Here is a 282197-nt window from a genome sequence, read left to right as displayed (position 1 = left end):
TTGGGTGTTTGCCCCCCCTTTCCTGACTTATTTCTTGCCCCCCACTTTGTGTATTCTGTCATCTGGTCAGAAAGAGCTGTTTGCTATTCCCCAGGTGTCCCGTCTCTTTGTGTCTGCACTGGCCGGTCCCTGGGCTTGGTGTCCACTGCCCTTTGCAGCTCAGTGCCAGGCCCGTACAGCAGGGTGGGATTCTGCCGGCCGACAGTGGCCACCTCCCCAATTACTCTCTCTTTAGTATTCCGTTCTCTGGATTGTCCCTCCCTCATAAAATCGAGGCTCCCAGAGAGCCCGGTAATTTTGTTTTTGTCTGAGTTTCTGTTGCCCAGCACACAGTAGGCACATAATAAATGCTGGTTTGAGAGCTGAGAATTGGGGTGGTCTTATGGATGGAGATCTGGCCTCAGAATGGTTAAGTCCTGGGTTCATATCTTGCTTCTGATTCTGGATGGGTCAGTTAGGTCATTCAATCTCTTGTAGGGGTTGTCTAAAAGAAGGAGTTGGACTTGGGTGGTCTCCGAGGTCCCTGCCGGCAAACCATCTGGTGGTGGGCCAGCTCTTGCCATCTCTTAGGCTTGCTGTATCCCCGGCCTATCCAGCCTCCTGGCACAAGTTGTCTGAGCTCCTCCCTTCCTCCCCGTCTACTCCTTGTCCTTGCTCAGTCCTCGTCCTTATCACTTACAGCCTGTTCTTTGGCCAAGACTGCCCTCTCCAAGGCTGCTCACTGCCCTCACCGAGTGCAGTGGAGTCTTCTCCGTTCTCCTTCTTTACCCCTGTAGGCTCTAGCACTGCTGCCACCACGTCCTGGATTCTTGCTCATTCTCTCTGTGCCCATCTCCTTTCCACTCTTTCCAGTGATGCAGGGCCCTCAAATCTTGCTCGCTCCCTCCCTCCCTCCCTCTCTCTTTTTCCCTCTCCCTCTTGCTCCTTGCTCCTTCCCTCTCTTTTTCTCATCCCCTTCCATGGGTTTAACTTATTACCTGGGCAGATCACGCCCTCATCTCCCCCTGGCTCCAATCAGGCCTGTCACTCCCTGCTTTCATCTCCGATTGAATGTCCTGAAGGAATCTCAAGCCTGCAGACATTATCTCCCCCTCGGAAACGGTCTCTCCTCCCAGTGTCCCTGTTTCTGTGGAGGCCCCACTGGACTCCTAGCTACTCTAGGTTTCCAACCTCGGAATCATCTTCCACGCTTTCCTCTCCTTCTCCCTCCCCCATCCAGTCAGCTGCTGACTTCTGTGGATTCTTCGGGCACAACCTGAGGCAGCTCAGGTACCAAGGATTCTCTTGGTCCTGGGCCCTAAGTTTTGGATCTCTGTCTCTGGGATTGTGTGTCTCCTTACCCATGAGCTGAGGGCCCGTGGGGTCACTTAGTGAGAAGGGACCAGTCACATTGGGGATGGAAACATTACTGGCCTTCTTCTGAGCACTTCGATTCCATTGGCTCCTGTCTGTTCCTGGGCTGGACACACTTCCCTTTTAAAGGCGGAGACTTGGAGCTCTCATTTGGGGTTCATTTCTGCTTGTGGCCATGATGCTCCCCTCCCCCAAAGAGGATATGGAGAAAGTCAGAACTGGCCCAGGATGGGGCAGGGACATGGGAATGCTAGGAATCAGGAATATTAATGTTCTCCCATTTTCAAGGGACTTTAAGATATTAAAAAAAAATCAGTTGTAGGAATAGGAATAACCAATTCGAAGGCCAAGATTGGGAGGAACGATGGATACACACTTCCTACTTTTCTTTCATGGACCAAGTAGCATAAGGCTCTTCCCACGAAAGCTCCTCAGATACCTGGAAACCAGTTTTCCTGAGTTTTCTCAGCTCCAGAAGAAGTAGGGGAGACATAGGCCCAAAGGATTTCCACAAAAGTTTGTGCTGTGCTAGGAAAGAGGAGGGTCAAATTTCTTGGGTAGGTCAGGGAAGGCTGCTTGGAGGAGGAGCCTTCAGGCAACTGTTGGGAGGATGGATTTGTGGAGCCAAATTCCTAGGGGGTATCTCCCAGTCTCTCCTCGGAGGATGGGCTGATGTGGGACCGGCTCCTGTTGGGATTGAACAGGGCAGATATGATTTCAGAAGTGCTGGATGGAGTCTGTAACCCCCAATCACCTGCATTGGCAGCCTTGGCTCCTGTTTGCCGCCTTTGGGGGCAGATGCTTTGTACAGTTGCAGAAGGAAGCAGAGCTCATCTATCAAATGAGATCCACAATGTTTCTGAAACAACCTTATGTGTGGATTTATTGCTGGAAGGGGCCTCCGAGATCACCTCCTGGGTGAGGAGGCGGTCACACAGGTGAGTCGTAGTGGAGCTGGAAGGAGGGCTCTGAGAACATCCTCTTGGGTGGGGAGGCAGTCAACAGGTAGGCCGTGGCAGAGCTGAAAGGGATCTCTGAGATCACCACCTGGGTAAGGAGGCAGTCACACAGGTAAATTGTGGCGGAGCTGGAAGGGGCCTTCTAGATCACCTCCTGGGTGGGAAGGCTGTCACAGAGGTAAGTTGTGGTGGAACTGGAAGAGCTCTCTGAGATCACCATCTGGGTAAGGAAGCAGTCACACAGGTGGGTCATGGCGGAGCTGGAAGGAGCATCTGAGAATATCACCACCTGGGTGGGGAAGCTGTCACACAGGTAGGCTACGGTGCAGCTGGAAGGGGCCTCCGAGATCACTGCCTGGGTGAGGAGGCAGTCACACAGGTAGGCCGTAGCAGAACTGGAATCATGAGCCCAGATCTGCTAAGAAAAGGGCTTTGGAGACCCGAAGGCCTGATACAAATTATCAACCTAAAAAGAAAATAATTCACTGTCATTGTCATTGTCTCCTAAAAGATATTCTTGGTCAGTGATCAGAGAGAGACAGCGACCAGGACCCTCAGAAAAATATAGGGGAAAAATGATGAGCATTTATTCTGAGCCTGCTGTATGCCAGGTGCTGTGCTAAGTGCTGGATCTCATTAGTCTTTTCCTTGGGCCCTGCTGTGACCAGCTCTATAAAGAGCAGAAATGAAGGATCCTTTGAGAACTAATGGTTTGGAATGGAGGGCATGGGACCTTTCCCCACGAAACTAAGGGGGAGCATGCTGTGTAGCAGGAAGAACAGCAAACTGAGATATGAGACTCTGCACTGTGACCGATCCAGTGTGGAATTTGGGGCAACTCTCTTCCCCATTTTTGGCCTCTGCTCCCCCATCCATAATACATGTCTAGACAGAGGTGATCTAGCAACATAGGTGTTCTTTCTCATTGTACAAGTGACTGCCCCGATGCTCCCTTGCCTGGCTGTCCTTGTCCCTGCCTTCCTTATGTAATGAGCTCATCCTTTGTGATGTGCCATCCTTTATGGGGCACCACCTTCACCTTGTAAAGAATCCTGTTGCATTCCTCTCACCCACTTCATGCCCAGGGTCTCCCTATTGTCGTCTGGGTGTCTTCAGCAACCACTGCTTCAGGATTCCAGCACGTTGCAACCTTGCCAAAGGAGGCTCAAGAAGGTCTTGTTACAGGGAAAAGCTTGGGGTTACAAAAAGAGCTTTGTTACTTCCCAGAGGTAGAACAAGCTGATCTCCTCCAGTTTGAATTTTCTCGGTCAATGTTTGGCCAAGATGTGCTGAAGGACAAGGACAGAGCTGCCTGCCATATTCTAGGCAGCCAATCTGTTTTTTTCCTGGGTGAGCAGGTGGGTGCATTTCATGTTGGGGCCTCTTTGGAGTTCAGAGCTTGATGGAGTATGTACATTGTTACCTGTGACCAGGAGCATCCCAAGGAAAGGAAACTGCTGCTCAGCTTGGGGGTCATGATGGACATTCTCAGTGATGGTGTAGGATTTGAGGATTTCACATTTAACAGGCAGAGACTTAAAAAGATGAAATGAAATTTACATTACTACTCAGAAACTAGATTTAAACAAGATACGAGAAAAAGAGGAAACTTATAAAAACACACAATTAACAAGCACAGTGATCACCAAGACAATATAAGAGATAACATAGATCATCACCACTATGAGGAAGCACCAACATCTGAATTTCAAAAATTGAGAGAACCTGGGTCATCGCTTTCAGAGTGTTAGGCAAATGGTACCAAACTTAAGTTCTAAAAGTCTCTTTCCATTAAGGGGTTTTCTCATTGCTGAGAACAAGGCACTATAAATATCTTCTGTTGGGACATGACTCGTGAGACAGAGCAACCCCCCTTAGGTAGAGGGATGCTCTGTTGTAAGAGGTCCATGAAAGACAGTATGTGTTACTTTAGGAAGATGTTTACTCCAGGAACTGGCCAGGTTTCCAGGGTGTAAACAGGCCCACCATAAAGGATGTTCATTAAGGCACTAGGAAAACTGTCAATCTTCTGAATGCTTCCTGAGACCTATTGGATAACTGGGAACACATTCCATAGTTCTCAGCAAATGTACACAAAGGCATGCCCAAAACTTAGTGGGAACCTTCATTTAGGGTGTCTTACAGATGGGCGTGCCCACTGCTGTCTACCTTATATGGCAATCCCCTTGGCTCAGGAGTTCTCTCCAGTGATCTTGCCCATCTCCCCAGGCATTGCTCCCCTCATGGCATTTAGGTCTTGCTCTTGACACTGGAAAGCTGCCCCAGGATCTTGATAGCTGCTCACCTGCTACTCTAGGCAGTCTCGGCCTTAGGCTGCCACTCTTCCCTTCCTGATTCCCTGTGAACACTGTGGACTTTGCTGGCTGACACAGGATTCTGGAGGAACACAGTATAGTGGAAAGAGCATTGGATTTGAAAGATGTGGATTTGAATTTTGGCTCTGTGACACTCCCTGGATCCTTTTGGGGAAGTCACTAAACTCTGATCTCATTTTCGTCAAACTAAAGACTTGGCCTAAATAATGGAAGTGGCTCGAGTTGGCCGGAACCTCGGATGCAATGTTCCCTTCAGCTTCCCTGACAGGTGGCCGGCCAGACAATGCTTGGAGACTTTGGTGATGGGGAGTTGATTATGTTACAGGTAGTCTGTCCCCCTTGGGTCCCTTCCCTTCCTGCCTTTCAAGAGCTTCATTGTTCCTGCTTCTGATCTCTAAGTTAAATTACCTTTCTCCATTGGCAAGGGCCAGAGAACATTGCACATCTTAGGAGCTGTGTTCAGGTCTGTTTCTCAAAGCCTTTCAGTGGTCCCATGATGCAGGTGGGAAATGGTCAGCCCTCTATGGACTGAAGAGGATCTTGAGGTTCAGAGAAGCCAAGGAACATGACTAGCTTCACACAGTTTATTGGTTTTCTGGGGCCCAGGCTCACTATGTTGCTCTGGCTCGTAAAATCTAGAGCTTCCTGGGATGCCCCAGGGACCCCTTTCTAAGAGCAGGAAACTGGCTCTCTGCTAAGGAGCAAACTGGACCATGGGAAGCCTTTACTTTTCAAAGGACCCCTCGAATCCTAAAGAGGCAGAGCCCAATTTTGGGTTATAACAGTAACCACTTTTTCACCTACATGGGTTGAAGTTTGGCCTGAGCCTTGCTGCAGAAGGCCAGACTTTTAAGTCGTTAGCCTAGCAACTATCTTGTTTTACAAAGGATTCACGCCAGGATTCCTCAGGTGGACGGGCTCCCACCAGGCACTGGAAGGCATTACTTAAAGTTGGTACTTCTCTAATCAGGAATCTCCCATCTGATTCAAGGTTCTGTGATTTCCTCTGCCCCAACACTGTTCATGGCTGTGCCTTAATTCATATGGAGACTTGATAATCTGCTACCTTCCTTGTGGTGATGAACTTCTCTGTGCTTAGCTAGACTGACCCCCAGAGAATTATTCAGAAGCCATGTTAGATCAGTGGCAGCATCCAGAAAGACCTTGATCAGCTGGAAGGATGAGAAGGGCTGCATGGGAGGAAAGGAAATATAAGGATACATGTAAAATTTTATGTTTGGGTCAAAGTCAACTTCTAAACCCCAGGGGAGGAACACGTAGGCAGCCGTGCATGTGAACCAGCTCCAGAGCTCTGAGTCAACAGTGAGGTAACAAAGGAAATAAAAAGCTTCAACTCCTGCATTTCTGTGCCCTTGAGAGGTAGAGCATCTAGAACTAGGTGATCATCCATTGACCCTACATTCAATTGATTATTGATTAAGTGGGGGCTAATTAAACTTTTTCCACTTGCAACCCCTTTTTACCCAAGAAATTTTTACATGCAGGTATAAAGGCATATAAAATAGGTACACAAATCAGACATTTGCTAATTTGTGCCAGACAATGTGCTAATGTAGGGATGCAGACACAATGGTGATGCAATACCTGCTTCTGGACACTGCACTGACTAGAGTGTGTCCAGGGGATGGCAGTTAGGGTGGATGGGATTTTGGAGGGATGTGGGAGAGAAGATTTAGGACTTGAGCAGTTTAGTGGCATAGTGCCTAGAGAGTAGGATTTGGAGGAAGATAAGTTGGAATCCAGCCATGGACACATGCAGCGTCACTCCTGGGAGTCTTTCTGCTTGTTTCCTCATCCACACAATGGGGATAATGATAGTGGCTATCACCTAGGTGGTCATGATCAAATAAGATGGTTCATCAGTTTGTAAACCTCGGAGCAATATGGAGCTGCTAGCAAAAGGACTGTCTCACAGAAGAGAGACGGAAATGGTTCTGATAGGGCCCAGAAGTCTGCGTGATCGGAATCCTGAGTGGAAGTTGTAGGGACACATTTGGCTGGATGTCTCCCCAAATGCAGAGTGGTTGCAGGAAGTAGTGGGTTTCACTTAATGGAACTGTAGAATGTAAGAATAGTTTGAAAGGGCAGGCTCTGTTTAACTTTTTATGTCCCCAGGGCTAGCGGATTCATTTGTTCATTCAATAAACATTAAGCACCTACTATGTACCAGGCCCTGTGCTAAGCACTGGAGATACAAAAAGAAGCAAAAAATAGTCTCTGCCCTAAAGTTTATGGTCTAATGGGAAAGACAATATACAAAAAGAAGCAAAAAAGTCTCTGCCCTTAAGAAGTTTATGATCTAATAGGAAAGACAATATACATATTTATATACATAAAAAGACAAGGCAAGCTATAAAGAAAAATGGTTGGATGGTTGGTGTCCTTTGTTATTGAAGATCAACATGACCTCATATTGGGGTCTGATTGGTTGATCAGACCAATATGAGCTCAGAAGGTCCCGTCACATGTTGGACACAATAGTCCATGTGAACAGGAGAAATAGGAACTTGAGAAGTACTGAGATGAAGAGTTGGGGAAATCTTCCTGTAGAATGTGGGATTTTTGAGACAAAAGAAAGCTGGGGAGGTCAGTGGTTAGAGTGGAATAGGGAGAGCATAGGGGTAACCAGAGAATACCCAGAGTGATAGTTTTGTTTGTAGATCAGCACATACTAGATGTAAGAAGCACCTAGTAGATGATTAATAAATGCTTGTTGAAAAGCTGCTTGATTGATCCACAGGTTAAGCTCAGCTAACCATTTGTGTTAAGTTGTAGGTGAGACTCTTGATTCTGTAGGATTGATTACTGATGCCCTGAGATTTTGTGACTTTGATAGGACTGCCTCCTGCACAAAACCTTCAAGAACCAGGGCCACTTGATGAAGCAATGAGGCATCTAGGAAGATTCTAGTAGGATTTGCAGACCATCTACCTGTATACTTCCATCAGACCATATATCTGTCCATCCATCCATCTATTCCTGCATCTGTCTATCCTTCTGCCTGTCCATCCATTAGACCATCTGTCTGTCCATCCATCCATTGTGGGGAATCTTTAGGGTTAATATGTTGTGGAGCAGACCTGCTCCAGCTGTAGCTGTGATGCGGTCATAACTTGGCTCCAATCCAGGGTTTTGCCCTGTCCCAGGAACTAGAAACATGATCTTAATCTTATTCTCGGTACATTAGACATCTGAAGAATGGCTTTGACATTAAACATTAACCATGAGAAATGAGAAAAACAAGTCATGAAAAATAACTAAAGGAAGCAAGATTGTTATAAAATATATAAGCTTTGTTCTTACTAATAAATGGAGTTCTGCATGAGCTATCCCGTGGCCCAGTTTCTTCTTGTCTTTGCTGTAAGTCCATCCAATCTGTCCACACATCCATCTATCCATTCATTCTTATGTCCCTCTACCATCTGTCCATTCATCTGTCCGTACATCCATCAGACCATCTACTTGTCCATCCCCATCCATCCATTAGACCATTTACCTGTCTTGTCAGTCCATCCATCCACCCATCCTTATGTCTGTCTATCCATCCATCCATCTGTCCATTCATCCTTATGTCTGTCCATTCAATCTATTTCTGTCCATTTATATATGTCCATTCTTATGTCTGTCTGTCCATCCATCCATCTTTCCATTCATCCTTGTTTGTTCATCCATCAGACCATCCATCCATCCGTCTGTCCATTCAGTCTATTTCTGGCCATTTATGTATGTCCGTTCTTATGTCTGTCTGTCCATCCATCCATCTTTCCATTCATCCTTGTTTGTTTATCCATCAGTCCATCCATCCATCCATTCATCCGTCCGTCATGTCCGTCTATCCAAAATCCATTTGTTTGTCCATCCATCCTCATGTATGTCCACTTATGTTTGTCTGTCCATCCATGAATCCGTCTGTCTATCCTTGTTTGTTCATCCATCAGACCATCCATCCATCCGTCTGTCCATTCAGTCTATTTCTGGCCCTTTATGTATGTCCGTTCTTATGTCTGTCCATCCATGCATCCGTTTGTTCATCCATCCATCCACCTGTCCGTCAGTCCATCCATCCGTCCCCGCATATGTTCGCTGTTTCTCCAGCCGGACAGGACGCTGACCTTTGTGGGACATCTGGGCTCCGATCCAGCCTGAAGGCTTAGTAGCTGGGCTGTCTCGGGCCGGGAGATCCCTTGGCCGCACTGGGCTTCCCTTGGTTCCCCAGGGAAATGAGGAGGGTGTCCCCGGAGGCCTCTGGGGCGTATGATACTGCCCCCATTTTACAGGTGAGGAAAAGGAGGCACAGTGTGGGGACGTGATGTAGGGGAGGCACGGCCTCTCCAGCGGGAGGGGAGGGGCTGGGCCGGGCCGCGGGAGGCACCTCGCCCATCTGTACAGGCGTCTGACAACTTCAATCTCGCCTTTCCGGCCCCGCCCCATCTTGGGCCCCGCCCCCGACCGGGCCCGCCTCCCCAGGCTCCGCTCCCCCGCCCCATACATCTTGGGTTCAGGCAGGGTCGTACCACTCTGAATGGGGGTGGGGGGAAGCCTGCCTCCTCTGCTCTTGCTTCTCTTTCTCCGCAGCCTCGTTCGGATGGCCGCTGCGACTCTTGCCCGGCAATCTGTCTCTGGGACATTTTGGCGGCCGCTGCCCTGCCTCGCGGGCGGGTCACAGTGCCCGTAGTCCCGCCGAGCGCCTCTTGACCTCCCCAGCCCGGCCAAAATGCCTTTCCCCTGTATGCAGATGAGCACCTGAGGCTCCGCCCCCGGCCTCCGACGCGCGTGCGGATTGGTCCGCGAGGGAGGCGGGGCCGGGAGGCGGCTTGTTGTGAGCGGAGCGGGATGGCCGCCATCTTGTGCGGCGCCCGAGCTCGAGCCTGAACTCGAGCCTGATCACTAGGTGTGGGGCCTCCTAGGGAGGAAGCGCGGGCCCAGGTCCCTGGAGGCGCGAGAGCCGGAGAAGCCCGTACCCACTCCCCCACACCGTACCCCACCCCCAGCCCGCGGCACAGCCCGTGCAGAGCGGAGCGCTCCGGGGTCCGGCGTGGGCCCGCGCCGCCCGCGGAGGATGAACGGAGGATAAATGGTGCCCCAGGCGGACAGCGGCGCCTTCGTGCTCCTCTTCCTGCTGGTGCTCACCGGCACCGAGCCGCTGCGCCCAGGTGAGGACTGAGGATGAGACCGAGGGCCCGAAGGGCCCCAGCCGGGGCCAGGGGCCTGGGGCCGAGGGGCAGGGCCTGAGTGTGAAGGAAGGGAACCGACCCTGAGAGGGCGGGGCCCTAGCGTGAAGGAAGGGAGCCTGAACCAAGTGGGGGCGGGGCCTGAGCCATGATGGGCGGGGCCTAAACCTGAAAGCCGGGAACCTGAACCTTGGGGGGGCGCGAGCCTGAGTGTGAAGGAAGGAAACCTGGGCGGGGTCTGAGCTTTGATGGGCGGGGTCTAAACTTGAAGGACTGGAGCGCCGAGCCATGGGGGCAGGACCTGAGCATGAAGGCGGGAACCTGAGCCATATGGGGGCGGGGCCTGGGTCTAGGGCAACCCAAAGTAACCCCAGTGACCCCTTCCCACTTTGGGGGAATTTGTCTTAGCCCTTTGCCGAGTCGGTAATCGTTGATTAAGTGTCTGCTGGGTGCCAGGCACTGTGGCAAGCAGTGGGGATCCAAAGACGGGCAAAGCCCCGCCCCTGCCCCCAGAGCTCCAGCTGGTCCCTTTCTGTTGGCTTCCTCCCTCACCCCCAGTCTGGTACACAGGGGGCGCTTAATGAGTGCGGGATGACCTGACTCCCCGGCCATGGATCCTTTCCCTGTCCTGAACTCGGTCGCGGGGCTGTGACGGTGACAGTTTCGGGATTGCTTTGGCTCCCGGTCACCGCCCTCGCTCATCTCTCAGGGACCCGGCCCCCACTTGGTTCCCTGGTCCCCCACCTGCCGGTCACTTGGCCGTGTCTCCGGCCGCCTCCTTTTTGGTTGTGGGAGGTGCTCCCCCTTCCCAGAGACACAGCCGAAGCCCCCTGGGTGGAAGTTCCTGGGGGCCCAGCTGTCAGTGAGAGCCGCCCAGCAAGAGAGGGCTGCCTCACTCCCTGGGAGCCTTCCCTCGTTCCTTCCGGGGCAGGGTGGGAGGAGGGGACCCCTGTTGTGTTTGTGGGACGCTTGGACCCTTCCCTCCAGGGGAGCTGAGTTCCTTGTGTCTGGCCCCCCTTTCCACAAGTATCTGCGAGCACCTACTATGTGCGGCCTTCTCTGCCTGCGCCGGGGTCCCCAAGGCCTGCCCTCGTCCCTGAGGGTCTGTGATTCTGTCACCGGGGGGCACTTAGCCCTCTCTGACTCCTGGAGGCCCGCGATGCTCTCGAGCCGGTGCAGGGGAGAGCCCCTCCAGAGGGAGGCTCCAGATTTGGACGCAGCGGATGTGAGGGTCTTCGGCAGGTCCTGCCTGAAGAGCAACCTTGTGGAGGGCTGAGAAGCCAGGCTGGGCCACTTCTGCGCCACGGGAGAGAGGCCTGTACCCAGCTGAGCGGCCCACGGGGCCGGAGAAGATGGGGGGCTGTGGGACAAGGCGAGGACCAAGTCAGGGAGGACGGGGCCTGGGGGCCTGGAGATTGGGGATGAAGGACCAAAGGCGGAGGTCTGGTGATGAGAGGCCCAAGGCTGGGGACAGGGGAATGGAGTTCAGGGCCCAGAACTGGGGGCAGGAGACTGGGGGTCAGGGCCCAGGGACTGAAGGGCTGGGGACCACGGGCCAGGAGCTGGGGAACTGGGAATCAGGGACTGAGAGGTCAGAGGTCAGGGCCCAGAGCAGAAGGGCCGGGGAGAAAGCAGCATTTGGGCAGGCTCCTCCAAGGAAGCTGGGCTTAGAGAAGGGAAAAAGTCCTGAAGCTGAATTAGGAGGCGTCCTCTGGGCAGGAGGACCCGGGGAGTAGGAGGGGGCTCCGAGAGGGGCAGGCTGCTCCCCGCCCCTCCAGCGGGTATTCTTGGGTGTCTGTGTGTGGGCTTGCTGGTCACTTCATGAGATTGACCCCTGCTTGGCAAACAGCGTGGCAACGAATTCCTGCCAGAAGGGAGAATCTTCCCCCCTTTTGGAGAGAGTTTAATTCATCAGCGCACATTGATTAAGCCTCGCTGTATGCCCCTTAACCTTTTGCCTTACGCCCCTTAACTCTTTGCCTTTTTTCTCTGGCGCTTTTGCCTTGGATTAGAGGCTTCTGGGCACTTGCCCTTTCACTTGCAGTTGACCGGAAGCCCCTTGGGGTCAGGGACTGGCTTGTGCCCCTCCCGTGGCTGACTCTGGTGCCCGGGTGGGCGCCTTGAGGAAATGCCGGTTCGGGTTCTGGGAGGGCTCTCCCAGCTGTGTAGACGACTTTGGCCAAGAAGGCGCCCCCGGCCTTCCAGGGTGAGCAGCTGGAATGCTGACTGCGTGCCGGCAGCCGTGCTGGGGCTTCTGGGGCGCGTCACAACGCGACCTCGGAGGTTAGTCATGGCCCAGATTTCACCCCGTCTCCTTGGGGCAAGTGGTTCACCCTGGGGTGGGGCTGGCGGCTTCTGCACTAGTCAGGTTGGAGAACCTTCTGCGGGCGCCGTCGCCTGAATAAATCAGTCATTCGGGGTAGTGATGACCCAAGTTTTAGAACGGAAGGAAAAGGTCGTGTCCAAATTGTGGCAGTTCCCGTGGAGGTGACGAATCACGTTCTCTGTTATCACATGTGTTACTAAGAGGTGGCGCTGTCCCAGCGAGGGCGAGGGAATTCCCAGTTTTCTGGGACGACGGGTGGGTGATCCCCATAGGTGTGAAGATGGTGACATTTCCGTAACTTCAGTTAAGGCTTTGCCAGGCGGGAGAGGAGAGCGGGAGCCCGGAAGAGCCCTGCCCACTCTCCCCGCCAGGCCCTTGCCGTTGCCCGAGTGGGCGCCAGCTGTGGGCTTCACGGGAGCCCCTCTCGCTGCTCCCAGCTCTCCTCCCCCCACCTCCTTATCTTCCCCGCTGTGCCCAGCGCTGCCCCCCGGACCGCCCCGGGACGTTCTGAAAACTTACTTTAAAGTGCTAACAGGCCGTCTGGTCTGCTGAGGCTCTTTTAGAAACAGAACACCGTGTGGCTGTCATTGCCAGCGACTGAAGGCAGCCAAGAACCGTGCTGAGCAGAGCGAGTGCCCCACCCCGCCTGAGGGAGCCCCATCGGGCACCTGGGGGCCCCCACTTTGCCAAGAGACGGGAGATGTGTCTCCCCACTGGCCCTTCGGGTCATCACTGTCTCTGCAGCGTCCCGAATGTCGCCGTCTGTCCGCCTTGTTTTCCTTCACGGTTTTGGGCCCTGCATTTCCTCTCCCTCCCCAAGCTTCTTCTAACGGTACAGAAATCCTATTCCTGGCCCAGGGGGTCCGATCATTCGCTAGTCAATGGGCCGGATCATCCCCGACCCAGTGATGTCACCGCTTTGGCCACAAAGAGCAGCGCGCGCCCGACCGAGCCCCTTCTGTCCCTCTTGGGGCCTGCTTCCCACGGGTTGGAGACAGTCCGTTGGCGCGCCCCTCAGTCGTTCGCCCCGTGCACCGTTTGCCTCTTTGCCGAGCTGAGGGGGAGGCGAAGCCTGGTATCGCTAGGTGCTCTGGGTGCCTTCCCGGCGGCGTCCACATGGGCCCCCGGTGTCCGTGGGGTCCCGTCAAACTTAACTGCTACCTGTGCTGTTGCACGCCCACCGTGGATGTCAGCTCCCTGAGGGTTAGCATAGATTCCTTTTCAACTTGCTGATTATCCATTAATTTATTGAGAGATTTTGCTTTCTCGGCACTTTGATTTTCGGCTCTGTCCCTTTCCCTCCTTCCCTCTCCCGTCTCTGGCTAGCTCGTTATTCGGGGGAGCCTTGAAGAAATATTGAGGCAGCAGGACTGTGTCCCCCGAGTCTGAGGGCAGAGGCAGCGTTTCCCCCTCACCTTGCCTGTACCCGTGCCCGGGGCCGGCCCGGTACCTTGGCCATGGTCAGGATATTAAAAACGTCTGAACTGAGGGGTCGCGTGAACCCTGGCCCGCTGGGTTTCTTGGGAAGACTCAGGCAATAGAGCATGAAGTAGGTCTCCAGGGGTGGATGCGGAGAGTGAGGGGACTTTCTGTTCTCAGACCAGAGGGATGAGCCACAGTGGAGCTGATAAAAGGCTTCCTGCAGCAGGAAGCTCGGGCACCCTATGGGTGGGGAGGTGGGGCTTTGGGCTGATTTGAGTGGAAGAGGGTCTGTAGGTTCCATCTCCGGGCTGCAGGGGGATATTTGGGGTCCACACCAGTGGCCTTCCCCTCCCCTAAAAGGAGGGGTGGAGGGCTAAGACGGCTTTTTACTGCTAGAAAATTCTGCTTTCTTTGAGTTGGCGGCCCTTCTCTACCTCCCTCTGACCCTTGAAATCTCCAAGAGCCCGTGTTGGTGTTTGGATGGGCTGGTGGGCACCGGTTTTGTAGGGAGTCCAGGGAAGGGTGGCCAGAACTGGGGTTCTCACCCGGGCACTCAGGCCCTTTGGGGCCTTCTTGGAAAGGGCTGAGTGTGGGGTGACATGAGGGGGGTGGAAGAAGGGAAGAGAGAGGCTACCTGCAACCTGGGGCAGTACTGTCCCAGCCCGGGAGGGAGAGGTCCTGACTTAGACCCCAAGCGTTTCTGAGCTTGGAGAGGGGTGGAAAGGAAGGGCCTGGGAAGAGAGGGGACTGAGGGGCCGAGGGCTGGGGCCCAGAAGGAAGGTCGAGGAGGAAGAGGATGGAGCAGTGGGGGAGGGAAAGGAGAGAGAGAGATGGGAGGGTGGGGAAGGGGGCAGGTGAAAGCACAGCTTAGATCCAGCCTTTGTTGTGGCATGTTCTAGAGCGAGGGGAACCACCCTCTGGATCTTCACTCCCGGCGCCCCAAGGGGTCAAAAGGCAGCAAGAAGCCACAGGGAGAAGTGAGGTCCACATTGTGCTTTGCAGCCATTATCATAGTTTGCCCTCCCGAGGGGCCGTCCGCTCCTTGAGGACAGAGACTCCATTTCTGCCTTTGGACCTTGAGTTCCAGCAGTGTTTGAAGCAGAGGCGTCTCTGAGAAGAGCTCCTGTCATCTAGTTTTATCAAGGGTCTCCGTGGAATTGACTGGCAGTGGGGCTCGGTGGGGGTGTGCTGGCCCCAGGGGCAGGAGGCCTGGGGTGGATCCCGGGCACCTCCGGGCCTTTCCGGCTGTGGCCTGCCGCTGTCCAGCAGCTGCCTGGGGAAGTGGGACAGAGGGAGAGCCTGGCTGCCAGTGCTGGCTCCTGTTCACTGTCTCTGTGCCTTGAACAAGTTCCTTTCCTGCTCGTGCCTCAGTTTCCTTATCTGTAAAGTGAGGGGATTGGACTAGAAGGCTTCTCCGGGCTCTTCTGGGCAGATGTCTGGGAGCTTATGGACCTTGTAGTGTCCGTGGGTGTTCTTTTGTCGCCAGTTTGGCCACAGAGTCTCTGAAGTTTTTACCGGTGTTAGTTAGAATGCTCGTTCCAGATCTTGTAGCTTCGGCTAAAAGTCCCATTCTGTCATCCCTGGTCTGACCCGGCGTTCCTTTTTTTGGATGGCTCATTAACTACAAGAACAAAGAGAGAGGCGAAAAGACAGTTCTTGTTTCAAGGAGCGTCTAGCCTAACGGAGACAGATAACATAAAAGCAGGCTGTGAAAAGGCGGGAGTGAGGAAGGTCCCTTACCTCCCCCCACCCCACATGAAGCAGTTAGTGCGCCCCAGTGGGAGGTGAGATGTCCCTCCCGGCCCCCTCGTTAAATGGAGGCTCCCCCCTCCAGGAGGCGGGCAGAGGGCACTGGTGAGGTGGGAGCAACTAGGGCGATTGGGAAGGTCCAGTCAGGAGTTTACTGGGGACATGGGGAAACACAGAAATCCGCAGCGACTGTAGCCCGGTGGGAGGTGAGGGGGTGTCCAAGGAGACGCCCGGCCCGGCCCCTCAGACCATATGAAGCAATTTTAAATAGCTGACGGCCTTCGTGACCAGTCTTTGATCTTACTGAGCTTCACTCAGGCAAGGGAGACAAACTGTGCTGTGAGTATCACAGTGTTAGACTGATGTCCCGCCTTGGCGACTCTTTGCTGCCCGTGGCCCTTCCCAAAGAGTGATTCCCATTTCTTTTCGATTTACAAAGCGCGTGAGCAGGTCCTTATCTCAGAGATGAAAAAGTGGAGGATTTGTCCGGGCCCCTTGGAGGCGCCGTGGTGGGAAACTCAGGCCCTGCTGCTTTGAGGCCTGTGAGCTTTGCCTTATGTCATACTCAGATGGATCAGTGATCTCATTGATCTGGGAGTTCCCTGTTACTTTAGTTCTAGCCCGTCCAGACTTGTCCGTCCTATGTCACTCTTGTTCCATCCTCCCAAAAGTTTGTCACGGGGAGTCCGGCCACCGTGCTGCAGGCCCGCCTTACCCTGCTCTGGGTTACCGATGGAAGGAAGCCCCGGCTGTTCACCGTCTGTGGCTCCCGCCCGGTGACCCGTCTATCTGAGCCAATCATACCGTTCTCTTATGCCTTCCATCCTTTGGCGTTGCTCTCATCCACTCTGTCCTGACCTTGCCTTTGCCCCCTCTATGATCATTTTGGCTTGGTCAGAGGGAGTGGGTATCCAGGTCTTGCTGGGGGCAGTCAGATGATCAACTAATTCTCTCCATAGTATTTTATTTTTCCAGATACATGTAAAGATACTTATCAACATTCATTTTTTAATAATATCTTTTTCTTTGCTTTCCTTTTTTTAGTTTCCTTCCCTCTATTCCTTCCTTTTTCTTCTCTAGTGTATTCCTTAACTCTCTTACTTCCCTTTTTTATTTTAAGACCACGAAAACATAACAAATATCACTTCTAGGATGTCTATCTTAACCTGACTTTCTCTAAGACACTTGCTATCGTCACAGGACTTTATGGATACTTGTATCCTTCCTCTTCCCTTTGAGAATGCAAACCCCCTCATCATTATAAATTCTTTCCCACTTGTTCATATGAACATTTTTATGTCTTTCTTTACTCTTGTGTTTGTAGTTTAAAGTTTCTACTCACCTCGGTTTTGGTTTTCTTTCTTCAGGAACGTCTGGAAGTCCTTTATTTCATCGGAGATTCTTTATTCTCTTGTAGGGATACAGTTAATTTTCCCGGGTCAATTTCTCTTGGTTGTAAGATTAGCTTTTGGAATGATCCCTGCTCCTTTAAGGTGGTGGATGCTCTTTTATTTTCTTACTCATTTTCTTTCCTTTTTGATCTGATTTTTCTTATGCAGCAAGATAATTGTATAAATATGTTTAAATATATTGGATTTAACATATATTTTGACATGTATAACATATATTGGATTGCTTGCCATCTAAGGGAGGGGGTGGGGGGAAGAAGGGGAAAATTTGGAGCACAAGGCTATGCAAGAGTCAGTGTTGAAAAATTATCCTCCTAATGTTTTGAAAATAAAAAGCTTTCAAAAAAAGAAAAAAAAAAGGTGGTGGATGCTAAATCTCCTGGGACCGTTTATGATTCTTTGCTACTTGAAATCTTTCTTTCTGGTTGAATAGTTTTTTATTTCCAAATACACGCAAAGATAGTTTGCATCGTTCACCCTCGCGAAACATTGTGTTCCGAATTTTTTTTCCCTCTCTGCCCCCCCATCCCCTCCCCTAGACGGCAAGTAATCCAAAATATGTTAAACTCTGTAGCTCTTCTACACATATTTCCCTAATTAGCATGTTGCACAAGAAAAATCAGATCAAAAACGAGAAAAAAGAAGTAAACAACAACAAAGATGCAAATGCTATCAACGGTCGTTCTTGTAGGACTTTGGGTTCCAAATTTTTCTCCCTTCCTCCATCACCTCCCCCGTCCCTAACACAGCAGGCTACCTGATCGACCGCGTGCAGTCCTTTTAAGCTTAAGATCGTTGAATTCTCAGCCCTTCCCTGGGATTGAGAAGCCAGAGTGCCCCCTCAGAGAACTCAGTGACTTTCTTCTATTGGTCTGGATAGAATTCTGAGCTTGTTTTCATTTTCCATGCTAATAAAAACACTCGTGTGTGATATATTCCATCTGGCCTGTAAATGTGTGCTGCTGATCTCCACTTTATGGGAGATTTTTGTTTCAAGCACTGGAGAGCGAGCCTGAACCTTTCTCTCCCCTTTGCCCCTCACCAGTAGGATGGAAATGTCTTCACTTCTTGGTCAGAAAGAGCTCAGGCAAAACCACTTGTGCCCCAGTTGGCAGTCTGTCCATTCCTGTAACTTCTGTGCCTCAAGAGCATCTTCAGTAGGCTGTGTGGGCCCCAGGAGAGGGGCACCCCCGGCCATGGAGAACGGAACCAGTGGTACCAAAAACGCCAACTTCTGGGACTGCACCCGGGTATCTGTCTTCCATTCTGTTCTGCTCTTTGGAGGCAACGTTCCCTTGTTTACAGAGGCTCCAACTTTTTATATAAATACAGTGGTGAATAAAGACACAAAACCAAGGGAAGTCTTCCTCCTAATGCTTTCTGCCCAGCTCCTTCCCCCTTCTACCCTGTAGGTTCTTTTAGGGGGTGAGAGGGCCAGGCTGGCTCTGCCCTCCATGGCAGGGGCTGAGGGGGCCAGGCTGGCTCTGTCCTCCATAGCAGAGGTTGAAGGGGCCAAACCGGCTCTGTCCTCCAGGGGTGAGAGCTTCCTCTGTGCCCACCTGACATGCTAAGCAGGCAGATACCAGCATTATGTTCCAGGTCCTCCTTCCTTGTGCTCCTGAGGCAAGAGCTTTTCTTGAAAGGTCAGAGAGCTCTGGGACCCTTGGAGCCAGCTGGGGAATATCAGGGGTTTTGTAGACACAAAAGGCCCCAGGAAGAGACCCGAGTCATTGGGCCTGTTTGAAGCAATAACTGAGCATTTAGGACTCACCAAGTGCTTTCCCACAGCAGTCTGTGATAGGGGTTGTCTCTATACTATTTATCCCCATTTTATAGATGAGAAAATAGGTCCAGAGAAGACATGACTTGACCCCCTGGGAGAGAGAGCTGTGTTTCAGATCCTTACTTCAGTCCCAGGTGCTGAGGGAAGAGCCATTGGCAACCCTGGGGCTGAGAAGGCTTCCCAAGAAACCGTTAAGCCCCATACTGATAAGATCTTAGTGTAGAGGCACTAGGCCTTGCTCTCCTTGGAGCTTGGTGACAAGAAAGGAGCCGTGGCCTCTCCCCCGGAGCATCCAGCCTGCCGTCCTGAGCTTAGTTCCAGACCCAACTCATTGGCCATTGGCACCCTCTGTTCCAGCTCTTGAGGGCATCCATTCTAATGCACACGGACATCTGGGTGCTTGCCGTTCATCCCTTAGGCTTGCCTGTGTGATGGACAGGCCAGACTCCTGGGAATCATTCTGGATCCATTCTCAAAGGTTCGGTACGCTTGGGGGGCACTCGGCACAGTGCCATCTGCCTGGAGACTTTGCCCCTGCCCAGAAAATCCCTCCTGGACGTGGAAGTGCCCTCTTGAGTATGGCAGTCCCTTTTGGTGAGCCACCATCTCCCTGCTTTATCATCAGAAGGCCACTGAATGAACTTCTTTTTGTTATGTCTCCCAGAGCACTTTGGGACCTACAAAGTGGTGCTTTGTTCCAGCCAATCAAAAGCTCTTTATCAGGCTCTGCTATCTCTCCTTTAATTATGTGGTGGCAAAGATGTATTCTGTTGTTGAGGACCATTCGGAGGCCTTATTGTTCCTGCTGATGCTTGATCCTGCTGAGGATGGGCCCAATCTGTGTATACTCTCTCATGTCACTTCCAGGTCTAAATTCTCTGGTTCTGTGAGCCTAATTTGAGCTTTTCTGGTGCTTGGAAAGCCCAGCCCTCCTTTGTGAGCAGGATCTCACAGTGTTGGACGCACAATCTTATCTTGTTGATGGTTGACCAAGATTCTGCTCTCACGAGGAAATCTTGAGACTCCGTGTTTCAGAATCATGGGGTCGCCAAAGTTGGTACTTGGAATTTTGGGGGTTTTGTAAATTCTCCAGGGTACGATGTTGAGGAACATATTAGAAGTGCTGTGTTTGTCTATTTATTAGGTAACTCTGGATGATTAAGTTTGTCCCTCCCCCCGCTTTTTAAAAAAATACTAGCTTTTTATTTTTCTAAATACGTGCAAAGATAGTTTTCAACATTCACCCTTGCAAAACCTTGTGTTCCAAATTTTTCTCCCTCCCCTCTTCCCTAGACAGTAAGTAAAATTAAGCATGTACAATTCTTCTAACTATATTTCCACGATTATCACGCTGCCTTAAAAAAAAAGCTCAAAAGGGGAAAAAAAATGAGAAAGAAATAAAAAAAAGCAAGCAAACAACAATAACAAAGTTTGTGGAAAATACCATGTTGTGATCCACATTTAGTCCCCACAGCCTCTCTCTGGGTGCAGACGCTCTCTCCATCCCAAGTCTATTGCAATTGCCCTGAATCACCTCATTGTTGAAAAGAGCCACGGTCCAACAGAATTGATCATCATATAATATTGATGTTGCCATGTATGTCCTGATCCTGCTCATTTCCCTCAGCATCACTTCCTGTCAGTCTCCTCAGGCCTCTCTGAAATCCTCCTGCTGGTCATTTCTCATAGAACAATACTATTCCATCACATTCGTATATCCCCCCTTATTCAGCCCTTCTCCAACTGAGGGGCATCCAGCCCATTTCCAGTTCTTTACCACTATAAAAAGGGCTGCTACAATATTTTTGCGCATGCGGGTCCTTTTCCCTTTTTTGTGGGATACAGGCCCAGTAGAGGCACTGCTGGATCAAAGGATCTGCACAGTTTGATGGCCTTTTGGAGCCCGATCCCTTTAAAAAGAACAGTGAAGTAGGTAGAGAGCATATTTACAGGCCCACATTTCTGTGGAGAGGTTGGAGCACGAATTCTAATACTGCTGTTCTGAACCAGAAAAGACAGGGATGCTCAATTTCTATGTTGACTTTTTGTGGAAAAGCTCCAATCTGTGTATTTTAATTTAATGGATATTTCTTAGCATCGACGTGGGGCAAAGATCTGTGTTTCTGTGTGGTGGAGGATCCTGTAAAGCTATTCAGACCCTCCCCCTGGCAGCGTGGAGCTTATGGTCAGCTGCGGGAGAGCGGTCAAGGATGCACACGGACACACACGCTACACTACGCTACACTGGATACACAGTAGCCAAAGAATAGGAGGGAACATGGCCTGAGAGCAGTATCGAGGATTATTTGTGTTCAGAGGAAAGAAGGTCCCCTGTTGGTGGGGGGGGATCAGGGAAGCTTCCTGCAGGCCCTGCTCCGTACCCTTTGTGCAGCATCATCCGACACTGCTGGATCTTCTGGACCTGGTTGTCTCTCCTCAGCCCCAAGCCTATTAGGCACTGCCTGGTGGTCTCTTGAATGAAGGCCTCACTCCTTTTGTAGGAGACTTTTGGGTCTGTGGAAGAGAAAGAAGGGAATGAATTTGCCTAAGCAGAGGCCGGGGCCTTCTGTTGGCGATCCATGGGAGGAATAAAAGTAGTCCTGACTGGCCAGAGTGAAAGGTCCTGGGAGAAGTGAAGAGGGAGACTGGAAATGGGGGCAGGGCCTGCTTGGGGTCAGCGAAGGGCCTAAAACGCCCCAACGAGCATTTCTCTTGTGTGTAGAAAAAAGATCCTCTGAACTGCCCATCTCCACTTTGGACTTTTGAAAGGAAGAGTGCAGTCAATCCTTCTCATTGGTTTCAAGGCTGTCCTGCTTGTCTCTGCTCACCCTTTAAGCTCCGTGACCTCTGACCCCTGCGTCCCTGACTGGCCACTCCCTCTGCTTTATCCCATTCTGACCTCTCTCTCCCCAGTGCCTCCCAAGTCCCCAGCCCCCTTACCTACTGGCTTTTGGACCCTGCCAAACGTGTCCCAAGCGGGCTCCCATTCTGACACAAGTTCCACCAGCCCTCCCCCTCATCGCCTCCCTCCCGCTCTCCAAAGGCTTCATCCATCCCTCCCTTCACTTTCCTGTGGTCACTCCCTCCTCCCCTCTGGGCTCTCCGGTTCCCTTCCTCCCTCTCTGAGTGCTCCTCCTCTCCAGCCGGGCCCTCCTCCAGCTCACGCCCTCTCCCCAGCTCACGCCCTCTCCCCATGGGTGTCCCCCAGGGCTCTGTCCTGTGCCACTTCACTGGCTGATTGCATCGGCTCCTGTGGATTCAGGGATCATCTCTGATCAGTCCCGAGTCTTTGCTGACATCCAGTCTCGCACCTCCTTATCAGATATTCTAAACGGAAAATCCACAACACGTCTCAAACACGACTTCCTGTGGTGCTCCCTGAACCCTCTCTCCTGCATCCCCAGTTACTGCCAAGGGCACCTCCTCCTCCCAGTTCATGGAGAACTCTCACATGGCGAATGTTCACAAGGTGGACAGAAAAAGCGATAAAGGACAATCTGAAGGCCTCTCTGAAGAACTTTAGAAGTGATTGTATGACACGGGAGACCCCAGCACAGCAGCGCCCAGCGTGGCGTGCCCTCCTCGGGGGAAGGAGCCAAGCAGAACCAAGATCAGAAGAACCGCCTCGCTTAAATCTAGTTCCCACTCAAATCAGGACATCATCTTCTCTTGGACAGAGAAAGACCACCAGCGAAAATATTCCCGGCACTTAGCACTTAGTGTCTGGTACCTAATAGGTGCTTAATAAATGTTTTTTGACTGACTGACTGCTGCCTTTTTTCAGTCTCCTCCTACCTCCTTCCTTCTGACTAAAGAGTTTTTGAAAAGTTTTAAGCAGAGCAGTGTCAGCTTTGTACAGGGGGCGTTGGATGAATGACAGGAGAGGAGCCCACAAGGGGGCTGCATTATTCCAAGGGGTGGGTGGCAAAGAGAGGAGAAGGCAAAGAGATTTGATACCTAGAAAGTGGAAGCGGTCGGTCGTTTTTCTTGTCTGATTCATTTCAATTCCACTTAATTCAGTAAACATTTATGAAGCACCTACTTTGTGCCGGGCATTGCGCTAAGCCGTGAAATACAAATCAGAAAAAGATATCCCCTACCCCCGAGGAGCTTATAATCTAATGATACAAATCTAATAGTACAAAAGGAAGTTGGGAAGGGGATAGAGACTTGGAGATGCTCCACATGAGGGCGTCTTGTTCCCAGCAGTTGAAACTAAATGGAGTTGAGGTGGAGATTTGGGTAAGCTTGAAGGTCCAGTGTCTGCCCTCTCTAAAGGAAGGCTTTGGAAGGAGTTTATTATTCCATCCTCCAGCCTCTAGTTAGAGGGGAGAGGAGGTGAGGGCGGTCGCCAGGTGTCCGAATATCCCAGGTAGAGTTAGCTGCACGGTGATGAGATTAGAAGTGAAGCTTAATTTGTCCTTGATCAGTTATTTCAGTTCAGACTCTCCCTGACCCAGTTAGGGTTTTTTTTTTTTTTTTGGCAGAGATGCTATTTCCTTCTCTAACTCATTTTATAGCTCAAGAATTGAAGCAAACGAGTAAATAAAGCAGAGTAGTTAGAGCTGTCCGGTGGTCCGCTTCGGGATGCATGATGGCTTTTAGCTTTTAAGTAAAGACTAGATTAGTTGTTGGGAATTGGATTTTTGATTAGTTACAGGGGTACTCTCTGAGAGCTGTTTCAAATTGGAAATTCTGGGATTTGAAAGCAGCGGTAACACAACTAGTCAGTGAATGAGGCTGAATTTGAACTCGGGTCTTTCTGATCTGAATCGGGGGATCAGAATCAGACCCTCTGAGCCACTTTTACCTGTCCTAGCAGCTTATTTTAGGAAAGGCATATTGAGCTGCCTTGAGTATTTATGCTACTGCTGTAGTATCTTGTTCAGTTCTGGATGGAACTTTTAGGAGTGTCTGGAGGAAAATAATCAGAATGGTGAGGGACTAGTCAACTAGTGTGGGTTAGGAACCTTTATCCTGAAGAAGAGAAGTGGGGATGTTTTGTTCTCCTTTAAGACCTTCATGTGCAAGAAGGCTGTTTCAGCAAATCACTGAATTTGAGGGTTGGAGAGAACCTTCTCCATCTAGTTTAGTCAGAGTCTGGAAGGAATCCCCACTGTCCCATTTAGGGCAAGTGGGACAGCCCTCACTGGAAGGAGAATGTACCGCCTCTCGAGGCCCTCAAAATTTTTTGGAGAGGTGTGAATGCAGGCTTTTTGTAAGGAAAAACTGAGCGATTCGTTCAAGTTCTCCAGTGGTCTGTTTCCGGACTTGTAATGGATTCTAGAGCCATCCCATAGTCTGCTTCAGCATATGCATCGGGTTCTAGAACTGTCCCATAGTCTGCTTCCGGACTTGGAGTGAGTTCTAGAGCTGTCCCATAGTCTGCTTCATCAAATGCATTGGGTTCTAGAACTGTCCCACAGTTTGCTTCAGGATATGCAGTAAGTTCTAGGGCTGTCCCATAGTCTGCTTCAGGATATGCAATGGGTTCTAGGGTTGTCCCATAGTCTGCTTTGAGATGTGCACTGGGTTCCAGAACTGTCCAGTGGTCCATTTCAGGATGTGCAGTGGAAGTTGTTGGGAATTGAATTTTTGATTAGATACAGCTCTCTGAGAGTTATTTTCAATCTGAAATGATATCATTTGAAAGCAATGCTATTAGACTCTTTTGGCCATTTAAAAAATTAAAATCAATTTTTCTTTTAATTAATAAAAAATCTCTTTCTCCTGCCTCCTTCCTCAACTGATGGTGAATGGACTGGGTCTAGAGTCAGGAAGACTTGAATCCAAATGTGGCTTTGTACAGTCACTGACCGTGAGATCCTGGTCAAATCACTTATCCTCTATTTGCCTTTGTTTCTTCCATTGTAGTGGGATAATAATAGCATCTACCTCAAAGGGGTTTTGGGAGAATCAAATGAATCGTGAAAGGGCCTGGCAGACGATAGGTGCTATATAGTGTGGGGAGGGGAAGGAAAAACAGATTCTTGTAACAGATATTCCCTTCCCCTCCCCACACTATATAGCACTATTGTTGACAGTGTCCAAAAAATGGACACTGTCCATTCTCTGTGATTGTCTCAGATTTGTCCTGTATTTATCTTGTTTGGACATGATCATTTTCACGTTATTTTCCTTATTAGAGTGTGAGTTCCTTGAGAATATGGGATGTTTTATTGTTTTTATTTCTGTTTGTTTTTTTGATAAGGCATTGGGGTTAAGTGACTTGCCCAAGGTCACCACAGTTAAGTAACTTTAAGTGAGGTCAGATTTGAATCAGGTCCTCCTGACTGCAGGATCAGTGCTGCTCTATCCACTGTGCTGCCTACTGCTCCACTTTTTTTTTTTTTCCCCCTTCTTGTTTTTGCTTTCCCTTTGCATACTCGGCATTTAGCACAGTACCTGCACAAAGTAGGCACTTAATGAATGCATGCTAACTTTACGCAACTTTGTCAGAAGGATGGGTAGCATGCTTCAGCATTGAGCCTCTGGAATTCTGGTTGATCATTTGCACCGATCAGTGTTCCTAAGTCTTTGAATGTCTTTTATCTTTACAGGATGGTTGTTATACAAATTGTTTTCCTGGTTATGTTCATTTCACGGCATCATTTCATTCAAAGTCTTCCCAGGTTTCTCAGAAACCAGCCCCTTTATCATTTTTTATAATCCTATTTGGTAGCGTCCCCGTATCATAACTTTAACTGCTTTCTAGTGATAGGCTGCTTCTTTGCCATAGGAAAAGTACAGCTGTAGATATTTTTGGTACTTTTTCTTTGCTCTCTTTGGGGCACGGGCTGAGTAGTGGTATTGTGGGATATAAAATAAGCACTGTTTACTAGCTTTGGGAGCAGAGTGCCACCTTGTTTTCAAGAATGGCTAGACGGGTTCGCAACTGGCCCAGGAGTGCTTCAAGGGGCCTGCTTTTCTGAAGTTCCTCCAACTTTTGTCATTTTGCTTTTTGTTTTCATTGATCTGAGGGTTGTATGATGAAACCTCAGCGTTTCTCGGATATAAGTATTGGTGATTTAGAGCATTTGTTCACATGGCTATTGATGACTTGCATGTCTTCTTTAGAAAACCACCCGTTCACATTCTTTGACCATTTTTCCAGCTGGGGAATTATAACACTCCTGGAGGAGGACGAGCCATTTCTGAGCATTAGCAATCGAGACCTTTGTCCAGCTGCTTATCTGGGCTGCCGAAGAACGCTGTCAGCTGGGCAGGAGGTGGATGCAGGTCTCTGCCTGGGGCTCTTGTCTCCCTCTGCCCTGCCCGCTGCTCCCAGTGCCCTGCCCACTCTCCCAGTGCCCTGTCCACTGCTCTCCCTCACGTCCTGCCTGCTGCTCCCAGTGCCCTGTCTACTCTCCTAGTGCCCTGCCCGCTGCTCCCCCTTACACCCTGCCCACTGCTCCCCCTCATGTCCTGCCCGCTACTCCCAGTGCCCTGTCCACTGCTCCCCCTCATGTCCTGCCTGCTGCTCCCCCTCCTTTCCTGCCCCAGCTCCGCCTTTCTCCCAGGGCTAACAGGAAGGATGCTGACTGTGCTCTCTGAGAGTCCTAGCTCTGGTGGCAATTCCCTCTCTGGCTCCTTATGCTTTTGTGGCTCAGTGGTCATTCCCATCCACCTTTCGTGTCTTCGTGAGCGCCTTTCATAACATGGCAGCAAATCTTTTAGGATCGAAGCCCTAGCTCATGACCTCGGAGAGGGCTCCCATACACCTCAGAGTTAATTGAGAAATGTTCTTAAAGTCATGTCCGCTTTTGAATGGCAGGGATCTGATTGTTGCTTCTGGGATGGCCTGATTCAGGGCGTGGAGCCTGGGCCTGGATTGGGAGGGAGGCAGCATGGGCGGGAAGAAGGGAAGCACCAGTCTGGGCATCAGAGCCTTTTTGGGAGCCGTGCTGGTCACCTTGCACAAACTGCGACCCTCCTGCAGGCCTCAGTGTTCCTATCTGTAAAGTGGCCTGGCATAGCTCCTAGGGCCAGCTCTGACAGGAACCCCGAGGGGCCCTGAGGCCCCTTCCCCACGTGGGGCTACTCGATCCCGGGATGTCTGGCAGGACCTTTCCTGAGTGCCGGGCAGCAGGTTGGCATCATTCCTTATGGGGCTGGGCAAAAGTGGGCATCGGTGGGGTGAGCCGAGATGACCCAGTTACAGCCCACGCTCGTAGGCCGTGTTTTGGTTTATCGATAGCTAACCATTAGCTTTGGCTTTTGCTCAAAGAGATCTCCAACTGCTTTGTAAGTTTCTTTTAACTTTTAAATTACAGGTCCACCACTAGCCCTGGCGAGACTTCTGTCAGGTGAGTAGGCCTCCGGCACCCGTTTCCCGCCCCATGATGATGCTGTGCAGCTTCTGCCTGGCCCCGGGAGGATCTGACTGTGGTCTCCCGGGGGTGGCGAGGCCAGTACCGAGCTGTTAGCTCCGAGGGGAGGCCCCAGGGCCCTTCCAGCCGGGCTTCTGGACCGCTCTGGCACCTCACTCCACCTGACGGGGCTTTCCTTTCCTTCTCTGCTCAGAGAGCAGACTGCCCTGAAGATCCGTGGGCTCGAGGTCATGTCCTGCCATGGCCCCTTGGGAGACTTTGAGCATCACCTGAACCTCTCGGGCCTTAGTTTCTCCCTCTGTAAAGCTGGGAGCTGGGCTGGATGAATTCTGAGCCTCCTTCCAGACCCGGGTCTCTGATCCTAAGAAGTCTCAGGCAAACGTAGCTTGGGCCAGCAGACTGAGTGCCGGGTGCGGAGCTGGGGATTCCCCTCTGGTGCTGGACGCATGTGTGATCCTGGGCAAGTTACACGACTCCTGTGGCACCACATGACTTCTAAGGGCCCTTCCAGCCCCAGAGAGACGGCCCGGCACACAGGAGGTGCTTAACAAACGTTTGCTGAATGACTGACTGACTGGTTGCCTAACAAGCTGTTGGGGTCCTTCCAACTTGAAAATTCTCTGACATTCTGAGAGGGCAAAGTTTAGGCAAAAGCGGACCGTCCTGCCGAAGGTACACGTGGCCAGGGATTTGAGCAGTAATCCGCTTGGGCCCGGGGTGACTGTGTGCTCCCCTTCCTTCCATTGGCTCCTCTTCCTCTCAGTCTCCTCTTGTTCTCACAGCCCTCAGACCTTCTGTCTGGTGCTTCTTCAGGTCACTTTCCCAGCTCATTTCCTAGCTTCCTTTTAAGTCACTGGAGAATTTTGCAGAGGAGTCGGGACTCCAGAAGTGGAGTTCTGGGCCAGAGAAAAGCTGCTGATTAGCATGTGAAGGAAGCTCTTCCCAGCTGCCCTCTCAGTGGGATACCTGCTCTTCAGAGAGAATTATTTCAATCCATAGTGGTTTTTTAATGTTTTGTTTTCTTTAGTCTAGTCTTTGAACCTCTCCCAGACTATTATCCTTTATAGCAAAGAATCTTTAAAAAACAAAAAACTACCAACAGTAGGCCTCTGAGTGGCAGTGGCGACCTGGAATTGGGAAAACCCGAGTTCTAATATGGGCTCTGACCCTTCTTGGCTGTTTGACCCTGGGTGAGTCATTAACTTGTCAGCTTTTTCTTTTGTTCTCACTCGTAAAGTGGAGCTCATAATAATATCTACCTCTCAGGGTTATTGTGAGAATCCCTTGAGATATTTGTAAAGTGCTTAACCCAGTGCCTGACACATACTAAGCACTATATAAATGTTGCCCATTAATATTGTTGTTATTTTTAATCAACTTTTTGAAAAAAAATTGATCCTGCCCATCCTTGTCCCATTCCTGAGCCCTGCCCACTTCCTATCTTCTGCTAAGGAGCCGGGAGAGGGGTTTTCTGTGGAGCCAAAGTGCAATTTGGGGAATGGGCCTTCCCATGCTCCTCAGGGTTCCCATTCTGTATGGTCCTGGCCCTGCTCACATCCTCTTTTGTCCTTTCATGCCAGTCTTTGTGGGCATCTCTCTCTCTTGTCATACCTTAGCACAGGAAATAGTCCCACAGTTTGCTGATTCCTTACCCATTTCTTTTTTGCTAATGACGAATGTTATCAGATCTTAAACCTAGCGCGGGACAAATCCTCATTTTACAAATGGGAAAACTGAGTCTGAGGTGAAGTGGAATTATTTGGGATTGAGCCCACTGATGATGGACACAGCCTTGCTTCCTTCCCAGGAAGGGGCAGTCCATGAGGGAGGTCCTGTCCTCCTGCAGAAGAACAGCCTCCTCTGCAATCGAGCAGTCTGTGCAGCTCGTGAAGCCCCACACCAGTGACCCCACCACCAGCAAGCGCCACCAATGAGGCCTTGACCCCATTGCTGACCGGTGGGGAGGCCCCGCCCCTGAGGCTGACCAGCAACAGGGGCCTACCACCAGAAAGACTGTTACCATGGCAACCCAGTAGCAAGTTCCCACCCCTGGAACAGGTAGCAAGCAGTTAACTCCCCCAGCCAGGTGAGACTAACAGGGAGGGGAGACCTCCAATACAAGGAAGCGTACCCTCCAGAGAAACCAGACAGTTAAAGCTTGAAGCTCAGAGAAAGCACCAGTAAGACTCTGAGCCCCAAAACATTGTAGCCCCAGAGCCTAATTCTCACATAAAAATACCAAGTCACAAAAAAGACAGAAAAAAAATGAGTAATGAACAAAAGATCCCAACAACTTGACATTGAAAGTTACTATAGTGATAGGAGGATAAAGGCCTAAACTTAGTAGAGGACAAATGGATACATGTGAAGCCTCAAAGAAAAATGTAATTTGTTCTCAGGCCCAAAAAAGAATTCCTGGAAGAATGTAAAATTAAAAAAAAAACAAAGAACAAATTAGGAAAGTAGAAGGAAAATTGTGAAAAGAAATGAGAGTAATGTAAGAGAATCTTGAAAAAGTGGTCAATAGCATGGGAAAAGATATAATGAGGAAAACAACTCCCTAAAAAATAGAATTAGCCAAATGAAAAAGGAAATACAAATGCTCACCAAAATAAATAGTTCCTTTAAAATTAGAATTGAGTGAATGAAAGCTTAATGACTCAATGAGACATCAAGATGGGATAAAGCAAAAACAATAAAGTTAAAAAAAAAAAAAAAAAGAAAAGAAAATGAAATTTCTCACTGAAAAACAACCGATCTAGAATTTAAAGCTAGGAGAGATAATACAAGAATTATTGGACTACCTGGAAGCTATGATTAAAAACAAAAACCAAAAAAAAAACAAAACCGGACAGCACCTTTCAAGAAATTATCAAAGAAAACTGCCCTGATATGTTAGAACCAGAGGACAAAATAGAAATTGAAAGAATCTACTGATCACTGCTGAAAGAGATCCTCAAATGAAAACCCTTGGGAACATTAGAGCCAAATTCCAGAGCTTACAGTTGAAGGAGAAAGTACTGTAAGCAGCCAAAAAGGAATAATTCAAACACTGAAGAACTAGAATCAGGATTACACAGGATTTGACACTTCTGTATTAAAGAACCAGAGGGTTTGGAATATGATATACCAGAAGAATTAGGTTTATAAACAAGAGTCACCTGTCCAACAAGAGGACTTTTAATCATTCCTAATTACAAGACCAGAGTTGAATAAAAAATTTGACCTCCAAATGCAAGACTCAAGGGAAACATAAAAAGGAAAAAAGAAAGAAATGGCAAACTTGTGAAATTTAATAAAGTTAAGCTGTTTAATATTTCTCTATAAAAAGATAATATTTGCAACTCTTTAAAAATTTTATTATGATAAAAACTGTGTGTGTGTGTGTGTGTGTGTGTGTGTATACAGAGTTTTTTTATTTACAAAGCTTATGCATGGGTAATTTTTCCAACATTGACCCTTGCAAAACCTTTTGTTCCAAATTTTCCCCTCCTTCCCCCTCATCTTGTGCAACAAAAATCTCTGATAAAGGCCTCATTTTTCAAATATATAGAGAATGGAGTTAAATTTATAAAAGTACAAGTCTTTCACCTATTGATAAATGGTCAAAGGATATGAACAGGCAGTTTTTAGACAAAGAAATCAAAGCTACCTATAGTATTGTGAAAAAAATGCTCTAAGTCGCTTAAAGAAATACAAATTAAAACAACTGAGGTACCACTTCATGTGGTGTTTTTTTCTTTGAAATATATATGGTGAAAGAACACTGAGAAACGAATGTGAACTATCTGCATCTTTGTTTTTCTTCCCGGGTTATTTTTACCTTCTGAATCCAGTTCTCCCTGTGCAACAAGAGAACTGTTCGGTTCTGCAAACATATATTGTATCTAGGATATACTGCAACATATCTAACATATATAGGACTGCTTGCCATCTAGGGGAGGGGGTGGAGGGAGGGAGGGGAAAAATCGGAACAGAAACGAGTGCAAGGGATAATGTTGTAAAAAAATTACCCTGGCATGGATTCTGTCAATATAAAGTTATTATTAAATAAAATTAAAAATATATATATATATATGGTGGTTCTCTCTGGGAGCGAGTTTCTCAGGGGAGGTTTTCTGGAGGCAGCCTTAATTTCAGTTGAAAGTAATACCCCAAACGCGGCCAGGTGATAAAAGTTCAGATCTTTTATTGTGTCCTTCAATATAGCCCAGTTAGCTTTCTTAGAGGCCTCTCTCTCTCCCTCCTTGGTTCTAAGAGCTCTTGCATCTTGTCCTTTGCCTCTGCTTTCTTCTGCCTCCAGCCAGCACAAAGATGGAATGGATCTCTTGTCTCCTTCACTTGGGGCTCGGCTAGCTTTCTGGAGAGCCTTTCAGACTTGGTCTCAGTGGGGAAAGTGCAGGAGCCCAGCCACCACAGCGGTGTGAAGATGAAGCTGAATCTGGTTGCGCCTCCGAGAGAGGGCTTCTCCTCAATTGAATTGATGCTCCCTTCTCAATCTTCAGTAGAACTCTCTTGACTGGGCTTATATATGATCTTAAATGGGATTATGGGTTTTCTCCCAGAGTGCTCTCTGGCCCTAAGAACTTCAAGGGAGGTGTGAATTCACAAAGTTACAAAGTTTACTTTGTGACTCTCTCATACTTGTGAACTCCAATGAGTACTTAAATACTTCTTGCTTATATGAGCTCTCTAAAGGTGTGAACACAAGCATTGTATCAATTAGTTCTACTTAGTATCTTGTTTCAGGTTCTGGCCCAAAACATCTCCTTGTAAGATCAGATCAAGGATACTGAACCATGTTAAATTAGATAATTATTGTCTCTATCAACTTAAATGACTTAACAGTTTGTAAAGATTCCAACAACTTCACACCTATCAGATTGACTAATATGACAAAAAAGGAAACTCTTTGGGGGATGTGGGAAAACCGGGGCACTATTGCACTGCTGATAAAGTTTTTAGCTGATCCAACCAATCTGGAGAGCAATTTAGAACTGTACCTAAAGAGCTATAAAGCTGTGCATACCCTTTGATCTAACAACGTCACTGTTAGGTTTGTATTCCAAAAACATCTCAAAAATGGAGAAGGACTTTTGTACAAAAATACACATTTAATCTTGTAATGTTCTGAATAGCTTTCTGGAGGTCTTGGGACCAGCCTTCATTTCAGCAGAGTAATCACCATGAGAATAGCCAGGGAAAAAGTCCAAACGTCTTTATTCTCCTTCACAGTCTATCTCCTTGCCTGGGACCCCGGGCTAGCTTTCAGGAGGAATGGGTCTTGGTTTCAGTGCAGGAGCCAGGGAGCCTCTATCTTGAAGTCTGTCTGAGTCCGAGAGCTTGAGCTCCAGCCCTCTGTTTTCTCTCCCTCTGGCTGAGTTTGTTCCCAGTTTATGTACTCTATTGCAATTACATCATTACCGTATACTGAGTATAAACCAATCAATCTATCACTAGGTAACCATTATTTGTTGTAAGATTAAATCAATCATACTGAACTAGAGAACTATTAATCACCATGCTAAACTAGATCACCATTGTCTTATTAATTCCACTGAGTTAACACCTTGTTGTAAGAATCCTTGTTTCAAGTACATTTCTCCAGAATTCTGGCCCATTACATCAGCTCTTTTCATGGCTTCTAAGAAGTGGAAATCAAAGGGATGTCCATCATTTGGGAAATGGCTAAAACCGTTGTGGTATATGGTTGTATGGGATATAAGCTGTGGTATAAAATTATAATGGAATATTATTGTGCTATAAGAAATGACAAGTAGGATGATTTCAGAAAAACCTGAAAGACTTACATGAACTGATGCAAAGTAAAACGAACAGAACCAGGAGAACAAGGTACACAGTAATAGCAATATTATTTGATGAAGAACTGAACGGCTTGGGTATTCTCAGCAATACGATGATCCAAACAATGATGAAGCCTGCCATCTGCCTTCAGAGGAAACATTGATACTGTTTGAATACATTAAATTAAAAAAAAAATTGAACCTTCTTAAATAAAATGACTAATATGGAAATCTTTTAAATAATTGCCCATGAAATGTTTGTAGCAGCTCATTTTGTGGTGGCAAAGAATTGGAAAGTGAATAGATACTCATCAATTGGGGAATGGCTGAATAAGTTATGGTATATGAACGTAATGGAATATTATTGTTCTATTAAAAAAATGACCAACAGGCTGATTTTAGAAAGGCCTGGAAAGATTTACATGAACTGATGCTGAGTGAAGGAGACAGAACCGGGAAAACATTATACACGGCAACAGCAAGATTGTGCGATGATCACTGTGACGTCTTTCTTTTTAGCCATTCAGTGATCCAAGGCAATCCCAATAAACTTTGGATGGAAAATATTATTCCCATCTAGAGAGAGAGAGTTAATGGAGACAAAGTAAATCAGTAAATACTATGTTAATTTTTTTTTCTGCTTGTGGTTTTTCCCTTTAGTTTTGGTTTTTCTCTCCCAGCATCATTCATAAGGAAATATGTAAAAGAAATGAATGAACATGTATAATGTTCAAAATGTTGTTTTTCTATGTAACTGGAGAGAATAAAATTTTTAAAAAAATAATTGCCCATGTATAACCAATATCTGATTGCTTACCATTTCAGGGAGGAGGGATGGGAAGGAGGGTTTGCTTACTATCTTAGGGAGGGAATATAGAATTTGGAACTTAAAAGTTTAAATTAAAATGTCAATCATAAAAAGAGAAGGCTTTTAGCAAAATTTAGCAAAAGTGATGATATGAGGGAAGAGGATCGGGCACTTTAAAACACTTTAGTACTAAAGTTCATCTCTTTTCTTTTGCATTGCCTTTGCTTCCTAGTGATGTTCTTCTTCCTTTTCCCTTCCAGTAAGCCATCCCTAATAAGGAAGGATGAATAAGAGGGAGAAAACAAAACAAAACAACACATGAAGGCCTTTGTCCTTTATAGAAAGGTTTTGCTATCATGCTTCATGATTCCCTGGCCCTGCAGGGCAGCTGGGGAGGAGAGAGGAGAAGAACCCTCTCATGTCTCTTCTTGGAATCTGATTCCTTCTAATTGGACATCATCCAGTTCCGACTAATTTCCACTTATATAGTTATAGTTGGTATAAACACTGTTTCCCTGTTTTTTGTTCTGGTGTAAAAATTATAGAGAAATGGGCAGACACTCAAAAGTGCTGCAGAAAGAAGTAATAAACAGGGTCCTCCTTGATCATTTCTGACTTTCAAAGGACTCTGAGAGGGTTTGAATTAAAAGAAGAAACTGTCATTTTTCTTAGTGAGGATGATAAATCGAAGCAAATCCCAAAATTTGAGTATTTATTTGATAAATATTTTTTTAAAAACTGACTACTCTAAGTTAATATGAGACCCCTCAATTTATACTTCAATCTAGAAGTCGTCAGCAAGCCTTTAATTTTTAAAAATAATAACTTTTTATGTTCAAAATATTTGCAAAAATAGTTTTCAACATTCACTCTTGCAAAACCTTGTGTTCCATTTTTTCTCCCTCCCTTCTTCCCACTCTCTCTCCTAGATAGCAAGTAATATATGTTAAACATGTGCGATTCTTCTGTACATATTTCCACATTTATCATGCTGCACAAGAAAAATCAGATCAAAAGGAAAAAATGAGAAAGAAAATAAAAACCAAGCAAACAAATAACAAAAAAGGTGAAAATGCTATGTTGTGATCCACATTCAGTCCCCACAGTCCTCTCTCTGGAAGCAGATGGCTCTCCATCACAACTCTACCGGAATTGCCTTAAATCTCCTCCTTGTTGAAAAGAATCACATCCATCAGAGTTGACCGCCACATAATCTTGTTGTTGCCGTGTACAATGATCTCCCGGTTCTGCTCACTTTCACTCAGCATCAGTTCCTTAAGTCTCTCCAGGCCTCTCTGAAATCATCATATCAAAGGCCAGGTGTGTGCCAGGGGCTGTGCAAAGTGCTGGTGATGTAAAGGAAGCAGGAAATGAGTTGACCTCCTAAATCAAAATGCCTGCAGCTGCCCATCTCCTAAGCCCACCGAGAAGATAAAGAAGAGAAGCTTGTCTCAGAAATCTGAGGATGGAGTCTATTCCTCCAGAGCAGTGGAACCTGGGAAATGAGTCTGTGTGATGTAATTGGAGCGTGGACAGACAAATGGGCTCTCTTTTCCCTTCTGGTCCTGAGGCAAAGCCCAGGCCTGGATGAGGAAAAGGGAGGCAAAGGAAAGTCATGTTTGATGGAGTCTCAAACTTCCCTAATAGCAGCTTTGTGATTATAATGGGAATGGGTCTCGCTTTCCATTGGCAAAATGAGAGTTTTAGACCACGTCCTTTCTGTGGGTGCTTCTGAGACATCCTGTCTGACTCTTGGATGGTCATGTTGGCTTAATCTCAATGGAAAAAAGCACAGAGCTATTCATTTTATCTTTGCTTTAGTGGAGATAGGGGATAAAGAACACATCCTTTTGAGGTTCTTGAGGGCATTTTAATTTTCGGTTATTTGAAAGTCAGAATATACCTCAGCTGTAGTCTGTGATTCCTGCCTGTGCCTGACACACGTGGACACGTGGAGTGGGAGCGAATCATTAAATGCGGCAAAAATTCAGGTTCTTGAAAGTGAAAGGGAAGCGGGGAAGATTCAACACATAATTGCTATTGATGGAGTGATTGAGGTTGATGACTCATATCCGGAAGGAGCCTTGCAGAGTGCAGCTTCTACTTTCAAGCCCGTGGATATATGTCTCACTCGTTTACACCTGGTACACCAGGTACCTGTAGGCTGGCTGCCACAGTGGTTAGCGCATTGAACCCGCAGTCAGGAAGATCTCAGATATTCACTAGCTCTGTGACTGGGCAGCTCACTTTAACCTCTTTTTGTCTCAGTTTCCTCAACTATAAAATGGGGTAAGAGCAGCAGCCACTCACGGGATGGTTATGAAGCTCACTTATGAGTGTAGAAGGATAGCACGGTGACTGTACACAGTGGGTGGTATGCACAGTCCAGGGCTGTTTTTCTGCAATTTAACTTTTCCCTCAGTGTCATCTTGTTCCCGTCTTCCTCTGACACATCCTAAGTCTTTCCCTCTCCCTCCTTCGTGAAGATGGAAAACGTTTTATTATGACAACATCCGAGTCTGTCTGCTATCGCGCTGGCTCACTGTCCTACGGTCTGAGGCATCCCTGGCCTAGGTGGCGTCCCTCGCGGGATGGCCGAGGAGCCAGAACTTCGGAGGAGGCAGGCTCCAACTCAGGAGCTGCTCTTGATACTCTCTTCCCTGAGCCTCAGTTTGCTAATCTGTAAAATGAGGCACATGATACCTTTCTCAGACTCGTGGGGATCAAATGAGGTGACATATGGCAAACATCTGGTCAGCCTTAACACTGTAATTACGTGGCTTTTCTGGACCTGGATTTCCTCGTAGCCTGTGAACTCCATGAGATGTGACTTAGTTGACATGAAGGTAGCTTTAGGTCAGCCCCTGCCTCTGGCTGCCTTACCTTCCTATCAGCCCTGGGGTGGAGTTGAGCCGATGGGAGAGAAAGAGGCAATATCAGGCTCTTTCCCTGTTGACTTTTATATTTGTGTACAAAGTTTCTAGTTATCACCAACCTCCTAACACCGTATGCTCAAGTTTGACCGTTCTTTGGAAGGCAAAGCATTTTCCCTCTAAAACAATAAAGAAGGGCTAATTTAGTAGATCAGCCTATTGAATTATGTTTAATTTATGGCTCAGATACTGTGCTTGGACACTAGTAAAAAATGATAGTGTTGCACTGCTAGGACTTAAAACTGAAAAACCAATTCAGAAATGGGCTTTCTCAAATGCTGATCCTTGAGTGGTTTGTTCCAAGAGGAGAATCGTTCAAGAAGTCATTTGTTGGGCACATTCTCTCTCTACAAGGTTCTGAGCTCGGGGCAAGCACTCGGGGCAGCTTGTCTTCTTCCAGGGGAGATGATCCTAGGTAATTCTATACAGAAGAAGTGGAAAATGGCCAGGAGAGAGCCTGAGAGACTTATTGAGCCTCTGAAGACTTGGCCCGACTTCCAGGGGCTTTAGAAGCAGTTTCTTACTTGTGTGTTTTCTTCACATCAGAGCTTCCACGATGTCATGCTTGTATGTGTCGGAATCAGGGTGGATTTGGGGTTTGTACTGGGGGTAAAGAAAAGAAACTAATAGAACCCAAGCTGGAGAGAGGGGGGAGAAGGAGGGAGGGAGGGAAGGAAGGAAAAGGAGAGAGAGAGAGAGAATTTTGTCTCAGGAGTTTCGTTATGTGAACAGTGATTGAAAGAATGGGGGTCCTGGGAACATGGTGTGATCATAGGCCTCCCAAGGGAGCATGGAGTTGGGCCATTTCTCATTCTTGGCGCTGGGGTAACCAGGGCCTCTGGGTGCCGTTTGGAATCTGAAGATGGCAGCTGGCCTCTTGTACAGTTGGGAATCTTCATGAACTGTGGGTGGATTGAGGCTACATATGGGATCCATGGGAGTGAGCCAGCCAGAGCTAAATTTCGTTTCAAAGCTATGAGTGCTTTTGGAAGTTCGGGGGTTTGGGGGCATGTTTTCAGAACTCTATATTAAAGTAGAATTTTATTTTAAATTGTTCTTTAAAAAGCCATTTGAAACATCCCATTTATGAAGGACTTTCAATGAAGGGGAACCCTTTGTTGTCCTATGTGTCCCCTGTCCATTTGGATATGGAGACACAGTCAGTCGTTGGTTAAAGGGCATTTTTAAGTATTTACTATGTGGCAGGCACTAGGAATACCAGAACTGGTGAAAACATGGTCTCTGTTCTTAAGCACCTTCGATTTGAATAAGGGAAACCACATAGAAATAACTCTACATGTGAAGTTTATACAGCGGAAAGGGAAGGAAACCACAAGGGAAGGGGCGATCAGAAAAGACCCCCTACAGAAGAGGGGCGCTAAGAGGTGGAAGTGGAGGAGTAGAGCATTCCTGGTATGGAGAACAGCAAGGGCAGAGTGACCTGCATGAGGACCAGGAAGGTAGCCATGGGGTTGGGTCATAGAATAGTTGGAAGGCGGAGGAGTATAAGAAGAAGGCTGGAAAGTGAGGAAGATGCTATATTTGGTCGTCTCTTCCCTTTTCTCATCCTCTTTCGCAGTCCATCTAACGCCCCTATTTGTTGTGTTCTGTTCCCTTCCCAGCCCGGCTCATTCTGAGCTTGAGTCCTCCCAACGTTCTTTGTGCTGAACTGGGCCATGAGGGTTTTGGATTCCTCCGCTGTTTCCTGCCCTTACTTGTCTCCTGCACACGCTGGCTGTGGACTTGTCTCTGTTTCTTCGGCTTTCCCTCTGCCCTGGCTGGCTTCCCCTCTGGGATGCCAGCCCCTGGGATCCTGCCCATCCTTAGTTTTTTGCAGTGTGCTCGCCCCGTATGACTGGTGCATGGCAGATGGTGTCTACCTTTGTTCTCTTATACCCTCTGTCAGGGCAAAGAGTGGGGGGCTAGGAAAGAGGTGAATTATCCCCTTGGGCAAGAAGAATGGAGCTTCTTCCTGTGGGTGAGGATACCATGGAGAAGTCAATTTCCCCTTGGTGCCATTTCTCCCTTTTTTATACTAAAGTCCAAATCTCCAGCCCCACTGGTGTCTCAGTGCATCGTCTTTGACAGCCAAGCTTTCTTTTCATGTCAGAATGTTATTGTTTAATCTTAAACATGTGATCCCTTTGTAGGCCATATTTCCTTTGATCTCTATAGCGGGGCTTCTTAATCTTTTTCCATTCACGACTCCTTTCATATACCCCAGGTATGAAAGTATGCAAATTAGATTTACAAATCAAACCTTTCCTGATGAGAAATCATAATTTCATGACCTCCACAGTCAGTTAGAAGACTCCAACGGAGATTGTGACCCATCAATTCTATATCATCCAATGATAGATTTTTTTGTTCAAATCATAGAATCAAAGATGGAAAGTCAAGAATGGTTTTTGACTTGCCTGAGTTCATATACTTACAGGACTTGTGTATAACTCATTACCCACTGTGCGCTGCCTCCATTAAGATATACTGGCCAATAACTTCAATTCAGAAATAAGCTTTTTATAGATTTCAATATTCACCCTCGTAAAACCTTGTGTCCAAATTTTTCCCTCCCTTTTCCCCCAGACAACAAGTAATCCAATATATGTTACACACGTGCAATTCTTCTATATGTATTTCCACACTGAAGTGTCCTTTTTTTAACTAAACATTGTTTCCTATGTCTTTAAACTGCAATTATTCTTCATTTATCCTATTTAATTCAACCTGCATATTCATTCAGCAAACACTTATTAGAGGATCACCTCCCCCTGCCCAGAGCCCTGTGGTTGACACTAAGTAAATGATAGCAAAGTTTAAATAAGTCCTTATTCCCCTGGAGCTTATGGTCCAACCTCCTGGAAATGCATTAGGAGCCAAGTACTGTTAAGTGTTATAGGAGATAGGGAGCTTTAATTTTCAGTACTTTAAGTGACTGCTTGTTTTCTTTATGCGGGCCCTTTGATCACTGGCTTACTGTTCCTCATGCCATAGACCAGTTTTTGAGTTGCCATTGTGAAAAAAAAATCAGCCTTCTTTTGGATGAGTCTCTTAAATAGGGCTGGGTTTTGGATAAAGTCATCCTGTCTTTCATCTGCCTTTCCCACTTGGAGATTATGTCCTACTGGCTAAATCTTGGACACCCAAAGCTCATCTCCAAGTCACAAGATGGGATTGAAGGAAGACTTAGGTCCAAGACTCTGTTTGAATTCTGAATGATGCTTTTTTTCAACCCATCAACTTTGTACTTGTACTAAAGTCTTTCACTTAAAAAAAAAAAAGTATATTAATTGATATATGTTTTTGGGAGTTCTAGGAACCAGAACATGATTCATTAGCCTTGTAGTCTTGGAGAAGTGGAAGGACAATAGAATGGAGGAAAGGACCAAGAGGGTTCTTTCTATTGTTCTTTTAATGAAAAAGAATTATTTGATTCTCTATTGAAAAGGACAAGCAAGTTCTCCATTCCTTTCCTCCCCTTCACAAGCTTTCAGTTCTTTCCCCAAAGCGCTTTCTCCATCTTCTGTCTCTGTGTACTCACCCAGGCCATCCTTATCCTCCTTCCTTCCTCAAGGATCACATCCTCACTCATATCTGTTGATTTGTGGGCCTGATGAATCCCCACTAACAAGTAGGCCTTTTGAGGGTAAATACTTATGTCTTTGCTTTCCCAGCAACTACACCTTTATGATTGTTTTTGAATTGAATGGACTGCACTGAACTTAGCCAGACTTAAATCTGTTCCATCTTATTCCATTTTAGAGTAGTCACAGTCACCCAGGCAGCTGACCTTGTAGGCGGCACATCAGGTTGTCTCCATCTTCTGAATTATTTTGTGAACTTGTGTCTTGTAGAATTGCGGTGTAATCCGGGCCAGTTTACTTGTCGCAGTGGTGCCATCCAGTGCATCCCCCTCTCCTGGCAATGTGACGGCAGGGGGACCTGCGAAGATGGGAGTGACGAGGTTGGCTGTCCAGGTGAGTGAGCAAACACCAGACGAGCCTTATCTTTAGTGCTCTAGACATGTGGCCGGTGTCCTGCTGTATGCGCGCTGTCATTCTGTCCCTTGTATTTCAGGGTTAATGTTCTCAGACACTAACTGAGCAGCAACAGATTGGAGACACTCCATTAAAATTTTAATATCGGAAAATGTTACATACTTTTAACCGAATAACATTGACGATTTATTTATTGAGTTCTTTTCTGAGTCAGAATATGCTGCCTGGGGTTTAGGGAGTTTGCTTTTTTTAAAAATTGCTATTTTGCTTTCAATCAATAAAGATCTGCCTTTTTTTATTTTCAATGAAACTTTATTTTCATACTCTGAAAAATATGTGGAATATACTTGCTATTATATAAACCAGGGGTCTTCAAACTATGGCCCGCGGGCCAGATGTGGCAGCTGAGGACGTTTATTCCCCTCACCCAGGGCTATGAAGTTTCTTTATTTAAAGGCCCACAAAACAAAGTTTTTGTTTTTACTATAGTCTGGCCCTCCAACAGTCTGAAGGACAGTGAACTGGGCCCCCTATTTAAAAAGTTTGAGGACTCCTGGTATAAACTATTAACTCCTGCCCCAACTCAATCCCTTTTGCTCCTACTTGAGAAAGATAAATAAACTTTCTTCCAGACAAATAGTCAATAAAAATAAATTTCCACATTGGCCATGTCCAAAAAAATATGATTTATTCTGTACTTTTGAGTCTATTCATCAGCAAGTGGGTAGCTTTTTTTTGGTCATTAATCCTCTGAAATCATTGTTCATTATTACTGTTTACACTCATCAGAGTCCCTAATTCCATCAAGATTGTTTGCCTTTACCATATTGATGTCATTGAATAAATTATTCTCACGATTCTATTCACTCCCCTCTGTATCAATTCATATGAATCTTTTCAGGTTTTTCTGAAACCATCTTCTTTCCTCATTTGGCACAGAAGCGTTCCATCACATTTATATATCACAATTTGCTCATCCATTCCCCAGTTTATGGACATCCTTGCAGATTCCCATTCTTTGCCAGTTCAAAAATTGCTGCTATAAATATTTTTGTGCATCCTTTGAATTTGTTTTGCCCAGGAATGGTCCCTTTCTTAATCTTATTGTTGTTCGCTTGTTTTGTCATGATCCCATTGAGATTATCTTAGCAAAGACTATGGAGTTGTTTGGCATTTCCTTCTCCAGCCCATTTTACACAGGAGGACCTGAAACAAGCAAAATAAGGTGACTGGACTTACCAGGGTCATACAGCTAGTAAGCATTGGAAGTAGGATTTGAACTCACAAAGATGAGTTTTCCCCAACTCTGAGCCGTGTTCTGCGTACGATGGCACCATCTAGTGGCCATCTCTTACTCTGCTCTCCCTTTAATTTTCCCTCCTCCTTTCTCTTCCTTGACTCCTATTTCCCTGTGGAAGGAAATGTATGTCTAGCCACTCTATGTGTGCATTTCCCCCCTTTTGATCAGTTCAGATGGGAGTCAACTACATTGCTCCCTGCTATGTGGGATAATTTTTTTCTTATACTCCTCCACTCCTTCCCCCTCCCCACTATGTATTCTTTTTTCCTCTCCATTCTTTTCTTAAGATCATCAAGGTAGTGAAGCACAGTGCTGTCTCTGTTCTGGCTTATATCATAGAACTGATATCTATCTTTCCATGATGTATTCTCCAGCTCCACTAAAGGCCCTCCCAGGTCTCAGCTCATCACGGTACTGATCTTGGGCTCCCAAAGACTCCTAGGAAGCTGAACATAGATGAGCTCTGCAAACAGGCCCACTTATGGCCCCAGCCATGTAGGCCATGAGACAGGAGCCCATCAAGCTCAGGACTGGTCACTGATACGATATGATAAATTGTTTTGGCCACGACAACTTAGTCTTAGTTTAGTAAACCCACCAGAGAGAGGTGGGGAGCCAAACCAGACATTGTCAGCAGGTTCCCACTGGGCTGAAGGGTCTTATACCTTATCCAGAGTTCCCCCACTGTCTGCGGCCCTCTACATCTCCCACTTTCTTTTGTTTTAATTGAAACAGGTATACATGAATCCATCAGCATGGGAGGTATTACATAAGCAAGTAGTAATGTACCAAACAATATGAATCAACATGGTATTAGAAAAGATTTCCATAAGTCCTAGGAGGGTATATGAATAACAGTTAGATCTAACCAGGCATTTAGCAGCATTGCTTAAACACCTTCTAGATGCTGAGTATGAACGAGGACTTTTTTCCTTCTCTGTAAAATGAGATGTGGGAATAGATGATTTCAGAGACTCTCCGAAGTTCTCAGATCTGACTTTACCTTTTCTCCCCTGGATGAAAAGTCTGCTCTGATGCCGCTTGAGATCCTGGAGCAGGAGGTCCCTAAACAATGACCAAATTCCATCTTGTTCTGACGTCTATGTTATTTATTTAAAATAATTTTTTCTTTTTAAATTTTGAATTCCAATTCTCTCCTTCCTTCTTATCCCTTCCCCCACCCACTGAAAAGCAAGTGATAATGATATTAATTATATGTGTAAAATCATGCAAAAACATTTTCATATTAGCCATATTGGAAAAAAGAAAAGAAAAATAAAACGAGAGAATTCTACATTAATTTGCATTCAGAGTTCATCATTTCTTTCTCTGGAGGTGCCTAGCATTTCTCTTCCTGGCTCCTTCAGAATTGTTTTGGATCTTTATATTTCTGAGAATAGCCAAATCTTTCACAGTTGATCATCATTACTATATTACTGTTACCATGTAACTATTTCCCATTTTTTCTCACTTTGCTTTGCATCAGATATAGATCTTGTGATATTTTTTCTGAAGCCACCCCCTTTGTCATCTCATATAATACAATGGACACATTTATAGACTACAACTTTATTCAGCTGTTCCCCTGTTGATGGGCATTCCCTCAGTTTCCAATTCTTGTCCTTCACAAAAGGAGTTGTTATAAATATTTTTGTACAAATTTTGTACAAATAGGAGCTTTGTCTTTTTATTGGATCTCTTTGGGATATAGACCTAGTAGTGGTATTCCTGGATCAAAGTTTTATAGCTCTTGGGGCATATAGTTTCAAATTGCTCTCCAGGATGGTTGAATTAGTTCACTTCTTTATTAACGATATATTAATGTCCCTATTTTTCTCATCTTCTCCAGCATTTTTCATTTCTGATCGAGCTATTTTAATTTGCCTTTTTCTAATTAATAGTGATTTAGAGCCTTTTTTCTTATGACTAGAGATAGCTTTGCTTTCTCCTTCTGAAAACTATCTGGCTGTATCTTTTGACCTTTTATCAATTAGGGGCTCATTCTAAATTCAGTATATATTTGAGAAATAAGACCTTTATCAGGGATGCTTACTGTAAAAAATTTTGATGTTACTTTATCGTCTGCCATTATCGTGTTTAACGTTCTTGGATCTCGAAGAGCTCCATGATATCAGGGATATGATACCATGCCTTGCAAATGGATTGGATTTAACATGGGAGGGCTGTGCAGGCCACCATTGCTCTCTTCTCTGGACCCATGAAGTAAAAGAGGCCATTCTTTGCTTCATTTCTTAGCTAGCCGTCATCACTGAATGGGTGTCATCTGGGGTACTTTTCAACCAAGTACTAAATATCAGTATGATGCTGCTGCTGCGAATATTTCTGGTTTCTAAACCTGGGCTGGATGGCTAATTCATGCAGCTGCCTGCTAGCTCTTCTTACTGGGCTTGGGTTCAGTTTTAACTGCGCTTCTCCTGGAGGCCTTGAGGAAGGGCCTTAAAAAAGCTACCTTCTCTGTGAAACCCTGCGAGGCCCCCTCCCCAAATTGGGACACGAGGTCTCCCTATTTGTGCTCCTCATTGCACACTCGGGACCTCCCTCTTCCATTGTCACTTCTGTTAATAATGCGTGTACATGCCTTAGTTTTTCCCTGCCCACAAGGGATGAAAATGCTGTCATTTTTCACTGCTGTATTATCACCATGAACAGAGCCCTGCCCATTATAAGTGCCCAAATGTTTGCCGAATTAAATTAAATTGAATTGGTAATGTGATCCTATTTTGTGCGTCAATGACCTGTGCCTCAGATGAAGTGCTTTTAGAATTCCTGAAGTACAGTTTACATGTTAGTAGCATCTGAACCCAGCAGGATGTGTTTCTCTAGAGAACTAAATTGCCAGACCACCCTCTGTTTAATGTCTTCACCAATATTGTCCAAGGGAGAGCAGGAAAAAGCTTTTTTTCAAAGATTCTGGGAAAGCTCTTTAGAGCACCGAAGCAAGTCGGAAGAGGTGGAAGCCTGACTCTTAATTTTCAGTTTCCAAGTGACTTTTTGGTTCGTTTTTAGAACTAGTAACTTTTGGGTTTTGATGTAAAAGAAAACCGAAAGCCTAGCCAGGCTTTTTGTACAATTTTCAATTTATTTTTAAAGAATTTGGTAGTATTTTATTTTCTCAAATACATGTATAGATAGTTTTGAACATTCATTTTTGTAAAATTTTGTGTTTTAAATTTTTTCCCTTTCTTCCTTACCTCCTTCCTCTCCAAGATAGCAAGCAATCTGATAGAGGTTAAATATGTGCAATTCTTTCTTTTTTTAATTATAGTTTTTTATTTACAAGATATATGCATGGGTAATTTTTCAGTATTGACAGTTGCAAAACCTTTTGTTCCAACTTTTCTCCTCCTTTTCCCCCACCCCCTTCCCCAGATGGCAGGTTGACTAATACATGTTAAATATGTTAAAATATATATTAAATATAATATATGTATACATGTCCAAACAGTTATTTTGTGTACAAAAAGAATTGGACTTTCAAATAGTGTACTATTAGCCTGTGAAGGAAATCAAAAATGCAGGTGGACAAAAATAGAGGGATTGGGAATTCTATGTAATGGTTCATAGTCATCTCCCAGAGTTCTTTCGCTGGGTGTAGCTGGTTCAGTTCATTCCTGCTCTATTGGAACTGATTTAGTTCACCTCATTGCTGAAGAGGGCCACGTCCATCAGAATTGATCATCATATAGTATTGTTGTTGAAGTATATAATGATCTCCTGGCCCTGCTTGTTTTCACTCAGCATCATTGCGTGTAAGTCTCGCCAGTTCTCTCTGAAATCATCCTGCTGGTCGTTTTTACAGAAAAATAATATTTCATAATATTCATATACCACAATTTATTCAGCCATTCTCCAATGGATGGGCATCTACTCAGTTTCCAGTTTCTGGTCACTACAAAGAGAGCTGTCACAAACATTCTTGTGCAATTCTTTCAAACATATTTCCATATTTGTTATGTTGTACAAGAAAAATCAGCTCAAAAGGGGAAAAAACATGAGGAAAAAAACAAGAAAAGGTGAAAATACTGGTTTTTTAAAATAATATTTTATTTTTCCAAATACATGCAAAGATAGTTTTCAACATTCACCTTTGCAAAATCTTTTATTTCAAATTTTTTTCCTTCCCCTCTTCCTAAGACAGAAAACAATCCACTATAGATTAAATATGTGAGACTCTTCTAAACGTATCTCAATATTGCACAATAAAAATCAGATCAAAAGCGGAAAAAACACAAGAAAGAAAAACACGAAGCGAACAAATAACAACAACAAAAGGTGAAAAATCCTATGCATGCACCACTGTGTATTATTTTCTACCCCTCCTAAACCCCCACCTCACAGTACCCCCAGCCCTCCGCTGGCAGCCCACGTCTGTGCTTATGGACAGATGCAGATCAGCGAAGAGGTCACTGACCTCTCCTTAGCTTAGCCACCTTCTTCACTGAAGCAGAGAATAGCTAGGTATGCTTTTTCTGTCCCTTTTTCTCTATAATTCAATAGGTCACTAAGTATTAAGTGTCAGACATTGGGCTAAGCTCTGAGAATACCAATATAAGCAAAAAGATGGTTCTCACCTTCAAGGAACTTACATTCTAATGGGGGAAAGAGGAGGAAGAAGGTGCAGGGGGAAATGGTGGAGAAATCTTAGAGAGCCTGAAATGGAGCCTAGAGAGAAATGAAGATGTGGCTGGGCTGGGCCTTTTTCTTCAAATGGAGGAGCAGCACTAATCAGAGAACGGGGAACATAAGAGTAGTTCTAGGGATTGTTTGTTTTGTGAACTTGGAAAGTGAGAGGATGCAGGAGTCTGGGCCTGTTGTATTTTATTCTAGGCCATCCCTGACTGAAACCCTCTGAAGAAATAACTCTAGAGCAATAGCAGCCCCTATCCTGAGGACCCTAGTGTACCAAGCTAGTCACCTGGAGGCCCGATTTTGCCTAATCTTTCTTCTTTCTTACTTTTATTTCACATTTGACCTCTTGCTTCTTTTCCCTTTCCCTTCTCTTGCTTTTTCTTTTCTCAGCTTCTAGTTTGTGACTCCTACACAAATATATTCACAGGATTATTATAATGAAAGGGCTCTGTAAACTTTTTAAAAATTATTTTCCCCTAATTATATGTTAAAACACATTTTAACGTCCCTCTTTAAAAATGTTTTGTTTCAAATTCTTCCTCTTCTACCCCCTTCATTGAGAAGGGGCAATTTGATGTAAGTTATCAAAATACATTTTTATAGTAGTCATGTTATGAAAGAAAACAAACCTTCCCCTCCCCCCCAAAAAAAATCACAAAAAATAAAGTTTAATCAACTCTGTGGATGTGGATAATATTTTTTACCATTAGGTTTTTTGGAATTGTCTCGATCATTGTTTTATTAAAAGTACCTGAGTTGTTCACAGTTGTTCATTGTTCATATTGCTGTTATTGTGCCCAGTGTTCTCCTGGTTCTGTTCACTTCACTTTGAATCAGTTCATATGAGTCTTCCCAGGTTTTTCTGAAGCCATTCTGGTTGTCAATTCTTATAGCACAATTGTGTTCCATTACACTCATATACCACAATTTTTTCAGCCATTCCCCAGTTGGTGATCATCCCCTCCCTCAGTCCCAATTCTTTAACACCCCTGTAAACTTTAACAAGCTTTTGTTATCCTGTTCCTCGCATGCTCGTATGCATGTTTGTTTTAATAAATTCCGTTTTCCCTTAAGTTCTCTCTCCATTATTTTATTAAAGGATTTCTCCATTTTTCCCAAGTACTGACAAATAATTCTTTTTTCTCAGCAATATTTTCTTCTCTAAGAACTTTCCCACTTGGCCCACGGACTGTCACAGAAAGTGTAGACATCTGGAGGGTGATGGACTGGAAAAAGATTAAGAAATTCTGGGCAAGAGGATGAAGTAGGGAGCGTCCAGGTTGTCATGAATCGCAGGAGTTAGCCCCCCAAGCTCTGAATTCAGAGCCCAAGCCCCATCTGACACGTGAATCCTGCCTAGAACTTCTGCATATGGATGGTTCCAAACTCTTCTTGGAAGCCTCCATTTTGGACCTCTTCTGACTGACTGTATTTTTAATTGTGTCCCATACTGTTCACCGAGAAAGAGTTAATGAGATAGCCAGCCCAGGCTGTGCTAGAAAAACAATTTAAAAACCTCCGCCCTGGTGGCTCTGTCATTGCTCTGGGGAGGGAATGCTTAACTCGATGTATTCTTTTCTCCTAGTGTGATCCACCAGAGACTGTGGTTGTAAATACCATCTTTGTAATTAAGTTCCTTGAGAGCTGAATTTTGTTTGTCTGGTTTCTAACGGAGGAGACAGAAGGATCTTGTTGCCTTTCCTGAAATCACGTTTTACAAAGTGTTGGCAGTGTGCATTACAACAGAAACGCGGCACCTTCCTGTACATCTCTTATTTTCTTAGACTATCCTGTGGGAGTGAGAAGGGCTCCTGCCTCCCCTGTCTCTCCTTCCCCAGTGCACACTTTGCCTAGAGTTGGGAACCAGAGTTTCCACCACTCATCACCAAGAATAATGGAGGATTGCTTGACTATCATTGTCTGGAATTCAGAATTGGAAGGAGCCTCTAAGACCTCCGACTCTTGTACTTTCTTTCTCCCTTCACCCAGCAAAAAAGCACCTGAATCCCAGAGAGTCTCGCCCACAAGTCAGCTCTGGCTTTGAGTCACAGTAACCCGTTTTACAGAAAAAGAGAGGTGAGGTCAGTTGACTTGCCCAGGATCCCACAACTAAAGTTAGTCAGGGTTTATATTCATACCCTCAGCTCTCAGCTTTAAGGCCAATGTCCTTTCCTCTGTATCACACTGTCCAGACAGACTAGCCCGCGTGTTGTCATTATTTTATTCCTAATGTAACTCCCTGATCGTGGATTGGGCCATCCCATTCCTAATTTATCCCATAGCTTCCTATAGCATGCTTTTCCCCCTCCTTCCTACATCTCAAATCTTGTTCTTGTACCTGAGTTGTTTTAATTTGCATTTCTCTAATCAATAGTGATTTAATACATTTTTTCATATAACCATAAGTGTCTTTAATTTCATCATCTGAAAATTGTCTGTTTATATTCTTTAGCCATTTATCAATGAGGGAATGACTAGTACATATTTCTTTATGAGTTACATCGGTAGAGAAAACTCGAAACAAAAGGGAAAAACCACAAGAGAGGGGAAAAAAAAACAAAAAAGAAGTGAACATAATATGTGTTGGTTTACGTTCAATTTCCATAGTTCTTTTTCTGCATGTACATAGCATTTTCTATCCAAAGTTTATTGGGGTGAATTAGTTCATTTCTCTAATTAAAATGGCGTCTGTCATCCATTAATTTTTTTTAAATTATAGCTTTTTATTGACAGAACATATGCATGGGTAATTTTTTTTTACAACATTGTTCCTTGCGCTCACTTCTGTTCTGACTTTTCCCCTCCCTCTTAATACATATTAAGCATGTTGCTTAATACAATATATGATACAATATATGTGTGCAGATCCATATAGTTCTCTTGTTGCACAAGAAAAAATGGATTCGGAAGGTAAAAATAACTTGGGAAGAAAAACAAAGATGCAAGTAGTCCACAATCATTTCCCAGTGTTATCTCTTTGGGTGTAGCTGCTTCTGTCCATCATTGATCAATTGGAACTGAATTGAATCTTCTCTTTGCAAAGAAATCCACTTCCATCAGAATATATCCTTATACAGTATTGTTGTTTAAGTGTTTAATGATCTCCTGGTTCTGCTCATTTCCCTCAGCGTCAGTTCATGTCAGTCTCTCCAGGCCTTTCTGAAATCCTCCTGCTGGTCATTTCTTACAGAACAATAATATTCCATAACATTCATATACCACAATTTGCCCAACCATTCTCCAGCTGATGGGCATCCATTCATTTTCCAGTTTCTGGCCACTACAAAAAGGGCCGCCACGAACATTTTCATCCATTAATTCTTAGACTCTTAACCTCTGACTTGTCATTGTAAAATATTTTAGCTGCCCTTCACAAAGCGTACCGCATTTTGTGGATACCAGCCATTTTATTTTGCTTCTAGACGTGCCTGGGGACCAACGTTCTTATCATGGAAAGGAGGCCATGGATTCACGGCCCAGTCGTGGAAGAGGAGACAAAACCCGCTTCCACACGGTGAATGTGGCCCAGCCCGTGCGCTTTAGCAGTAAGTTGTAGACTTGTGATGGTCTTTGTTTCTGAGGTGGGAATGTCTGTGGACACCTTCCGGCTAGATCAGACGTCCATTGGCTACACAGTAAAATCCTAATTTTATCCTAGATTATCAGAGCCCTGTAGGCAGGATTGTGCCAAGTTCTAAGAACATTCTGGTGGAAGTTGTGGTTTTTTTTTTTTTTTAGCTTAATTAGCAATGTAAAGAGACAGCGTAACATGGAAGATGGGAGCACAGGCTTTGGAGTCGGGGAGGACTGTCTCCCCTCTGGTATCTCCTGACATGTGGCTCCTGGCAAGTCACGTCACTTACTGTCAGGCCTCCAGGTGGCTCCTTAATTATTATGAATATGCCCAACATCAGTCAATGCCAACATTGCCCTGCACAGAGCAGTGCCTGTGAAGCCAGGAATCCTGGGCCACGCTCCGGAGACATTTGCTGACCTCTACTGGTAAACGACAGTTTCTTCACCAAAAGCTCCCTCCATCAGGGAAGGTGCAGGTCCTGTAGAAAAAGAAATGGTCACTGAGAGTCAGCCAGTCTGGCTCCTTTACGAACAGCTCCACCCAGACCCGGCTCATGGCCTGTCTTGACAGGCTCCTAGACATCGGAAAAGATGGTAGGCCTAGTTGATCTTCCTGGCAAAGCATTTGACAGTCTCCCCTTCCCCTTGTGGACGAGATGAGATACAGGCTCACTGGATTCAGGACGGGCTGAACCATTCATTCAAAAAGGAAGCATTGGGACTCTGTCCTTGTCTCTGGGAGAAATCTTGGTGATTCCCAAGAGCAGTGGGACAACCAGAGGGCTGATCAGCCGTTGGAAGGGACAGATGGGTAGGGCCAGGGCTTTGGTATACAGAGGACTAGCCTGGGGGTGCTTAGACTTGGCCATTTCTACTTGGATGACCTTTTGGAGCCTTGATCTTATTTGTGGGCAGAAGACAATGACCTGAACTGTGTGCTCCTGGGTTTATTGTAAGAGACTTTGCAGACCTTTGGGGGAAACCAGAAGTAGTGGGTCACGAGGAAGGTTTGGGAGTGTGAGTGTGTGAGTGAGTATGAGTGTGTGTGAGGGTATGTGTGTGTGTGTGTGTGTGTGTGTGTGTGTGTGTGTGTGTGTGTGTATGTGTTTCTGTGTGTGTGTGTGTATGAGGGTGGGTATGTGTGAGCACATGCATGTCTGTGAGTGCTTCTCTGTGTATGTGAGACCAAGGTTGGGTTGGAAATGGAGCAAAGGCTTCCTGGGCCGGGAAAATGTATCTTCTTTTCCTTCATGTTCCGGTCCTAATTGGGGGGGACCATTTCCCTTCTGTCCTTCATGTTTCCTAGGAAAGTGCCTGACGGGATGGCATCATTACGAGGGCACGGCCAGCTGCTACAAGGTCTATCTGAACGGGGAGAACTATTGGGACGCCGTGCAGACCTGCCAGAGGGTAAATGGTTCCTTAGTCGCCTTCACGACTGACGAGGAGCTCCGCTTCGTCCTGGCCCAGGAGTGGGATCTGCAGGAGAGGACCTTTGGGTGGAAGGACCAGCGCAAGTGAGTCACGGGCTGGCGAGAAAAGAGCCACCAAAGAGAGACCCAGCCCAGACGTGGTGGGAGGCGTGGGCAAGGGGCCTTCCGTGCTGTTGTCATGGCTGTTCTTGCACCACTGGTGGGGAGTGGGGGGGAAAGGGGCTGCTTCCTGGGCTCATGGACCTCCAGGGCCAGGCCACCTTCCCAGGGCTGCCTGCCCTGCCTTCTTGGGGGAAGCTCTAGGAGCTGGGAAGTGCTTCTTCCTCTGCCTCGACCCCCTCTAGCTCCCCTGTCCCCCCAGAATGGGGGGTTGTGTCTGGGTCTGTCCTTTGAGGTCAATCATGTGCGCTTCCTGTTCCCGCTAGGCCGGCCTTCTGGGCTTGGGATAGGGATCAAGCCCCTCCTAAAGCGAGTGTTCTTCAGTTAAGATGCCTTCACCAACAGGGAAGTGCTCTCATTGGCTGGGAAGCTTAGCAGGGGTCGGGGGTGAAGGGCGGCCCTAGAAGCTGAGGGAGGTGAAAGAGCTTGGATTGGGGCCTGTGTAAGCACTGTATTTCCCCATGTGACTGTGCCTAAAAACCTTTCTGGGCCTTAAAATAAGGGCTGCTTCAGGCTTCTGCCTCCGAAGTTCTAGACTATTCGGAGGGCCCTTTCACCGGGGCTCTAGGCCCCTCCAGCATGACCAGCACTTGGCCAGTGGTAGGCAGCAGGCCCCAGGGTTTTTAAAACCCTATTTCAATCAGATTGATTTCCTTTGTAATCCTCCGGATTTGATCTTTTGCACTTTATATTGCTAGTCTGAGGAAGTCGGGTGGGGGTGGGGGTGGTCCGAGATCTTCCCAGAGCAGAGGGCCACCAAGGCGCCCCCATGTTCCTTGGCCCTGGAGCAGTTCCTCAGGTGGCCGCCCATGGCTTCAGGGCCTCTGGACTAGGCCTCGGTAGTAAGATGCTGAGGACGTAATTTTCTTCAGGGATGTGGGAGATGGAAAAAGCGGCCCGCAGGCTGCCCCTTCTTTATGTGATTGGCTCTCCCGCCCGTATGAGGGGGAACGACTGACGGCTCGGGATTTGTCCCCAAGGGTGAGAGACCGTCCGCTTCAAGGTCGGATTTCAGATTGTGGTCTTGAGCTCTGACACTGGAAGGCACGACTTTGGGCTCAAAGCTCACGGCTGCCTTTTTTTCAAAGATATAATTAGGTTATGGGGGAATGTGCATTTGCGTTTTATAAATGGGCTGCTGGGTACACGGGACTTGACAGCCCAGGTAGGTTAAGTTAGGAATAGGAGCCCTGTCTCTTGACTCAGGGGGTCTCCCGGGATCCCAGGCTTAGGCTGCAGAACTTGTGCTCCAGGGTGGTAGGTGGGGGTTCCTTCCTGGTGTTAGCGGAGGGGTGTTTTCTTCAGAAAAAGCAGAGGCTGCGCCCAAGCTCAGGAAATAAGGAGGTGCCTGAGGCACTTGTGAGTCGAAGCCCCCAGAGTAAAGCTAGCCATCTAACGGAGTTACCCCACCCTCGGTATGAGGCGCGGAGAAGCCCCAAGAGGCTTCTTTCTCCTGTTGAAATCCCCCTGATTTGCTTTTCTGCCTCCGCAGGTTCTGGGTTGGCTATCAGTACGTCATCACTGGGCGAAACCGTTCTCTGGAAGGCCGCTGGGAGGTGGCTCACAAAGGTAAGTGCCCTGCACGGTGTGATGGGATGCAACAGTGGCTACTGGTTCACACTCCGCCTCCGAACCTTCCAAGCGGGGTCAGTCACTCCATCCCCCTTGCCTCAGTTTCCTCATCTGTAAAATGAGGGGTTTGACTCCATGGCTGCTTGCCTGATAGAAGACCGTGATCATGTGATCGTTCAGCACCCACCGTTTGCCTCTGAGCTCGGCCCCGAGGAGGAGCGCCCTTTGGAAGTGAAGGCAGCCTTATCTCTACGGCTCCCGGTCCTCAGGCCCCTTCTGGCTCTCCAGGTGGGCTCCAGCCGGGAGCCTCACATAGAGTGACCGATTAGGGCCTCTTCGGCCCGGTGCAGAAGAGACGTGGCCCAGGCTTTCGCCTGCAGCTCTGGACCTGGCCTTGGTCGGTTTGCAAGAAAATGGAGGGGGGCCTGAAGCTGCCCGGGCAGATACGGGCTGAAGTGGGGGCTGCCTCTGGCCAGCCGCGGTGTGGTTCTGAAATCCTGGGAGCCCTGGGTGGAGACCGAGGCTGTGGCAGAATGTCCGGCCCTGGAGGGCAGCCGTGCCAGGCTTGCCAGCTTGCACCAGCCTTCTTCCAGACCTCGGTGACCGCCCGGATCCTGCTCTCAACTCTGTCTAAGCTTCCCCACCCTGGCTGCCCCCTGTGCAAGTAAGTGTAGGACTGACCAGGCCCATAAGGAAGGTGGCCCGCCTGACAGAACCGGTGCCTGGGGCCTCACTGCCCGCATGAGAACCTCCGTCTTGGACTTTGGAGCTCCATCTTAGGTAGAGCCTGAGCCCGTTGTGAGGAGCCCATTTGGAGAAGGAGAGAAGCAGGGGCTGGGACGGGGGCGCACAGGCTGGCGTGGGGGTGGCTGCTGAGAGGAGGAAGCACCTGAGCTGGTGTCCGGGGGCAGCCGGCAAGGGCCGCGGCGTGGCGCGTTTTCTCCATTCTTTGCCCATTGAGGTTCATGTGCCTGCGGGCGGCGCTGCCTGAAGAAGCTTGGGTCGGAAGGAGAAGGGGTCAGTGAAAGTCCTAGGGGTAGGGGTCTGTGGGATTTGGAGGCTGCTTGAGGCAGCCTTTCCAAGGGCAGAATATCCCAGAGTGGATCCCAGGAAGCCGGATTAGCTCCCCAGAGCCTCCCGTTCAGAAGGGCCCATCCATCCGTCAGTCAGTCAGCATTTATTAAGCACCTGCTATGAACCAGGACCTACGGCAGGACCGCCGACTCATGGATGAAGCAATCCCTGCTCTCACGAACCCCACGTTTTATTGGGGAGACAAGGATACAGGATAAATGTAAAATGAACAGATGCAGAGAGAAACAAAGGGGCTTTTCAGGAGGCAGAGATGAGAAGGGTGTATGTTCCGGGCCTGGGGACGGCTAAAGGCCTGGAGGTGGGAGATGGCTGTCGTGTGAGAAACAGAAGAGGCTCTGGGCTCCGGGCCGAAGGCCGGCTTTCTCATCTACCAGACTGCTGCTCTGGCGGACGAGGCCGTCCCTGATGAAAGAGCAAGAGGAGGCCAGGCTGGAGGCTGTGGTGGCCTCGCCAGCAGAGGGCGTCCCCATTCCTGAGCATTTGGAGCCCGTCCCCTGCTTTTGGGAGGGTCAGCTGCACCCTTCACTCTCCAGCAAGGTCACGTTTGAGATTCCTCCATGGCCGTGGTGGCAGCGAGAGCTCTGGGCAGTAACCCTCCGCCCCAGGGATGCTGTTGCACAAGGGCCGGACCCTCCCCCCAGGGGGGGCGTCAGTGTGCGGAACTGCTCTGCCCAGATGGGCTGCGGACGCTCGCTTCTGCTTCGGAGCCGGCTGCGAGGGGCCCTCGGCCATCCCAGGGCACCTCGGGGAGATCCGGGAGCCACATGCGTCAGGAGCGTGGCAGCGCCCGTGGGACGTGCGGTGGGAGGGGCGGCTCGCAGTGGCTCCGGTGAATCCGGGGGTGCGGGCTGGAGGGCACGGCTGATGGGAGCCCCTGCGGTGACCTCCGCCTACTCAAACCCGGCTTCTTACCGCGCGCCCTCTCCCCCGGCTGCCAGTCATGAGACACCACGACCTGAGAAATGCCCACGGGGCCGGAGAGACATGGGGGGCTGGGCGTAATTCATTTTACACTCAGGATCCCGGGCCGGAGTGACATCATTCACCTGATGGAGGAAAGGTGTCAGGGCGACCGGAGAGGGAGGAGCTCGGTGGGAACCACGAGATAGTAAAAATTCCAGGAGCTGCCGTGGGGAATCAATCTGCTGTGCAAAGACACTTAGGGGAATTTGCCCCTTCTTGCCTCTGACCTTGCCCCACTCTCGTGCAGCCCCTGGCTTTGAGAGCACCCCCGGCCCCGTCGCCCATTGCTGCGGGGATAGTTTCAGGGCCGCCCATCAGCCGCCAGCTGTGTGATTCTGGGCTTGCCCTCCCTGACTTGCTTGCTCGGCTGTGCCCCCAGAGCTCCCGACGCCGCCTCATCCCTTGGGCATAGATGGTCTGGCCCGGGATGGGGTCAGAGTCCCTCTGTCCACCTGCTGACCCTCTGGTGCCTCTGGGCTTCCTCCTCTAGGGCCCTCCGAGGTCTTTTTGCCTCCGGACCCCATTTTTGCCTCCGCCGTGCCCGAGAACGACAACGTGCTCTGCGCCCAGCTCCAGTGCTTCCACTTCCCCACCCTGCGGCACCACGACTTGCACAGCTGGTATGCGGAGAACTGCTACGAAAAGTCTTCCTTCCTTTGCAAAAGAAGTAAGTGGCGGCCCTCCCTGCCCCCGCCCGGGGCCCCCTACACCCCAGCATCCCTCTGGTCAGAGGCCCCTCCCGCCTTGGAGAGAGCTGGTTAGCCTCAAAGTTAGGACAACCCGGGGTCAGGACCTCTCCGACCCTTCCTGGCCGTGACCCTGTCCAAGGTACCTGGAGGCTCCGGGCAGCGTCCGCAGCTTCCTTGTCCGGATGTCGGGGAGGTCTAGACTAAAAGGGCCAGTCGTGGCCAGGGCTCCGGCCAGGGGACGGTTGGCCGTTGGCTTTGTGGCGGGGAGGCGGGCTCTCTCCGGGGGTCCCGTGGGTGGCTGATAGACACACGCGGGCCTGGGAGTTCCTGGCCATTCTCTGCCATAATAAGTCCCATCACATCCTTGCTTTAAGCTCGCCGGGCCCTCTCTTGACCCCAGCCCATTGGGGGTGGCAGAAAAATCACACCCCCTCTTGTTCAGATGAGGAAGCTGAAGGTTGGGAAGCAGCAGGGCCTGGCCTGGCTCCTGGCCTGAGCTGGGGGTCAGCCTCCCCGTGTTGTCTTCCTCTGGCCTTAGAAGGGCGAGCTCTGCCCAGGCTCATTCTCAGGGCCTGTGAGCCCCCTCTGTCATTAATGGCACGTGCCAAGTAGAAAGGGAGGGAGGGAGCTTCTGGGCCCTGGGGACGCCCCCCTCCCCACCCCCCCGGCTCTGTGCCATTGTCCCCAGCCTGAGACCCGGCAGCGTGCTGTGTGAGGTGTGTGGGTCTGAGAGGGCACGGGTGGTACAGGTCTGTGCGGACCCTGAACCTGGGCAGCCCACACAGCCACCTGCCCCCTGGCAGCTCAGTGCCCGCCCGGGAGCTGGGAGCAGTCCCTTCCTCGGCTTGGCCCCTCCACCTCCAAGCACAGGAGCGGGCACACAGTGGGTGCCTCATAAATGTTAACCAATCGGCTGATTGCGCCTTAATCACTACGGCCCTAATTGGCTCAGGTAAAGCTCGATCCTGTCTCAGTGCCCGCGGAGGCTGGAGCCACCTGTCAGACGGGGGTGCTGGAGAGCAGGCCATGAGGTTGTCGGGGGGCCGGGCTGGGCCCTGAGCCCACAGGTCTCCCATTTTACAAAGGAAGTAACTGGACGTCCAAAAGGTGGCGCAGAGTCGATCGCAGACCTGGAGTCCATGGCCTTGGACAATGTCCCCCTCACCTCTGACACGCCTCCCCCCTCATCCTCCCGTGCCCACCGGGCCGTCTCACTGCGGTGTATCTGCCACAGGCCAAACATGTGTGGACATCAAGGACAACGTGGTGGGGGAAGGCTACCACTTCACGCCCAAGGGCAACGACCCCTGCCTGAGCTGCACCTGCCACAATGGCGAGCCGGAGATGTGCGTGGCCGCGCTGTGCGAGGGGCCCCAGGGCTGCCAGCAGTACGACAAGGACCCCAAGGAGTGCTGCAAGTTCATGTGCTTGGATCCAGGTGGGGGCCTGCGGCACAGCGGGGTGTGGGGAGAAGGAGGGGACACAATGAGCCCCTGTATCAGCCACGATGAGATAGAAGTAGCTGGGGGAGGGGGGAGAGACAGAGAAACAGAGAGACAGAGACAGAGACAGAGATGGAGACAGAAACAGACAGAGAGAGAAAAACAGAGAGAGATAGAGACAGAGACAGAGATGGAGACAGAAAAGGGAGGGAGGAAGGAGAAAGAGGGCAGAGAGTTCTAGTGTCTCCTTTTTGTTCTGAGTCTTTTTTCCGCTCTTGCTTGTGGCCTCTGCCCGTGGGAGCCTGAGGGCCCTGGGCCACTCTGCCCCCCATTTCTTTTTCTATGAATTGACAGCCTTCCAGGGAGAGCCATTTAAAAACCATTATTGTAGAGTAATTCAAACTCTTATATTTACTAAAAAGAAAATGTGTTTTCATTCTGTTTTCTGTGGAGAGTCTGCCTGCTATCCTGCCTGGCCCAGACTCCTTTGTGTGGCACAGGCCCGTGCCAGCTCCCTTAGTCCTGGCTCTGGGCGGTTTCCTTATCCTGGAGTGTTTCTGCACTGCTCAGTCACAGCAGCCCCTCACCCCCATTGAGCAGCCCCTCACCCCCATTGGGCAGCCCCTCACCCCCATTGGGCAGCCCTTCACCCTCATTGGGCAGCCCTTCACCCTCATTGGGCAGCCCCTCATCCCCATTGAGCAGCTCCTGTGCCGGGGCAGTTCCTGCCCTCCAGGCGCTTCCATTCCCCGGGGGCAGCCCAACTTGGGAGCAGCTCATGGATAAAGGCCTGGGAGGGCAGTCTGCGACCCTCTGCCCTGCCTGGGCTCCCGGCCCACGGTCCAGGTTGTCCACCTCGCATCTGTGCTGGCCGTAGGGGGCAGCTCTCCGGCCTGGGCTGGCCCTGGGCCCCGAGAGTCCCCGTGCCTGGGCGGCTTGCTCTGAAGGCAGCCCCACTTCTGCTTGCCCCTAAGCCCAGGCAGGGAGGAGAATGCTGACTCGGCTCTCTCCATCCTGTGTCCCATCCCCCGGTGTTTGCTGTTTTAGGTGCTTAGAAGCTTTGCTGCCCCAGCTCTGGGAACATGCCCAGATTCGTGAGTTCCTCCAGGCAGGAGGCACTGCCTCTGCCGGTGCTGATGGCGGCCCATCCACACTCTCCTGTAGCTGGGCATCCCCCATTGTGTGTGTGTCTCTCACACTGGGAGCTCTCTCCTGGCGGCCCATGATCTTATGGGGCCGCCTCCATTATCTCAGGCCTCTCCCCTGTGCTTGGTGGATCTGTCATGGAGGCTGCCAGCCTGCTCTTGGCAGAGCTCTCTGTTTACCCTGGCTCTTCTGTCCCTGACCCCCTGCAGTCCCCCGAGGGTTGTTCATGGGGGAGCAACCTGGGCTGGGTCAGATGTATAGCTCCTCCTTCAGAGTCTCCCACACCCCTGTGCGCTCACACACACACAGGTGCTCTCCTCTCCATGTGGCTGGCACCAGGAAGTCCCTGGCACTGGGTCTCTCATTGGATCCTTACCTCACCTTGAGAAGCAAGGGCTCCTTCTGTCCCCATTTTACAGATGAGGAGGCTGAGGTCTTAGTGTTGTTTTCGGCATCCCACCTGAACTTGGCACACATTTTTTTTTTTTTTTTAAATCATTATACAGTGTTTTCTTTTTCTTTTTTAAAATTATAGCTTTTTATTTACAAGTTCTATGCATGGGTCATTTTACAGCATTGACAATTGCAAATCCTTTTGTTCCATCTTTTTCCCTCCTCCTCTTCCCCTCCTCCCCCCGTCCCCTGCAGATAGACCAATATATGTAAAATATGTTATAGTATAAGTTAAATACAATATATGCATACATGTCCAAACAGTTATTTTGAAAGTGCACAATTAGCCTGGGAAGGAAATCAAAAGTGCAGGTGGGCAAAAATAGAGGGATTGGGAATTCCATGTAGTGGTTCATAGTCACCTCCTAGAGTTCTTTGTCTGGGTGTCACCAGTTCAGTTCATTCCTGCTCCATTGGAACTGATTTGGTTCATCTCATTGTTGAAGAGGGCCACGTCCATCAGAATTGATCATCATATAGTCTTGTTGTTGAAGTATAGAATGATCTCTTGGTTCTGCTCACTTCCCTTAGCCTCAGTTCCTGTCAGTCTCTCCAGGCCTTTCTGAAATCCTCCTGCTGCTCATTTCTTACAGAACAATAATATTCCCTAACATTCATATACCACACTTTATTCAGCCATTCTCCAACTGATGGGCATCCACTCAGTTTCCAGTTTCTGGCACTACAAAGAAGGCTTGGCACACATTTCTAATCTGGTGCCACGTCTTGTGGTTTCTACCCTGTGGGTGTCCCCTCCTTCCCGTTCTCCTCGTGACCTTTAACCCTCATGCCAGCCACGTGTGGGTCTCCCTGCCCCACATCTCTCCCCCCTCCCTTCCAGCCCTCATTCAGCTTCCAAAGCCATTCTCCAACATAGGCTCATTCAGCTCCAGTGGCTTTACAGCCCTCCCCTGGCCTGTGTTCTTCCACCTTCCATGGATCTGGGATCCCGTGCTCCCCTGGCTTACGCCCCCACCTCTGCCTTTTCCCGACGCTCTCTGCCAGGCCTGGAACGCTCTCCCTCCTTACCTCTGCCTCAGCTTCCCTGGCTTCCCGCTATTCCTGGCCCCTCCCCCTGCTGGCACCTTCCCTCCATTTGCAGGTACCTTGTAGCGGGATGTCTCCCCCGTTAGATTGTAAGCTCCTTGAGGTCAGGAAGAAAGTTTTTCCTTCTCTTTGTGTCTCCCACAAGCGCTGGGCCTGCACGATAACTTAGCAAATGCTCGTACTCCGACTCGTAGGGACAGGAAACGTAGGGGAAAGTCCGCATGGGAATCTTTGCAAGTGGCTTGTGCAGGGTTCTCTTGACTGGCTGGTGGTTGTCCTTCAGGCTCCAAGAGGACCAAGCCCAAGGCCCTGGCTGTTGTTCCGTCCATTTTTCCACTCTACCTCTAGGGAGAATTCCTTGTTTTGACAAGAATTCCTCAAAATTAAAAAAAAAATTAGCAGCTAGAAGGTAGGAATTCTTTTGACTTAATTTTGAGAAATCACCTATTTTTAAGTAAACTGACATTTTGGGGTTGTTCCCAACTTGACAAACATCAGCATTCCTATTTGCACATATATAGGAGAACATCATGTAAATCTTACTTTTAAAAAGTGTCAATAAGTCGGACTCATTAGTTTGGAAGGTTTTTTTGGTCGGTCTCATCGAAACCCAATTCTCTTGTGCTTTTAACGTTTATTCAGTTCTCACTTTTTTCTTTATCATTCCCACTCGTCCCACCTCTCATTTTTGTTTTACATCCTTAAAACTCTTACACATAAAAAAAAAAAAATCTATACGTCACCTGTATCTGAAGAAATGTGCCTCATTGTGCACCATTTGCGTGTCCTGGGTCCCTGTGGGCCAGAGAGTTTCAGGCTTTCAGAGTTGTTTTTCTTTCCAGTGTTTTTTAGGTGTTCTAGAGACCATTTTCTGGTTCTGTTTCCTTGTTATCACATCACTCACACGAGTGATTTCACTGGTTTCACAACCAGAAAGTAAGCCAGTTTTTACTTCGCTTTCATGTTCTCTGACGGTGGGTTTCAACTGGAAGTTAGAGTTCTAGATCAACGCTAATTCTCTGTTGTTCATTTCGTTCCAAATAGACCGTACCCAGTGTCTTTGAGTATGATTTCTTCTGTACCCTGTTAATCGCAGCACTCTGAAATCAGCTACTTTGGAGGTGTTAGAAGGCGTGTTTCAGGGGAGGTTCTTGAAGCCCTTGATTTCCAAGGAGGCCGTTGGTCAGACTCTGAAAATGATCTGTGGTTTGAGTTGCTTTCTGTGATCCTTAGGAAGGCGGCTTGTCACGTTCCGGTGGCTGACGCTTTTGCTAGCAGGGCTTGGTCAGCAGATGGGGCTGTTGTAATCCGTATAATGCGGCTGATTCCATCTGGCCCAGAAACTTAGAATGAGGAGAGATACTTTAGTTTGACAGATGGCTCATAACCATGTAATGGAGGGATTTACTTCCTTATCAAATACATGGTTGATGGTTCTTAAGTATGGTCCTAGAAGAGACACTAGGAAGAGTTTACTGCAGGTGAAGGGGTCGCTGACTGTTGGCAGAAGAGTCAGTGTTCCTTTGGCGGCCCAGTATCCTTGAAGATATGGAAGGGCTGATAGCTCTCTCCGGAGGAGAAACCCCACAGGTCTTTGGGGTGTGGCAGTTAATGCCCAATTCCTGTTTGGTTAAGCGTGCAGAGGTTTCCCTAGAGGCTGCTTGGCCTTGGGGATTGACCCCTGACCTGGAGTGAGGAGTCCTGAGTGCTGCTCTCACATTTCACGCTCACCGCAAGATCTCACACAGTTCCCTTGACCTCTGTCGTGCTTCAGGAGCCTTGCCAGGATGACCCACACGGTGTCATTTCTGTTGGTGGAGGCCATGGCCCACACTGACAAAAACATAGTCTTCCCTTCATCGTCTTAGGGCTCATAAGCTACTTTCCTCAGAGCTGGGGAGATTACAAGGCTCCTCTTCCCTTCTTTACAAAGAAGAAAGCCGAGAAGACTGGATGAGTGATCTTCCCCAGCCAGCAAGGCTCTGAGCTGAGACTTGACTCCAAGTCCAGCTCCCTTTCTGGTCTGCAGGACTACATCATGCAGGGTGTGTTGGGGGGCCACCGATGAGGGCAACGTCCTGCACAAAGCACCTTCCTCCTTCTTTTCCATCTGTGGTGGAGATGCAAAATAGGGAGAAAAATGGTTTCTAGTTTGCTCTTGTAACCCTTGGAATCTTGGAAGAGAACAGATGGTAGCATCTTGGTCTCTTCTTCTCCATGGCATCTCCTACCAAGACAAACTTTTATGTAGGCTCGGCTGCCCTCGTTGGAAAATCAGACATCATCGTGACCTTCCTTTTTCCTTTTTTATTTGATAATTTATGTTACATCACAATATACAAAACTCAGTTGTGTTTTATAGTTGAATCCTCAGGCTGTCCATTTGTCTAGAATACTTAAGTCAAATAGAGAAAACAAGACTAAATTGATAGTACACACACCCTTATGTGGTTTTTATAAAGGAGTATGTCATCAGGTGCAGTATTGCCCAGTATTTTTTGGTTGAAAGTAATTTTCGTTGCATTGTGGTCTGAAAAGGATGCATTTACTATTTCTGCCTACCTGCATTTGAATTTGAGGTTTTTATGTCCTAATATATGGTCATTTTTTGTATAGGTTCCATGAACTGCTGAAAAGAAAGTATACTCCTTTCTATCTCCACTTAGTTTTCTCCTGAGATCTATCATATCTAACTTTTCTAGCATTCTATTTACCTCTTTGACTTCTTTGTTATTTATTTTGTGGTTTGATTTATCTAATTCTGAGAGTGCAAAGTTGAAATCTCCCACTATGATAGTTTTGCTGTCTATTTCTTCTTGCAGCTCTCTTAATTTCTCTTTTAAGAATTTAGATCCTACACCACTTGGTGCATATATGTTTAATTTTGATATTGCTTCATTATCTATGCTATCCTTTAGCAAGGTATAGTGTAGTGCCCTTCCTTATCTCTTTTAATTAGATCGATTTTTGCTTTTGCTTGCCCAATGTTTTTATCATCATTTGAAATGGTGTTAATAACAGATGAGAAATAAAAAGAATGATCAGAATCAACCATGCCGAACCTCTATTTATTTATTTTGGCGAGGAAGTTGGGGTTAAGTGACTTGTCCAGGGTCACACAATTAGTAAATGTTCAGTGTCTGAAGCTGGATTTGACTCCAGGGCTGGTGTTCTCTTCACTGCACCATCTAGCTGCCCCCCAAAACTGAGATTTTTAAAAGAAATAGAATGTTACTTAGAAAAGTTTAAACCATCCAATTGATAGAACATGAAAAAGATATTTTAAGTAGTCCAGTCTCCGAAAATAAGGTTGAACAAACCCTAAAGGACTTTCTAGAAGGGAAAAGCCCAGGTGCAGGCAGATTTACAGGTAGCAGATGTTTAAAGAACAATTAAGATCCATATTATACAAGTTATTTTCAACCCTAACCCTCAAATTGCACATTTCAGTGCATATTAAAAACTTTTAGGGTATTTGTTACAAAACAGAAAAGTCTATTAGTGGAACCGAGTAGATAAGAACAATCAGAAGCAATCGAACTCAATGAACCAGTATTTTATAAACCTAAGAATTTGAATTACTTGAGGAAGAACTCCTTATTTGATAAGAACTAGAAATCCGGAGAGCAGATTTGCACAAATGTGGATGAGCCCCATGTCTTGGACGGTGCATGTATCACCCCAGTTAATAAGTATTTATTAAGCTCTCATTGCCAGCCCCCTACCTTTCAGGAGCTTTCCACTCTAGGAGGCAGACAGCATGGAAACTACTATGGACGTATGAGATAGAGAGGAAGCAGAAAGTCATCCCAGAGGGAAGCCACATGAACATCCTGCTGCAGAAGGATAGATCTGAGCTCACTCTTTTTAAAAAAATTAATTTTTCTCAATTATGTGTAAAAACAACTTTTGAACATTTATTTCTCCCTCTTTTCAGATTCCCACCCCCCCCCCCCATTGGCAAGCAGTTTGTTATATATTATACATGTGCACACGTGCAAAACATTTTCGCCTCTTTGTCAGTGATCCACTTTGAAAACAAAAGACAATCACAACAATTTCCATATTTCTCATGTTGCAGAAGAAAACAGATCAAAAAAATCCCAACCCCAAACTCCTCCCCCAAAATTTATGCTTCATTTTGTATTAAGACCCCCTCAGTTCTTTCCCTGGAGGTGGATAGCTTTTTTTCCATTATTTTATTTGTTCAGAAGAGTGGAGTTTTTCACAATTGAGCATTGTACAATATTGCTGTTACCGTGCACAGTGACTGTTCTGGTTCTGCTCACTTTACTTTGCATCAGTTCGGATAAGTCTTTTGCAGGTTTTTCTGAAATTGCCTGCTCATCATTTCTTATAGCACAGTGATATTTCTTCATAGTTATATACCAGTTTGTTTAGCCATTCCCCAATTGATAGGCATCCCCTTAATTTCCAATTCTTTGATAAAGCAAAAAGAATTGTTATAAATATTTTTTGTACATATCATGTTTTTCATCTTTTTGGAATACAGAGTTAATAGTGGTATTGCTGGGACAAAGGATATTTTTATGGTTTTACAGCCTTTTGAACATAATTCCAAAATGGTTGAATCAGTTCAAAACTCTACCCACAATGTATTATTACCCCAGTTTTTCATATCCACTCCAAGAGTTATCATTTTCCTTTTTTTGTCATATGAATTAATCTGATAAGTGTTAAATGGGACCTCAGAGTTATTTTAGTTTATGTTTTTTTCTAATCAATAGTGATTTAGAGGATTTTTTCATATTACTATAATAACTTTGATTTCTTCTTCTGAAAACTGCCTGTTCATATCTTTTGATCATTTACCAATTGGGGAATGACTCATATTGTTATAAATTTGACTCATTTCTCTATATATTTGGGAAATGAGGCCTTGATCAGAGAAATTTGCTGTAATTTTTTTCTATTTCTTGCTTTTCTTCTCATGTTAGTTGCATACATTTTGTCCAAACTTTAAAAGTTAATCAAAATTGTGCACTTCATGCAATGCTCTCTGTTTTTTTGTTGGCTTTAAATTCTTCTTTTATCCATAAAAATCACATACCCATTTTGACCTTAACTTGGTATATGGTGTGAGATGTTGGTCTATACTTGGTGCTTTCCGGTTTTCCCCAGAGTTTTTGTCAGATAGTGAGTTCTTGTCCCAGAAATGTGCATCTTTAGATTTATCTATACCTAGTGCTTTCCAGTTTTCCTGGAGTTTTTTGGTCAGATAGACCAAATGCTTGTTCCAGAAGCATTCATCTTCAGGTTTTTCAAAATTACTGTAGTCATTTACTACTGTGCATTCTGTACTTAATCTGTTTTCTAGCTTCTTAAACTGTGATTTATGGGATTTTTTTTTTTTACTTGATAGTATTTTATTTTTTCCAATTACATGTAAAGATAGTTTTCAACATTCATTTCTACAAGATTTTGATTTGCAAAATTTCCCCTCTCCCTCCCTTAGCTCCCTTACGATGGGAAACAATCTCATATGGGTCATATGTGTACAGTCATTTTAAACATATTTCCATCAAGGATCTTGTAACTGAAGATGGGGGTTGTGATATTATGGTTTATTATCACTAAATGTTTGATTTGTATACCTATTTTATGTACCTGGGTTATGTAAAAAAATTTTTGTTAAATTGGGGTTGCAAGTGGAAAAGGTTAAGAAACCTTAATCTATTCCACTGATCTATCGCTGTTTCTTAGCCAGTTCCAGATTGTTTTGATGATTACTGTTTTGAAATACAGTTTCAGATCTGATATGGTTAGTCTACTTCCTTTCCCAATTTTTTTCATTACTTCCCTTGACATTCTTGACCTTTTGTTCTTTCAGATGAATTTTGTTATTTTTATTCTTTTTAGTAGTTTGATTGGTATAGCACTGAATAAGTAAATTAAGTTAGGCAGAATTGTCATTTTTATTATATTGGCTCTGCCTACCTATGAGCAATCAATATTTCTCCAGTTGTTTAGATCTGACTTTATTTGTGTGTAAATGTTTTGTAATTGTGTTCCTGTAATCCTTGGGTTTGGTTTGGCATGTAGACTCTTGGGTAATTTTTTAATAACTCAAAGTACAGTTAAAATAACTGTCGTTATTTTAAATATAATTTCTCTTTCTGTCTCTTCCTCCTGGGTTTTGTGGGTAGTATATAGAAATGCTGAAGATTTATGTAAGTTTATTTTATATCCTGTGATTTTGCTGAAGTTGTTAATTATTTTACCTAGTTTGTTAGTTGATTAGAAGCTGAGGTCAAGGAGCAATGCAATTGCAGAGATACAGATGTCTCTGGGAGTGAGTGATATTATGACCTAACAGGGAAACTGAGGCTGAGAGGAATGGATTGGCTTAGTATCACTGAGAGAAATGCTTGAGGTGGGATTTGAACTGAAGTTCTCCTATTTTCAAGGCCAGTGCTCTATTTGTTGCACCATCTGGCTGCCATTCCAGAACATTCCCATGCCAAGACAAGGAGTCAGGAGATGGAATGTCATGCACAGAAAATAGTTGGTTGGTCACTATACCTGAATGGGAAAATTCATGCTATGGAACAAGGAATGGAAAGATGGGAAAGAGCTGGATTACGAAAGTCTTTGGAGCTAGCCAGAGCATTTTCTGTTTGATCTTGGAGGTAACAGGGAGGGAGCCGCTGTAGTTTCTTGAGTAGGGGTCAAACCTGAGTTTTTAAGAAATTACATTGTTGGCTGAATGGAGAATAGATTGAGTGGGGAGAGACCTGAGGCAACAGCTCTCTCTGCAGGCCGTGGCAGTACTCCAGATATAAAATGATGAAGGTCTACATCAAGGTGGGGGCAGTGACAGAGGAGAGAAGGCAGTGAAAGAGGTGAAATCAATGAGAGATGTTGCAAAGGTGAAATGGACAAGAGACACTGTAGAGGTGAAATCAGCATGAGATGTTGCAGTTATGCAATGGACAAAACATGCTGCAGAGGTGAAATCAACATGAGATGTTACAGTGGGCAATGGATGACGTGCTGCAGAGGTGAAATCAACATGTGGTGTTGCAGTGGGCAATGGATGACGTGCTGCAGAGGTGAAATCAATGAGAGATGTTGCAGAAGTGAAATGGACAAGAGATACTACAGAGATGAAATCATTGAAAGATGTTGCAGAAGTGAAATGGACGAGAAGTGTTGCTGTGGTGCCATTGATAGATCTCAGCACTAGCTTGGCTGGAGGAGAGTATCATTGAGAAATAATGAGAGTCCAGGATGAACCTAAGGTGTGAGCTGGGGACTAAGAGATGGTGCCCTCGGCAGTAATAGGGAAGGTAGAAGCTGGGGCTGGTTTAGGGAGAATGACAATGAATTCTGTTCAGACATATTGGGTTTAAGGTGTCCACTGGACACCCAGTTTAAAATGTCTAATAGGCAGCTGGAGATGCAAAATTGGAAGTGGGGGAAGGGTTGGGACTGGACATATGATTCTGGGCATCTGCAGAGGGATCGTAATTGAATACAAGGCAAGTGATGAGGTCACCAAGGAGATAGTATAGAAGGAGAAGAGTGCTCAGGACAGGGCCTTGAGAGATTCCTGTGCTTAAGAGTGATAAGAATGAAAAACTAGCCAAAAAACCCCAAAAAACATAAACCAAGGAGAGCAGTTTCATAGGAACCTGAAGGGAAAGGCTACGTATTCAGGGGCATTTAGGAAATCAACAATCAAAGAAAGCTGTCTTAAGAAATTGTGTCTTTAGAAAGGTCAAGGAGAAGATTGAGAAAAGGTCCACACGAATGCATGACCTGAATACAAAAGGTTATGTCATTTACATAAAGATTAGACACCATGACATGAGATTCCTTTCATAGCTTTAACTAGGGTTAGAGATGGTCAGCTTTTGCCTAGAGAAAATTAGTGTAGCTAAGATGAAATGGGAAGATACCTCTTGTGATAAAAATCTTTACACCACTTATCTCTTAGGAGAGCCTGGTAATTAGAAAATTGGCCCTTTTTCTTTTATTCTCCAAGGTGACCATGACATGCAGTGATTTGGATTTGAATAAGGGAGGGCTGTGCTGAGTCATAAGCCTAACTTCCTTCTTCAGAGCTTTCTGGGTCCAATGGTAAGATATAATGGGAGATCTTGGCCTTTTTAAGCTAAACTCTTTAACAAGTCTCAATTTGACTGAGACAACCAATTGCTCATTCAGTGATTAAGCTAAGTAAGAAAGAAATGAAGCAAAGGATGGCCTTTCTTACCTAGCCAAAAATAAATAAATAAAACGAATGAATAAATAAATATATAAATAATGAATGGTTAAATAAATAAATGAAGGAATTTTCCAGAAGGAGAGGTCTCTGGGTGTCTGGCTAAAACCACATCAGTTGCCATGATTTGTATGACTCACAGTGAACCAATTCCACTAGACAAGGGTCAGTAGATAAAGACTAATAGTTCTCAAAAAGTTGATCACCTTATGAAAGGATTCTCCAGAAATCCCTAGGAATAAGAGAAATGCAAATGAATCCAAAGCTCAGGAGTCCCCATCCTCCCAACCCCACATACACTCTTAATAAATTGACCAGATTAGAGATTCTTAACTGTACTTTTTGTGATTTAGAAGAATTGTAAATCCTCCCAACCCCACATACACTCTTAATAAATTGACCAGATTAGAGGAGATTCTTAACTGTACTTTTTGTGATTTAGAAGAATTGTAAACAAATTAGATGCCTGTCCCTTGGGGAATAACCAAACAAGTCAAGATATGTGAATAGAATGGAATATTACTTGAGCATAAAATCTAATGTGGAGACTTCAGAGATACATGGAAAGATTTCTAGGAACTTTTACAGAATCATCCATACAGAACCAGAAGAATTGTAAACACAAGGATTTGACAATGGAAAGAAGGAAAAAAATGAAACTGAATTTTAGGGCAATTTTAATAACCAAGCCTAACCCACCTAAAAGGTGAGAAAATGAAGAGGTGAGGTGTTCTGTTTGGTTCGCTTAGCATTATTTCTTACAGGCCTTGCCTTTGCTTTAAATTCATCCTATTAGTCACTCCTTGTGCTATGATAAGCATTCCATTTCATTTATATACCTAGCTTGTCCAGCTGTTTCTAGTCACTAAGCATAGTTTATTTTCAATTTGATATTTAATTCTTTTGGTTTCTTAATTTTTTTTTTTAACTTTTCCCTTCTTCTTCATGGTGGGATATACTTTGTATCCTATTCTTTTGCTGATATAATTTTTTAAAAATTGATTCTTAGCTGATTCTTTGGGGTTTTCTAAGTAAAGCAGATAAAAAGGTAGTTTAACCATCTTTTCCCAATGTTTATTTAATTTCATTTTCTCATCTTAATGTATTTCTACTACTGTGTCAAATAGTAAAGGTGACAGCATTCTCACTTCATTCTCGACCTTACTGTGTAAGCTTCCAATATTTCTTACAGATTGCTTAGACTTTTGGTTTTAATTAAATGCTTTTCAAAAAAAAATCAGATAAAGCAAAGATTTGCTCATTCCTATTCTTGAAGTTAAAACAAATGAAAACTGTGTCTTATCATTAGTGTTTTCTGCATCTGTTATTGATGTGTTATTTTTGTTCCTCTTTTAATCTTCATTCTGTTTGATGATGTTGAGCTAGAAATTTTTCTAGTCATTTTATGTCTGGTATAGAAATCAAAATTATCCAGAGTTGTTTCCTAGAGTTCAGTAAAATTCCTTCTTTCTGTATTTTAGAAACAGTTTATGTCACATAGTTGGGGATTCATTGTTCTTTCATGTTTGCTGTAATTCACTTGCAGATTTGATCACACCTGGAGATTTGTTTCCATGAGAGTTCATTTATGGCTTATTTATGGTTGGGATATTCCTGTTTTGTAAAAAAAAAATTTAAATTTTTTTTTAAATTTTTTATTTAATAATTACTTTATATTGACACTCGTTTCTGTTCCGATTTTTTTTTCCCCTCCCTCCCTCCACCCCCTCCCCTAGATGGCAAGCAGTCCTTTATATGTTGGATATGTTGCAGTATATCCTAGATACAATATATGTTTGCAGAACCAAACAGTTCTCTTGTTGCATAGGGAGAATTGGATTCAGAAGGTAGAAATAACCCGGGAAGAAAAACAAAAATGCAGATAGTTCACATTCGTTTCCCAGTGTTCTTTCTTTGGGTGTAGCTGCTTTTGTCCATCATTTATCAATTGAAACTCAGGTCTCTTTGTCAAAGAAATCCACTTCCATCAAAATATGTCCTCATACAATATCGTTGTCGAAGTGTATAATGATCTCCTGGTTCTGCTCATTTCACTTAGCATCAGTTCATGTAAGTCTCGCCAGTCCTCTCTGTATTCATCCTGCTGGTCATTTCTTACAGAACAATAATATTCCATAACATTCATATACCACAATTTACCCAGCCATTCTCCAATTGATGGGCATCCATTCATTTTCCAGTTTCTGGCCACTACAAACAGGGCTGCTACAAACATTTTGGCACATACAGGTCCCTTTCCCTTCTTTAGTATTTCTTTGGGATATAAGCCCAATAGAAACACTGCTGGATCAAAGGGTATGCACAATTTGATAATTTTTTGGGCATAATTCCAGATTGCTCTCCAGAATGGTTGGATTCGTTCACAACTCCACCAACAATGCATTAGTGTCCCAGTTTTCCCGCATCCCCTCCAACATTCATCATTATTTTTTCCTGTCATCTTAGCCAATCTGACAGGTGTGTAGTGTAAATTTTTTAATATTATTGAATGGTACCATAGTTTCTGAGAACTATCTTTCTGTCCTTTTTATTGGTTGTGATTTTTTGAGTCTTCTCTTTAAAAAAAAAATTAAATTAGTTAATGGGCTTTCATTTCTTTTTTAACTTAAATTTTGTTTATTTTGTCTTTCATGTTTGTGCTTTTTTGAATTTCTACTTTCTTGAAGTTTTAGATTTATAAAATTGTAGGCTTCATTCAGTTGTCCTTTCATTTTTTCTTTGATTAATATGTGTTCAAGGTTATCAGTTTTCCTCCTAAACCATGCTTTTGGCACATCCCATAAATTTTGTTGTGTTGTCCATCATGTTACCTTTTTTGTATTCATATAGATTCTTTTTGTGTAGCCACAGTTGTCTCTTATCTTTTATGAACTCTAGTTCATTTAGTTGGGAATTGTTTTGAAATGTATTGTTTTTTTCTAATTTGTTATGGTGTGTTTTTGATGACTCATTTTTGTTCGTTTTCTTGCAAGGTTTGCCCTACGAGAGTTTTTTTCTTTTTTGGTCATGGTTTTATTTATTTATGTTAAGGCTTTTTATTTTCAGAACTTATGAATAGATAATTTTCAGCATTCACCCTTGCAAAACCTTGTGTTCCATTTTAAAAAAAAATTCGGTACCTTTGTCACCGCACGGTGCTTAGTTGTGACCTCTCTCTGTCATCTTTTTGGAGCTCTTCATCCTTGTTAAGACGAGTGATATTGTATCAGTGATGTTGAATTACTGGGTTGTCCAATAGGCACCTTCTCCATTGTCCAAATAGGGCCTGCCTTACCTTCCCTATCAGACAGATTGGATTTCTCCTGAAAGACCTTTGATGGTGCAGAGATAAGAAGGAAGGGAACTTGTGTTCTGTTCCCCCCAAGTCTGAGCGTTTAAAGGTGGAAATTTGTATGGCTTCTTTCTAAGTTCTACCAGCTTTTCTTCTTTGTCTGCTATTGTGAACTGCTTCTTCCTCCACCAACTTCACTCTTCTATCCAGATGACGTGCCTTCCTGACATAAGGGGCCATTTCTACGTGGAGCTGAAATGGACAAGTAGCTGGTGGGAGTCACGGGCGCCTCAGTGATATGCTGATGGCAGAAACCCCGGCTGGGTGGCCGCTTTTGGGCAGTGTGCTTGGAGAGGAAGTAGAGTAGCCCTGCAGAGTGAGGACCCCTGGGAAGGGTCAATGGAATGGGAGATGTTTATCCTGGAAAGAGGGAATACTGACATGCAGCATGGCCACTATCTCCTGGTGTTTGAAGGAGAAGCTTGGCCCCGAAGGCAGCGCTAGGAGCACTTGACAAAAGTGGCAAAAGGATAACTAATTTCACTGAAGGGCAAGGAGAAGAATTTAAAAATCAGGGTGTCAAGTGACTCACCCAAGTTGATAAAGATCTTAAGTGTCTAAGACAGGATTTGAACTCAGGTCTGAGTCCCGAGGCCGTGCTCTCTCTGCCGTTGAAGTGCCGCTAGTTAGTTGCCCATTCACTGGAGATCTTCAAGCAGAAGTTGGAGGACCCTTTGATTTGCTGTACTATCAATTCATGATTCCAAGATCTTTCATTAGATGGTATCTGAGGTTCCTTCCAGCTCTCAGATTGTAGGATTGTATTTTAAATGTTTCAATGCTGGCCTAAAGGGAAGAGATGTTCCTCACTATGGAGGGAAGCTAAAGAGCTCCTGATGAGTGGAAGGATGGATGGATGGAGGGATAGAGGGATGGATGGAGGGGAAGGATGGTAGGTGGATGGAAGGCTAGAGGGATAGAAGGAAGATGGATCTAAGGTAACCCCCCACCCCCACCCCATAAAGTATGGGGAAGAGATGGTGGGCGAAGCTGATCCTGGCTGTTACCCTACTCTTCCCTGATCCCATCTTGGGAAAAGTTGAGGCAGTCACATGAAGGACTGCCATAGTCATAGCTGATATTTTTATAGTCTTCATTTGAGCCTCACAGCAAGTCTGAGGTAGGTGCTGTTTTTATGCCCATTTTGGATGGAGAAATTTAGACTGAAGGGAGATTAAGCCATTTGCTAAGTCTCAGGCCGGCCTTCCTGACCCCAGGTGTGGCTCTGCCCACCGCCCTACCTTGCTGCCTGACTTTGTGTTCCTACATCATAGAGACAGAGCCCGTTTCCAGGCCCGGTACCTACCGTTGGAGTTGGGCTCAGGCCCTGGCGCTCCAGGAGTGTGCAGGCTGGGAATCTATGGAAAGAAGCAGTGGCCGGGTGGCGGGCGCGGTAGGAGACACCGGGGCCTGGGCCTGCCACCTGCTTCCGAGGTACTGGTGTCCCTGTGGCCGGGACAGTGGCTCTGCACTAGTACCAGGGAAGCCAGCGGCCACAGAAACCCTTTGCTTGGGGCACTAATTCCAAGAGCCCGGGGAGGAGCTCCAGATGATCTCCAGAGCAATCCCTTGGTGGCCAAGAGAGGTTGGCCTAAAGCAGGCTTTGAAAGCAGGCAGCACCACACGTGGGCTTTGTAAATGGGACCTTAAAGTGCTGTTTCCCATTGTGAGCCCCAGGTGGTAACCACAGATCAATGCCAGCTTTCAGTCGGGTGGAGTCCGCCAACCTCCTGCCCGGCCACTGAAGGAAAGGGCTCCCGGGGCGGCCGCTGGGCCCGGGGGATGGGGCTGCTGCTTCCCTGTGTCCTGGTGCGTGCTGGCCGACTCCATGGAGGCTCGTGGCGCTATTCATGGCCCCTGGCTTGGCCGCCTACCTCGGGGTAATCTGCTGGCCAAAAAGCTCGGCCGGAGAGTGACTTTGGCCATTTTGTTCTTTCTGTTTCTGGAGGAGTCACACTTAGGAGGCCACTGAGAATATTCAGATGGGAGGGGGGTTGGGATTTGTGCCCGTGGGTGAGGGTCACCTCGCCTTTCTTTCCAGGCGCATGTTGGCCAGAGAAATGCCAGGCTGGGATCTGCGGGCTCACAGGCTTAGCGCTGGAAGGAGCCTTGGCAATGTTCAGCCTGAAGCCCTTCATGTTATAGAGACCGAGAGAAGCAGGGGATGTCCGTGGCCCCTCCGTCTTGTCCAGGGCGGCGGTGGCTGGAGCCCTGGGCCTGGAGGACCAGAATTCACATCCTGCTCAGCTCCCCATCAAGTCACTGCCTGCCTCTGGGGCCTCCCCTATAAAGAGGGGTGATGGTGGCACCTGCCTCCCGTGGTTGGGAGGATCAAGTGAGCCGAGGTCCATAAAGTGCTGGGCAGAGCTCCGGGTTCTAAGGAAACACCGGCAGGGCTGTGGCTGGTGAGGGCTCATGCGCCTTCCAGCCCGACCGGCCTTTCTCCTTTCATTCCTGTTCCTCCCCTCCCCCCGGCCACCCTTCATGCCAGAGACTTCATTTGGAAGGACGGGCGGTGTGAGCTGGCCTGAACAACGGCGGAACTAGTCGGTCCTCATTCTGCCCGGCCTCCTCCCTCTTAATCCCTGCCGGCCTCCTCTTGATCAAGAGGCCCTGGAAGCTGCTTCATTCTGATGGCCTTGGGGCCGCTGACCCTCTCCTCGCCCCCTCCCATGGAGACACTGCGCTATCCCTGTGCTTGCCCCCCAAGAGGGTCAGTTCTAAGACCGGTACACAGAGAAGGATGCTGCCCCCCAGACTCATGGGGAGGGGATTGCAGAACCCCAGTGCTTTGTGGGCCTTGTGGCAGTTTTAGGCCCAACCCCTTCCCAGCCTTTGCTTACTTTGTTCCTCCCCCTTCCTTGTCCCCTCTGACTCCCTGCCCCCACCCCACGCTCAGAATGGACTCTCCACATCCCCCTGGTCTTCCTCGGTTGAAGGTTTCCCTTTCTGCTCCTTCCTTCTCCCTGCCCTTGCAGAGAAATGATCCCTCTCTCAGCCTCCTTAGGGCCCTTGGCTTAGAACACCCAGGGCCTGGCACAGAGCTGGGACAAAGTGCTCCCTGACTCCCATCACTTTGCCCTTAACTTCCCTCCGCCCGTCCCTTGGGCATCCATGTCCTGTCTTCCCCTTTTTGATTTTAAGCCTCTTGAGGACAAAGGTGGTGGTGTGGTCCTACATCCTAGGCCCGTAGAGTCAGTGCTGCCGTGTTAGATTTGGAAGGGACCTCGGTGTAGCCAGGACAGGGACCGTCCAGCCTGGCCCATACCGGGGTGGGCACCTGGGCAGCCAAGGACTCAGGTCTTCTTGGAGGGAGAGCTGGAACATCATAGCCGCCCCGCAGTGGCAGTTTACAGACTAGGGAACGAAGGCCGATGGCCTTAGGGCTTGGGTGTGAGCCCCGAGGCTCCAGATTCAGTGTTCTTCTGGCCTCCTCCAGACCACGCTGCCCGTGCCACCTACTGTCAGGGATTAAAGAAATGCCACATCAGTAGCTCCTGGACTGGGCAGCTGAGAAAACACAGTAGAGACGTTCCTGGAGGCAGGAAGCCCCGAATTAAAATCCTTCCTCAGCTGCTCCCTGCTTGTGGGACCCTTTCTCTGCCCCAGCTTCCTCACTTGTAAAACGGGGAGCATACCCAACGGCCCCCCCTCCTCAGGGCACTCGTAAACCGCTTTGCCAGCCTCGAAGCCCAGCAGTGCTGGCTGTTCCGGTGGGGATGGTTATTACGGGAGGAATTAATAGTTAATTAGTTAAGCCGAATGTGCAGCTTTTGTGAGCTGGCGAGTCAGTGAATCGAGAGTCCGTCCACTCCCCAGCCTCGCTTCCACCCACTGGCAGGAACGAATTGTTCCCCCAAATTTGGAGTGCCATCAAAGAGAGGAGACTAATTGATGAGGAAATGTAACCTTTTCACATGTTCTCTTCTCAAGCTCCTGTGAACCACAAAAAGACCTATTTTAAGAAGCTTTCTCATCATGTGTTTGGAAAAAGGAGGAGGCCTTGGCAGCTGGCGAGGCTCGGGACCGAGGTGGCCAGCCTCGTCGAGCTGCACCGGGGGAAAGGCCCCGGGGGGCAGAATTGGCGCTCAGGCCGAGGGCCGAATGGCTCCTGGGAGGGTCTCCCCGTCTCAGGTTTCCCGGCCGTCAGAGCGAGCTTCTGAAAGCTCAGGCCTTCGCCTTCCAGGACACTTCCTGATCCAGTAACCTCCAGGGCTCTGTAGGACCTCAGGATCCGAACAAGACCCTCTTGAAGCAAGCCATCCCCTCCTGCCTTTCCAGTCTCCTCAGGCCTTAGGAGCCCCACTGCCCCACTCCTCTACACCTTTGTCCCGATCTTCCCGATGTCCTCCCATCCCAGAAGTCCTGATTGGGGGGATAGCCCATCTTCCGGTCCGCTGCCAGAGTGGAACTGGGACCATGTCATCTCCTGAGTCTATCCTCACACTGCAGTGGCTTCCTGTGACCTCTAGGATCAAATGTCAGGACCTCTGTTGACCATTCAGAGTTCTTCATAACCTGTCCCGACCCCTTTCTGGGCATCTTACGGCCCACTCGTCCCTATATACTCCGGCTTCCAGGGACACGGAATGAGACGGGCCGTTTCCAGACCCTGGGCATTTCCTCTGGCTGTGCCCCCTGCCTAGAGTGCTTTCCCTTCCCAGCTCCACCTTTTGGATTCCCTGGCTTCACATTTCACTTTCTTTTCTTTTTTCATTTTTTAAAATTTAAACTTTTTATTTTCAAAATATACATGGATAATTTCCAACCTTCCCCCTTACCGAATCTTGTCTTCTAAATTTTTTCCTTCCCATCCCCTCACCCCTCCCTTGGATGGCAAGTAAGCCAAAATGTGGTAAACGTGCCCAGATTTCACTTGGTACAGAAGCCTTTGCCATTTCCCTTTAATTCTGGTGAGTCCCTCCTGTTTGCCATCTCTAGGTTACCTTGCATGTCAAATATAAAGATAGATTTATAGAGAGAGATATAGAGTTGTATCTATATGTATATATAGGTCAGATAAATGTGTGCTTTCCTTGATTCTAGAGTGTATTTTCAGCAATATCTGTGAAAGAGCCCACTTTTTAAGGGTGCACTCTTATGTCTTTTCCAGTGCTAATGATTTGACATCTAGTGAATAACTTCTTTCTTTGGGGATGAAGTTCCCAGAAAGCAGCTCATTTGCCTCCTCGCCAGTCCTGTGACTCAGCGTTGATTGTTCAGGAGCTTTTCCTCACGCCCCCTGAATCTGCCCCTCCTGAGCTTCCTCTCCCCCCTTCCCAGTCCTACTTTTCCACAAGGAGGCCCTTTTCAAGTTTTTAGGACAGCTTGTCTCGCGCCCACGCGCTCGGCACTTCTCCTCTGCCGCTCTTAGTCTTGTGAGGCAACTGCCGGTGGAACGTGGGGCAGAGACGCAGGCTTCCCTCTGCGGCCGGTTGGGGTCCCGCGGCACGGCCTGGAGCTGGCCCAGATAGGCTCGTCAGCTGCTTTTCAGTGAACCGGAATCCCGAGGTGGGGGACTCGGGGTACGGACCCCACTGAGACCCGTGTCCTCCGAAGAACTGTTGCAGTAGCCTGGAGATGGGGGAGGGGGGCACAGGCTTGGGAAGGCAAGAAAGAGCATTAGCTTCAGTTATCTGAAGGCCCCAAATGCAGAGGCAGTGTTCTCTCCCGCTGTTTAGTCTAGACAGGCGAGCCAGGGCCGGCAGCACAGGAGGGAGGCAGATTTCAGCCCAGCTTAAGAAAACATCTTTTTCCTCCTCTATCTCTCCCCTTCTCTCCCTCCCTCTCTGCCTTTCCTTCTCTCTCTCTATCTCTGTCTCTGTCTCCTCTCTCTTTGTCTCTCTGTGTCTCTTTCTGCTCTGTCTCCCTCTCTCCCTCTCCCCTCTCTGACTGATTCTCTCTTTGGCTCTGTCTCTGTGACACACACACACACACACACACACACACACACACACACACACACACACACATCACCCAGAGTTCCCCATGCTTTCATCTCTATGCAGATGACTCCTGGATCTCTCTGGCCCTCCGCTCTCTCCAGAACTTCAGATCTCATCAGAGGAGTCCCTAACTCGATGTCCCAAGGGCATCCCAAGTCCACCATGTCCAGGCAGGGTTCCTTTGCTTTTCCTTAGGAACACCACCTCCCCCAACTTCATTGCCATCGGGGACCGCCGCCCTCTTTCCAATAGCTGGGGCCCTTAGCCGCAGTTTCAGTCTCATTTTCTCTCACCTCTTTCGCCGTCACTTGCCAGCTCTTGCCCTTTCTACCTCCCCTTCCAGCATCTCTCTCACCCTTCCTCTCCTCACCCCTTACATCCCTCTCACCCCTCTTTTTCACCCTCCACTCTCACTGGAGACTCCGGAAGCAGCTTCCTAATGGCTCTCCCTTCTTCAGCTTCTTTCATTTGGGATCCATCTTCCTAAGGCCCGGGTCTGACCACATCCCTCCCCTCTTCAAGAAAGGCCATTAGCTCCCTTTTGCCTCTCAGATCAAGCGCCTCCTCTGTTTGTCTTCCACAGGCCTCCCCAGTCTGGCTCCCGCTTTTGTCTCCAGACTTACCTCCCCTTCCCCTTCCCCTCCGGCAGGCCCTCCCGGGCCGGCCCAGCCAGCCTGCTTGCTTTCCTCCTATAAAACATGAGCTTTGGCTTGAGATTCTCATCGGCTCCCAAGGATTCAGCTATTTCTCTGCAAATGATTCTTGGATTTGCTTTTCCAGCCCTCACCTCTCCCTTGACCTCTAGTCTCCCATTTGCAACTCCCCTGGGCGTCTCAAATGTCTTGTAAGCGTCTGTAACCCACCCTGTCCAAAGCTGAGCTCGTCCTCTTTCCCCCAGCCTCCCCTGCGGATAGCTTGTTTGATTATGGGTTTTTGCATAGGGTAAGCACCTTGGGGTTTTGGTTTTTGTCCATGGACCTAGTGTTTAGTAGAGGGGCTGGTATATAGTTGGCACTTAATAAGTGCTTGATAAATAATCGTTAGAATTTCTGAAAATACATCGAATCCCTTGTGAGATGGTGAGCTCCCTGTTACGGGAGGTTCAAGCCGCAGCTGGATGACCATTTGCTGAGAATGGTGCAGAGGGGATTCAGTCACTGGCCACGCAGTTGGACCAGATGACTTTGACTGAAGCCCTTTTGCACTCAGGGGTCCTGTGAAGATCTCCAGCTAGATCAGTAGAGGGAGGACACGCAGCCCATCCTTATGTGGTGCTGCTGCCTCTGGAGAGGCTGAATCTGACAGCTGGGCCACACAGGACTCCCCCATATCTCCGTGCCTCCCCAAAGAGGAAACATCCGTTTCCCGCCCACTTCTTCTCCGGAGCCTGAGAGCTCTGGCCTCCTTCTTTCTTGAGAAGGAAGAAAACCGAGAGCCGTGGACATTTCTTTGCCAATTTCTAGGTATGTCTTGATAAAGCCTTTAAAAACCTGGGGGTCTGGAGGCCCGAGGTTTGATTCTGACGTGAATTTGCCAAGTCCCCCGTCTGCTACAATGCCGAGGCCATTCTAATGGTCTCCTCGGGCTCGTTCTGAAATTCTTAGATTGTAATTTCATTTTTTTCCTTTTTCATTTTTTGCCTAGAAAAAGTAAATTTATTTCTTTTTCTTTTCCTTTCTTTTTTCTTTTTTGCTGAGGCAGTTGGGTTTAAGTGACTCGCTCAGGGTCACATAGCTAGGAAGTGTCTGAGACCAGATTTGAACTCAAGTCCTCCTGACTTCATGGCTGGTGCTCTATCCACTGCACCACCGAGCTGCCCCAAATTTCTTTCTTTTTCTTTTTTGATAGCTTTTTCTTTTTCCAAATACATGCAAAGATAGTTTTCAACATTCACCTTTGCAAAACTTTATGTTCCAACCTTTTCTCCTTCCCTCCACCCTCCCCCTCCTACAAATAGCAAGCAATCCATTATAGGTTGAACTTGTGCAGTTCTTCTAAACATAACTTCCATACTCATCAGACTACAGAAGAAAAACCAGATCAGAAAGGAAAAAGAAAAAAAAAAGAGAGGAAAAAAACAAACAAACAAACAACAAAAGGTGGAAATACTAGGCTTGAGTCCACCTTCATTCCCCATGGTTCTCTCTGGATTCGGTCGGCATTTTCCATCTTTTGGAATTGCCTCGAACCACCTCAGTGTTAAAAAGAGCCACGTCCATCACAGGTGATCACTTCCTCCTCTTGTTATTGCTGTGTGTTGAATAATTGGTATAAATTGCACTTTACTTTCTGCTAATGGCTTCCTTGAGATCTAAACCCAGTTGCATTCTCACATGGAGACCTTTCCTACTGGCTCCTTAGTTTCCCACAAATGTTGCCTTTTGCCACTCCTCCAGGAGGGTGTCAGTGTCCTATCTGCCGGCATTCTTCCCGACTCTGATGACTGTCCCCTTCTACTTCCCAGCCAGTTTTAATGGGGTGGAGGGCCAGGCTGCATCCCCGCGGATGAGGCTGCTGGAGGGTCTCCCAGGCTGCTCTTCGATCTTTCACTAGAATTGTCCGGGGCTCCTTGTTGGTCTGAGGTGGGGCTGCCAGAAGAATTTGCCATTTTCAGGTCAGCTTGTCCAGTGGGGTGGGGAAGGAGCCAAAGGAAGGAGGGAGGAGCCAAAAAGGGAAAGAATAAGAAGGGGGCAGCCTGTCAGGCTTGTGTTGGCCCAGTTGGGGCCTCCTAAGGCAGCCTCGTAGGGTCCCTGACTCTGGGAGCTGACCCTGATAGGACCTGACCCGGGTTAGTTGGAGCCCTTCTGGAGCTCAAGGCTTCCAAAGACAATTGATCGGCCTTCCCTCCGCAGGGACTGCTCCTGGGGGCAGAGCATGCTCAGTAAGCCTGGGGCCTGCACTACCCAGACTGCCCCTGGGCAGGGCTCAATTCTTGTTGAGTTTTTGCCTGCTGGGAAGGATTTTTCTGCGTAGCACCTTCTCTTAGTTTACAATGGAAGTTGGTCTGGAAACAGGATTCTTCCCCAGAAATTTGCTCTGGAGGCAGCTTTACTAGGATATGCCGTCTGAAAAGTGAGGGGGGCTAGCATTGCCACGTCAGCTTTGGGTGATGGCGGGCGGGGGCCTGGCCCTCGGTGGCTTAGGTCAGGGCCGGGGGGCACAGAGAGTCCTGCGGACGTGCTGTCCTTCTCTAGAATGGCTATAAATAGAGTCTTTGTGGAGAGCCCTCAGAAAAAGCACGGCTTTGCTTTTAAGGCCCATTAATAATGCACTTTCTGAAAACACGCTGCCCCTGGAGGATTTGGTCAGCCGGAAGCAGGCTCCGGGGCCGGGGCTTCAGAAAAGCAGTCTGGCCAGTTCTTTGTAGGAGCCCCCTTTCAGAGCACAGTCCTCCGGAGAGGTGAGCCCGCCTCTGTTGTTCCCGGCTCCCTTCTTTGTCTCTTCTTAAAAATGATTGGTCAACATATATTGTATTTAACATATACTTTAACATATTAAAATATATTGGACTACCTGCCATCAGGGGGAGGGGGTGGGGGAAGGAGGGGAAAGCTGGAACAGAAGGTTTTGCAAGGATCAGGCTGAAAAATTACCTGTGCATATATCTTTAAATAAAAAGCTATAATTAAAAAAAAACTCTTAAAAAAATCTTCAAAAAAAATGATAGTTCAGTAAAGCACTCGATGAATCCCCATAGGTAGGGAACTGCTGATACCATAACAAAGAGGAGACTCCCTGGTGCTCTCTCTGGTGCTCTCCGTGTTAGCACAGTCTCTCCTCCCCACCCCCAAGTCCCCAGGACTGTGGGGGTGGGGAAGCTGATGCCGTGAGGGGCTTGTCCTGCGCCCTCTGCCCTTCTGGTGGGGCTCCTCAGCAGCAGGGGTTGGATCCAGGCCAAGCGCCATTCTGGACCCCCGGAGGAGCGAGCGGCCGTCGCTGCACTGCCCACTGGGCTCGGGGGATTGATGAGGGCCAAAGACAGAGACAGACAGAGAAGCAGAGATAGTGAGACAGAGAGGAGACAATGAGACAGAGAAGAGGGAGAGACAGAGACAGAGACAGAGACGGAGAGATACAGAGACAGTGAGAACAAAGGAGACAGAGAAGAGGGAGAGAAAGAGAGAGAGACAGACAGATAGATGCAGAGAGCGACAGACAGAGACAGAGAGAGATGGAGAGATACAGAGACAGTGAGAACAAAGGAGACAGAGAAGAGGGAGAGAGAGTGAGACAGAGGCAGAGAGACAGATGTGGAGGGAGAGAAATGGGCAGAGGCAGAGAGAAGGCCCTCCGGTCTTGGGCCAGCAGTCACTGACCTTGGTTTTGTGTCATAGATGGCAACAGCTTGTTTGACTCCATGGCCAGTGGGATGCGCCTGATCGTCAGCTGCATCTCCTCCTTCCTCATCCTCTCCCTGCTGCTCTTCATGGTCCATCGGCTGCGACAGAGGCGCCGAGAGCGCATCGAGTCGTTGATTGGTGCAAACTGTAAGTAGCCTGTGGCCGCCGTGGTGGGCGACCCAGAAAGATCCCAGGGGGCTGAGGGCGCGAGTGGCCAAGAACTTTACGGCCTCGAGAGCAATTCATTGTTCCCAACTTGGCCAACATTGAGGAAATGCTCTCCTGAGCCCCAGGGATCCAAAGGGAGATAGTCTGCCCTCTGCCCTCAAGAAGCTTCCACTCTGCCAGGAGCAAACAACAGCTGCACAGAGAAGTGAATACAAAATCCATGCGGGGGACATGGCCAGTATTTGGGGGGGGGCCCGCCGTGGGAAGTTGTATCCGGGTGGAGGGGATGCGGGAGCCCGGCCTGTGCCCGAACACGCAGACAGGAGCTGGGCGGTCAGTGAGGGCAGCAGGCCACGGAGCCGGGCCGTGTGCTGGGGGGAGAGCCGGGGGAAGCTCATTCTGAGAGGATGGACCCGGAGCAGGGCCGCAACAAGCACTCATTAAGTGCTTACGTTGTGCCAGCTAAGTGCTGAGTGCTGGGGACCCAAGTGCACACAAGATCAGATGGCCTCTGCTTCCTTGGCGCTCCTTGGAGGCGGCAGGAGGAAGGTACCCTCTCAATGGCCCGGCGACCTGGGCCGGAGAGCTGCAGGGGAAGCTGGGGAGGAGTGAAGGGAAACGCCAGGTGTAGGAGTGGGCATCTTACCCCAGAGGCAGCAGGGGTGCGGGCAGACTGAGCTGGCAGCTGGGCGGGAGACAGAATGCTGAGTCAGGCTGAATGAGGGAAGCCCCGCTGGCTGGATGTGGAACCGGGACTGACCCTGGAAGTTGGTGTGGAGGGCCCCGTGTGGGAGAGGTCTGGCGTCGGGCCCTGGCTGATCACGGCCTGGCTCTCTCCGCTAGGACAGCTGTGTCCCCTGTCCTGGCTTGGATGTTGACTTGATGATGGGAGAGGGAGGGCCTGGAGGGGCTGATCTAGAAGGCTGGGGGCAGGAGACCTGGTTTTGGGGGTGAGAGCATCTGAGGGGCATTGGGAGTTTCCATAGGGAGCAGGCCTTTCCTTCAGACCCAGGCCACACACCCTGGGATTATGCAGAGAGACCACCCTTGGGTGCATGAACCTTTGCGGGGAAGCTCAGGGTGGACCCTGGGCCAGAGGCCTGGGCCGCCCGAGAGCCCCCGGCTGGCCTGGCCTTCTCAGGCTCAGAGGAACGTGGATAACTGGGGGCGGGGCTGTCGCCTCGACCCCCGGACTAGGGCTGCTGTCTGAACTTGGTCCAACCGGTTCTTTCTGGGCCCCTGAAAGAGGGGCCAGGGATCAGGGCCCGCTGGAAAGGCTGCTGTCTCTGGAGGGTGAGATCCGGATTCCAATCCTTCGAAAAGTAGCCTCTGCTGCTCTGCCCCAGTACTCCGAGGGGGGAGAGGGGGCGGCTCCCTTCACCTCTGGGGGTCTCCGCCTCATCTCATTTTTAAGAAACTCATTTTCCTTGTTAGCTCTGAATTTTTTCCTTCCCCTCTCCCGTTCCCTCCATGGAGGGAGCAGGAAGAGCAAAACCACTTATAAGCAGTGGATGCATCTCTACGCACATATAGTAAAGACATCCTGCATCAGCCGTGACCCCGAGGCCTCCCTCTGCCCTCCGAGCCCATGCCGTGCGTCTCTGGGGGCCGTGCTGGGGGCCCTGGAATTGTCTGGAGCCTTCTGTTGAGCAGAGCTCTTAGTCGTTGTCGTGTCTGTCGTGCTCCTGGTTTTGCTCCCTTTCTTCTGCAACTGGTTCATATGTTCATCTCGGGCTTCTCGAAACCGAACCCGTCACCCTTTCTAGAATGGGGTTCCGTCCCGTTCTAGACTGACTTGTTGGGCTCTCCCTCAGTTCTTGGGCGTCCTGCCTTCAGTTTCCAAGTCTTTGCCATCCCCCAAAGAGCCGCCATTAATGTCTGTGACCTGACGACTCCTTTCCCTCCCTGATCTCTTTGGACCGCAGTCAGTAGCGGGATGGCGGGGTCGAAGGGGGGCTGCTGGGGGAGGGACGTGGCGGAGCAGTGCGCAGGTCTCAGGCCGGCCCCGGGCCCCCCGCTCTGCTCCCGAGCTCTCCACGTCTGGCCCCTCTCCTTCTGCGGGGCCGATGGCGGAGTCTTGGGTGCACGGAGGGCCGGCACCCTTTGATTTTTCTCCCCGTCTCTCCCACAGTGCATCACTTTAACCTCGGGCGGAGGATCCCGGGCTTCGACTACGGCCCCGACGGCTTCGGGACGGGCCTGACCCCGCTGCATCTCTCCGACGATGGGGAAGGGGGAGCCTTTCATTTCCACGACCCTCCCCCACCGTACACGGCCTACAAGTACCCGGACATCCAGCATCCCGACGACCCGCCGCCCCCCTACGAGGCCTCCGTGGATCCCGACAGCGCGCTCTGTGCCAGCCCAGGTGCTGCCTCTGCCGGCGGGCCCCTCCCCGGCTTCCTCACCCTCACCCACGTGGCTTTTTAAGGGCTCTAGAACCCAAGGAGACCAGCCATGGATGTGTCTCTAATGATTTTTCCTTAGCTTCTGTCACCACTTCAACCTCTGCAGCACCAACCTTGTCTTCTCCTTGTCCTCCTGCTTTCCCTCCTGTTCTTCTCTTCCCCCTCCCACCTTGCTCTTTCTCCTTCCCCTCCCCCTCCCCTTCTTTTTTCCCTTCCCCTTCTTTTTTCTTTTCCTTCCTCTCCCTTCTTTCTTTCTTTCTCTGCCCCTCCCCTTTGGGGCCCTGTTCCAAGTGCCCCGGGCTGCTTCCCAGCTGCCCGGCCTGTTCTGCCCTGTGATTGCCTGGGGTGCGGATGCAGTTTTGAGTCAGAAAGAGATGTGGGAATCCCCACTGAGGCAGGGGGAGGGGAGTGACATGTCCAGGGGCTCACCGATAATTAGAGGCAGAGCCGAGGCTCGCTCCCAGACCAGACGGGCTTGATCCCGGACAGCGAGAGTCATTTGTGCTGGTTTCTGACCCAAAAACCCAATGGGTCTCACAGCTTGCTGGGAGCGTGAGACCTTGGGATGCTTATGGGCCTCTTGGGGCAGCTGGGCCTGGAGGCAGCAAGACCCGAGTTCTAATCTGGGTTCAGAAACCTTGGACAAGTCACTTTACTCTGTATGCCTCAGTTTCCTCATCTGTAAAATGAACTGGAGGAGGAAATGGGAAACTTTGCTATTATTTTTGCCAAGAAAATCCCAAATGGGGTCATAGAGAGTCATTCGTGACTGAAATGATGGGAGGACGCTTGTCTTTTGGGGTCCTCGCACTTGTGGCTCTGGGGGCCGGCTCCTGGGCACCTCCCAGGGAGTGTTTGGGGGGTTTCCTGGGTGCCGCCCTTGGCCCCCGCTTTACGCCCTCTGCCAGAGCTGGGACAGGCAGGCCTCAATGGCACCGTTCCTGAGAGGCCGTTGCAGGGGGAAGCGGGGGCACGGCGGGGGTGGGCCAGGGATGCTGCCCCTCGTGCTGACCGCTCGTGGTCTCCTTTCCTAGATGGCGTTTGCCCCCAGGTGGCCCAGAGCGACCCGCCCTCCCTAGGACACAGCGAGGCGTCTCCCCGACTCCCCGAGGGGCCTCCCCCGCCTTCGGTGGGGCCCTCCCCCGCGGAGCTGGACGACTCGGCCGACAGCAGCACCCTGCTGGTCCCTCCGGACACGCCCCTGAGCGAGAACGGGCCGGCAGAGACTGTGGGGGGCAGCCGCCCCAGCCTCTGCTCTCTCAACACCATCGTCTAAGGGGGCGAGCCGATAGCCTGCCGGTCAGAACCCGCCGGGGCGACCGCGTGCACACGACCGGACCTGGACTCCCAGCAGGGGGTGCCCGCCCTGCCCCCTCTCGCCCGCTGTGCCGGGCTGGCTCCGCCCCCACTGTGCATTCACTCCCTGGTTTATTGTGTAAATAGGGACTGGGGGCTGTGAGAGGGGAAGGCCCCCGGGCCTCGGCGAGCGTGAGGAGGAAAGAAACTTGAGCAGCTCAGCTCGTTTTCGTCCGTGGTGGAGGAGGCTCGGGGCCGGGGCCGCGTGGAGCGGGGTCTCCCGGGATCGTGCGCCCGCGTAGCGCTCGGCAGTGTTCGCGGGACGGCCAGAACTAGGGCCCTGCTGGTGGGAGCGCTGGTCCCGGCTCCGCAGAAGGTTGGGCTCAGTAGCCTTGGAGATGGGCCCGGAGGCGCAGGGAGTGGGCTTGGAGCTCCGCGGGCTTCAGTGTCAGTCCGTGCCCCATCGCTTAAAGGCCAAGGGGTGGGCAGCTTTGGCCTCCGGGCCGCAGCCCAGCAGGGCAGGGATGCGAGCCGGGTGCAGAGTGGGGAGGGGGCTGAGCCCTGGGAGCTTCCTGCGGCCCCAGACCTGCTTGGGTTAGGGCAGGTGCGAAGAAAGGCAATGGCCCATCGGGAACCGACCTCGTGATGGAAGGGCCTCTCCCCCGGGGTCTCACCCTGCAGCTGACCTACTGACTTTGACCTTGCTGTGGGGGAGGGGGGCAGAGGCCCAGCAAGGCTGGCCAGGCTCCACAGCCTGGATCTAGGCTGCCTTTGTACTCTCGTTCTGCGCAGACCCTCCATGGGGGACGCCGTGCCCTTGGGGGACCCCCCGGCCTCAGCCGCTTCCCGCACTCGTCCCTCTCTGCCGGACCCTGCTTGGGGACACTGCTGCCCGTTCTGAGGCCTCTGGAAGAAGTGGGCAGTGGGCGGGGAGAGGGCAGTGTCTTAGCAAATGCTAGAGTTGCCCCTGAGGGGGCTTTTCAGGGCCTGGAGACCACCCAGGACACTGCGAGATTTCTGCTTTGGAGGCTTCTGTCCCCTGGGTGAGGTTGGAGAGCGGGGAGGCCCTGGAGATGGGCCCCCTTCATGCTGCACTTAAAACAGCGCGCAGGGAGGAGCCCCACATGGTATTTCACTTGGACCCAGACCTCTCAGTATTTTGTCAGGCTCCGGCCTGAGCGATGTGACCCCGGCTGTCGTCCCCCCGCCCTCCCCACTCAGTTTGGTTCGTGGCGCCTCGTCGGGAGCTCTGGGGGATGGTTTGTCCCGTCGGGTCAGGGCTCAGCGCAGGGGCCTGAACGCCTGTGGGCAGCAGCTCGGGGGGCTCCCAGTCCCACCCGCCCGAGGCCACAGCCGCTGTGCCGCGGCAGCCTCTCCCCGCTCAGGGCGCCCCCCACGAGCCTGCCCCTTCTCCCTCAGCCTCGCCTCGCACCCGCCGAATGGGCGCGGGCTCTGCCTGTGCCCTTGGGCAGGGGCGCGGCCGGCCGGACCCAGAGGCGGCCTGTGGGCAGCGAGGGCTGCCCGAGGAGGAACACAAAGCGGGTCGTGCACTTTTGAGCACATCTATACGTTTTCTATACATTGTATGTACTGACCGTATTTCCTTTAGTTTTATATGGGTGGTCGGATGTGTGTGTGCGGGGTCTGCGCGTGTGTGAGTGGGTGTGAGTGTGAGTGGGTGTGAGTGTGTGAGTGGGTGTGGGTGGCTGTGATCGGTACGGTGGTCGCCCGCCTGAGAAAGAAGGGCCCGGGAACGGCCCAGGCTGGAGCTCCCCAGGAGGCCGCTGGGAGCGCTCGTCCATTTCTGCCTCCGTTCAGCCCCCTTTCCTGGCCAGACCTGCCCGCCTCCAGGGGGCACCGTTCAGCCCCAGCTCAGTGATTCAGGCGCCTCTCAGGGGAGGCTGGGAGGCCCCTCGGCCCTTCCTCTCTGGCTCCCCGGTCCCTGGTGGCCGCTTATTCCTCCGGTCCGGGGCGGCCGGGGCTTCTTTCCTGCGGGTGTGGGCGACCATGTTTTTAATTCCTTTTCCTCTTTCTGGACAAGGAGGGCGGGGGCCCCGCGCCCCCCGGGGAGCTGAGCTGGGGAAGCTGAGGCAGCTCCTCGGAGCGGGCAGGGCTGCCCCACGTCATCCCTCCTTCCTCTTGCCAAATGGTCTCTGGGGGTGTTAGCTTTTTTTTAAAGAACGATGCATCGTCTGTTTGCACATTGAACCCCTCATTCTGGTTATTAATTAAAGGTGAAAAAAGCTCTCGCTTGGTTTTTCCAGAACATTCTTTGGGGTCTGCCGAGGGAGAGGGGAAGCCCTCGGGACGAGCACGCGCCCGTGGTCCGCGCTCTCCCTTGGGCTTTCCCTGTGTGTCGCGGGCCCTCGAGCGGATGGATTCGGCGTATTTTCAGACCAGGAAGATGCTAAGAGTGCGCCGCCTCCCTGATCTCCGCAGTCCCTTCCCAGGCCAGTTCTGGGATCCGCAGCGACCAAAGGGGAAGGAAAGCCCCCGGTCAGCTTGTTGGCTCTCAGCGCCGGAGCACCGGGGAGCCCCGAGCAGGGAAGCTGAGGAGGCCCGTCTGAGGGGGCTGTGGCTGCGCTCCCCGGCTAGCTGCAGAGCCGCCGGGGACCCAGGGCCGTACCGGAGGGCTGTAGGTAGGGCGTCTCCCCCACGGCTTCCTCGTGGGTCACTTGTTCAGAGAGAGACTTCCACACCTCCAGAAGCACTCGGGCATGGGGCCTCCTTTTCTGATTGATGGGATGGCTTGTCCCTCAGCGGCCCAGCGCTTCAGCCCCAGGGCAGCCTCCGCACGTTAGCTCAGGGGGGACAGCCCTCGAGGACCTCCCCACCCCCACCCCCACTTTAGCCACAGCCAGAGCCCCGAGGCCTCCTGAGGCCGTGCAAAGAGTGCCTTTCATTCCGGGCCGAGGCCTGAGCACGGGCGCCCAGCCTGGCCCTGCTCTGCCCCTTGCGGGTCCCATCTGCTGCCCTGAGAGTGGGTGGGCGGGCGTATCCCCGGGGGCTGCCTGTAGGTGTCTGCGGTGGGTGCGAGTCTTCTTACTGTGAACCTGCGACCCCCTCCCCGCCGAGAGCTGCCCCAGCCTCCTTGCCCCGAGAGAGCCAGGACCAGAATCCGCTCAGTGACGTCCGTAGCGGGGCTTCTGCGCGGCTCAGGCCCGGGACTGTGCTCTGTGTCTGCTGAAAAAGGCGCTTGTGCATCGGCGCTGGCTCAGAGTCTCTGGGGGGACCAAGAAGCGCGACTGAGTGCTGAGGTCTGCTCCCGGGGGCCTTCTCACCCCCTGTGGGTGCCCCTGTCTCCGAGGATCTAGGCTCCAGACCTGGCGAGGACCTCACCGGGAGGGCAAGTTTATGGGGTCAAATAAGGGGAGGGTCTTTCCCTCCTCCCCAGGCGCCGCCTCCAGAGCTCCTGCGCAAGATGGACTCGATTGCTTGAAGTAGAACCAGCCCCCCACCCACCCTCACATGCCAACATGCCTCGCTCATTCCAGGGCCAGACTGCCCGGGGGGATCGGGGGGCCGTGCCGCCGTGGGCTCTGCCCCCCGTGGAGTTGGCAGTGCTCAACAGCCTGGATGGGGCTCCTGGTCTTTCTGAAAGGCCCCTAGGCCGACATCGTGGGCCGTGCCGTCCCTGGGCCGGCATGGCGAGCTGTGGGCATCCAGAAGACTTTCTTGCTTTCACGGAGCGGGTTTTAATTGTTTGGATTGTTTGTTTTTTGTTGTCCAGTTGGCACTAATCTTTTTGTCCTCCTCAAGATGCTGTGAGACTGTGTCATCTAAATGCCAAATAAATTTGTGTTCTGGCCACAGCTCCGTAGTTGTTGTTTTGTTCCAGAACTTTCAGAAGGACAAGATGTTGGAAAGCTGGGCTTGGCGATGGCTGGTTCCACGGGCACCGTCTGGGGCACCGTTTGCAGAGGGGCTGCCCTCTGTGCCCTAGGAAAGCTGGGCTTGGTGATGGCAGGTTCCACGGGCACCATCTGGGGCACCGTTTGCAGAGGGGCTGCCCTCTGTGCCCTAGGAAAGCTGGGCTTGGCAATGGCAGGTTCCACGGGCACCGTCTGGGGCACCGTTTGCAGAGGGGCTGCCCTCTGTGCCCTAGGAAAGCTGGGCTTGGCGATGGCAGGTTCCACGGGCACCGTCTGGGGCACGGTTTGCCGAGGCTCTCCCTGAAATGCTCTCAAGGTGCTGTTCTGGCCCAGGATGCCAAAGCAGCTCCCAGACTGGTAATTGTTTCCCATTTATCCCGTGTGTAACTTGCCTCCTCTTGTTTCCCCAGTGCTTAGCCCAGGGCCTGGCACACAGTAGGGTAAATGTTGACTGCTGCTAACTGGGGACATCCAGTAGGGCTCTGTGCAAGTGGGAGCGGCTGGGCTCTAAAAGCAAGATCTACTTTTAGCAGATGAGCAGAAGATGAGACTCCAGGTCTAGGAGGCGGCAGGCACAGGCCAGGGAGAACGGAGGCTACTTGAGAGCAAGGCCGGCTCCCGCTTGTCCCGGCGTCCCCAGCTGTCGGCACCCAGCGGACGGTCGGAGCACTCTGTCGGTGGGTGGGGAGCACGTAGGTCAGGCATGGGGAGGAGTCCGTCGGTCGGGCCGGAAGGGCCCCCGGGAGAGGGCACAGTGCCAGGCGGGCGCTCCGCGAGGCCCGGTTACTGCCTTTCTTTGCACCCTCGGCTCCATCAGATGCTCATTGGCTCAGGAAGGCTGGCTGTGGCCGTGTTGCTCAGGACCTTGAATGCTAGGCGAGAGGCGGGCCGACCGTTGGAGGGACGTGGCCATTTGGCTGCATGACCCTGGCGGTCGGGGAAGGACGGGTGATGGAGGAAAGGGGGGGCGGACGGCATCCGGGGGTGGGGGTGGGGGCCACGACCGGGGGGCGCAGTCGCAAGGCTGGGGCTGAGTAAAGCCTTGCTCGCAGACACCGATTCCGGGGATACTTGGGAGGAGCCGCTGCCCAGATTGGGGTCAGGGAAACTGCAGAGGGGAGCCCCGGGGGCCCACAAGGCCCAGAGAGGGAGTCGTCCTCGGGCGTCCGACACGAGGTGGGCAAGAGGAACCCAGCAGCTCCTCCAGGACTGGGTGTCTACCCTCCGTCAATGCCCTTTGGCCTCTCGAGCCTGCCCAGAGCTTCTGGCGGGAGATGGAGGGGCTGTGGAACGGAGCAAGGAGCCACGGAAGACGGTCCCTCTTCCCTTCAGGGGCTCGTGTGCATGTTTGTTTCCTTGGGATGATCATTGTAGGATCCGGATTTTTTTTCTTTTTTTTTTCTGAGGCAGTTGGGGTAAGTGACTTGCCCAGAGTCACCCAGCTAGGAGATTTGAACTCAGGTCCTCCTGACTGAAGCGGGAGGAAACTGTTTCCTTTACTCAAGTTGTGTTCCCTTTAAGAAACTTTCCTTTTATCCGTGATCCCTTTCAGTCTCAGCCCCTCCCCCGCAGATAAGTTACCTTTCCGGGGTGCCAGAGCCTTTGATTCTATTAGAAATCCTGCTCAAAAAGCTCCCCTGGAAGTGCTTTAATTCCTATGGGAGATCCGGGCTGGAAACTGGTAAGAATCTAAGCCCGGAACCTCGTCCTGAAACCCCCACCAAGAATCCTGGTCTGCTCTGTCCCAGCCCCCACCAAGATCCCCAAGACAGCAGCTTCCCGCAGCTAAGGTCTCTGCCCTTTGCTGGGCCCTGCCGGCCGAGCGTTCTCAGGGCCCAGACTCCACTTCCCACTAGATCTTGGCCACTCTAGAAGTCGGTTCCTCGTAAACTGATTTCTAAACGATAAACTTTCATTTTGCACTTTCATAATCTGGGAATGAAGGGATTCTTTCACTCTTATTCCTGCGGCTCTTTCACGGCTCTCCTTGGAATTAGGTGGAATTTTAGACCTGACTCAGCCACCAACTGGCCCCGGTCAGCGGCCACGTAATGTGGCCGCTCCTAATAATACCCGGGGAGTGTTCGTTTTTAAGTTTTGTAGAGTGTCTTTCAAACATGTCATTTTTATCTTTACAACTGGGGGAGGGGTGATATTATTATCCCCATTTTATACATGAGGAAACTGAGACCGACAGAACCAAAGTGAGGTAGAATTTGAACCCGGATTTTCTTGTCTTTCGGCCCACTAAGCCATCTAGATTCTCTTCTGTGCGGGCTCTGGGCTGGAAAATTCAAGAATGAAATGTTCCATCCTAATTGTTACGAAGAAGGTAGAGAGCTGCCTGGAGGAAGTGGCATCTGAGCTGAGATTTTAAGGAAAATAATCTGAGAGCATGGTTTAAGCACCTACTGTGTGCCAGCCACAATGGGAAAGTAAAGACAAAAAATTAAAACAAGAAGGGCACGATACCGGCTTAGGAGCGCGAGATGGAATGTAGACTGGGTAGGATTTCTTCTGCAGCCCTCAGCTTCCTTGTCTGTAAAATGGGCTTCAAAAGGCTTCTCCACTCAGAGGGTGGGGTGGGGGTGATGGATTTGTTTTGCGTAAACCCCAGAAGAGTTTATTGACATGAGCTTCTATTGATGTTAAGGGAGGATTGTTCCATTGTGGGAGAGTGAGAGGAGGCTAAGGGGCCTGTTGTGGAGCAATCGTCATTATAAAAAAAAATGCAAAAAAATTAAAAAGGAAAAAAGGAAGACTAAATAGAAGGAGAAGGAGGAGAATGAAGAGGAGGAGTAGAAGTAAAAGAGGAAAGAAAAAGAAGAAAAAAGGAGGAAGACGAGAAAGAGAAGAAAGGAGAAGGAAGAGAAGGAGCAGAAAATGCAGAAGAAAACGGTGACGAAGAAGATGACGACAGTGACTCCCTCTAAAGATGGTTGGTTTCAGAATTTTCCCTTTGATCAGCGCTCCCTAAATTCAGACTTCGTGAGCCATCATTCCAAGGGCCGACTCCATTTGTTTGGATGAAAGCTGGTACAGGGGAAGGTCCCTGGTTGGGAGGCAGGATCCCTGCTGTCCAGCATGGACTTGGGCCGAGCGCTTGAGCAAAAAACTTCTCCGTACCCAGGCCTCAGTTTCCCCTCAGACATAAAATGAGATGATTGGACGTTATCTCGCAGGCCCCCATCTGCTCTGACACAACTTTTAGGTTCGAGCTGGGGACTCACGGGACCTCAGACATTTTGAGTTGTTTCAGGACTGATCGGTTTTCTCTCAGCAGCACTCCTCCCCAACCCCGGCTTTCCCTCCCAGCCCCGGCTCCCCCCCCAGTCCCAGGTCCCCCCCCTGGCCCTGAGTCTCCCCCCCCCAGCCCTGGGTCTCCTCCCCAGCCCTGGCTCTCCCCCAGCCCCGGCTTCTCACCCCCCCAGCCCTGGCTCTCCCCCAGCCCCGGCTCTCCCCAGCCCTGGCTCTCCTCCCCAGCCCCGGCTTCTCACCCCCCCAGCCCTGTATCTCCCCCCCAGTCCCGTCTCTCTTCCCCAGCCCTGGGTCTCGAGGGCTCTGTGCTTGATGAGAGAAGACTCGCGGATAGCCAGACTGAGTCCTCGGGGAGCTGGGCTACTGCTCTGAGTGAGAACTCCATCTCCTAGCAACCCCAGGAGCAGCCGAGGAGCCGGGCTGAGTCTGCTCCCGCCGCCGCCAGCTGGGTCTCTGAAGCGAGCTTCCCCTCCTCCCTTGGTGGTTTTAGGCAGCTCTCTGACCTCAGGTGCCATTTGCTGCCGCTCTGACCACCATGATCCCAGATTCACTCCTTGCTGGGACCCGGCCTCCGCTCTCCGGCCCACCCTCCCGGCCCGATTCTCACTGTCTTTCTTTGCATCCAGAGCCCCTTGGATCTACACTTCCCCCCCCCCCCACCAGCCCAGAATCCGAATCATGGACTTAAGCATTGGAAGGAACTTTCGGTGGCGAGTTCTTCCCTGTGGGTTCAAGTCCAGTGAAAGCCCTTCCCAAGCTGGAGACAACGAGCCTGTGTTACACTCTCTGCCTTCTCTGGGCGGTGAGCAGGGTCTGGGGTCAGGGAGACCTGCATTCAAATCCGACCCTGGACAGTAAGACTCCGCGATCCGCCTCCTCATTTTCCTCATCTGTGAAATGGGGATAATTCTAGGCCTGACCTTGCAGGCTTGAGCTACAGCTGTATAACACCTAGCAGTGCAGGGCACATAGTAGGAGTTTATTCCCTCCCCCTTCCCTTTTGCAGATTTCCCGTTCTGAGTTCTGTAAGCAGATGCTCAGAGGGCGCGGTCCTGTCCTCCCGCTGTTGGATTCCTCCCATGGACTTTCTCCAGAGACAAGAGCAAAAGGACCTTCCCTTCTCCGTGGGCCGATGCTGAAGTTCTGTCATCACAGTCCAAGAGACTGTGGCACTGATACAGCCGAGAAGCGGAGGAGAGAGCTGCTCCTGAGCCAGGGAGACCGGGAGTGAAGTCTTTCTTCTCGTCCATCCCAGCTTCGGGCACGCTGCGGGTGTCTTAGCGCGCCGGGGGCTGCCGGCGTCCCAAGTTTCAGAAAAAGGGCCAGCGGCATTGAGAGAATGTGCCCTCTCTTGGAAGCTTCCAGAAGAAGGAGGAGGAGGAAGAAGAAGAAAGAGGAGGAGGAGGAGAAGGAAGAGGAGGAGGAAGTGAGATGGTGCAGTGGATAGAGCATCAGCCCCAAAGTCAGGAGGACCTGATTTCAAATTTGCCCTCAGACACTTAACACTTCCTGGCTGGGTGACCCTGGGCAAAAGTCACTTACTCCCAACTGCCTCAGCATAAAAAAAAAGAAGAAAAGATAATGTATATGCAAAATAATTTCTGAAATAGTTTGCAGCATCTGAGGGAATCCAGATGGACTTCCTGTAGGAGGTGGTCCTAGAGCCAAACCATGGGCTCCTAGCCTTAGGAGAGGGCATTTCCTTGCCCAGGAGCTCGAGAAATCAGTGGAATTCTAGGACTAGTCTCCATCCCTCTCCTCTATAACCGACTCAACGATATTGATCTTGCTGTTTCTTAAAACCCCAAGGCATTTCCACATCTGTGGCCTTTTAGCCAAGTCGAAGCCATCCGCTGCTTTTGCTATTGATTTTTGGAATCCAAACGTAGGACTTTCCCCTTATTCCCATGAAATTTCATCTTGTTAAACTCCCCAAGGGGATTTTCCTATTGGCCCTCGAGACTATCGGTTGCTTGTTCACTGTGCCCCCATCTTCATTTCAGGATCGTATGGTAAGTGGCCATTGTGAAGGCTGCAGTGGGACATGGGGGGATGGGGAGCTATTTGCTGCCTCCCTCTTATACTCAGAGCGGTAAGAAATGGCTTTGGGATGAATCCAGCCTATAGTAACATATAGAGAGAAAGAGTAATCTATATAAAGAGAGAGATAAAGAAATAACATAATCCTCGATTTATTCTGTTTTTTCTTCTTTAAAAAAAAATTAAGGGGAGAAGGAAGTCACTGATTACTCAACTCTGGCATTCCCCGGCATACAGGCCCTGGTCAAACATTTGTGTTTCAGAAGATTTCCACGCAAATGCAGAGATGAAGAAAGCTTCATTAACACAAACTTAGAGAAAGGCTGAGGAGTTGGGAAAGGAGAAAATGGTCCTGGGTAAAGCAGAGGAGGGAGAAGAAATCGCTCACTTTCTTCCAAGATTCCTTGGCTGTACAATAGAGCAAATTAGGAACCCTTTGTCTCCCCAGATTTTTGTCCGTCTCATGAATAGACAGTGGCTGACTTGGAGTCTCTTACCGTGTGATTACAGGCAAGTCACAATTTCTCATCTATAGAGTGGGAAAAGTAACCCGTCACCTAGGTTTGTTGGAAGGATTGAGCAAGATTATGTATGTAGAGAGTGTTTGCCATGCAGTACTACTGGGTATTAAGGAAAGTGGTATTAAGGTATTAATTGCTATTAACTGGAATTAAGGAAGCTGGCTTCAAATCCTGACCAATACTTACTTGGGTGAACATAGGGTTGGTTTCTTCCCCTCAGGGCTGTTGGGTAGGAAGTGCTGAGGTGTGTCCACAGTGAAGTTGGAAGCAACTTGACCTAGCCAATAAATTTGCAATGTGAACATTTACACCTGGGAAGCCTGCAAACTCCAAAAGTTGCAAATCAGGACTTTATTTATCTTTTTGTTGATTATCTAGCCTTGAAAAAGTGATGAAGAAAATGTTAAGAACGAAGCCTTGGCTCCAATCCTGTGTCTGACGCTTACTTGTTATGGGACTCTGGATAAGTCATTTAACTTCCCCTCAGTCTTCTCCTCTATAATAAATTGAAGGGAATAGACTAGATGGCTTCCAGTTCTAGAATCCTCTGATCTCTGACATGGGTGTGCTTTCATCAAATACCTTACAGAGGCTGGATGAGGCTATCCCTTTAGCAGGACAGGATCTTTGCTGGAAATTTCTCTAGTGACTGTGGGAAAATAGTTAATGCTCTGTCAGTGAGCTGTGAACTGGTCCAGGCATTCTGGAAAGCCACTTGGAACCATGCCCCCGAAGCTATTCCATTGTGTCTGTCTTTTGTGCCAACAATCCCACTACTAGGCTTTTGCCCCCAAAGATCTCGCGGTAAGAAAAAAAGGACCCACATGCACCAAAATATCGGTAACAGCTTTGTGCTAAAAACTAGAGCTGAGGTGGACCTCCTTCAGTTGGGGAATGGCTGAACAAGTTTATGGTAGATATGAAGGTGATAGAACAATGTGCTAAGAAATGAGGAAGGGAATGGTTTCAGACAAAATTAGAAAGACTTCTATGAACTGCAGAGGGAAGGGGAGGGAGCAGAATCAGGAGAACAATTTCTACGGTGGCGACATTATTATGAGGACACACAACTTAAAAAGACTTCGAAATTCTGGTCAGCGTAATGACCAACCACGATTCTGGAGGGTTCCAGATGAAACAAGCTAAAGAGCTAATGGACTCAGGTACAGATTAAGATGCATCCATGTATTAAAAGTTTTTCTCCCTTGCTTTCTTAACGAGTGAGGAGACGGGAAGGAGAGACTTTGGAGATGAAAATAAAATTGAATTTTATAGAAGAATCCTTTCAATAATATCCTTTCCAAGTATTCCCACATTCTCCCTCCTCCCTAGCCTCTGCTTGAAGACTTCCAGTGAGGATTAGCCCATTCCCCCCGAACTCGTCCATTCCACTCTTGGATGATTGTTAGGGAGCTTGTTCCGATCTCAAAATTAAACCTTTCTCTTCAGACTTCCTAGTACTGATCCCAGCTGTGCCCTCTGTGACCAAGCAGAATAAGACTGATTCTTTTTCCATGTGCCACCCCTCCAAACATTAAAAGGCTTCTCTTCAAGCTAAACGCCCCCATTCCCTTTGGGTGATCCGCATTTAAATATATTCTAGCAACAATAAGAGCTAGTGGCCTGCGTTGGCCAGTGAGAAGTAAGTCGGTGACTCACCATCCGCCCTCTCAGCACTCTCCTTACCTCCCTTTCTTCCCTCTTGGGCTCTCACACACATGCAGTGGCTGGGGACTCGGACTCCTGGGACCCGGACGTGTTCTAGATGGAAGAGCCGATGTGGGAGGCAGGGGAAGGGGAGGAGAAGGGCACGATTGGCTGGGATCGTTGAGGGGCAGGGTGGAGATAATGATGTCAAAAAAAACTGATGAAGACAAAAACCAGAGGGGACAGAGATAAGATTGGAAATGAAAATTTCAGAAAATTAAAAAAATAGAGAAAACCAAAGAGAAAGAACAGCAGCAGCAGAAAAGACAATAATTTAAGAAAAGATTAGAAGTCTAAAGGGCGAGGCAGGAGAACAATGAATGGATAAAAGAAACGACAGGAAGAGGCAGACCTGAATTAGCAAAAGCAATCTTTAGTGTTAAAAACACAATCTGTGATACAGATGCCATGAACCCATATTCTAGAGACGAGTTCACAGGGTTTGGCAAGTTCCTAAAAGATAAAATTGGACAGTCTGAAAAATCTCTATATCCTGCCAATTTTGGGAAACTTTAATTGGAGATGGAGATTCCAATGAAATCCATTGGAAATTGATCATTTGAAAAAGATGACCAATTCATCGGCAGGACTTTGCCAAAAAAAGGAAAGCCAGGCTCCCTACCCCCAAAGAAGAAAAGGGTGTTTCCTGGGGCTGAAGTGAAGGGGCAGTTAAGGTTACAGGGTCAGAGGATCTTGCAGACCATGGTGGCCATGATGGGGGAAGGCGCAAGATTTGCAAGTCTTTCATGGGACATTTCTTTTTCTTCTGTTGCCCACAGTCTCTTCAAGATGCAGCACGATTTTCTCACAGCTCCACTAAATGCTGCAAACAAAAGTGCTGTAGCTTTATGCTGGTGACTTAACCCCCCGATACTTCGATGTTAATGCAATGGGGAACTTGGTTCTTGTTGCCAAGGGGTTAAAATGGGGAGATTCAATTCTTACTAAGTGGCAGTAAAAGAAATCCTAATAATGTTATCGGGGTTTTTTGCTATCTGGCTCCAGGGCAGCAGAAAAGAGCTGGAACTTGATTCCCAAAAGTGCCATATTTACCAGCAGCATTCGATAATACAGTTTTAACTGTGCTTCATACATGAAATATGAACAAGATTTCATATCTTGTCAACAAAGACAGTCTGCAACAAGGGCGTGTGAATGAGCACCTGGTATTGAAAACCCTTTGTCTTAAGGTGGAGTGTGAGGATTTTTATTTTTATTTTTTTATATTGACTTAGAAACCAGGAGCTGTGAGTTTTTCCTTTTCCCACATGAGTCTTTAAGTTTTTAAATTATTATTACAGCTTTTATTGACAGAACAGATGTATGGGTAATTTGTCAACATTGACCCTTGCAAACACTTCTGCTCCAACTTTTCCCCTCCTTCCTCCACTCCCTCCCCAGATGGCAGGCTGTCCCATACATGTTAAACATGTTAAAGTATATGTTAAACAATATATGTATACATATTTATACAATTGTCTTGCTGCTCAAGAAAGAGCGGATTTACAAAGAAGGTAAAAATAACCTGGGAAGAAAAAACAAAAATTCAAGCAGACAAAAACAGGAGTGAAAATGTTATGGTGTGGTCCGAGCGTGAGGATTTTTAAAATACACTGTGCAGAAAACACTTTATTTCAGAGAAAGAATACCATGCCTGAAATGGCTGCTAGTTTGACATTTAAAAAAATCAAATGACCCCAAACTTTGAAGCTGAAGAAGCCATCCACTCCATTATTGCATTTGATAAGATCCAATGGGTGGTATTTTGAGTGTATATTTATACTTATTGGAATGCAACTTTTGGGGGGATTTCTTTACCCTTTTTATTTGCCTGATTTAAAATGGCTGAGGAACTAAACCTTTGTTCCCTAGGCTGAAATCGAACAATCCCCACCAGGTTCTGGATTTTCTTTCCTCTACAAGCGCACTTAGCAAATGGCGATGGTTGCTACGGTTTGGTAAGTTGTTACATGAACAGTTATGACAACTGCAATGGTGAGGACTTCAAAATTAATAACAGCTACCATTTATTTATTTAACTTCTGAGATTTTCAGTTGCTTTATCTACGTCAACTCCTTTGATTGGCACAAAAGCCCTATGTGATGGGAACGAATGTCTCCATTCATAGAGGAGGAAGGTGAAGTCCAGCCAGGTTAAGCGTTTGGTCCAGAGCCTCCCAGCTGGGAGTGCCCACAGTAGGATTCCAACTCACATTTTCCATTCAAGATACACTTTCTTATATTATATTATATTATTTATTTATTTTTAATAATTTTTTATTGATAGAACGCATGCCAGGGTAATTTTTTACAGCATTATCCCTTGCATTCATTTCTGTTCCGATTTTTCCCCTCCCTCCCTCCACCCCCTCCCCCAGATGGCAAGAGTCCTTTACATGTTGAATGGGTTGCAGTATATCCTAGATACAATCTATGTGTGCAGAACTGAACAGTTTTCTTGTTACACAGGGAGAATTGAATTCAGAAGGTAGAAATAACCCGGGAGGAAAAACATAAATGCAAGCAGTTTATATTCATTTCCAGTGTTCTTTCTTTGGGTGTAGCTGCTTCTGTCCATCTTTGATCAATTAAGGCTCTCTTTATCAAAGAGGTCCACTTCCATCAGAATACATCCTCAAACAGTATCATTGTTGAGGTATATAATGACAAGATACACTTTCTAAGAGGGAACATTTATGCCTGGAAGCTCTGCTTCAGAAGGCATCTGACCACTAGGATCTGAAGTTTAAGAGGAGTGGTGAAAAGCAGCAAAGAGACCTGGATTCGAATTCTGTGTCTGCTGCTGTGACCTTAGGCATTCGTGTCCCACTATGGTCCCCTCTGACTGAGATTCCATGATTTCCTTTCCTGCCTTTGCTGACTCTCAGATCCAAGACATCCAGGTGATGGTTTTTAACCTTCCTGCCTTCAAGAGCCGATCTTAATCTTATCTTGTTAATGTTCTCAAGAGCTTCTCTGGGAGGAAGGAGACCTGATCTGGCTTCAGAACCACGGAGAGCTCCCAATCCCCTTTTGGCTACCTCCAGAGGGCACCCTAGCTAAGAGTTTCCTGGGGACTGTCCAGACCAGTCTTCCCACAGAGAGATCACTCTAGACCTGTCCTGTAGGTGGCTTCCTTACGTGTGTGTGTGTGTGTGTGTGTGTGTGTGTGTGTGTGTTGGGGAGAGGGGACATGGAGCCAGGTTTGTGAATCCTAGTGGGAGCTCTTGGTCACTGCCTTGATCCTGTTTTTCCCATAGATCTGAGTAATCTTCCTTCCCCTTCACAGTTTTGATGTCCCCACCTCAGTTAACTTCCATTCACTACCCCCCCCCCAACACTTCCTCAAGATGTTCCAAGTAGTCTTGGCTTTGGAATTAGAGAACCTGATGAGAATCACTCTTTCTCCAAAACTCAGTTTCCCCATATGTGAAGGGAGGTACAGAACTCCTTCTAGCTTTGAAATTTGTGGGTCTTTCACCTCTTTTGTGGAAAGAGCCCTCTGCATTCTTCTACTTCCTTTCTCAGCATCTGGTTTCCACCTCCACAACTCTCTGAGGTGGCCAGTTTGTCCTAATTATCAGATTTAATAGCGTTTTTTATCAGTTTACATCCTTGACCTCTTGGACAACATCAAAACTGAGGATAGGGAGGAGAGGGAACTTTAGAATGGAGAATATTAGAGCTGGGAGGGGCCTTAGAACTCTGGGAGGGGAGCCTACATCCTAGGATGTCCCACCTGGATGGATTTTAGGAAAAAGTGAGAATTGAGGGTGTCTTAGAACAAAGATTTTTCTTTTTCTTTTTTTTTCCTGAGGCAATTGAAGTTAAGTGACTTGCCCAGGGTCACACAGCAAGGAAGTGTTGTGTCTCAGGCAGATTTGAACTCAGGTCCTCCTGACTTCAGTGCTGGTGCTCTATCCACTGTGCCACCTACTGCCCCAACAAAGATTCTTAAAATGTGGGTATCTCCATCCCATATGAAATCTTCTAACTAAATGTGGGAGATTGTTAAATTATGATTTCTTAATAATAAATATTTTGTTTGCATATTTATTTTATACGCCCACATACTTGGATCCCATAAAAATTAAGTTTTTTCCTAGCAAAAAGGGCTTGCAAGTGGACAAAGTTGAGGGAGCCCTGCCTTAGAGCAGACCAGCAGAGTTGGAAGGGACCTTGGCTGTCACCTTTTCCAGGCCCTCATTGCAAGTTGCCAGGTCACCCAGTTAAAACAAAACAAACCCCCACCTTTGGGAAACTTGGGGAGCCTTTTTCGCCCTCCGTGAGTTAGATTCTGCTGGGGGTGTGTGGAAATACCCTCTCCAGAGAAGGAGACTCTGGGCAGGGAGGGATGGGGCAGGGAAATGAAACTTGACCAGGAGTGGAGGAGACCAACAGTAAAGGACTGAAACTCTGAATATGTGTACTGGAATTAGACAACTGAGAACTTAAGGCTAATTATCAATTGGACTATACTCTATTAGCATATGCTTGGAAAATGGCTCTTCTTACTATTCTGTCTTGGCTCAATCTTTTAGTGTATACAGATAATTGTAGGAGGGATTAGGAGTAAGACAAGCCAGAGTCACTTTTGCGGTGGATCAGGAGAAGGGAGGTCATGAGGAGCTGCGTCCATCCCCTTCACTTCTACCCCTAAAGAACAAGAATAAAGACCAAGGACTTTTGCTTATTCTGACTCCGGCTGATTCTAAGGCATCCAGGGTGCTAACCTGGCCTTCACATTTGGTGCCCAACATGTGGACCAAGGACCCTAATTTCACTGAAGAAGTCCCCAGTGACCAGGAAATAGGGTGAGTATTTTAATAGACAAACAGGGAACTTATTTTGTTAAGGGCTAAACTAGTAACCTTTTCTAGCTGAAATGGGGCAGATATTAGGAAAAGATTCTTCCCCATCCCCAGCCCCAGCCCCACTCTCGCCCTGAGGGGGTGCTAGAGAAAGCATAGTTAAGTTGATCAAGGGACAAGGCTTACTTGTAATTTGGTAGCAAATCACTGGACTCTTGGGTACATTAGAACGCACGTCCCCTTGGTTTTTAAAGGAAGAAGATATAGGGGCAGATAATTGGAAACCAGTAGGATATCAACTATGTGAATACTACAATGATAAAGGTCCTTATTCAATTTCCAAGGAAACATTCTATATGTATAACATAATATAACTGGCCTTAAAGAATCCTGCCTTATAGAAAAAAGTTTTAAGAACAGCCAGATGAGGAAGTGTGAGGAAAAAGAGGAAGATAAAGGACAGATTAATGCCAATATCACCAGGAGGCAGGATGTTGACTGATTTAAGAAAGGTAAATGAATAGATGGAAACTATGGGAACTCTTCAGCCTGGGCTTCCATCTCCTATTCAATTGCATAGAGAATGGCCTCTTTGGGTTATAGACATTAAGGATTGTTTCTATTCTATCCCTCTACATAAGGAGGATATGAAAAGATTTGCCTTTTCAGTGCCCAGCATTAACTTAGCTGAGCCTTATAAAAGATATGAATGGATAGTTTCGCCACAGGAATGAAAAACCCTACTATGTGTCAAATGTATGTTGCTGCTGCTCTTACTCCAGTAAGAAAAGCATTTCCAAAAGTGATGTTATTACATTACATGGATGATATATTGGAATGTGCACCTGAGGAACAAATGTTAGAAGCATGTTTACAAAAGACCATAGAAACACCAAGGAACTACAAATTGCACATAGCTCCAGAAAAAATTAAAAGACATGCTGCTTTTCAATATTTAGAATATGAAGGATACTCTAAGGTGCTTACAGTACAAAAGCTGTCCTTAAGAACAGAGAAGCTAAACACCTTAAATGACTTTCAGAAATTGATAGGAATTATCCAATGGATGCATCCAGTGTTAGAATTGATTACCTATCAATTGCAACCATTATATGACATTTTAAGGGAAGTGCTTTAAACTCACCATGCCAGCTTACAAAAGAAGCGCAAGAGGCTTTGAGAGAAGTTAAACTGGCTTTATCCAATATAGTTGAAAGAATCACTCAAAAACCCTTGGAAATATCAGTTTTTGCTACACAAGAGGCACCCACAGCAGTCCTTCATCAAGGAGACAGTGTGATAGAGTGGGTGAACCTCCTGGCACAACCAGAACAAAGCCTTACTCCTTACCCAGTGCTTGTGGCCAGAATTTTATTAAAGGCCATTAAGCAAGCAGTATGATTATCTGGGATAAGACCTGACAAGATCAACACCTTTTGTACTAATGCACAAATTAATGTATGCTGTGAAACCATCGCAGAGTGGCAAATATTATTGACCACAGATCCAAATTCTACACATGGGTCTCCATTAAAGATAACCAGATTATTACATAATTGGCAATGGATTCTTGAAGAAAAGGTTTCTAAAGTTCCTCTTAGTGGACCAACTATCTTTACAGATGCATCAAAACATAATATTTGTGCTGTATATTCTCGTGACATAAAGAGAGTAGTCAGAACTCCTTTTCAGTCCACTCAAAAGAATGAATTGTATGCAATCATTCTAGCTCTTATTATCCAGGAGATATAAATATAATATCTGATTCGGCCTATTCATTAGGTGTGGTACAAAGAATTGCCACAGTTCAAATAAAATTTGTAGCTTCTAAGATATATCAACTCTTTAAGAAACTTTAAGAGCAAGTGAGAAAGCATGCAGTAAAATTTATATCTTGCATGTCCATTTTCATAGTGGACTTCCAGGTCCTATTTTTGATGGTAATTCAAAGGCAGATAGCCTTCTAACCATGTTGGCCAATACTCTTTATTTAAAGAAACCCAAGAATCTCATTTTAAATATCATCAAGTTGCTTGATTTTTACGTTTACAATTTGGAATAGCAAGAGAGGAAGCTAGGAGCATAGTAAAAGCCTGTACAGCTCGCCTTCCTTTCCACGCTCTTACACTGCCTCCAGGGAAGAACCCTCGTGGTTTGAGACCCAATGAAATTTGGCAAATGGATGTGACCCATTATAAATCTTTTGGTCTTCTGTCTTTTATCCGTGTTGTGGTAGACACTTTTTCAGGATTCACTTTTGCAATACCAGCAGGAAAAGAGATAGCCCGAGTGGTCACTGAATTCCTCACACAAGCATTTGCCATTATGGGTGTGCCACAAGCAATAAAAAGACAATGGACCTGCATATACTTCTAAACATTTTGCACACTTTTGTGCACAATATAGGATTTTACACACCACTGGCATACCTTTTAATCCTCAAGGACAGGCAATAGTAGAGAGGAGAAACAGAGACATTAAGACACTCCTCCAAAAACAAAAGAAAGGGGGAGCCACAGGTAACCCTAGAGAACTTCTAAATCTAACCCTTTATACCATTAACTTCTTGATTTTTGACAAAGATGCACTGGCTCCGACAGACAGATTTTATAACCCAATGGAAGGGCAGTGTCCAGTGCAAGCGTCTTCACTATCTTTAGATAATTGCCACATGATGATGTGGAGAGACCCAAAAAGTGGTGAATGGAAGAGACCAGATAGGCTAACTGCTTGGGGGAGAGAGTTTGCTTTTTTCTCCACAGATAGAGAAGGAATCAGATGGGTGCCAATGAGCCATATTTACCTTGTCCATCGGAGAGAGATAGAGCAGACCCTTGAAACAAAGGAGAAGACCCAAGAAACATCGGGTGGTTCTGTTGCTGACTGTGCCCACCACTGAAAGAGCCTGGCAGTTATGGCGTTTGGCTCATGGACATCAAAAATTGTTTGATTTTTACGTTTACAGTTTGGAATTCCCTCAGGAATCCTTGGAATCCCTGAGACATGAAAAGATTGTTGTAGGACTTGAAAACTCTCAGGAATTATTGGATTATTGGATTCCCTGAGACATGATAAGACTGTTGTAGGACTTCAAAACCCTCAGAAATCATTGGATTATCTGAGACATGATAAGGCTGTTGCAGGATTTCAAAATCTGCTGGAACCATTGGATTCCCTAACACATAAAAAGACTGTTGCAGGACTTCAAAAACTTGTGGGGATCATTGAATTCCCTGACACATGAAGCAGTGGACAGTAGATTGGTTTTGGACTATCTCTTGGCTGCTGAAGAAGGCATATGTATGACTTGTTTACATACCCTCCTTCTAGGACATCTGGAAATCTTTTACAACACCATGTTGATTCATATTATTAGTTATATCACTTCTTGCATGTACAATTCATGTTTGTTACATCACATTGAGCCTGTGCTGACTGTGGGGAGGGTCATCACTAATAGCCTGTGTGTTATTGCTATGTGCTTGTATAATACCTCCCATGCTGATGGGTTTGTGTATATCTGGTTCTAGTAAGACCCTTCAGCCCAGAAACCCGCTAGCAATATCTGGCTTAACTCCCCACTTCCCTTTGGTGTTTATCATCTCCCTTCCTGAGATGTCAAGGAAGGTGTGGTCATCTCCTTTTTAGTGTTTTCATCTCCCTTCCTGAGAAGACAGGGAGGGCGTGACCACCTGTGTTCTAAAACAAAAGAAAGCGGGAGATGTAAAGGGCTGAAACTCTGAATATATACTGGAATCAGACAACTGAGCACTTAAGGCTAATTATCAATTGGACAATACTCTATTAGCATATGCTTGGAAAATGGCCCTTCTCACTATCCTGTGCTGGCTTGATCTTTTGGTATATACAGAGAATTGTAGGAGGGCTAGGGGGTGGAATAAGACAAGCCAGAGTCACCTTTACAGTGGACCAAGCTCATGGAGAGCTTGCATCCATTCCTTTCACTTCTACCCCTAAAGACCAAGAAAAACACCAAGAACTTTTGCTTATCCTGACTCCAGCTGATTCTAAGGCATCTGGGGAGCTAATTCGGTCTTCACAACCAGCAGCTTCATCCTTAGCAGAGGTAGCCCCGGAAGCAAGAAGCCAAGTAAGGAGAGAGGGATTCTGGGGTAATTGGTGGCCCAGCAGGGAGAGGATTCTGGGGAGTAGACACAAGTTGGTGTCCCAGCAGGGAGAGAAGGATTCTGGGGGAGTTGGTGGCCCAGCAGGGAGAGGATTCTGGGGAGTAGACACAAGTTGGTGTCCCAGCAGGGAGAGAAGGATTCTGGGGGAGTTGGTGGCCCATCAGGGAGAGAAGGATTCTGGGGGAGTTGGTAGCCCAGCAGGGAGAGAAGGATTCTGGGGAGCAGACATGAGTTGGTGGCCAGGCAGGGAGAGAAGGATTCTGGGGGAGTTGGTGGCCTGGCAGGGAGAGAGGGATTCTGGGAGCAGATGAGTTGGTGGCCCAGCAGGGAAAGAAGGCTTCTGGGGCAGTTGGTGGCCCCACAGAGAGAGAAGGACTCTGGGGGAGTTGATGGCCCAGCAGGGAGAGAAGGATTCTGGGGGAGTTGGTAGCCCGACAGGGAGAGAAGGATTCTGGGGAGCAGAGATGAGTTGGTGACCAGGCAGGGAGAGAAGGATTCTGGGGAGCAGACATGAGTTGGTGACCAGGCAGGGAGAGAAGGATTCTGGGGAGCAGAGATGAGTTGGTGGCCCACCAGGGAGAGAAGGATTTTGGGGGAGTTGGTGGCCCCGCAGAGAGAGGATTCTAGGAGCAGATGAGTTGGTGGCCCGACAGGGAGAGAAGGATTCTGGGGGAGTTGGTGGCCCACCAGTGAGAGAAGGATTCTGGGGGGAGTTGGTGGCCCGGCAGGGAGAGAAGGATTCTGGGGGAGTTGATGGCCTGGCAGGGAGAGAGGGATTCTGGGAGCAGATGAGTTGGTGGCCCAGCAGGGAAAGAAGGCTTCTGGGGGAGTTTGTGGCCCCGCAGAGAGAGGATTCTGGGGAGCAGAGATGAGTTGGTGGCCCACCAGGAAGAGAAGGATTCTGGGGGAGTTGGTGGCCCGACAGGGAGAGAAGGATTCTGGGGAGCAGACATGAGTTGGTGACCAGCAGGGAGAGAAGGATTCTGGGGGAGTTGGTGGCCCCACAGAGAGAGGATTCTGGGGAGCAGAGATGAGTTCGCGGCCCAAGAGGGAGAAAAAGATTCTGGGGGAGTTGGTGACCTGGCAGGGAGAGAAGGACTCTGGGAGAGTTGATGGTCCACCAGGGAGAGAAGGATTCTGGGGAGCAGAGATGAGTTAGTGACCAGGCAGGGAGAGGATTCTGGGGAGCAGAGATGAGTTGGTGGCCCACCAGGAAGAGAAGGATTCTGGGGGAGTTGGTGGTCTGGCAGGAAGAGAGGGATTCTAGGAGCAGATGAGTTGGTGGCCCAGCAGGGAAAGAAGGATTCTGGGGGAGTTGGTGGCCCCACAGAGAGAGGATTCTGGGGAGCAGAGATGAGTTCGCGGCCCAACAGGGAGAAAAAGATTCTGGGGGAGTTGGTGACCTGGCAGGGAGAGAAGGACTCTGGGGGAGTTGGTGGTCTGGCAGGGAGAGAGGGATTCTAGGAGCAGATGAGTTGGTGACCCAGCAGGGAAAGAAGGATTCTGGGGGAGTTGGTGGCCCCACAGAGAGAGGATTCTGGGGAGCAGAGATGAGTTCGCGGCCCAAGAGGGAGAAAAAGATTCTGGGGGAGTTGGTGACCTGGCAGGGAGAGAAGGACTCTGGGGGAGTTGGTGGCCTGGCAGGGAGAGGATTCTAGGAGCAGATGAGTTGGTGACCCAGCAGGGAAAGAAGGATTCTGGGGGAGTTGGTGGCCCCACAGAGAGAGGATTCTGGGGAGCAGAGATGAGTTCGCGGCCCAACAGGGAGAAAAAGATTCTGGGGGAGTTGGTGACCTGGCAGGGAGAGGACTCTGGGAGAGTTGATGGCCCACCAGGGAGAGAAGGATTCTGGGGAGCAGAGATGAGTTAGTGACCAGGCAGGGAGAGGATTCTGGGGAGCAGAGATGAGTTGGTGGCCCACCAGGAAGAGAAGGATTCTGGGGGAGTTGGTGGTCTGGCAGGGAGAGAGGGATTCTAGGAGCAGATGAGTTGGTGGCCCAGCAGGGAAAGAAGGATTCTGGGGGAGTTGGTGGCCCCATAGAGAGAGGATTCTGGGGAGCAGATGAGTTGGTGGCCCCGCAGAGAGAAAAAGATTCTGGGGGAGTTGGTGACCTGGCAGGGAGAGAAGGACTCTGGGGGAGTTGGTGGTCTGGCAGGGAGAGAGGATTCCTGGGAGCAGATGAGTTGGTGGCCCAACAGGGAAAGAAGGATTCTAGGGGAGTTGGTGGCCTGGCAGAAGAGAAATATTCTGGGGGAGTTGGTGGCCCGACAGGGAGAGAAGGATTCTGGGGAGCAGAGATGAGTTGGTGGCCAGGAAGGAAGAGGATTCTGGGGAGCAGAGACGAGTTGGTGTCCCGGCAGGGAGAGAAGGCCTCTGGGCAGGGTCTGGCAACCAGCTTGCTCTGCTCCCAGCTCAGAATGTTTCCCGTCCCAGACGCGTTTTTCTCTTCGCAGCTCTTGACCCAAGGGGCTCGCCGCTTCCTCCCTCCCTCGGGGACCCCCTGCTCCCTCCTTCCTCCCCCCGCCCCCCCCCCCCCCCCCGCCAGCTTCCAGCGCCTCCCTCCTGGCTCTCCCTCCCGGCCCGGCCCCTCCACGTGCGCGCCCCTTCTCCTCCCGGGCTCCCGGCTCCGCGCCCTGGGCCCCGTCTGAGGCGCGGGTGCGGGACGGCGGCCCGAGGCTGGGCGCCCCAGGAGGGAAGGAGTTAAGTCCCCCCACCCTGCCCCGCCCGGCGAGCCAGAGCTATTTAAGAGGCGGCGGAGGCAGCGCGGCTCCAGTCGGTCACTCCCGCATCGGCCACGGCAGCAGGTCCGCGCGCCAGTCCGGCAGCGGGCTCTGGGGCTCGGCCGTCCGCGGGACCCAGGAGCTCCGCGCCCCCCGCCGGCCATGAGGCCCCCCGGAGTGCCGCTCGCTTGGCTGTCTCTGCTCAAGCTTGTCCAGGCAGCCGCCGATGGTGAGAGGCCAGAGTCAGACTCTGTCTCCCTCCCTGTTGGTCCCCTCCACCCCTGCCCTCCCTCCCCTCCTTCTCCTTCTTCTCCCTCTCTCCTCTCCCTCCCCACCTTTCCCTCCCTCTGTTCCTTCCCTCCTCTCCCTCCCCTCCATCCTTCATGCTCTCCCTCTCCCCCCTCCCCCCTCCTTACCTCTCCTTCCTCCTCTCCCTCCCCTCTCTCCCCTCCCTCCCCTTCCCCTCCCTTCTCCTCACCCCAATCCGGGTGCTCCGTGATTTTAACTTTTCCCCGGTCTCTCCCGTCCCGTCCCAGGTGCCCTAAGTGTGACTTTCCGACTTTGGTCTTCTTTTTTCTCCTGCCCTTGTCTCTCCCTGTCTCTCGGTCAGTGTCTCTGTCCGTCTCTCCCACAAGTGCGGTAGCCTTGTTTCCTGGAGATACCCGAGGGGCTGCCAGCGTCCGGAGCCTCTCCCCCAGCCCCTCAGCCCCTTCCTCGGGTGCCCCCTCTGCCCCCGGTCCCTCCCCCCTCCCTCCTTCCCATCTCCCCTTTGCCGCCTCTCTCTCTCTCTCCCTGATGGCATCCTGCAGCCCGGGGTAGATGGGATCTTCCTGCTGGGCCGGAGCAGCTGGCCGGGAAGAATCTCCAGCTCCAAGCGCCAGGCTCCGAGTCTCTCCCTCTGGGGGGGGGGGGAACGGAGGGAGGTGGAGGGGGGATGGAGGGGAGCGGAGTGGGGGGAGAAGGCAGTCACCCAAGGACAGAGATGGAGACGAAAAACAGTCTGACTCCGGAGACAGAAGGGCTTCTTCTGTGAGGAGCCGCCTCCCCGAGTCTAGGAGAGAACAATGTGTGGGGGGGAAACCTCAGCTCTAACCCCCCCATCTGTTTCCTGCAGGCTCTTGGTGCTATAATTCCCAGAATCCCCTGTGTGGTGAGTGGAGGTGGTGGGGGTGTCGGTGTGGAGGGGGGTGTGTGGGGGGGAGAATTACCGCTGACAACTTTTAGATGTCAAGGAAAACTTCCCCACCCCCGGGACAGCACCCCAAAGGGGGCTCGCTTCTGGAGAGGGGCCATGAGAGAGAACGTGAGGGATCGCGGGGACCCAATGCAGACGGGACTGAGCTGAATGATCTCGGGATGTTTCCTGTTCCATCTGTCTGGTTGTGACTCAGTATGTGAGTGTGTGTGTGTGTGTGTGTGTGTGTGTGTGTGTGTGTGTGTGGGTGAGAGTGAGTGAGTGTATGTGTGTGTTTGAATGTGTGAGTGTGTGAGAGTGTGTGAGTGTGTGTGTGTGTGTGAGGGTGAGGGTGAGACTGAGTGTATGTGTGTGTGTGTGTGTGAGTGTGTTCACCAGGCAGGGCCGCCTTGCACCGTGTGTGCAGGTGTTAGGAAGGTGAGCGGACAGGCCCCTGTGGGAGGGGAATGGGCGCGCAGGGGCCCCCTCCTGGCTCCCTTCCTACCAGGGGACTCCAGGACCCTCTGGATTTCCCTGGGTTCCGGGGTGGCCGGGGAGGGGGCAGCCAGGCTTTCTGCAGCCGGGGCCGCTGGGATTGGCCCCCTCTGCCCCGTCCCCATCTTCCTTGCCTATCTCTCCTCCTCTGTCTCCAGGCCCCTCACACTGGAAGGACATCGCCCACATCTGCGGGGGCTCATCCCAATCTCCCATTGACATTGACCGGCACCAAGCGAAGCCGGACCGGGCTCTGGGCCCTTTTGTATTTGAAGGATATGACTCGGCACCCCCGGGCCCATGGCGGCTTCTGAACGACGGACACACAGGTCAGCTCCCCAACAGACAGGGGCGACGAGGTCCGAGCCAGGACGCCCTGGGGGAAGTCGGTCCCTGCCCTGTGCCGCCCCCTCGTGCACTCGGGGCTGGCAGCCCGCACTGGGCGCCGGCTTTGCAGATGATGGAGGCTTTCTGCTGCCAAGGCCGAGGGTCTTCCTCTCCAGGGCTCACAGACAAGCTTAGGAAACACGCAGTTAGTGTGGAAATGCCCGGTGCACCAGCGGGGGGTCGGGGTGAGTCTGGCCGGCCCGAGGGCCCCGGAGGGAGGATCAGGAGGTGACCCGAGTCCCCAGGGTGGCAGCCTCCGGCACTCCCCTTGTTCTGCCCGAGGACTCATCCCGGGGCCCCGCCCCACAGTGAGGCTCTGGGGGCCCCGGTTCCTCTGACGACTCTCTGTATAAGGGGCATTGTCACTGCCCTCTTTGGGGTCTGCACTGTCACATCTCCCAGAATGCAATTCAAACAACATTTAGTAGGTGAGACCCCCCCCCCAAACATCTGTCTATCATCTATATCATCTCTCCGTCTCTCCCTATCTCTCTCTTCTCTCTCTCTCATCTTTATCATATATTTATTTATCTATCATCTTTCTTTCTCTGTCTACCAATTTCTGTCTCTCTGTCTGTCTCTGTATGTGTGTGTCTCTGTCTCTCCTGATCTCTTTCATCTCTGTCTATCTTTATCATATATTTATTTCTGTCTCTATCATCTTTCTTTCTCTATCCACCAATTTCTGTCTCTCTGTCTGTCTCTGTCTCTCTGTGTGTGTCTCTCTTTGTCTCTGTTTCTCTGTCTCTGTCTCTCTCTGTGTGTGTCTCTGTCTCTGTCTCTCTCTGTCTCTGTCTCTCTGCCTCTCTCTGTCTCTCTCTGTGTGTCTCTCTCTGTCTCTGTCTCCCTCCTCTAGTCAGTTTACATGTAATCCAGAAATAGAAGCAGAAGACCAACTTCTTGAGGACAGAAATGGTCATTTATGTCTCGTTGGTGCTTAGGAAATGTTTGTGGACGTGAATGTTAGCGAGTGTTTATTCTGATGGAGGCACCGAATGGGGAGATGGGCTGGAGGTTCCTCCCCGGGGCCCCCATGATTGAAGAAATGCTGGGGCTGGCGCGGGGTTCGAGGGAGGGCGAGGACGGAGGCAGGTAAAGGGGGAGATTTCGGGCACAATCTCCTGTTTCTATCCTGATCCTCACATGTGCGTTCCCAGAAGGCTCCAGGACAAGGAGCGTGTCTGTGTGTGAGTGTGTGTGAGTTTCTGTGAGTCCGTGTGGAGGATTTCGGGCGTCCCCTAGGCCAGGGCCACACGCTGACCTCCCGCACGTACGGCGTCCCCTTCCTCCAGTGCTGCTGAGCCTGGAGGGGCCCTGGGGCCCGGAGCGGGGCCAGCCGAGCATCCGGGGCGGGGGCCTGCCCCACGTCTACCGCGCTCTGCAGCTCCACTTCCACTGGGGCGATCCCACGGCCAACGGCTCCGAGCACACCCTGGATGGGCAGCGCCAGCCTATGGAGGTGAGGCCCCGGGGCCAGGGACTGGGTGAGCGAGAGGTGAGGGTCCTGGGGGGGGCGTGGAGTCCTCAAGCGGGCACTCAGGCTCCCCTTCGGAGCGAATGAGGGGCTTGGGGCGTCTGTGTGTCCCCTCCAGATGCACGTGGTGCACATGAACACCCGCTACCAGAGTCTGGGGGAGGCCCGGGGCCATCCCGGAGGCCTGGCCGTGTTAGCCTTCTTCTTCAAGGTAGGGAGAAGCTTGGGGAGGGGCTGCTGCTTCTGCTGCTCACTTGCAAGAAGAGGGGGAGGGCGTGAGAAAAAGCAGGCCGGGAAATTGGGGGGGAGACAGACTATGTAGGGGGAGTGAGGCAAAGTAGAGAGAGACAGGAGAGAGACAGAGACAGAGAGACAGAGAGACAGACAGAGACAGAGAGACAGAGAGACAGACAGAGACAGAGAGAGAGAGAGAGAGAGACAGACAGACAGACAGACAGAGACAGAGAGTCAGAGGAGGGAAGAGAGGCAGGGAGGGCGACGGCACCTGAATGACCACAGGACCGTTGCCAGCAAGGCCCCTGCTCTCCCCCAACAGGTGCAGGCCGAGGACAACAACAACTACCACACCATTGTGACCGGGCTGAAGAACATTTCTCACCAGGGTGAGGGCTCTAGGGGAGCCAGGGGCCAGAAGTGGGGGGAGGGGGAGGCAGGGAGGGAGCTGCCCCAGCACACCGCGCCCCTTCCATCTCCACCGTCCAGGGCAGTCGGTGGAACTGGCGTCGACCTTCCGCCTGGACAAGCTGCTGCCCAGCCGGGCCCGGCTCTCCCGCTACTACCGCTACTCCGGGTCCCTGACCACGCCGGGCTGTGACGAGGTCGTGCTCTGGACCGTCTTCGAGGAGCCCGTCCCCATCGGCAGGGCCCAGGTACGGCACCTTCCCCCCTCACTCTCCTGGGGGAGGTCGGGGTCACGGATCCTGGCTCCCCAGCCCGGGGGGGTTGGGCAGCGGGATACCCCCGGGTCCGAGCTGAAGTGCCTCTCTCCCCCCTCAGCTGGCCCAGTTTGTGTCCACCCTTCAGGCCAGTCCCCCGGGGGCTCGGCCCGTCAACATGACCAACAACTTCCGCCCGGTGCAGCCCCTCGGGGCCCGGAGGGTCCTGGCTTCCCGCGACGTCACGGCCAGCGGAGCCCCGGACTTCTCCCTCCCGACAGAGACGTGGGTCCTGATCTGCCTGCTCCTGAGCATGGGGCCGGGCTCCGGGAGAACGCTCTGACCCTCTGGTCCAGGCTTCCCCCCTCACTGCTCCTGGGGGCTCCCCAGGTGCTGCCTATTGGAGTATCAGTGGGGGGGAAGAACCTGGGGCAGGAGAAGCGCCTGGGCCATCACCAGGGCCCACCGTGTGACCTTCGGGAAGTTACTTGGATTCTCTGAACCCCAACTTTCTCATCAACCCAATGGAAGAAAGACACCCCCCCTATAGACTGGACAGGCTGCTGAACCTCAGGTTCAGGGACAAACACAAAAGGCTTTGGAGTTCGGCACCGGCCAGAGAGGCGGGGAAACGTGCCGGGAGGGAGCCGAGCCCAGAGCCGGGAGGCTGCTCAGGCGTCCTGCTCCGGGCCCCAGCATCCCGCGCCCCAGCATCCCGTGCTCCAGCATCCCGTGCTGTGACCGGGGCTGGGCTGCAAGGTTCCTGGCCTTTTTATGTGCACATTCCCAGGCTTACAGGCCCCAAAGCTGGAAGAGACCTCAGGGATTATCCAGCTCCATCCTTGGTATTGTTTTCAGGCCCCCCCCCACCCTGCCCCAGTTCTGACATCCCCTGTTCTAAGGTTCCCTCTCAGCTCTGACATTCCCTGTTCTAAAGTTTCCTACCAGTTCTCACATTCTCTTAAGGTTCCCCTCCCAGTTCTGACATCCCCTGTTCTAAGGTTCCCTTCCAGTTCTGACATCCCCTGTTCTAAGGTTCCCCTCCCAGCTCTGACATCCCCTGTTCTAAGGTTCCCCTCCCAGCTCTGACATACCCTGTTCTAAGGTTCCCTCTCAGCTCTGACATTTCCTATTCTAAAGTTTCCTACCAGTTCTCACATTCTCTAAGGTTCCCCTCCCAGTTCTGACATCCCCTGTTCTAAGTTTCCCCTCCCAGCTCTGACATCCCCTGTTCTAAGGTTCCCTCTCAGCTCTGACATTCCCTGTTCTAAAGTTTCCTCCCAGTTCTGACATCCCTTTCTAAGGTTCCCTCCCAGCTCTGACATCTCCTGTTCTAAGTTTCCCCTCCTAGCTCTGACATTCTGTTCTCGAGCTGCCGTTCTGCCCCATGAGCTGCCAGTCTGGGCCGCATCTTCCCAGCCTCCCCCAGCCTCCCCCAGCCTAAACAGGGAAAAGAGACCCGTTTTGTTAATAAACGCCTTTATCAGCGGCCCCCCTCTTATAGAGCAGCCTTCATTTTCGAGGATGGCGAGGGCGTGAAATCCTCTGGGGTCGTCCTGGGGGTCTGGGCGAAGACGAGGGTCCGGGTGGCAGTGCCCATGGAGACTGAGAAGCTGAGTGGCGCCGGTGGCAAGCCGCTGAGCTGGGCGGTGCTGCTCCTGGGCGGCCTGGGTCTCCGGGGTCCCGGCACCGGCTGTTCCGTGGGCCCGGTGGCTCGGTGTGCGCCCGCCATGCCCGCTTCCCTCCGGCCCGTCTCCAGTGCCAGGTTCAGCAGGAACTAAGTACAACAGAATTCCGCCGTGAGCCAGAGCCCACCTCTCTCCTTGCCGCTGGAGGCCTTCCTGGGGGGAGGGAGATACAATCCAAGCCCCCTGACAGCAGTGCATGGGGACTTGGGGAGCGGCGTGGGAGCCTCAGGGGCCTGAGATTAGGACAGGACAGGAAGGTCCTAGGCCACAGCCACCCGGCCACGGGGGCCCAAGGATGCCCTGAGCCAGCCTTCCTGACTCCCCTGGAAAAACTGGAGGTCCTGGGAGACCAAGTGCCGGCTGCTAAGGCCCCCGGAATGGAAGCCATGGGCCGAGCCCCCTCTACCCTCCCTCTCTTTAGAAACCTCAATGTCAGCCCAGTTTTCTCCCTTCTGGGGCTCATTTCCTTTACTAAATGGGGCCAAGGGCCCTTCTAGGTGGCTGTTGGGAAGCACTTTCTCCTCAGAGCGCTGCAGGGGGAGGAAAGACCACCTGCTCTTCTTCTAGAAACTCGGGCCTGAGCAAGGATGCCTCTTGTTTCTAGAGAGCTCTGGGGCATACAAACCCACCCTCTGCTCTCCCCCCTTCTCTTTGGCTCCCTCGCCCCTAGCCAGGCCCCGTTGGAGGGGGGAAGAATGCTAAGGTCCCTAAACTCAGGCTCTCCAGGGCTGGGCCTTGGGGGTGGGGGGGTTGGGCCCTTTTTAAGCCTGGAATATGACCCCATCTGCTTCAGAGGTCGGTCAACCGGCCCGGCTACCTGTTCCCACTTCTCTCTTTGGCCCAGTCCAAGTTCTGGCCAAACAGAACCGCTCCCCTGAGTGGGGAGGGGGAGGGGGAGCTGGGTCCGCTTTCCCCTGAGCCCTGGGTGCCCTCCTAGACTCACAGACCTGACGTTGGAAGAGCGCTCAGAACAGCCTCCTTCCCCCACCCCCGGGTAGTCTTCCTGGCCCCTCCTCAGAAGGTGACTGACAGGGGCACTCCTAAGGGCGCAGCCCTCTCCTTGGTACTGATCTCACTGTCCCCTGGATTCCCTGTCTGGACCGGGAGCTCCCGGAGGGCAAGGCCGGTTGCCTTGTGGCCCTACATCCGGGTCGCTGGGCTCAGAGAAAACCCCGCTGGCTCCACTTGCGCACAGAGGAGAGCCCGGAGGTCGGGATGGGCCGGGGCACGCTTACCTGGCCTCGGCGAGCTGCTGCCGCGGGGGCGGGAGCCCCTCAGTCTCCGTCGGGCGCCGGGCCAGTGGCGGGGGGCGCCGGCGACTTCTTCGGAGTTTTCTTTTCGGGGAGCTCGGCGCCCGCTTTGGGGGAGGTGGCGGCCGTCAGGGCGTTGACGGTGCCGATGGCCCGCAGCAGCGCCTGGCCGCGGGTGGGGGCCGGGGCCGGGGCCGGAGGCGCGTCCTTGCGGGGCCCGGGGGGCTCGGCGCCCGCTTTAGGGGAGGTGGCGGCCGACAGGGCGTTGACGGTCCCGATGGCCCGCAGCAGCGCCTGGCCGCGGGTGGAGGCCGGGGCCGGGGCGGGCGGAGCGTCCTTGCGGGGCCCGGGGGGCTCGGCGCTCGCTTTGGAGGAGGTGGCGGCCGTCAGGGCGTTGACGGTGCCGAGGGCCCGCAGCAGCGCCTGGCCGCGGGTGGGGCCCGGGAGCGCGTCCTTGCGGGGGCCCGCGGCGGGCCGGCGGCGGCCCCCGGGCCCGTCTTGCTGGGGCTCCTGCGGCGGAGGGGGCTGGCGGCTCAGGGCTTCCCGGAGCGCGGCCAGTTCGGCCGCCAGCTCGGCGCGCAGCTCCCCGAGGCCGGCCGAGAGCTCGGCGCGCAGCCCGGCCAGGCCCGCCTGCAGGCGCTGCTCGCTCACCTCCAGCACGCCGGCCGGGTAGGTGGCGCCGCCGCGGGGCTCCCCGCACACCGAGCACACGGAGTACGCGGAGCCCGGTGAGGGCGGCACGGCCGCGGGGCCCCCGGCCGCGCCCACGCGCTCCACCACCTCGGCCAGCCGCGGCCCCGACGGCTCGTCCCGGCCGCCCCCCCGCGCGCCCCCGGGCCCGGCCGCCTGCGCCCGCAGCTGCCCGCGGAGACGCGCCAGACGGCCGGCGCCCCGCGGCTCCTCGGCGCCCTCCAGCCCAGGTTCCGCCTCCTTCCGCCGCCCTGCCGGGGCCCGTCGAGGTCCCAGTCCCGGGGCTCCGGGCCTGGCCGCCTCCGCGACCCCGGCGCCGGCCATGTGTCCCGGCCCCGGCCTTCCCCCGCGTCTGTCCCCGTCCAGGTAAGGTGCGCAGCCCCAGAGGCTGTGCCTCTGCCCGCAGCGACCCAAGGCTCCCAAGGCGGGAGCCTCGGGGCCCGGGGCGGAGCCGGGAGAGCCAGCCCGGAGCCCCGCAGCCTTAACAACGTGTCCCCGCGGCCTGGGGCCCGAGGGACGGGCTGTGGGAATCGGTGTGCGGAGGAGGGGCACGAGGGCCAGAGTGGGGGGAGGGAGAAGCCAGCCCCGCCAGGTCCGAGATTCCCTCTCGACCTCAGCCCCGCCCCCATGCCACCTGGAGGAAGCCCCTTGCCCTCGGTACTCGTCGGTTTCTCCTTTTTAAAACGGGGGAGCCGGAGTTGAAGCCTCGGGATCTCCGAGGCAAGGGGAGCTCGGGTCTCCTCCGACACAGAGGAAACTCAGCAAGATGACTTGAGAGAACTCAGAGGATTGGAGAGCAAAATCGAACTCAGGTTCCCCCCAATGAACCTTAGGCTCCCTTCCAGCTCTAGGCTTATGGTCCTGGGATTCACTTGGGTGAAGTTGACTGGGAGCCCCAGGGAGCCCCAGGGAGCCTCTGTCTTTTTTGGGGGGACAACTGTGAGAACAGTGAAGAGAGGGGGTGTGGGAGAGTTAACTTTTCCGGATTTCCCGGATAGAAAAGAGTCTTGTGGGGAGGAGGGACAACGAACTTCCGGTGCAGTGTCTCGATTGACCCTCAAATTACCAAGGGCAGAGGCCCTGGACGAATGATTGTCTCATTTCCTGGCCTCAGAGTCAGGCAGAGGAGCAGCGAGGTCTTCAAAGCCATCTAGTCCTCCCAGCGTTCCCTCTACGGGGACACAACTGAACGTGGCGGGGCCATTTATCCTGGAAAGCCTGGGAGGGATCTCTCCAAGGTACCACCCGGCCTAACTCCATTAGAATCTACTGAACCCATTGGTAGAATCGGAATATTCTAATTAAAGAAGTGAATCCTCAGTCACTTCAAACAAGGACAAGGATTGGATTATAAGATCATAAATCTAGAACTGGAAAGGACTTTGGAGGACCTGAGTCTACCCGCTGATTTACTAGGGGAAGAAACTGAGGCACCGAGCAATTCCTGTCTTCACCATGCAGAGGGCGAAGGGGCTCGCTTGGGCTCACATGGCTAAGGTCACAAACGCAGAGGTCATCCGGGCCGATCCCTTCATTTTACAGGTGAGAGACTGAGGACCAGGGATGTTGTGACTTGTCCACGATCACGGAGGTTTTAAATAGCAGAGGCTTGATTTGAACAGAAGCCCTTTGAGTCCAAACCATCACTCTTCATTCTTAGGGTGTCTCACTTGTCTGAGCTGCCGCAGAAGGTCTTCCCATTTATGTGGGACCTGCAGTGCATGATCTGAGTGTGTGTGGGGGGCTTTCTATCTCTAGGCACCTGTGAGACTCAGACCCTTAACCCCTGGTCTCTGACCTCTCTATAGCACCAAGAGGCTTCTTATCTACCCTTGGGGTCCCGTTGAGACTTCAGAGCCTTGGAGAGCTGGGAGCAAGCAGGGATTTTCCTCTCCTCAGCCTCCCCCTCTGCCCTAGGCCAGCTCAAGCACACTGGGGACAAGGAGGAGGGGAGGAGGGAATCTCTGAGGTGTGTGTAAGATAATGAGTCCAAAAGTTTAACAAACACTCCGCCGTTTACACATCAAGTGAGCTCTGGCCCCTCCAGAGTTGGCCCCTTGAGATTTCTGGGGCTTATTCTAGGGAGCCTGGCATCAGGGGCCTTCTCTGGGAATTACCTACAGTGCCAGGTTAGAAACTGTGCTCCCTGCTGTAGAGTTAGCGGAGCCTGGGCGGGTATTCGGTTATGGTGTCCTCCTACCCTCCCGCCTCCAGGCAGCCATCCCCCAGTCCACAAAGCTCTGAACTTTGCGGTATAAACTTCCAGCAAAATAGAAACTCCTCGAGGGCAGGATTGTTCAGGCTTTGATTGTATCGCCACCATCTGCAGAATTTTGCTGTTTTTGAGTCATGCAGTCATTCCGATTCTTTGTGAGCCTCTTTGGCATTTTCTTGGCAAAGATACATTTCCATCTCCAGCTCATTTGACAGATAAGGAAACTGAGGCAAACAAGATGAAGTGATGTGAAGAGTCTTCCTGATTCCAAGCCCAGTGCTCTATCCACTGCAGCGCCACCTAGCTGTCTTGGCACATAGTGACCGCTTAATAGATGCTTGTTGAATTGAATTGAAAATCCAGCAGGCTGTGGAGGTAGGAGAGACCTTTAAATCCATCTAGTCCAGTGATACTCAAACTATAGTCAGGATCCCTGAGCATCCCGGAAAATTTTCAGGGAGTCTTTGCAGCCAAACTACCTTCCTAGATGGACTAAATCGTTTAAATTTCTAATGGAATGAATATCAAATAGACATAATCTATATAAACAAAAGTTCTTGGGGGGGTGTTATTTTTAAGAGGGGAAAGAGCTCCTGGGACCAAAAAGTTTAAGAACTGCTCACCCACAAAATGAATATGGAAATAGGTTAAGAATTGCACATGTTTGACCTACATCAGATTGTTGTCTATGGGGAGGGGAAGGGAGGAAGAGAGGGAGAAGAATTTGAAACACAAGGTTTGCAAAGATGAATGTTGAAAACCATCTTCGCACGTATTTGAAAAAATAAAATACTATTAAAATAAAAAAAAAAAAGAAAATCACCGATCCAGTCCAATTCACTTACATTATTTATCTTAAACCTTATTTGGGAGGGATATCTTTTATTGCCTAACATTTTCAGTTCTAATACTTCTCTCCACTCCCCGATCCAATGAGCCATTCCTTGTAGCAAAGAATACAAGAAAGAGGAAAAGCAACTTTGGCAAAACCAATCAACAGATCATTGGGTGTCTGATAGTATACACTGGAGGGTATTTCAGGTCCACAGTCTCCCACCTCTGAAGAGAAGGGAGAAGGGCACATTTTCTTAACTCTGTCCCAATCTTTCTCAGTCTCTTCAATTTATTATATGAATTGCAGAAATGCCTCCAGTGGCCATTGAGACCAAATCATGCATTCAGTCAAGAGGAATCCCATTAGTACGGGCTTCCTAGAGGGATCATCCAACTTGGACCTGGAGACTTCTAAAGAAGGAGACAAACAAACAAACAAACAAACGAATGAATGAATGAATGAATAAGAAGGAGACTCCACCATTTCTGGAGACAACTCTTACAGTTCAGGAATTTTTCCTTACATAAAGCTAGATTTGCCTCTATAATTTCTTCCCACGTGGGAAAACATGAGGATCTCAAAAGGGAGAGAAGAGACAAATCCAGGTCCTTGGATTCCATGGTGTCCTTGGACCATCGAAAGCAAGAATACCTGGAATATCTCGGAAATGAATAAATGTGTCTGTGAAAAGCCATGTCATAGAATTATAGAATTAGAGCTGAAAGATATCTTAGAAGTCAGAGAGTCATAGAATAGAAAAGCCATAAGTCATGGAGTTAGAGCTGGAAGACACCTTAGAGGCCAGAGAGTCCAATCCCTTCATGTTAGAGATGAGGAAGCAAATTTGAAAGTAGGAAAGAACCCCGTCCCCACTACAACATACTGAGGAAACTGAGGCATACGTAAATAAACTGACTTGACCAAGACCACTCAGCTAGTAAATATCTCAGGTAAGATTTGAACCTAGGTTTTCCAGATTACAAATCCTGTACCCTCTCTACTACATCAGAGTCGCGCCATATTCCCAGCAGGTCATGCCATAGGCAGCCACCTACAGTTCCAACCACTAACTCTACCTTAAATCTCAGACTTTATCTGCTCGATGGGAAGCTGTGGTGCAGTGAAAATCTCAGAATCCCTGCCCTGCCACTGCTGGATTTTATGTAATGGACAAGTTCCTTCCCTTATCTACAGAAGGGGAAGTGATTATTTTACTGCCATCTACACTTACATTTGGGAAGAGCATTGAATTGGTGAATTTAAGAATTTTATAAAGTCTGTTTTTCATAGGTTTATTCTTGGCAAAGGGTTTTGTAAAGCTCAAGGTCCTCTGAGAAAGGGAAGTGTGTGTGTGTGTGTGTGTGTGTGTGTGTAAATGGGCTGAGGCATATCACTCACAATGACTTATGGGATCAGACCTGGCTTCAGACACTCACTGGGGAGATGTCATAAGAGGTGGCGAACTGGTCATGTAGGGAAATTACACATCCAATTAGACAGTCCAAACGCCCCATTAGTGCCCACGAAGACAACTTCCAGGGGAAGGAAAATGCCGAGTGCTTTGGGGGATTCCTGCACGTATAATTTGCAGGAAAGCACCGGGCAGATTCCCATTGGATGAGAAAACCTTGGGGGAGGAGCCATGTGGAGGGGATTATCAATAATAATTAGCATTCTAGCTACCAGTAGAGTCTCCCATAGTAAGTCAGCTCCCTAGAGGACAGCTAGCTAGATCTCCCTCTCAGGGCCCTGGCAGGGATAATGTGGTGTCTTACATTATAGAAAACACTTCAGAATGGGGGTTGAGTGAACAGTATTGTTAGCTCCCAGCATCCCTCCTCTCTGTCTACCACCTCCCCGTGCAGGCCCTCAGCAATTCACACCTGAACTGCCTGCTTCAAGTCTTCAGCACCTTTCAGCTCTGCAAGTGATTTTCCTAAATTATACCTAAAACTCAGGTCCGACCAGTAACCTCCAGCAGCTCCCCATCACTTCCAGATTCAAATACAAAAGGTGTCCTTCACAATCTGGCTCCTTCCTATCTTTCCAGCCTCCTTACATCTCGCTCCTCTCCGTGTTCTTTTTCATAGAGACCCCGGCCTCTCTGCTCTTCCTCACCCTGGATGCCCCACTTCCCTAGGGTGGGAATTTTTGCCGACTGTCCCCTATGCCTGGGATTTCTTTCTCCTGTCTCTGCCTCCTGGTTTCCTAATCCCACCTGAATCAAGAAACTTTCCCAGTCCTTCATTTTAGTGCCCTCCCAATGAGATGACCTTAGGTCATCTTGAATCAATCTTGTTTATACAGCTATGTACATGGCATCTCCCCCATTAAAATGGGAGCTCTCTGAGAGCTCTTTAACCTTTCTTTGCAGCCCCAGTGCTTTGCACAATACCTGCATACAACAGGTGCTTAAAAAATCCTTGTTGTCATCCTTCTCCCCTCCTGATTCACAGCCATAAAGCATTCCCATTGACTGCTGGGATTCACAGATCAGCCTCTGTGTTAGAGAGTCCTGGAGAATTTGACTTCCTTCCATTTATCAAAAGTAATCCAGCCTACATTCCTTTCTTTCTAGTCAGCTCTGGGCCCAGGACATTGTCCAAATGCAGTTTTTATTGTTTGATCATTTTAATGTCTGACTTCACATGTTCCTCTTTGGGGTTTTCTTGGTAGAGATACTGGAGTGGTTGGTCATTTCCTTCTTTAGTTCATTTTATAGATGAGGAAATTGAGCTCAGAATCATACAGCTAGGAAGCGTCTGTGGCTAAATTTAATTGCAACTGCTGATCTAACATAAAGGTTGATAGATCCATCCATCCATCCATCCATCTACCCATCTATCCATCCATCCATCCATCCATCCAACCATCCATCCATCAATCCATCCATCCATCCATCTACCCATCCATCCATCCATCCATCCAACCATCCATCCATCCATCCATCCACCCATCCACCCATCCATCCATCCATGCATACTTCCACCCATCCACCCATCCATCTACTCACCCATCCATCCATCCACTCATCCACTCATCCATCCATCCATGCATGCTTCCACCCATCCATCCATCCATCTACTCACCCATCTATCTATCCATCCATCCATCCATCCACCCACTATCCATCCAACCAGCCATCCATCCATCCATCCATCCACCCATCCACCCATCCACCCATCCAACCAACCATCCATCCATCCATCCACCCATCCACCATCCACCCATCCATCCATCCATCCACTCATCCACCCATCCATCCATCCATCCATCTACCCACTATCCATCCAACCAGCCATCCATCCATCCATCCATCCATCCACCCATCCACCCATCCATCCACCCATGCATGCTTCCACCCATCCATCTGCTCACCCATCCATCTATCCATCCATCCATCCATCTACCCACTATCCATCCATCCATCCATCCATCCATGTGGGATGGCAAGCCCAAACTCAAAATGACTACCCAGAGATATCTCAAAGTGAAGAAGAGAAGCTTTATTAGAATCTCGTGAGAAGCGGGCAGTCCGCTCACTGGAGTTTCAGAGAGAGGAGGGCCACCGATTACAAAGTTAGAAGCGATGAAACAGTCATGGGAACCCAAGAAGCCTCCCCTCCCCTCATCTGGTTCATTTTTACTGCCTGCTTAGATGGAAGTAGCACAGGTTGCTAGATTCTAGGCATGCCCATTTAGTTAATTTATTGCAGAGGAGATGTGTTTGTAGCTGACCACAGTAAATTTAGGCAATGTTTGCAGGTGTGTTTGCCTAGGTTTATTTATGGTGGTCAGCCTTGCAAATGCCCGTAGGTGTGTTTGAGCTGACATTAAACGCCCCTCGGTAAGGTTTGTACAAAGAGTTTCATTTTCCCCAAACCCATCAGACCTCCATAAAACTGAACTTATGGGCTCAATCTACTCCAGTTAATGATTTCATGAGAAACCCCATAGTCCTTCACAACAAGGAGATTTATTTAGAGGTAAGTAGTCCATTAAGCCAGGGGAGTTAGCCGCTTTCTAGAATAACCAAGGAGACTTAGTTTACTTCAGCCTTCCTCAAGCAACCAAGTAGAGACAGCTGGTTTGGAGACTTCTTGAATATCTCCAGGCCATTTAGTAATTAGTCAGGTTTTTCTCTGAGCAGTCAGGAGAAGATCAGGGGTTATCTCAGATGTTTCTCGTAGCCTTAATAATGAACAGATCCTTGGTGCTGAGTCTTGAATTATCAAAGTGATTATTCTGGGAAGTCCTCAGTTTCCCGTTTTGTTTCCATCCATCCATTCCGTGAACATTTATTAAGTACCTACCATTCACAAAGCATTATAGTGGGCACGGAAGGATAAAAAGACCCAAAGAAACATGGAGAGAGACAGAATGTGGTGCGAGGGGAACAGGGAGCAGACAGCTTGAGGAGCTCCTCGAGGATGCCAAAGGGAGCCGTGTGAACTCGAACCTGGAGGCGTCAGAAGGAGCAGGCTGTGGAGGGCTTCCAAGGTCAGTCCCAGCATTCTGTGTTTTATCCCAGAGGGCACAGGGGCTATTCATCAGCCTCCGTGGGAGTCTTTTAAGAATGGCATCGGGCACAGGAGAGCCGAGACAAATCCGGAGTTTATTGCAATGCTTCGGAGGCTCTTGGTGAGCACGAGGATTTATCAAAATTAAGTACAGAGAAGTAAACTGAGGCTCCGATGAATTTTCTTCTATGTAGCGGTCCCCCCAAATTAGAGAGTAATATCCTTGAGGGCAGGAGCTGCTGTGATTTTTCTAGTATATTATTATTTCTATCATTTCCTCAGCATTTAGCACAGCGCTTAGGACATAGAAAGCACTTAAATGCTTTTCCATTCATTCATTCATTCATTCACTCACTCACTCCTTTCAGAGAGATGAAATGGCCAGGTCCTTGGCCCCTAAATCTCAGGATCCTCTTGATCCTCCTGATTCTCCCCATTTCCCCCTCCCCGTGGCCATCCCAGGTAAGCCCAGCCTCTGCTTCTGGAGCGGGGAAGCCAGCCCAGGAGTCGTACCCTGGAGTGCGGCTCCACTGCTCAACCTGTTGTTTGTCCTGAATGGCCCTTGGGGAGCCGGGCCACGGAGCTGTTTTCTCTGGCACTCTCCAGGGGCTGCGTGGGGCCCTCTAGGCCACCTTCCAGATGAGCCAGCCGGGCCCGGGCTGTCGCATTCAGGCTTGGCAGATGGGGTGGAGGGGCAGCAAAGGCAGACCTGCAGACCCCTCCTTTGAGAGGAGGGGAATAATGTGCCCCCAAAGCAGTAGGGACCTCCACTCCCAAGCTCTAAATCGGCCTGTGTCTGGGGGAGGGGGAGAATCCCTCATTAACAAGGGCTTGAGATTGCCCTATAGAGGTCTTGGCTCGTGAACTTCAAAGATGTCCAGAGTTCCCAGAATCCCTCACTTTTCCTGATCATTGGGAGTTTAAATAGAGAACTTTACAATATTCTGTCTTGAAGACAGAAAACCAGACTTTTTTGAATCCTGTTTCTCCTGCACCTCACCTAGAGAGGATTTTTTCCTCTTTGGGCCTCAGTTTTCCAGTCTGCAAAATGGGTATGATTGGCCTAGACAGCTCTGCCATTCTGCTGTTGATGAAACATGGCCTCTAAGCTCCCCTTTCTGAATGACAAAATGGGAACTTGGGAATGGCCCCCGGGGTGGGGGTGGGGGCACAAAGTCTGGACCCTCAGGCCCCGGTGCCTCTGATCTGGGTTTCAGGGCAGACGTCCAGGGGGTCATGGGCCCTTGGCTTCAGGACCTGGGCTGCTGCTGTGGCTTTCTCTCTGGTCTCCTCACCTCCAGATGCTCCCTCCCCCCTCCCCGCCATGGAGCCACTCCCTCGTTTAAGCAGCTGCCTGGGGCTCCGGGTTCAGATCCAGTTTCCTCTGTTTGGCGCTCACCCCCAGAACTGCTCATTCTTTTTTGGGCTGGCCTGATCGTCCTTCTGTGGGTTCCACGGGGGGTCCCAGGCCCGGCTGCCTCCAAGAACCCCCTTTTTAAAAAGCTTTTCATTTTCAAAATCTATGCACAGATAACTTCCAACGCTGACCCTTGCAGAGCCTTGTGCTCCCCAATTGTGTCCCTGCCTTCTCCCCCTCCCCTGGACAGCAGGTAATGCAATGTGGGTTAAACACAAGGCACCCCCTTCTAAATAAGGCGCTCCCACCCTCCCCGAGGTGACCTTGTACTTGGCAAAGATTTTGTCGCGATTCTTTCCCTCACTGGAGCCTGTCGCTTCACTTGGTTTTGCCTTTGTAGCCCAAGAATTCAGGCCAGTAAGGGGGGCTGCAGTAGAGAACGTGCCGGGCCTGCAGTCGGCCCGAGTTCAAATCCAGCCTCGGACTCTTCCCGGCTGTGTGACCCCGGGCAAGTCGCCCTGTTTGCCTCAATTTCCTCATCTGTAAAATGAGCTGAGAAGGGGATGGGGAAGCCACTCCGGTGTCTGCCCGGAAAACTCCACATGGGGCACAGAGTCAAACGTGATGGAAATCCTAACAAAATCCCAAGATTTCAGTCCAGGCCCGAGTTGCCCTCAGGTACCTCTCAGGAGCTTAATAAATGCTTGTTGAATGAATGAATGAATGATGGGAGGGACTCACTCTTGTTGCCCCAGTGAGGAGTGAAAGCTGGCTGGCTCCTCTCCCTCAGCGCCTTTATCAGAGTCAGAGCCTAGTCCTGGCCCTTCTAGCTCAGCCACGTCCGTGTGTCCGTTCTCAGAGCCTCAGTCCTCGGGTCCTGGTCACCTCCGGTTCCAGGCTGGTTCTCCTTGCTTCCGGCTCTCCCCCCTGCCATCCTCTCTTCCCTCCCCTTACAAAGAGGGGAGATTTCAGAAACGCCGAGCTGGACAACCGGCACCTCTTTCTTTATGTCCCCCATGACTCCCGATCGCCTCTAGGATGAAAGAGAAAGGCCCAGGCTGGCATTCAAGGCTCTGTGCCAGCTAAATGCCATCTGCTTTTCCATCTTCTTTCTTATAACTCTCTTGTGCCCGTTCTCCATCCTGGTCACACTGACCCCTAGCTGCCCTTCTCCAGGATGGTCCATCTCCCACTGCAGAGTCCCTTCTTCAGGCCCGGAATGCCCCCTTTCCTCTGCTTCCTAGAAGCCCTAGATTCCTGCAGGGGCCGGCTCAGGGGCCCCGCTTTCTGGTGCTTTTCCTGGGGCCCACAGTCGGCCCTCTCTCCTTCCTGGGGGGTGGGGGCTATTTCTTTACATTTCCGCCTCTCCACCTGGAAAATGGACAGCTCGTTACCTGGCTGACAGACCAGGGCCCAGTCCCGGCTCTGATTGGCTGAGGGGGTGTCTGGAGTACCAGCCTGGTGCGTCTGGGTCCGGTTCTTCCTTCTTCTGCCCTCAGGGTTACCTCCGAGGTCCCCGGGGCCCTCCAGGCTGAGGCCCCCAGAGCCCCAGCGAGTCTGTCTGCAAGGTGGGGAGCTGGGTCTCTTTCCACCTCCTCCCCTAGACTCATCCCCCTCCCTCTCTCCCCCAGGCTCTCCCATTAGGGGTGATTTTATTAAGGGAGCTTAACTGGGGTTGGTGCGTGTGCTGGGGAGGGGGGAGGCGCTAATGAGTCCAGTAGGAGAGGGCACAGCAGGTACCTCTGGAGCCCAGGCGGGGGGTGACTCAGCAAAACGTGGAGGATGTGGGAGCCGGGGGCCGGGGGGCCATGGGGGATTGGGGGGCTGGAGGGTCAGGACTGAAGCGGAAGGGCCCGAGAACTCTGAGCAAGAAGGAACCGAGAACTGGGAATGTTAGTGCTGGGACAAGTGTGAGACACATTTAGAGTGTAAGGTGTCAGAGCGGGAGGGGGTTTTCAGAACGCAGAATCTCAGGGATGGGAGGGGGCTTGGAACTGGGAGTGTCGGGGCTGGGAGGGGGCTTGGAACTGGGGGTGTCGGGGCTGGGAGGGAGCTTGGAACTGGGGGTGTCAGAACTAGAAGAAAGCGCAAAAGGAGAGTTTTTAGAGAATTGAACGTCATAGCTGGAGGTTCTTTTAGAACCTAGAATGTCAGCACTGGGAGGGGTCTCAGAAAAGATTTAGCCCAACTTTTCTTTTACAGAGGAGGAAAACAAGGCCCTAAGAAGGACTCACAGTCACATAGCTCGTAAATCTTAGAGCAGGGATGGAAAAGCCTTTGCCTAGGCTGCCCTCGGTGCTTAGCACAAATCCTTGCTCACTTCCATTTCTTGAACCCCTAGATCGCGTCAGCTGTAGTTCCACTTCTTCCATGAAGCCTTTCCTGATGTCTCCAGTTGCCAGGCTCTCCTCTCCCACCCCCAACCTCATGTTCATTGCCCCTGTAGTTTGCATTTCCTTATTTGTGTACATCTTGTTTCTCCCATTGGAAAAGAAATCCTTGGAGGTCAGAGATCCTCTGGTGATTATTTTTCTCTTCCATTCCCAGCACTTAGACTGGTGTCTGGCACTTAGTAGGTGTTATCTGGGTTAGGGATCTTCCCTTTTTTGTGTCTATTCCTTGGATAGTCTAGGGAAGTCCAGAACCACTTTTCCAAGCAACATTTTTCAATGTAGATTCAATGGGATTACAAAGGAGCCCAACTTTATTGAAACACAGTTAATAAAGTATTAAAAAATAAATTCACAGGGAAGGAGCCAGGGTGACAGAGTATAGAGGTAGCCCCCAAGTTGAACTCTCCATTTTCCTCAGTGCAACTTTGAAATAAATCCTCAAATCAAATTTTGAAGCAGCAGAGCCAACAAAAGTTCAGTCTAAGACTGAAGATTTTGCAGTCTAAGACACTTAGGAAGTTGGAGGAGAAATCTGTGACAATGGGGTAGGGACCGCTGAGACACCAGCACTAGCAGAGGGTCTTGGAGGCAGCTGTGACGGTGGTTCTCGGCCCACTGGTCGGAGAGCACTTTTGCTGGCCCTGCCAGTCAGTGCTGGCTGATGGGTAACTGTTGCCCACATGCCATTCTGCTCACACTTCCAGGTTGGATGGATCACGAAGGAGCGAGGGCCCTGGTCACAGTTCCAAGGACAAGAGGAATGCTGTTGCAGAGAAGCAGGGGCCTTTCCTGGTGAAAGACCAGAACACAGACAGGAAAGCAATGACCATAGAGCTTCCAGGATCATACATGAAGCAATGAAAACTTGCAGACCACCCTTCCTTCACTAGCTCTGAAAACAGCAACATGAAAAAGCCTGGAGCTTAAGTGCCTCCCCACCCCAATGTCCAGTGTTAGCATAAAGTTCAAAGCAAAAAAATAGGCAAACCATAAAAAAAAAGAACTTGACCAATAAAAAAGTTACCGCGGTGGCTGGAAAGACCAGGACATAAACTCAGAAGAAGACAATAATGTGAAAAGAGTCACAAGCAAAGCCCCAAAGAAAAATGCCAATTGGACCCAAGCCCAACAACAATTCCTGGACGGATTAAAGAAAAAGATAAAAGGAGTAGAGAAAAAGGGCGATACAAGAAAATTATGAAAAGAGAATTGATAAAAGAGGCACAAAAATACTGAAAAAAGCAACCTTAGAAAACAGAATAGATTGAGTGGGGCGGGGGAAAGAAACTTAAAAAATGAAATCACTCAGAGATCTCATTTATAAGCATATACATCAAGGAATTATTCAACAAAAACAAAGATTGCATATTTATAAAAATAAAAAAGAATGGGGCAAAAAGAAAAGAAAGTACAAAAATTCACCAAAGAAAAGGAGGCTTTAAAAAGCAGAATTAGCCAGATTGAAAAGGAGGTACAAAAGCTCAATAAAGAAAATAATTACTTAAACATTAGAGTGGAGCAAATGGATGTTAATGACCCCGTGAGACATTAAGAAACAATGAAATAAGATCAAGAGAATGAAAAATAGAAGAAAATGTGAAATGTCTCATCTGAAAAACAGCTGATCTAGAAACTAGATCAAGGAGAGATAATTTGAGAATTATTGGACCACCCAAAGGCCATAATTTTAAAAAAGAGCCTAGTCATTATATTTCAAGAAATCATAAAGAAAAATTGTCTTGATATTTTAGGTCCAAAGAATAAAATAGAAATTGAAATAATCCACTGATTCCTTCCTGAAGAGATTCCAAAGTTAAAACTACCAAGAGTATTTATTATAATAAAATTTCAGACTTGCCAGATAAGTGAGAACACAATAGAAGCAGCCAGAAAGAAACAATTCAAATATTGTGGAACTTTGGTTAGGATCACATAAGAGTCTACATTAAAGAACTGAAGAGCTTGGAATATGATATTCTGGAATGTAATGGATCTATCTGTAAAATTGAGTATAATCCTTCTGGGGGAAAATGGATATTTAATGGAAAAAAGCCCATTTTCAAGTATTCCTGATGAAAAGACCACAGCTGAATACAAAATCAGGAGAGATCCCTTTCCTGAACAAGTTATGCGCCTGCACGGGCCAGGTCTCACGGTGCTCTTGGAAATGATGAAGGGACACGTTCAAACTAGAAGATGATGTTTACAAGAGACACACTAGAAACAGAAAGACAGATAAGAGTTAAGTCTACTAGATTCTATTTTGCTTCAACTGAAGGAAAACAGGGAGTAGATCTCATGATCTCAAACAAACAAGAATAGATCTAATTAAAAGAGGTAATCAATAAAAAATATATTTTTTATAAAAGGTTCCATAGACAATAAAGTAATATGAACATTTTTATACCAAGTTTTCTGATAAAACTTTATTTTTCAAATATATAGAGAACGGAGCCAAATTTATAAATATAAGAAATGGTCAAATTGTATAAGTCGGTAGTTTTCAGAAAAAGAAAGCAAAGCTATCTATAACCATATAAAAATGTTCTAAATCACAACCGATTAGAGAAACTCGGACTAAAACGGCTCTGAAGTACCGCCTCGTACCTATCAGAAGAGACAAATGCTGGAGGGGATGAGGGAAAACAGGTACACTAATAAATTGGTGGGGGGGTTGTGAGCTGGTCCAGTCATTCTGGAGAACGGTTTGGAACGTTGTCCAAAAATTGTGGATATCGTTCGACCTAATGATATCCCTGCTAAGTCTGCATCCCAAAAAGTTCGAAGAAGAATGAAAAGGACCCTTTGTACCAAAATATTGCCAGAGCTTTTTTTGTAGTGGATAAAAAATTGAAATTTGAGGTAATGCTCATTGGTTAGGGAATGACTTGAATAAGTCGGGGCAAATGAGTGTGATGGAGTCCTGTTGGGCTATAGAAATGATGGAGGGGCGGTTGGTTTCAGGGGAAAAAATCATGGCAAGATCTCTAGTGCTGATATAAGATGAAATAAGCCGTAACAGGGATATTATGGGATGATCAGATGTGAATGACTTAGCCAATAGGACGATCCAAGACAATGCTGAAGGGCTTGGGATGAACACTGCTCTCTGCCTCGGAAGAGCGTGCTCGTGAACTCTGAGTGCAAGCTGAGGGCTATTTTCCCTTTCTTCCTTTGCCTTTTTTGGTGATGTGGCTAATCTGAAAATGGGTTTGCCCTGATTTCACATGTATAATTGATGTCGTGTTGCTTGTCTTCCCAGGGAAAGCTGGGAAGGGAGAGACAACGTGGAACTTAAAATTTAAAAAGAAAAGAATGTAAGTAAATAATAAATTTACTTAAAAAATGCAAAGTAATAAGAAAAATACTTTGACAGCCCCCAGTTTTGAGAGCTCCTGATCTAGCTCGTTTAGCTGCTCACTTAATAGAGGGAAGAATAAAGGGAGGTTTGGGGAGGGCCACATCCCGCGAGCGCCCAGGCGGGTATTAAAGTAGGTCTCCTGACTCCTGCCCAGAGTTCCCCGTCTCTGCAGGCCTGGCGGGCTGCCCTGGCTGGCTGTTTTTGGCAGGAGAGCCCAGCTGGACAGCTGGACCCTGCCCTCCTCCTGGGCATTTGGCTAGCGGGTCCAGCTGGTGTCTGAGAAGTAGGGTGGGTGTGGGCAATTTGGGGGCTGCTTTGAGGGGGTCTCTCTTGCAAGTCCACCGTGGCTGCTCGGGGTCTCTTAGTGAGGGGACAAAGAGCAGGGGGGAGAACTGTGACGGTCAGCACTAGTTATTTAATGGTAAGGACATAAGCTAAGCTTGAGAGATGACCATAAACAGGACAAGACTCTAGGCAAAGGCTTCTGGGACGAGAGGATGGGCCCAGGGCTGATCGTTTCTGACCTTGGCAGGACACAGCTGGACCCTGGCCCTGCCCCTGGGGTTGCTGAGCTGGGCCCTCCTGCCTTTCGCAGCATCTGATAAACTGAAGGAAGCCACGGAACTGACCCCCGAGAAGGGAACTTCACAGATGGATGGGGGGCTGGACTCCCCCAGCAGAGCCTGCAGAGAAGGGCTCTGGGGAGGACAGCCTCCTCTGAGAGAGGGTATAGAACCAGAACTGAGGAGGATTCTGGGACCCAGCTCAGTGACTTCAGGGGCAGGGCCGGGGTCCCTCGCAGAAAAGGGGGGCCGAAGGGCCGGCGACTGTTCCAGTGTGCCAGATGCTGGCCAAGGGCCAGCCCTTCACACAACCCTGAGGGGCAGTTGGAGGTGCGGCCCAAGGCAAGGTGTGTGTTGGGGTTCTCCTGTCACCACGGCCAGCGCTCTGTCCCCAAGCTTCCCGAGGGAGACCGGGCTGGAGTCCCTGAGTTTCCCCGAACTCCTGGGGTGACCTTGAGCCAATGACTTCCCTCTGCAGGCCCCTCCAGAGTCAGTGGGTCACTTGGGTTCCCCCCTGGGATCCTTTGCTGCTGGTGAGCTGAGACTGGCCTAGGATCGTGCCCCCTGTGATGGAGGGCTGTGGACTGGGGCCCCCATTTTGGAAAGCATCAGACACCATGAACTGTGCCCCCTTTGTGCCGATCTCCCAAAGAGATCAGGGAGAGACTCCCTTGTGCAGAAGGACTTAGAGCAGCTCTATGTGGTGGTCGCCAAGGGGATCCCTCTCCCGCATGGGCCGGGTCCCATGGTGCTCTTGGAACTGATGAAGGGGCGCATATAACGTGCGTCCTGCTGTCCTCTCGATGAAAGGGGAGGAAAGAATTTGGAAGTGAAAAAAAAAAACAATTTAAAAAAGAAGTCACAAAGGACACGGCTTCAGAAAAAAGCGTTTCTGCCCCTGACATGAGCTGAGCCGGGGAAGGGAGACGAGTTCTGCATGACTGGCCCTCAGTAATAAGCCCATTAGCTCAGGTAATCGCCCTCCCTGACCTCCCGGTAATTAGCCATTATTAGGAATGCCCTTGTTTTCCTCTGTGCTCCGGCATGTTCTCACGGTTGGGGGTGGCTGCGAGCGTTGGGCCTCCCCTGGGGGGCCGGGGCTCAAGCTTCAGCCAGACCAAACAGCCCCCTCCCTGATCAGGGGGTGCAGGAAGTGGGGGGGAAGGAGTGACGCTGTCGGTTCCTGCACAGAGGGAGCAGATTACACTCGTTGCTCTGGACGGGGACCAAGGGCCGGGGGCAGGGAGGGGCCTGGCATTCCAGGACTGGCAGTTGAGGGATCACAAGCAGAGTCACAGAGAAGAGAGCCGGCTGAGGACTCGAGGGTAAATCCAGTCTTGGATGTGACTGGGTGACTCTGGGCAAGTCCCTTAACTCAGTTTCCTCATTTGTAAAATGAGCCAGAGAAGGAAACGACAAGTCCTTCTGGCTTCCCTGCCAAGAAAACTCCTGACAGGGTCCCTGGGAGCTGGACACTAAGGGAGCAACATCAGCAGGGCTGGGAGGGAGGCAGAGGGAGAGAGCAGGGGCAGCCCGGGGTCTTGGGGAGCCCGCCCTCGCAGGGACACATGGGTCCCTTCTGGCGCTGGGTTTAAGGACGGGACCAGCTGTGGAGGGTTCCCGAAGGCCCGGCCTGTTCCCCCGAGGAGAGTCACAGGAGGGCTCCCATGGCAGGGATGTCTCAGAGAGGGCTCCAGCTTGTTCCGGGCACAGGGGGAGCTGGCGAGTGGATGGGTGAGGAAAAGGGAATCAGAGGCACATTTTAGGTCTGACCCAAGGGGGCAGCTAGGGGGACTACAGTGGATAGAGCCTTGACCTGAGTTCAAATCCAGACTCCAACACCAGACACTAGCTGTATGACCCGGGGCACATCGCTTGACCTTGTTGTGTGTCCGATTTGGGCTGTCCATGGAGGGAACGGCTCTCTCGGTGACTTCCCCCCAGTGGGCCGAAACTAGACCCTCCCCCCCATCCCCGTCCGGGCCATTCTTCCTGGGACAGAGCGGGGGCCTGGTTGACCTCTGAGACTCCTGGCAACGGCAGCGTCTGTGCTTCTGGGACGTGTTGGGCCTGGGGCTGGAGCCACGACTTGGGGCTCCGGATCAGCTCTTCTACTCCACTGGGCTGTTAATGAGCTGGAAGAATGGGCCAAAGAAGTATAAGAAGTTAATTAATAAACCATTGGTCATACGTCAAAGCCAGAGGGAATCTGGGCCAGGGCTCTCGTAGGTCACAGGAGAAATGGGGCTGAGGCTGGCTGGGGGTGGGGGTGGGGGACCAGTCGGGGCCTCAGGCCACGCAGGGGGAGGACTGGGGCTCAGCTGGCTCCCCCTGCGGCTCCTGCCCCTTTCTCCCTGTCCTCACAGTCCCTGGGAGCTGAGGGCCCGCGGGCCCTGCAAAGGGCCGACCACCTGGGACTTGGAGAGGTGTGTGTGTGTGTGGGGGCTTCCTAGCCGGCGGCCCTATGCCCAGCTTTCCCAGGGAACCTCAGTCCTTCCTAGACTGACAATGCTGAGGGCAGAAGTCCGCCGGGGGGACCCCAGTGTTTGTGCTTTGGGGGCTTCTGGAAGGTTCACAGGTTTGGTGACACAGTTGTCACAAGAAGTGGAGGTGGAATATGGAATATGGGGAGGGTCTAAGGGTCCCTAGAGGAAGGGATGCTGGGGATAGGGGCTGGATAGGGTGGGGCAAGGGATTGGGGGCAGAGCATGGGTACTTGGAAGGGAGAGATGATGAGTGGGGAAAGTGAGGCAGCAGTCTGATAGTGGGGGCAGGACCGGGGACAGAGGGAGTGTGTTTGTAAGTTGTCAGGGGTACAGACCGCAAACGAGAAAGATCTTGGGGGTCAGGGCCCAGACTGAGAGGGAGCAGGTATAAGGGCAGGGAGGGGTAAGGGAACACCAGTGACAAGATGGATTTTTTCCCATAGTACTTTGTGATGACAAATCACTTGCTCTGCATGACCTCATTAGAGTGGGACTAGAGAGATCTAGGGGCTCCTTCCACCTCCAGAGCTGGGATTCTTCGATTTTAGAACAATCCTGTAGAATAGGTGCTCGAGGCATTGGGGATCCCCGGTTGACAGAGGGAAGGCTGATATTCAGAGGGAAAAGCGACTATTCAGGGTCATACAACGAACCAGTGTCCAATGGGAAATTCAAGCCTAGGCACTGTCCAGGGCCACTTCCCCTTTCCCTTATCAGCTCAGGGATGTTCCCCTTGCTTCCCCCATCATACCTCTTCTGTCTCTCCTCCAGCCAATCAAAGAGACAAAGACATGTAGAGAGATGATAGATACCTGAGTAGTGACAGAGAAAGAGATTTAGCTAGATAGTTAACTAGGTGGAAGAGTGAGAGACACAGACAGAAAGAGACAGAGACAGAGAGAAAGAGATAGAAAAAAGAGACAGAGAAAGAAAGAGATAGAAAAAAAGACAGAGACAGAGAGATAGAGAGAAATACAGAGAAACAAAGAGAGACAGAGAAAAAAGAGACAGAGAGAGACAGAGAGATAGACAGAAAAAAGGGAAAGCGACAGAGACACAGAGAAATACAGAGAGACAGAGAGAGAGTAATACAGAGAGACAGAAAAAAGAGAGATAGAAAGAAATACAGAGACAGAGAGAAAGAGACAGAAAAAAGAAAACGAGACAGAGAGAGATACAGAGAGATCAGGAAGGGTTTCCTTTTATGGTAGTTCCAGTTCTTTCTTCAGGGCCTCTGTCTTCCTTTATTCTTTAGCCATTTCCAACCAATGTCTTTGTCTCTGAGAACCCCCATTTCCATTTTTCTTGGCTCCTGGCTCCTCTTTCCTGTAGGTCCCCTCTTCAAGGTTCATGTCCTTCCTCCCAAAGCAGGGAGAAAAAGGGACGACTGCAGGCTTAGGCTTGGGGAGAGATGGAAGAAAAGAGGGAGGGAGGTGGGATATGGGAACTGAAGGGAAGGGGAAGGGGCAGGGGCCTGGAAGAGGGGGATGAGATGTCAAAGGCAGAACTGCAGCCTCAGAGGGGGAATAAGAGGCTTATGAAAGGCTCAAGACCCCAAATGGGAGGGATGGGGAGTGGGCTGAGAAAGGGAGAAGCGGTCTACAGGAAAGGAGTGGGAGCGCAAGTCCCCTGAAGCGAATGATGGGGCTGTGGGAATGGTGGGGAGACAAGGCTGTGGATGCAGAGAGGCAGGAAGAGCAAGGGACAGCTCAGGCAGTTGGAGCTACAAGCAGCCCAGAGCTGTCCAGGGGCTCCTCCTGCTGGCCAAGCCGGGCCCTAAGCCCAGCTCTCGCCATGTCTGGATCGGGATGGGAAGCTGAATCCGCTGGTCCAGGACTGAGAGGCTGGGGCTCTCCCTGGGTGGGACACCGGGGGTCTGGGTGACCCCAAGCAGGACTGGGTCTAACCCCAGCTGCCATCTTGGTGAGGGGAGTCCACGAAAATTCAACCACCACCCCTGGGCTCTGGGAACCTTCAGGCTAACTGGGAAGCACATTCATTTCTGACCCTTTCGGATTTCCCAAAGTGCCATTGCCATGATCGCCTGGAGCAGATAGACCGAAGGAATGCTAGTTCCCTTTCAGAGGTGAGAAAACCAAAGCCCTTGCTCAGTCACCCGGTTGGGAAGGTGTCCGAGGCAGGACGGGGACACAGGTACCTTGACTTTGAAGTCTAGCTTCTATTATGGAACCCACAAAGAATATGATTCAAAAACACAAATAGCATCTCCCTCTCAAACTCTGTAGTCTGGATTATCTGTAAGGATTATGGGTCTGCATCCCCAGACCTAGAGCTCGGGAGCCCCCGTCAATGAATTTTTCTTCACTAGTCAGCCAAATCTATATTTATCTCCAAAAAAAGGACACTTACTGCCTTGCATGGCTTTGACTTCAAGATACTTATTTAATTCTGGCTAAATAAATTTTCATCAGAAATGCTTGGAGATCTTCTGCTTTGTTAAAGTTTTCTTTCTTTCTTGTGAGCTTATACTCAGTTTTGATGTAAATTTTTCAGCCTCTATTCTTTCTTCTAGACTATCATTTCTCACTCTCCATTCCTTTGGAGTGGCTGCAAATTGTGTGTGATCCTGCTTGGGGTTCTTTGGTGCCTGAATTCTTTCTTTCTGGCTGCTTGCAATATTTTCCCTTTAACCTTGAAGCTCTGAACTTTGGCTATTATGTTGCTGGGGGTTTAGTTTTGGGGTTTCTTTCAGGCAGTGACCACTGGATTCTATTTCCATTTTGGCCTGTGCTTCTAAGAGATTTGGATAGTTTTAAGATTCCTTGAAATATAATGTCTAGATTAATTTTTTGGGTCATGGATTTTATGTTATCCAATAATTCTTAGTTTTTTCTCCTTTGTTTTCTAAGTCAGCTGTTTTTGCTATGAGATACTTTACAGTTTTCTTCTATTTTTTCATTGTTTTGATTTAATTTTAATATTTGTTGACTCATGGAGGAGTTGACCAAACTGAAGGAGCTCTTGAGCTGATCGCTTTGTGGTATACCTATAAAACTTGGGCAGTCTACTAGCGCCATGCTAGGAAATGGAATCACTTCTATCTGAATTGTCTTAGGAAGATTCTGAAGAAAACTCGGCAGAATAAAGTGCCAGACAATGAAGTCCTTTCTTGAGCCGAACTGCCAAGCATTCAAACTCTACTGATAGGTTGGCTGTGTTGTTTGGATACCAAACATGTATTTGTCTAAAAGATCGTGTTATGGAGAACTCATGCAAGGAAAGCACTCACATGGCATGAGAAGGGTCAATTATAAAGGACATCCTCGAGGTCTGTTTTTTTTTTATTATGTTTATTCTTTTTTTTTCTTTCTTTTGTTTATTATAGCTTTTTATTTACAAGATATATGCATGGGTAATAGCATTGACAATTGCAAAACCTTTTGTTCCAACTTTTCCTCTCCTTCCCCCAGATGGCAGGTTGACCAATACATGTTAAATACATTAAAGTATAAGTTAAATACAATATATGTATACATATCCATACAGTTATTTTGCTGTATAAAAAGAATCGGACTCTGAAATAGTGTACAATTAGCTTGTGAAGGAAATCAAAAATGCAGGCGGACAAAAATAGAGGGATTGGGAATTCTGTGTAGTGGTTCATAGTCATCTCCCAGAGTTCTTTCGCTGGGTGTAGCTGGTTCAGTTCATTACTGCTCTATTGGAACTGATTTGTTTCTTCTCATTGTTGAAGAGGGCCACGTCCATCAGAATAGATCATCACATAGTATTGTTGTTGAAGTATATAATGATCTTCTGGTCCTGCTCATTTCCCTCAGCATCAGTTCCTGTCAGTCTCTCCAGGCCTCTCTGAAATCCTCCTGTTGGTCATTTCTTACCAAACAATAATATTCCATAATATTCATATACCACAATTTACTTAGCCATTCTTTAATTGATGGGCATCCACTTAGTTTGCAGTTTCTGGCCACTACAAACAGGGCTGCCACAAGCATTTGTGCACGTACAGGTCCCTTTCCTGCCTTTAAAATCCTCGAGGTCTTTATGAAAAACTTTGGAATAAATTGCATGACATGGGAGACTCTGGCAAAGGACCACTCAGCATGGTGTGTCCATACAAAAAAGATGCTGTGTTCTATGAGGGAAGCAGAATTGCAGGAGTTAAATTAAACAAGAGGCACAAATTTACCCCAAATTTTCATGGACTATTTGTGCCCAACCTGTTGTAGAGCCTTCCAAACTCATAATGGTCTGATCAGCCATAGTTAGACACATTGTCTCTTTTATTTTTTTTTTAATTTTTTTAGACACATTGTCTCTTAACTCTAATATCTAAATGTTGTCATTTTGGTCCTCTTCAAGAATGAAGGACAATCAACCAACCAAACATAATGTCAGTGCCATGTCTTCAAATGGCTCCTTCTAATTGCCACAATAGGTTTCTTGTATTCATTTTTGTTTTTCAAAGTTTCTACTCATTCTATCAGAAATGCTAAAAAGTACTCGATTCCATTAAAATCCATTTCCTCCCTATAGAATTATACTCAGCTTCAAATGGAAAATCATTTTTATCATAAGCTTATTTCTTTTGCCTTTTGGAATGTTGTATTTCAAGAGCTCCTCTTGTTTATTATAGAAGTTGCCAGGACTTAGGTGATTCTGACTATGATTCTTTGGTACTTGCACAGCTTTTCTTGAGGGAGCTTTGAATTTTGGTTTTGTTAGTCCCAGGATTTTTTTTTCAGGAATTACTCTGGATTTTTTTCAAATTTTACTTTGTCCTGTGACTTGAACAGCTCTGGGCAGATTTCATTCATGATATCTTGAAATACAATGTCCAAAACATTTTAAATCATCACTTTCAAGTATTTCAATAATTCTCATTGCTTCCTGATCCATTTTTGAAGTTAGTTGTTTTTTGATAGCAAATACATTTCACTTCTATTTTTAAATCTTTTGATTTTAATTGCTTTTTTTGTTCTAATCTTTCTTGTTATCTCATTTTCCCCCTTTGAGTCATTGTTTGAAATAATTACAGGTTATTTGTGCCTTCATTTGGGGAATCTCACTGTTGCCTCACTGTCTGAGCGGCCAGACCAGTTATATTTTACTTATTTGAGTTGAGCTTTGATTCAGAGACAGGTGAAGAGGAAATGCATTCTAGGAATGGGGAGAGTTTACCAAGGTACAGAAATAAGAAACGGATCATGTGACATCTCAGTGTCAACAAGCATTTATTAACAACTTATTTGGCAACATAAAGACAAAATGCAAAGCAGTAGCTACTCTTCTAGGACACTAGTTGGAGTCATAGTGCATAGAGTGCCAGGTCTGGAGTCAAGAAGACTCATCTTTGTGAGTTCAAATCCAGTCTCAGAAATCTACTAGTGGTGTGACCTGGGCAAGTCCTATTTACCTCAGTTTTCTCATCTGTAAAATGATCTGGAGAAGGAAATGGAAAACCACTCTAGCTCGTATCATTGCCAAAAAACTCCAGATAGAGATGTAGAGATGGACGTGACTGAAAAATAACATCTGTTCTCAAAGAGCTTACATTCCACTAGAAAGTTAGAGGTGGAAAGAACCTTAGAGATCTCCTAGTTTATTTTATATGTGACACCCTATGAGGAGGAGGGTAGAGAACACACATTTATATAGCACCTCCTATATTCCAAGCACTTTTTGGAAATACCTCATTTCATCCTCACAATAGTCTTGTGAAAGGAGCTATTATTCCCATTTTACAGTTGAGGAAACTGAGGCAAACAGAAGTTAAGTGGCTTGCCCAGGGCTGGATATGAACTCAGATCTTCTTGACTCCAGGCCCAGTGCTCTATCGTTGCATTACCCAGCTGCCTATAATTACTATAATTATCTCATTTTAGATCTGTAGTGTAATATAATGATCCCGAAGGTCGCTTGTTCCTTTTCTTTTGTCTTTGGGATTTATTTATTTTTGCTGAGGCAATGGGTTAAGTGACTTGCCCAGGATCACACAGACAGGAAGTGTTAAGTGTCTGAGGTCACATTTGAACTCCTGACTTCAGGACCGACACTATCCACGGCGCCATCTAGCTGCCCTTTAGGGTTTATTTTTAAAGAAAAAGTTTTTTTTTTTTAATTTTTAAATAAAAAATATTTATTTTAAAGGAAAAGTTCAGTCACAATTTTTCCAAGCCCCCAGTTAGGAAAGTTCCCAGCACCTGGAGTGAAGGTGGACTTTGTCTAACTTTACATTTATCTTTGTCTTAATCTGACTTCTTTGCGACTGTTACTGAACACGTCTGCGAAGGGAAACGGCAGATTACGGTGTCTCTGGCCAGGTGCCATTGGGAGGGAAGAGCTCTGACCTCTTCGTGGGATTGCCCCCTTCCCTTCCCTCCCCGCCCCCCTCCTCTGTCCCGTCCCAGCCTCCCTCTGCTCTCCGATCCAGAAGCTCGCAGTCCCCCTCCTCTCTCCCGCTTCCGAAACAGCTTCCCCTTTGACCGTCCCCGGCTTTGATTCATGCAAGGGCTACAGGTGCCGCGCGCACTCTCCGCTCTGATCGGATGATTCGATCAAAAAATTGTTTTCAGCGGGTCTACACCAGGCCGTCAATCAGTAAACACTTTCGGGGCTCTGCTCTGTGCTGTTACAAAGCCCTTGGGATACAGAAAGAACAGAGCCCAGGATGCCGAACTGCCCTCAAGGAGCGTACGCTCTAACGGGGAGACGGCAAGCGAACAGACACGCGCAGACCAGGTACGGAACAAATGGGGAATAACGGGGCGGGGGGGGGGAAGGGGGGGGGGGGGGAAGGGAGGGGGGCGGGGCTCTAGCCCACCCTTACATGGAGATGGGACGCTGAGGCTCACGGGCTTTACCCATTGGCCGGCCTCACTGACTCCCCATCAGGGGCCCGGGCCCTCGGCCCCAGACTAGGGACTGCCAGCCTCGGCCACGTCGGGCCTGGTCCCGCTACGCTCCTCCTTTCTCGGGCGGAGGCAAAGGCAGTGGGACGGAGGGCGCGGGTCCTTCCCCGTGGCCGCACGTGCTGGGGTTGATGAAGGGGAGGGGCCCGGCCCTGCGCCTGCTCAGTGGGTCGGGACGCCAGAAGAGTTCTGCTGGGGGCGGGATTAGAGCAGAGATTGGTAAAGAAGAGGGGGCCTATATTGGCGCCTGCTCAATGGGCGGTGTAGGACTGCTGGGGGCGGGGTTAGTGGAGGCGGGAGCCTGCATTTGCGCCTGCTCAGTGGGAGCGCACGGCTCCATGAAGGGGAGGAGAGAGAAAGGGAGGGCGCTCGGGCTTTGCGCCTGCTCCGTAAGCGCGCGCGTGTCCCGCCTTGGGTAGCCGCTTCAGGGGCGCGTGTTGTGCGTTGCTAGGCGACGCGGGACGGAGGCGGGATTCGAGGGGCGCACTTCCTGGGAATCCTGGGTCCAGAGCCGGAAGTTTTCGCGGTTGCCTTAGCAACTGTACCTCAGAGGGCTCACTCAGTCTTAGCGAGGCTGGTTTGGTGAGGTTCCTCGTCCCTGACCCAGGTGAGGCTGAGGCAGCGGCCGCTCGGAACTCTGGAGTTCACAGGAGCAGCGGCCGGGGACGCGCCCGCCCCATTTTGTCGACGGGGAGACTGAGGCCCCGGACGCAGGAGGCAGAGGCTCGAATGCGCCTGGCAGCGGGTCGTGGGTGTAGAGTTTGAGGTTCAAGCCTCTCCATTTCACTGGTGGGGAAACTGAGGGCGAGGCGCTTGCCCCAGGTCACCCTGCCCCGAGAGCCCAGGATGCCGCACTAGAGCGAAGGAACATGGAGTCCCACCCCCTCCTTTTACAGGGAGGGAAACAGGCATCTGTGCAGTGGAGGCACTCCCCCTCCCCCCGCCGCGTGTTAGTTGTGGGACTGGCCAGGTCACAGATTGCATCCACAGGATCTGCCCCGAGGGGCTCCGGTGGGGGGGACCCTGGGCAAGGCCTGGGCTGCGGAGCCTCAGTTTCCCCATCTGTACCTTCAGTTCTTCCTGGCTCTGTAAGTCAAAGGCTTGGAGCAGAGCCCCCCTCCCCCCTCCGCCAGCGTGACAGGCCCAGGCCCCTCAGACAAGTCTGCGACCACAATTGGGGCCCCCCCTTTGGAGCCACGGAGGAAGCCCGTCTCCCCAGGCTGGGGGGGCCATGGCCGCCATATCCCGTGTAAGACTCTTGGGTAACCGTCTGAACTGCTCCATAAGCACTGTTAGAGCCCCTCACCCCCTCCCGTGAGCCAGGCAGAGGGACTGAAGCTTATGTTCTGAAGGGGGAGACAGCAGGGGCTTAGCTCTGTCCAGAATAACTCGCCAAACTAACTTTTTCTGAAAACAGGGCTCATAATAAGGGAGGGATTGGGCCGAGGTTGCCGGCTAATTGTAAAAGGCAGCACTTGAACCCCTACCCTGTGACTCCCAGTGCCAGGTTCTTTCTCGGTTCCGTCTCAGAGCTGCCTTCAGGATGGCCAGTGCTCGAGTCACGGTTTTCCGGTTGTTTTCTTGGCAGTGCTTCCTGAAGGGAGGATTCCTTCCCACTTCTCGCCTGGAGGGATGGCGACCCCTCGGATTTCTCAGTACCTGCCTCCGGACATTGACCCTACCAAAATTCCCATTGCCTATGGGAACCGGGCTCTGCCCAAGCTGAATGAGGAGCTCCAGTCTGAGGAGCTGCTGACTCGGAAGAAGGCCCTCATGGCCCTGTGTGACCTGGTGCACGACCCCGAGCACGTGTACGAAGCTATCCGCTTAGGTAGGTGGTCCGGATACCGGCGGTCAGCCGGCTGGCAGCCGTGACAGCTCCCAGCGAGCCGGGAGGGACAGAATGGGGGTCCCCCGGAGCTCTGACAGCTGCCGGGGAGGGACGGGGAGGGGATTCTCCTGGAGCTCTTATAACCACCCATCCAGCTTGCCGGGGATGAGATGGGGGTCCCCCCGGAGCTCTGACAGCTGCCTGGGAGGGATAAGGTGGGAGTCCTCCCAGAGTTCTGATAGCTGCCAGGGAGGGACGAGGTGGGGGTCCCTGGAGCCCCGATAGCTGCCGGGGAGGGACGGGGAGGGGATTCTCCTGGAGCTCTTATAACCACCCATCCAGCTTGCCGGGGATGAGGTGGGGGTCCTTCCAGAGCTCTGATAGATGCCTGGGAGAGATGAGGTGGGGGTCCCCCCGGAGCTCTGACAGCTGCCTGGGAGGGATAAGGTGGGAGTCCTCCCAGAGTTCTGATAGCTGCCGGGGAGGGACGGGGAGGGGATTCTCCCGGAGCTCTGACAGCTGCCCATCCAGCTTGCAGGGGATGAGGTGGGAGTCCTTCCGGAGCTCTGATAGCTGCCCGGGAGGGATGAGGTGGGGGTCCCCCCGGAGCTCTGACAGCCGCCCATCCAGCTGCTGCTGGATGTCCCTGCCTTCCCGGGTAGCCCGGGTGGGACAGCTCTGTTCCTTCGTCCTGCCTCCTCCCAGTGTCTCCACATACACCAGCCTCTGCTGGGGCATCTTTCAGAAGCCTGAAGATTGTGACCCCAGAAGTCAAACTGCCCCAGTTTCTCATCCAGGCCCCCAGCGCTGTTGTTTGCACCTGGGCAGACTTCCAGCTTGTCCCTCTGCCAAGGTGGCTCTCGACTGACTGCCCGAGTCCAGAGGCAGCAGCTGAGAGAATAGAGGGAAGGATCCACCTTCTTGTTCTTGGCCTGGAGAGTCTGTTCTAGTACAGCCTCAGATGAAGATGTAGCTGGGCAGACTTTGGGCTCCTCTGTATGAACTTAGATAAAATGCCCAGGTCACTGTCACATAAACTGAGGTCCCTCCAGGTCAGAGCCTCAGAACTAGGCTGTATCTTCAGGCCGGCCCTTCACCAAGCCCTTTGGGACCTCCAGGGAGCGGCTCCCGGCCTTGGAAGGAAGCGCTTGCATGAAGGCGTTCTGGCCCTGTTCATCAGGTCCCATGATCTCAAGCTTGGGGCGGGAGGGGGCATGAGCTGTGTGGGTGGTGGAGAGATTAGGGGTCCCCAGTTGGAAAGCAAAGGCAAGAGCCCAGGTAAGCCATGATCGAGGCTATAATGATCAGGAGTTTGTGAAGCACTGATTTTAGTTAAGAAACAATCGCCTGCTCTTAGGGTCTGCACCATTCCAGAAGCCCCTCCCCATCTCTCAGAGGCCCCCCCACCTGCTCCCACAGGCCAGCCTCGAGTCCCTGAGGATGTCTCCAAATGAGTTTGTTCATTGTGCAGCTTCTTCATATTCACAGCACCCGCCATATTGGTTTAGGGGGAGCCCACATTTCTCCCCCAAGTCGGGCTTTTAGGAAATTGAGGGGGGCTGCCCTTTGAAGGCTTCTTGTTCTCCCCAGCTCCAGCAGGGCAGAAGAATGGGGAGCTTTAACCCTCTTTGTGATTTATTCTTCTTGGACTGGTCTGAATTGGCTGACGAAGCCTCGGGCACTTCTGGGCCCCTTCCCCCATCTGTTCGTGGCAAATTCATTTGGTGTCTTAATATTTATGTGCCTGTTTCTTCCACTAAAACCCTTTTATGAGATCTTGTTACTTGGCAGTGAGGTGGCCTAGGGAATAGAACACAGGGCTTGGGTTCAAATCTCTCCAAATACTTCTGAGCTGTAGGACTGGGAAAATGACGTTATCTTTCACAGCCCCGGTTTTTTCACCTCTAAAGTGGCAATCCAAGTTGGGGCTCAGCTTAGCTTTGGGGTAACGGATTTTTCACGGACTCTTTACCGAGGCATTAGTGGGTCTGTACTGCATGTGAAACATCTCTCCAGCTAGGTTCTTCATTCCTACAAGTCTGGCCTTTCAGTGGAGACCTCGTGAACAGGAGGCCTCCCTGCCTGGGCCTGAGTAACACTTGGTGTGCAGCAGTTCTCCCCAAGGCTCCTCAGCAGCCTGCTCAGCCCCTCGATTTGACTCCTGGCTCAGCCCAGCCCTCATTCTGAGCACACTGCTCTCTTTTAAAAAGTTTGATTGATGCCTCTTGTCTTTAAATCATATGGCAAAAAGCCATTAAGAAGGCAAGCTCCCTGGGAATAAAGGATTCTGTAGGGGACCGAAACTCTGGAGAAGTCTACTTGAAACAAGGATACTTAGAACAAGGTGTGAACTCAGTGGGATTGATGAGATGATGGCTCTCTAGTTCCCATATACACTTAGTACTCAGCATGGTGATGTCATGGTTCTCTGGTTCCCATATACACTTAGTACTCAGCATGGTGATGTCATGGTTTTCTAGTTCCCATATTTAGTACTCAGTATGGTGATGTCATGGTTCTCCAGTTCCCATATATACTTAGTACTCAGCATGGTGATGTCATGGTTCTCTAGTTCCCATATATACTTAGTACTCAGCATGGTGATGTCATGGTTCTGTGGTTCCCATATATAGTTAGTACTCAGCATGGTGATGTCATAGTTCTCTAGTTCCCATAGATACTTAGTACTCAGCATGGTGATGTCATAGTTCTCTAGTTCCCATATATACTTAGTACTTAGCAAGGTGATGTCATAGTTCTCTAGTTCCCATAAATACTTAGTAGTTAGCATGGTGATGTCATAGTTCTCTATTTCCCCTATATACTTAGAACTCAAGTACATAGCATGGTGATGTCATGGTTGTCTGGTTCCCATATATACTTAGTACTCAGCATGGTGATGTCATGGTTCTCTGGTTCCCATATATACTTAGTACTTAGCATGGTGATGTCATGGTTCTCTAGTTCCCATATATAGTTAGTACTCAGGGTGGTGATGTCATAGTTCTCTGGTTCCCATATATACTTAATATTTAGCATGGTGATGTCATGGTTTTCTAGTTCCCATACTTAGTACTCAGCATGGTGATGCCATGGTTCTCTGGTTCTCATATATATTTATTATTTAGCATGGTGATGTCATGGCTCTCTAGTTCCCATATATACTTAGTACTCAGCATGGTGATGTCATGGTTTTCTAGTTCCCATATTTAGTACTCAGTATGGTGATGTCATGGTTCTCTGGTTCCCATATATACTTAGTACTTAGCATGGTGATGTCATGATTCTCTAGTTCCCATATATACTTAGTACTCAGCATGGTGATATTATGGTTCTCTGGTTCCCATATATACTTAGTACTTAGCATGATGATGTCATGGTTCTCTAGTCCCATATATACTTAGTACTCAGCATGGTGATGTCATGGTTCTCTGGTTCCCATATATAGTTAGTACTCAGCATGGTGATGTCATGGTTCTCTAGTCCCATATATACTTAGTACTCAGCATGGTGATGTTATGGTTCTCTGGTTCCCATATATACTTAGTACTCAGCATGGTGATGTCATGGTTCTCTGGTTCCCATATATAGTTAGTACTCAGCAAGGTGATGTCATAGTTCTCTAGTTCCGATAGATACTTAGTACTCAGCATGGTGATGTCATAGTTCTCTAGTTCCCATATATACTTAGTACTTAGCAAGGTGATGTCATAGTTCTCTAGTTCCCATAAATACTTAGTAGTTAGCATGGTGATGTCATAGTTCTCTATTTCCCCTATATACTTAGAACTCAAGTACATAGCATGGTGATGTCATGGTTGTCTGGTTCCCATATATACTTAGTACTCAGCATGGTGATGTCATGGTTCTCTGGTTCCCATATATACTTAGTACTTAGCATGGTGATGTCATGGTTCTCTAGTTCCCATATATAGTTAGTACTCAGGGTGGTGATGTCATAGTTCTCTGGTTCCCATATATACTTAATATTTAGCATGGTGATGTCATGGTTCTCTAGTTCCCATAGATACTTAGTACTCAGCATGGTGATGTCATGGTTCTCTGGTTCCCATATATAGTTAGTACTCAGCATGGTGATGTCATGGTTCTCTAGTCCCATATATACTTAGTACTCAGCATGGTGATGTCATGGTTCTCTGGTTCCCATAGATACTTAGTACTCAGCATGGAGATGTCATGGTTCTCTAGTTCCCATATATACTTAGTACTCAGCATGGTGATGTCATGGTTCTCTAGTTCCCATATACACTTAGTACTCAGCGTGGTGATGTCATAGTTCTCTAGTTTCCATATATACTTAGTACTCAGCATGGTGATGTCATAGTTCTCTAGTTCCCATATATACTTAATACTCAGCGTGGTGATATCATGGTTCTCTAATTCCCATATACACTTAGTATTCAGCATGGTGATGTCATAGTTCTCTAGTTCCCATATATACTTAGTACTCAGCAAGGTGATGTCATGGTTCTCTGGTTCCCATATATACTTAATACTCAGCATGGTGATGTCATAGTTCTCTAGTTCCCATATATACTTAGTACTCAGCAAGGTGATGTCATGGTTCTCTGGTTCCCATATATACTTAATACTCAGCATGGTGATGTCATAGTTCTCTAGTTCCCATATATACTTAGAACTCAGCATGGTGATGTCATAGTTCTCTAGTTCCCATATACACTTAGTATTCAGCATGGTGATGTCATGGTTCTCTAGTTCCCATAGATACTTAGTACTCAGCATGGTGATGTCATAGTTCTCTAGTTCCCATATATACTTAGTACTCAGCGTGGTGATGTCATAGTTCTCTAGTTCCCATAGATACTTAGTACTCAGCATGGTGATGTCATGGTTCTCTAGTCCCATATATACTTAGTACTCAGCATGGTGATGTCATGGTTCTCTGGTTCCCATATATACTTAGTACTCAGCATGGTGATGTCATGGTTCTCTAGTTCCCATATATACTTAGTACTCAGCATGGTGATGTCATGGTTCTCTAGTTCCCATATATACTTAATACTCAGCGTGGTGATATCATGGTTCTCTAATTCCCATATACACTTAGTACTCAGCATGGTGATGTCATAGTTCTCTAGTTCCCATATATACTTAATACTCAGTGTGGTGATATCATGGTTCTCTAATTCCCATATACACTTAGTATTCAGCATGGTGATGTCATGGTTCTCTAGTTCTCATAGATACTTAGTACTCAGCATGGTGATGTCATGGTTCTCTGGTTCCCATATATAGTTAGTACTCAGCAAGGTGATGTCATAGTTCTCTAGTTCCCATATATACTTAGTACTTAGCGTGGTGATGTCATGGTTCTCTATTTCCCCTATATACTTAGAACTCAAGTACGTAGCATGGTGATGTCATGGTTCTCTGGTTCCCACATATACTTAGTACTCAGCAAGGTGATGTCATGGTTCTCTAGTCCCACATATACTTAGTACTCAGCATGGTGATGTCATAGTTCTCTAGTTCCCATATATACTTAGTAGTTAGCATGGTGATGTCATGGTTCTCTATTTCCCCTATATACTTAGAACTCAAGTACGTAGCATGGTGATGTCATGGTTCTCTGGTTCCCATATATACTTAGTACTTAGCATGGTGATGTCATGGTTCTCTAGTCCCACATATACTTAGTACTCAGCATGGTGATGTCATAGTTCTCTAGTTCCCATATATACTTAATACTTAGCGTGGTGATGTCATGGTTCTCTAGTTCCCATATATACTTAGTACTTAGCGTGGTGATATCATGGTTCTCTATTTCCCATATACACTTAGTACTCAGTGTGGTGATGTCATGGTTCCCTAGTTCCCATATTACTTAGTACTCGGCATGATGATGAAATGGTTCTCCAGTTCCCCTAGATAATTAGTACTTAGCATGGTGATGTCATGGTTCTCTAGTCCCATATATACTTAGTACTCAGCATGGTGATGTCATGGTTCTCTGGTTCCCATATATACTTAGTACTCAGCATGGTGATGTCATAGTTCTCTAGTTCCCATATATACTTAGTACTTAACGTGGTGATGTCATGGTTCTCTAGTTCCCATAAATACTTAGTACTCAGCATGGTGATGTCATGGTTCTCTAGTTCCCATATATACTTAGTACTCAGCGTGGTGATATCATGGTTCTCTAATTCCCATATACACTTAGTACTCAGCATGGTGATGTCATAGTTCTCTAGTTTCCATATATACTTAGTACTCAGCATGGTGATGTCATAGTTCTCTAGTTCCCATATATACTTAATACTCAGCGTGGTGATATCATGGTTCTCTAATTCCCATATACACTTAGTATTCAGCATGGTGATGTCATGGTTCTCTAGTTCCCATAGATACTTAGTACTCAGCATGGTGATGTCATGGTTCTCTGGTTCCCATATATAGTTAGTACTCAGCATGGTGATGTCATGGTTCTCTGGTTCCCATATATAGTTAGTACTCAGCATGGTGATGTCATAGTTCTCTAGTTCCCATAGATACTTAGTACTCAGCATGGTGATGTCATGGTTCTCTGGTTCCCATAGATACTTAGTACTCAGCATGGTGATGTCATGGTTCTCTAGTTCCCATATATACTTAGTACTCAGCATGGTGATGTCATGGTTCTCTAGTTCCCATATATACTTAATACTCAGCGTGGTGATATCATCGTTCTCTAATTCCCATATACACTTAGTACTCAGCATGGTGATGTCATGGTTCTCTAGTTCCCATAAATACTTAGTACTCAGCATGGTGATGTCATGGTTCTCTGGTTCCCATATATAGTTAGTACTCAGCAAGGTGATGTCATAGTTCTCTAGTTCCCATATATACTTAGTACTTAACGTGGTGATGTCATGGTTCTCTATTTCCCCTATATACTTAGAACTCAAGTACGTAGCATGGTGATGTCATGGTTCTCTGGTTCCCATATATACTTAGTACTCAGCATGGTGATGTCATGGTTCTCTGGTTCCCATATATACTTAGTACTCAGCAAGGTGATGTCATGGTTCTCTAGTCCCACATATACTTAGTACTCAGCATGGTGATGTCATAGTTCTCTAGTTCCCATATATACTTAGTAGTTAGCATGGTGATGTCATGGTTCTCTAGTCCCATATATACTTAGTACTCAGCATGGTGATGTCATGGTTCTCTGGTTCCCATAGATACTTAGTACTCAGCATGGTGATGTCATGGTTCTCTAGTTCCCATATATACTTCGTACTCAGCATAGTGATGTCATGGTTCTCTGGTTCCCATATATACTTAGAACTCAGCATGTTGATATCACGGTTTTCTAGTTCCCATATATACTTAGTACTCAGCATGATGATGAAATGGTTCTCTGGTTCCCATATATACTTAGTACTCAGCATGGTGATGTCATGGTTCTCTAGTTCCCATATATACTTTGTACTCAGCATGGTGCTGTCATGATTCTCTATTTCCCATATATACTTAGTACTTAGCGTGGTGATGTCATAGTCTTCTAGTTCCCATATATATTTAGTATTTAGCATGGTGATGTCATGGTTCTTTAGTTCCCATATATACTTAGTACTTATCATGTTGATGTCATGGTTCTCTGGTTCCCATATATACTTAGTACTCAGCATGGTGATGTCCTGGTTCTCTAGTTCCCATATATACTTAGTGCTTAGCGTGGTGATATCATGGTTCTCTAGTTCCCATACATACTTAATACTTAGCATGGTGATGTCACGGTTCCCTAGTTCCCATATTACTTAGTACTCAGCATGATGATGAAATGGTTCTCCAGTTCCCCTAGATAATTAATACTCAGCAAGGTGATGAAATGGTTCTCTAATTCCCATATATACTTATTACTCATTATGGTGATGTCATGGTTCTCTAGTTCCTATATATACTTAGAACTCAGCATGGTCTTGTCATAGTTCTCTAGTTCCCATATATACTTAGTTCTTAGCATGTTGATGTCATGGTTCTCTAGTTCCCATATATACTTAGTACTCAGCATGGTGATATCATGGTTCTCTAGTTCTCTTATATACTTAGAACTCAGCATAATGATGAAATGGTTCTCTAGTTCCCATATATACTTAGTACTCAGCATGGTGATATCATGGTTCTCTAGTTCTCTTATATACTTAGAACTCAGCATGATGATGAAATGGTTCTCCAGTTCCCATAGATACTTAGAACTCAGCATGATGATGTCATGGTTCTCTAATTCCCATATATACTTAGTACTTATCATGTTGATGTCATGGTTCTCCAGTTCCCATAGATACTTAGAAGTTAGCACGGTGATGTCATCGTTCTCTAGTTCACACATGCTCAGTGTGCTGTAATGATGTAATTGTAACAGGGTATTTAAGGGCTGAAAAGCACTGGAAATGAGACACTCCACCTTTGACCATCCTCCTGGTGGCCCTCCTTCCTCCTGCTCCTGCACTAAGACTCAGACTGAGAGTGGTTGAGATTGTCAGACTGCTGGAGGAGACTGCCTGACAGTGTATGTCCCATTTTGCCCGGTAACCTCCCCCTTCTGCAGTGAGTAGCGGGTGAGGCTTCCTTTCAGTAAATGAAAACGTTTGCATTGTTATATTTAATGGTGTACATTATTCCTTTGGGTCTCCTTATTTTACTCCTCAGTTCATACAGATTTTCCCATGTTTTTCTGAATTCCGCACAGGCCACATGTGTTATTTGCAGAATTTCTTTACATTTTATATATCATAGGTTTTGAGTTGTTTTTTTAAAAGCCATTCTCCTAATCCTTGGATCCATCTTTGGTAACCAAATAGAAAAGAAAGAGAAAGCTGGAATGTACTTGGGGAACTGTGTAGCCCTTTCAGTAATTCCAGGTGTTTTCCTAAAATTAAAATTTGTAATTCTAATATTCCTCTATGAAGCTGTGACTACAATCAAAGAATAGCACCATCTCCAAAGACCCCAAAGAAAGGTGAGGGTGGGAATAGGTACATTGTGACCTATCACCCAAAATAAATTCTCTTGCCACCACTAAAGGGTGTTCCTAAATATTTTGCTATATAGTGGGCTTCTATTCTGTTCTTGACCTTCTTGGAGTGTATGATTAGTAATGGAATTGCTGAGTTGACCGTTTCGCCAATATCTTCATTCTAAATTGATTTCTTTTCCAATTCCTAGCTCTCTCAATAGCATATTAGTGAGTCTGCCCTTCTGCAGCCTCTCCAATATTAATTCTGTTTTTGTTGTTTTCCAAATTTTAATTTACCTTTCCTGTTGGATTTGGAACTCAATTTCTAATGATCGTTCATATTTTATAGTTTGTCTTTTGAAAACCATTCTTATATTTTACATGGTTATGTGTCCCTGAATGATATCTTTTATGATTCTTCTCATACACGACTTATTTTGGGTTATAGGTGGCAGTCTACCTACTCCCACCCTATGGCCTTCCATTGCTCTTTGGGCAACCTGAAGCTTGGGGTCTTTGGAGATGGCGGTATTCTTTGATTTTGGAGCCACATGTTTTCTTGGAAGAATATTGGTATTGTAGGTTTTTATTTTAGGGAGAAGCCTGGAGTCACTGAAAAGGCTACATAGTTAGTGGAGCACTTTTCTGGCTTTCTCTTTCTCCTCTTCATTTCTCTTGCGAGTGGATTGGCCATCTGTAGAGTCTGTGTTGATGGACCAGCTCAGGGAGCCTTCCATTGCATGATTTGATCACTAAGCATTTAGGTTTTCACGGTGAATTGTTAGGTTAAATGATTGTGAGTCAGCTTGAGAGGCTCAGCAAGCACCCAGCCTTTGAAGCCCCCAGTAAATAGCTGGAGGATTTTCTTAAGGACAGCTTGCCTGGTCTCCTCCATGACAATACCTAGCATTTGCCCCAATATCTCACATCTTTGCTTGCTATTGATAGCGAGAGTACCATGACCAAAATCAACTCTGTCATTGCCTCTTTTAGGCAGTCTCGTATGAGGAAATATTGCATAATGGATAGAGCACTGGATTTAGGCTCTGAGAGAATTGGGTTCAAAGCTATCACACTTACTGCCTGTGAGATCCGAAGAAAGTTCCTTCTCCCGGGTCTGCTTTTTTCCTCCTCCGTGAAAAGAAGGGGGCTGGACGAGACGGTTTCTGAGATTCCTCCCAGCTCTGGGAGGCCCTTGTTGGAGGGGGGCTGTCGTGCTGCATTTTGTGCTCCTTTTGTAGCCACAGCAATAAGTATCTCCAGGGTTCCTGTGTTCTGCGGACCTTTCCATCGGTTGTTTGGACTGTGATGTAAATACAGGGCATCCCAAAAGTTTCAGTGCCGTCTTAAGCTGTTCAAGCAAAAACGGCACCAGGACTTTTGGGACGCCCAGCATTGTTGGCGAAAGTCTTGATGGTTCCATCCCCGTGTCTCTGCTAGGATGCTCCCCAAGCAGTGTGTAGTTCGTTTTCAGAATGGCTTTGCTGAGGTGAGAAAGGAGGCCTGTAGATCAGTAATGTCCCCTTCAGGACCTTTTTTTTTTTTTTTCAATAGCACTAATACCATTGGTGATTAAAAAAAAAATCAATATTTTCCCTGCTTTCAGATGTCTTTAGAACCAACCCCCAACTCAAAATTACGTCCCTTTCATGCCGGGCCTCCTTTCCAATGGGAGACGTTAACAGCCTGGCAGCTTTCTGTTTTCATGTCCCATTGTAGATCTCTTCGGACTCTGATGGCAGTGTCCAAATGTAATGACTTTTCTGTCTTAAGAAAAAAGTTCATTGTGGATGTCTTGATTCCCCCTTCTCCACCCACCCCTTGCTATTTTCCTTCAATTTTTTTTTCAGCTTCATTTTAAAATGTTCTTGGGATAGTCTGGCTTCATTGACCCTCATGCCACACTTTCTATTTTTTCCTCTCTATTATTTCTCAGGGTTTTATGAGCTGATACTTCTCATAAACTTCCATTATCCTCCCCTTCAGGGTTTGGCCATGGCAAAATCCTCTCTCTCAGGAGATCTCGGGGGAACACATTTTTGCTGACTATGGGAAGTTATAGTTTAAAAAAATCTTCCTCATTATGGAATTTGCTATTATTTGATAAAGTATTAGAGCAAATAGTGGTAGACAATATTGATATTGCCTTTATCCTTTAAAAAATATATCAAGTTGTAGTTATTTTGAATTTATTCAGTTACTTCTCATTTTTGCTCTAATTTGCTGTTGATTTTGGTTTTTCCTCTAAAAATTTTATAATTTGATTATATGCAAACATTTCATTTATAGATGATTCTCAGAGTTGTTACTAATTATATAAAAACTCTTAAGATATAGTCAATTTCAGCTATAATGGAGATAAATTGGAAGCTTTCCTAGTAAAATCAGGGATGAAACAAAGATGCCCATTATCACCATTACTATTCTATATTATTTAAAAAATATCAGCTATAGCACTAAGAGGAGAAAAAGAAGTCAAAAGAATTAGAATACTCATTGAGAAAACAAAACCATCACTCTTTGCAGGTGCTGTGATGATATGCTTAGAAACACCTAGAGAATCAATGAAAAAACTAGTTGAAATAATTGGCAACTTCAGCAAAGTTGCATGATATAAAATAAAACCACATAATTCAGCATTTCCTATATGTTACCAACGAAATACAGCAGGAAATAATATAAAGAAAAATTTCACTTAAAATAACCACAGACAATATAAAATACTTGGGAGTTTACCTGTCAAGACAAACCGAGAAACTAACTATATGAATACAATTATAAAATACTTCTCACACAAAGTTATATCTAAACAACTGGAGAACTACTACTTGTTCAAGGTTAGGTCAAGCCAATATAATAAAAACGACCATTCTACCTAAATTAATTATTCAGTGACATACTAATCAAATTTGCAAAAAAAAATTATAGACAAAATTCATCTGGAAGAACAAAAGGTTAAGAATATCAAGGAGATAAATAAAAAAACCGTGAAGGAAGGTAGGCTAACCATACCATATCTCAAATTGTATTACAAAGTGGTAATCATCAACACAGTCTGGTACTGGCTGAGAAACAGAGTGGTGGACTAATAGAATGAATTAGAGTACATAATACATAGAATGACTAGTTCTAGTATTAGATAAAATACAAAGTTCCAAACTTTTAGGACAAGAATTCTCTATTTGAGAAAAATTGCTGGGAAAACAGGAAAGCTGTTTGGCAGAAACTAGGAACAGACTAACATCTTTTACTATGTACCAAGATAAGGTCAAAATGGGTACATTATTGAGACATATAGTGTGATATCATAAACAAATATGGAATATTTAACTGTCAGCTCTGTGGAGAAGAGAAGAATTTATGATCAAATAAGAGATATTATTATGAGATGTAAAAATAGATAATTTTGATTACATTAAATTAAAAAGTCTCTGCATAAACAAAATCAATATAGAAAAGATTAGAAGGAAAGCAGAAAATTGGGGGAAAATTTTTATAGCAAGTGTCCCTGAAAAGGCATCATTTCTCAAATATAAAGAGAACTGAGTCAAATTTGTAAGAAAACAAATCAGTCTCCATTTGATAAATGGGTAAAGGAAGAAGAAATGAAAGCTATATTCATATAAAAATGCTCTAAATCGTTATTGATTGAAGAAATGCAAATTAAAACAACCCTGATGTATCACCTTACATCTATCATATTGGCTAATATGATAGAGAAAGAAAATAACAAATGTTGGCAAGGATGGGGAAAAATTGAGACACTAGGTAGAGTTGGTGGAGTTGTGCATGATGTCATCACTCTGGAAAGTAATTTAAAACTATGTCCAAAGGGCTATAAAGCCGTGCAATCCCTTTGGCCCAATAATACTATTAGCAGGTGTGAATTCCATAAAGATAAAAAAAAAGGAACTATATGTACAAAATATTTATAGCAGTTCTTTTTGTGGTGGCAAAGAACTAGAAACCGAGGAGATACCCATCAGTTGGAGACTGGCCAAAACAAGTGTGACATATGATTTTTATGGAATATGATCATGTTATAAGAAATGATGAACAGGATGTTTTCAGGAAAACTTAGAGGAACTTACATGAACTGACGCAAAGTGAAGTAAGCAGAACCAGAAGAACATTGTACACGGTAACAGCACTATTGTAGGATGATCAGCTGTGAATGACTTAGCTCTTCTCCGGCAACACAATTATTCGAGACACTTCTGAAAGACATATGATGAAAAATGCTACCCATCTTCAGAGAAAGAACTGATAAGGTCTGAATACAAATTGAAACATACTTTTTGAACTCTTTTTTTTTTTTTTTTGGAAACATGACTAACATGGAAATGCGTTTTACATGACTACACATGTGTAACCTGTGTCAAATTGCTTGCTTTCTTGGAGATGAGGCAAGGGAGAGAGAGAGAGAATTTGGAATTAAAAAAAATCAATACTCTTATTATATGTAATTGGAAAAAAATTAAATATAAAATTTTCCACTTAAAAAACGATATAGTCAATTCTATTTTTTGTGACATTATTCAGTTCTTACCAGTGCTGTTGAATTCTTGTCTTGAAGAAAGTACTCAGCGATGATTCCTTTGAGAGAGAGAGGTGCTTTATGAGGAAACATCTGTTATAAAAACAAAAAGCTACAATAAAACTTTTAAAAAAGAAAGACAACAAATGTGTTCATGTTATATGTAGGGGTGAGGCTTTTGTCTGGACCATAAGCCTCTGACTTCTTTCCTTTTTGTTACAGATATATAGTTTCCACAGTGTTTTTCCATGCCTTTCCCATGTTCACTTTTACGTTAAAGTCACTGAAAATTAAAGTATATGTGGATTTTGAGAAGATCAAATTTCCAATTCCATTTTGTAATTGATTCTATTCAGTGTCCCCCCCCCAACATATGTTGTAAAATTGCCTAAGGCATATTTCTGTGCTTTCCTCTTTAACCTAAGTTGTCCCATAAATCATCTTAATTCAAAGAATTATATTGCCTCTACACATCTTACTGTCCATGTACAATTAAGGGAGAGCTGTTACCTCATTACCAAGCCTTGTAAGATGCGGGTAGGTGCCAGGAAGTCTGTTATTTCTGCCATGAGGGCTATCCTTCAAGAAGGTCTGGACTCTCCCATGCAGGTAAATACAGCCATTGGGCTTTCCCTAGCAACAAGATGGAAGGAGGGCTTGTTGCTAGTCTCACACTCTAGACTTCCATCCAGTCATATTGTTTGATGCTTCCTGTTCTCGGTCTCTTGTACTTCTCCCAATTATGTGAAGGCTAATCAGTCTTACCTTGTGGTTTTTTAATTGAGTGAAGAGTCAAGAGGCCACTGTTATTGATAATTGCTAGTCTTGCTGGTAAATTCAATTTTGTGCCTCAGTTTGCCTTAGTTTCATTTGGAGGGGCATATCAAAGTCATCTTATAGTTTCTCTTCATCCTCCTCTGCAACAAGCTGCAGGTTTTTGCTTATGTACTGGCCTGTGAGGTGACCACGTATTCAGTGAAAGGATGTTTCCTATTGCCTTCGGGAGTTCCACAAATTGAACTCTGTGAAATACTTTATTTGGGAGAACTGTCCTTTTATTTAGCTTCAGGCCCCTCAGAGTTTCAGGTTGCACTTACAGTGACAAGGTCAGTATTTCTATGATTGAGTTTCTTGAGTAGAAATCTGCCAGCTCGGTTGTTGGACTAGGATCTCACGTACCAAAAATTAAATGAATATGTATCAGCTTTCTGAGAATTGTATAGTTTGCTGGGTTCACCAGGAGGCAGAGGATGGTGGATTGCTTGCGCTCAGGAAATGTAAAACTGTAGTGGACTAAAGACCACAGAATGTCTACACTGAATCCAACAGGGCTATGGGAAGAGAGCCACCAGGCTACCTTAGGAGGTGTAAATTGGTCAGTGTCCAGGTATCTCCCTCAAGCTTCTAGCCTAGGGCAAGACAAAGAGAGCCAGCCTATTGGAAAAAATATGTATTTACTTATAAATTGCTTATTTTTTAATATTCATTTTAAAAACTTGGGCTTAATTCTCTCCCTTCAGCCTTTCCTACTCATTGAGAAGGCAAACAATATAATTTTCTATGCAGAACATATTTCTCTATTAGCCACTTTGAAAAAAAGCAATAAAAATGAGAGACAACTATATTTCAGTTTGCACCCAGAATCCATCAGTTCTCTCTCAGGAGGAGGATCATTTTTCATCATGAATCTTTTGGAATTGTCTTGGAGTGTTGTCTTGATCAGAATAGCCAAGTCTTTCAGGGTTGATCATTACAGTACTGCTATTACCGTGTACAGTGTCATCCTGGTTCTGCTGCCTTCCCTCTGAATCAGTTCCTATAAGAGAGACAGTCTTTACACTGCACAGTTCTTTTTGTTGACTGACAGCCACTTCTGCCAGCCTGCCAAGTCGGTAAAGAAACAAGCAGGACCATGTTTTCTTTTTCTTTCCTTCTTGGATTTCTGTCCGAAGGCTCGGTCAGCCAGTGGCCAGCCTCTGGATGGAGACTCTCCCTCTTTAGCTGGGCTTGTTTTTAGACGAGGGATCTTGGTGGTGGGGAGCATTTCCAGCATAGTGGAAGCTGCCAAAGCTGTAATGCCGGGGGCAGGCCGGGATCCCAGCCCTCTCCTGCGTGGCACAGGTGGCATTCCTCACAGGCGGGGCTTGTGGATGTTACCACTGCACGGCAGTCCTCGGAGACTTGTTTTCAGTCTTCCTCTCACTAGCTTAGAATGGGAGCTCTGAACCTCACAAATGCTCAAAGGGATTTCTCATTTCCAGGGTTTCTGGACAGCTTGAAGAACCTGCTAAGAGATGAAGACAACATCGTGCGGCAAAAGACGATTGAGATTCTGTACATCATGGCGAACCATAGCGTGGGCAGGTGGGTGTGCTTGGACAGCCTCCGTGGCAGCGGGCACCTAGGGCTTGTTAAAGGAGGCCCCAAGAACACTGTTCAGATCACTGGCCCTGGTGCCAAGCTCTCTTGCTTGCTTCCTTCTGCCCTTCTGGCACACCCCCTGAGTTCTCTTTTTCAGGTTCTCCACTGTAAGGTGAGGGGTTGGGATTAATTCATTCAGAGGGCCCTTTCTAGTGCTCAGCCCGGTGACAGCTGGGTACCTTCTGTCTTAGAGACGTTTCTCTTCGGGCATGTGAGAGGCTGGGATGGAAAGAGTATTCTGCCGTAGGAACTAGGACCTCCCCTCACTGTGGATGAGACGGGGGCAAATGACTGGTCTCTTTGGAGAGCACCAAATGTTGGGGTTCGGGCATGTGAAGAATTCACAATGGCTATTCTCTTTGGCCATAGATAGGTTTATTTAGGGGGAGAGGCTACGGACAAAATGAAGGGATATCAGGTATGGTAAATAAAGAGTTGGGAAAGGGGATTTAATAATTAATGGTGAAGACAAGTTCCCTAGAGGAACTCACAGTTAGCTAGGAGGAAGGAAACACTCCATGAGGTTGGGACATGCCCTTAGTTGGCAGGCTAACACCTTGAAGGGATTTAGTATCCTACAAGAGTTAGTTTACTATAAGAAGGAGAAAGACACTATAAGAAATAGTGGGGGAATGAGAGTAGAGCCATCATAAAGCATGCTGGGGGGATGAGAGGAGAGACATCACATGGCACGGGAGAAGGGTGAGGGGAAAGACTCCACGAGGCAGAGTGTCATGACGGACTGACCCAAAGGGATTCAGCAAAGATGGTGTGGACCGTAGGCAGATTTATAGGGCAAACTTATTCTCTGGGATTTCTGACAGGATGCAGCAAGGTGGGGCTATCCACATTGGTGGGCATAGGAGCAACCTTCAGAGAGGGTGGGAACACGAGGATAAATCGATTCCTATCAGTGCCTTGCTTTCTCTGCCAAGCACACTCAGGACCTCATCATTTCCCCATTCTTTTAATTTGCTAAATATTTTAAATGGTCCTTAAACAGAAGGGGGTCTGGCAGACTGATGCTAAAATTTTAGAGTCCAATCCTGGGACATTTAAGTAATGTCCAGAATCTGGGAATGAAATGCAGTGGCCTGTGAGGTGAGAGTGTTACAGGATGAACTGAAGCCAAAGTTTGGTGACTTCCCTGTTGGTTACCAGGGACACAGTAGTATAGATTAGAAAAAATCTAATCTTTACAGGGGGCTCACTTAGACGATGGATAGATTTTGCTGGACTCCATTTGCCTCAATAATCAATTTCCACCCCACCCCCCAAAAATGGGTCCTTTGAAGTATGGGGCAATGATCTCATCTTCTGAAACTACTTCTGCTGGGAATGGGCATAGAGCTGAGTCATCCTAGAGGGTCCCAGTTTGGAGGGGTGCTGAGCTTGAGGGGTAGGGCAGGACCTGATTGCAAATTGAGTTTAGTTCTGAGTCAGATCCCTGAATCTGGTAGTTACAGCGGTTTTAATAGCAAATTGACCAAAGCTAGAAGAAAACAAACCTAACAAAGAAGAGGTTAGGGACAGAAAATGACTGTGTGAAAGTCATTTGGTCTCCAATTGGAGACATTTCTCTTGTTAGGTCCATCAGAAATGTTTAGAGAAGGCTAATCTTAGATCCTGTTGTTTGGCTAAAAACTTCTCTGCTAGGAGAGACCTTGCATTCAGTTGAGAAAGAAAACCCAGGGGCAGCTAGGTAGTGGATAGAGCACCAGCCCTGAAGTCAGGAGGACCTGAGTTCAAATCCGATCTCAGACACTTAACACTTCCTAGCTGTTTGACCTTGGGTGAGTCATTTAACCCCCTTTGTCTCCACAAAAAAAGAAAACCTAGAAGGGGCAATGAAAAGAATCTCAGTTCCCAGAAACCTCCACCAGAGGTCCTTTGGTCAAAAACCTACTGCAGAACAGAAGATGATGATTAGAAGGGGAGTGCCGCGGTAGAGTGCCAAGCAAGGAAACTAGCCAAGATCTCCACAAAGGAGATTGCTTGGAGTTACGTATAATCCAGAAGCAGTTTTCAGAAAGGGGAATCCCACCAGACTGACCGAGATATATAGGCCAAATAGTCATTTACCCACAATGAAAAACAGTCATTTACCTAACGACCATGCATTTTCAGATAGAAAAACAGCAAGATCTTACATACTTGTATTTTGCTCATGGCTTTTAAGTTGACCAATTGCTCTGAATATAGACATTTGCTATAAGAGAGAAAAACAGGAACATGATTATTACAGGCCAAAGCATCCTTAGCTGTTTGACTTTAGATATGAAGACCATGAATGACTTCTACCCCCCACTGCCAGACTCAGGAATAGGTGGTAATGATTCCTGTAGAGAGGAACACAATTGGGAAATAAGTTAGAAGTATCTGATCTCAAGTAGAACTCAAAAAGTCATCCTTCAAACTTCTTTTTTCCCAGATACAAACCAACCAACCTCCACCTTCTGAAGTTCTGTGGCATTTCTCTGGGATATGGATTTTCCAATTTATTGATCCTCATCTATACCTGGATTCAAACTTGAGAAATAATATTAGTTATAATGTCCCAAGAAGTTTTCTCTTAAATTGCCAAGTCCCACATCATTGGCTTCAGATCTTAAAAAAGGCTTACAAGTCATTGTGGGAAACCTAAATCATCTCAGGGTTGACAGGATGGCAGGAATTCCCATGCCATGCTTTGTTTTCACACGTGCCTGTGGAGCACAGTCAAAACTAGGTGCAGAAAAATGAGAGGTTTTGCTTGCAAAAGAACCAATGCCGTCAGGTTAAAATCCTGCTTTAGGTATTTTAAGAAAGCTGTAGATCATATTGGTTATCATATTCATTAAATAGTGAGACCACATGATGCACTAAATAAATGTTAAATAATTTGCTGAAGACAGATGGAAACCATGGTAGAAGTAATGAATTCTGAAGTTATCATTTTTAGAATTTGCCTTTAATCAGAAAAAAGATCTAACAAATTTCTCTTAGAGTTCTCTCACTAAGCAGTAGAACTCCTGATACAGCATATTATCTAAACAGATGTTCAGCATTCATCCCTTTTGTCCCTTTAAATAATGGAAGCAATTTTACTTACCCAGCAGAAGAGTCCAGAGAAGGATTGAGGAGTGAGTGTTCTTTTTTACCCCCAGGGGAAAAGGCTCAGGCCAGGGCTAAGCAGGAGCCACATGGATCCAGTAAGGGGGAAGGATGGATTATGTCCTCATGCCTTCATATTCCAAGGCCATGAAATTATACAAATAACTAGTATTTCAGAGGAATTCCCAAAATCCTAATCAAGAATTTCCAAAAGTTTAAAGGAGAAGAGACTTTAAAACTATTTCACTTGTGTAATGGAATTTTATACTTTTGAAATTTTACAGTTTTCCCTTCTGTCTCTTTAAGATAGAGAATTTAAATAATTGTGGGCAAAACTTCTCAAAACATATCATATGTCCAGCAGGCTGACAGAAGTTTAAAACATAGCTCATACAATTTTTTTTTTTTACAAATTATACATTATACAATTTAGAAAGCAATATAACATCTTAAATATAATTATATGACATATAATTATATTAAATTTAATATATAATTTTGGGCAAAAGTTCACAAAACTTATATCAGGGTTGATAGAATTTTAAAACATAGTGCATATTTTTTTTTTTAGAAATTGCACAATATCCAATTTAGAAAGCAATATAGCATCTTAAATATAATTTTATAATCATAATTAAATATAAATCTAATTAGAGGAGATACAAACATGTGACCTCTCTAAGTTACCAGAGAACTTTGTTTTAATATCCAGTTTTTAGTTTAAAATTATATCAAAGAGTAATGTACATATATCTCTAAAATCTTATTCCCAGATAAGTCTACAGTTTTAGCATATACCAATTCATTGCTATTATCTCATATAATTTAGAAGCATCTAGTTGGCTCATCATGTTTCCCATTTCTTATCATGTGGACAAAGTTTACATTTTACAACTAAAATGCATATATGACTATCAAATAGTTTATATAATAGAGAGACCTACCCTTCTGGCCACATGGCAAGACTTGGCAAATCATAAAACCTATTTCCTGGAATCTTAGGATCCTGAAACTTATCATTTTCAATTCAGCCACTAAAATCCCACCAGTACTGAATGGTACAGGTTTCACTGTGATTTCCTGGGGATGAATTAGAATGGATCATTTTAGACAATCAATATTAAAGCATCAGAAATGGCAACTTTTTAAGGAGAATTCAGCTATAATAAAATTTGGAATTTCAACTCTTGCCATTCTGCATTTGCTATTTTAACAGAACCTCAATTTAAGTTGAATAACTTTCCATGAGATATTAGCAAAGAGCACTTGAGATTCTCCAAGCAGGGTCACAGATTTGGCGCTTCTAATGACATCATTAATAAATGTACCAACATCACTGTGAACTATAATTGTACAGACATTTTGACCCTCGGATAATATCAGGCCTCTGCTATTTCATCCATGTGATTATTCCCTAAAAGTCCATATGGAAGAGGATCACAGTTGTCAATGAAAAGGGGAGAAATGCTTATTTAAAGCTAAAATGATGAACTGTTAAATTAGCTGAATTTACAGTAAGGATTGCAAATCCAAAGCTTAATTAGGGTTAATTCTAAATGAAATAAAGCAGAATGATTTTTTAAAAAATCAATTTAAAATACTTAATCTAAGTGGGAATTAGATCTTTATTCAGAATTAATTTGAAAGGAAAAAAGTAATTATGTTTATATGGCACAGATTTTATATATCTATCAGTGGTAAAATATTTTAATATACATTTTGTTATAAAAATATACAAAAGATGACTTTGTACCTTTCCTTCACTCAATATGAACAACTTTGATTGCAAGAGTTTATACAAGAAGGAAAAGACAAAGTTCTTTACCAGTTTTTCAGGATTGGAACAAATTGGTGGTTGCAATTTTATCCCATTTTTTTTCCTTAGTTGAAACATTGAAGAATATAATTTAGAATCAGATTCCTGATTTAAATTCACACAAAGTTAAAGTTCTATCTTTGGGGAGAAACTTTTTTTGAATGTAGTTTGTTTTCAAAGTGAGGTCTCTACCTTGAAAATCACTAACATTCGAATCTGTTCTCTTGGAGCCCCCCAATTTTAAGGTGGCCAAAACCGGCCCCTCCATGTTACAATCGTTTTCTTTTCTACATTTCATCTGTCCATTTGACCCTTCTGCAGGAGGGATGAAGGGAAGAGATTTCTAGGGGGTGCAGGATGGCTTATATTCTAGAATTCTCTATTCAGTCGGAGGGAAGGAGGAAAGATCTTGGGGTACAAAGTGAGCTGCTGAAAGGACCACACCCTTCTACATACTCGGAGTCCCAAGAGGAGGATTTTAGGACTCTGGCGGTCGGGGACACAGGGAGTTCCCATCTGGAGAGGAACTGAGGCTGAATCTAGGGCATGGGGTCGGGTGGGGTGCTGAGGAGCTTACCATTCATCAGAGAGGCTGAACTGGACATAATGTCTTACAAGTAGCGACTTTGGCAGTTCCGCAGTCAGTCCCTTCAATGGAGAAAAGGTTGTTTTTATCTCTGGAAAGGTTAGCTTTTAAGAAAAATTCAGGTTAGTTTGAATCACAGAGAGATGGCCCAAAGTGGCAGACAGGCAGAAACAGAGGCACTGAGACCCAAAACAACAACACAGAGAAAGCGCTTTTTAAATCCTAGTTGGTCAGAAATTACTCTAGTTCCCCTTTGCAATATTAGGGAGCCCAAACACTCTAAAAACCCCAAATCCTATGCTCAAGTGACTTTACTCACCCAGCATCCTGGAGAGAAGTGGGGATATGTGTTGTACACACAATTGTCCTCAGAAAGCATGACCGATTAGGGAGTGTCCCCCCTACTTTTAGGTCCTTCTCTTGCCTTCCAGTGAGCAAAGTGAATACCCTATGTTTGAGGTGCCCTCTGTAGGTTTGGTGGGTTCTCAGCGGTCACACCCCTGCCTTAGTTGAGGAGAAGAAAAATATTGGGGTGTGCATTTCTTAGCATTTGTCAAGAAGAGCAAGGGTTTCTAGCACCTCAGTGGTGCCGTTGCCCTGCCCTGGGGAGCAGTTCCGTCAGGGTTTCATTCTTTCTCGGCCAAGCCCAGGACCTCGTCCCAAGCACCTCTCTCACAGGGTCTGGGGAATGTGACTGTGGCCTTTAAGGCAAAGGGCAGAGGATATTGTTTTTTTAATTAGTGTAGCATTCAATAAATGTTTATTAAATAATACTGAACAGAAATAGTCCTAAAAGAGACGACTGAAATGTCTTAAAGATGAGAACTTGCAGGACCCGCACGCTTAGCAATAGAGATCGTCTCCGAGATCTCTTCCTAGCACACGTTCCGCACAGCGGTCGGCTCCATCAGTGGCGCTCCCTCAGCTGGGGCCCGCTCAGCTCTATAGAAGGAGCCTCTGGGCGGCATGTTGACCTGACTGGAAAATGTGAAATCATCGATGTTTTATTGTGTGTTATCCATTTCCTGAATGCATTGGGGGCATGGGAGTGTTTACATGAAGCCATCGATTCACCGATGAAGCCGTGGGACCCGGAGAGCTGAAGTCCTTTGCCCGAGGGCTAATGCTACCCAGGGGCTGACCTTGGCCCATCTTTGTCGGGCTTTGTCCTGCTTTGTTCACTCTTGGGTTGTTTTTTGTGGGCTCCTCGTGTTCTAGTATTAGCTGGTGTCTTCCTTGAGTGCAGGGACCCATCCATGTTACCCATGTATCTGCCTTAGGAGATACACAGGTGCCCGTCAGGGCCTGGCTTCAGTCATTGTTGCAGGTGTTGAGTAAGTGGCTTTTACTCGATGGGAACCGACTCGAAGGTTATGCGTGTGGCGAGACCAGGGACAGAGCAGAGCGGTCTGTCTGTTGTGTCAGCCATCATTGTCCCGTAGAGCCTGTGTGAGAGGGCACGCGCCCCGCACAGACCCAAGCGGTCTCTCGATCGAGCCCCTCGCCTCCTCTGCGGGACGGCCAAAGTCGCTGCTTGTAGAGAGTTCGAGGATTTTCCCTTTTGGCTTGGTGATGGGGGGGGACAGATAGAAGGGTGGGTGTTTGTGTGCTCACGAGCCTCATCTGGACGCCCACCAGCTGCCCCCCCCCCATTATTTCTTACAGCACAATCATGTCTGTCTCATTCATATGCCCCAACTTGTCTAGCTACGGCTCAGTGAGGAGCGTCCCCTGGTTTTCAAGAGTTTGTCACCACAAGAGGGGCTGCTGTAAATATTGTTGCATTATGGGTAGCTGAGTGGAGAATGGACTAAGGCAGAGGGAACCACTGGAAAGCCCTCAGGAAGTAAAGATAAGGAGACATTGGAGAGGTTATGGGGGAAGAGAAAGGACGAGATGTGGTAAAAGAGTGGAAATAAGGGGAAAGAGAAATTAAGGAGTTACTATAGCGATTGAGTACAAGGATGGTGGTCACAAGTTGGAATTTGGACATTGAATTAGAACCAGGCTGCCTTAGGGATACGGCCATTTGGATAAGTCTATGGAACATGCAAGGAGAAACCTTCAATGGGCCCTCTCTGCTGCTCGGCAATCTCACTCTACTTCTCCATCCCATTTTCCACAGAGCTCTTTCATCTCCCTTCAAACCTCCCATGGCTCCCTCTTCCTCCACTCTCTCCACTGAGAATCTTAATCCCCCCTCAAGCTTTGATATGCTGTTCTCCCTTCCCCTCCCTCTGAGAGGTTCTCTCAGGGTGGGAACCTTTTATGTTTGTCTTTTGTAATGTATTGATAACAATAGTTAGCAATTAGCTCTCTAAGGTTTAAAAGCATTTTACAAATAGCAGCTTATTTGAATTAAGGATATAAAGGGACAAAATAAAGCACTTAGCTTGATGCTTGGTAAATACAATAGGTGCTTAATTAATGCTTCCTTTCTTCCTCTTTCTTTCTTTTCCTTTCCTCCCTCCCTTCCTCTAGTCTTCCTTCCCCTTCCTTCCCTCTCTTCTTCCTTCATTTCTCCTTTTTTCCTTTCTTCTCTCTATCCCCTCATACCCTTCATTCCTCCTTCCTTCCTTCCTTCCTTTCTTTCTTCCTTCCTCTCTCTCCTTTCTTTCCTCTTTACCTTCTTTCTCTTCTCCCTTTTTTCCTTTTTCTCCTCCCTTTCACCCTTTCCTCCCTCCCTCCCTTGATTCCTTCCTTCTTCCATTCATCCTACCTTTTCCTCCTTCCCCTCACTTCCTTCTTTTCCTCCTTCCGCCTTTCTTTCCTCCATCTTTCCCTTCACTACTTTCTTCCTTCCCTCCCTTTCTCCTTCTTTCTTCCCTGTCTCTTCCCTTCTTCCCTTCCTCCTCCCTTCTTTCCTTCTTCTCTGCCTTCCTTCTTCTCTCCCTTGCCCCCTTCTTTTCTTACTTCCTTCTTTCCTTTCCTCCTTCTCTTCCCTTTGTTTCTCTTCTCTCTCCCTTTTTCTTCCCTTTCTCCCTCCTTTCATTCCTTCTTTCCTTCTCTCTTCCCTTCTTTCCTCTTTACTTTCATTCTCTCCTCCCTTCCATCCTCCATCTCTCTTCCCTTCCATCCTCCATCTCTCCTCCTTTCATTCTTTCTTCTACTCCCTTCTTCCTTCCCTTTCTCCTCCCTTCTTGCTTTCCTGCTTCTTTCTTTGCTCCCCCCCCTTTCCTTCCTTCCTGTAAGGTAGGTGCTATGATGATTTCCAATTTGCAGACAAGGAAACAGAGTGAGAGAGAGGGATACAAAGGGTCAGAGGTCAGGCTCCACATTGGTTCCTCTGTCTTTTTGTATCTCCATTCCTTGGCATAGTGACTAGCCCAAGGCATGCAATAAATGACTGCTTGTCCCCTGACATATTGACCTGGGGCAGTGGGCGGCGGCTCCAGTTGTCCCTAGGACCCCCTAGGCCCTCCTGGCCAGCAGAGCTCCGGCCTCCCTCCCTGGGCGTGCTGCTCTTTTCAGCCACTTTGCCGTTCCACAAACTCCTCCGTGTGTCCGGTCCCTGCCAGCCAAAGCCCACCTCCTCCAGGCAGCCTTTCTGGATTCTCCCCGCTCCCCCACCTCCAGCCATCAATTGGACGTGACTATATTTGCTTCTTATATATTTATATACCAACATGAGGATGTCAGTTCCTTCAGGAGCTGCCCCCGAGTTCTCCCCTTCTTTCCTCGGTTCCTTGCGGAGGACCTGAGCCAGGGGAGGTATCTGGGGGAAAGACCAGGCCCGGCCAGGCCAGAGGGAGAACGCCCTCTCCAAAGGGGGCTTCTTGCGAGGGATTTTGCTGCTTAGGAGAGCTTACTGCTTCCCACAATGCCTTGGATGAGACTCTCAGTTGTTGTCTATTGAATTATATTCACTCTGCTTTTCCTCCAGATGATTAAACAAAATAAATTGGATTGGGGCTTCCTCCTGGGCTCTGGTCTGGAGATTTAAAGGGGCTTCATGGGAAAATTCGATGCATTAGTCTCTGCTTGATTTCACCCCTTGACGTGGTATGGCTGCCGACACTCTTAAGGGACAGAGGAGGACAACAAAGGAAGGAGTCTGGGGTATCCGGGCCCCCAGTGGGCCGGGACCGACCCCTTCCTAGGGGGCCAGTGCAGGCCCAGGAAAGGACACTCTGAGGCTCCTGCCAGAGTCTGGGCCACAGGGTTCCAGGCCGTTGCAAGGCTGAGGAGGCTTCTAGAGAGTCCCCTCCTGTCCGGCTCTCTGGCCATCGTGGTCCGTCTTCGCCCTGGGCTCGTAGGGAAGTGTGGGCTCCTGCTTGGGTGGATCCGATTGGTTTCCAGACTCCGGGCTTGTCAGCAAGGAAGCACCATCACGTAGGAAGCTTCAGGGAAGCTTCTCACCTGGAACCTTCCGGGTGTAGACTCTCCAGTTGCGGGGAAACGCCAGGCAGGAGCAGGGAGGGTGGCCTGGGCTTGTTGGAGGAAGACGGGAGCCACGTGGCACCTCGTGGCCCTTTGAGCCGGCTGGGCAGTGCCAGGCTGAGGTGCCCACCTGGTGGGGCTCTCGTGCCAGTTCTCTGGAGCAGGCTGCAGTCTCCTTTCTAGCGACCAGAGGGCGCTCAGCCTGCAAACTCCTGGGTTGGCCGGACCTTGACGTTGGCACCTGGGAGCTGGGCATTTGAGATTTGGAACCGGGGGTGAGATGAGGTCCCAGCCCAGGGAACCTTGAGTTTCCTCTCCCACCTCCCACCTTCCCAGGATCCAGGCCACCCTCCCTCTCCCCGAGCTGCTTCTCCTGCAGCTGGGAAACAATGTGGGGGGGCAGGTGGGACCAAGAGCACCTGCAGACGGAAGGATGTTAGAGGGAAGTGGGGGGGACACCCCGTGGGCTGAGATGCACCTGCCAGACCCACTGGGGGGATGGGGACAGTCAGAAAGGGGGTGCTTCCAGGTTATCCCCTGAGCTCCAGGGGAAAAGTAATTATGGAGATGGGCAAGATGGCCCGAGGAAAAGGGGCAGCAGAAAAGGCAAAGGCCTTTTACAGATGATAGCTTTTCCCTGTTTTTGCCAGATTGCTCCCTCTCGCCTCACTTTCCACTTATCTTTAATCCCTTCCCTTTCCCTTTCCCCTTCCCTTCTCTTCCTTTTCCCCCCTTTCCCATTCCTCCTCCCCTCTCTCTCCCCTTCTTTCTTTGTCCCCTTCCTCTCACTCTCCACCCTCACTCTTTCCCCTCCCCCTTTCTCTTTCCCCTTTCTCCTCTCATTTCACTTTCTCCCTCCCTCTCTGTCTTTCTCCCCTTCCCTCCCCCCTTGCTCTTGCTCTTGCTCTCCTTCCCCATCTCTCTCCCTGCTTCCTCCCTGCATGTGTACATGGTCTGTGTGTGTGTGTGTGTGTGTGTGTTTCCCCGGGATCTCCCAGGAGGGGGGATGGCCTTAACTTGAAGGGTCGCTATCAGGCCTGTGTTAAGCCCCTCCGTTGTGCTCCGGGGGGGGGGCTGTAGCTTTGTGCCCCTCGTTAGCCGTGTCCTGAAGCCGGCTCCCCTCTTCCTCCAGGGAAGGCTTTTTACAGCACCAAGTCATCATCGCGCTCTCGGTGATCCTGGACGACACCGTCTTCGCCTGCCGCATGTTCATGCACATGGCCTACCGGAGCGTGGCCCAGGTGCCCCAAGGTAGGACTCTGCTGCTCGGCGGCCTGGGAGACTCTCGCCTTTCCCGGGCTTGGCTGGGGCGGGGGGGGGGGGTGTCAGTGCTGCTTCTTCCTGCTCGGCCCTTTCTTCCTCCAGCGGGGCCTCCTCCTCCAGGAAGCCTTCCATGGCCTTGCCGGCGCTCCGGGGAGGTCCCTCTCCTTTGTATGTTGTCCGACCCCGCTGGGGCCGCATCCTTCCCTTTGGGAGCCCCCGTGGGCAGGGCCTGGCGTGCAGGAGACAGCGAAGAAATGTCTGTTCCTTGGGATGCTGGGCCTGCCCTGGGACCCGCTTCAGGGAAGTCTCTCCCTCAGGCCTAGAGCTGCCAGGAGGCTGGGAAGGGCGGGTGCCCTGCTGGAGGCAGCCCGGAGAGCCCGGCCTAAACAGGGGGAGAGGCCGGAGGGTGGACAAGTGGGGGGATCGAATGGAGACTTTCTCTGGGAGAGGAGAGGTGGGGGCCAGTCCCGGCTTTGGGTTTTTCGTACCGATTGTGAACAAGAGGCTGAGTAGAGGATGGAAGGGGGCACGAAGGACCCTGCTGGTGGAGCCGGAGGGAGGGTTGGTCCTGGCAGTGGGGAAGGGGGAGGCAGTTGGGGGCTTTCTCAGGTCTGTGAAGGAAGACATTCAGGAAGGGAAAGGCCCCCGTCCAGGGTCACCCAGGCAGTCGTGACACAGGCTCCACACTCACAAGGGAACCCTTCTCAGGTCACAGCAAAGTGGGCTTCCTGTTCTCCCCCAAGCCTTTAGGGTGAAGGCCAAAGGCTGAATTTCCCTGTTCCCGTGTCGGGTCCTAGCCTTCGGCTGATGTCCTGCCTCCTCACTCTCTCATCCCCGCTGTCCCGGCTGGGGCGAGGCCTGTGGCCCCCTCCCGACACTGCCCCCTTCCTGCTTCAGGCCCTCATCCCCTCGCAACCGGACCGCCGCCGTAGCAAGTGGGGTAAAGCGACGTTCCCAAAAGGCAGATCTGACCATGTCAGGCTGTCCCCCACCCCCTCAGTAACTGCTGTGGCTCCCCATCGCCTCCAGCATCATTTCGGGATGCTCTGTTTGGCAGCCAGAGCCCTTCCCGACCTTGCCAGACTTCTTGTACCTCACCCGGGATACTCCCAAAAACTTCTCTCTGATCAGTGCTTGTTGACTGACAATACCCATACGCGCACAAAGAGGCTGAGAGCCAGAAATACAAGCAGACACCACTTTGTAGCAGGGAGGGTTCGCAGCCCGTCAGAGGCTGGCCGTCCTGGGGTCCGCCCTCCTCTGCCAGGCTGCTGCTCCGGCGGGGCCGTCCCACGGACCAGCGGAACCGTTCTTCTGGGAGCCGAGTCGGGCCCAAAGATGGTTTGGATTTCTGATGCTCCGGAAGGCTGGAAGGTGTGAGAGGCAGGCAGAGGGGGAATCTTCCAGGCAGGGGACACTGCAAAGCCCAGGCGGTGGGAGATGGAATAGGAAGCAGCTTTCTTGGGCCAGAGTAGCGTGCAGGACAGCCAGCCAAGAGTGGGGGGCCTGGAGCCGAGGGGCCAGCTTTGGAGAGCCATGTTTGCAGTAGAAGCAGGGATCTATTGCCCCTCTGGTGAAGGGGCAGCTCACTTTGGGCCTGAGCGGCTCACTCTGGGCCTGGGCGGTTCACTCTGGGCCTGGGCAATTCACTCTGGTCCTGGACGGCTCACTCTGGGTCTGGACGGCTCACTCTGGGTCTGGGCGGCTCACTCTGGGCCTGGGCGGTTCACTCTGGTCCTGGGTGACTCGCTCTGGGCCTGGGCGGCTCACTCTGGTCCTGGGCAATTCCACTGTGGGTCTGGGCGGCTCACTCTGGGTCTGGGCGGCTCACTCTGGGCCTGGGCGGCTCACTCTGGGCCTGGGCGGCTCACTCTGGGCCTGGGCGGTTCACTCTGGCCCTGGGCGGTTCACTCTGGTCCTGGATGGCTCGCTCTGGGCCTGGGCGGTTCACTCTGGTCCTGGGCGGCTCACTCTGTGTCTGGTGCTCACTTTGGGCCTGGGTGCCAGGTCCATGGCAAGGGACTCCAGTGGTGAGAGAGGGCCTCTGTTTTGGGGGAGTGCTCGCTTGCTCCTCTGCAATTGCTTCAGCTGGAGGGCTCCTACTGCCCACACTGCCCAGCTCGGTTCCTCTGCCTGGTAGCAGCCCAGTCAGGGGCCTTTTGCTCGAGGAGGACAGGAGCTGTGTCTTTTGTGAACTCGGATCTGTTCCCTAGGGTCTGGAACCCAGCTGGTGCTTTGAATCCTGATTTAGTGCGGGGTAGGGAGCACCTGCCTGTTCCTGGCCCTTTCCCCAGGTCCGTCTTGGCAGAGGGGCCGGTCTGGCCAGCGGGGGCCTGAGGCAGCGCCACCTCTGGGGAGGCTCCTCCTGGCCTTGCTGCCCCTGAATTCTTCTCTTGGAGCCTCCTCTGCAGAGGGCCGGCCCAGCCTGGCAGGGACAGGGGGTACGGCTCAGGAGCCCCTTCCAGCCCACTTGGGACAGAAGCCGGCCTCGGGACCTGCTGGAGAGGCCCCTCGGGCTCTCACCCAGGGCTTTGCTGACCTGTAATGTTCTTGTTTGGTTTTCTGGAGGTCTTGGAGCAGCCTTCCTTTTGAAAGATTAATCACCACAAGAGTAGCCAGAGGCTAAAGTCCAAATCCTTTATTATCTCCTTCACAATCTTGCCTCCTTGCCTGGGGCCCGGGCCAGCTTTCTGGAGGCCCTTCAGATGGGCCTTGGTCTCAGTGGGGGAAGCAGGAGGCCAGGCCAGCCATCGGGAGGCTGAAGAAGATAGAGTGACTCTCTCTGAGTCTGAGGGCTTGTGCTCCAGCCTCCAGCCACCACAAAGGTGGACGATGGAATAAATGTGTCTCTGGCCCTTTCCGAGTCTGTGTCTGGCCCTTCCGAGTCTCTCTCCGGGCCCTTCCGAGTCTCTCTCTGGGTCCTTCCAAGTCTGTGTCTGGCCCTTCCAAATCTCCTGGCCCTTCCGAGCCTCTCTCCGGGTCCTTCCGAGCCTCTCTCCGGGCCCTTCCGAGTCTCTCTCCGGGCCCTTCCGAGTCTCTCTCTGGCTCTGACTCTGGCTGAGTTTGTCGCAGCTTTATATGCTCCACACTGAGTATAAGCCAATTATTCTATCACTAGGGAACCATTATTTTTTGTAAGATTAAATCAGTCATACTGAACTAGAGAACTATTAGTCACCGTGCTAAACTAGATCACCATTATATTATCATTTCCACTGAACTAGCACCTTGTAAGAATCCTTGTTTCAAGTTCAGAGTTCTGGTCCATAACACAGACTGTCGGCTTTCTAGAGACGGGGTCTCCTCTTAGGGTTTGGATCCCTGGGGGAAGAGGCAGGGAGGAGCCCCGGAGGACCTTAGAGGGCCAGCCCTCAGCAGGAGGGAGGAGGATTCAGAGGAGGACGTTGTAAAACTTGAGTTGAAGATGCCTCCGAGACATTCACTTGGAGAAGTGTCAGAGATGGAAATGTGGGGCAGGAAGTGGGCAGTTTGGGGTCCCCAGCCTAGAGATGGCAACGGAATCCCTGGGGCTGAAAAGATTACCCAGTGGAGAAGGGTAAGAGGGCCTGGAAGAGAGCCCTGGGGTCCCCATGGGAGGGGCGTCCCTGGGGAGCAGCCAGTTAAGAAGTCCGAGAAGGAATGGTCGGGTGTGGGAGGAGGAGAGCCAGGAAAGGGGGGACCCCAAAACCTAGAGAGAAGACAACAGGCTGAGAGTGGAGGGAGCAGCGCTGGTGGGACACCCATGTTGGGAGCAGGTCATCAGGGGTTCAGAAGAGAAGAGGGGACAAAGGGGAGGTTGCAGGTGGGCTTCTTGAAGCTAGGTGCAGAGGTGAGCTACCAGGAGGAGAGGACCAAGTGGAGGCTCTTGGAGGCTGGGGGCGGCAGGGGCCTATTTTAGGCAGAAGGAAATGAGCTACTAGAGATGGGGGGATCCCAAAAGATGGGGCAGTCTGCTGGAGGGGGTGCAGCGTGGGGTGGGTGGCTTTCACAGGGCCAGGAGGAGACGGTAGAAGGAAAGGCTTTCTACCGAGGGGAAAGGCTGGAGAGTTTGGTTCCTGAGGGTTGGAGGTGGGGGGATTGGAAGCAGTAATGAGGTTCCCTCTACCCCCTCCACCTCACCCATGGCATGACCACGTTGAGCAGGTGCCCTTTGGGCAGCTGCTGGCAGCGGGAGCCCCTACTGCGTGCCAGGTGCTGCGCAAAGTGCTGGAGGTCAGAGACCTGAGGGAACCAGCCTTTGCCCTCAGCGGGCTTACATTCTGATTGGGAGACAAGGCAGATACCCAGAATTACCTGATATTGTCTGCAAAGTGACTGAAAGGAGGTGGGACCCCAGCAGGGACGAGGGCGGGGTGGGCAGTCGGGCAAAGCTTCCTGCAGAAAGTGGCACTTGTAGGAAAATGGATTTTTAAGAGCTAAAGTAAGAAGAGAAGGCATTTCAGGCCTGGGGACCACCAGGGCAGAGACTAAGAGTTGAGAGATGGGAGCTCCATATTGGGAGAAGCCCTGGCAAAGGAGAAAGAGCCCCTGGTGGAGAGCTTTGTGGCGGCCCCGAGCCGCCGGACACTGCTGAGCGGGGGGCTGTGTCAGGGAGGCCAGAGTGGCTGTTTGGGGGCCTGGATTGGTCAGTGTGGCAGTGGGGACCCCCAATTTTTGGTGATGTGAAGAACCAGTCCCTTGAAGTGGGGCGATAGAAGCAGGGATCATTGCCTTTGTCCCCTCTACTGTTCTAGGCTGCCGGGGTGGGAACAGTCATTGCCTGGCGGCCCTTCCCGGGAGGTGAGCTTCTCTGTACTTAGCAAGGCCGCTTCCTGAAGGAAATCTCTCCAGCTTGGGGAGGGTCTCCCAGAGTCCCTATTCTTCCACCAGTGACTTATGGGACCCAGGATCACCTCCCAAACTCAGGAGATGGTGTCAGCGGGTGATGACAGTGACCTCCCCATGTACTATTGACATGTGTCACTTAGAAGTCCAACTAAATAGCCAGATAAGAACGCAAGGGCCATACAGCGAGCGGTTTTCGGTGGAAAAGGTAGAGAACCAACCACCTCTTTTTTGTTATCTGTTAATTGGTTTGGCCCTGCCCTGTTAAGGATTTATATGAGATTTTCCTCTTTATTCTGTTGACTCGATTATTAATCTTTTTTGATGGTTCTTAATTTTAAACTAAAACTGGGAGGAAGAAGAAAACGTGTATTCTACCAGAATAGAGGAAACGGAGGTTTCCGAAGCCAGATGGAGTCTCTGGAAAGGGGGAAAGCTTCGGAATAAAGCCGTGTTGATTATTGACGGATACCCAGCAAGGGGAGGCAAGGCCAACTTCCCGTTTCATTTCACTCCCAACGGGCAGCCAACAAGGGAAGAGAAAAAAAGGTGGCTCGGTAATTGTTGAAAGAATGGAGGTGGGACTCGTTCCTGTGCTAGGGAGTAATTTTTAGATAAAAAGAATACAAATATTTTGGACAAAAAGCATAATTTTAAATTATGATGATGATGATGGTGATGATAAGAATTATGATACCGACGCTGCTGCCGCCAACAGGGGCTGGCTCTGTGGTCCAAAGGCCGGACTAAGTGCACACATCAACAAGGATGAAGTTGCTCTTGCATTCAGGGTCCTGGGCTCAGTGATGAGAGACAGAGGTGAAGGTGCAATCCCTGCCCTCCAGGACTGACAGTCTAATTAGGTAGACGGGCACAAGGAGGGCATGGGAGCCAAAGCTGGCCTCCTAGTGAGGACCGGGGAGCCGGGGGACGTGGGAGGAATTCTTGTGAAATGACCTTGAAAGAAGAGGCAGACTCCGAGGGAGCGGAGGATGGAGGCCACGCCATGGGGGCAGCCTCGGAGGCGGGAAGGAGTCTGCAGTCGGAGCGAGCGTCGAGGTGGATGGGCGGGCTGGTCAGCGGGCAGCCACGGGACCGCACGCAGGAATGGTGTGGAGCACCACGTCAGGGTTCGCAGTTGCAGGAGCCCTTGAGAGAGCATCCACGCCCATCAGCTGACAGGTGAGAAGTCTCAGGTTGCGCAGAGAGTAGGGGGCAGAATCGTGATTCAGGCTCCCCCTCCTGTCCCCAAGGAGGGCCAGCTGAGTCCTGGGAGGGCCACAAGGCAGGGAACCGTTGGGCCCCCCAGAGCACCCGATGGGACGGACCGCAGTCTGGGCACTGCCAGCTCTGCCTTCCGGACTCCTCAGTGGGGGTCCTTTGTAGTTTGTAGTTTGGCTCAAGTTCCTCCTCCCCTCCGGCCCGGCCATCTAGGGGAGCTGTCCGGCTGAGGAGTCCAGCGCGTTCGAATACTGAGGGCCGTTCTCTGACCTTTCACGGGGTGACCGCTTCCTGCAGGGCTCCCGCAGAATCCTGGCTGAGTGGGAACCAGATTAGTTAGAGTATACAGAAAGGCGTGGACATCGGGAAGAACTCACATGATGGGGTTCGGGGGGCATGTGGGGAGCTGGCCAGGGAAAGATTCAGGGGCACTGGAGGGAGCTCTTAGGGGCCGCCCAGGCTGTCCCGGGACAGTGTCTGCCATCGTGGCCACAACTGGGGGGCTGGGTTAGGCAGCGGGAAGCGAGTCACGGTCTCCACCCACTGCTACAGCCCTCTGTACAGAGATGAAGCAGGGCACACCTCCTCCCCTCAGGGGGATCGTGGGCTACGGGGGGAACAGGACAGGGGCTTGTTTCATCAAGATGAAACGGTGCAGTTTGCCCTGGACCCCAAGCCCCAGGAGGAAGGAGGCCCTAGGACCCAACAAGATGAAACAAGGTGAATGGGAGATGCTGACGAAGTGCTCCCCTTTGATTAGCTGCCTGGCCTTCTAGGTGCCAAAGACCCTTCTCCCACCAGTTTCCTCCTGGCTAAGCTGGAGCCGCACGCTCGTGCACCCCTCCCTCACTTTGGAAGCATGGACTGGGTCCTGGGGGCCATTCTTACAGCTGGGGGGAACTTCCCGGGGGCACTGCTCCCACTGCCCACCAGCCCGCCGGGGCCGTTCGCTCTGCACGTGCTGAACTGTTAAGAGTCGGATCGAACTGGAAACAAGACCGGTCAGAGTTTGGCTCGCCACCCCCCTTACTGTGGACGATCACGACTATTAGGGGCTCATGGGTCTGGGGCTGCGGCTGGTCTCGGAGAGCCGCCAGCCAGAGCCTCTCGCACTTGGGAGGGGTGACCAGAGATCTCACGAGCCCAGGATCGGGGGGTAAATGAGAGCAGAGCTGAAATCCCCTCCTTCCCTCTCCTCCTCTTCTTGCTGACCCCCTTTGCCTCCCAGTGGGGCGGGACTTGGAGAGGGTCTACCAAGGAGGGAGCCAGTGCAGTGGGGGTCGTGGCCAGCTGCGTCATCTGCAGAGATGCATCGACATAAAGGGTCCGTGAGATGGGCGTGAGGGGTGAGGACTGAGATGTGACAGATGAGGGCTGCTCGGGAGGGGCGGCCCTGCTCCAGGCCCTGAAGGGGGGCCGCTCGGGGGGGCCGGCACCGCACACTCGGGCCCAGGATGCCGCGGAGGGACGGAGGCGTTTTTGTTCGTTCTGTTAATTAAAATTCTTTAGGGAAACTTGGCTGCTCATTTGCGTGCACAGCAGCAGCAGCCGGGCGAGCTGGAGAGGAGTGGGCAGGTGAGATTCACGCCGCCTCCGCGACACACTGTCAGTGCGCCTGCCATCTTGAAATGCAGCTCGCTTGCTAGGAAAGTGTGGGGCGGCCTCCGGAGTGGAAGCTGTCACTCCTCCGAGGTGAGGGGCTTTCTGGGTCACTGGCTTCTTCGGGATGTAGAAATGATCTGGGGAGCAAGGCTCACTGGGGGGAAAAGGTGCAACTTGGACATCAACGACAGGCCCCCGCCACTTTGGACAAGTGGAAGTGCTATCCCCGGGAAGGCCACAGCCAAGGCGCCAAACTCTGCTTACTTTTCGGGCTCTCCCAGTCCTTAAATAGATAGAACTGAGCCTTCCTTCTGGGACTTGTTCACCTGGACAACCCCACTGTGTGTGTGTGGGCACACGGTGCAGTTTGCCCTGGACCCCAAGCCCCAGGAGGAAGGAGGCCCTAGGACCCCAATTCTCTGGCTCTGGACCCACCACGCTGCTGCACAAAATGATACGGTACAAACCGACAAAACAACGAGGATCATTTGGATGATTTTATTTTCTTAAGGTGGACAACCTCTGACTCGAATTTTCTCTCTTCCCTCCCTCCCAACTTCCTGAAAGCCTTTGGCTGAGAAGCCCCAGACGTGCCCTGGACCACATGGGAGGGAACAAAGGGGGAATGAAGGTTTTCGCTGTGCTGGCCACGTACTCGTGCCACCTATTTCTTCCCGGACAAGTCTGAAAACAGGCTCTGGTGGCCGAAGGAAGGACTGCACGATGGGAGGCCGTGGTTCTTGGTAGAGTCCCCATGGCACGCTCCTTTAATCTTCCGTCAGGCACCCAAACTCTCTGGGCCTTCACAGGAACTGGGGCTGCTGAGTGTCAGCCTGCAACGACGAGATGATAACGGGGAGTCCGGGAACGCAGTCCTTTCTTTCCCCCTCCATCCCTAATCGAACTGAAGAGCCAAGGATTTACGCTTTTAAACACCAAAACACAAAATTATTGTTCACAGCGCTCCCGCGTCAACCTTCGTCCAATACACTAGGTTTTAAAAAGTAAAACAGAACCGAAAACCTCAGCAGGAGCAAATGGCCTTTCGTAGGACTTATATTCTACACCCGTGATGTCAGGGGCCCAAGGAGGCTGGTACAGTCTGACCCCGTTTCCCAGAACTTCCTGGGAGAACCCAAAGCTTTCCAGCGGCAGTTTTTATACTCGGCAAACCAAACACACAAACAATCCTCTTAGAAAAACACACACACGCACACACGTACACACACACAAAAGCCAAAAAACTATCGTGCTGTTTCTTTGTACAGTCCATAGTTTAAAATGAACACTCATTTGCTTTTTTTCAATTTTCTGTAATTTTTCCCCTCATCTGTAAAACACCACAAGATTTGCCCTCCCCACCCTCCTCAAGAAAGTCAAAGAAGAAAGCCCGTATCCGGATGTAGAAAACTCATGACCACCGGAGAACGGCCTCCCCGGCCTGGCCCTTCTGGAGCCGAGCGGCTCCGCTCGTTCGGGGCGCCCATCCATTGAAGCTTTTGTAAACGGCTCCAAGGGGCCGCCGGTCAAAGTGGGGACCCGAAGCAAGGCTGCGCCCTTGGCTCCGGAAGGTCTCGGGGTGGGCCCCGCTCACGTGGCCGCCTCCGCTGGCTGCCTGCGGTAGCTCATGGCCTTTCTCCTGGACACCAGAGGCAGAGCGGGCCCGTTCTCCCCGCGCCGCCTCTTCCCCGAGGCCGGGTGAGCGCCGGCCTGCTCCACACCGCGGAGCGGCTCTCAAGAAAGCCCAGTGAAGGGGATGGCTCGAGCTCCCGGCGACTGTGGTGAACACGCGTCGTCTCCCTCCGCAGGCCCTCTTTGGGGAACTTTGCAAATGTGTTAATATATGGATATGTCTAGCTAGCTACCTACCTACCTACCTAGCTCTCTCTATATCTGAGTATATATAGGTACTTTTGCAAAAAACGTGGGGGAGAGGGAAATGGCGGGAGCGTGAGCGTGGCTCAGCTTCCCCCTGGCCCCCCACCTTTCTCCTTTGGCCTTCCAGGGCTGCCCCTGGTGGAGCGGCGCCCCCGCGGGGGGCGGGCTGGGCTCCACCGGTTTCACCACAGGCAAACGGACCCATCCATCCCCGGGCGTTCCTAGCAGAGGCCGATGTACTTGAGATTGTTCTGAATGATGACATCCGTGACCGCGTCAAAGACAAACTGGATGTTACTGGTGTCGGTGGCGCAGGTGAAGTGCGAGTAGATCTCCTTGGTCTCCTTGTTGCGGTTCAAGTCCTCGAACTGGCGCTGGATGTAGACGGCCGCCTCCTCGTAGGTGTTCTGGCCCTTGTACTCGGGGAAGCAGACGGTGAGCGGGATGCGCCGGATCTTCTCGGCCAGCAGGTCCTTCTTGTTCAGGAAGAGGATGAGGGAGGTGCTGATGAACCAGTTGTTGTTGCAAATGGAGTCAAAGAGGCGCAGGCTCTCGGCCATCCGACTCTGCAAGGGGAAGGAAGCATTGGGGTTTAGTCAGAGCCGCGGAAGGGGAGAGCCGGCGTCCTGCCCCAGGCTCGGCAGGGCGTGCAGGAGGGGTCCCTTCCCGGGACGGGAAGCCCTTCCATTGTTGGGCCACTCAGTGGTCACAGTGGTCCCTGGGCCTGGCTTCCACTGGTCCCGGCTGTCCGGGCCCATGGGCGCTCGAAGACATCATGTACCCTTCCCCCCAACCCCATCCACTTGTCTAGCTTAGACATCCCGGAGGGGAGAATCCTGGAGGAGAGGGCCCAGGAGGCCCAGTTCTCGTCCCGGATGCCCCAGGACGTCTCGTCTGCAGGCCCCCCCAGTCCCAGCCGCCCCCCGCTAGAGCAGTTCTGGCCAGTGCCTGTCCTTCCTAGGGCGGCGCCCACCTGGAAGCTGCAGCTCTCCGAGCAGGCCGGCCGTCTCCCTCGGGCTGGACGTCGGGCCCCTGCCGCCGGGATCAGCGGGAGGCCCCGTCTTTGTCCATACCCTCCTACCCCCGGGGCCTGGGCTTTGGTTTTCCAGGTGGAGCACAGTTAGGTGTCATGGCGGTCTCCCAGCACAGGATCGAGAGCCTTCCTTTCCATTCACGGAGGAGGGAAACGATGCTGGCCTCAGGTCATCAAGCTGATGGAACCCTGACGCCGGAGTCCCAGGCAGCTGCTTCTGCCCCCGGAAGCCGCCATTGCCGAGCGCTTTCCTCTCCGCGGCTCTGGGAGGGCAAGGCCTCCTGTCCCGGGCAAGCCGCTTGTCCCGCTCGGCCGGGGAGTGTCCGAGACTCGATCGCAAACGGTTTGGAAACGCCTACTGTGTGCCAGCTAAGGGCTGCAGAGAGGCAGGTCCCTGCCCTCGGGGGGCTGCCAGTCTAACGGGGAGACATCATGCCGACGGGGGTGCACGAGCGAGCCGGCGCAGGATAGACGGGAGGTGACCCACAGGCGCGAGTGACCCCGGAGGACCGCCTGCACAAGGCCGGGGAAGCCTCGAGAGCTCAGGCCCACCTTGGGGGGCTCCCCAGCCCAGCCCTCCCCGTGCTCCCCTCCCTCGGGGCAGACCTTCCTTTCCTTTCCCTCCTCGCCCCGGCCCGCCGTGCCGCAGCCAGAGCCAGTCACTTTCAGTCTCTGCCATTTTATTTGTGAGGGGGCTGGAGTCCCACAAGTAGGTGTGAGAATGAATGCAGGCCCCAGGGCCTGCCAGCCCTGCCAGCCAGGGGCTGACCCCTCTGGGCTTGGTAGCCGGGCTGTTGTGAGGAGATGCCTCGTGTTCAGAGGGGGTAATTGAGGCCTAGAGAGGTCAGTGGCAGGGCTGGGGCCCACACCCTGACTTCTGCCGTCCCCTGCCACCTCCGGCCTCTGAGGGCCCTTCTAGACGGCCTTAGTCTGCAAAGCGTCTCCCTCACTTGCCAAGTGTCTGAACAGAAGATTGACCCCAGACCTTCAAGCCCGACGTTTTCCCAGCTACCCGGGGTGGGGGGAGGAAGGGGTTAAAGGGTAGGCTGTGTCCTGGAAGGACCCGGGGAGTGAGCCAACACCGAATGCAGCGTTTGTGGCCAACAAGGGCTTCCTGCGATCGCCGACGCTCACTGAAGGGCCCGCCAGGGGGAGAGCTTGGTTGGGCCGGGGCCCGACCCTGGGCTCAGAAGATACAGGGCCGGTGGCGGTGCCGGTGCCGGTGTCGGTGGGAGTCAGGGCACAGGGATGCACGGGCGATACGGGGCGCTCTGCTCAGGAAAACGGATGTCCCCACTCTTTGCTCGGTGGGGATCACTCTCCACAAGGATTTCCTCTGGCTGAGTCTAGGGTTCAGGAGTTGGGGGAGCTGGGGACACAGGACAAGGGCCTGGCTCCCCCAGAATCAAGGGGCTTCAGGGTTGGGGAGGCCCTAGAGAGCCTTAGGTTGGGGCTTGTGCCAGGGCCTGAGCACTTTGTCACCTAGAGTAGCTCCCCGTGAATGATCTCCCTCCCGTTATTCTGAAGGGCAGAAAGGCCCACCTCATAGAGAACCCTTGCTCCAGTGCAGCTCTCACATTTTACAGATGAGGAAAACTGAGGCCCACCTCAAGCCCCCCCAGGAATAAGGAGCAGGCTCGAGCTCCCAAGCCAGGTCTTCAGACCCCAATCCGGCGGAAGGACGCCCAAGCTGATGACTGCCGCCCAAAGGGCGCGGCCAGCCGGAACCGACCTCTGGGCTTCGGGCCGTGGGCCATTTTTTCGTGGCTGATACCGAAATGCGGAGGATGAGGGTGCCGGGAGCACCGGCGATGGCGCAGCGTTACGCTACAGTGGTGGAAGCACGGCATCTAGAGGGAGGGAGGCGACGAGGGAGGAAGAGCGTCCCCGGTTCTTGGTGTCCCGGGAAGGACTCAGGCGGGTGCCGAGCCCGGTCTCTTCCCTGTGACCACAAAGCCTCGGGAGGGTGGGAGAGCGCGCCTGGACGTTGGCCAATAAGCCTCGCACGGAAGGAAAAGCCTCGGACGGGAGCTGGGAGCTGGATGCGAGTTTTGGCCCCACCATTTACTGGCAGCGTGACCTTGTGCAAACCTGAAAATGAATGCCCTCCATCGTATATAAGGCCCCTGAGAGCCCCAGCCTCGTGTCCTTCCCCCTTCCCAGAGACAGTCGCCCTGGGAGAACTGAGGGTGAAACAGTGATCGCCGTGGACCCGCCTGATCTCTAATGACCTTGTGTTCTATGTATATAATGACATTATGACATTAACTGTCATAAAATTAAAAAAAATAATATTGTATTTGGACTCTAAGCTTGCTAGTGAGAGACGCTGGGCGAGTCATCCCATCTCTGAGCCTCAGTTTTCCCCATCTGTACAGTGGGGACAGTAGTATGTGCTTGCCAGCCTCCTGGGGTGGGCTTTGTGGACCTCAGAGTGTCGTCTCATTGTTACTGTGTCCCTGGCAGTGCCGTGTATGTAGTAGGGGCTTAATAAACGTTGACTTGAAGGCCTCTCCCTTCTGTGATTCTGGAGAACCAAAGGGGAGGGAACTCTACCCTGCGCTCAGGCTCCAGAGGACGCTGACAGTCTTGACTAATCTTAATAAGAATAAGCTGACGCCCTCTCGGGGGCTCCCAGGGACCCGGGGAGCCGCTTGTCAGAATGGTCTGTCCATAGGGGAGGAGGCCACGGCCACACGTGGGACTCACGTTCAGGTCGGGATTTGGCCTTCTGACCAGGTCGGTGCCGTCTGCCCTGCCCCGATCCCCCTGCTCATCCCCGCCCATCTGCCTGCCCTGTGCTGTTCCTGTGAGCCGCCCCCTCACTTGGGAAGACGTCCTCCTCCTCCTGCTGAAGCCGGCCTCCCTGTATCTGCACTCGTGGACCCCGAAGAATGGCTCTGTGGCCTCCGCCATCCCAGAACACCGAGGCTCGCTCTGGCAGGGCCACCCGCCCCGGGGCCGAAGCCCGGAAGGTCGGGGGGCTGAGCTCCCCTCCTCGGGTTCCCTTCTCCAAAGCCCTCGCGCTGCCTCTGTCTCCCCTCTGGACTCCTGGCGCTTTGCAGACCACCGGACGAAAGCTCGGAGTTTGGAGGCCGAGGCTTCGGGTTCAGATTCTGATTCGGGGACCGGCTGCCCCCAGGAGACCTCCCGGGATTCGGGGTTGGTCTTGATCTCGGAGGCGCCGTCCCCCTTGTCCCCCTGCACTGACCACAGGCTTCACTGATGTAACCATGATTGCTGATGGAGAGGCTGGGGGGGGAGCATTTATTTAGCACCTACCATGTACCCGGAACCGTGCTGAGCGCCTTGGGAGGGAGGAGCTGTGATTATCCTCATTCTGCAGGTGAGGAAGCTGAGACAAGCAGGTGAGGGGACTTGCCCAGGGTCACAGGGCCTGGCTCCGGCCACCCCCGCCTGCCTCCTGCCGGTCTGGGCCTGGCACGCCAGCCCGTGGAGCTGCTTCTGTGCCCGTGACGCTGAGAGCTCTCACTGATGCTCATCTCGGGCTCATGAGGCCCACTGACAGCGGGTGGCTCGGGCCAGGAGGCCAAAAAAGGGGGAGGCTGGCATGGCGTTTGGAGGCCGGGGAGGGGCCTGGATGATGACCAAGAGGAGGGCGGCAGCAGGGGAAGGGGCAGGCCGGCTCTGAGCGCCCACCCTCCCGCTGCCCCCTCTTCGGGCTCCCCAGGATCAGGGGGTGGTTCTCCGCCCAGAGATCCAGCAGGGCTCCTCCAAGTCCGACAGTTGGGTGGAGTTTGTACCTGCCTCCGATTATGGCTTCACACAGGAAAAGGAGCCCGATGGGGTGGGGGAGCCCCCCACAACCGCGGGGCCCAGGAGGACGTCCGGGAGGCTGCCCTGAGACGGCCCTTGGGGGCCCGCGGCTTGTTTTAGCAGAAGAATCCGGGCTGGTGCTGGCTAATTAAGGGCCCGGTCCCCGGGGACCTCGGGCTGCCTGGGCCCCGCTCGGCCCAGCCCAGACCGGCTTCCATTTACCTCCTCCACTCCCAGGTGGCCCCGTCTCACAGAAAGCCTTCGTCCGGCTGCTCGGGGAGGGAAACCGGGACCCACAGCCGGCAGAGGGCCTGACCCCGGCCCCTGGGAAGCACTGGGGGCCGCCCTGAGACTCCGGGCTGTGGCCCCAGATCCACCGGCTTCCCTGGCAGCAACTACCCTCCCCCAGGCACTCCACAGATAGGATGGGGCAGCCCCCCGTGCCTGCACTCTTGGGGGCATCTCTCTGTCTGTGTCTCCCTCCATCTCTCTGTGTCTCTGTGTCTCCGTGTCTCCCTGCGTATCCCTTCTCCATGTGGGGAGCCACTTCCACTCCGCTCCGCCCTCTAGTGTTTACACCTTCCCAGGGCACCGATCCCCCTCGCCTGCCTTGACCTCGGGTCCTCCAGCGCCGTCACCTTCCCTCCTGCACCCGCGGCCACACACTGAGCTGAGGGGTCCTTCCTGCGGCTGGGCCCCTGCCTACCCATGATCCCCTCTGCCCTCTCATCAGAACCCCCCCCAAAGACGGCTTCTTCCCCCACCTCCCAGGAAGAGGAGCCCCTTCTCCTTGCCCAGGAGATCCTGCCCCATCGCACCCTCTCCTCTTTCCTTCAGAAACTCTTCCCTGGCCCTTCCTCCTCACTATTCCCTAGATTTCTGCTCCACTCGGGCTAATGTCTGGAGACGTCACCGCCCCAGACCCTCGGCCTTCTCCTCTCACTCCTGCCTCTCCCCCCACCAGCCACGTGGCCGCCGGCCTCGCCATTGCCCTGGACGCGCCCCCCAGTGACTGGTGGCCTCCCAGGAGCCCCTGCGCCTGTCCCTCCGCACCTCTGTCCTGGGGCTGCTCCTAGAGCCCTCTCCTCCCTCTCCCGGCTGCTGTCACCTGCCCCCAATGAGGCTGCGTTCACTTTGCAGACTTTGTACATGAATCCTCGAGTGCACGTGCACACACACACACACACACACCTCACACTCATAATCACACACACAAACACACTCACATTCACACACTCTCACACACTAACACAATCACTCACACACACATAATCACACACTCATTCACACTCACACAGTCACACACACTCACACATAATCACACACACTCACACAGACACACACTCACACACATACACTAACACACTCACACACACATTCACACACTCTCACACTAACACAATCACACTCACACTCACATAATCACACACACTCATTCACACTTACACAGACACACTCATTCACACACATTCACACACACACTAACACAATCACTCACACATAATCACATACACTCACAGACACACACTCACACACATACACTAACACACGCACACACACACTCTCACACACACACACTTACACACACACACACACTCACACACATACACACTCACACACATACACTAACACACTCACACTCACACACACACTAACACACAATCACACACACACACACACCCAGACACACACTCACACTAGCAAGCAAGCACTTCCAGAGCAGGGCCTGGTTTACTTCCGTGTTTGTGTCGCGGGCGCCCTCATCCTCCTCTCGGACTTACCCTCACTTCCTTCAATTCCCAGACAAAATTTTACCTCCCGTTAGTGAGCAGACATTTATGAAGCATCTACTGTGTGCTAGGACCTGGGCTTTGTGCTGGAGATCAGATAGGCAGCAGACTCTGTGAAATGTTACCTCTGGCCTTTTTCTTGCAGCCTGTTTAATGGATCTTAGAATCCCAGGTCCCTCCCCCTGCTGAGGGTGGGGTGGGTGAGGTGAGCCAGAGAACGTAAGGGGCTCCGTCCCACCCGGCAGCAAGGTGACGCCCCTCAGGAGGAGGACGTGGGTCCTCTGCCCCAACCCTCTGCGCCGTCACTCTGAAACACGACCATGCGCACGTGCTCTGAAGTCCCCAGGCCACTTGTCAGCTGACAGCTGTTCACGCTTTTCCTGAGCCGCCCTCCCGGCCTCCAGCATCGGCCCTCCTGGCCTCCAGCTGCTTCTGGACAAAGGCGTCGGCCCTCCCGGCCTCCAGCTGCTTTCTGTGGCGTGGCCACCTCGCCGTCCCCAGAGACCATCACGGGGAGGCCCGAGACCCCGAAAGAAGGGCCTCGCTCGGGCGCACCCAGGGAGGAGCCGCAGGGCCGGGATCCAAAGCCACGACGTCCGAATCCAGTTTGAGAACCGTTCGTCTATCGCAGCCAGGATTCCCTCGAGGGACCAGATGAACAGCGGGCTCTGGCTCGCTGACCGCAGACACCAGAGACCACAGCTCCTGCCCACAGGGTCCCAGGCCCTCACTGTTCCAGCTGCAAGGGACCAGCGGGTCCTGGAGTCCTGGGATTAGAGGGGCTCCGGGGCCGCCATGAAAAGGGGGACTCCCAGGAAGAAGCGTAGCGGGCTCCCTGCCCCACAGGGATCCAGAAAATGATCCTAATGAAGAAACCCCACAGTGGAACAAGCATGCGGTCCAGGTCGACACAGGGAGCGAGGCAGAAAGTCTGTGGTCGTATGGCCGGAGCACTCCGCCTCCCAGGGACTGTGCCCAAGGGGAAGGGCACCAGACCTCGTGCAGAGTTTGGGAACAGGTGCCAGCTGGGAGCGCTGTCTACACTACTCGTTCTGAGGGGCAGAGCCAGGCGAGGAGGTGCCCTGGGTCCGCTTGTGGCATCCTGGGCTGGAGAGGGATCCCGGGAGCCGGCCTGTCCTTTGGGAGCAAGGAAGAAGTTGAGAAGCCGGCGGCAGCGGCGTAGCCTGGCTCAGACTCAGTCTCTAGCGCCGACTAAAGGCCAGAAGTCAGCAAGGAAGGTGGGACAATGAGCAAACACAAAAAGACCCCTCCCCCCCAAAGCGGCTATGGAGGCAGAAACGTTCAAGTCGGAGACGCAGAGAACAGACTCCAAAGCTTCGATAAGCAAAGCCTTGAAGAAAAAACCGATGGGGCACAAACTCAACTAGAATTCCTGCCGGAGGCAGGAAAAGACTTTTCAAGGTGGCCTCATAATTGGAACAGAACCAAGAGCTCTGCAAGGAAGCATGGGGCAGGTAGTTAACGGCTTGGCCCGGGAAATTAGCAAGAAACAAATTACCCCAAAATTAGAATGGACCAAAAAAACCCAGTGAATTCACGAGGCAGCAAGAGACATTAAAGCCAGAAGATCGGAAAAGAAGAAGCTAGAAGATGCTGGGCGAGCGGAAACAACTAACTAGAAAAACAGATGGAAGCAAAAAAAGGTAAAAGTCATTGGACAAAATAAGACCTCAACAGGATCTTTCAGGAGCAAGTCTTAAAAGATGTCTCCTAGGACTCTCGGAAGCAAAGGGTGGTGGGAAAAAGAACCCCCCGAGTCACCTCAGAGACACCTCGACACAAAACCCCAGGAACGTGGTCAACATTCAGGGGCAAAGAAGGAACTTTAGCCTGAGAGATTGTCCCGTTTTACCCTGAGGAAACCGGGGGGACCTGCCCAGGGTCACAGAGCTACTTAATAGGAAATGAAAGAATATATTACAGGCCTCCTGACGTCACACTAACTGCTCAGATACTACTGCGGGAGGGAGGGACACACAGAAAGACAGAGACACACAGAGAGAGAAGGAAAGGGAGGGAAGGGAGAGAAAGAGAGAGACATAAGACAGATAAGAGACACAAAGAGAGTGACAAGAAAGAGAAACAGAAGGAGAGACAGGAAGAGCGAGAAGGAGAGGAAGAGAGAGGGACATAGAGACGGGAGGGGGGGAGAGAAACAACTGGAGGAGGGAGGGGCACGTCTAGAAACTCCCGGGGCTGCATTGCTGGGCAAGAAAGGCTGACTTGGGCAACCCCTTGGGCAGGCACACCGCCCCGCCCCCAGTACATGGCTGCGTGACCCTGGGGAGCTTGCCCCCCCCTTCTGTGAGCAGGGACTGACCTCAGTCAGTGGTTCACATGTAGCCGCCGGGGCCTCCTGGAGCCGGACGGGACGTGGCTTGTCCCCCGTGGGGGGCAGAAGGGACTAGAGGGGCGGGTTTGGACCCTGCTGGCAGGTCCCTGGTGCCTGATCCCTGCACCAGTGACTCAGTGATCGTACTTTGGAATGGGGGTGGGGAGGCGCTGTTATCAAAAGCGTAGCCACGATTCCTGTGCAGTGGGCTCCCTCGGGAGCTCGCGTCAGGCCTCTCGGGAATGGCGATTCTCGCGCATAAAACTGCGGATGGAAACTGCGCCCCCTGATTCACAGGCACTTGGGAGGGTCTTCCAAGTCCTGTTGGGCCCCAAAGCCCGCAGCGGATAAAAGTGCACACGTGCCCTGATTTAGGAGCCGCGGCTGTAAGGAGGGGGGGAGGCCTTTGGCCATTCTGTGGCCTCCGGGGCGGGCCGGGCACTTACTCTCTGGGGCAGAACTGGCAGTTGGGGCCTAACAAGATCTCCCTGGAGCCCGTTGGTTGGGTCTGCAACGAGAGGGCTGGGCTGCTTCAGGAAAGAACCTCACAGAGTGGGCTCAGGCTGGGTTCCTGCCCTGCAGGGGGCTTCGTGGGCTCCCGTGCCTTTTCCAGCTCGGGTTCGTGGTTTCGACCCTGTGGATCCTAAGATTCTGGGACCACAGCGCTGAGTATCTTAAGCCATTCCCGAGCCTGCCTTCATTTGCAAAGCTGCGGTCTTCGCTGCGACCACTTACGCGTGTGGTTTGACCTGCATGCTCCCGATCAGTGCCGGGGCGTTCCCCAGGGAACGCTGGACCTTTCCAGAGGAGAAAACGCTCTTCTCTTGGGCTCCGAGAGCCCGAAATGGCTGAATCAATCTTCCTCAAACTTTCCCCGATGGTGTCATCGCAGAACTAAAAATAATCCTGGGAAATGTCAGCCTGGAAAGTGTTTTAACAAAAATTCATCAAAATGGCGTGTTCCCTTCCCTCCCCAAGTTCTACATGGAGAAAAGCTCTGCAAACCCATCAGCTCAAAGGCACAGTCTGGGGCGGGGGGGAGAAGCAGAGCCAGAGGAGGGGGCTGTGGGGGCCACGGCTGGGCCGGAGAAGGGGCTCCTTCCCAGGGCCCTTGGAGAGGGCTGAAAGAAGCTCTGTCTCCGCTTCGGGGGGACCAGATGATCATTGGGTCCCTTCCGTCTGTCCTGGGCTAAGAAAGGCGAGCAGGCAGCTCTGAGGGAAGGCCCCGTGTCCCGGAGAGGGAATCCGAGGCCGACCGCTGGCCTGCTGTGAGTGACTTCTCTCCGTGGCTGCCAGTGCCAAGGCAGAGGCTGGCAAGTGGGCAGATCAGAAGTCCCTGCTGTTTTCCGCGGTCCCTTCCAGCCCAAGCATCCTGTTCTTCCCCACGCAGGAGAATGAGAAACTCTTAAATTATCAACCAGTCAGGATCGCTTTTGATGGAAGGATTCCCCCCACCGGGAGTTCCAACACGGACGCAACCACAGGCCCTGAGACTGGGGCGGGAGGCTGAGAGATGAAGGGGGAGGCTTATTCTGTCCGGCCCACGCGGCAAGGACAGGAGCAGCAGAGTCGGATAGAGAGGCAGAGCGAGGCCCGGGAGAAGACAAATCTAATAATAATAATAAATCATCTCTAATGATTGGAATAAGTAGCGAGCTGCCCGTCACTGGAGATACTTAAGCTGGTGCATGAGCCTCTCTCAGGGAGGCTACTTGGGGATGTAGGCGGGGACTAAGGGTCAGTTGCACATAATAAATGAATAAAAACGCATCGATTGAGCACCTGCTGTGTTCTGGTGCTGTGGCCCTGGAGGAGATGAGTGAGATGGCCCCGTAGTCTGGGATTAGTCGTTGGGCCGCTGGCTGACAGGGCCCTTCTCGGGATGGCCCGGGCGATTTGGGGCTGCAGTCAGGAAGCCCTCCGGAGTTCAGATCCGCCCTCGGACGCTGACCGGCTGTGGGGCGGGGCCAGCTCCGTACCGGGAGTGCAGATGCTCCTCTGTCCGCGGGGGCAGGACCCTGGCGTGGCCGTGCCCCAGGTACCGGAGACGCTCAGATGTTCCCGCTGCTTCCTGTTGCACTGGGAGGTAACGCGCTCCCTGTCCTGGCCGACCCAGCAAGGCTGGCGAGTGCTTGGGGGGTGATCGTGCAAGGAGGCGTTTCTGGGAGTTACAGGTTGGACCCCGTGGCCTCCGAGACGACTCTGGGACTCCGAGCTCATCGAGTCTTGCGAAAAGCTGTATTTGAGCCAAGTTCCAATTAAGCAAGCGGCCGGACCTCCGGGGTGCAAGTTCCTAATCTGTGAGATGGGCATGTTTTCTGCCTGGCAGGGGAGTGGGAGGAAAACGCCCCGTGAAAGCCAAGGACCCGAGAAGCGCGATTCTGGGCCTTTCTTCCCCGTTGTCACCTTCTCACCAACTAATCCTTCCCCTCTCATCTTACTGCTGCCCTCCCCACTCTCTCTTGCCCACATCCCTCCCTTCATCCTTTTCTCTGTTTTCGCCCATTTCTGCCCAGAAGAGAAGCAGCGGCTACTTAGGAGACTTAAACACGGAGGCGGCCCGGCGCCCGAATGGGAGGGACCGCTGTCGATTCTCGCATCTCCGTACATGTGCTAGTTTAATAAACACTTACTCAGTGCCCGCCATTTGCCAGCCCCAGATTAAATAAGATGGAGCCTGCCCTCAGGGAACGTGCCCATCGGGAGGGGGACGAGACGCGCACACAAAGAACTCCTTATAAGCTAGAAAACGAGACACCTGATGGAGTGGATGGGGAGGTTGAAAGGAGGGAACCGTTTCTTTTGGGGGGAAGTCAGGGACTACTTCCTGGAGGAGGGGGTACCTCGGGCTAGATCTTAAAGGTGAGCATGAGAAGAGGCTGTCGCGGGGTTGGACGCGGAGGACACTAGCAAAGGGAGGGCAGAGCGCTGGATGGCCGGGGCGGCTGGCGCGCCCGGGTGGGAGCCGAAGGATCAGAATGGGGCTTCGAGAGGAGGCGGAACTGGAACCAAAAGTTCTCCCCGAGTCAGCCTTGGAGTCCCATTCGCTGTAGTGCGGAAGTTTGTATTTTATCCGCAGGAAAGTAGCAAAGCTGCAGGAGAAATCCCAGGCCTCGAGAAACCACCAGGCCGCCCTCGGAGGCCTTGCCAAGCCTCAGCTTGCTTTGGCTGCCGGGGTCCCGGGGAGGCCTGAGGAACCTGGGGTGGGCCTTCAGGGGCAGGGGGAGCCGGCCAGGCAGAAAGGAAGGGGGAGTCCGGTGTCAGGGCGGATGGCCAGGGTCCTCAGGCAGGGCTCGGCCTGGTGCCGGCCTGGAGACCTGGGAGCCTGGGGTGGCGTGGGCGTGACCCACTCTCAGGGAGAAAATCTGAATTTGTGCCGAGGGGGCAGAAGCGGCCGGGCGGGGGAGGTTCCCGGGTACTTTTCCAGGTCCCATGACTTGGAGCTTCGGGACCGGATGTACCCTCGGTGCCCGTGGCCCTCAGTTTTCTCCCTGGTAAAATGGGCACAGTGGTCCGGGCTGACAGCACCTGCCTCCCTCGTCATGTAGATGGGCTGCAGGCACAGTGTGTTCCCATGGTTCCCCGGCTCCGGGGGAGCTGCTCCCCCTTCCTAACTTGTCCCGTTAGCTTGGCAGGTGCACTGGCGAGGGGGGAGGACTGCTTGGAACCATTCGGGGGGTGTTAGGTGGTCCTGGTCATCCCTGAGAGATTCTCTGGCCTGGCCCGTGCCCCAGCCCTCCCCTCACCCTGGCATGCTCCCCTTCCCCCCTCCCCTACCAGTCTCCTGCTGGGGACTTTGTCTTCTCTTGGTCTTGGTCACTTCTTCTCCCTCATCCCCTGGCCCCGCCCTGGGGCCAGACCACGCATTCTGGGTCGCTGTTTCCTTTGGGGAAGGGAGGGCCAAGAGGAAAGTCCTTCTCGCTGGGCCATAGAATCAACCCTCCCCACAGAGGAGAAGGTGACCTCGAAATGAAGGAGCACCCTCAGATGACCCCCCCTCGGACCGCCGGCCGGCCCTCCGCTTCCTGCCCAGGCCCTTTCTGGGCCACACCATGCGAGCCCGTTTCCTCATCTGTGACTTCGGGGGCCTGTGAGGGCGGCTCGTTCAGCATCCCCCGTCATCTGCGGGCCGGGCAGGCCGAGGCTCACGCCAGGGACGGCCCCACGGGGCCGCGGCAGGTCACTCTGACCCCAAGTGGGGGCGGGTCTGGCAGCCTCCTCAGCCGTCAAATGGGACGTCTCCTTCCCGCGGAGCTTGTGGGGATCGGGCCAAACGCCATGTTTGGGTAAATAGTGGCCCTCGAGGTGCCCTGGAAGCAGCTGCTCCCGCTCGTGCTCCCCTGGGCCAGCGGTCCCCAATTTCCCGGCCCGTCCTCTCCCGTGTCTCCCGTGGCCCATGGAGGTGGCTTTGTGAGGTCCTGCTGGGCTGGGAGTGGGCCCCCTTCTGCCGGAGTCTTGGTCTGAGGAAGGGGCTGCAGGAAAATCCTGGGTCCCGGACGTCCTGGAGACGGCGAGCAGCCGGCAGAGGGCGACTTGCTGGCGTTGGTCCGGGCGGCCACTTTTTCCTCGGCTCCTTAAAGAGGCAGAGGGGCCGGGCTGAGCCGCAGGGGCCCCGCGCCGGGCACTCCTTCAGCTGGCTCGCCGTCTCGGGGGGACGGGCCCTGGCAGAGGAGGAAACTGAGCCCTGAGCGACTACGCTGGGGTCCAAGGTCAAGTCTCTGTCCTGCAGTGGAAGGCGGAGAAATTCAGATTCAGGTCCGGGCTCTCCCCCTCGGTGAGTGAGCGGGGGCCGGGGCTGGGCCACTGTCAGAGGGGACGGGGCCCCTGCGGCTCTGGGGCCTGGGGAGAGTGGGGGGGCATGTGCGACTAGGGGACCTGAGGTCCTGCCAGGGAATCACCCCGAGCCCGCGAACGTCCCCAGAGTCCTCCTGCCGGCCGGAGGCTGCTCCTCCTGGGAAGGCGGGGGTGGGGGCAGGCAAAAGCCCTGGAGGCTCTGGGCCCGGCAGACCCTATATGGGAGGTCAGGTGGGCAGCTGAGGTCAGACGGCCGGGGGTTGGGGCCAGCAGGCGGCGCGGCAGGAGACTGAGGGCAGACCAGACATGACGTGACACGGGCAGACGGCTAATACACGAGTCATCCAAGGCCGGGCAGGGCACCTTGGGTGTTTGGTCTAAACACAGCTGCAGTCAGAGCAGGCAGGTGGCAGAGGCTCGCCCAGCTCGCGGCTCCGACCGGGCAGGTGGTTTCTGAGGCCGCCGAGATCAAACGGAGCTGGTCTGGCCGCTTGGTGCCGTGTGGGGGGGTCACACAGGGCCAGGCCACCGAGGGGGCTTGTGGGTTAGAGAGGACGTGTCTGGGGTGGGCAGGGCCAGGGTGGGCAGGACCAGTGTGGGCCAGGCCTGAGCCAAGGGAAGCACGGGCCAGACCGACCTTCCCCCCGCGCCGCTGCTGCTCGGCAGGACTGGAGGCGGCCCCAGCGTGGGCAGGGGGTTCCTGGCCGCTGTAGTCGGCCCCTCCCTGCTCACCGTCCTCCCCAGTGCTCCCCCCTCCCTGTTTTCAGGACCTAGGATCCGGCCGGCTCTGGCCGGCTTCTGGAGGTACCATCAGGAGGTTCCGCGGTGGTTCCCAGCCAGCTCCCCTTTCCTGAGCCCGGCTCTCCCCACGCTGCTCTCTCATTAGAACCAGAGTTCTTGAGGGCCCTGGGCCCAGTGTCCCCTCCTCCAGGGAGGACCATCGGGGCCTTCTCACGATCAGCGCCCAGGAGGCCCAGGCCGGAGGGTTGTGGCAGAGCGGAGGCAGCCCTTGGGAGAGCTCGGCGGGAGGGGGCCACCGGGCGGCCGGACCAGGCCTGTGTGAGCTCGCCGGCTTCTAGCCCCAAGCTCGGCCCCCGCCACTGTGTCTCGGCCTCCTGGGTGCCCTCCGGCCTGGGCTGCAGCCTCCAGGGCTGAACACGCATAAAAGGGAATCGTGAGACCCCCCCCCAACTCGGCTTTTTCAAACCCCAGCCAAGTATCACCAATCCCAACTGTCCCAGGCCCCGGGCCCCGCCCTCCGGGAGCCGGCAGGCCGAGGGGGTGCCCCAGCTGCCCAGAGAGTGGCTGTCGGGTGGCTCTGACGGGACCGCCCTGGGATCCGGACGCCCCCCAGACGCGTCGTCGTCGTCGTGCTCCTCGTCAGTCCTGCCCCCAGCGCTGCCCCCCAGTGAACAGCAGGAAAAAGCCTGGGAGCTGCCATCAGAGGGACCGAGTTCAGATGGGGCGTGTAGCAGCCTTGTGATCGCGGGCCGGCTCCTGCCATCGCCCCCGCCCCGGCCTCCCTCCTGCCCCTGCTCGGGCCTCTGCCGGTGTCTCCCCTGGGCTCGTCTCCGTCTCTGCCCGTGATCCCCTGACCAGGGCTGGGGGGGCTCCAGTGCCCCCCCCGGTTTGTCTCCGACGTGTCCCTCACAGGCTAATGTGAAGTCGGAGACGGTCTCTCTGGCGGCGAGGGCGCTTTAGGAAGGGCCAGGAAGGGGAGCCCTTGGGGGTCCATCTCTGAGGACCCGGGGCCTGCAGCTCTCCGCCCGGTGCCTTGTGATATGGGGCTGTGAGAAGCGGCCCTCCCTGGGGACGGGCCCGGGTCATCATGGGAAGGGACTGGTGAGCGTTAACCCCGGCTTCTCCAGAGCCTCGGCTGTTCCTCCTGGGCCTCTCCTCCTGGGGTCTCAGCCTGGAGGGGGCTCGGCCTGGATGTAGCCCCCAAACGCGCCCCCGCTTTCCTCCTAGTGCCTTAAATGCCTTTTTCTCACTCGGAGAGGCTTCGGCAGTAGCCTTGATCTTCATGGTGCTTTGTTCCTGGAGACTCCCAGGCTCCTTTTCCTCCTTGGCAACCCACTGACGCAGGGGGAGGTCGCTGGGCCGGCTGCCGCTCCCGCACCCGCCCGGCCCGGGGGGAGGTTCCATCTCGGGCCCCCGGCAGTCACGGAGAAAAGCGTCGCGGGACCCAGAGGGCGCGGCCTCCCCGGCGGCTGCCCCAGCGCTCTGTGCCCGCTGTGAGACACGCCGCTGGGGAGGGGGGAGGCAGGGCCCCCACAAAGGTCACCTGGGGGCAGCCCCAGCCCCGCTGTGATGTCCCGGTTGGCTTCCTGGCGGTCTCGGGACCAGCCTTTGTTTGAGCAGAGTGATCACCACGAGTGTAGCCGGGGATGAAGCCCAGAAGTCTTTGCTGTCTCCCTGCCCGGGGCCTGGGCCAGCTTTCTGGCCCCTGTGGGGGAGGCAGGAGGACCGACCACCACCATGTGTTCTGTCTGTCTCAGTTTGAGGGCTTGTGCTCCAGCCTCCATCCTCTGTGCCCTCCGCATCCAACCCCAGCCCCTCCGAGTCCGACCCCGGCCCCTCCGAGTCCGACCCCGGCCCCCTCGAGTCTGGCCCTGGCCCGGCCTCTCTCCTGGCGCAACCGCCCGCCCATCCTGCCCTGCCCCGCCCAAAGGCGCCCGGCACGGGAAGGAGTCCCCCATAGAAGGCCCCGGGACGTCTCGGGTGACTGACCATGAGGCGGGGGACGCACACGTCCTTATGTACACGTCCATACTTACGCACGGGGATGCACACACTTAGTCTCATACACAGTATCCCCCCCCCCCACATATACCTGCACTGCCACATGTACCTGTGCCTACACCTGCACTTACACCTGTGTCCACACCTGCGCCTACACCCAGGGAAGGCTCTTGGAAGGAAGTGTTGGAGACGGGAGGGGGTGGGGACCGGGGCCCCAGAATCCTAGGGGAGGGGGCGCTTTCCATAGGTTGGCTCCCAACCATTTTGCCCAGCATTGCCCAGCTAGATAGTGAATAAGGAGCCCTGGGGGGTGGAGGAATCCTCGGGCCCAGGATGGTGGAGGAAAGCCCTGAATTTGGTGGCAGTCCGGTCCTGACCCATAGTAAGTGCATCCTCAGCTGGGCCGTGTCTCCTTTCCCTTTCTGGCCTCAGTTTGTCAAGCTGTAAAGTGGGGATACAGGGGTAGCTAGGGGACACAGTGGGATAGAGTGCCCGGGCAGAGTCAGGAGTTCAAATCTGGTCTCAGATACTTCCTAGCATCTGGCCCCAGGTGAGTCACTTAACCCCATTTGCCTCAGTTTCCCCATTTGTCAAATGAGTCGGAGAGGGAAATGGCCAACCGTTCCAGTGTCTCTGCCAAGAAAACCCCAAGGGGGCCACGATGAGCTGACACAACTGAGACATAACTAAAAGGGGGAGGTAACACAATGCGGCTTCCTTTGTGCCCCCCGGCAGCCGCCCCCTCCCCCCAGCTCAGAACACGTCGCGCCTTCTCTAACGGACTTGTGATGTAACTATCGGGGTCCCTGCCCGAGTCGTCGCCCGGACCCCCAGCCCCCAGGACGGTTCCCCTCCCCCAGTGCTCAGGAAGGCCTCTGCAGGCCGGCCCTTCCTCTCAGGGTCGGCGGGTGGAGGACGCTTGGTGAAGCTGCCCTAACACGGGTTGGGGACATTCCCCGGGGGAGGGGAGGGCACTGCCCTGCGCTGCTGCCCCGGGACCAGGTTTTGAGTCCGGGCTTTGCCCCTTGGTCCCAGCCCCTTCATGTGCAGGGCGAGCGCTGGCCTTGGTCCTGACCGTCTCCTGGCCTCAGGCCTGCTCCCGGCTCCGGCTCCCTAACCTGGGGGACCAGAAAGTCAGGGCTGAGGAGGGAGACAGGCCTCGGCCCAGCCCGCGCCCCCCTTAGCCCTGTCCGCCCTTGCAGAGACTCCTGGGACCCCTCCAGCTCCTGAGTCCTCCCCCCACGGCCGGGCCTTGGGGGGCCCCGCTCTCTCCCAGGCCCATCTCCAGGCTGTACCCCGGACCTTTTCCCAGAAGACGATAGGAACGTAAAGCCGAGGGAACCCCGTGCTAAGGGGATTCGCCAGCCCGCCGGTCTCCCGCAGTCGCCCCCCTCAGGCCCAGGGCCCGCTTCTTTCCCCAGGATGCCAGGAGCCTCAGAAGGAGATGCTGGGGCAGAAGCAGCCTGTGGTGGGGGCTGTGCCTTGGGGGCCGCGTGATGGGGGCTGCGCGGTGGGGGCCGTGTCTTGGGGGCCGCGGGCCACTCTGTGGGGGCCGCGTGGTGGGGGCCGTGTGGTGGGAGCCACGTGGTGGGGGTTGTTCTGTAGGGGCTACGTGATGGGGGCCGCGCTGCGGGGGCCACACCATGGGGGGCGGCCTGGGTCGCGGGGAAGGCGCCTTACTCACCGTCTGGTTATCCTCGTAGAGCTTCAGGTCGTAGCCGCTCAGCTCCACGCAGAAGATTATTGCTGTCACGCCCTCGAAACAGTGAATCCATTTTTTGCGCTCCGACCTCTGCCCCCCCACGTCCACCATTTTGAAGGTCAGCTCCTTGAAGGTGAACTTGTTCTCCACGATGCCGGTGGTCATGTCCCGCGAGCGCAGGATGTCCTCCACGGTGGGGATGTAGTCCAGCGCGGCGATGCGCTCCAGGTCGTTCAGGTAGTAGGCCGCGTTGTCCTCCAGGTGGTACTCGCTGGAGCGGCAGAAGCACTGCTGCACCCCGGGGTCCGCCCAGAGCCGCTTCATGACCCCCAGCAGCTCGGGGGTGATCTCGCCCCTGCTCTCGGCCGGGCCCGTCAGCGCGAAGAGCTGCACGGCGTCATAGGCGCGGTCGGGGTTGTGGAACTCGATCTTGAGGGCGGCCAGCGCGCGGATGATGCGCGTGAGCGAGTCGATGGCGTTGTAGACGATCAGGGGCTTGTACTCCTTGCAGGCCTCCAGGTTGAAGCCCCCGCTGTGGATGATCTTCATCTGCTTGACGATGGTGCTCTTGCCCGAGTTGCTGGTGCCCAGGAGCAGCAGCTTGATCTCGCGGCGCTGGCGCTGGCTCTCCGAGCGCAGGTGGCGGTCAATCCTCCTGGACCGCCGAGCTGCCTCTTTGTCCTCCGAGCTTTGCCGACATCCCATGGTACAGCAGCGGGCGGCCGGCCGAGGGCGGGAAGCTGAGGCGGGCGCGGCTGGCGGCGGAAGCTGTGAGGCCGCGTGCCGGGCGCGCCCCGGGGGAGGGGACCCAAGGTCGGTGCCAGCCGGCTCAGTCCCGGCAGGGGGGGGAAGACCCGCGGACGGGCAGCCGCAGACGGACCGCTGGTTCCCGGCCTCTCATGGCGCTCCCCGACCCCCGGGAGAAACGGTGGCGCGGCCCCTCTAGGGCGAAGCCGGCTTTCTCCGCGGCGCAGCCTGACCTCCCAGGACCCCCTTCCTCTTCTGCTTCATGGTCCCCGGCCCAAGGTGAGGAGCTGCCCGGCCCGGTCCGCCCGCCTGTCGCTGCACCGGCTGCTACGGCGCCCTCTGGGGCCCTCCCGGCTGGGGCTCTTCCGCGTCAGATCTGGGCATCCTTGTCCCCCACCTGGCAAACAGAGGAAGGGAGCAGTGAGACCGGGGGCAGGGCCCTCCCTCCCTGACCGCCCGCCTCCCTCTGCGTCCCCCCCCCAGACCCTCCTGCTGCTGGTGATGAGCAAAGGGAGGTGCTTTCCAAGCCAAAGCCCAGGTGGAAACACGGGCGCAGGTGAGGCTCCGGCCCGGAACAATGGGAAATCCGATCCCCTTTCCTTCCCAGGGGCTGCGGCTGATTATCCAAAGCCACAGAAAAACAAACAGCGTCGTGTCCCAATTCACTCCCGGAGCCAGCCCGCCCAGCCCTGTTCTGACCGGTCTGCCCGGAGCAGAGGACGGCCTTGTCCTTGGCCTGCCTCTGGCCTGGCCCACCCTCCTCCCCCTGCTCCTGGCCCCGAGTCCCGGTCGGGCCCCACCTTAGGCTTGTGTGGGCCCAGGATCCCTTGGGGGAGGCCGGAGCCATGGAGCCGACCCGCCTGCGGCCCCATCGTCCGCCCCCGCCCTTTCCCCTTCCTCGGCCGGGATTCAGCGGGAACAGCGCCACTGAGTGCCTGGGCCCTGCGTCCAGCGTGGGGAGATTAGATCCCTGGGCTTGGGGGCCCGCTCCCCGTGGCCCCGCGATCCTTGGAGGGCAGGGCCCCGGCTGTGGTGGAGATTCCCGTTGGACGCTTCAGTTGGCAGAGATCCTATGGGACGTTCAAGCCCAGCAAGGTTCTCAGAATAGAAATGGGTGGGCGGGTGGCCGGGCGGGCGGGCGCCCAAAGGGGGGCGATACTGGGGAGCCACTGAAGGGGCACAAAGCAGAGCACTCTGGGAACCTTCGAGGGGGGACTGGCCACAGACTCTGGAGGGGCCTCAGCCCCGAAGGCCGATTCAGTCATCGCCCCCACAGTGTGTTAGCCGTGCAGGCTCCGGGCTGGGTGCGGAGGGGTTCGGAAAGGGAATGAAGGAGGAGGAAGAGCCAGGAGGGAAGGTGGTCTGGAGCTAGAGTGATCCGGAAGCACCTGGAAGGGGGCCTGAAATGCCAGGCTGGAAGGTCTGGACTCGATCTCGGGGCCCGTGGGCTGGCCTGAGGCCCAGGTTTCTGAGCAGGGAGAACACAGTCAGACCTGTTCCTTGGTGGTTGGGGGACTGGCTGGAGAGCAAGGAGAGAGCCAAAGGCTGGGCCAGGGAGAGCAAGTGCCCAGGCCGTGCTGGGGCTCCGGGAGGAGGGGACAAGCGTGACAGATGATGGGGGGGGATGCCGCTCCTGGGAGCCTCGAGGTTCAGAGTTCAGTTCAAATGCTGGTATCCAAGCTGCCTGGGGCCTTCAGATCTGCGCTCTTCCCCCCCCCCCCCCAGTATCTCCACCCAGGCAGCAGCATGTTCCCTGAGCAGGGTCTATGGAGAGTCCAAAAATATGACTTCCTTTAGAGCTAGTGAGAAAGACAAGTTTGTTTGGGTTTCCCTGAGGCAATTGGGGTTAAGTGACCTGCCCAGGGTCACACAGCCAGGAAGTGTTAAGTGTCTGAGGCAGGATTTGAACTCAGGTCCTTCTGACTTCAGGGCTGGGCTCCATCCCCTGTGCCCCGAACAGCCCCCACAAGTTAACTCTTGGTAAAATAAGGATTGCCAATCTCTGCTATAAACGCTCAGAGAGGCTTCTTAGAGGGCCGAAGAAGGGCCAGTTTGACTTGGGGGGGTGGTGGAATTTAAGGCAAAATCTTACATGGGTTCAGAAAAGCAGCAAAGTCCAAGAGAGGGAAGCTGGTCTGAGGGAGCCGGGGCTTGTATCTGTCACAACAGGATCTGGCAGGCAAGAGGCTCATGGGAGAAGCAGGGGCCAGGACCAGCGTCCCACCAGGACCAGCGTCCCATTAGCCTCTGCTCTGGCCAGACGCCATCTGGAGGACTGAGCAGCCTTTCTGAGGAAAGACCCGGAGCAGCTGGAGAGTGTCCCGAGGAGGACGGCTTGGACGTTGAAGCAATGAAAAAAGAAAACTCAGGAGTGCTCCTCTTTAAAATGGCCTAGAGAAGAAAAGGAGGCAAGGAAGGGCTTCATCAGGGCCCAATGATGGGAGCCATCCCAGGGCAGGCCATCGCGAGGCGGGGGCCTTTCCCTGGAGGGCTTCGAGCAGAGGCCAGATGGCCCTTGGGGGTTTGAAACTTCTTATCCTGAAGAGGAAGGGGCCGCTGGGTGGCAAAGAGGCCCAAGAAAAGGCCTGGAGAAGGGAAAACAGAGGACGCGTTTGGGCATTGCTGAGCGATGTCCTCTCCAGTGCCCCAAATATTAGTAAGCACGGAGAGCCCTGGATAGTGTGGGTCCTGGGTAAGATAAGATAGAAGCCCCTTAGGCCTTTGGGACATATACCCCCAAATGGAGCCAAATGATGAATCAGTAGCCATCCAACACCCCCAAATGGAGCCATCCAATCAATAACCATCCAACACCCCCAAATGGAGCCAAATGATGAATCAGTAGCCATCTAACACCCCCAAACGGAGCCATCCAATCAGTAACCATTCAACACCCCAAATGGAGCCAAATGATGAATCAGTAGCCATCCAACACCCCCAAATGGAGCCATCCAATCAGTAGCCATCTAACACCTCCAAATGGAGCCATCCAATCAGTAACCATTCACACCCCCAAATGGAGCCAAATGATGAATCAGTAGCCATCCAACATCCCCAAACAGAGCATCCAATGAATCAGTAGCCATCCAACACCCCCAAATGGAGCCATCCAATCAGTAGCCATCTAACACCTCCAAATGGAGCCATCCAATCAGTAGCCATCCAACCCCCCCAAATGGAGCCATCCAAGCAGTAACCATCCAACACCCCCAAATGGAGCCAAATGATGAATCAGTAGCCATCTAACACCCCCAAACAGAGCTATCCAATCAGTAACCATTCAACACCCCCAAATGGAGCCAAATGATGAATCAGTAGCCATCCAACACCCCCAAACAGAGCATCCAATGAATCAGTAGCCATCCAACGCCCCCAAATGGAGCCATCCAATCAGTAGCCATCCAACGCCCCCCAAACGGAGCATCTGATGAATCAGTAGCCATCTAACACCCCCAAATGGAGCCATCCAATCAGTAGCCATCTAACACCTCCAAATGGAGCCATCCAATCAGTAACCATTCAACACCCCCAAATGGAGCCAAATGATGAATCAGTAGCCATCCAACACCCCCAAATGGAGCCATCCAATCAGTAACCATCCAACACCCCCAAATGGAGCCAAATGATGATCAGTAGCCATCTAACACCCCCAAACGGAGCCATCCAATCAGTAACCATTCAACACCCCAAATGGAGCCAAATGATGAATCAGTAGCCATCCAACACCCCCAAATGGAGCCATCCAATCAGTAACCATCCAACACCCCCAAATGGAGCCAAATGATGAATCAGTAGCCATCCAACACCCCCAAATGGAGCCATCCAATCAATAACCATCCAACACCCCCAAATGGAGCCAAATGATGAATCAGTAGCCATCTAACACCCCCAAACGGAGCCATCCAATCAGTAACCATTCACACCCCCAAATGAGCCAAATGATGAATCAGTAGCCATCCAACACCCCCAAATGGAGCCATCCAATCAGTAACCATCTAACACCTCCAAACGGAGCCATCCAATCAGTAACCATTCACACCCCCAAATGAGCCAAATGATGAATCAGTAGCCATCCAACACCCCCAAACGGAGCATCCAATGAATCAGTAGCCATCCAACACCCCCAAATGGAGCCATCCAATCAGTAGCCATCTAACACCTCCAAATGGAGCCATCCAATCAGTAGCCATCCAACCCCCCCAAATGGAGCCATCCAAGCAGTAACCATCCAACACCCCAAATGGAGCCAAATGATGAATCAGTAGCCATCTAACACCCCCAAACAGAGCTATCCAATCAGTAACCATTCAACACCCCCAAATGGAGCCAAATGATGAATCAGTAGCCATCCAACACCCCCAAACAGAGCATCCAATGAATCAGTAGCCATCCAACGCCCCCAAATGGAGCCATCCAATCAGTAGCCATCCAACCCCCCCAAATGGAGCATCTGATGAATCAGTAGCCATCTAACACCCCAAATGGAGCCATCCAATCAGTAGCCATCTAACACCTCCAAACGGAGCCATCCAATCAGTAACCATTCACACCCCCAAATGAGCCAAATGATGAATCAGTAGCCATCCAACACCCCCAAATGGAGCCATCCAATCAGTAACCATCCAACACCCCCAAATGGAGCCAAATGATGAATCAGTAGCCATCTAACACCCCCAAACGGAGCCATCCAATCAGTAACCATTCAACACCCCAAATGGAGCCAAATGATGAATCAGTAGCCATCCAACACCCCCAAATGGAGCCATCCAATCAGTAACCATCCAACACCCCCAAATGGAGCCAAATGATGAATCAGTAGCCATCCAACACCCCCAAATGGAGCCATCCAATCAATAACCATCCAACACCCCCAAATGGAGCCAAATGATGAATCAGTAGCCATCTAACACCCCCAAACGGAGCCATCCAATCAGTAACCATTCAACACCCCAAATGGAGCCAAATGATGAATCAGTAGCCATCCAACACCCCCAAACGGAGCATCCAATGAATCAGTAGCCATCTAACACCCCCAAATGGAGCCATCCAATCAGTAGCCATCTAACACCTCCAAATGGAGCCATCCAATGAGTAACCATTCAACACCCCCAAATGGAGCCAAATGATGAATCAGTAGCCATCCAACACCCCCAAATGGAGCCATCCAATGAGTAACCATCCAACACCCCCAAATGGAGCCAAATGATGAATCAGTAGCCATCCAACATCCCCAAACAGAGCATCCAATGAATCAGTAGCCATCCAACACCCCCAAATGGAGCCATCCAATCAGTAGCCATCTAACACCTCCAAATGGAGCCAAATGATGAATCAGTAGCCATCTAACACCCCCAAACAGAGCTATCCAATCAGTAACCATCCAACACCCCCAAATGGAGCCAAATGATGAATCAGTAGCCATCCAACACCCCCAAACGGAGCATCCAATGAATCAGTAGCCATCCAACGCCCCCAAATGGAGCCATCCAATCAGTAGCCATTCAACGCCCCCAAATGGAGCCATCCAATCAGTAGCCATCTCACGCCCCCAAATGGAGCCATCCAATCAGTAGCCATCTAACGCCCCCAAATGGAGCCATCCAATCAGTAGCCATTCAACACCCCCAAATGGAGCCATCCAGCACCCCCAAATGGAGCCATCCAATCAGTAGCCATTCAACACCCCCAAATGGAGCCATCCAATCAGTAGCCATCCAGCACCCCCAAATGGAGCCATCCAATCAGTAGCCATTCAACACCCCCAAATGGAGCCATCCAATCAGTAGCCATCCAGCACCCCCAAATGGAGCCAAATGATGAATCAGTAGCCATCCAACACCCCCAAATGGAGCCATCCAATCAGTAGCCATCCAACACCTCCAAATGGAGCCATCCAATCAGTAGCCATCCAACGCCCCCAAATGGAGCCATCCAATCAGTAACCATCCAACACCCCCAAATGGAGCATCTGATGACTCAGTAGCCATCCAACACCCCCAAATGGAACCCATCCAATCAGTAGCCACCCAACACCCAAAACGGAGCGTCTGATGAATCGGTAGCTGTTTAAAACCTTAACACAGGATTCTTCCTTCACCAATATTTACTTTTATCAGCCAGCCAGAGGATAGATTCATTCAAAATATTCAGATATTTAATTAACAGCCACCTGAATAAAGTGACAAGGAAACATTTCCCTGTGCCCACACGGAGTAAACTCCCCAGTATCCTGCTCGTCGGAGAGGGCATCATGTAAAAATAGATATGGGAGCACACCTGCAAGGAACATTACAGCCAGGAAGTGCAGAGAAGACACAGAGGTGCCGGGAGCCCGGGTGGCCTGGGACACTCTGGCTGGGGCAGTTCCCATGGCTGAGAAGCGCCAGGGCCACGAATGACGCCATCCTCTCTGCTGGGCTCTGCTTTTCACTGGGCCTGCTGTCATTCGGGCATGTTATCCCTGGGCTGGGGATCATTTCTCCAGGGGACGGATCTATTGAGCATTTCCAATTTTCACTGCGCCGTGGCTGTTGAGTCTCTTTGCCATCCTTTTCTGAGCTTCAGACGTAGCTACTGACTCTTTGCTCCTATCTACCACGTGTAGTGATTAGAAAGCCTTTCTCTGAGAAGAGTGGGCCAGTCTTTCTGTCTGTCTGTCTGTCTCTCTCTCTTTGCTGAGGCAACTGGGAGTAAGTGACTTGTCCAGGATCACACAGTTAGGAAGTGTTAAGTGTCTGAGACCAGATTTGAACTCAGGCCCTCCTGACCTCAGTACTGGCGCTCTGTCCCCTGCACTAACTAGCTGCCCCAGAGCTGAAATCTCTTAATCTAGCCAGGGCATGTGAATAAACATTACCCTGAGCGCCCTGAGCCCAAGATCTCGTCTGTTGTTTTCGCTGGTAGCGTCTGACATATTTTGGACGGGCTTAGAAAATTCCCTGTAACTTCTACTTAAACCCAGACGGGCTTCTGCTCCTCCTGAGCCTTCCGTTTGAGCGCTTTTCCAAAAGAAAAAATCCTTGCTAGGAATCGTGTCTCTGCCGGGAGCTTGGAGCTCGTTCCGAGTTCCTCTCTGGTTGGCGTTCGTTGAAGCTGAACATGGAGAAAAGCTGAGCCCAAAGACAAGGCCCTTTCCAGCTCCTGGCTCACGTTGTTGCCTTTCTCGTGGATTCATTTCTGCTTCCGATGGAATATTCCTCCCCCTGCAGGGCCATTTCTCCCGAGAGCTTCCAGGGTGCAGTCAGCCCACCTCATCCTCCTCTCCACGGGGCTCCTGACTTGGAAATCCCGGGGGCGCCTTGGGCCCCCCATCCCAGCCCATCGGTTCCCAGCTCTGTTTTGTGCTTGTTAATGAGGAGGAGGAGCATGTGGAGGCTGCCTTCCCCCGTCGGAAGGGAAGCTTCCTGAAAGTGGGGCCCGCCTCCTTTTTGCTTCCGTGTGTCTCCGGTGCTCAGCCCAGCGTGTGCCCAGAATGAGTCCTTCGGAAATGTTTGTTGTCTTTGTTGGCAACAAGCTATCCCCGTCTTTTGTGTTCCGTTTCCTCGTGTAAAGTTTAGGGGATAGGTCTTGGTTGTGATGGAGCTTAGACTTACATCATGAAGGAGGCAAGTGGGAAAGTGGAAAGAATAGCAGATTTCGAGTCCAAGCTCCGGAAGGGAGAAGGGAGATCGGGAGTCTCTGCAAAAAGAGGCAGCAGCTCTGCATCGGAGACCCGAGCAATGGAGGGGATCATGGCGGATGCGCCAGGGGCTCATGGGCTGCAGAGGAGGGAGGCAGAGCAGGGAGCTCGGGGTGAAGGGCCCCCAAGTCTGAGTCAGGTTCTCAGTTGGAGGCCGTCACTTAGGGAGTCTTGACTGCAGGGAGGGCGTTGGTCAGATCACGGTCAGAGACCGGGTTTGGGACCACAGTGGGTGAGAGGAAGGGATATGGGCCCGAGTCAGGAGAGGACGAGGGAACAAGGGCTCCCAGAGTGGAGGTGACGGGTAGCTCTGGGTTGGGATTGGAAAGAAGGCACTTTGAGCTGGATGGGGGTGGGGGTGGGGGGTGACCACCTGGGGAGACTGAGGAGGTGTGGGGAGGACGACCCCAGGCAGAGAGTGAGCCGGCAGGATGGGCTGCTGGCCCCAGAGAAGCTCATTTAGTCAGTCGGAAGGGGCAGGCCTGGGATGGAAGCTCTTTGATCCGATCTTTGTTGGAAGATCTCGGGGGGGGGCAGAGCTGATCTGTCGGGCATCCCTTCCCCTTTGGCAGGGCTCCTTCCATCAGCTTGGACTTGCCTCTCGGTAACCTCCATCCTCGGCCCCTGGTGCAGATGGAACAAGTCTCCCTCCTCTGTGTCATACCCTCCATGTGCTTGAAGTTGGTGATCTCGCGCCTCCGAGTGGCCTCCAAGGGACCCTCCAGGGCCTTGAAAGAGGCTCTTCACCACGCACTAGGCGGCTCCCCGAGAGGGGCCACCAGGGACAGCAGGAGCCCTTCTCAGCCTCTGCCTCTGTCCGTGCCATCCAGGGCGCACCAGCCTCCTTGGCGCTCATCACACAGGATCGATTCACATGGAGACCCCCAGACCTCGCACACTTCTGAGGTGATTCCGTGAACCCGGGTTCAAGCCCCGCCAGTTAGTGTAATGACTTGGCTCGATGCTCTTGCTCGCCAGCATCCTCCCTTAGTCCGCCTCCGGTCCATGGCTCATGTTAATTCTTTGTTCCTGCTTTGAAGCTTTAAAAAACGCAGCCACCTCTGACTTTCTCCACCTCGGTGACAAGAGCTGATCCTCGTTTCCATGGAGGGGGGCCCGAGCAGCCGTGAGGCTCCTCCGAGGGTCCTGAGATGGGGGCCAAGTCGGCACGTGGGGAAGGCTGGGGCTCCTTGTCCCGGAGGCCGTCAGTGACGCTCCCAGTCTCTGGGCCCCTGGCTGCACAACGGGCGCAGAGACTAGTCCTTCGGCCACCTTGTTCCCGACTTCCTCGGGCCCCGGAGGCTAAGGGCCTCGGCCGGGCTCACCCAGGACCCCTGAGCCCAGCCTGGGGTGCGCCTGATGGCTCGGTCGGGGGCCCCGCAGGCCTGGCAGATGCCAGGGAGGGGAAGCGAGCGTCCATGGCCTTCTCAGTGCTCCGTGCCCGCCTCCTCAGGGAGACCCTTTCTGACCCCACGCACACAAGTGGGACTCAGTCTTCACGGGGGGCCTCGGGCAGTGGGGACCTGGGTTTGGATCATGCCGGGTGATGGAGCTTCTGGACACCCGATGATCCTTGTCTTCCTGTTGCCCAGAAGGACGCATCTGCAGTTCTTTGGCCCCGGTGGTGGAGGAAGTCCCCTGGGGTGTGGGAGCTGCTCCCAGTCCTCCAAACCATCCAGACTGACCCTCAGGGCAGAAGGCCACGGCTGACCTCCAGGCAAAGTGGCCGCCTGGCCATCCTGCTCCTGTCTCTGCCCCCTGCCCCTGCATTCCTCCGGAGCTCTGCAGGTCCCCAGTGCCGTCAGCCTCCTGGCCAAGCAACATCTCGACTTCCCCTCCCCCAAACCTCTCTCCTGGCTGAGACCCCCCCACCTGCCCTCCAGCCCCTTTGTCTCCACCGCCTTCCTGACCCTCACGGGCTCCATTCTACCCCTGTGTCTGGCAGCTGGGCCGGGTGTCGGGAAGCCCTGAGTTGAGATGTGACATGTTCTGTGTGTGCTGTGTGATCCTGAACAAGTCATTTAACCTGTTTGCTTCATTTTTCTGATCCATAAAATGGGGATAATAATAATAGCACCTACCTCGCAGTCAAATGAGAGCATAACCATATAATTGTTTTCTGCTGTTGCCGCCGCCCCTCATCCCAGAAAGTCACTTAATTCTGCGCCTTAGTTTCCTATAGAATGGGGATAATAATAGCACTGACCCCTGGGGTTGTTATGAGGATCTAATGAGACAGCATGGCACACAGTAGGTGCCTAATAAATGCTTTCCCCTCTTCCTCTTCCTCCACATCATTTGTCCCTTTCATTTCTCTCCCTACTTTAGTCCAGCCCTCGCTTGTTCATGACTTCTCACAGATGTTCCTGCCTCCGAGTCTTTCCCTTTCCTGGCCCATCCTCCATCTGGCTCCAAGATCACCTTTCTGAAGCACAGGCCTGGCCTTCGGTCACTCGCTCGCTCAGAAAACTGGATTGGTTGGCTGGTCAGCTGATCTCTGAGCGCTAAAACCGGAAGAACTGTTTAGCTGTTTGGGATGGGCATGGGTCCCAGCTGGAGCCCGTCCCCTCCCCTCCCTGCCTTCTCCACAGGGACTCAAGGGTCTCCCCGGGAGCATCCATTGCTGGCTGTGGCCTGGAGAACCGTTTGGCTGTCCCTTCGTTAACGGTCTTCCAAGGCATCACTTTCGAGTTCTCTCTCCTCCCTCACCATCAGTCTGTCAGCCGTGAGGGTACCTGGGCCTAGGGGTCTCCTCCCCCACCCCACCTCCCATTGGCTGCTTTATCTCTGCTGGGGAAAAAAGAGGCCCGATCTCATCCTGGCAACTTGTGAGAGACAATATCGTCAGAATTGTGTCTGAAAGAAGGATGCTTTAGCCGGCTCTGAGCAAAACGAAGGTGTCTTTGGGGCACCCCCCCTCCCCTTCCCATTCCCCCGGGGAAAGGGCCATCTTCTCCCCCAGGCCGAGACTGAAACGGCCTCCGGCCTCATGGCTCTGTAATCTTCTGTACAGGGGGCCAGGAGAAGCTCCCAAAGCATTGCCTCATCTTTGTCCTTCCTATCCTTCCTGTCAACTGTAGAGTCTAGTCTCCTTTATCCTGGCTTTCAAGGCCCTCCACGGCACGGCCCTGCCCTTCACGGATCGGAGTTCCACTGCCCAGCATTCCTCAGACACAGGGCTCCTTCCTTTCACCTGGCCTCCTGCACGTCCTTTCCCTCACTGGAAACTCAACTGAAATTCTGTGTTCTCGAGAAAGCCGTTCTAGAGATGAGCTTCTGCTCCCAAATACTCCGGCCCAGGCCACCTTCATGGCCGAGTGTGCTCCAGACTGAGGGAGGTGATTGGCCCTCCATCATCTGCCCCGGAGTCCTGCGATCAGCTCCGTTTTAGGAAGGACCGATTACAACCTGGACCTCGTGCGGAGGAGAGGGGGGAGGAGGAGACTGGAATAAGAAACCTGATGGAAGGCAGGGAGAAGGGTGGCCCAGGGGGAGCGCAATAGCATAGAATTGGTTATTGTTTCAAAGACTCAAATTTGTTTTGATTTTAAAATTCCTTTGAACTATGTAGTATCCTTTCCATGTTGCGACTTTCCCATCGCGACTTCAGTATCTTGTGGATCAGTGTAAGAAATTAAAGGGGAACCTTTGGGGACTTTTGCAGAAGCTACAAATGACATCAAAGGCCGGGAGATGACACGGAAAATGTTAGAAACTCAGAAATGCATAAAACATATGTACAGGGGCAGCTAGGTGGCACAGTGGATAGAATACCAGCCCTGAAGTCAGGAGGACCTGAGTTCAAATCTAGCCTCAGACACTTTTAATACTTTCCTGGATGTGTGACCCCGGGCAAGTCACTTAACCCCAATTGCCTCAGCAAAAAACCAAAAAAACCCTATACGTTCAGTATTGTATAATAGCGACATATTTTATCTGTCAATACCATAATCATTCAGACTTCTCCAGTACAAAAGGAGGGCCCAACATTTTTACACAGATTTTCCATTTTGCAAGAGCTCCTTACCCCTAATCTCCTACCTCCAGCATGGAAGGGATAATTATAGTTTGTTGCTCCCCGCTGTCTGCCATCTTTTCTGGGCACCTTTTGCCCTTCTTCTGTTCCCCACCTGAAGCTGTCTGCAGTCCTGAGACTTCTCTTGAGGTCTCTCCCCAGTCTCTGTCCGAAGTCCTGAACTTTCCCTTGTGGTCTCCCCTGAGTCTCTGTCCGAAGTCCTGAAGCTTCCCTTGAGGTCTCCCTCTAGTCTCTATCCAAGGTCCTGAAGCTTCCCTTGTGGCCTCCCCTGAGTTTCTGTCCAAGGTCCTGAAGCTTCCCTTGTGGTCTCCCCTGAGTTTCTGTCCGAGGTCCTGAGGTTTCCCTTGAGGTCTCCCCTGACTTCTTGCCGTTACCAGGGGAGCTCTTGGTTTGTCCAGCTCTCGTCCCTCACAGTCCCACCTCAGCCCATTCTCACCACACAGTTCCTTTCCTGAAGGTCCCAGGCAGCCTTGGGAGGACTTACCCGGGGCATCCCCCCAAGCCTTGGATGGTGGATTGTGAGTGGGACAAGCAAGGCAGAAGAGGAGCCCAGGACCGGGCAAGCGCCCCTCGAGGCCAGAGTCCCTTGCACAAAGAGCAGACAGATGCGCGTCTCCTCCACCATCTCCTCCCAAGGCACCACTCCACTCCACTGACATCACAGGACACAGGCCTGACGGAAACCTGCGGCACCAAGGAGAGCCTGTGCTCTAAATCAGCCCGAGAGCAGGTACCTAATGCCTAGTAAGAGTCTCTGTTTTTTTCAGCTGTAAAAACATGACCTCTCATGGCCATTCTAGCTCTGGCTTCCAGCCACGGCCTTGTCCCAGTGTCCCCGCTCCATCCAGCAGGGGCCGCAGCCTTGGCCCTCGGGCCTTTGTACCGGGCCTGGCGCCATGCTAGCTAGCTCTGGCTTATCAGAGTCTTTATTCTGGTTATGTGAAGGGAGGACTTAAGACTTGGGTTCTAGGACTGACTATTACATTTCTCGTTTGACCCTTAGTCACCCTCTTAGAGACTTTTACTGTCCTGTGAAATGGGGGGGGCAAAGTAGATCAAGCTTCTCAGATGTGGTTTGGGACCCCAGATGGAGTCTTGTACACCCGTGTTATCTACCTGTGCACCTGGGCTAGCATCGGCATTTCTTGGGCATAAAGGGCTTGTGAACGGGAAAAGTTTAAAAAGCCCTGAACTAGATGGTGGAAATGCTTTGCAATTTCTTTCAGCACTGACATCTCCTGTTCTAGGCTCCTTCCAGCCCTGACATCCCCTGTTCTAAGCTCCCTCCCAGCCCTGACACCCCCTGTTCTAAGCCCCCCCAGCCCTGGGTCAGATCCCACCCTGGACCCTTTTCACTGTGTGACCCTGATCAGGTCCTACTTTCTGCACTTGTAAAGTGAGGGGCCACCACCTCTGAACCGAGGGGACAGCTGGGATTCTGAGAGGCAGAGGCAGGAGGGAGTGGATTTGAGGTAAAGGGGCCAGCTTGGGGCCAAGGCTTGGGAGATGGAGCTGGTCCCTTACGCGTGAGGAAGAGTGGGGTATGGGGGGTGTGAAAGGGAGGATGGCTGGAGTCAGCCTGGGGCATCCTCATGGGCTCAGGGATCTCCAGGAAGGGCATCTTGGCAGCTGCAGAGGGAGGGGACCAGCGGGCAAACTGGCCTTTGTCCAGGGGCAGCTTGAGCTTATTTTATGGGGGGCTCCTGAAAGTTACAGGGTATGTAACAGAACACTTAGGGCTCAAGCACAAGTCTGGACTGGAGGACAGGGGGAGGCCATACCTAACACAGAGTGGACTCGCCACCTCCACACGTCGTCAGGGTGACCTGTAACCCTAAAGCACACTGACCTTGGGCGGCACCGTGAGAGACTCAGTCCTCCAGCCCCCTCGGGGTCTTGTGCTTGGTTCTAGACACCCGCTTTAGGGAGCCCGCTGACACACTGGAGGGTGACCAGTAGTGAACGGCCTCAAGAACACGCCAAGCAGGGAATGTTTGAAAGAACTGGATCTGGGGGAGTGGAGGAAGTGGGCAGTGTGGTGGGACATGGAAAAAGGATGGGGGGATACTCAGGGATGTTTAACAGTGATGGCCAGAAAAAGTCCACCCATATGCAGGACAGCCCTTAGAGATTCATGTGCATCATGACCATTTCCCCTTCCCTTTCTAGTCTAGAAAAATCCACAGTCAAGCCCTGAGTTAGAACGTTTGCAGAAGGCCAGGGGCCCTCTGCTGGCTTCCTCCACTACCCTCGGCCTTGTGCCCCTTTGGCTTTGTGGGGGAGAGCGACTGGGACGGGTTTGGACTGGATGGCACAGTGTGAGCGCTGACTGTGGCCAGGCTAGCTTTGGAGGCCTTGGGCCCTCTTGGGAGGCCTGAGAGGTCTGAGTACCAGGGGAGGCCTTGGAAGTACTCATCAGAGGCTCTTGTCGGGTGTCGAACTTAAAACTGCACAGGTTTGGGGGATCGATTCCCTGTCTAACTAACACGGCAGGAGAAGGGCATTAATGGGGCGCAGCCCAAGTTTTGTTCCAGCACTGGAATCTCTGTCTAAAGCAAGGGGAAAGATCAGGGCCCGGGTCAAGAGCCTAGCTTCGGGTACTTCTGGGCAAGCCATTTAAGCCCTGCCTCAGCTTCCCCAGCTAAAATGGAAAGACTTGCTCTCGTGTCCCAGAGTTATGGGCTTTCTGTAAAGGGCTTAGCTAGCTCCTTGTAGTTGCTCCATCAGCCTGCCTCTGTCCCTCGTCAGCCTTCCCCAGGCCCTCGTCCTTTTCCCTTTTGTGCCTTTTTTTCTAGGGGAGGAGGCCGGAAAGAACAATACTTGTGCAAGGTCATTGAAGGTCGAACAGAGGATGGGCTGGAGAGACTGGAGGCCGGCCAGCCTCCACGGCCTGCCCGTCCAGGTGTGGGGTGACGAGGGTCTGCACTGGCGGAGGGGAGAACAGTGTCAGAGGAGAGAAGAGGCTGGGCTGTGGCAGAGGATGGGTTGAGACTCAAGGGAGACCCGGCCTTGGGCCTGGTCAGATGCTTGCAACATCAGTTCCTTCATCTGTGGAATGGTACCAGCCTCCCAAAACTAGAGTGGGAGAGTGTGCCGTTCCTCTCCTGGCCAGGCCTAATGTGGGCGATTCCAAGGAGAGAGCCGGGCTCTTCCATGGGCCCCATTGCCCCAGAGAGCCAGCCCCGGAGAGCCAGCCCCGGGCCCTTCCCCTGCCACCCTCACTCAGCAACATCCCCTCCTTTGGGGCTCACTCAGATCCCATTCACCTCAGTTGGGACCCAAACAGCTTTGCGGACCTCCAGTGATCTCTCCTTCCTTCCTAGTGGGTTCAGGGCACCCTCCCCAATTCCCAGCCTCCTACAGGGGGACCTCACCTCACACTGACGCTCCCTCGGTCTCCCTGGTCTCACAGACTTAGTCACCCCCACGACTCTCTCGCCATCTCAGTCACACGCCCTCGATCTTGCCGTCACCCACAAAAGAGCCCCTTGCCTGAAATTCTCGGAGCGGATTGCGAGCTATTGCTATCACACCTCTAAACCTCGTTTTTCATCCTTACCATGAGCTCCAGTTCTCGGCCCCCCAGTTCTTTTTGAGGCCGCAACCTCTGTTAAGGGTTGGGACGGGACCCCTTGGTGAACCAGTTACTTCTGCCCGTCCTTTTCTCGTGAGTCCTTTCCCCCTTTTTCCTATTACTGATCTCACCCTGCCAGGTTTCAGTTTGGAGCACTTCTACGTAAATGTTGCTGAATGAAGCAGGAGGAAAATCATGAAACTGCTCTGAGTCCATCACAGATTTATGGTTCATAATCTCAACTGGGCCCTCACTGCTGCAAGGCAATCCTTTTTCAGTTTTTAAAACAATAGCCTTTTATTTTTCCAAATAAGATGCAAAGATAGTTTTCAACATTCACCTTCACAAAGTCTTGTGTTCAATTTTTTCTCCCTCCCCCTCCGCAAGACAGCGAGCAATTCATTATAGGTTAAACATGTGCAATTCTTCTAAATGTATTTCCATATTCTCCCTGCTGCACAAGAAAAATCAGATCAAAGGGGGGGGGGAGAAAAAACAAGCAAATGACATTTTAAAAAAGATGAAAATACTACGCTTTGATGTACACGTTCATTCTCTCCGGATGTGGACGGCTCTTTCCATCACAAGTCTTTGGGAAAAGGCTGTTGCTGTGGTTGTCTGTTCTTCGTTCTCAAAGAGGACCATGGCATGCAAGTAAACTGAATTGAAATGAGGGAGGGCGGTGCTAGGCCACCTGCCTCACTTTCTCCTCCCGAGCCATCTGGGTCCAGTGGCCAGATGTAGATCGGGAGCATGGAGACGGCCCCAGATGCGAGCGCCGTGCGTCAACCTGGTTAAGCTCAGGCGTCCAGCAGGTCTCAGTGTGACTGAGGCAACACCCATTCAGTGCTCAAGGCTGGATAGCCTTCGGGACAAAGAATCTCACCTAGTCCAAAAATTAAAATCTAAAGAAGTGAATGAATGAATGAATCTGGGAGGGAAAGCCCCCGGGGTTTCTGGACAAAGCAGAAATGATTGGTGTTTACATTCAAACTTAGTCAATCGGGACCCAAACCATCACTCAACTCCAGTTCACTTAAGTCATGGGATCACCTCCCCAATGTCTTGGTTCTCATCGCGAATGAGGGACAAACAACAATCGGAAAAGGCAACTCTTTGCTAACTCTCTAATTCACTATTTTGTTCATCTGCTACAACTTTTTCAAATCTTTTCATCCCATCTTAAGCTTCCCGTGGCTCCCCTTGCCCCAGATAACGGAGAGCGCGTACCAAGAGCTCCCTCTTCTCCTCATCTCAGATCACCCAGCCATTCTCTGCCCGTCTCCCCTTTTACCCGTCTCACATGGAGAGGAAGCTCTTCTCCTTGCCAGAGTCAATCCCTCTACCTGCACAAAAGATCTCACCGTCCCATCTCCTCCAGGAGATTCCTCCCCTGTCATATCCACCCTCTCACTTATCTTCACTCTCTTATTGCGTACTGGCTGCATCTCCACTCCTCCCATCTTCCCCATCTTTAAAAAGCTCTCACTAGTTGCCATTCTCCCTTTTGTGGCTAACGGGGCAACTGGAGGGCTCGGTGGGCAGAACTCTAGGGCCGGAGTCAGGAAGAAGTGAGTTTACATCTGACCTTGGATACTTAATAGCTATGTGACCTAGAAAGGTACTTAACCCTGTTTACCTCAGTTTCCTCATGTGTAAAATGAGCTGGAGAAGGAAATGGCAAACCCCTCCAGTATCTTGGCCAAGACAACCCCAAATGGGGTCACAGAAATTTAGACATGACGAAAAAGGACTGAACGCTTTGTGTTAGTATTTAATACGTGCTTATTGACCAACTGATCAGAGGTTAAGAATTCTGGACCAGTTCTCTGAGGTCTTTTCTAGCTCCATGTTCTATATTCTAAGGTCCCTCCCAACTTTTGAAGTTGTATCTGATCCAGAATCCTTCTGAGCTCTGACATCCAACGTTCCCTGTTGGCATTTTAGCATCTCGGGAGTCTTCTTAGATGGATTTTCTGTTCTAAGGATGGTTTTTTAGTAGCTTTCTCCATTCATTAATTTATTAGCAGCTCTTGCCATTTCTTAACACTGTTGATTTAATATAGACACTGAGGCTTGTCTGTGGTGCTCTTGATACAAAATCCCTTCACATTTTGTCACTTTTCTTTTGTAAAGAAACTAGTAAATCAACAGCTAATTGGATGTAGTCAACAGACTCATCGTCGGCCATCTTCAGGTGACCGACAGCCACCATCGGACACGGCGCTTTCTTCATCTGAAGCACCCGCTGACCTTTGCTGCCATAGTCTCATTGTGAGGAAGCAGAGGTGGAAGCCTGCCAGCTACATTCAGAACGGCTCCCGGGATACGAGAGATTTGCTCGATCGGGAACTCGGTGGCCAAAAAGGGCCGGCTTCTCGGCCAGGTTCTTGTCCTTGTTCACCTCTTCGGGGCCTCGGTATCCAGGCGGAGGACTTCTGCCCTATCACAGTGCCACCATCAGTCAGGACCCACAGAGAAAATCTAAGCCGGTGCTTTGTCCTTTTGGGAATGGTAGTTCTGCAGACCCATCTGTTTCCAGTGATGTTCTGAGTTTGCACTGGGTTCCAGCAGCTTCACAGAGAATATCCCAAGAAGCTTTGCTGCTCCTGGCTGCTCACTGGTCAGAAGCCAGAGAAGGCTTTCGGGTCCCTTGCAGTTCTGACTCTCTGTGGGTCTGTTACCCTTTGACCTGGTCCGTATCCCACCAAGACCAGATGTAGGCCTTGATAGCATTACTCCAGGAATATCGAATCAGTCGCAGGAAACGAGTCCTGGCAGTTCTTTGGACTGAGCTGAGAAGTAAACAAATATACGAGCAGGAAGACTCCGTGGAGGGGATCGAGGAAACCTAGCCAGAGGTTGGGGCCTCCGTCAGTGAGCACAGCCAAAGGGGTCTCTCTTTAGGGAGAGACCAGCAGAGTCTTCAAGCAATCATTGCAGCTGGTGGGATTACCGATTTAAAGTCAGAACTACCTTCTCTTCACTGCCTCGTCTCGGGATCGGTTTGGAGAACCTCAGTGGACAACTGGAGCTCTTTGTACACACCGTTCCCCTCCTCTATATTATGTCACCTGTCCAGGGAAACGCCTTGGGGGCAGCGCTAGAGACAGCTTCACTGCACCCAAATGGTGACGAGCTCCAGGGACAGGCCGCTGACGAGTCAGATGATCACCCGTGCCCAAAGGAGGGTCAGGGTCATTTAGAACACACAGCATAGAACACTGCAGGTCACTGGAACCTTAGAACAGACACTATCAAGCTGGAAGGGGCTTCAGGATAGGTGTGTACCCATCAAAAATGTTTTGAGCATATACCCCAATATTTGCATATTTATTTAAATTATACACATGTACTCTTGTACTGATAATTATGTATGTCTTAAAACTTAAACGAACCCAATTTTGCCCTAAAATCAGTAGGGAGCTGCTCAAGTAAGGGAATGACATGGTCAGACCTGTGCTTTAGGACCATGAGGACAGCTGGGTGAAGGGTGCATTGGACCAGGGGAGAGTGGAGCTAATGCTGGGGTGAGGCTGACCTGGCGCCAGGTGGGGAGGGGACCATGGAAGGGGGTGGGAGTGGGAGTAAACCAAATACTGGGAAATGGAAGAAGTTTCATGGCGTCCTATTCCATAAGAAGCATGTCTGGGAAGGGGGCGTGTCCTGCCGCCTCCCACTCGCGCTCACTTGCCCCCTGGGGTTGGACGTTTATGTGGTAACCCCTGCCTGGGAGGGAAGGTCCTGGCAAATCCAGGACACTGGAGCGGTGGGTGTCCATCTGCTGCTGTGGACCCCGGCAATCATTAGGTTATGAGCAGTCAGGAGCCTCCATCTAGAGCAGAAGTTCTGAAATGGGACTCGGCTGCCCCTTGGGAGGCCAGGGCAATTATGGGGAAGTGGGAAGGGCTTGGTGGAGACAAGCCCCACGATGGGCTGCTGACCCCACTGTCCCCTCAGGGCCATGCCTTGGGGTCTCAAGGGCCCTCGCTTTGGAGACTACCAGAATGTCAGAGTTGGGGGATATGGGGGGTCGGCTACTAGAAAAGAGCCTAGACCTGTCAGAGGCGGGAGCCTTCCTTCCTGGGTCCCTTCCTCTCCAAACCTGGCTCTGCCCTCTTTCCCCTCCCCCTGGCTCATTCCCCAATCTCCCCTAACAGGTCCCATTTTCCTCTCCAGAGCGAGAATGAGAATTGTCCTTGGCTTATATCCCCTTTTTCTGCATGGTTGCTAGGTGAAGTTTCCCAGAATGCCATGGGGAGAAGGGATCTCCTCCTCCTCCTCCCTCTCTCTACAGAAGAGAATATGAAAATCCAAAGGTCACACAGCTACTAAGAGCAGCTAAGATTTGAACCCAGCACTCATGCTCGCAGTACCCGGATCCACTTTGTACAAAGCAGCCCACTGGATGGGAGGAAAGGGCCAGGAAAGCCAAACAGGGTCAGCGGAAGCAGGCTGTCCCCGCTGTCCGTCCCTTTGGCGTGGGATGCCACGCCCCTCCCAGGACAGAGACACAAACGGCGCAGAACAACCCAAACCTGGTAGGAGCCAGAGCCCAGCTCGGCTTTGCTGCGGTGGCCTGGCACTCCCGCGGGCCTTTGCCCAGCACCGGGGTGTGGGTTCTGCCTGATACCACAAGTTGTCTCGAGCACTGAGGATTGCCCCCCCCCCCCAGTACTCCCCTGAGCAGCCGTCCCGGCACAATGGTCCATTTCCAGCATTATTTAGAATTCTTTCCTGATAAGTCGTTTGCCCTGGGCTTTATTCTTGTTCCACCGGTCTGTGCCCTTCGCAGGCAATCAGAGCGAGCCTTTGCCCCCTTCTCCCTACCCTGCTCTTCTGATGGGAGAGAACCCACCCTGGGCCTGGCCCCGGACCTGTCATTGTCGCTGTCACGGCCTCTAAGGGGACCCCGGAGATCAAGCCTTGGAGGGGCTCAGACACCCAGCTCGGAACCCCGGCCTGTGGCTGTCCTGTGCTGATGAGGGAGGGCCAGTTGGACCCAGGCAGCCCACCCTGATTTCTCACGAGGACAGCAAGATCCCTTCGCCCTGTTTGCTCCATCATCACCCTGGAAGTGAGCCAGAGGGAGAATGGCAAACGGCTGCAGGGTCTTTCCTAAGAAGACCTTGCGCTGAAACGACTGAAGGACTAGAACGGGCACCCAGTGGTTGTAGTGATGAGGACTCGGGCACCGTGCCGAGCTAGATTGAGGGTCTTTCATCAGTCTCTGAGGTTCCTTCTGGATCTGAGGGAGGACTTCATGCCCTTCGGATTGGGAGTCCCAGTCACGAAGGAGCCCCCAGGGATGAACTCCTGAACTCCAGAACCTCGGGGCTGAAGGCAGAAGGACCCTCCCAGCCTCCTCCTGCAGACAGAAATGATGCAGCCCCGCTGATGTCTCAGCCCCGCCGGGCCCTCAGTGAATCCTTAACCTGGCTCCCCGTCCAGCCACCAGCTGGGTTGCCCCCTTCTGCCCATTTGTCCCTGGGCTTTTTACCATGTGGGCTCGAGCTCCCCAGAGGGTGAGGGATGGCCTGGGCTGTTTGTGGCTGCCCCCCCCCCCAGAGTGTGAAGGGCCCCAGCAACACGGGAGTCACCCGTCGTCATCCCTGTTGTGTGTGTTGTCCTTCTTGTGACCGTTGCCATCCTTGTCGTGATCATGATCATTGTCCTTGTTGTGATCGTCATAGTCCTTATGATCATCATTGTCCTTGTCGTGATCATCGTTGTGCACAATCTGCGGAAGGCGGCACCGAGGCAGTCGGCCTCGCGGCTCTCAGCGACGGCCCCTCTCACTGGACGCCACTTGCCGGCCAAAGAAGCTCTCGGCCGTCCCGGAGCCGGCGTGGTCAGAGCGCACCGAATGGCAGCCCCTCGGTGGATGTTTGGCCACGTTGGACAGAAGGCGTAGGAAGGTCCTCGTGACCTGGGCGGCTGCTGTTCTCTGTGGAGGCGCCGGGGCCGGGACCAGCCGCAGGGAGGTCAGGAGCCAGGTCAGCCATGGCCGTCCCAGCGGGTGCCTTGGAGGGTCTGGCCTGTCCTCGGGCCCTGGGGAGCCATCCCTGCGTGGCCCCGTGGGCTTGAGCTTGGGCTGCTGTCCCCAGGTAGGCCCTGTGACACGGCCGGCTCGCAGAGCTTGGGAAGGGAGCTCCGCAGAATTCAAAGCACCCGGGCAGGAAGAACAAAATTTAATTAAGAGGAAGGGGAGGGGCTGAGCAAATCTCTGATTTGCTCTCAAAGCTAACTGAGGAGGGAGCTCTTCTGGCTCCTCGGCCAATCCCGGGCCGCCCGGGGCCAGAGAACCGTGGCCCTCCAGGAGGATGCAGGCACCCAGTGACCATCCTGAAGGGAGACTGAGCGCAGGCCCGAGCCTTGGAGGCGTCGCTGAAGGGGAGACCTCTCGGAGCGAAGGGGGAGCCGAGGACCGTGGGAGAGAGGACTAGGGTGGGGCGGAAGGGACTGAGAGTGAGCAGCTGCAGCCCAGGGGGGCTTCCGTCATTCAGGGACGGCGAATCCCACGAGAAGCAGCCAGGAGCCGCCGCCAGGGGCTCAGACTGCCTGAGGCCCCTTCTGGCTCTCCCATTCTTGGTACAAAGCACCCACTGTGTGCTGGGCAGATACAGGACTGGAGACTCAGAGGGGAACCTGGGACACGGAGCCCAACGTCCCCACTTACTGAGCCAGAGTCACGTAGTGGGCAGAAGCCAGGTAGCCTGGAGCCCGCTTCTCCTGCGAGGCGGGATGGGAAGAGGGAAGATGGAGGCTGGGTGTGAAGTCCCTCGCTGTCGGGCAGGCGGTGGAAAGGGCTCCTCGGCCGGAGGGCCGCGCAGGGGACTGGTCAGCCCTGGGCCGCGGGAGGTGGCTCAGAGCGCCGTGGTGGGGCTGAAGGCATCAGAGCCCTTCCCCGGTCACTGGGATCTAGGTCTCTGGTCCAGAAGTACCTTAAAGGCGCCTGGGGTGCCATAGATAGCGTGCTGGACGAGGGGTCAGAGACCCCGAGTTCAAATCCTGACATTGACACTTTCTAGCAGGATGACCCTGGGCAAGTCTCTGATCTCTGTGTGACTCAGTTTCCTCAACTGTAAAATGGGGTTACTAATCGTACTGGCCTCCCAGGGCTCTGATGAAGATCAAATGAGACTGTGGTACTGGGCCAGGCTCCCTAAGGCCTCCCCCTTTCTCCTCTGGCAACATTCGCTACTGCTGGCCCCTTCACACTGTCTCTGTGACCCCGCTCTCTTCCCTCCATGGCTGAGCCCCGTGGCCCACCGCAAGCCCACCAGCTGCACGTGCAAGCTCGGCTCCTTTGTGTCTCCTCTGCACTGCGTCACTTGGCGACTCCCCCCCACCAAGTTCCATTATTGTGGCTACAAATCCAGTCTCCGGAGTTCCAGCCCCCCAGGACGAAACGGCTCCGGATCTCTCGGACTGGACGTCTCGAAGGCACCTCAAACCCAGCCCTGTTCTGCCGCAGGTCTCCCCGCCCCCCAACTGCCCAGGGTTGCCCCTCAGTGGGCGTCAGCCAGACCTCTCGCATCCTCTCCGTCCCCTCTAGTCATCCCTCGGCTAGCCCTCACCCAGCTGCCAAGGGGCCTGCCCTCCTCAGTAAGCCCCCCTTTCCCAGGCTCCTCCTTTTCTCCGTCCTCCTGCACAGGTTCCCTCTGCTGCCCCCTCCCCTCCTGCCCTGGCTCTCCTCATACTGGCCCTTGCTCTTCACCACCCACGAGAGCGGGTCCTTCCCTCCTCACCCGGCGCCCGGCACCTCGGGGTCTCTCCTGCGGCTCGGGATGCTCGAACCCCCCCTCCCCGGGCTGCCTTCCCCTCTGAGTCTCCAGCTCCCTACCCTCGTGTCCGGCATATCCTGGCGGGTTCTGTCCGACAGAACAGGCCCTTCAAGGCCCCAGAACCCAGCAGACGGTGGGCCACGCTCGGGGATTGATGAAAATAAGGGAAAGATCCGGGGAATGGGCAGGAGCGTGGGGGGCTGTGGAGGAAGAAGGGGCGGATCAGGTAGAGCGCCAGTCCCGGTGGGGGGGGCCTTTGTGGGGAGGATGGGGGAGAGAGGAGGGACTTGAGAGATGGAGGCAATGGGATGGACAAGCTGATTGGCTCTAAGGGGTAAGGGAGTGGGGGGGAGAAGGCCTTGGACTTGGGCCTGGAAGGTGTCAAAAGTCGGGAGGTGGCTTCTCAGCGAGGAAGGGGGAGGGGTGGGTGCCGACCATTGCGGGGGGCCCATAGGTCCCTGAGCCCTAGGCCCTATTCCCTCCCCTGCTCCCCGTCTTTCTGCCAAAGGAAGGTCCTGCCCTCTTGGGCACAGCGGGAAGTGGCTCTGGAAGGCAGCGTCCCCGGCCAGCTCAGAGCATCCGGAGCCCAGAATGGGCCGGCTCGGCTGGGAAGCCTGTGGGCCGGCTGCGCCCCCTTCCCTTGGGCCACGGCCGCCCCTTAATCTGAATGATTGCATGTGGTTCCTTGACGCCCGTGCACGCCGGACTGACTGACCCGGGCTTCTGCTCCCTGCGGGTCGTCCCTCCTGTTTGCCTGGGCTCAGAAAGTCCGGCTGGTCCCAGGAGTCCCGTGGGAGAGCCGGAGGAAAGCAGAAGGGCCGAGAAGGACAGGAGAGGAGGCTGGGAAGAAGAGCCTTAGAACCGGGAGGGGCTTTCAGACATGGGACATGGAAGCCGAGGGGGCCCTTGGGAGAGAAAATGGCAGAACTGGGAGGAGCCTCAGCCTCAGAATGCTCACCGGAGGCAAGCCCTGGGGGGCCACACTGTCAGGAAATGTGTACTTTGTGCTTGCCCTGTGCCACGTTCCATGCCAGGCTGGGCACACAGAGAAAGCCTAAAGGAGTCTCTGCCCACAGGGGGCTCCCAGTCTGAGAGAAGACTGCACGTGAGACCCAGGGGAGAACTAGAAGAAAGGGGCCAGTAAAAGAACCACTCCTGAGCACCTACTATGTGCCACATACTGTGCCAGGCTGGGCACACAGAGAAAGCCTAAAGGGGCCCTACCCTCAGGGGGCTCCCAGTCTGATGGGGGGCACAGCAGGCCCAACCAGACTCCCAGGTGCCATGGGCACAGGCCAAGGGCAGGTCGGGCACTAGCAGGCCCAGCCCCTCCTTGGTCCCTTCTCCCAATCACCTTTCTCGGGGTGGGCTCCAGCTTGTTCTAAGATGGCACTTTGGGATCGCCCCAGAGATTGGGCCCATCGGGGCAGGAGCCACTGGACTCTCCCCTCTTGTTTTGGACCCGAGGCTGCTTGGGACCCCTCTGACTTGACTGGACGCTTCCCGGCTGTGGACTTCCTCAGGGCCTATTGGGGCCTTTCTGGGCCTTTCCGGACTTTACTGGGCTAACAATCAGAGCTAGACTTTTGCCCACCAAGAGTCAGGCTGTGAAGGAGGAGGCAGGGAGGCCCAGTTAGGTCCAGAAGTCCCCTGATCTCTAACAAGAAGCTTATCCCCTCAGGGCAGCTGCCACTCCTGGCGTGGGCCATTGTCCTGGGAAGAGAGAAAGGGAGCACTGCTCGGCTCCTCTCATGTGCTCCCTGGGGCGAATGAAGTGCCGGGCTTGGGGCCTTCGGCCTGTGGTGGCAGAGGAGAAGCTGCGCCATCGACAGGGGGCTCGATTCACTGTGGTTGGTGGGGAGCCTCAGTCTCCCCATCTGCCAAGAGGGGAAATGAATCCCCACATTCCCTCCCTCCCTCCCGGCCTTCCTCTGAGGGGAGCACTTGGCGATGCTGAAGCACTCCGAAGGGGAGCTCTTCTCCCCATGGTCCTCCCATGGAGGATTGAGCAGAGGGAGGGAAACTCTCCAAGAGCCCCCGGCTCCCTCCAGGCAGTTTGGAGCTGAGCCAAGGCACCGAGGAAGCTCTGCTCAGGCAGCCTGGAAGAGCTGGGGTGCAGGGGATCATGGGTGTTGGGAGCTGGGGTGCAGGGGATCATGGGCGTCGGGAGCTGGGGTGCAGGGGATCATGGGCGTCGGGAGCTGGGGTGCAGGGGATCATGGGTGTTGGGAGCTGGGGTGCAGGGGATCATGGGTGTTGGGAGCTGGAATGCAGGGGATCATGGGTGTTGGGAACTGGGGTGCAGGGGATCATGGGTGTTGGGAGCTGGGGTGCAGGGGATCATGGGTGTTGGGAACTGGGGTGCAGGGGATCATGGGTGTTGGGAGCTGGGGTGCAGGGGATCATGGGTGTTGGGAGCTGGAATGCAGGGGATCATGGGTGTTGGGAACTGGGGTGCAGGGGATCATAGGCGTTGGGAGCTGGGGTGCAGGGGATCATGGGTGTTGGGAGCTGGGGTGCAGAGGGTGTTTGAGAGCTGGGATGCAGGGGATCATAGGCTTTGGGAGCTGGGGTGCAGGGGATCATGGTGTTGGGAGCTGGGGGAGTTCATTTAGGAGGGAGGGGGACCAGGGCTGGGGTTGGGGGGTTGATGGCCCAGGTGAGAGAGAATGAAATGTTTCCCGATTACCTGTGCTGTGGGGCCGGGAATACCACGAGCCCCGCCCTGTTGGACAAGGAGGACAGATCATACGTGTCCTGACGTGTGCAGATATGTGTCATGCAAGGGAGATGGGATAGGGGAGCAAGGGGCAGAAGCAGACCGAATCCTCCAGGAAAGCAGAGAGAGCTTTCAGCTGGGGGAAGAAGAGTCGGGGAAGCTTTCGCGGAGGGAGGGGGGGGGGAAGGGGCGTTCCAGGGCGGCCTGCAGGGCGCCTGGAACCCCAAAAGCCTGTCCTAGATGTCTGCTGATCGCCCGGTGGGGACAGGGAGACAAGAGAGGATGGGAAAGGGGGAAGGAGCAGGTGATGGCGAAGGGGAAGGATGGGGAACCAGGCTGGAGAGGGGCCCTGAATGCCAGGCTGAAGGGTTTTACCCTGGGGGGAGCCACAAGCCTCCTGCGCCTTAGAAATATACGTATGTGGCTCTCTGAGGAAGATGAGGGCGGGGGGACGGGGCCACAGTGTGCAGCGGCTCAGTAAGAGGCCCGGGGGCCTCATGGGAAAGCAGCCTCGGGAGGGGCGCCGGCCCTCCCGACCCAGGAGGCGAGCCAGGGAGGAGCCCAAAGGGAAGGAGCGGCTCCCGAGCTGCTGCGGCGGCTGTCAGAAATCCCCCAGACAGCCCTGGGCCATTTCCTCTTTTCTGAGATGAGAAATCATGTGTGAATGATTGGGCACCTTCGGGAAAAGCAGGGCAGAGACGCAGCCGAAGGGAAGCAGAAGTTAATGATTACAGATCGGAGCCTCGGCGACACACGTGACTCCCCGGGGAAGCCTGATGGGTGCTCGGCGAATGCGGCCGGGAGGCTGGCGGCGCCGCAGGAAAGCAGATGCTGCCCCCCGCCCCGGAAGGAGGGCCCTTCTCCCCCACCTGCGCCCTTTTAGGCGCCTCAACTGGGATGGAATTGTGGGCAACAGGAGGGTGGCCAAAGGGTCCCGGGCCTCAGAGTGGGAAGGAACCCGGCCCCCGTGCCGGCCCCCCAAAGCCGGGGCCTCCTTGGCCTGGCCCTCCTCCCCATCACCCAAACAGTGCGCCGCCCTTGTGGGGAGCCCGCCTCTCTCTGCGGCCGCTAGCTGCTCTTGCAGAGCCAGATGGTCCTCCCCTCACCGAGCCCAGGTCTTCCTCCGCCTCACATCCTTCTCTGTCACTAGGCCCCCTGGGCCCCGGCAGGACGGGTGAGCGCTCCTCCGAGAGACCCTCTTCACGTGGGAAACGGCCTCCTCGCCCGATCCCAGGGGCTGCTCGTCTCCCCTGCTTCCTCAGCTAACCCTGCAGTGCTTTTGGGGGCCCCTCTTCATCCTGGCCCTGGGAGACCTGCTGGCCGTCTTCCTCCTAGCCGAGGTCGAGCCTGCACGTGTGTGAGAGTGTGTGTGTGAGTGATTGTGAGTGTGTGTGAGTGCGTGAGTGATTGTGAGTGTGTGTGTGAGTGATTGTGAGTGTGTATGTGTGTGTGTGTGTGTATGTGTGTGATTGTGAGTGTGTGAGTGTGCATGTGTGTGATTGTGAGTGTGATTGTGAGTATGTGTGTGATTGTGAGTGTGTGTATGTGTGATTGTGAGTGTGTGTAAGATTGTGAGTGAGTGTGCATGTGTGTGAGTGTGTATGTGTGTGATTGTGAGTGTGTGTGATTGTGAGTGTGAGTGTGCATGTGTGTGATTGTGAGTGTGTGAGTGTGATTGTGAGTATGTGTTTGTGTGTGAGTGTGCATGTTTGTGAGTGTGTGAGTATGTGTGTGATTGTGAGTGTGTGAGTATGTGTGTGATTGTGAGTGTGTGAGTGTGTATGTGTGTGATTGTGAGTGTGTGTGAGTGTGATTGTGAGTGTGTGTGAGTGATTGTGAGTGAGTGTGTATGTGTGATTGTGATTGTGTGTGTGCATGTATGTGAGTGTGAGTGTGTGATTGTGAGTGTGTGTGCATGTGTGTGAGTGTGTAAGTGATTGTGAGTGTGTATATGTGTGTGATTGTGAGTGTGTGTGTATGTGTGTGTGTGTGTGTGTGTACTGGCAACAATATTCAGGTCTTTGGCTCCGAGGCTGTGGAGCTGGAAGGGACCTTAAGGCATCTTGTCCAATCCCCTCCTTCCACAGAGGAGAAGACGGGCGGAACGATCTGTCCGAGAGCCTGGTTGGTCAGGAAAGAACAGAATGGGGCCTGGATCTCCTGCCCCCCCCCAGCCGGCGCCCATGTCTCAAGCTTCGTCCCTGCTGAGCCGGCCCCGTCCTCCCCATACAGAAGCTTCCAGCGGGCGCGATGCGCTTGTGGTTCCCAGGCACCGCTGTGGCCATTATTTCATTTAATCTCTATAACGACCCCGTGAGGTGCACTGGGCTAAGTATTAATTGATACCATCTTTCTGGTAGGAGAGGAAGGGGAAAGGGAAGAAGCTTTTATGAAGCCCCTACTCTGCGCTAAGCACTTTACAGACACTGGTTTGATGGGATAATTAATGAGGAGGAAATTAAGGCTCGGAGAGTCCATGAAGCTGCCTCGTGGCTAGCCCAGCCCTCTGAGCTTGTTCAGTTCTCCGGGGGCTCCCCCAGACCTCGGGGGCAGACACGGTTGCCAGCCTTTCCAGATCCTCCAGGAGATATTGAGGACGTCTCCCGGACTCGGACTCCCAAAGAGGGGGATTTTTCCTCCTGGGATGCCCAAAAGTAAGGGAGAAAGGGAGAGGGAAAGGTGGATTCCCCACCCCCGGCCCAGCTCCAGAGACGCGCTAACAGGAGCTTTAGCTCCCCACAGACACCATCACACTCCCCACAATTCCTCCAAAAGCCTCAGAAACGGCGGGTGGGAGACCCAGAAAGTGGAAGCCATTTTGTCAGGCGCCCAAGAAGGGAGAGGGGGGTGCCTGAGGGTACTTAAACATGCACATGTAACATACAGACTAGCACATGCATCATGGCTTCAGAAGGAGAAAGGGCCCCAGATATCACGGAAAACCTGTGTCTGACACGGTGCCCGGCAAAAATGCAGCAAATAACCATTTGGTCCAGGCCCTCCTCCGGCTTCCCAGCCGCCCTTTTTCCCATCCCTCACCCCCAACCACACTGAAAAGGCCACTCTCCTCCTGCCCCATTCTCCACGTGTTACCCAGAGTCACCCGGAAATCCAGATGTCCTTCCCCTGCTCTGTGAGGAGGCCACCTTTGCCGCCCTGGGCCCCGGTTCCAGAACTGACAATTTTGCCGACATCCAGCAAGAGACCAGCAGCCCCCACCAAGCCCTGCGGGGGGAACAGGCTAAGCACGGCAGAAGCTGGCCACGGCCCTCCGGAGACCTATAACCCAACAGGGAAGCCAGGGCGGGCTGCCATCTTGGAGGTCACCCCCCTCCTCCCCCCAGCTGTTCCACAGCCCAAGCTGTCCTGGCTCAGCCCGCCCACCCGCCCGCTCCTTTCCCGGCCCTTTGCTGGTATCACAGAGCCAGAGAATGTCTTAAGAGACCCAGGCGGTCGCCCCGCCCCTCGTCAGGCACGCGGGACGGGGGATTCTTGGACGTTCCGACCGGACCGGATGGTCCCCATCTCTCCCGTTCTCTGAGATACAGGGAAGGCCGGAGAAGAGAAGGGGTTTGCTAAAGATTATGCAGGGCGATAGCGGCAGAGGCAGGACCAGGAAATTGTTGTTCAGTCATTTCAGTCGTGTCCGTCTCTGTGTGTCCCATCTGGGGTTTTCTTGGCAGAGATCCCGGAGTGCTTTGCCATTTCCTTCTCCAGCTCATGTTGCAGTTGAGGAAACCGAGGCAGACGGGGTTTCGGGACTTGGCCAGGGCCACGTGGCTAGTGAGTGTCTGAGGCTGGATTTGAACTCAGGAAGAGATCTTGACTCCAGGCCTGGCTCTCTGCACGTTATGGCGCCCCTAGTGGTCTAGAATGACGAACTAGTCTCTCTACTTCAGTGGGAAGCTCTTTGCCTTATACTCTGCTCCCTCTTGACCCTGCTGGTCCCTTAACTGTGGCCTTTCCTTGGCCCAGATCCCTTAAGGGCACGATCTCCACAGGAATCTCCCCCCAAGGCCCTCCAGGCAGAGACTCCGCCCCCCATTTCCCACCTCCTGCCCTGGCTACTCGGGCTCCAGACCATCATCTGCAAAAGTCCTCATAACGTCTTCAGTGTCTGTCACCCCTCAGACTCCTCCATCTCACAGTGCGAGCCTCTGAATGTTAGCTTGTTCATGGTCACCGCCCTCCCGGACCGGCGGGCACAAAACCCGGCTTCTCTGACACCTTCTCTTCCCTGCCCTCCAGCATCCAAATCGGTTTTCCTTTGCAGCGAATGGCCCCTATCCCTGTGATCACCACCTTGGTCTAGGTCCTCATTAGTTCCCATTCTAAGTCCTCGTTAGCTCCCATTCTAGTCCTCGTTAGTTCCCATTCTAGGTCCTGGTTAGCTCCCATTGGGATTACTGGAACTCACTGATCTCCCAGTCTCTGTTCTCTGTCCCCCTGCACACCACCGATGGATTCCCCAGTCCAGAGCCCAGTTCTAATCTTGTCATTCCCCTTCTCGAAAGCCATTCTGGGCTGGAAAATCCGGCATTTAGGGCCCTCCACCATTCCATCTGGGCCTGCCCTCCATTTTCTCCGACTGCGACTCCCCAGCCATGCTAAGCCTTCTCCTCCTCATTGTTCATGCTATCCTCTCTTCCTGGAATCTCTCCCGGCTTTCTACCTGCAGCCTCAGCCCGTTCCGTCCCTTCCTCCCCAGCCACTTAATTCAGGAAGGCTTCCCCGATCGCCCTCTTCCTCCCTCCCTGGCATCCATCAGCCCTTTATTTACCTTTCTGCAGGCCCAGATCCCTCCCTCCCCCAAGCCAAAGCTTTGTACCAGACCAGCCTCCCCCACTAGATGAGGAGCTCTCTACAGGCAGGTCCTGGTTCTCATTCTCAGCATATCCCAGGCTCCACTGGAGGAAGGATCGAGGGAGGGAAGAAGGAATAGATACAAAAGCAGCTGAATAGTTTGATTCGCAGAGAAAAGATCCTGTGATAGATCATCTTAAAGTCTGGAAGAGACCATGGGATGTCGGAGCTGGGAAGGGTGTTAGAACAAGGAATGTCAGAGCTGGGAAGGATGCTAGAACATGGAGTGTCAGAGCAGGCCCGAGGATCCAGAATAACAGCTGGGAGGGGCCTTTGAGCTTCTCACAGGTGGGTGGGACCTTGGAAGCAGAATGTCAGAACTGGGAGGGGCCGTAAAATAGAGACTGTTAAGAGCAGGGCTGGTTCTGGAGACCCAGAATGTCTTTGCTGCATGGATACCACAGACATCGGGCCATCCAACATCATTTTACAGTTGAGGAGATGAGGGGTCCCGATCAGTCCTTATCGGGGGCCGACTCCTCACTGTGCTTAACCTTAACTTAGGCTGATGAAGCAAGCTTTCTCTAAACCAGCTCTTTATGTCTTGAAGTTAAAGAATCACAAACTATGAAACGCATCCCCTTGGGGAGAGCAGCCCCACAGTGCCCAGACTGGCTCCTGCAGCCCCACAGTGCCCAGACTGGCTCCTGCAGCCCCACAGGGCCCAGACTGGCCCCCGTGACCTCTCTGTCCCACAGACAAGCCTTCACTTGCAGCAATCTCTGAGCATTCACTGAGAGCTTTTGCCCAGTACCCTTCCCCATCTGTACACTCACTCCTGTCAATGCCATTTCAGAGGGAAAATGCCACAGGCCAGGAAGAACAGGACAAAAGTCTAGCCATATGTCATGTGTTAATTTACTCCTTGACAGCTGCCCCCTCCTTCTGCCCGCCCGCCCTCCCAGAGCCGGCTCTAGCCCCAGAATTCTGACTCCAGGAGCACCCACCCAGGTACAGATGGAGGGGGGCCCTGGCCCCAACATGTCTCATTCCTCTCAATAACCAGTTCGGGCTTTTGAGCTCTAGGTCCGTTCCCAGTCCCTGTGGGATTTGGGGCCGTTCCAGCCTGTGCTATCCCAGCGCTTGCTTCCTGGTACTGGACCCAGGCTACCCGACAACCTCGTTCAGGCCAAGCCCCCGTCTCCCGACGCTGGGGGGCCCCTCCTGAGATCCCAAAGGCATCATCTGTTCATGGAGTGCCACCACACCCACTGCGATGAAACCCAGGGAGAGGGACCAATGGCAGGCCGAAGATTGCTCCCCATGCCCCCGTTGGCTCATCTCCCCTGGAAACAGCGGCCCAGGACCTCCCTGCCCCCTCCGCCCTCTCCTCTAGGCCCACCGGGGCTACACCCAACGATGTTGCCCAGAAAGCCAAAATCCGGGATTCCATGTTGAACTCCAGCTGCCAACATCCTTCTAAGCCTTCTCTTGTTCCCTCCCCCCACAAGCACCTTTAAAAAACAGGTCTGAGAGCCTGCAGTCGCCTGTGGCCGCATCTCTTCCTGCTGCCCCGGGGATTGGGAACCGCCAAGGAAACCTCCCCAGTCCGGCCCCCCTGCCTGAGGCCCGACCATTTTTCCGGGGCCCAGGAGGCCGTGACCCTGCCTGCCGTCGTGCCCCGTGGTCGCAGGCTGTTTGTCAGCAGCCGGAGGCACTCGGGGGTGCAGCCCAAGGGAGGGGGCGCCTAAGGGTCTCTCCGCAGGGGAGTGAAGCTGCGGCCGAGAAGGGAGGTGCCCAGAAGGGGGGGGAGGCACGGGTCGGTTCTTTACACTCGGCCCCTGGCCGCTGGGACCGCAGGGGACAGGTCTGAGGAGAGGGCAGCGGGAGTTCGGGTCTGGAGCTGCCGGAGCCCGCGGGCCTGGATTAGCCGGACGGGATTAGCCCCGAAGGCCAGGGTTCAGGGCCAGGCGCGGGGGGAGGGGGCGCCGAGCCGGGAGGATCCCCCCTTCTCCCAGAACCCCCGCCCCCGCCCCCTCTTTGTTCCTCCCGGGCACAGCGGGCGCGGCGGCGAACCCGTCTCCAGCACCACCACCCCCGGACAGCTCCCGGCGCGGCGCAGCCCAGCCCGCGCTGCGCAGCTCAGCCCGGCGCAGTCCGCGCTGCGGAGCCGGGGCTCGCACTCACCTCTCGGGCGCGGAGCCCCTCCGTCTCCCCGGCCCGGGGGCCCACGTGCTGCCCGCCTTCTGGCCTCCTGCCGGGCGCTCGGGGTCCTCGATGCCTTTCGTCGGCGCGATGAGACCGAAGGACGGCCGGAGTCGGAGAGCCCGCGGCCCAGCCCAGCCCGGCCCAGCCCGGCCCGGGGAGAGCTGGGGCAGGCGGGCGGGCGGGCGGGGAGCTCGCTGGCCTGCCTCCCTCCGCGACTCCTCCCCCACCGTCCCCCTCCCCCTCGCCACCTCTCGCTATAAATAACACTAATCGTCCAGAGCCAGCCGGGCTGGATACTCTCGGGGCCCCGCGCGAGCCAAGTGGAGCGGAGGGGCTCGGGGGCCGGGTCACAGGTGACCGCCGGAGCCGGGCTGCTCGGAGGCAAGGCGGGGCGGGGGGCGTGTGCGTGCGCGGGGGAAGGGGAAGTGAAGGAAGCTGGAGGGACGGGGGCGCCGCGAGCCCCGCACACCCCGACCCGAGAGCTGCGCCCTGCGCTGGGAGCCGCCTGCTCCCCCCTCCCGAGCCCGGGCAGCGACTCCCCCCTCCCCCAAGCCCAGATTGGGCGGTGCCGGCCACCGGGAGCGGATTGCTGCTTGAGCAGCCCAATGGCAAGCCTGGGAGGGCGGGACGGGGTGGGGCTAAGTACCTCCCCCCCTTTGCTGTCCCCCTCCCCTTTCAGTTTTCTGCAGCCGCAGGCGCTCGATTGTAGCTCTCCTTTTCCGTGGGCTGCGTGGGGAACGGGTGCCGAGCGGTGGGATGGCAAGCGGGCTAGGAAGGGGGGGGCGGGGGAAGGAGGCTTCGAAGCCCTGCGAACCCACGTCTTCTCCTCTTCCCCCCCTTCCTCCCCCCTCTCCCCCCTGTGTCAGGGAAGACGCAGCGCTTTCCCGGCAGGCCACGGCAGGATTTTACGGTCGTTCCCCCCGCCCCGCCCCACTTTCCTTAGTGTCTAATCAACCTGTGTCAGAGATTCCGAATGTCAGAGACCTTCATTCCGAGCCCTCCGCTTACTATGCAAGAGACAAGTACAAGGTCACACGGTCCGGCAAGGACAAGAACCTGACCCTTCGACTTCAGTCCGGCGCCCTTTCCCCCGCCCCTCCTGCCCAGTTAAGCCTGTGCCTCAGCCCCAGGCGGGCCGTCGGCATGGCCCCCTCTAGCGGCTGACGCGGCGTCTCCGAGGCTGCCAACGGTTCCTAAAACCCAGTTGCCTTTTCTCAGTCTTCCACCCCCTCCTCCTCTCTCCCTCTTCCCGCTTCTCTTCCCCCCCTCCTCCCTCCTTCCTTCTCCCCCTTTCTCCCTCCTCTTCGCACCCATTTCCCTCCTCCCCCTCCCCGTCCCCCTTCTCCCCATCCCCGCTTCTCCTAACCTCCCCTCCCCCTCGGGGGACTTTTCTGGCTCCCCCCGGCGCCTCTTGCCTCTCTGGGCCTTTTCCCTTGTCTCCCTGCTAGCTGGCTGACTCTGTCTCCCCTGGGTGGCTTCCAGCGCTCGCTCTGCCCCCCTCCCTCTAGTTTCTCTCCCGACGGTTCACTTCAGCGCCCCGCGTTTCCTGCCCTCGTCCCTGCCCCATCCCTAGTCCCCCGGTGCCTCCCGGGAGGTTCTGCTCGCGTGTATCTTAACCGTGCTCCGGCCGCCTTCACCCCCCCCCCGCGGCCCCTCCCGCTCTCCAGGGCCCTGTGTCTCCTGAGGGTCCCACTAACCTTTCAGTGACCCAGATGGGCAGCTCTGGCTGCAGCCCCGGCTCCTCTCTCCCCCCCGCGCCCCTCAGCCAATCACTGGCCATCTTTCTCCTCCGCCACTCACACGGCGTCTGTGCTGGTGGAAGTTCTCATCACCTCTTCCTCGGGCTGCTGCCATAGGCTCCCAACCGCTCTCCTTACTTTGCAGCCACTTTCCCCCGTTGGGCTGCCCCGCCGGCGCTCCCGAAACCCGGATCTGCACGTGTCCCCCCCGCTCGGCCCCACCACCAGGGAACCTTCCCCGGCCGCTCCTCCAGCCCTGCTACCTGTTCCCTTACCCATCATCCCCCGGCCCCCTTCCCCTGCCTCCCGTGCACAGCCCCCCCCCTTCCTTCTCTCCTCCCTCGTTTCCTTCCTTTATTTTATGAGGAAAAGAACATTTCATTTTATCCCCCAAATATTTCCTAGTTTTTTAGACATTTCGGAATCTCTTCGCTTCTCCAGGCAGGGAGACAGTGACAGAAAGTGCCAACCCTGGGATAGTGCAGGGGCAGAGTGTTAACTGGGCTCGCAGCCGGGCAGATCTTCCCAGATCTGGGCTCAGGCACCTGTTAGCTGTGTGACCCTGACTCGGTCACTTAACTCTACCGGCCTCTGTTCCATCATCTGGGAAATGAACTGAGGAAAATGGCAAACGGCTCTAGTCCTGTGCCAAGAGAGCGGCAGATGAGGTCAGAGTCGGACATGACTGAGAATGGATGGACACGATAGCCCTCTATCTCCGCAAAGGAGAGAGGAAAGTTTATCTTTTCTAGGATCAAGTCCCTCCCTCCCTTCCTTCCTTCCTCCCTCCCTCCCTCCTCCCTCCTCCTTCCTTCTTCCTTCCTTCCTTCCTTCCTTCCTTCCTCCCTCCCTTCATTCCTTTCCTTCCTTCCTTCCTCCCTCCCTCCCTCCCTCCCTCCTCCTTCCTTCCTTTCTTCCTTCCCTCCTTCCTTCCTCCCTCCCTTCATTCCTTTCCTTCCTTCCTTCCTTCCTTCCTTCCTTCCTTCTTCCTTCCTTCCTTCCTTCCTTCCTTCCTTCCTTCCTTCCTTCCTTCCTTCCTTCCTTCCTTCCTTCCTTCCCTCCTTCCTTTCCTCTCTCCCTCCCTCCCTCCCTCTTTCTTTCCTTTTAGTTTTCCCTGCTCTTCTTCTCTCACTCCCAGCTCTGACTTTTCAGGATTCGGGCCCTCCTGTTACTCTGTCCCACAGGAACATTTGTATGAGGAGGGGCCAGTGCCTGAGGGAGATAAGAACGGGACTGCAGGCAGGACTCTGGGGAGGCTGTCTGACAGACATGCGCCCATTTCCCTTGTGACACAGAGAGCTTGTCGCAGGTCCTCCTGGCTTCCCCCAGTGCTTTGGGGCGGCCGGTCAGCTTTGGCTCGCCGCCCGTCGCCGCCTGTCGCTGCCTTCTCGGGGACAGAATTCCAGGATTCGATATTTGGAGGCACTGAGGCCTCTAGAGGGCTTCGCCCTCATGCCGGCCACTCCCCGTGTGGGGAAGCTGGGCTCGGACTGGGCAGCTCTTCCAGGGGGCATATTCAGGGGCCACGACTCCGAAGCCATTTCCTTCCACAGGCCCATTTTACAGGGAACAAGACTGAAGCCAGGAAAGGGAAATGACTGTGTCAGGGCCAACATGGGCTGAGGAGCGGAGGCGGAGGGGGACCAGATTGGAGCCCTGCCCGCAAGTGCCTGGGACTGCTTTTGGCCACAAGCCCCGGGGCCGCAGGGCTTCTGGAGGGGCCTGACTCGGCCGGAGGAGAGCGTGGTCAATGGCGGGAGGCCTGGCGCCCGCGTGGGCCGGCCTAGACTCTCCCCAGCCTCCCCCGGCTCCTGGTGCCCTCCTGGGGCATCTCTAGATCCCAGTCGGCGGGAGCAGCTTTGCTGGCAAGCTGGGCCGTGTCCAGCTGGGGGCAGAGCTCGGGATACCCGCAGCGTGGAGGGCTCGGGCTTGCCCACAGCGAGCACCGGGCCGGGCAGCAGCAGGCAGCTGCTCGTTGCCCCCAGAGCGCCGGCCTCTAAGGCCGTTCCCCTTCCCGGGGGCCTCTTTGCTCCTCACATTTGCCTCTGACCTTCGCCAAGGACTTCCCGCAGCCGGCAGTTCTGTGTCCCTAATGCACTTACCGTGTATTAGTGAGCATTAGAATCAGGGTGTTTATGTCTTAGCCGCCCTCCCCCGTTGGAGGAAACGCGTCTTGTCGAGGCCTCGTACGCTCTGCAGAATGCTGGGCGCACATTCGGCGCTTAATAAATGTCGAATTAAATAGAGCCGAGGCTGAACGTAGCGGGGGATGTGGGGGATGGGGGCCCGGTGGCGGGGGGCCTCGAATGCCATGTGAAGGGGACTTGACTTTGCAAGCAGCCGGAGGCCCTGCTCATGCTGGAGTGAGATCAGATCTCGGGGTGACTTGGGGGGGGACAGGGGTTGTTTCTCCCCAACCCTCCCTCTTCTACACGTCTCTAAGACATCTTGCTCCTTCACCACCAGGTAGCCATTGAGCCGCCCGGTCTTGTCCCATCCAATTCCTCTCTTCATCCAGCCACCAGCCTCGCTCGGGACCCCCGCCCCCGCCCCCGTCCCTGACCACTCCTGTCCAGCCCCACCACCTCACACTCGCCAAATTGGCAAGTTCGGATCCAAGGTCACTCTCCTTGTTAATAACCTTCAGTGGCTCCCTAGCACCTCCAGATCAAGTATAAGTTCCAGTGTGGCGCCCCAGCCCGCCTCTGCTGCCTTCTTGCCCCTTCCCCTTTATCCACTGGCCTTTTAGTGCACCTTAGGTGCAGTGTTTCATTTCCCATCTTTGGGTCTTTGTAGCCCCCGCCCCGACCTGGGATGCTCTCCTTCCCCTCTATCTCTTATAGTTCCTTGTTTTCTTCTCCTTTCTTCTCTTTTTTCCCCCTGAGGCAGTTGGGGTTAAGTGACTTGCCCAGGGTCACGCAGCCAGGAAGTGTTTAGTGTCTGAGGCCAGATTTGAACTCAGGTCCTCCTGACTTCAGGGGTGTTGCTCTGACCACTGCCTCAACTGCCCCAATTCCTCATGGCTCAGTTCAAGTATCTTCCACATGAACCCTTTGTAGTCTTCCCAAAGTTACCAGGTGTCCATCCTCAAATTACCTTGTACTTGTACTCATCTTCTATCTATCCTGTCTGTCTGTCTCTCTGTCTCTGTCTCTGTCTCTCTCTCTTTATCTCTCTGTCTCTGTCTCTGATTTCTTCTGCTAGAACTTAAGGCCGTCGGGTTAAGGCCTGTTTGATCTGCTACTTTGCCATCATTTCCTGACTGCTTTTTGCCTGGGAATGATGAGCAAAGTACTGGAATAACCCCCAGGAGCGCCCGCGAAGGCCCGGATCAGCGAGGAGGGAGGGTGCTGGAAGCGTCGCCGGGACTTTGGCTAACGCCGTTTGGCTGCGAGAGGTGGTGGAGAGGGGAGACGGCTCCGAGACAGCCCCGGGATTCTGGATGTGGCAAATTTAGAAGGACGAGTTGGATGGAGGGAAGAACGATGATCGGCGTGGTTTGTGGTGGAAGTGTCTGCTTCTCAGAAGGAAACGTGGAACTGAGGAGAGGGGTCTGCACTAGAGGGCTGAACCCGTGCATCTCCGTATGAGTGGGGGAAAGCGGGGCCGTGGGAACAGGTGAGACACTGAGGCAGGCCAAGGGCGGAGCGAAGGCAAGAGCAGGGAGGGACTCAGAGACCCATGTGAGAGATTGGGCAAGAGACCTCGGAAAGAACTGGATTCGAATTTGTTCCTCCCGCTCCTCGCTGGCTCCCAGTTGGGAGCATCTCTACGGGCTTTGGTTGCCACTTGGGGTCGTTTCTGGGGAAGATGTGGGGGAGGCAGCTCGGGCCTGTCGTGGAGCAGGAATTCTCATTCACTGGAATATCCCCAAGAAGAAGTCCCAAAGTCGCCCATTCCACTCTGATGGCTTTGGGGGCCGGGACCGGCTTTGGTGGCTTTGGGGGCCCGGACCGCCAAGTAGCGTTTCTCAAGCACTTTGGCCAGAAATTGTATTCTGAACTGCATGGGCGTGAGGGGGGAAGGGTGGCTGCCTGGGGCTCCCATTGTAGAACGAGCTGACACACCGGGAGGCCTGAATCGGCCCCTTTGGGTGCTGGCCACCCGTGCTCCTGACCTCACCCTGGGGCCAAACCCAGCAAGTCCAGTCCCTCCCACGTGACACTGTTTGGAAACAGTCGCGTCCCCCTTTAGCTTTCTCTTCCCCCGAGTCCCTTGTCTCTTCATCTGCCCTTCTCTGGCCATTCTCCAGTTTTACCGGGTCCTCTCTACCCTGCGGTGCCCAGGACTGAGCCATCGTCCCTGGTCTGGCTGGTCTCCCGTTCAGCGCGAGGCTGTAGAGAGAGCCGACCTTGAATGCCGGCCGCCTGAATGGAGGGCGAGCGTCCAAAGGGAAGAGGGCGATGGATGACCTCCCCGGGCAGATCGTGCCCGGGAAACATGGCTCCTGCAACCCAGCAGCTCAAGCGGCGTGCCCGCTTCCAGGAGGGCCATTGAGAAAGGGGAGGGGCAGCCAGGAGCGGGGAGCCTGTGAGCATGAGCTGGCCGGGCTCATGTATCCGAGGGACCGTCAGGCGGGAGAAGGAACTCGTGCTTCGATGGGAAGATCCTGGGAGACCGACAAGCTCCCTAACAAAAGAATCGAGGGCCGGGCTTTCTGAGAGCTCGGGAGCCGAGGGACCCTCTCCCCGTGGAAGAGTCGGACTGGATGCCTTCGGTCCTTATTGAGACATCATGAGCTTTCCCGTGGGAAAGGCCTTTGGGAGCATCTGGGCTGGTCCTGCGGTCTAGGCCTGAGGTGGGAAGGGAGGTGGCCGGGGCCCTCTGGCAGCCGCACGGCGGCTGCGGGCTCAGCTCCCGGGCTCCCCAGCAGTTCCGGGCAGGATCCCACGCTGGCCGCCTTCTGGTTCGGTCGTTCCCTGGGCCGCCTCGTGGCCAGAAGGGGGTGCGGAAGCGTGGAGGCGCCCGAAGCTTTCGGGGGGTGCCCCCGAGCACGGAGGGGGCTTTTCCTCCCCTGGGTACGGGACGGCCAAAAGGAGAGCGGACGCTGCTGGGGGCGGGTGGGAGGACGATGGCCTGGAGGGAGGGAAGGCAGGAAGAGGGGACTTGGATTCTACTGGCGTTTTCTTCCAAGGAGAGGGATCTTTAGTTTGAAAAGGACAGACCGGCTGAAAACAGAGACAGATGGAGAGACAGAGACGGAGAGACAGAGATGGAGCACGTGTGTGAGAGAGAAACATTCAGAGATTCAGTGAAACATTCAGAGGAGCAGAGTGTGTGTGAGACAAACACTGAGAGACAGAGAAAAGGAAAGGGGGGAGAGAGACAGAGAAAAGGAAAGGGGGGACAGAGACAGAGACAGAGAAGGTGGAGGTTTGAGTGGCCAGGTGCAGGGCACTGAAGAGTTGGTGGACGTCATGGGGGGTTCTCGAGACTGTGGCCGGTAGGAGAGGGGCTCCGTGATCGAACAGGAACCGTGTCTCTCAAGAGCAGCGGGAAACTTGGTCTGGATTTCTGGAAACATTTCTGGATCATTAAAGGGATGTCGGTGACATTCATGGAGCGCCAAGCTGGCCACGCCGGACCGAGCTCGTTTCCGTCGTGGGTGAGGTCACTGTGGGAGTATGGCAGCAGCCCCATCCTCGTCGGGCCTGTTCTGGTGGGAAAGCCGCCCGGGTGGACACTAATGGCGGGGGTAAGCCCCTCAAGGCCAGGGGATAGCTTCGGTTTCTTGGTGTATCCCCAGCGCGGGGCCTGGCACATAGTAGGCACTTACTCCGTGTCTGCTGACCGATTGGCCTGAGGGGCCAGGCCTCCCAGCGCAGTCATTATTGATTTAATGTCAGCTTAGAGAGCCGTCTTCAGTGAAATGCCCAGAGGATTCTCCGTCGGCTCTGGGCTTTTTAACGTTCTTACTAATGAATTGGAGAAAGGGGCGGCCACCTCGTTCACCAGGTTTTCACGCGACATAAAGCTGCGAAGGGCAGCCAGGGCCGCGTCAGAGCCGCACGTCCCGGAGCATGATGGGAGCCGGTGGTTACTTACACTGTGGCGGGGTTGGCGAACCCGACAAATCCCGGCTTGGTCCATCGTCTCGTTGGCTGGCTGGTTCTGAGAGCGCGATGGAGAGGATGTGAATATTGCAGATATTGCAGTGTCACGGACACTGTTTCTCTTCAGAGAGCTAGTTAAAGGCTTACCGGTGGCTTGCCCCTGAGCGAGCTAAAGCGGTGGCTGATGGAGCCGGATCCTGGATAATCTCCCCCAGCTCGAGCATTAGACCCAATCTACCGGGATGAAATTTAATTGGGATAAAGTCCCGGTTATTGTTCGGTCTTTGGGCCGACTCTTCGTGACCCTTTGGGGGTTTTCTCGGCAGAGACCCTGGAGCTGCCGTTTCCTTCTCCAGGTCACTTCACAGGAGAAAAGTGAGGGAAGACGTGACTGGCCCAGGCTCACACGGCCGGGGAGTGTCTGCTCCCCAAGCAGGGCTGGGCCACACTCGTGCCTTTGAGTTCGTGCGCCGACCTGCCAGGACGTGATGTGGCGGCCGGTGGCTCCTCCGGAAAGAATTCCGAGCTCCAAGCTGGCCAACGGTTGTCCAGAAAGCGAGCGGGATCCTCTGGGCGAGGAGGGCGTCCCAGGCAGCGAAGAGTCACGGACGGTCGCTCTGACCCACCTAAAGGGGCGAGATGCTCGGTCTGTGTGCGCTGGGGGTCAGGCACCCTGAGCTCCCTCCTACTTCGGGGCTTCTGTGCTCCCCCCCAACCCTTGACCTCTCCCTGCTCCTGCAGAACTCAGGCTCCCGCGGCCACTTGTCCCTTCCTTCCCAGCGTTCGGTTTTTAGGACTAAAAATCTAGGAAAATATGTTTGGGGAAAAGTCCGACGTTTTTGTAAATGGTGAAACGGTTGTTTCCCGGGTGATGCCGTGTAAGGGAAATTTGGAATAACATCAGTAGTTCCACCTCGGTCTCTGTGCCCCCAGGCCACACGTGCCGGGCGTCTCCCCGCTTTCTCCCTCTTGGGACCCTTGGCCCCTGACTGACTCGGGCAGATCGCTCTCAGTTTGCTCATCTGTAATTGGGGAGAATACTCTGTTCTTTCTCCTTCCCAGGGAGAAGAGGATGCGAGGGGTGGTTGTGGTGAGGGACGAGATCTGCCTGGGGAGGGATCTTCCCCTGCCTGCAGTGAGGGACACATCCTAGATCTCACACTGGAAGGGCTCGGGGCGCCCACGGAGGGGAAGGCGTCCATCCCACACCCTCTGCCTCCAGAGCCGTGAACTTCTCATTTTCTTCACCTGCCAAATCACCCTTACACTTTCTCCCTCTGGATCATTGTGGGGGTGGGGCAGTTTACAAACCTCACAGTGCTGGAGGAGAGGGAACGAGGCTGTTATACATCGCGAGTTAAGTGCCTGTACACAGTAGGTGCTTAATAAGTGCTTGACTGACTGATTTACTGACTGTTACTACCCATTTTTTCAGCTTGAAAGCAATATAGGGACAGAGTCTTGCCCTGGAGCCGGTCCAGGGTCTGGAAGGCTAGATGGCTTCTCTTTAGTTCCCTGAGCATTTATGAAGTGCCTACTGTGTGCCAGGCCCCGGCCCAGGTGGTGAGGATATAGAAAATAAAATAACCTCCTGCCTTCAAGGACCCTTATGCCTCTGCGGCTCCTTCCTGGAAGAGCTGAGTCTGGCCCATCATTTCTCCTCTCTGAGGAGGACTCATCATTCGGACCCTCCTTTGTGGTGGCTGCCCTCCCCCCCCCGGCAGGGGTCCGGGCCCTTTGCCCAAGTTCTGAGCAGGGAACACGGTCAGGGCTGTGCGGGGGGAGCATCGAGGGTAAAGGCGCAGTCTGCTGGGAAAGCTCCTGGGACACTGGCCTTCTGGGACGCTGCTTGGAGCCCCGAGGCAGACGGGGAGGACAGTTCGGGAGGGAGGGCAGTGGTTAGGGCAGGAGCCGCCGCTGAGGGACAGAGCACAGGAGGAGGGGGCGGCAGGCGGCCTTGGGGGCCTCTGTTGGAAGTCCACGCAGCTTGGGGGGGGAAGGAAGCATTTCCAGGTGCTCGGAGTCAGTAATGAGCCTTCAATCTAAAAATACTCTGACCCTGATGGGGAGAAAATGGAGACAGTTGACCCCGAGGAGCAGAGCAAAGGTGGCTGGGAGGAGGAGAAGGAGGAGGAGGAAGAGGAAGAGGAGGAGGAAGAGGAGGAAGAAGGGAAAGGACAGAGGGAGGAGGAGGAGAAAAGAGGAAGAGGAGGTAGAGTAGATAGAGGAGGAGGAGGAAGAAGAAATGATGGAGAAGGAAAAGGAAGAGGAAGGAAAAAAGGGAGGAGGAAGGAGAAGGAGGAGGGAGAGGAGTTAAGGGGAAGAAGAAGGGGAGGAGAGGGAAGAAGGGAGGAGAAAGAGGAAGAGGAAAGGATAGAGGAGGAGAAGGAAAATGAAAAGGGGGAGGGAGGAGAGGGGAAGGAGGAGGAGGAGATGAGATAGGACATCAATAATCAGCCCCTCAACAAGCATTGATTGCATACTGCTCCATGCCAGGCCCCACGCCAAGGCCAGAAGCCCAGCACAGGCCCTGCCTGCAAGGAACTAACAGTCTAGTGGGCCCACAGTGGGCAGAGAAATGGGTCCATACCCGACACGTGCAGTTAGGCAGAAGGGAACCTTAGTGGCAAAGGAAAGCCAGGGAAGTCCAAGACAAGGCAGAGCTGAGGAGACGGAGGATTGTGGGCTTGGAGGCAACCGGTGCCAAGGCCCAGAGGCGGAGGAAGGGGCGGCTGGGGCTGAGGAGGCCGGGGGCTCCGTGACGACGGGGACGGTGTCTTCTCCTTGCATCGTGTCTCCCATAGTGGGGCTGGAAGGGCTCCCCCCGAGGCCCCCCCGGCCGGGGCAGAGCTGCCCGAGAGGGATCTCGGAGCCGGGGTCGGGCTCGGAGGGAGGGGCTTTGCGGTGCCCCCAGAGCTCCCTGGGCCGGCCGGGGTGGAGCCTCAGTTTCCTCTGGGTGTCGTGTGCCCCTCTTTTGCACATGGAGCCCAGGATCTGGGTTAGTTATAAATAGCCGGGCCTGCGCTGCTCCTTTTAGCACACGAGGGATCCAAGCGAGCAGGCGGCGGCGGGCGGGCGGGCGCACGGGCCCGGGCTGGGTGTGTAAGCTTGCGTTTTCTGCTCTCGGCCTTGCCGTGTTTTCTCTGTCTCTCCGGGCTGCCCTCGCCCAGTTCGCCCCGGCCGCTTTCTCCTCTCACAGTACAGTGAACACAAGCACCCATGCAGAGAAGGGATTTCGTGGGTGTGTGCACGTGGGGCACCGCTGCTGAGGCAGACAGGCTGGGAGCCGTGAGAGGGATGGCGCGAGGCGGGGAAAGCTTGGGGGGCCAAAGGACAAAACCCCAGAATGCACTGTGGCAAGTCAGGGAGGTGGGCAGCTGGGGATGCGGGATCTGCGAGGAGCTGCGGGACCTCTTGGAGCCTCCAGCAGCTTCGCAGGAGCTGGGGCCTGCGAGGCGCTGCTGCCATGGGGCACAGAGCACAGGGTCTGGCACCAGAAGGACCCGAGTTCAAATTCTACCCCAGATACTTCCTAATGGTGTGACTCTGGGCACTTCTCTGCTCCAATTTCCCAGCTATGACATGAGAACCACAGGGCACCTGCCCCCCAGCAGGATTGTGGTAATGTCCTTTGAGCCTTGCATACAGTAGGTGCTTACTGCATGCTCAGTTCTCTCCATCTGAGCCACACTTAAAGCCTTGCACATAGTAGGTGCTTACTGCATGCTCAGTTCTCTCCATCTGAGCCACATTTAAAGCCTTGCACATAGTAGGTGCTTACTGCATGCTCAGTTCTCTCCATCTGAGCCACATTTAAAGCCTTGCACATAGTAGGTGCTTACTGCATGCTCAGTTCTCGCCATCTGAGCCACACTTAAAGCCTTGCACATAGTAGGTGCTTACTGCATGCTCAGTTCTCGCCATCTGAGCCACACTTAAAGCCTTGCACATAGTAGGTGCTTACTGCATGCTCAGTTCTCTCCATCTGAGCCACACTTAAAGCCTTGCACATGGTAGGTACTTACTGCATGCTCAGTTCTCTCCATCTGAGCCACATTTAAAGCCTTGCACATAGTAGGTGCTTACTGCATGCTCAGTTCTCTCTATCTGAGCCACACTTAAAGCCTTGCACACATAGTAGGTGCTTACTGCGTGCTCAGTTCTCTCCATCTGAGCCACACTTAAAGCCTTGCACGTAGTAGGTACTTACTGCGTGCTCAGTTCTCTCCATCTGAGCCACACTTAAAGCCTTGCACATGGTAGGTGCTTACTGTATGCTCAGTTCTCTCCATCTGAGCCACACTTAAAGCCTTGCACATAGTAGGTGCTTACTGCATGCTCAGTTCTCTCTATCTGAGCCACACTTAAAGCCTTGCACACATAGTAGGTGCTTACTGCGTGCTCAGTTCTCTCCATCTGAGCCACACTTAAAGCCTTGCACGTAGTAGGTACTTACTGCATGCTCAGTTCTCGCCATCTGAGCCACACTTAAAGCCTTGCACATAGTAGGTGCTTACTGCATACTCAGTTCTCTCCATCTGAGCCACACTTAAAGCCTTGCACATGGTAGGTACTTACTGCATGCTCAGTTCTCTCCATCTGAGCCACATTTAAAGCCTTGCACATAGTAGGTGCTTACTGCATGCTCAGTTCTCTCTATCTGAGCCACACTTAAAGCCTTGCACATGGTAGGTGTTTACTGTATGCTCAGTTCTCTCCATCTGAGCCACACTTAAAGCCTTGCACATGGTAGGTACTTACTGCATGCTCAGTTCTCTCCATCTGAGCCACACTTAAAGCCTTGCACATAGTAGGTGCTTACTGCATGCTCAGTTCTCCTCACCATTTGAGCCACGGTTAAGTTCCCTTGTCTTCCCTGGCTCCTTCCTTCAGGAAACCTTTCCTGCCCCTCTTAGCTCTGTTCATCATCTCCCCAGTTCCTTGTGCCTGTGGCTTGGACATCGTCGCTCCCCCTTTAGACCGGGACGTTTTTTGCTTTTCCCTGGACCCCCAGCCCTCGGCACGGCACCGGACGCGGAGCAGGGGCTCTGGGCTGGCCGGCTCCCCACCTCCTACCGCTGGGGGCACCTCCGAGGCCAGAGGCGAGGCTGGCTGGGCAGAGAGGGCTTCCGGGGCCTGGCTGCAGGGCCCACAGACAGAACCCCTGACGAGGAGACGCTTCCCTGCTGGGTCGGACGGGATCCTGGGAGTTGTGAGAGCGCGGCGGTCCCAGGCTCTGGAGGGGCCGGCCGCCATCGCTGGCTGGAGACAGGCCGGTCCAGAGCATCAGCGCGCGGGTCACGGCCGGGCACCGGAAGGACCCTGATAGGCTCTTAGCGCATTTAGGGTTAGGCCTGCCTCCATCATCGTGGCTGCCGCGTCCCTGCACAGGATCTGCTGCCGCATTCCCACCTTGCAAGGCAGCGGCCTCCCTCCTGCTCCCCTCACTGTCCAAGAGGCCTCCTCTTCACCCTGAGGGAGTGAAGTTACAGCCGGGAGGCTCTGGGCCTCAGTTTTCCTAGCTGTAAAATGGGCAGATGAGGGAGTTGGTCAGATGCCGGGCAGTACCGTGTGGTGGGTTTGGAATCAGACCTGGGCTCTGGGGCGTTGTCAGCGAGAAGGCGCAGCGGAGACTCACCTGCTCCCTGTTTCCCAATGATGATAATAGTACCTGCTGGCAGGGTTGTTGACCAAGTGAGGCTCCCAGGGGAAGCCCTTCTTAAGGGGAGTGGGGGCCCCGCGTCCTGCGGAGGAGCCAGAGGGACCGAGCGCAGAGAGTCCGAAGGAGCCCAGGAGCTGCCCCCAACCCGGCTGGACTCACCCCCTGGCGTGGCTCCAGGCGCGTCAGGCCGGTCTGAGTGTCGGCGGGTGGGGACTTTGTCACCGACTAACTGGGGGGGCTCTGGCTCCAACTCCGGGACCTTTGGGGGTTTCTTGGCAGAGCTGCTGGAGCTGTCGCCACTTCCTTCTCCAGCCCATTCACAGAGGACACCGAGGGCACGGGGGAAGTGACTCGCCCAGGGTCACCCAGCTGGTCGGTGTCCGGGCCACGTTGGGACTCACTGGGCCCCAGCCTGGGCCTCTGTGCTCCCTGCGCCTGTGCTCATGTGTCACACTCTTGGACGCCCCTTCTAGCTGGAGGGTCCTAAGTCTCAAGCGCTTCTTTCTTCCTTTTCTCTCGTGCCCCCATCACCCCCATCAGAAGCTCTGTGTTCAAATCCCGGCCCGGGCACGCCCCCACAGAGGTGGGGGTGCGGGGAGGGGGGCTCTGTCCCCTGTGACTCTGTAGGGCAGAGGCGGTCCAACGGGAGGTCCCTTGAAACTCTCTGCGGGGGGAGTTTGCTGATGGCTCCTTGGGGCCTCCCTCCCCCGCCTGGGCAGCCCCCCACCTCTGGGACCGGCTGGCCCTGCCTCTTGCACCCCCCTTCTTGCCACCTCCTCACTGCCTTCTCAGGGGGCTCCGGAAAAGGCTCCCAGGACCCTTTGAGAGGCCGTGTTCCTCCAGGCTCGCAGAGGTGCCGTAAATAAATTACTGCTAATTGGCCAAGGAGACCTTCCGACTAATAAGCCTGCCCTCCGTCCCGTGGGTGTAAATTAAAGCGCCCGGCTGGGGAGCGCGGCGCGGGCCCCTGTGGCGAGAGCTGCCCGGCGATGGGGGCGGGGGCCTTCTCTCCTGGGGGTGCTGGGGCCCCCGAGAAGCTCCTCTCCCGGCTGGTGGAGAAAGTTGACTCTCGTTGGATTTGGGGTTGAGTTTGAGGTAAGGGGGGCCTTCCATCCTGCTCCTCCCAAAGCACTCAGGGCTTCCCTGATTTCCGGGGGTACAGGCTGCCCCCCGCCCTGCAGGACTCCGGCTTTGCCAGCTCCCTGTGGAGGCCTTCGTGGCCGACGAGTTGGCCGTGCTCTCAGCTGGCGCCTCTCCAGAATAAGGGGGAGCTCTAGGATGCACAGGCCCGTGTCTACAAACGGGGGCCGCTGCGCCCTCACCCAGCTCCGTCACCTCCCGGGTAAGAAGGGGGTGGCTAATACCGTCCAGCGTCCACCCATTGGGGTTTTCTTGGCAGAGGGGCTGGAGGGGTTGGCGTGTCCTCCTCCAGCCCATTATACAGAGGAGGAAACTGAGGCAGGCAGGACGAAGGGACTGGCCCAGAGTCCCCCCAGATGGGAAGCCTCTCAGGACGGGTTTGCGCTCAGGCCTCCCGACTTAGGCCAGGTCGCGACCGGCTGCCCTGGCCGAAGCAGCAGCTCTGGGCTCCCTCTCCTGCAGGGGCTGACGCCATCCTCGCCAGTGGGCTGATCCCCTTCCTGGTGGAAAAGCTCGAGGAGGAAGAAGAGGAAATCCAGGAGGTCATCCTGGACACGCTCTACTTCTGCCTGCAGTGGGACGCCCTGCAGGCCCTGCAGAGCAACGCCGTGCCCATCCTGCGCGAAAAGCTCACCAGCTCCAACGAGGACATCCGCAGCAAAGCCGCCCGCACCCTGATGGCCATCTGGTGAGCGGCAGCCAGGCGGGCACGGTGGGCACAGTGGGCAGGGGTGGGCATGGCAGGGCGGAGGTGGGCGCGGTGGGCAGGGGCGGGCACGGTGGGCTGGGGGCAGGCACAGAGGGCGAGCTTCTCTCTCGGGGTAACATGGGGCAGTCGGACAAAGCTGCCGTCCTCCCTCTGTCAAACAACGGGCCTCAGTCCAGAGAAGTCCCCCCTCCCCATCCCTCCAAGCCCACCTGGATGAGCCCGGCTGCTCAGACACTGGGACAATCTCGGCAGGACGGCTCTAGGTCAGGACCCAGGGTCCCCCGGCTGCCATTCTGTCGGCCTTCATCACAAGCCCGGAGCACTTTGGGGGTCGCTTCCCCAGCCCCCCCGGCCAGTTCTGCCCCAAGATGCTGAGAGTCCCCCGGGGACAGCGGCTGGGCCTGAGGGGGCCGGGGCTGAGTCAGGCCTGGGTGACTTGGGGCGCGCCATCTCTGTCTGCCTCAGGTTCCTTAAAGTAAAACGGGGAGTAACAGCCCGTCCTCCCCAGATTGTGAGGGCGCCGTTCCCCTCCCTTCTTCAGCGGGGCCTCAGCCTCGGGCCATGCCAGTCTGGTCTCCCTCCCACCCAGCTCCCGGCTCCCCCTGCTCTCCCGGGGCAGCCCCTCGGGCACATCCCGGCAGGTCACTGCCCGCTGGCCTTGGACCAGACCTCGGGCTGGGGATGATCCCGGCTCCCTTCTCCTCCCAGCTCTCACTGTGATGTCCTCCTTCCTGCCTGAGGGCACGGGCTGGGGGCCCCAGGAGGGTCTCGGGAAGTGCTGGTTGAACCACGGGGCGGGGCGTCTGTCGGGGAGGAGAGCGGGTCATGGAGGGGCCTGGGCCCAGAGCCAGGAGGACCCGGAGGGAGCTGGTGTTACCCGTGACAGGATTCCCGGTGAGAGCCCCGGCGAAGGGGCCACGGAGAAGCGGGACGGGCAGGTCCGGAGTAGGAGGTCCCCTTGGGGCTGCGGCTCCCGGTGCTGGCACAGATGGCGGCCAGGCTCAGCGGGTCCCTGCCTCGGGGCACTGAGCCCGTGGCAGCTGTGGCAGAAAAGGGCGGCTCTTCTGGTTCTCATTGATGAGAACAGAAAACCGAGTCTCGGAGGAGCTGCCGCTTGGGCAAGATGGTGCAGGAGGGAGGCTCCCATTTGCAGGTGCTGCTCTTGTAATAGTCCAGGGTCACATAGCCAGGAAGCATCAGAGCCTGGACTCGAACTCGGGTCTTGTGACTCCAGAGTCAGGGTTCCCCTTGCGCTCTCTCCCCTGCACCTTCCCCTTCTTCCTTCTGGGGCTCCCAGGTCAGGTCTGGATCAGCTCCAGATTAGCCCCAGAGCTTCCCAGCTGGGCCTCTGAAGCCCGGCATGATGGAATACTGCAACGACGGTTGTTAGACAGCCTTAGTTTTCCCATCTGTAAGTGGGGCTGGTCCCGGCTCCTGTTGTCTAGGATCGTCACGGGGATCACCTTTAAGGTGCTCGAGAGAAGCTCATGGTGGTGTTTTACTCCCCGAAAGGTCCTTGTGTTGTGAGCGTCCTGGGAAGGTGGGATGGGGGGGGGGAGCCCCCGTTCCCCTTGGGCTGACCTTGGGCCCCCTCTGTCCCGCAGCATGCTTCTGGACGGGAAGAATGAGGTATGGAGGCACGACGTCATTCCCCTGCTGGTGATGCTGCTGGATGACCCGAGTATCGACGTGAAGGGCAATGCCGCGGGGGCCCTGATGTTTGCCACGGTCACCACTGAAGGTCAGGGGGAAGGGCGGCTTCGGGCCCGATGCTAGGGGAGATGGAGCCCCTACTGGCACAGGGGGATGGGCTTACAAAGCTTCGGGACGTCCGAGTCTCAGAGAGGGGCTCTCCCCTCCCACCCTCGAGCGGAGGCGACTGAGTACAGTGGCTGCAGCCCGCCTCACACCGGGAGGGCAAAAACACCAGCCCTGCGAGTTGGGCTGCTCAGTCACCTCTGGAGCTCGGCTCCCTCCTCTGGCACATGGAGAACTCCGAGGTGGCTTCCAGCTCCAAGTCATCAATCCTGTCGTCCTGGCCCACGAAGAAACCCCCAATTCTGGCCTCTTCGGGATCCCCGGAGCCCTCGACTGAGACATTCCCTCGGGAGGGAGAATTCGGGGGGCTGATGACTTGTTTGGGGATGGGTTTAGTAGCTCATTGGGGGTCCCCCTTGTGTGAGATGCTTTGTGGGTCCCAGAGGCCTGCGGCACTAAAGAGAGAGAGGGGAGTCCTGAATCAGGGGGGGGGGGGGCAGGGGCGCTACAGGGCCTCGGGCGTGAGGGAGGCGACTCCCTCAGCCCAGTGTTACCGTCCCCAGAATAGTCCTGTGGACATTTTTAGGGTGTTTGACCCCTCAAACTTTAGGGAGGAGACTCGGTTCCAATCCCAGGGTGGGGAAAAGTCATGAATGGAGCTGCTCCCTGCCCCTCCGAGTGATTCCTGACCCCATTTTTAGCCCCTTGTGGTCCATCTGAGAAGTGAGCTAAGGACCCAGAAGCACCTCAGGAGATCAGTGCAATGGCTGGATACCAGCCGCTGTCCAAAAATGTAACATGGGCTCAGGAGGAAAAGGTGGGGTTGAATTTCCAGTGTTTGTTCGGGAAGATTCCTGGCCTGGGGAGAAATTAGGAAACCCCAGTGTTGTGGTAATGGTCTTTTCAGGTGTGTGTGTGAGTGTGTATGTGTGTGTGTGTGAGTGTGTGTGTGTGTAAATGTGTGAATGTGAGAGTGTGTGTATGTGTGTGAGTGTGTGTATGTGTGTGTGTAAGTGTGTGAGTATGAGAGTGTGTGTGTGTGTGTGAGAGTGTGTGTGTGTAAGTGTGTAAGTGTGTGAGTGTGTGTCTATATACATCTCTGTTTCTGGACATATATGGGTACGTGTACATACCTCTATGTGTGTGTGTATCTCTGTCTCTGGTAGGTCAGATCAGAATTGTTTTAATTTACACTAATCAATAGTGATTTAGAATATTCTTCATATGACCATAGATAACTTTGATTTCCTCATCTGAAAAGTGCCTATTCATAACCTTTACCCATTTATCACTTGGATAATGGGTATTCTTATAAATTTGACACTGTTTTCCACATATTTTAGAGATGAGGCCTTTATCAGAGATACTAGTTACAAAAATTGTTCCTCAATTTTCTGCTTTCTTCTAATCTTGGTTACATGTTTGTGCAAAGCATTTTAAATTTAATGTGACCAAAATGATTTGTTTTATATTTTGTAATGCTCTCTATTTCTTGTTTGGCCATAAATTCTTCCCTTCTCCATAGATCTGACAGATAAACTATTCCTTGCCCTCCTTATAGTATCTTCTAATATTATAGTATATAGGCTTATAGTATCACCTTCTATGTCTAAATCAGGTCCTTATTTTTATCTTATCTTATTATATGGTATAAGATGTTGACAGGATCAGGGACTTTCAACTGAACCTGGCCAGGCAAAATCCTAATGATTGCATAATAATTGTAAATATTCATTTACTTTATTTAGGTTATGATGAAATCTCATTGGGCAAAATAATTGCTAATAATTTCCTTTATTTGCTTTTCATTTGTTTTGAATTCTCCTTTTTTATTTTTAATATTGATAAATTGGCTTCCCTTTCTTTTTTTTTTAACAGATTACTGTTTTATCTTTTAATTTTTTTGAGAAACCAATTTATAGTTTTCTTTGTCATTTAATACTTTATTTTGTTTTTCATTTTATTTATCTCTTCTTTGATTCTCAGAATTTCTATTCTTTCTATTGGGGGACAGCTAGGTGGTATAGTGGATAGAGTGCCAGACCTACAGTCAGGAAGTCTCATCTTTCTGAATTCAATTCTGGCTTCAGAAGCTTACTGCGTATGTGATCTTGGATAAGTCACTTAATCCTTTTTACCTCAGTTCCTCTACTGTAAAACAAGCTAGGGAAGGAAATGGCAAACCACATCTGTATTTTTTTTTTGGCTGAGGCAATTGGGGTTAAGTGACTTGGCTAGGGTCACACAGCTCAAAAGTGTGAAGTGTCTGAGACCAGATTTAAACTCAGGTCCTCCTGAATTCTGGGCTGGTGCTCTATCCACTGGGCCACCTAGCTGCCCCTACACCTATATTTTTGTCAAGAAAACTCCAAATGGGTTCATGAAGACTTGGGCATGACTGAAAAAATGACCACAACAATAACAAAAACTCTTTCCATTTAGTTTGAAATTTTTAAAATTTGTTGCTTTTTTAGTTTTCTTAGTTGGACAAACAGTATGCTAGTCTGCTCTTTCTTTTGCTGATGAAAGTATTTAGAGATGTAAATTTTCCTCAAGAACTAGTTTGGTTTCATCTCAAAGATTTCTGTTTTCTCATTGTTGTCATTTCCTTTGAAGTCACTATCTATTGATTATATGTGTTTTTAGACCATGATTTGTTTACAATTAAATTACTTAAATTTAGTTCTTTTCTTCAAAGGCTCTTTATTGATCAGAAGATTTATTGGGTTGTAGTCAGGAAAGGATATATTAAATGTTTCTGCTTTTCTGAATTTCTCTATGAGGTTTTTCTAATATGTCTTCAATTTATATAATAAATGTGCTATGCATATATGAAAAGTATTATATTGCTTTTTGTTCACATTCAATAGTTTCTCAAAATTTCTATTCAAATATGTATCATCTTGTTTCTCTCTTTGTCAGATTTGCCTAGTTCTAAAAGGGACTCACTGAAGTCACCCACAATTATTTCTCGGTGGTTTATTTTTCCTTTAAGTTTTACTTAGATGCTATGTCATTTGGTGGATATTTGTCAAGCATTATTATTTTATTACCTATGGTGTTGTTAAGCATTATGTATTTCCTCTGCTTATCTTTTTAAACTATATTTATTTTTCTTATTTCAAGTCTAAGAGCAGGATTGTTACCCAAGTTTTCTTTTTTAATTTGCCTGATGCATAGTAAATTTTGCTCCAGCCTCTCATTTTAACTTTGTATGAATCTTTATGTTTCAAGTATTCTTTGTAAACAACATATTGCTAGATCCTTCTTTTTAATCCATTCTGTTACTCTCCTTCATTTTATAGGTGAGTTTATTCCATTTGCATTCATGGTTATGGTTATCTATTGTGTAATTCCTTCTATAAAATCCTCTTAACCCCTCATCTCTTTCCATAGAAGAAAGGAATGGAGAAAGAAGAAATATGATCAAGACTTGTAATCTATAATTGTAATAATCATCGGCTCTTATTCCTTAGCCCTTTATCTTCTCACAAAGCTCAGAACCCAGTCTATAATTCTTACATTTTCTTTCTATTTAATTCTCTCTCTATTATTCATTCTCTAAAATTGATAGTTGTTTTGATCATCCCTATTCCTTCCCCAACTCTGCCTCTGCTCTTAACCACATCCCACATCTCCACTGTCTCTCTCCATCCTGAACTTTTTCTCTGTTGAATTCCAAGTATTTCAATATCGGCCTCTTTGTGTGTTTGCATAAATGTTCAACCATCCTCTGTACAGTTCCGATAAGAATGAGATTCATGACATTCCTACTCCCTTGACTCTTCCCCCATAGTTTTACCAGTCTGGACAATTGTGTAAAATTGTGAGTTCTTCTCCCATTTTTTTTTACATTTTTTTCTGGTACATTCATTTCCCCCTCCCTTTTCTTTCTCCTCTTAAAACCAACAAAACAGAATAAAACACAACCAAGTCCTGTGTCTGTTTTGTTACATTCCCCCTGCCATCCTTGAAAATAATAAGATTCTGAAGCAATTTCTTCTTCCCCTCTGAGAATGTATCCACTTTATTGTTTAGCTCCTTCAAATTCTCAGATCTATGCACTTATCTAGGTTTCTATTGTCTTGGTTTTGCATTTCAAATAATCTACTCAGCTGTGGTTTTTTCATTAGAAATATTTGGAAGGCCTTTGTTTTTTTTTCTATTAACGCTCTATTCCCTAGCCCTACCCTGTCTTCAGGATATTGTGAAGTTTTGCTTTACATATATATATAGTCTCAGTTGTGTTCTTAAGACATTAGGAACTAATGTTTTCACGGTGTTTTTGGTCTGAGGTTAAGAATAACCTCCCTTAGGGAAAAATTAGAACATAGGGTTTTCTAGAGGTGAATGTCAAAAATTATCCATGTATATATTTTGAAAATAAAAGCTAGAATTAATAAAAAAGAAAGTTCCATCCAAAAAAAAAGAATAACCTCCCTTGAATCCTCAAGGACCATATCAAGGTAGGGTCTGTACTTTGTTGTTCAAAGGAATCAGAACAATTGGGGATGTCCCTTTGTTAACCAAAAGAAACGACCTTTAGTTTGTCTGGACTGAATCACGAGAGATAAACTTTATGTCTATCCTGGAGCAGATCAAAAAAAGGAACCCTTTAGTTTTCTATGAAGAGAGATCATTTCCAAAGAATCGCCTTAAACTTTAATGTAACTATTTCTCTGATAAAAAAAAAAAAACTTAAACTGTGTACTTTTGTCCTATCATGCTGTGGAATATTGTCCTATTTTCAGGTTCTATAAAATGGAAGGATACATTACTTGGATCAGAGAGAATTCCACTTAGCAGAGGAAACTTGATCCACTTGGACCCCTCTTTCTCCCTCAAAGCAGAAACACTTCTGTATCTCTGTCTGGCAGATTTGGCCTTTCCTCTTAAATGGTCATATTTCATTGGGAGTCAGCAAAACTGGATAATTCTACTCCAGAAAAAGCATTTCAAAAACACCCCAAGCGTCGAGGCAGTTGGCACTAAGTTTTTCTAATACGATCAGTTCAGGGCAATGATGGGGTCTGCTAAGTGCTGGAATCGGGGTCTTCCAAATCGCTGAGCTGTGGGAGAAAGCAACCTTTACTTTTTAGACCCAAGTCTGTTGATCCTTCTGTCGAGACCTTCCTTTCTAAAGCCACTTTATGTGTCACACACTAGGGCCCAAGTCCTGCCAGAATCGGTCTTTTCCTGGTCCTGGATTTCAATCTGAGCTGCCCCCAAAGCCGGGAGGATTGCCCGGAGCTGTGACCTAGGCAGGGACACTTCTCTGGTTTCTTCTTGAGCATCAAACCGGTCTAAGATTAAGTCAGGGTGCTTGGTAGGAAGCGGGCAGTTAAGTGCCCTCAATCGGGGAATTCTGTTGTTCTTGTGGCGCTCCAGCTGCTGTCTGAGTGACGGATCGAACCCCATTTAGGTGATAAGTCTGGGGGCTTGTCAGGCGCTTGGGTCCCCACCTGTGTTTTGATATGGACCGGCTGGGCCGGTAAGTTCGCCCTGACGGAACAGGAAAGGTCTGCCCTTGTGCGGAGGCCGTGGGGGCTGCCAGAATCAGACTGGGCCCGTGATTGACCTGACGCTTGGCCGGGCTCGCCATCCAGGGCTTCCTCTTGTTAAGAGATGAGACCAGCCCTGAGCAAGTGGGGCTGGAGTCGGTCTCCTTAAGGGGAGCTTTGAGGCCCAAGTTCTCCCCACTCAGGTCAAGTCTCCAATGTCACATTTGGAGGAGCCTCCAGCATGGGAAATAGCAGCCACAGGAAAGGCAAGGATCTCATATTTCACTCACTTTGGCAGGAAAACCTTCCGTCTCATAGACCAGTGGGGGAGAAGTGGGGGGATGAAGGGCCCCCAGAGAAGGATGCTTCGAGCTCTGAAAACAAGGAGGGTGCCCCAAAGACTTCTGGGTATGTAAATGCTGGCACAGCCATGATGGCCTAGGGCCTTTGTGGATGTCTCTGACGACATCTGCTCATTCAAAAGGCGCTCGGCCCTCCCAGAATTAGTCAGGTTTAGGAGCATTTTCCCCGGGACTTCCAATATGGAGAAGTCTCTGAGGCTGCTTGCCGCCCTTCCTTGTGCTTCAGCCCCCTGTCCTGAAAGGCTCCTTCTTGTCTCCCCTTTTTTCCTTTTCTTCTCTTTGGAGAAGAAAGGCTATTTTCTCCCCTCTTAGGAAATTGGCCTTGGGCCAAAAGGGAACCGCCTCTTTTGGAGGAAAGTCTATTAGTCAGTGGTGAGGAGAGTTCGATCTGCTTGACCATTCAGCGTGATTTAGCAGAATGTAATTTTCTAGTTAATTAGAAGCAAAGTCACCCCAAAGGAATTAGAAAGAAAACATCAGAACAGAGCGTGCCGTTGCAGGTAAGAAACACTTGGATTCAGGATGGCCAGAAGAGCAGTTGTGTTTCTAGCCCTGAACGTTTCTCTCCTTATCTGGTTGTTGTTTCAATCGTGTCTGATTCTCCATAACCCCATTTGAGGTTTTCTTGGCAAAGATACCAAAATGCTTCACCCTTTCCTTCTCCAGCTCATTTTATAAATGAGGAAACTGAGGCACAAGAAGTGAAGGGACTTGCTCAGGGTCACACAGCTACAAAGTGTCTGAGACTGGATTTGAACTCAAAACCTTATTCCGGGCCTTGGGCTCCATCCACTGCATCACTTACTGCCCTGCTATAACTTCTTATCATATGCTGGAATAGGTTCAAGGAATTTTGCTTGAAGGATGGGCCACCTTAAGGGCAGTGCACTATGGATGGAGCATTTTGGTCTGAATACATTGCCGGTACTGTGTGGATTTGCAAAAGAACCAGATTTTGGGGGGAGGGGGAGACCCAGAAGTGATACCCGCATGGGGACACAAAACAGTTTGAAAACAGAAAAGCATCAGGTTACCAAATGAACAGCTGTGTGCCCCACAAGATGGTGACGTCCCAAATCAGCATAAAGGAGAACAATTAATTTGGGGACTGACAGGGGGAAAGGATTAAATTAAAACAGTTGAGGTAGCAAAGCTCTGTGATACTCCCAGCTATTTGAAGGCCAGGCTTGTCACATTTTACCTCTTCTCCAGGGTTTTCTAGCACTCTTTAAAAAAAAAAACTTTTTTATTGTTATCTTTTTTTGGTAATATTATTTTCATTTTTAAAATTATATTAATTTTAAAGTATTTTAAATTTTATATTAATTTTTATATTATTATATTTATTTTCAAAATACACATTTCTTTATGAATCATGTTGGGAGAGAAAAAAGCAGAACAAAAGGGAAAAACCATGGGAGAAAAAAAAAAAACAAAGTGTACATAGCGTGTGTTGCTTTACATTCATTCTCCATAGTTCTCCCTCTGGAAGCCGAGGGCTATTTCTATCCAGAGTTCGTTGGGATTGCCTTGGATCTCTGAACCGCTGAGAAGGACCAAGTCTGTCATGGTTGGTCGTCATATAATCTTGCTGCCACTGTGTACAACATATTCCCGGTTCTGCTTGTTTCCCCCAGCATCAGTTCGTGTAAATCTTCCCGGGCCTTTCTAACAGCAGCCTGCTCATCATTTTTATAGAGCAATAGACGCCATCACCTTCGTGTACCACGACTGGCTCAGCCATTCCCCAGCTGATGGGCAGCCGCTGGGTTTCCAGTTCTTTGCCTCTGATACTCTTAAAGGGGCTGGGGTGTTAGGTTCTCTGCCAGGGCTCCCGTCCTCCCAGATAATGGTTTCTTTTCATCGCGAGATTTTAAGGGGAGGGACCCCACTGACCCACGAACAGTAAGATGAGCTTTTTCCAAGGAATACTTCCTTCCTTCGTAGATATCCAACTTAGTCCCCGTACTCGTCGGGCTCTGAGGAGAGGAAGGGGGTTAGGGTTAGACTTTAGCTCCTGTAGAGAAGACCCCTCCTCCTGCGGGAGACACCGGGTTCCTGGGCTTCTCCGGGCTGAGCCATTCCACCTGGCACCTTGGCTCCAAGGTCATGTGGCTCAAACCCCAGGTCTGGTGGGAATGGGGCCAGCAGCTGCAGCTGAAGACAAATGAACAAAACCAGATAGCCACAGACCCATTTCTTGGAGCCAGTGTAAAAGGTGGGGAGGGACGGTATCTGTCCTCTTGTTCAGGTCATGGTACCCACATGGGGAGGACTGTGAGGGATCTTTCCTCTGGGAGCAGCAGAAAAGAACACATGGGAAAGAGAGTGACCTAGTCTGGCCAGTTTTAAAGACTTGCCTCCTCTCCCTGTCCCTCCTTCTCTTTCCTTCCCCCCTTCCTTTTCTTCCTTTTATCCTCCTTCTCCCTTCTTTTCCTTCTTCCCTCCTATTCTTTTGGTGAGTCAGGTTTCCGGGGCAAGACCAGAGCGGGCCCTCTCTAGCATCTCCCTCTGATTTAGCCTCAGCTCCCTCCTGCTGACTGCCTGTGAACAGGCTTGTGTCCATCTCCTGAGTCATCCCTTTTCCCCCGCCACCATTACGGAGCTCGCTTCCTCTTTGAAGCCACAGAGCTTTTAAGGGGACCCCAATTAAATCAGCTGCAGATGGGATTTGGTTTATGCTCCATGGTTAATGACCGACTACGGGCCCATGGAGCCGTCATCCCAATGGACAGAGCTTGCTCCAGCTTCCAGAACTGTTGAATGGCCACTTGTGGACTGTATACAACAGCCTCACTCACTGCTCTTGACCTGACTCTGTGTGTGCATGTGTAATATATACATATGTATACATATATATGTATATAATACACACACACGTGTGAATAATGAATCAGGACTCTCTGCTGCCCCGTATACACACACATACACACACACACACACACACACACACACACACACACACACACAAATCGGGGAATTTCTGCTGCCCTGTGATCTGAAAGCTCTGCAGTTTGGGAACAGCCACCCACAATTCACCTCCAATGCCCACCACCCCATTAATAGATCTAGTCTGGGTTCTGGTTCATGGCGACCCCCCATGGGGCGGTCTCCTGCACATGAGGACAGTCCTCCATGTAAAAAGGGCTGGAGGAAGGACTGACCCCTGAGAGAACCTAGTCAGTCCCCAAGGGCTCCTGAAACAGCACCGGGTATTTTCGGTGGGACGGGGGATCTGTGGACATCGGGGCCTTCACAACCCTCTAGTTGCAGGGTGCGCAGGGACCGGGAATGAGGATGCCGCTGCTGTACAAGGTTTGTTGGCTCGCACAAAGAACAGGGAACACACTCCCTGTGTGATTTATAACTACATTGGAACAACTGGCCGAGAGCTTCAGCGTATCCATTTTCAGCAGCTGTGGCTGAGGGGATCAGACAATTTAATGTCCAGCAGAGCAGAGGATTACCGTTTCCTTTAAGCTCCTATTATTCTTTAATCAGACCACCTTGGTTCCTAATCTTCACAACTTTGTTATTGTTACTGGGAGGGGATTGAGGGCTCAGAGGGTCCCCTATGTTTGAACCACCAGCTTTGTCTCCCCCCTCGTCATTTTCCCTACCCCGCTAAGTCGCTGGCCACGGGTACAAAGCCGTTCCCACATTCCGTATAATGCGCCTCAGTGGCTAGTAGGGGGCTGGAATGGATCCTCTCTTCATCTACTTGTTTTACTGCATCTGCTAGATTGAAGTAAGATCCAGAGAGCGCTCTACTTTCCACCAAACCAACGGGGCTAAAAGGATCTCGCTACAGATCTGAGGCAACCCAAAGAACAAGGGAAATAGTGAAAACGGGATTCGTGAATTAATGAAAACCACGCCTAGGATTCATTTGTACTCAGCAAGATAGCCTGTGGCCTCAGCTATGTTAGAAAAAAAAAAAAGGAGGAATTAATGCTGTTATGACGTCTCTGATATGGACGTTCTTAACTCTTTGGACTTCCTAAAAATGTTTATCACAAGAAGAGACGTGCACTTGGCTGACCAGAGTCAGTGATTTGATAGAGGGAGCATCCTTTGTTAACCAAGAGAAACGTCCCTTAGTTTGTTGCGGACTGAATCCTAAGTCTGCCCTGGACCTATCGAAAAGAAGGGGCCGGGATGATAGATATTTCAGATATTGTTATTTTTCTCCACCCCCACCCCACCCCTCGCCCAGTAAAACCAAAACCTTGACCTTATCTTGCTTTGACATTCTGTCTTTTGTTTCATGATTACTGTGAATGTTAAGTGTGCATTGCTCAGGTCAGAGAATAAGGCTCTTGATGGGGGAAGCTGCTCATTAGGCCCTCTCTCTTGAAGCCAAAATGTTTACATATTAATAACTTCTGTGTAACAGACTTCAGTTAAAACACAGTATAGTTTTTCTCGTACAGAAGAATAGTGTATTCTTGGTTATTTGATGTTTTGCTTTTTCTGGATTCTGGTGCCTTTGTAACACTTACTCCATAAATGACTCATTTCTTTTCACTTAAATCTCTTCCTTTCTCATTTTTTTAATCTTCTGGCACACTGAGACCTGGTTCTCTCCAATGACATTTTGCCCCCTTATCATCCTTTCTAGTACTTTCCCTTGTACCGCACCACCCCAACTCCCTTGTCTCAGCAGGAGGGGTACCAAAATGCTTCTTGTTTCCCATGACCACTTGCTTCGACGATCTATCACCATCATTCAGTCTTCTCTTGTTGTTGACCTCATTGGGACACTGGTAGCCATTATCTCTCAATCCCAGGGACATTCTCCTTCCTTTATCCCTCAAGGAGTTCACTCCTGGCTTACAGTCCTTCTCTCCACTTCGACTCTCGCTCTCCTTCAAGAGAGCTTCAACAAGTATAATGATGCTCTCTCCCCTCCAAGTTCCCCAGTCTGTTCATTTTCCATGACCTGCTCCCCAACTCCACCTAAACTGTCCACAGGAAAAAACCACACCATTCATTCATTCCTTCATCAGCCACAAGTATTCTGCTTCTTGGGGGAATGTGGATTCTCACATTTCTTTATCTGAGATCCCACACTTTTTTATCCCTCTCTCCCCATCTATCTTAATTGCGCCTCACCTTCTTCTTGATCTTCTCTGTGTCCCCCACTCCTTCTACCCCTCGGTTCTTAAGCCATCACCAGCTACACTCTCTTCCCTTTCCTATTTTAATCCCCTGATAAATCCAACTCTCCGTTTCCTTTCCTGTGTCCCTTACCCCCTTGTCCTATTTCTAGCCATACCTAGTCAGATGCTAACCTAGAATTACTCATTCTCTCCATTTCCTTCACTCCCACTCATGTATTGCTGAATGTAATTGAAGGAAATCGTGAAACCATGCTGATTGGATCCCCCACAAATTTATTTTATACGGTCTTAACTAGACCCTCGCTGCAGCAAAACAATCCTACTCCTTCCTAATTAATTCTTTAACCAGCTCTCCACAGTGACTGTTACAAACCCTGTCATTATTTAAGCTTCCCTTACCTCCATTTCCCCTCACCCTCTGATTGATTTACACTTCACTGAAAAAAAACAAACAACTAAGACATTCTCTGACAGTCTATTTCTGGCTGTTTTCTAGTTTGTTTGTTTTTTGCTTTCTTTGAGAAGGAAATTGGTGGATTCTCTCTATTTTCTCCTTACTCCTTAGATCTGGGAAATGTTATTATCTCAAAAATATGTTAGCCAGTATTTTTGTGTGATTATTGTTTTTAAGGAGTTGGATGCTTTGAAAATGATCTCTCCTTCATTTGTTTTCTAGGAAGTTTATTTTTTTAAATCAGTTTTTTAAAAAAGTAATTACCAATTATATTTTCAAAATTTTCACTTTGTTCTAATATTTCTTTTTGTCTCGTGGAGTTATTGAGACCTGATTGCTCCATTCTGTTTTTTCAGGAAGCCCACTACTTGGGTGAGCTTTTCTACCTTATGTTGAAAGCTATTTATTCTCTTTCCATTTTTCTTTTTTTCCCTCACGGGCTCTAACGTCAGTGTCTGTGCACGTTCCTCTAGGGAGTAGGGTGGACCCACTAGATCCTTTCCATTCCCTTCTCCCTTCTAGAAAGGGATAGAGCTGAGTCTTGCTCAGCTTTGCTAATCTACTTGCAAGGGGTTGGTTTAGTTTATGGCATCCTCTGCTCCATGTCTTTCTGTCAGGTCCAGAAGCTTAAGACTTAGTCAGCCATGTCTTCTTACAAGGTAAAGTTAGCTCGCTTTTAACCAGGGGCAATAGGATGGCCTCCAGGCCCTCTCTCCATGACTTTTTGGCATTTCTGTTTGAGGAAATGTTATTAACACCAATATAACAGCCCCCCAGTAAGGAGAATTCCTAACATTTATGAAAAGGTTTACATGAGTCAAAAATTCAAAATTTGTGTATTTCCAGTTAATCTCTGACTTCTTTCGTTCTCCTTTTCTTGTCACGGACAAAGTATTCAACATAAATTTTCATGACTAACCTTGAGTTTCTTTATAAAACGTTAAGTAAAATCAGGGTACAAGAAAGTCTACGGCAAGAAAAGCACAGAGGCTGTAATGATGTCTATTACTATACTGGCCCGGGGAAGAAAAACGAGGGAAAGAATGGGACCTTTTGGAACTTTCCTTAGTCCTTGAAGAGGCACTGAAAAGCTGCATGAAGGGGCTTGCTTCTGTTTCTTCTCACTTTTCTTGGTCCCTTTCAGGTATTTCCAGGGGAGTGGGCTCCTTGGCTACCTTTTACATCATCATCTTAACTGGAACTCAAAATGTTAAATAATACTTATGCCCTATTCCTTCTCTTATGGACTACCCAAACAGTCCTTAGCCTGAATCCTTGTTCCCAAGGCAAGACGGTGGAATTATAGACCTTTCTGGGGTCCTTGGCAACCTGCCTTTTGTTTCTTTTTTTGTTTTTAATTTTCAGTAGTATTGCATTTTCCAAATACACGTAAAGTTTTCAACATTCATTGTTGTAAGACTTTGTGTTCCAAATGTTGTTCCCTCCCTCCCTTACCTCTCTCCTCCCTAAGACAGCCTAAATTAAATACATGCAATTCTTTTATACATATTTATAAATTTGTTATGTTGTGCAAGAAAAAATAGACCAAAAAGAAAAAAAAACACGAGAAAGAAAAAAACTAACCAAACAAAAAGAGAAAATACTATGCTTTGATCCATATATCAGTCTGCATAGTTCTCTCCCCAGATGTGGATGGTATTTTCCATCCCAAGTCTATTGGAATGGCCTTGAATCACCACATTGTTGAGAAGAGCCAAGGGCATCACAGTTGATCATCACCTAATCTCGTCGTTACCGTGTACAATGTTCTCTTGGTTCTGGTTGCTTCGCTCAGCATCAATTCATGTCTTTCCAGGTTTTTCTGAAATCAGCCTGCTCGTCATTTCTCCTAGGACAATAATATTCCATTCATATACCATAACTTATTCAGCCATTCTATAATTTATGGGCATCCACTCAATTTTCCAATTCCTTGCTACTATAAAAAGAACTGCTATAAACATTTGTACACATATAGGTCCTTTCCCCTTTTTTATGATCTCTTTGAGATATAGATCTAGAAGTCTATTGGATCGATTGCTGGATCAAAGAATATGCACAGTTTGAGAGCCCTTCGGGCTATCTCCAGAATGGTTGGATCAGTTCACAACTCTACCAATACTGGGTTAGTGTCCCAGTTTTCTGAATCTCTTCCAACATTCGTCATTATCTTTTCCTGTCATCTTAGCCAATGTGAGAGGTGTGAGCTGGTATTTCAGGGTTGTTTTAATTTACATTTCTCCAATCAGCAGTGTTTTAGAGCATTTTTTTCATATGACTAGAAATAACTCTAATTTCTTTGGGTGGAAATTGTTCATATCTCTTGACCATTTACTAATTACAGAATGGCTTGTATTCTTATAAATAAATAAATAAATGCTAAATTTGAGTCAATTCTCTCTATATTTTAGAGACGAGGCCTTTATGAGAAATACTAGTGGTAAAAAATATTTCTGAGCTTTCAGCCTCCCTTCTAATCTTGGCTGCATTGCTTTTGTTTGTGCGAAACCTTTTAAATTTGTTGTAATCAAAATGATCCATTTTGCATTTCATGATGTTCTCCAGGTCTTCTTTGGCCATAAATTCCTCCCTTCCCCACAGATCCGACAGGCAAACTATCCCTTGCTCTCCTAACTTGCTTATAGTGTCACCTTTTATGTCTAAATCATGACCCCATTTCCGCCTTATCTTGGTGTAGGGTGTTAGATGTGGGTCAGTGTCTAGTTTCCACCATTCCATTTCCCAGTTTTCCCAGCAATTGTTGTCAAATAGTGAGCTCTTATCTCAGAAGCTGGAGTCTTTGGCTTGTCAGACACTAGATCACACCTGCCTTTTGGGGAGGCCACACCCAATCCGGTCTCATCTTGGAGAGGAATCCAAGGCTAAAATGACCGAGTAAACTGACTCCATTTATTACTATTCATGGTGGAGCGCTTTCTCGGAGTGAGCTGCAAAGGAAACAGTGGGCTCCGTGGAGTGACTAGATAACTGTGCATTTCCCTCCCCCTCCAATAATTATTGTGAGAGCAGCAAGACAAGATCCTTTCTTTGTTCAGAAATATCTTTGGGAAATCCTGGTGGTGGGATCATGTTTACAGACCAGTCTAGGGGTCTGGGTGTATCTGTCTCAGCGTGTAGGTACCCATTGTGAGTGAGTGTGTGTGTGAGTGAGTGTGTGTGTGAGTGTGAGTGAGTGTGTGTGAGTGTGAGTGTGTGTGTGAATGAGAGTGTATGAGTGAGTGTGTGTGAGGGAGTGAGAGTGAGTTGAGTGTGTGTATGTGTGTGTGTGTGTGTGAGTCTTTGTGCTGCTGCATTGGAGCCCGAGGGGACTGTGTCTCTGTGGTGTGGGCATGTGCTGCTTCCTGCGTTTTCAGGCAAGTACGCCGCCCTGGACGCGGGAGCCATCCCGTTTCTGCTGGAACTGCTGAATATCGACTTGCCCAAAGTGCGCTTGAACGCCATCAAGACGCTGACCATGCTGGCCGAGGCCCCCGAGGGTCGGCGGGACCTGCTCCCGCAGGTGACCAGGTTCAAGGCTCTGGACCAAGACCCCGTCCTGTACGTGAGGCACGCGGCCCGGATCGCCACCAAGGTCATCGAGTGGAAGCCCTGAAGTCCCGGCCCCGGAGAGAGACCCGCGGGCCTTCTCCCAGAACCCCCAATAATGGTTTGTCTCAGCGCTCTGCCTGGCCTTGGTTCTTGCCTCGTCTCTCTTGGGGCCCAGAAATGTGGGGGGCTGAGGAGGGGGGGAGGGTCTCCCCAGGGCCAGGGGCCCAGTGTGAGGAGCATGTGTGAGAAAGTTCCCTGCTCATGAGGAGGTGGGAGCCGCTCATGGGCTCGGAGAGGGGAACAGAGCCACGCTCGGACCGGGCGCCCTGCCCCGGCTGCCTCGCTGACAGACATACGGAGGAACCTGGGGCTGGGGGTGCCTGCGGGGGCCTGGGTCTCAGAGCCGGAACATCCCCCCCCCCCCCGGGCTGCCCGGCAGTGACTGGGATGGAGGCCGGGGGCCGCCCGGCAGTGACTGGGATGGAGGCCGGGGGGGGGGGCCGCCCGGCAGTGACCGGGATGGAGGCCGGGGGCCGCCCGGAAGTTCTCGGGCACTGGGGGGGGGGCAGCTCATTTACTGAATGTCAGTGGCGGGAGCGGGACAAATCCCACAGGGGTCAGTGCAGCTTGTAGACCCCGAGGCCCTCGCCTTCCTCTTATGGAGAAACAGAGGCAGACCCAGCGATAAAGTAAAGTCTGCCAGGGAGTGAAGGCCAAAGCTGGCCCTTCCCATCCCCCAATCCAGCCCCATCCCCTTCCCCACAGTGGGGAAGCCTGTCTTGGTGATGCTCCAAGGGAAAAATGACCCCGGAGGGAGGGCCTGGGATTCGGAGGAGTGGGGAGAGGTTCCCTCCGTCACAGTCCCTCCGGGGGGCCCAGCCCGTGGGGGGCGGCAGAAAGGTGGGGTTAGGAGGACTCGGCTGGGGAGAAACCCCGGCACCTGAGAATGGGGAGAAGGATGGGTCATGTTAGGCCTGGAAAGGAGGCAGAGAAGGGAACTGGGGGCCTGGGGCTCTCCCCGATGGGGGAGTCGGGGGAATAAGCTCGAGTTTGAGGAGGGAGCGGGGATTTCTGTGAGCGTGTGTGAGTGGCCGAGCACGTCTCCCCGGAGGTCGGGACAGAAGGACCCGAAGGGGATGGGCCGCCTGCGGGCTCGGGGTCTTTAAGCATGGGCGACAGGGGGGCCGGCGGGTCGTGGTTAAGGAAGCCATGGGGTCTGGAGAGGAAATTTGTGCTCAGCGAGGAAGGAAGCACTGGGGGAGGGGGTGCGGCCAGGACTCTGCTTGGGCTGGGGTGGCCGGAGCTGGGGCTGGCGAGCGGTGGGTATCTCTGGGGGTGGCGGGGCAGCGGGTGGGTGATGGGGCATGTGTAGAACATTGGGGAGGGGGAGGGGTGGCAGTTAGGTCGGACATAGGGACAGAGTGAGCTGGGGACCTCAGAGAAGAGCTTGGGCAGCACCAGGGGCAGCGGGTGGTCTGCAGCGGGCACCGTGGGTGGGATGCACTGGGGCTGCGGCCCTGGACTGGCACTGGTTGGTGTGTGTCGGGGGCAGTTCTGGGGGCACCTCCGGGGGTCTGCCCCGCCACGCCAGGCAGGGTGGCACAAGGAAGGCTGAACGGCCACTGGGGGGCAGGGTTTGCCCGAGGCGGCTGCCGTCAGTCTGTTCCCTGTGCCAGCCACCAAAGGCGCTCCCCAAGGCTGCTCTGGTGCTAGTGACTGGAGACCAGCTCTCCTCTGGGCTTTCTGCCCCTGCCCGGAGCCTGAGAGGGGATCTCGAGCCCCGGCTGCCGCCTCTGGCTCTTCTGCTCCAGGGACCGGGGAACTGAGGGACGGATGCCTGGTGGGCTCCTCCTGCGCCTGGGAGCTCTCGGGCTCTGGGGCAGCTTCCGGGCTCCCGGGGCAGCTCCTGGGGCAGCTCTCGGGCTCCCGGGGCAGCTCCTGGGGCAGCTCTCGGGCTCCCGGGGCAGCTCCTGGGGCAGCTCTCGGGCTCCTGGGCCAGCTCCTGGGTGCGGTGGGAGGAATGTCCTGCAAGGTCCTCGAAGCAGGAAAGGCAGGGACGCCTGCAAGAGCCGTGGCACCCGTGGGCACGTGAGAGTCCGTGGCCGGCCTCTCGGGCCCTTCCAGCCCCACCACTGTGGGGCGTCTGCAGGCCGAAGACGTGAGATGGACCCATGATCCGAGCAGGGGAGGCCGACGGGAAAGGCCGGGTCACGTGGCACCTGTGGCCACCTCTCGGGCCCTTCCACTAGGGGGGTGGCTGCCTCTCCCCCAGCCTGCCAAGGACATGGGTCAGAGCTGGGATTCCCCCCTCCAGAAAACAAGGCCTCAGAACCGCCCCCCACCCCGGGCTCGGCGTGGGGGCAGCGGGGCCGCCTGGGCCTGCCGGACAGAACCAGCCCCCAGTGGGCGGTCGGGGCCAGGACCCGGTGCTCTTGGGAAGGCCGGGGCTTGAAAACGGAGGCAGAGGAAGGCAAAGCAAACAGAGGCCAGCTGGGGCGCGGCCCGGGATTAAAGTCGAAGAGGAGCCCCGTGCTTATGCAATAGAAGCATCTGGCCTGGAATGAATCCTGCCAACGGCGAGCAGATGTTCCCACGCGCGGCTCAGCCCTGGGGCTGGGCGGGCACAGCTGCTGCCAGGCAGCCCCCCAGGGGAGAGAAGGTCGTCCTTGTGCCCGGGCCCCCCTCCCCGCCAGCTCGGGACGGTCAGCCCAAGCCGGGGAGGCCACCAAGACCCAGCTGTGCTCCTGTGCTCAGGGCTGGGGGCGTCCCCGCCGCTCGTGGGGCCCCCGGGGCCGGGGTGGCCCATCACCGGGCACGTCACCCTCCACCTCACACCCAGAGCCTCAGATGGGCAGAAATGAAGCCTTGGGTGGGATAACACAGGCACTTGTGGCAGAGCGGAGGCTAGACCGGGACTTGTTCGTGGTCGGGGGCCACAGGAGCTACAGGAGGGGCTCCGAGTGGGAAGGAGCTCAGACGAGTGGGACGACCGGCGAGCATCGATCCGTGCATTTGCCGGGAAGGAAGGAGCTGGGCAAACCTTGCCTGGATAATACTGAATAGTATCTAGCATTTATGTAGATTTGGCTTCTAGAAGTATAAATTAAAATAAATTTACATAACTATGCCCCAAAGCCTTTAGGGGTACATTTATTTGTATAAATGTACTTTAAGATTTTAAGGTTTGCAGAACAAACACTGGGAACCTAGGTGATATTGTGCCCATTTTGCAGATTAGGAAACAAAGGCGGGTTGCTACAAAGGGTCTTGGCCACAACTAGGAAGTGTCTAACGATGGTCTCGTGCTCCATCCGCCGCGGCCCCTCGCTGCTGCTTGTCGCCCATCGCTCATTTCCCTCGTTTCTGGCTCCTTGCGACCCCCTTTGGGGTTTTCTTGGCAAAGGAACTGGAGCGATGGCCACTTCCTTCTCCTCTATGACGGGTCAGGCTCGGAGGAACGGACCCGAAGTGGGCGGAGCCCAGCGGGGATTTGTCCCGGCCCGGAACCGCCCACGATCTCATCCGTGTTGAAGATCAAAGAAGATCAAATGTAAAGTATCGGACTTGGGCTCAAATAATCAGCTTTACGAGGATGGAACTGGGGGAGCGGTAACGCTGGCTTGGGCGGGGAGTGTCCCGCGGGGAGGGGCTCGAGCTCTCTGTGGATCCAGACTTGGTGAAGAGGGGCCAGCTTCTAGTCCGGCTCTGGGCCGGCCGCGTCCTCCGGCTGTTCCAGGTTGTAGAAAAGACGTTTTCCCAAGTTGAAGAGCACCCAGAGGAGAGCCGCGAGCCCGGGGAGGAGAAGGGCCTGAAGGGCTGCCCGGGAGGGAGAATCCTGCAGTTGTTCTCCTGGCTTCTAGCGGCCGTGAGGGGGGCGGCCAACCCAGGTTTGCCTTCAGAAAAGCTTCCTGCCCGTGGGAGGCGCCCCCCGGGATGCCAGGAGCTGGGATGGAGAAGGAATCGTCGGCTCGGGGGCTGGGTTGGACAGTCCCTGGCATCCCTTCCACGCTGAGCTTCGTGCTGCCGGGATCCCCGCCCCCAACGGCCGAGTTATTCCCGTCCTTGGGTGAGGGTGGCCCCAGGCCCAGCAGGACTGAGCTGGTGCCGGAGCCGGAGCCGGGCCCCTCCCTCAGTGAGCTCCCCAGCGCGAATTTAGGGTTAGGGTTAGCCTAGGGTGAGCCTCGGGACAACGTTTCATCCCTGCATCCCGGGCCGCATCGTTAGCCTCTCCCGGAGCCCAGCGGGAGGACAGAGCCCCAGAGTCGGGCACAGTTGTCGGCCCGGTTACACCCCGGAGGAGTCGGGGGGCCCAGGGGAAAGAACGGTGAATTTGGTCTCGAGAGCGGGAGGAGAAGCCGCTTTTGTCACTGCGGCTCTTGGAGGGGATTTTCCCTGTAACTCGGGGGGGGGGGGGCGGATGAGCTCTAGGACCCGCTGCAGGCAGAGAAGGTGTGACTGATGTCTGGGCCCCCCTCGATTGCAGACTGAAGGGAGGTGGGGCTGGGCCAGCTGGCCTTGGCTCCCCCCTCCCGGAGGTCTGGATCCTGTGCTTAAAAACAGACTCTTGTCCATATACTTGTATTAAGGATGTCCACCCCTTTTCATTTCTCAGCAGGGGAAACTGAGGCCCACAGAGGGATCATGGGATTGGAATCTGAAGATGCCTTAGAAGTCCAACTCTTTCATTTTACAGAGAGGCAGGAAGTGGAGGAGGGGGGTTTGAACCCAGAGCCTTTGCGTTCAAAGCCAACATTTTTTTTCCCCACTGTCAGGTCACCTCAAAAGGACTTGCCCGTGCTTACAGACAAGATCTGGGGTTCAAACCCAAGTCCTCTGACCCCAAATTCAGGCTGCTGCTCACCGGACCGGGCTGTTTCCTGTGATGGGTGAGGGTTTAACAATTGATGGATTGTTCATTACAACATTACTCAGGAAATCAATCCCATTAATGAGTAAACACTGTGGGACAATAAGGAAGCGGAGGGCAAAGCAGCACGCTGGCCGGGAAAGTCGCACAGGGCACGGCCAGGGCAGGGGAAGGGGCAGGGCTCCTGATGGTTTCTACAAATGGGAGCATTCCCAGTCAGGAAGTTTTCGGGAAGTGAAGAGTTAAATAGTGACATTGGGCAGGACCCAAAGCATTCTCTTCCCCAGCACCCTGGCACCCATTCTCTGCCCCTGGGGGTTTTGCCAATGGAAGACACAGATGGGGGTTCAATCATCCCCTCTCCCCTCCTGCTGCTTCCTCTGACGTGGCCCCAGGAAAGGTGGCGCAGGGATGGAGTCTGGGACTTGGAGCATCAATCCCACCTCAGCACTTACTGGCAATGGAACCCCTGGCACTGACAAAGCGCTTGGCAGTTCAGCCCTGCCAGCTGGAAAGTAGGATCAAAGCACCTGTGCTTGGGGCTGCCACGAGGAAAGATGGTCAAGTGTCTCGTGGCTCTCCATGTGCCGGCAGAGGGAACCAGGACCATTTTGTTCTAGATCGCAAGTCTCTGGGTGACATTTTTCTATGTTCCATCTCCCTTTACCCCTAGCACAGGATTCTGTTCATGGCATCCAATGAAACTGGTTTAATCCGGTGAGGACTGATTAAGAACCTCTCAGGTAGATAGATGACAGGCTCTTTTCGAGGTACGGGGAGGCCATTTTCCCCCTTCTTGCTCAAGGCTACCAGACCGAGCCCAGGAGCCGGCAGGATGGGGGTTTCCTCGCCACTGGCCGCCCTCAGGAGAATATTTCGCTGGCTGTTTACATGTTGATTCTGCAGTTGAGTGGGGCTTTTTACACTTGTATCCTTTCAATGGAATCCTTTAATTCTTAAATTGATGAAGGCGCTTTTAATCGGCTCCTTGGTTCTATTTGTACTTCTTTAGACCCCGAAGCTCCTTGAGGCTCTGCGTGCAATATCCGAGGCACGGAGCAGAGCTTAGTTTGGTTTGGTTTTTACAATGGTCTTATGATTCAGCTCCTTTGGTAAGTAAAGGCAGGGAGTTGTGGAAGAAAGCAAGTCCTATGTGATGGGGTAGTTCCAAGGGCACAATTTTTCCTCCAGTGGCAAAAGATGTCACAGATCTCCCCCACTTACCTTCGAAATATATAGATTTCCATGTATAATTGCTCTAATAAGATTGTTTTCCCCATTAAATATACACACACATGTACACATGCCCACCCACACACAGCTGTTATGGGCAACCTTCCTGTTTTGAAGAAAACGCAGGTTTTTCCTGATCTGTGCCATTGGTACGAAGCATGTTGGAAGACAGCAGGGATCCTCTCCTGGCTCTTATGAATCTGCGGGAAAGCCGTAGCATCAATACACCCAATTGTGAGTGTGGGTTAGATCGTTAGAGACAAAGAACATTAGCTGCTGATCTTCAAAAATGAGAAGGAAGAGAGTTGTTAGTGGATTTGTTGATGGCCCCGATTGAAAATGTCAGTGTTAAAGAGACTTAATAGCCCTTCCGAGGAAGCTTGTTCTCTGACCTTGAGCCCTGCAGAAATTAGGGCTCTAAGACAGAAGAAGAGACTTCAAGGAGACCTGCTAGCTATGTTTGACTGTCTCAAGGGCTCTCCCCTGAAAGAAGAATGAACTTGGCTCCAGAAGGCAGAACAAGGCCCAGCAAAGGGATCGTGAATTCTTTGAGGTCAAGGGTTGCTTTATTTTTATCTTTGGGAAGTGTTTGCCCGTAGTCAAGGTGTTTAAGAGATACTCATTAAGTGAATGAATTCGAAGAGAGAAAAATTGGTAAAAATCATTAAGAGCCATCTGATGTAGTAAGTTCCCCATCTCTGATTGAAATTCGAGTAGAAGCATATTGTAGATGGGACTCCGGGACTAGTTCGAGGGTTGTGTCCCATAAAGTGTGAGCTGCTGATTCCAACAAGCTAAGGACCTTAGTGTTTTGTCCGGGTGCAAGAAGATGTCATAGAAGATATTCTGAGTGGAAGGTTGACTCGGTCTGAGCTTTGAATTAAGAAGAAAAATAAATATTGAGTTGGATGAAGGTAGGAATCATCCCTTCCCTGAGGACATAACACCCAAAAAAGAGGTGAGGGAAGCTTTAAACAAGATGGGTGAGGGTGATGACTTAGGGTGTCAGACTTGGGAACACTTGCTGGGACTTTGTGTTTAAAAGCACCCGGTGAAATGTGTTCCCTTAGAAGAAGATTTCCTGGGGCAGGAGGTCCTCCTGATTTCCTCCTGAGTTCAAATCTGGCCTCAGACACTTAACACATCTTAGTTATATGACTCTGGGCAAGTCACTTAACCCCATTTGCCTCAGCAAAAAAAAAGAAAAAGAAAAAGATTTCTTTGTATGTATGCATACCCAGCAGCCACCGTGGGGCTCTGTCTATAGCCAGGGTTCTGCGCACCCTCTGCTTCTTCTTGTGGTCTGTCACAAAGATGATTCTATCCTTCCTTTCTCTCCCCTGCCTTCCCTTCCTAGATCTCCTATGAGTTCCTGCCTTGTAACTATGGACCGGGCACACAAATGAGAGAACACACATGAGCGACCCACTCTGTGTTCATTTATATTAATATAATGAAGCTCATTAGTGGATTTGGAACAGGCTTCCCCCACCCTCTTCCCCTTAAACTAGATCTGCTCCCGACCACCCCCTTCCTCATTCTTCTCTTTCTGTCCTTAGTGGTCCAAAGGACAATCCATCTTCCATTCGGAAAGCCTAATAGCCCTTCAGATCCTTGAAGGCAACCATCAAACGGCCCCCATCTTGTCCTGTTTAAGTGAGACCAGCTTGTCCAGTGGACTGCTGATAGGGTGTGGTCTTGACACGCCACCCTCCCCGCCAATCTAGTCCCTCTCATCAGTGCCCTTCTTAAAATGCGATCCCCAAAGTGAATACGTTATTCTAGGTATGCCATGACCAGGGAATAACGGGGCAGGATTATTTCTCTTAATTTCTCTTAACGAGACACGACCCAAGATTGCATTGAGGGATAAAGAATGCTAATTTTGGAGGATCCCTTTTCTTTCTTAGATGTAACGATGGCGTTCTCAGTAAGTGGGATCTGGTGATAAGGTGACATCCCTCTTGCGTCTGCCATGAAGCTATGCTTTTATTGGAGCGGACACTCCTTTCATCAGTGCACATAGCAATCCCCTGTTCTTCCTGTCAACAGCTGGGCTGTGTGCCTCTCTAACCTTAGCCTATCTGGTCCTCGGGGTATAAATGCTGCTGGGCCTCTACTTAAAATCCTTTCTGACTTGCTAAAAGCCCAAGATTTGGGGCTCTGCTGGTGTAGTCTTCAGACCACGGTCATATCTTGAAGCATCAGTCAGAGTGGGAGTAAGGGGTGGGAAGTGCTGGCTAGCTCTGGCTTCCCGAAGGCTGTCACGTGGAAGAGAGATCGGATTTGTTCTGCTTGGTCCCAGTAGAAGTTGGAAAGAGGCAAATTGAAGCTTCCTATGGGGAAACCCTCCCAGCAGTGAAAGTGGCCCACTTGCTTTGCTTGAGTCTGACAGAGGGCCTTCATAGTATGACTAAAGGAGCCTTGGAATTGGATTCAAAAAGACTTAGATTCAAATCCTTCCTCAGAAATTTACAAGCTCTTTGACTAAATAAGTCATTTAACGTTTCAGCCTTGGTTTCTTTATTCTGCAAAGAATTATAACCTTGGTATCATCTTTATTGTTTGGAGGATCAAATGGAATCATACATATAACATGTCTTGCTAACCTTAGTGCACTCTCTAAATTTCAGCTGTTATTAGAGGGAATTCTTGTTCATACATTCGCTGATCTTTTCTGTCTCTTCCTACACCGAGATCCCGTGATTCTATGATTTTAGTGAAGAATCGTATTTACTTGCATTTATTCTCTTTATATTTCTATTCTTCATTTATGTGTCCTTCTAAATATACCTTGTTCTCTCCTCTCTCCATCCCCATTATAATATATTATATCCCCAGTGCTGAGAGAGCAGTGCCTCACACATAGTAGATTCTTAATAAATGCTTGCTCGGTGATTGATGAGACCAATGTAATATGGATGGACTGGGATAGAAGGGTCATGCCTTGGAGCGTGTGTAGATGGATATTCTCCGTCTGATTCTCGTCCATCACATGCAAGCTTCGGAGAGCCTGCTTCTGGCTTTGTGTGACTGAGAGTGACGGATGACTCAGGGGCTACAATGAAGATTTTAAAGAGTTCTCTAATTGGATTCTGAATTAGAATCCAGTGACTGTACAAAAGGACAACTGACCTCAGCCATCTTCCTTTCTTCTCTTTGGCCTCTGATCCTGAGGACTGCTTAGAAGCTTGGGTGGGGGCTGTCCTCAGTTGCACATATGGCCCAAGGCTACCACTGGACATGTCCGTCATGGGGTTCTCATTTGTCTACTATCAGGGAAAAACAAAGACAAAGACAGTCAAGTGCTCGTAGCTGTACTGAGGCTAGGTGCACTTTCATCCATTTAAGTCACACTGCTGGTGTATTAAACTCTTTATGGCTGAAAGCAAGAGAGAGGAACAGAAAGACTGGTAACCTCTTTGTATATCTCCTGAACATCAGCTCAGCAGGAAACTCATCATCACCCATAGTAAGTCCATCCATTATTAAATCTTCCAGCTTGATAGGAGCTAATTGAGAAATTGTTTTTCATCACACAGTACAAGCCCCCCACTCATACATGGCCCAAAGTAGTCTTTCCTCCATTCCTTAGAATTTCCACCAGTGAATTGGGACTTGAGAATATCTGCATGGGTTCCAAGGAATGGTCCCTCTAAATCACTCCATCAACATCACACCCATCATTTTCATTTATCTTGTTGTGCTTTAGTTTATGAGTTGTTCTCAATCCCCATGAATGGGTAGTATGAGAAGTAGGTGCTTAATAAATGTATATTCAGCAACAAAAAATGAAAACTGTGTACAGTATAATTGTAATGATGAAGCATATGTCCAAAGGAGATTTGGGAACAATATACCTTGCTTCTTTCTTTGTGGGGAAGGAATGGGGGAGCCTTTGGAGGTGAAACACAGCTTTTGGATTGGATAGCTTTAGTTTTGCTGAATGTTGTGAGAAATGCCTATTTCTCTCTTGTATTTAGTAACTAATTATTGAATCCAAACCAAGATTTTCCCTCTTTTCTGCTCTCTCATCCAGAAACAAACCCATGTGGGAAATCTTTTAAAGATTTATGCAAGCCAAAATCTAATCAGACAATAAAAGAAATTTGAAGAAATTTAGGCTAATCTGTCTATTCCAGCTTATTGTGTTTGCTCAGACAATTCTGGGAAAATGTTGACAGGTTATATGGAAATGGATAAACCTCTTTATTTGGGTCATGTACCCCCAAACCCTCATTTTAATACACTTCACTTGCCATTATGCTAATCATCCAGAGTTGATTAGCATCTCTCAGAAATACCTACTCTTTGAAGGGCATTTAACCTGTGACTCACTGACATTAGGGATTTTTTGTCTAAGAGAGATGGGCAAATGACTATCCTTTTATGTTTTTTCTATTTTATTTTATTTATTTAATATTTTACCCCAGTTACTTTTAAAACTATTTTTTACATTTGGTTTTAAATTTTTCGAGTTGTGGATTCTCTGGGTACATTTCATTTTACTTGCATTCATAGAGGAATTTCCAGATTTTTTTTCCTGAGAGCATCCTGCTCATCATTTCCCATAGAACAATAATATTCCATCACAAACACATACCACAGTATATTGAGCCATTCCCCACTTGATAGGCATCCCCTCAGTTTCCAATTTCTTTGCCCTGAGAAGAGAGCTGCTATGTATATTTTTTGGTACACATAGGTCATTTTCATTTTTTTCTCGAACCATTTTTAGTATTCACTCCAAGTGGTGGTGTTGTTAGGGCAAAGGATATGCACAAATTTATAGCCCTTTGGGAACAGATCATGTCTTTTCATCATTTATCAATTGGGGCATGAACAATTACCCAGAAACTATATCTCTTGAACCACAATTTATATCTTTTTTAACATGTTATGAGACCTTCTCTGGGGGGGGGAAGGGAAGGGGACATATTAGAAAATAAGTTACATGAAAAGAAAACATCCCCTCAAAGTTAAAGTGCTTGTTGAATACATGAATAGGCAGAGGGCATAGATTGTGGACATAGAAGTGGATAGAGCGATGGATTTGGGAGTCAGGAAGACCTGGTTGGAATCCAACTTTAGATGCTTGGATGTGGCCTGGGACAAGTCCCTTATTCTCTCTAAAATGATGCAGTTGGATAGGATGTCCTCTTCAGGTCCCTTTTAGCTCCAGATCCCTGGACACTGAAACGGACCCTCCCCTTCTCAATAAAACGATCACATCCTCAGATTAGATGGTGATGGAACATTAATTGTAAAAGAGAGAGTTCATCTGTTAGAGGCAGAGGGTAGGTTTGGTGGGTAACCATAAAGGGTCCTTGGAAACAGGCCCATAGAACTTCATGACTAAGTAGTTTTTAGCACATCTGTTTCTCTGGGCACATCTGCTCCCAAAGCAGTTAAGCTACTCTGACTCCCCCCACACTTTTCCTCCACTTCCTCCTCCCCAACTGTCTCCATGATGCAAGTATCTCTCTGCAGCCATTGTGAAAAGGGTGGAAAAATATAGCTTGTGCTAGAATGAGGTACTTGGGAGTGAGACACATTCTTGATCTCAATTACTAAAGGTCCAGGGGATGTCAAGTGGGAATTCAGCATTTCCCATCTGATTTTCAAAAAATCATAGTAATTTTCAAATGGATTAGATTAGTGCCATTTGGCGATGTACGGAACAAGCCCGATTTCTCCTCCCCCTAACAGCCCTTCACAGAGTCAAAGACAGCAATCACAGCCCTTCTTAAGTAGTCTCTTCTGGGTTAAACAGTCTTGTATCATACCATAAAAAAATCAATCCTCCCCTCCCACTAACTCCTTCCTATACTTAGGGACTAAAGTGGGAAAGAAAACAAGTGGAGGAATTGTGGTTTGCCCCCATTCCCCAGCCACACTTCCCAAGCCATTTGGCCGCTTGAGCACTGACACACCCTGCTGACCTCAACCTCAACCACGTACATTCTCTCCTCTAACCACCCCACTTCCCAGTGCCCATCCCCACCAGCCAGGTTACCATTTTCTAACCCAGCTCTCTCTACCATAACCATAAATCTCCAACCTTAGGATCTCTAGCTGCCATGTTTTTTTTTTGTTGTTGTATTTGTTTAGTCGTGTCTGACTGTCCATGACCCCATTTGGAGCTTTCTTGTCCAAGATAATGGAGTGGTTTGCCATTTTCTTCTCCGGCTCATTTTACAAAGGAGGAAACTGAAGTAAACAGGGTGAAGTTAAGCAGTCAGTAAGCATCCGAGACCATATTTGAATGCAGTATGAGTCTTCCTGACTCAGACTTGCACTCTGCTCACTGCCCCACTTAGCTGTCCTCCAGGTTTGGACAGGACTTTAAGGCCATCTATTCAACTGTGTCGAGTAGCTGAATGTGGAGCTCACAAAATTATGATTCATTATCAGCCAATGTCTGGTTTCTTTAGTTATTTTGTCTCCCTCTATCCCTGGGCTCATATAAAAATTGCTCGGGAAAAAGGGGTCACAAGTAGAAAAGGTTCCAGGAGCCCTGATCTAGCCCAATCCTTGTCTGATACATGAATTATCCTTAAATATCCCCAACCGACATCGAATCACCTCTATGTCAGCTCACCAGTTCACAAGGAGAAGTCCGTGTTGGACAGCGCCAATGCTGACGCCCTCCTTGAGCTTGTTCCAACTCCTAGAGCCATGTTTAAGGCCTCTTCTTCCTCTTTGCCTTGAATGGGGAGCCTGTAGGGGAATAAAGATAGATTTTGGTCACCCACATTCTAGGTCTCTGCTTTTAGGGGGTTCTGGCTATTCAGTTGTTCCCTCTGTGATGGGGGGGTTGTCTCTTTGCCATCTTAATTGCCTCACTTGGTGGGGCCTATTTGTCGATACTTTTCTCACAATGCAATATTGGTATCTTGATCTATAACACAAAACATTAGAGTTTTTATGTTCATATCTTATTTCCTTCATAGACATAGAATCCTGTCTTACCTAAAGTTTATCTCGCCGAGTGTTTATCATAGTGCTCTTGATATGGTAGGTGTTTAATCAATGTTTATTTGTTAAAATGTGAACACATTCTCCAGGAACCCCCTCTTTCTTTGTTTTTCTGTATCCATTCATCACTTTGGGAAGCAGTAAAAGAGAGGGAATGGGCAGGGGGGCTCTTGGAATTATACGGTACAGTGGATAGAGCACTATACCTAGAGTCAGGAAGAATCTTCTTCCTGAGTTCAAGTCTGACCTCAGACCCTTACAAGCTGCTGTGACCCTGGGCAAGTCATTTCACCGTGTTTGCCTCATCAATAAAATGAGAAAGAAATGTCAATCCACTGTGGGATCTTTGCCAAGAAGACCCCAAATGGGGTTCCAGAGAATCAGAAACAATGACGTTTGCACTCCAGACCATGGGATGGAGCGCAGTCTGGAGTTCCCTGATTCTGTCAAGAGTCTGTTCCTGGATTAGGCCAATTCTAAAAAGAGAAAACTGCCCCCCGTACTGCTGCTGCAGTGGAATGAGTAGGAATAAAGGGCTCTCACTCTCATAGGATATGATCAACCCAATTTTTAGGTTTCAATATCGTTTTTACCATCGAGCATTTATTTTCTTTCCCTTGGACCTTCTCATAAAAAGAAAAGTAAAATAAAAAACAAATTAACAAAGAGAAAAGACAGGTTCGGAACTCTGTATCTCACGGTGCACCCCGGGCTCATCAGCTCTCGTCATCGGTCCTGTTGCGGAAATTTTCTTGGACACGTTAATGTCGATAAGTCAGCCTGGATCACCGAGACATTTCCCTGCAGTTTATTACCCTGAGTGAGACTCACCCCGGCAGCTGTTGATGGAAATGTGTGCCTGATAATTTGGCAGATGACCTTTATGGATTCTTCCTTCCAAAGCTACTTGGAGCCCTGGAGGAAAACAAGAGAGATGTGCTTTTTACAGAACATCAGATCCTAGCAGGAAACCACTTAGAAGGGAAAAGGTGCTCACAGTAACAAAAAGGGATGTTTATGACTTGAAATAAATAAATGGAAATGCTGCCTTTGATACCAGTCAATAATCATTTCTCAGCGGCTGACTGGGCTTTCTGGGAAGCCAGCTGGGCTCCGTGGTGCACAGTACATCGGGTCTGGAGTCAGGAAGGCTACATTGTCATGAGTTCAAATCCAGCCACATGGCCTCGGTTTCCCCATCTGTAAAGGAACCCACTGCAGAATCTCTATTGCCAAGAAAACCCCAAATGGGATTTTATCACAGAGACTATAACGAGACCATTTCCTTAAACTTTCACAGTGCTCTCGTCTTCCTCATCTTCCTTCTTTTTCGGCTCTGGAAAACAAGTCTCTCCTTGATGGGACTGAGGACCGAACAACAGTTCTGTGAGCAGCTGGTCTGTAGGATGAAGGCAAAAAGAGAAGGACCAGGGACTTCCCTCGTTCCTGCCCTCAGGCTTTATGCATTCTAACCAGGAGCATTGTGGGAGCCCAGGGCAGATGGATAAGTGGCTCCCAAAGCTCCAGGGCTGTTTTGGTGAGTTCTGCAGGAAGTGCTGGGAGATCCAGGTGATAATCAGGGAGTAAGAAGGAGTCTTCAGCCCCAGAGCCCATCGGCTGGGCCTGGGCGCCGAGTCAGAGCAGCAGTTGTCAGGATTAGACTCGCTTTTAGCCTGAGGCCGGCTGCCTCAGTAGGACCTTTGGGGCCTTTGCTGTCCCCAGCACGGAAGAAGCTTTAGCTTTCTCCTCGAAGGGCAGAAACTTCCTGGTCCTCCTGAGGCTTGCAGGGGAGGCAGGAGAAGAAGGAGCAAGGGGAGGAGGGGGAGGGAGGAAGAGGGGGAGGAGCAGACTGAGGGGGCACATTTTGGCCACGGCTGAGTTAAGGTTTGGGTGGGTGAGAGAAGCAGCTGGATGGGGCTGAGAGGGGAAGGCCTTGGGAGCTGTCCTGGGAGCAGTGCTGGCTCTCCATAACTTCCCCAAGGATGGAGGCTTGAGCAAGGTGCCATGGGCCTGGAGGATTTAGGTCAGGTGGTCCGACCCCCTCATTTTCCTTGTGAGCAAAGGCAGGATTTGAACCCAGGTCCTCGGACTCCAAATCCATGTCTGTCTCCCATACACCAGCCTACGTACGGGAGTCTCCCCCAGCCCTCCCTCCACCCAAAGGTAGTAGAGTTAAAGCTGGATGTTCTGGGCCTCAGTTTTCCTATCTGTAAAATGGAAGGATGGTGGAGTTGGCCTGGATGCTGGGCAGTGTGGTGTTGTGGGATGACGCCTGGGTTTGGAATCAGAGGATCTGGGAAGGGGGGTGGTCAGCGAGAAGGTACAAAGGAGACCCGAGTTCAGCTCCCACCTCTGACACTGGCTGTCCGCCTCAGTTTCCCAGTGATGATAATGGCCCTGGCCGGCAGGTGTGGAGAAGTGCTTAGACGGCATTGGGCAGGCAGTGAGTGCCATACAAGTGTCAGCAGCTGCTATTATTATATTTCCCCACACATGTGGGGTAAACTCTGCCGGAAATGATGGTGGGAGAGAGCCCTCCCCCCGTGGCTGAGCTGCGGCCTGAGTTTGGGTCTCCACTGCATGGGGAGAGGCTTGGCTACCCCGGGCCATTCTTCAAGTCTTCAGGTCTCCTGAGAACCAGGGAGTCTCTGGCCTTTAAGGGGAAAAGAAAGCTTTAGTGCTTGTGAAGCGAAGGCCACAAAGGTTCCACTGAGGCAGCCGGCCAAGAAAGCCAGGAGAAGCCTCAGGCTGAAAGCCGGTCTTTTACCTGACAATTGCTATCCAACTCAGAGTCCAGACCCCAGCCAACCAGCTCTCCGGGGTTGGGAGGGTCCTTCTTCCTCCTTCTCCTCCTCCTTCCCTCTTTCCCCTTTTCCTCCCCCTCCTCCCTTATTCCTTTCTTCTCCCTCTCTGTCCTCCTCTTCCTCCCCTCCTTCCCTCCTCCCCTCCTCCTTCCTCTCCCTCCTCCCCTCCTCCCTCTGTCACTGTCCTCCCGGGGCCCTCAGGCATCCATGCTTCCATCTTTGACCAGAGGAGGCCAGGGCAAACACACCGAGCTCAGAATTCGAAGCCCCGGGTTTGGGTGGTAGCTCTAACCCTGACCTCTGCGACCTTGGGACAAACCCTTTGCCCCCTGACCCCAGTCTCATCCTCCGCACCAAAAGGACATTAGATGATCTCTGGGCTTCTTTTCAGTTGCCACTGTTAGGCAAGCGATAGCCTTCCTCCCACCATGTCCACATGTCTTAGCTTTGTTCCCCCTTCTCCTTTTGCATCATCTCTGCCCCGGTTCGGAGCCTCGTGGCCCTCCCCTGACCGCTGCATGGCCTCCCTCCCGAGTGGGCTCCCTGCTGCTTCCTCTGCCTTTCATCTCCAGCTCCTCCTCCACAGGTGGCCAGATTCATCATGAATGGAAAAGCATTTATTAAGTGCTTGCTGTATGCTGGGGGGGAGGGGCACAAAGTGGAAAGGCTGCCCGGGAGGAGCCTTCATTAATGGAGGAGGGGGGTTTGGATCCCAGAAGCCACAGAGGTGGTGAGTGGAGCCCTAGGGTCATTGCAATCCAGGGCTGCCTTCCCAGTGCTCTCGGTTGGCATTCAAGGCTCTCCACAATCTCCCTCCCTTGAGCTGCCACGAGTGGTCTTTGGGGGCTCCCGGGAGCTTTAGCGTGACTTCACTCTGTGCCCCCCCATCTCCGTGCTTTTACTCGGGCTGTTTGTGCCCTGGGGAACCCCCCCCCGCTGCCCCCTATCTGTTTATGGAAGCCCTCTCCTCGGAGGCGGGGGGGGGGGGTGAGGGGGCCACCTCCCCAGCCATCCTCTCCTCTCAGTCTCCTGAGGCTTTGTTTGCCTCCATTCTCCCCCCAAGGAGCCGACCTCGCTGGATTTTGTCTGTTATCTGCCTGCGTCTTATCTTCCCTCCTAGGCAACCAGGCAGCTGGAGGGCAGGAAGTGGGCAGGGTAATGAGCGCTCTGCTTAATATGGCTCAGACTGACAACAGTCTTCTCACAGCAGCCCCGGGAGGCAGCGGGGAAGAGATTTGTCCATCGGGCATCGGCCTTCCTGGCTCCCCGTGGGCCTCTGGACCACCACGTGCCGACGCCCTCCGGGGGTCTCTTGGCAAAGAGCCTTAGGGGCTTGCCATCTCCTTAAAGGTGGCCCCCTTTTATAGGAAGTGGCTCTATCTCCCCCCTCCCTGCCTTTGAAAGAGGGGCTGTGTCTCCCATCAAGCCACCCCCCCCAACTCTCCAGCTTCCTTGTGAGCACAGCCTTCCCTCACCCCTCGCCCCCATGCGTATGTTGCCCATTTACTGCAATAATGGTTGGATCCCCCACCCCATCGAGGGCTTTATTTAGGGCCCATCACGTAGTAGATAATTAGTAACTAGGTGTTGATGACTTGATTACACGGGGAATCCCAGTTCCAGTTCCCAGGGCATCAGAAAACCCGAGGGAGTTGGAGTCAGAGCAGCCGAGTCTTCCTCTGGGCTCCGTTACTTATTGGCTCTGATTTTGGGCCAGCCCCTTGTTGGAGCTTCAGTTTCACCATCTGTAGAATGGGACTATCTGTCTGTCTCTCAGGATATTGCAGGTGAAGAGTCAATGAGGGAATTACCATCAAGAGCGTTATTTTAAAGGGCTTTAGGAAAGACAGAAAAAATGGGGGGACTCCCTTTTTCTTCTCTATTTTGTACACAAGTGACCCTCCTTCCTGATGAGCACATGAGACAGCTCCAAGCCCAGGGGACCACCTCAGGCAGCCCTGGGCCGCAGCTTCTGCTTCTCCAATCTCTGGCAGAATTTGGAAAGGAAGGAAGAGGCCGTCGGAGAATGTGAGCCGCTGAGGCTGGGGGGGAGCTGACGAGGGAGCCAGTGGAGGAACGGCAAGTAGCCTCGATGGGGCGACTGCCCCATGAAATCGAGAAGGGTCATTGGGTAGAGAAACTGCTAGGAAAATGACACCAGCTTCACACACACACACACACACACCCCAAAACAAGACACAAAAATAGGGACTTCCATTGTTCTGGAGCTGTAGGACAGAGAGCTGCAGACCCCCATGGCCCCCAAGGTGAGGGCGGGACATTGTCCCACAGGTTTCTTTCAATGGCGTGGATCCGGACTTCTTCCAGAGCTGCCCCTTTGAGAGGCCGGAAGGGACAGAGCCCTGTTTGGCCAGAGCAGGCCCCTGTCCACACTAGACCGCAGGCAAGAACCCCCTGGCTGGAGGAAGCAGAGATGTTCCCAGAGGCCCCGGGAACTGCTTCCAGCTGCCTGAGAGGCTTGGCCAGGAAAGAGGGATGGGACTCTTTCTGCCTCGCAGCTGGACCGGGACCGCAGAGAAGCAAATGCAGGCTGGAGATCAGGAAAAGGTCAGTCTTTAGAAACTGCTGTAGGTGGGAGGGCCCTGGGATTTGATGGTAAGATGGCCCTGTGGGGTTGTGGG

At 51.3% G+C, this 282197-nt stretch overlaps 5 protein-coding genes across 17 annotated transcripts; 3 read left to right on the top strand and 2 right to left on the bottom strand.

Annotated features, from left to right (window-relative positions):
- Window positions 1-9468: 9468 nt before the first annotated feature.
- DGCR2 (DiGeorge syndrome critical region gene 2) lies at window positions 9469-89496 on the top strand. 2 transcript variants are annotated; one of them, XM_051973193.1, is made up of 11 exons: window positions 9469-9822; window positions 26803-26835; window positions 40259-40381; window positions 49775-49897; window positions 51235-51445; window positions 53013-53089; window positions 55641-55817; window positions 57074-57277; window positions 81807-81959; window positions 84112-84348; window positions 85423-89496. In XM_051973193.1, exons 1-11 carry the CDS (start codon window positions 9744-9746, stop codon window positions 85662-85664), a joined length of 1659 nt encoding a protein of 552 aa, XP_051829153.1. In that variant the 5' UTR covers window positions 9469-9743; the 3' UTR covers window positions 85665-89496. The 2 variants fall into 2 exon arrangements, with proteins under 2 accessions (XP_051829153.1, XP_051829154.1); XM_051973194.1 differs by lacking the exon at window positions 26803-26835.
- A 19130-nt stretch (window positions 89497-108626) lies between these two features.
- Window positions 108627-114680, top strand: LOC127545723 (carbonic anhydrase 15-like). Of its 11 annotated transcripts, none has more exons than XR_007949810.1 (9): window positions 108627-108991; window positions 109877-109912; window positions 110590-110760; window positions 112111-112277; window positions 112411-112503; window positions 112849-112915; window positions 113016-113182; window positions 113310-114090; window positions 114357-114680. XR_007949810.1 is itself a non-coding variant. In XM_051973184.1 (8 exons), exons 1-8 carry the CDS (start codon window positions 108925-108927, stop codon window positions 113529-113531), a joined length of 990 nt encoding a protein of 329 aa, XP_051829144.1. In that variant the 5' UTR covers window positions 108627-108924; the 3' UTR covers window positions 113532-114680. The 11 variants fall into 11 exon arrangements, 1 of the variants encoding a protein (XP_051829144.1); XR_007949801.1 differs by having other exon boundaries at window positions 114294-114680; XR_007949808.1 differs by having other exon boundaries at window positions 113310-114189.
- Window positions 114681-116150: 1470 nt separating this feature from the next.
- On the bottom strand, window positions 116151-117140 carry FAM246C (family with sequence similarity 246 member C). The gene has a single exon (XM_051976298.1). The coding sequence runs from the start codon at window positions 117138-117140 to the stop codon at window positions 116151-116153; it is 990 nt and encodes a 329-aa protein (XP_051832258.1).
- A 24166-nt stretch (window positions 117141-141306) lies between these two features.
- On the top strand, window positions 141307-263803 carry RSPH14 (radial spoke head 14 homolog). Of its 2 annotated transcripts, XM_051973181.1 has the most exons (7): window positions 141307-142046; window positions 143028-143270; window positions 159058-159160; window positions 170225-170343; window positions 246680-246905; window positions 248531-248667; window positions 263499-263803. In XM_051973181.1, exons 2-7 carry the CDS (start codon window positions 143072-143074, stop codon window positions 263735-263737), a joined length of 1023 nt encoding a protein of 340 aa, XP_051829141.1. In that variant the 5' UTR covers window positions 141307-142046; window positions 143028-143071; the 3' UTR covers window positions 263738-263803. The 2 variants fall into 2 exon arrangements, with proteins under 2 accessions (XP_051829141.1, XP_051829143.1); XM_051973183.1 differs by having other exon boundaries at window positions 141307-143270.
- GNAZ (G protein subunit alpha z) lies at window positions 178487-232152 on the bottom strand. The gene is made up of 3 exons (XM_051973180.1): window positions 231603-232152; window positions 198054-199215; window positions 178487-180446 (listed from the first exon to the last, which is right to left on the bottom strand). Exons 2-3 carry the CDS (start codon window positions 198774-198776, stop codon window positions 180102-180104), a joined length of 1068 nt encoding a protein of 355 aa, XP_051829140.1. The 5' UTR covers window positions 198777-199215; window positions 231603-232152; the 3' UTR covers window positions 178487-180101.
- Window positions 263804-282197: the final 18394 nt, after the last annotated feature.

This window comes from Antechinus flavipes, chromosome 1 (assembly GCF_016432865.1).
Source record: "Antechinus flavipes isolate AdamAnt ecotype Samford, QLD, Australia chromosome 1, AdamAnt_v2, whole genome shotgun sequence".
Classification (NCBI taxonomy): Eukaryota; Metazoa; Chordata; class Mammalia; order Dasyuromorphia; family Dasyuridae; genus Antechinus; species Antechinus flavipes.
The sequence above is the reverse complement of the archived record's forward strand: the minus strand, read 5'-3'. Positions and strand labels throughout refer to the sequence as shown.

Bases quoted from the DNA above. Each gene is read 5' to 3' on its own strand.
- DGCR2 (XM_051973193.1), top strand. From the start codon at position 9,744: ATGGTGCCCCAGGCGGACAGCGGCGCCTTCGTGCTCCTCTTCCTGCTG. The intron at 57,278-81,806 runs GTGGGGGCCTGC...TTTGTGTCATAG, and splicing joins GTTCATGTGCTTGGATCCAG to ATGGCAACAGCTTGTTTGAC. The intron at 84,349-85,422 runs GTGCTGCCTCTG...CTCCTTTCCTAG, and splicing joins CGCGCTCTGTGCCAGCCCAG to ATGGCGTTTGCCCCCAGGTG.
- LOC127545723 (XM_051973184.1), top strand. From the start codon at position 108,925: ATGAGGCCCCCCGGAGTGCCGCTCGCTTGGCTGTCTCTGCTCAAGCTT. The intron at 108,992-109,876 runs GTGAGAGGCCAG...TGTTTCCTGCAG, and splicing joins TGTCCAGGCAGCCGCCGATG to GCTCTTGGTGCTATAATTCC. The intron at 112,278-112,410 runs GTGAGGCCCCGG...TGTCCCCTCCAG, and splicing joins GGCAGCGCCAGCCTATGGAG to ATGCACGTGGTGCACATGAA.
- FAM246C (XM_051976298.1), bottom strand. From the start codon at position 117,140: ATGGCCGGCGCCGGGGTCGCGGAGGCGGCCAGGCCCGGAGCCCCGGGA.
- RSPH14 (XM_051973181.1), top strand. From the start codon at position 143,072: ATGGCGACCCCTCGGATTTCTCAGTACCTGCCTCCGGACATTGACCCT. The intron at 159,161-170,224 runs GTGGGTGTGCTT...CTCTTCCTCCAG, and splicing joins GCGAACCATAGCGTGGGCAG to GGAAGGCTTTTTACAGCACC. The intron at 246,906-248,530 runs GTGAGCGGCAGC...TCTGTCCCGCAG, and splicing joins CGCACCCTGATGGCCATCTG to CATGCTTCTGGACGGGAAGA.
- GNAZ (XM_051973180.1), bottom strand. From the start codon at position 198,776: ATGGGATGTCGGCAAAGCTCGGAGGACAAAGAGGCAGCTCGGCGGTCC. The intron at 180,447-198,053 runs GTGAGTAAGGCG...TTCCCCTTGCAG, and splicing joins TCTACGAGGATAACCAGACG to AGTCGGATGGCCGAGAGCCT.